This window comes from Podarcis filfolensis (assembly GCF_964270895.1).
Source record: "Podarcis filfolensis genome assembly, chromosome: 8".
Classification (NCBI taxonomy): domain Eukaryota; kingdom Metazoa; phylum Chordata; class Lepidosauria; order Squamata; family Lacertidae; genus Podarcis; species Podarcis filfolensis.
In genome coordinates, this window is record NC_139611.1 from 70387986 (window position 1) to 70672857 (window position 284872).

General features: G+C 44.5%; 12 protein-coding genes and 4 long non-coding RNA genes across 33 annotated transcripts in view; 6 read left to right on the forward strand and 10 right to left on the reverse strand.

Moving 5' to 3' along the window:
* The window catches only part of ZMPSTE24 (zinc metallopeptidase STE24), an 11998-nt gene extending 10758 nt beyond the window's left edge, over nt 1-1240 (reverse strand). The window contains exon 1 of the mRNA XM_083627526.1: nt 777-1240. Coding sequence (XP_083483652.1) covers nt 777-899 — 123 coding nt within the window. The 5' untranslated portion in view covers nt 900-1240. The remainder of the gene's footprint in view (nt 1-776) is intronic.
* A 14676-nt stretch (nt 1241-15916) lies between these two features.
* RLF (RLF zinc finger) lies at nt 15917-42575 on the reverse strand. The gene is given in 9 exon segments (XM_083626709.1): nt 15917-21105; nt 22972-23113; nt 24234-24370; nt 25235-25437; nt 26344-26476; nt 27625-27706; nt 30689-30843; nt 42346-42530; nt 42533-42575. Coding segments are annotated over 9 exon segments (5811 nt in total). The 5' UTR covers nt 42561-42575; the 3' UTR covers nt 15917-16359.
* On the reverse strand, nt 31896-37159 carry LOC310769236. The gene is made up of 2 exons (XR_014551559.1): nt 36655-37159; nt 31896-35519 (listed from the first exon to the last, which is right to left on the reverse strand). It is a non-coding gene; the product is annotated as an uncharacterized lncRNA (long non-coding RNA).
* A 6086-nt stretch (nt 42576-48661) lies between the features above and the next one.
* LOC310768956 (trypsin-like) lies at nt 48662-54313 on the forward strand. The gene is made up of 5 exons (XM_083627934.1): nt 48662-48754; nt 49326-49482; nt 50769-51022; nt 52433-52569; nt 54105-54313. Exons 1-5 carry the CDS (start codon nt 48697-48699, stop codon nt 54279-54281), a joined length of 783 nt encoding a protein of 260 aa, XP_083484060.1. The 5' UTR covers nt 48662-48696; the 3' UTR covers nt 54282-54313.
* Nucleotides 54314-55254: 941 nt separating this feature from the next.
* Nucleotides 55255-61910, reverse strand: CTU1 (cytosolic thiouridylase subunit 1). The gene is made up of 2 exons (XM_083627744.1): nt 61229-61910; nt 55255-57932 (listed from the first exon to the last, which is right to left on the reverse strand). Exons 1-2 carry the CDS (start codon nt 61728-61730, stop codon nt 57376-57378), a joined length of 1059 nt encoding a protein of 352 aa, XP_083483870.1. The 5' UTR covers nt 61731-61910; the 3' UTR covers nt 55255-57375.
* Nucleotides 61911-67004: 5094 nt separating this feature from the next.
* Nucleotides 67005-74240, forward strand: LOC310769144. Of its 2 annotated transcripts, XR_014551440.1 has the most exons (3): nt 67005-67457; nt 70504-71038; nt 72063-74240. It is a non-coding gene; the product is annotated as an uncharacterized lncRNA (long non-coding RNA). The 2 variants fall into 2 exon arrangements; XR_014551441.1 differs by lacking the exon at nt 70504-71038.
* A 2167-nt stretch (nt 74241-76407) lies between these two features.
* On the forward strand, nt 76408-114054 carry LOC310768860 (beta-1,4-galactosyltransferase 3-like). 3 transcript variants are annotated; one of them, XM_083627732.1, is made up of 9 exons: nt 76408-76592; nt 78772-78945; nt 98987-99077; nt 107546-107914; nt 108818-109053; nt 109870-110057; nt 111593-111715; nt 112161-112265; nt 113505-114054. In XM_083627732.1, the coding sequence occupies exons 4-9, from the start codon at nt 107653-107655 to the stop codon at nt 113653-113655; spliced, it is 1065 nt and encodes a 354-aa protein (XP_083483858.1). In that variant the 5' UTR covers nt 76408-76592; nt 78772-78945; nt 98987-99077; nt 107546-107652; the 3' UTR covers nt 113656-114054. The 3 variants fall into 3 exon arrangements, with proteins under 3 accessions (XP_083483858.1, XP_083483857.1, XP_083483859.1); XM_083627731.1 differs by lacking the exons at nt 76408-76592; nt 78772-78945 and adding an exon at nt 84096-90505; XM_083627733.1 differs by lacking the exons at nt 76408-76592; nt 78772-78945 and adding an exon at nt 97292-97350.
* Nucleotides 114055-121402: 7348 nt separating this feature from the next.
* DYRK1B (dual specificity tyrosine phosphorylation regulated kinase 1B) lies at nt 121403-154645 on the reverse strand. 4 transcript variants are annotated; one of them, XM_083627176.1, is made up of 11 exons: nt 154581-154645; nt 127923-128068; nt 127128-127247; nt 126692-126880; nt 125767-125914; nt 125032-125318; nt 124582-124728; nt 124096-124236; nt 122845-123148; nt 122534-122640; nt 121403-122399 (listed from the first exon to the last, which is right to left on the reverse strand). In XM_083627176.1, the coding sequence occupies exons 2-11, from the start codon at nt 127983-127985 to the stop codon at nt 122004-122006; spliced, it is 1902 nt and encodes a 633-aa protein (XP_083483302.1). In that variant the 5' UTR covers nt 127986-128068; nt 154581-154645; the 3' UTR covers nt 121403-122003. The 4 variants fall into 4 exon arrangements, with proteins under 4 accessions (XP_083483302.1, XP_083483301.1, XP_083483300.1 ...); XM_083627175.1 differs by having other exon boundaries at nt 154138-154610; XM_083627174.1 differs by lacking the exon at nt 154581-154645 and adding an exon at nt 146126-146162.
* On the forward strand, nt 137177-140235 carry LOC310769216. 2 transcript variants are annotated; one of them, XR_014551536.1, is made up of 3 exons: nt 137177-137298; nt 138077-138216; nt 139365-140235. It is a non-coding gene; the product is annotated as an uncharacterized lncRNA (long non-coding RNA). The 2 variants fall into 2 exon arrangements; XR_014551537.1 differs by having other exon boundaries at nt 137181-137298; nt 138112-138216.
* A 3618-nt stretch (nt 154646-158263) lies between the features above and the next one.
* Nucleotides 158264-172070, reverse strand: FBL (fibrillarin). The gene is made up of 9 exons (XM_083627672.1): nt 171845-172070; nt 170883-170972; nt 168773-168952; nt 167394-167488; nt 167068-167238; nt 165205-165337; nt 163179-163291; nt 161213-161358; nt 158264-158491 (listed from the first exon to the last, which is right to left on the reverse strand). Exons 1-9 carry the CDS (start codon nt 172053-172055, stop codon nt 158467-158469), a joined length of 1164 nt encoding a protein of 387 aa, XP_083483798.1. The 5' UTR covers nt 172056-172070; the 3' UTR covers nt 158264-158466.
* A 1909-nt stretch (nt 172071-173979) lies between these two features.
* Nucleotides 173980-196205, reverse strand: IL20RB (interleukin 20 receptor subunit beta). 2 transcript variants are annotated; one of them, XM_083627814.1, is made up of 7 exons: nt 195855-196205; nt 189817-189937; nt 187566-187756; nt 183914-184038; nt 178935-179085; nt 178261-178403; nt 173980-177350 (listed from the first exon to the last, which is right to left on the reverse strand). In XM_083627814.1, exons 1-7 carry the CDS (start codon nt 195907-195909, stop codon nt 177225-177227), a joined length of 912 nt encoding a protein of 303 aa, XP_083483940.1. In that variant the 5' UTR covers nt 195910-196205; the 3' UTR covers nt 173980-177224. The 2 variants fall into 2 exon arrangements, with proteins under 2 accessions (XP_083483940.1, XP_083483939.1); XM_083627813.1 differs by having other exon boundaries at nt 178261-178406; nt 195855-196102.
* Nucleotides 196206-203850: 7645 nt separating this feature from the next.
* On the forward strand, nt 203851-212183 carry DBR1 (debranching RNA lariats 1). Its single transcript, XM_083627420.1, has 8 exons — nt 203851-204160; nt 205212-205336; nt 205785-205865; nt 207147-207232; nt 208136-208360; nt 209438-209518; nt 210090-210235; nt 210660-212183. The coding sequence occupies exons 1-8, from the start codon at nt 203943-203945 to the stop codon at nt 211330-211332; spliced, it is 1635 nt and encodes a 544-aa protein (XP_083483546.1). The 5' UTR covers nt 203851-203942; the 3' UTR covers nt 211333-212183.
* Nucleotides 212184-213543: 1360 nt separating this feature from the next.
* Nucleotides 213544-229855, forward strand: LOC310768926 (kallikrein-15-like). 7 transcript variants are annotated; one of them, XM_083627860.1, is made up of 6 exons: nt 213544-214602; nt 219432-219515; nt 223749-223902; nt 225008-225261; nt 226837-226973; nt 229615-229855. In XM_083627860.1, exons 1-6 carry the CDS (start codon nt 214569-214571, stop codon nt 229768-229770), a joined length of 819 nt encoding a protein of 272 aa, XP_083483986.1. In that variant the 5' UTR covers nt 213544-214568; the 3' UTR covers nt 229771-229855. The 7 variants fall into 7 exon arrangements, with proteins under 7 accessions (XP_083483986.1, XP_083483991.1, XP_083483985.1 ...); XM_083627865.1 differs by lacking the exon at nt 213544-214602 and adding an exon at nt 216200-216256; XM_083627859.1 differs by lacking the exon at nt 213544-214602 and adding an exon at nt 216275-217495 and having other exon boundaries at nt 219432-219511.
* LOC310769266 lies at nt 214721-215785 on the reverse strand. The gene is made up of 2 exons (XR_014551589.1): nt 215713-215785; nt 214721-215152 (listed from the first exon to the last, which is right to left on the reverse strand). It is a non-coding gene; the product is annotated as an uncharacterized lncRNA (long non-coding RNA).
* Nucleotides 229856-231586: 1731 nt separating the features above from the next.
* On the reverse strand, nt 231587-239889 carry LOC310768961 (trypsin-like). Its single transcript, XM_083627955.1, has 5 exons — nt 239470-239889; nt 237852-238011; nt 235099-235352; nt 234085-234221; nt 231587-231783 (listed from the first exon to the last, which is right to left on the reverse strand). Exons 1-5 carry the CDS (start codon nt 239534-239536, stop codon nt 231631-231633), a joined length of 771 nt encoding a protein of 256 aa, XP_083484081.1. The 5' UTR covers nt 239537-239889; the 3' UTR covers nt 231587-231630.
* A 7381-nt stretch (nt 239890-247270) lies between these two features.
* LOC310768934 (trypsin-like) lies at nt 247271-259747 on the reverse strand. 4 transcript variants are annotated; one of them, XM_083627882.1, is made up of 6 exons: nt 259664-259747; nt 255616-255712; nt 253786-253957; nt 249682-249935; nt 247805-247941; nt 247271-247511 (listed from the first exon to the last, which is right to left on the reverse strand). In XM_083627882.1, the coding sequence occupies exons 1-6, from the start codon at nt 259664-259666 to the stop codon at nt 247332-247334; spliced, it is 843 nt and encodes a 280-aa protein (XP_083484008.1). In that variant the 5' UTR covers nt 259667-259747; the 3' UTR covers nt 247271-247331. The 4 variants fall into 4 exon arrangements, with proteins under 4 accessions (XP_083484008.1, XP_083484009.1, XP_083484010.1 ...); XM_083627883.1 differs by lacking the exon at nt 259664-259747 and adding an exon at nt 259467-259616; XM_083627884.1 differs by lacking the exon at nt 259664-259747 and adding an exon at nt 259442-259572.
* Nucleotides 259748-284872: the final 25125 nt, after the last annotated feature.

Here is a 284872-nt window from a genome sequence, read left to right on the forward strand (position 1 = left end):
ACAAAGGGCACAATAGGGGACCAACAGACAGGGGAGGACTACTATGGCTCCAGCTGATAAGAGTCCAACAGCATGCAGAGGGCCACAGGTTCTCCACCACTGCTACAAAGAGAGGAGCTAGCAAACCAAAAGCTATCCTATACAGAAAAGACTACAGAAGAGTTAATAAAATCATTTATCGGCTTAGGAAGTGTGCGCAGTATTAAAAGCCTTAGATCAGCAGCAATGGATGGGCATCCCCTTCCCAGCTGCCAAAGCAAGGGTGGGGTTGACAGCTGTGAAGAAAAGGAGGAACAAAATTCTCAAGTCAGGAGGCTGTTATTTCACGCCCACAAATTTAACACCCATGGAACTTAAGGTAGTGTCAACGTGGCTGCCTCCCCACCCAGGCCTGCTTAACTTCAGCAAGGGGGTGGGTGGCCTCAGGCAACGGGAGAGGCAGCCCTGCAACATCTGACCCAGCCTTTCTCAACCTTGGGTGGCCCAGATGCTCCCGGACCACGACCACCACCATCCCTAAGCAAGCGGGACCAGAGGTCAGGGATGATGGGGGGGGCACAATAGTCCAACATCTGGGGATCTAAGGTTGAGAAAGGCGGGCCAGGAGATTCCCCCACTCTTGGCTTGGCAGCAACCTCGGGTGCTGGAATCACCGGGAGGGGGGATTTCTGTTCTTCCTCCTCCTCCTCTTCCTCATCCAACGCGGCCAGCTACCAATTGCTGCAACTCAACGGGGCGGGGGGGACATGAAAAGGAAGGGGAAGGTTGCCTCCGACCTGCCGCCAGGCGAGCAGCGCCTCCCACAGGTAGACGGCCCACGAGAAGAGCAGCACCGAGCAGAAGATCCGGCTCTCCAGGGGGGTCTCGGCCCACAGATCGCCCAGCCGCTGCGCCGCCATGCTGGGCCCCCAAGTCCGCCGCTCGACAGCACGCCTGTTCCCTCCGCCAGCTTCCTCCTCGGATGACACCGGCACTCACTTCCGCCTGGGGCGCTTCCGGCAGCAGCAGCAGGAGGGAAGGAACATCTTTTCTCTTCCCCTCCCCCCCCCCCGCCTCTCTCCATTCAGGCAGCCGACCAATCGGAACTGCCGCCTCAGTTCTCGCTGAAACAATCTTGCGGTTCGCGACGGTTGTAGGCGGAATGTTCCGTGGGCGGCCGGGCGAAGGAGGATTAATGGAAATGGGTTAATAGTAAAAGCCTGAAAAGGATGCGGGTCTGAACGGAGCTCCGCTACGTTGCGTCGCAGGGGAATGATGCCATGCGTGCCGCCATCCCCTCACATCCTCCAACCCCCGCTCCGCCCCCCCCCCAAAAATTAGTCAATCCCAAATTGTTCCCCTTTCCCTGTTCTGGTGGGATTCCTAAACTTTTGTTTTTGCTGATGCTTTTTAATATGCTTTATTGCTTTTAAAAACTGTGTAACATAAATAATCAACAGAAAATGAAAATAAAAATAAGCAAACATTCATTCCATAGTTGGTGCTTGTTGTATGTAACAATTTGTAGTTGGATTCAACATGACCGCCGGTCCCCCCATTGTGGTTCCTCGATTACATTCTTTATCTGCACACTAAACTTTGTCACAGAATCATAGAATCATAGAGTTGGAAGAGACCACAAGGGCCATCGAGTCCAACTCCCTGCCAAGCAGGAAACACCATCAGAGCACTCCTGACATATGGTTGTCAAGCCTCTGCTTAAAGACCTCCAAAGAAGGAGACTCCACCACACTCCTTGGCAGCAAATTCCACTGTCGAACAGCTCTTACTGTCAGGAAGTTCTTCCTAATGTTTAGGTGGAATCTTCTTTCTTGTAGTTTGGATCCATTGCTCCGTGTCCGCTTCTCTGGAGCAGCAGAAAACAACCTTTCTCCCTCCTCTATGTAACATCCTTTTATATATTTGAACATGGCTATCATATCACCCCTTAACCTCCTCTTCTCCAGGCTAAACATGCCCAGCTCCCTTGTCTCCTCTAGGCTGTTTCAGTTACATTAATTTTATAAGATTCTCCTATTCTATGCAGAAAGTAAATCCAGACCTTCCAACGGATTTATATTTTTGCAATGTTCTTTTAAATAAACTCTGTATACATCCCACACTCTATTGAATTTCTCATCGGTAACATCTCGGAACCTTGCTGATAATCTGGCTAGTTCCGCATATTCTTGCAATTTGTTTTGCCAGTCTAATTTGGATTGGATAGTGTCTCCTTTCCAACCTTTTGCAGTTGAAATTCTGGCTGCTACTGTAGCATATATGAAAATTCTCCTGAATTTCTTTGAGATTTCATTACTCATTATTCCTAGCAGAAAGGCTTTGGGCTTCTTGGGGAAAGAGCATTTAAACATTTTTAAAAATTTGTTATGGATCATCTCCCAAAATTCTCTGATCTTTTAGACGATAGGCTAAAACTCAAAATTTTTGAAGGAATCTGAAATCAGCTGACATACTGCATGCAATATTTCCAGTTGAATGAGACCTTCCAAAAAGATTTTTTAAAAACCAGTTTTTCCACAGTACCTTCGAGACTTGAAAAAGATTTGATTCAAATTAAATATAAACCACTCTCTAAAATGTATAGGCTACTCCTTGACTGGGAGGTCAAGGAGGAAGAAGTCAAATCTGTAATGGTGCAGTGGGTCAGGGACTTTGGCTACAACATCCAAATGGAATCATGGGAGAGGCTTTGGAGGGAAGATATAAAATTCACAGAATGCTATGATGTAAAGAGAACTGCATGAAAATGCCCTACAGGTGGTATTTAACACCTGTCAAACTGGCCAACATGTTCAGATTTAGGTCATACACCTGTTGGAAATGCAGGGAGGCGAAAGGCACATTGATGCACATGTGGTGGGATTCCTAAGCTTTTAACAAGATATAAAGAGCAGGATAATGGGAAGGCCTACCCCAGACTCAGTTCTGCTTGTTCTCCAAAGACATATAACTCTGGAGAAAAGCCTGGAGCACTGAATTTACCCAAAAAGGCTGTTTTTTAAGGAAACGGTATGGCCTCCCCCCCAAAAAACCCCCTCATGCAACATTTAACCTGTTTTGGCTCCTGCAGCACGACATCTCATTAGGATCTTAGAACCGTAGTGCTGGAAAGGAAGGAACCATAGTCCCTAGTCCAGGGGTCAGCAAACTTTTTCAGCAGGGGGCCAGTCCACTGTCCCTAAGACCTTGTGGGGGGCTGGACTATACTTTGAAAAAAAAAATGAATTCCTATGCCCCACAAATATCCCAAAGATGCATTTTAAATAAAAGCACACATTCTACTCATGTAAAAACATGCTGATTCCCGGACCATCCGCGGGCCGGATTTAGAAGGCGATTGGGTGGAATCCGGCCCCCGGGTCTTAGTTTGCCTACCCATGATCTAGTCCAACCCCCTGCAGTTGCAGGGTTATGCAGTTGTCCCAATACGGGGATTGAACCTGCATTCTTGGCATTTTCAACACCACACTCTGACTAACTGAGCTGTGCAGGCTGTATCAGTAACAGTAATAACACGCTAGCATTGTGGTGAAATGCTTTTGTGGACTAGAGGCAATCAGGTCTGGCTGGCAGGTGCACAAGAGGGGCACATACCTGAGGGGGAATCTTCATCCGATGCACTGTAGTCCACAGCAGATAGGAATATAACTTATACCGAGCCACACCAAGGCTTCATCCAGCTCAGTATTCTCGGCAGCAGCTGGCAGTGGCTCTTCAGGAGTGCAGGCAGGGATCTCTACCCGCCCAACTGGAGATGCTGCGGACTAAGCCTGGGACCTTCCACATGCGCGGGTCATAACAATGCAATTCTGCAACATCAGCTCAAAAATAAATTTCAGCAGTGAGTACCCCTTGGAAACCGGCCCGAGTAGAGACATGCAATGTAAATGTACTTGTCTTAAAAGACCTCTTGTTTTTGCCGAACAGCAGACTTAAGACACCTGTCTGGAACAAAGGTGCTGAGACAGAGGAAACCAACCGTTGCCTTCCAGATATTGCTGGACTACATCCTTAACCATTGGCATGCTTGCTGTGGCTAATGGGAGCTATAGTCCAAGAACAACTGGATGGAACCACATTGACTAGCCCTGGTCTGAGGTTTCAAGGCATTTGTTCTAGAATTTGTCTTCTTCCCTCCTGGCCTTGCTAAAAGCCCAAAGACAACTCCCATCGGTCCCAGCCAGCTACACGTTGGCACAAGCCGACCTACAAAGACCACTAATGGATGCTGGGAAGAAAAAGGGGAAAGACACTCTGTACAACCATGGCTTTGTTAGGTTCTGATGGCAGAAGACATGGAAAAGACACATCCATCGCGCAGACAGAACTTACCAGAGCCTGTTTTTAAGACACCTTGCATATAACATATAACAATGAAATAACTTTTAAGGAAGTACAATAAAATTCATTTTAGATGTATAAATTTCAGAGCTGGTTTCCTCAAAAAATCACAAACAAGTCACAATACTATGCTTGCTCCGTATAATGTGTACAAAAGAGGCTCAGGTGCTCCCCCAGGCAAAGCTATTGCAGCTCAAAGTTTGCATCAGTGAGCATCGGAGCCTGTTCCTTTTATTTTTGGTGTTTCTTGGTGTTGCTGTACAGAGTGTACATTAGCAAACTGCAGGTGTTCCCAGGGAGGAAACTCCCTGCCCATAAATAAACAAGAAGTCCCCAATATGCTGCTTCATAGATGAAGGGAGTGTAACATCAACTGGCGCCTTCGCAGCACATCATAAAGTTTATGGGTATGCTGAATTACAAAATATTAGGCAGAAAATAATGTGAGAGCAGGCATGAGGAAGCTTTGAACTTCAGATGTTGTTGGATTATCATCAGCACCAGCCAGCCTGGGCAATGGACAAAAATGACCAGAGATGGGAGTTCACCATCGCAGGAACCACAGGGTCTCCACTCCTGTCTTGTTGTTTAGTCGTTTAGTCGTGTCCAACTCTTCGTGACCCCATGGACCAGAGCACACCAGGCACTCCTGTCTTCCACTGCCTCCTGCAGTTTGGTCAAACTCATGTTGGTACATAGCTGTCAACCTTCCCTTTTTTTGTGGGAAATTCCCTTATTCCAGCGCCATTTCCCGCTGCTTCCCGCTGCTATCCTGGATTGTTAGATATCCCGTAGACTGTCCCGGGATAGGTGAGGCTGCTGATCCCTTATTTTCAAATCTGAAAGTTGACAGCTGTGTTGGTAGCTTTGAGAACACTGCCCAACCATCTCGTTCTCTGTCACCCCCTTCTCCTTGTGCCCTCAATCTTTCCCAACATCAGGGTCTTTTCCAGGGAGTCTTCTCTTCTCATGAGGTGGCCAAAGTATTGGAGCCTCATCTTCAGGATCTGTCCTTCCAGTGAGCACTCAGGGCTGATTTGCTTCAGAATGGATAGGTTGGATCTTCTTGCAGTCCATGGGACTCTCAAGAGTCTCCTCCAGCACCAGAATTCAAAAGCGTCAATTCTTTGGCGATCAGCCTTCTTTATGGTCCAGCTCTCACTTCCATACATCACTACTGGGAAAACCATAGCTTGAACTCCTGTCTTAGAGGAATCCAATTTGGATACAGGCAGAAAGTTATTTGGCAGATCAGGTAACACTTCTACACAAAAACCCCAAGTTTTAGTCTTGTTACCTTCTGATATAGGCAATAGACCTTGGGGAAGCCCACTGTTACAGCCATGTCAAACCTTGAATTATGTGTTAGGACACATTTCGGCAATAAACTTTGATCATATTAACAAAAGAGGGAGAGAAGAGACAATGCATTCTTAGTCCATGCATACACTTACAAGCAAAATGTTTTAATCGTGAAAAGCAGAGCTTTCCAAACTTTTCATGCTAGTGAAACAAAATGACATGCGTCATTTTGGGACACAGTAATTCAGTTTTACTAGCAAACCGGAGAGTAAACTAACCCCTTTCTAGCCCTGAGAGGAGCACAGGGAGTGTTCATGTGATACACCTACACACTGAAGCCGACAAACTACCGTATTTTTCCCTCTATTACACGCAGATTTTTTCTCCTAAAAAGTAAGGGGAAATGTCTGTGCGTGTTATAGAGCGAATGTGTGGTCCCTGGAGCTGACAAGCGCCAGTGAAGGCAAAAATCAGGCAAATATCAAAACGTCCGGAGAAGGGAGGAAAGAGGAAGCTGCTGCTTTCCTGCATTCTGCCTCAGGGTCTTACTGCCCACCCGCTTCTGTTTCCTTACTGTGTTTGCTCAGACGGAACAAAGAGCAGAGAAAACCCCTCCCCTCCAGGCAAGCAGAGTGGAAAACAGATTCCTCTCCGTGCGTCTGGGACTCGAAGGCAACATGCAGGTTGGGGGGGGGGGAGAGAGAGAGCTGGTTGGCTTGTGGGGGGGGGGACTTTTGCCTTCCTTTCCTCCCTCCGGTAAAACCCCTCTCCTGCATTCTTAGCCAGCTGCTTCTCTGCACACCCCTCTCCTTGTCGCTTCTATGTTTTTCCTTCCCTCCCTACTTAAAACGTGGTTCCAATCACGGATCCACATGGATCCTCAGGATCTTTGCATTGAGTCACCCCAAATTCACCATCAGATCACATAGCAATGATCTGATGCAAAAACAGGGCTGCAATGCTGCAAAAACATGGTTACAAAGCACGGATCCACATGGATCCTCAGGATCTTTGCATTGGGTCACCCCAAATTCACCATCAGATCACATAGCATGTCCATGGCTACAGCCTGCACCAAAAAAATCATGCACCCACTGTTTCCTGGGGCTGCAATGGTGCAAAAACGTGGTTACAAAGCATGGATCCACATGGATCCTCAGGATCTTTGCATTGGGTCACCCCAAATTCACCATCAGATCACATAGCATGTCCATGGCTACAGCCTGCACCAAAAAAATCACGCACCCACTGTTGCCTGGGGCTGCAATGGTGCAAAAACGTGGTTACAAAGCATGGATCCACATGGATCCTCAGGATCTTTGCATTGGGCTACCCCAAACTCACCGTCAAATCACATGTCTGTGGCTGCAGCATGAAGCACAAAAATGATACATCCACTGTTTCATTCAGATTTTTTTTTTCTTGTTTTCCTCCTCTAAAAACTATGTGCGTGTTATGGTCAGGTGCGTGTTATCGAGCGAAAAATACGGTAATGTGTCACGACACAGTCTGGAAAGCTCTGGGGTACAGCATTAAATTCTTTAATTGGGCTTTGCTTTTTTTATGTGATAGTGCTGGTTCTTGCTCAGCAGCTGTCTAATTTTTAGTGTTGTTTTCTTCTTCAGAGCAAAGAATTGTTAATTCGTTTGAAAGGAAGTTCAACAATGCTCTTGACGTCTTTATCTTTACAGGCTTTAAACTTTATTCTAAGGAGTTTTTAAGGTTTTTACAGTTTTACCACTGCTTTAAAAAATTGCTTATCACCAGAAAAGAGATAGCAGCATTAGTCTTCAGAAGGTTCCTGCCATCATAGACGCTTTAAATAAGATATTTTGGACTGGTGGTTACCTGAGCTTAGTCACTGCACTACACAAGTTGCTAATAGAGGCTACTGTGATTAGATTTCTGTACCCAGACAGAAGCAAACCATTCACAATTTAACCTCAACTCCATTATGGGCTGCCAAACTTTTGACTACAGCTCAGGAAAATTCAATTATTCCACATGCCATAGGTTTTGGTAAGTGTTGAGATACAAGAATTCTGCCATGAAAATCTTCCCTGCAATTGCCCCCCAGACCCAGAGTATTGCATAAACGAAAGGTAACCTGGATGTTCCAACAGTCTGAACCCACTAGCAGTATTGATATGGAGATATTTAAAAACGTAAAGGCCCTGCTATATCAGCCCATAGGCTTGTAGAGGCCACAAGCAGAACTGCCTTCTGTTCATAGAATTGTAGAGTTGGAAGGGACCCTGAAGATCATTTAACCCAACCCCCTGTAATGCAGGATAATGCAGCTGTCCAGTTACAGGGATTGAACCTGAAACCTTGGTGTTATCAGCACCATGCTCTACCCAACTGAGCTATCCAGGCTGATGTTCTACTGTGGTTCTCCAGCAACTGATCTTCAGGGCCATAATCCAGGAGGTAGTAGATAGCTATCACAACTAGTAACCTTATCATTCATGAACAATCTCTCTTTAGAAGCCATCTTGGTTGTTGGCGATCACACATTGCGGAAGCAAATTCTACAGTTTTTAACTATGTGCTGTGCTAAAAGTCTAAAAGTTCCTATGTTGTAATTATTGAAAGACAGACACCTGCCCAAGACAAAACTATCATGGGCTCTTCTGTTAGGAGCAGCAGGTAGAATGAAGCAAAGCCAATACCATGTTGCTACAAGGGAGCGTTTCATTTAGGATTGGCATGGGCACTATAGTGCCAGGATACTTTCTGCATCTTTTAATGTTTATTTTGTTAGTACTTTTTTGGGAGGGGGGGCGACGAAAAAGTTGGTTTTGCTGGACCAGTTGGATCAAAAAGTTTTTTTTTTTTCTCTTTCCCTGCCAGCAAATGGTTTATGAACAGCAGCCTCTGATTTGCCGTAGTTCCAGGAGTGAGAGTTTAAAAGGAGAGGATTGAGACACAGTTGGTTAGGTAGAGTGAGGGACAGGGTTGAAATATAGGTTGGAGAGATCGGGAGATAGGTAGGGAGATAGGATACGAGACAGGATGAGGTATAAAAGAGTGAATGGGAGAAAGAGTTGGTTCTGGGGGAAAACAACTTCCGCTCTGAGCGTACAATGAAGGACAGAGTGTGGTGTCCCGTAGGAGGAATAGACCAGAATTTTACTGGGAGACAGAGGTTGAGCCAGGAGAAGTAGGAGCTGGAGGGGAACAGCCTACTTGGGACTCAAATCTAGTCTGGAGGGGATTCTTCTAAGAAAAGAACAAACTCCCAAACCCAGTGAAGAGAGGGGGTGTGGAGAGCCCTTTGGTTTGTTAAAATACCTCAGGAGCAGGATTGTTAAAGGGGGTGGATAACTGAAAGGAAGTATCACCGTAGAAAGGAACCAAACCTATAACTCGAAAACAACAGAGAAAGCATTAAAGTGAAATCGCACTGTATTCCTGAAGTAACCAAAGTTTAATCCATTTGTGTTAAATACTATCGTGCCTTAAATTTTTATTTAATTTTAAGAAAACCTGCCTGAGACTCCAATTTACTAGTTATCTCCTCACAAAGGTTCCCCGCAGGATACTCTGGGCTAGAATTACAAGAGGAAAGGAAAAGAAACCTTTGGGTAAAGGGTTGTTCAGTGAGGTGGGGGCAATTTATCTGAGTGAGAGAGGGCCCAACGGCATGAGAGGAAAAAGTGCCGTCGCGCCTGTTGCCAGTCGTCACAGGGAGGGAATCTGGTGTGCTTCTTCAAGGTAGCCTTTTCTTCACCATCAGTACACATCCTCACACTAGATTTTGTACCCCAATAGACACTACAACTGCATCTCCAAAGAACATAGATGTTTATAAATTGCCACAAGATCTGGGTATCCAACTAAATCACTGCAGACACTGAATGACTTCTGCAAGCACAACATAATTTGCTCCTACCATGCCTGAAGGAAACCCCCAGGGCAGATATGGTGTGGCGAAGGGTGTGCCAGAGTCCAGCTCCAAGCACGTAATGATTTAGTCAGATGCAACGCCTCTTCTAGAGTTATCACAATGTACCGTATTTTTCGCCCTATAGGGCGCACCGGCCCATAGGGCGCACCTAGTTTTTTGGGGAGTGGGAAATAAAGGAAAAAAAATTATTTCCCCCCCAGGAGCAGGGCTGGGGTGGGGGAAGCCCGAGCTTCCCCCGACCCTAGCCCCCAGAACAGGCTGCTATCCGCAAGCCTGCGGAGCCTGGCGGGAACTCCTGCGGGCTTCCAAGGCTTGCGGATAGCTTCCTGAAGCCTGGAGACCGAGAGGAGTCGGTGCGCACCGACCCCTCTTGCTCTCCAGGCTTCAGCGAAAGCCTGCATTCGCCCCATAGGACGCCCACACATTTCCCCTTCATTTTTGGAGGGGAAAAAGTGCATCCTATAGGGCGAAAAATACGGTAAATTGCACTCTCTGCAGCCTGTCAATCAGCTGTTGGCAGATTGAGGTGGCTTTGGCAGGAGGGGTTGGGCTGCGTTCATTTATTTAGGTTATGTCCCATTCTACTACTACTAATAATAATAATAATTTATACCCTGCCCATCTGGCTGGGTTTCCCCAGCCATTCTTCCTCCAATGTGGAGTAGAGGATGGCTTATAACAATTCATAATATACCACATTCACAGTAAAATAACTCAAGCTCATTTCCAATGCATCTCAGGGTAGTAAAGGGTTGTATGCTGTGGTAGACAGGCACCAAAGTTTACTTTCCTACATCAGTTTTTGTTTGAAAAAGATATTGGACATCCTCCCCAACACCACCTCAACCAGTGTCAATGTACTGGCATACAAATCAAACCCTTGTGGAAGGAGAAAAAGAAACAGATTTTTAAAGGGATTTTTTTGTCCAAGGATCTTTTTAATTTTAAAAAAGTAAACCAGTTGATCACTTAAAACTGCATCACTGGACACCATTTGGTTGATTAGGAGAAGAAAATAAGCACTCCCTAAATTAAAATTCAGTTGGTTTTCTTGGAATTTTCTTTTTGTCCCAAGTGGTCCTTGGGTACATGTAGAAAAATTAAGGTGGTGAAACTTGGGGGGCAGTATTTACCACCATGCAAGTAACAATGCCCTGCTGGAAGGATATGAAATTTGATACAGTCGAGCAGAACATTTCTTACTGTGAAACTCAGTGATTATAGTGCCCTGTACACAGTGGCTCACAGGCTCTGGTGATCAGGTGATCACCAGAGCTTGCAAAGGGGCTTGCGCAGAGCTCTGTAGGCATTTTTACCTGCCCTATACCTGATGACATATGTCAGGGATAGGGCAGGTAGGTGTGTTTTAGCCAAAATGCCATGGTTAGCTAAATGGGGAGGTCTGGCTTGATCAGGACCACAGAGCAGAGGTTCCCCACTGCTATCCTAGAAGGGCTATATTGTAGGTCTACCTCTTTATAAAATTTGCAACAAAAAACGGTGCAGGAGAGCAAATTGCATCCCAAGGCCTAGACAAATGCATGTACACAGCATGATAATCAAGCAATTTCTTCTAAGGCTCAGCCCCACCATCTCTATTCTTAGACCAGGACTCAGCCCTACAGCATAAGAACAGGTGAAAGTGAGCTTGAGTTAGGTAGAGTGCATTTATCTCCCACGTGCGCAACTACGAGTTCCCATCATCATGGATTAGGGCAGGGATGGCTAACCTGGGGTCGTCTAGATGTTGCTGTACTCCTACTAGCCCTTGTCATAGCCTATCTTCAGATATGATGGAAACTGCAGTCCAGCAAGTCAAGAGTTTAGCCATTCCTGGGTTTGGGAAACAACTCTGAATTCATATACAGTGGTACCTCAGGTTACATACGCTTCAGGTTACATACGCTTCAGGTTACAGACTCTGCTAACCCAGAAATAGTAGGTTAAGAACTTTGCTTCAGGATGAGAACAGAAATTGTGCTCCGACGGCGGCAGGAGGCCCCATTAGCTAAAGTGGTGCTTCAGGTTAAGAACGGACCTCTGGAACGAATTAAGTACTTAACCCAAGGCACCACTGTAGTGGATTCTGATGCCCAGCATCATGTTTTCTTTTTTGGGTCGGGTAGGGTGGAAGACACCATCTTCACCTTACAGAGCAAGGCTAGGGAACCTGTGGCCCTCCAAAAGCTGGGACTCCAAACTCCCATCAGCTCTGATCATAGGACATGCAGCTGGGGTCAATGTGGGAGTCCCAAAACATCTGAAAGATCACAAGTTCCCCCAATAGAGAGCCACCTTCAAGGCTTATGAAAATTCCAAACCAATCTATACCGATTCTAGTAACTGCACTTAACATATTCACTCCAAAGGTAGATTCTAGGACACATTACATCATAGCAATAAATCTATATTGCATCCTATACATTTTTTACATCCAACATAATTCACTTTCTTAAAAAAAAAGTTAAGAATTCCTGAGTGAACTGTAGCTAGCGTTGCTAGTTCAAATTAATCGGACCTATTTAGCTCTTAAGACGTCACAACATGCAAGGATGTGACTGATCTTCAGCATTGCTTGCTAAAAGCAGGACTTTTGTAGGTGTGCAAGGTAAAAGAACCAAAAGAATGCCAAAATGCCTAAACAGCAGTATAAAAATTTATTACAATTAAATTGGTATCATTTTGGGCAGTGGAAAGTGAGTCTAAGTGAAAAACTGAAGACAATGCATGGATTTTGGCAAGTTACTACAGACAGGAATATAAGGTAAGGCAAGAAGGATTTTTAAAATGACAGCTAAAGACAGACCCTTAAAAAAACAAATAAAAGCTGTTTCAGAAGTTGGTCACATGTCGAAGAATCGCGACATTTAAGAGGACCACTGGAGAATACTAGAAGCTGTAAAGCCAGATTTAGCTAATCTACACTTTCATGAAACTTGTTTGCTATCCATTCTTCTTCAGTCCAGAAAATACCTGTCCGGTTTAGACATTTAGAAAAATGTTTACACCACGTGACAAAATGTTAGTCAGAAAAATGTGTGCCACACACGCAAGTTTTGAAAGAATAAAAGTATCAAATGCTGCAACTTATTAATATTCACTGTAGCAGAAACCTTACAAAGTAAAATAAATGCTGGTCATCTCAAAGTCCCTGAAATATTTAGGCCCATTTTTCTTTCTTTGTAGTATAGATTATCAGCATTAATGCTGACTAGAATGGAAAGAATTGCCCTGGAGTAGCAAGAATTTTCTCTGAGTGGAAGAGTTGATGCAGCCAATTGCATTTGTTAAGAAACAGGTTTTTAAGGTGGTCATGAAGCCTTTGATGGAACTGGCACTGACTGCTTACTGTGGCCTCTGAATTCTCCTCTCTGAATCAGGCAGATACAGCATACCTCACTTACTCCCGTCAGAATTCAGGTACCTTGTGGACCGAAGCATGAAGCTCTCCCAATCTTACATAGTAGAGCAAAAGAGATGGAGCTGCATCTATGATTTTGGAAACCTAGGGTGGGATTCAACTAAGTTGTGTGCATGGAATGAAGTCCCTTCATGCAATGAGCCTTCCCCCCCCCCATATGCACTACTCTGGAGGGTTGGCGAACCCCTAGAACAGGTTTGAGTACGTGAACTAGGCCTGTCCAGCAGTTTTCATGAACTGAATATGCACCCTAGAGTGTGCCGCAGAATACTCAACTGCACATGGCTTGGGGTGGAAGCTGCAGGGCACTACGGTCAATGTTTTTATAAATATAAATCAAAGCACACAGAGTTAATAGTGAAGATTTTTCATACGCCAATTTATCCTAGAATATAAGTTCTTCAAGAAGAGAGTAAGTGACCCAGAAACTTGATTGGCTAAACTTTAACTCCCCCCAAAATGTATGTTAAAGGAAGCAGCAATTAAGGATTGATAAGAAATCCCCTCCTTCCACAATGCGATGGGTGCCTGAGGGGGTAACCTATTTGACTGTCACTGTTGGAAGCAGCTGCAATTTTCCTTAGCCGAGTGGCTAATAGGGAATGGACAATACACCTCTCACTCCTGCCTCCTCTGCAGTGTGGCTGTCTTTCCTTACAGGGAGAGCTGGTGCCTCATTCACTCAATTATCCAATCCTGCTACTCACTTGTGTTTAGAGCAGAAAGGCCCTTTATTATTTGCTAAGCAGAGGTTGATGGCCATCTGCCGTGTATGATCTAGCAGATATTCCTGCATTGCAGGGGGTTGGACTAGATGACCCTCAAGGTCCCTTCCAACAATCTTATGGTACTATGGGAAGAGGACACAGGTTGAAAAGTCCCACTGAACTAGTGGACGTTGTTTCCTGCTCATACTCCCACTTACTGCTCCCTATATTTAATACAGTATTTTTAGTTTTCTGCTTTATGGTCTATGGCAGGCATAGACAAACTCGGCCCTCCAAACGTTTTGGGACTACAATTCCCATCGTCCCTGACAACTGGTCCTGTTAGCTAGGGATCATGGGAGTTGTAGTCCCAAAACATCTGGCGGGCTTAGTTTGCCTATGCCTGATCTATGGTTAAGCTGAAAATAGAGACAGCTTTGAAATCAAAAGGCCGAATACTGGCAATAAGTTGCCTAAGATGCCCCTGAAGGTATTTAACTTATTTCATAAGATTTATAATGCTATTAATACTGTTAAACCTAGAAAGCCTTAATTATTGGAAATTCCTAGCAGCTTCTTGTAAGCTGCTGACCACATAAAGTTTAGCAAAACAAATGCATAGAACACAGATAAATGTGGCAATCCTAAGATTACAAAGGAACAGCGTTAGAAATTGCTGCAATGGGTCATTGTGTTCCTTACCAATTCCTATGAAACCCTGAAACAGAGAAGTCAACTTGGTATGCAAAAGCAGAAACGCTTCACAAATAAGAATGCTGACACAATGAGCTTGGACCCTCAGAGAAACTGTTAAGTTTGCTTCTTCCTTGTTTAATATGCCAAAGTGGTCATGAGCCAAAAAGAAGTGTTTTTGTTGTTTAGCAGCTGGCATGAGGACATAAATCTGAGATCAGGTTAGCATTAATTAAGGGCTGTACTTTTTAAACTTCTTCATAGTCAGTTACACTACTGATTATCATACAAGATGGAGATAAGGAACAGCTGCCTCGAGGCCCCAATTGTGAACTTGTCAGGGTATGTGGCTTGGCCATGTTTGAGAATCTGGTCTGATCTTGCAAATCCACTCATGTTCTTGTAACATGTTAGTTAACTAACTGGCATCAATATGACATTTTGTTGCACAACATGCAGTGCGGTCAGTTCATAATCAGTGAGAAAATTATTCCAACTTATGCTTATAACCCACAGTGTTTAACATAGCTGCTATCACACAAGCTGGGCAGAGGACATTTGTCCAGAAGATTCAAAAAATTAAAAGCAAAAAAATAAAATTAAATTAGAAGCAATTGGGAAAGAGATATGAATAGTTACCAGTGTCCCTTTATATAATCAATGATGCAACTGCAACATTCCAAAAAAGGAAAAAGCAGCATCCAAAAGAAAGGGAAGTGGAAAAATAATGGATGCCTCAGTTGCTCAAGAGAATATTAGCTGTACATAATAATAATTTTTTTTTAACAACTGAGAATCATTTTATCCTTCCAACAAACAGCACTAATGGGAAATAGCACACAATTTTCTGTATGCAACTGTTATATGAAAACTCTTACTGAATATAATGGTGGCCAACAATACTTACTATATAGTAAGAATTTAGAAATGTATACAGAAGATAACACAGCATACCTTTTTTATAAAGCACCCTTTACGCCTTACTGATCAATTGATTATGTGCTCTTAGCTCCTTGGAAAGGGGGGCAGGGAGGAGGAGGAGACATCAGGATATACTTTTAAGATTATACTACTAAACACAAAAAATGAAGAATCAAATGCGCTCAGTGTTTTGTTATGTTTTAACACCAAAAACTGATAGCCACAAAAATGGCGGGATAATTAGGCATATTAGCTTTCCCAAAAATATATCTAAATGAAAGTTTATTACAATGTTCTTTCCACCTACATTTGGTCTTTTTCCATATATATTTTTTTAAATATCCATATAACGGGAAATTTCTTATTTGTTTAAAGGAGCATCATGTCTTTACCTAGTTGCTCATTTCCTTCTTGACATACCTTATAAAATTTTACATCAATTCTTATTAAGAGTTTCCCCATTTCCTGTTCAACAGGCTACCCTGACATTTCCACCCCCAGTCAGACATAAAACACACTGCCACATTCAGGTAATGTGTCAGGATTCAAAATTACTACATGCAACACTCAGTTTAAAATTTGTCTTAAGCTATGGACATCTGGCTGTACAGTCAACCAAAATGGGTGAAAAAAATTCATTTTTATTGAAACTCATAACTCAAAAAATATAAGATGCTGTAGTGTACAATATGTTACACAAAGCACCCTGAGGTGCACATTCAAGTCAAGTAAGAAGTTCCATCCTCCCTCCCTCCCCCCTCCCTCCCCCGCTTGGTACCCTAAGTATTTGTTCCATATACAATCATGCACATTTACTCTGCAAGAGGAAGCCCCCAGCTCCATATTCTGTTAATTAGCACCAAAATATCTGTGCTCTCTCTCTTAATTTAACAGGGGAGCTATATTAACTCAGCCAATACTGTAGACAGATGTCATACATTCATGGAATTGAACAGCCTAATCTAACTTCAACACCATGTGCACTGAACCAATTAGCATCCCCGCCCCCCCAGAAGTGGAAGAAGTCTCCCCTCCTTCTCTATTTTTAAATTAAACACAACAATTTATGAACTTTCCACACAAAGGTGATCTGTTTTTTTTGTTGGGAAGAAGTCTATGAGGGGCGAGGATAACGTACGTCTTTCAATAACAACTACTGGTCGCAAATAATGAAGCTGTTTTAAGGCATTGTCCCCACACTTTGTTAACGCCTTGTCCAATATGGCCCTCAGGTTTTCCAGGGAAGGGATCGAGGGAGAGTCCGTGGATAAGAGAGGCTGCATCCCTCTCAGCTGCCCATGAGCTCTGGAGCCGCTGTTTTTCTTGGACACAGCTGCTGCCGGGACAGTTTCATACGCAGTCTTGCCCCGTGTGTCATCCCTTTTGAAGTCTTTCTCTTTTTGTACCACCACACCCAATTCATATCGGCCAGCCGGCTCCCATTCATCCTCGGAGTCGTCATCGTCATCTCGTTCCTCACTTTCTTGGATGAATTTTAAAAAGGAAGACTCAAACCCCATTGGTTTGAAGGACTTTAAATCAAACGGCTTTGGCGCAGATTGCCTCTGTATCTTATCTTTCGTAGCAGAAAGGGGAGGAGGGTTTTTAATGTTCTGCTGTGCTGATGCACGCTGCCAGTCGTTTACATCTTTCTCCCTTTGTAGCTGTACACCTGACCTCACACAGTAGGAGGGATTTTCTCTTCCATCACTTCCAGGCAAGCTGTCTGTTTTATACCGAGGTGACTCCAATCGACTACATTCTACAAAACACCTGGTTTTTGGATTGTGGATATGTTTTAAAGTGCCTGGATACAAAGAGACACCAGCCTCCTGGGCCTTGTCACTCCCACAGGAGCTGCCGTTTTTACTGCTTTTATCATCATGATTGCAGTCCGAGTTTAGAACACGATGCCCTTCATTTTCACACTGATATGCAGGGTGCACTGTAACGTCCTGCTTAGAGTCACTGTTTAGCTCTTTATTTGAACCCTGGCTTTCTTCTAAGCAGGGGTCATTTATCACAGTACCACATTCGACACATAGTACAAGCTCCTCATACTGTTGTTCTATATAAATACTGGCCATCTGGTGGGTACGCTTATAGTGTCTCACAATACTGCTTTCCAGTTTTACTACAGAGGGACACCCCCGAACCATGCAAGGATACTGTGTCTGATTGCAGTTGTCTCTGCACATTTGCAGGGCTTCCTCCCTTGTTCTGAAGTTATATAACTGCTTTCCTTTGCTTTTATTATTCTTCTCAGATTTGTCATGGATCCGTTTCTTCTTCTCGCTCTCTTCATGCCCGAAGCACTTATCTTTCAAGCACCTTTGCTCCTGTCCATCTTTAAGGTGGGCCAGTTTTTCTTTGGCAGCTTCCGAGACCCCATCGTAATCACTGTGTCGGAAGTATACATGTTGAGAATAGCGGCTGTAAGTTGTGAAAACTCGGTTGCAACCATTAAGGTCACAATGAATTTCAATCTCTTTATTTATTTCCTCTTCCTTAGCATGCTCTTCCATCAGGTGATGCTTCAGTTTGTGGAAGGAATAAAATGCAGCAGGACACTGAGGATGGTGACAAGGAAATCTCACGGACTCTGTTTCAGAAAGCACTTTGGAATCCTCTACATGGTCCAGGCCATGAAAGTCACTGCAATGCTTAGCAAGCGATTTAGAACACAAGAAGCGTTTGCTGCACGCCTTATGTTTGCAAACAAATATCTTTTTACATTTGGCAAGTTCCCTCTTTGTTCTCGCTTTGTCTTTTTCTAGGCAGAGCTGTTCTTTGTTATACTGATGCACCGTTCTGTAGTGCCGAATCAAACCTTTCTGATTAGTAAATGCAGAGTTGCAATTTTTATGAATACAATGGAACGGCTTGTGGTATTTATGCAAAATGTAGCATAAATTTCCTTTGGCAACTGTTCTTTTACTTCCCCTCCCCTCTCTTGCTTCTAGTCCTTTCCGGTGGCTTTCCAGAGCAGAAAGTTTCGTCTGCTTGCCAGTTACACAACTTTCTGCTTCTTCACTAGACTCCAGATCTGTTTCAGAACTAAGCTCATCTTTCTTTGGATGACACTGCTCTTCTTCAGCCAGGTTAGCTTGGTCATCAAGTTCTTCTTCTGTATTGGCATAGAAATCAGACATTGAACCCATGGTATCATTCAGCATATCCTCAGCGCTCTCATCCAGATCCTCAAAGCTCTCATTACCAAGTAATTTCTGAGTTGCTGTCATATTGCCAAGTTTATGTTTGTTTCTATAATGGACTCGAAGATGTGTTTTTCTTGTAAAGGATCTTTGGCAAATATGACATTTAAAAGGGGAATACCGATGTTGAAACATGTTCAACTGAAGCACCGTCTCCTTTGAATAATTGTGTTTTCTAACATAATGCGTCAACAACGCTTCCCTGGTCACAAATTCACATGTGCAACCTTGACGCTCACAGAAAAATGGCTTGGCTGCCAACTGGGTAAGGTATTGTTTTGGTAGTTTGCCTTGCTGCTCTTCAGGGAAATAGTCTGAGGTAGATTCATCTTCAGAGTTTGGAGACTGTGACAACCTGGAAGAATTTCCATTATGACCACTGGAATTTTTTAAACTTAAATGCTTCAAGCCCAGGAGAAGTTCCAACATTGCATCTTCTGAACTGGACACTTTGGAAGCTTCAAAATAGGAAGTTTCTGGGGAAGAAGGATACAGTTCTTCATTTAAATAGCTTTTGCTATTAGAACTTGTATTACAATCTATAATGCCTGGAGAGTCTGTATTTCTACATGAATGATATATGAGCTCTGGACTAATATCTCCATCAGTATTATGACTGTCACTGTACTGAGCAGTATCTTTAGTTTTCAGACCTAGCTTCCTCCTAGGTTTGAAATGGTAAGGATGAGCCCTTCGAAGATGTTTTTGCATGCCCTTTGAATTTTTGTACGTTGATCCACAGTCTTCAAAGCCACAGGTAAATCTTTTCCCATCAAAATATACAGCCACATTTGAATACCGCTCTTTTAAATTGGATGGAAGGAAGACTTTCTCACGGGGTAAATCACTCCCAGGAGTTGCCTGGCCACAGTCTACTGCTTCAGTCAAAGGTGTCAACTGAGTCTCACTGGCCAGGGATGCAATATTGCTTCCTAAGCTGCCATTACTTTTGCCATCCACCTCTCCATCAGATATAGCTTCTTGTTTAACTTGCTGGGTTTCCTCTGAATTTGTAGGTTCTTGCTTAACCTGCTCAATTGCCTCTGAATTTGTAGATCCCGAAGGCAAATTAAGACTCTCATGCAGATCAAAAGGACCTTTTTGTTCAAACACTTCCAAATCTGAAAGGCAAGTAAGACTGTCCCCAGAAACATTTTCCTCGTGCTTAATCTGCATCTCCTTTATTTCACCATTTGACATATGCATTGACAGGTGATTTGTAAACTCAGTTTTGGAATAGTAAAATTTTTTACAACCACTAAAGTTGCATGCATAGGAAGCATCCCTAAAATGCTGGGCTTCGTGGTGGTAGAGCTGCCCCAAGTCACTGAAAACAATGTTACAGCCACTGAGCTCACACTTATAACGCAGATCGTCGTGCTGTTGCTTGTGATGGAGCAGCTCATTCACTGATCCAAACCTAGCATAGCAGCCCACCGACACACACATGTACGGCTGAGGGCCACTGTGCACTTGTTCATGCTCCTGTAGATGGAAAGCCGAAACAAAATGCCGCCTGCAATATGCACACTTCTCACGCCTGTTTTTCATGTCCAAGTAGTGCATTGCATTTTGATCATTGTTTTGGTGTTCTGCTTTCAAGTGAACACTTAAGTACTTGAATTGCTTAAACACTTTGGAGCAATCCGTGCCTGGGCATGGGTACAGGTCCCTGTCCTGCAAGTGGCAGTTTTCTAGCTTACTAAACGTGACGAAATCCTGCGTGTTGAGTCTGGGTTGTTCACACTGTGTTATTTTGAGTGGCTGGTTTTCTCCAAGGCCTACAGAAGCAATTCTGGCTAGACTGCTCTTTGCCAGCCTCTCTTTCTTCAACAACAACTTCTTCTTACTACGGTATTTTCTACTAGGAGGCATTTTTACATGTTCCATCACATGCGTCACAAAGACATCCTTCCTCTTGAACTTTTTTATACACACTGGGCATGTATAAATGCCATCTTCCATATGCATCTTAGAATGGTGAAGTATTCTGGCCTCTATACATTCCCTCTTGCAAATAACACAGAAAAATTTGTACTGAAGCCACCTCTGGTACCTTTCTGAGGATCCAATCGGCTTTTTAACTCTCACCCTCTCTTTAGGCTGATTTATTATATCTTGACCTTCAAAATTATTATCTTCGCAATCGCTTAGGAGACCATCCAACAGTTCGGTTTCATTGAACAACATCTCATTGCAACTCAGATCATCCTCTGACTCAGAAACTTCTTTTCCTAACAATTTGAGACAGTGTCGCTTCAGAGTTTTCCAGTCCCAAAATTCTGGATCAAATGGCCAATACGCCTTTAAAGCCAACAGTAGCTCACAACGGAGGGAGTTTGGAACTGCTGCATTTTCTTCATCCAATTTTTGATCTGGCTGCAGGTAGAGCTCTTCTAGTAGACTGTATCTTTCCTCACTTGGCTCAAGTAAGTATTCAGTGAGCTGGCATGCTCTTCTTACTTCGAGGTCTTCCGGCAGAAGGCATGCAATTGTTTTGCATACAGAGGTCTTCATGTCATCATTTTCATTTGATCGGAGCTGCAGGGCTCTCACACATAACAAAACAGACACAATAAGGCCTGCTTCTTCTGCCTATAGGAAAGATGAGAGCACAAGTCAGAGCTTAATTTAGCCCCCAGGGACATCTCTTAAAGACAAAGGAAACACAACTGAAAAAACTGGACAAGATATATGGATAAGTTTTCATAGAACTCTAGAGTTGAAAGGGACAAGGGTCATCTACCCAATGTGGGGCTTGAACCCACAAATCTGAGATAAGTCTCACGCTCTACCGACTGAGCTATCCCTCTCAATCCTGAAGCGATTACAGATTTGAGTAACCCGTGGCCCTCCAGATGTTGCTGGACTCCCATTCCCATTAACACCAGCAAGCATGGCCAAATGGCCAGGGATGGTGAGAGTTGTAATTCAGAAACATTAGGATGGCCACAGGTTCCCCACGCCTGGATTAGAGGGTTATATATAGATACATACTCTGGCATTTCTTATTTCAATCAACTTCAATGTTTTACCCAAAAAAACATACTGAGGTTTACTTTCTTAAAATTAAAGAAGGCACCAGTCATATTTGTTACTTAATTCTGCCATGGAGTTCACTGGTGCACATATTATCTTTACAACAACTCTGTAAGGTAGATCAGGCTAAGAAATAATGACTGACCCTAAGTCACCAGTTAAGCTTAATGGATAAGTAGGGATTTGGACTTCGGTCTCTGTTGCCATCCTGATATTCTAACCACTCTACTACAGTGGGGATTCTTTTTACCAGCATGTTAGGCATTGCCAGAGTAGAATTTGCCAACTTGGTGGCCTGCAGACGTTTTAGATTAGACCACAGCTCCCATCAGCCCCATCCAGCTTCTTTTAAATTGTTTTCAAGCATAAAAGACACTTTGTGGCAGCAAATACACACAATTTTGTGAAAGCCATTCCCAAGTTTTTAGGAACTAAGTAAACTTGGAATGCTGAAGCAGATTTATATATCTGTTTCAGATATATATACACAGTGGTACCTTGGAAGTCGAACGCCTTGCAAGTCGAACGTTTTGGCTCCCGAACGCCGCAAACCCAGAAGTGATTGTTCCAGTTTGCAAATGTTCTTTGGAACCCTAACGTCTGTCGCAACATCCGTGGCTTCTGATTGGCTGCAGGAGCTTGCTGCAGCTGATCGGAAGCCGCGCCTTGGTTTCCGAACCATTTTGGAAGTCAAGCAGACTTCCAGAACGGATTCCAATCGACTTCCAAGGTATGACTGTATAGAGAGAGAGAATGAATGTGTGTGTGTGTGTGTGTGTGTTTGAAAACTGCATCAAATCAAGATATCTACTTGTAGATTGTTTTCTGTTGCACAATGGCAAGGATTTTAACTTCTTTGCTTCCATACTATTCCTTATCACTTCCTATTTCCACTCAAAAGTTTTGCTGCTGAATTACTTCCTTTGTCTTTTTAAATAGAGGCGCTGAAGAAACATCAGTAGTACAGCAAAAAGAGCAACATCAATACAGCAATAGAGTAAAAGCAGAGTTGAATCTACTGTGTGCCAATGTCCTCTAAGGACTAGAATATGAAGCCTTGGAAGATAGGAAATTCCACTGTGCAAGTACTCCTTATCTAAAACAGAAAATAGGCAGCCTGAATCAGCGGGAACTCCAACAGGAAGAAGACATAAAGGGAAAGAAATGTACTTGGCTGAAGCAAGTGAAAGGGAAGAAAAGTGCAAGTGAGAAGGCCAGAGAGCCAGTCTGACTTGCTGCTGTGAAGTTCAGGTGTTCAACTTGTCATGTGCTCAGCCATCAGAATGACACAAGGCAGCCATCAATTATGTCTTCCCAGGGTAGCCAACAACAGGATGCACCCAAAAGCTACTGATTTTTTGTTATCTGCTGAAAATACATAGGTTAATTCCGTGATAAACTGTTTCCCAAACAGGCACTTACTTCAGCTTGTATGACTCTGATTAGGAAGAACAAGTGTTGCAATGTCCTAGCAATGATGCCAAACTGCCGGCAGCGCTCCAGAAAGGAATCTAAAGATGGGTCAATTCTCTTTTGTAGTTTGCTCCAAAATAAAGTCAGTTCCCTACGGAGAAAGTTTAGGACAAATGCTTAGTTAGAGATCCAGTAGTCAAGCTTAACAATGGTTTAAACATGAATGTACAGAATGCTAGAAGCATTACTGAGAAACTAGAAGGCCAAGATAAGAAAAAAGGAAAGAGATCATCTGAAAAGTTATGCCAAGAGTAATTTCTTTAGCCAAGTCATACAAATAAGAGAAGCCAAATAAACAACTTTCAGTGTACCTCTGAGGTTTCATCTCTCTTCTCTCCCCCCACCCACCACCCCCATGTCTTGACCTGAAATGGGGGTCCTGAGCTGTGATAGCTGACACGATGACCTCTGGTTGTTACTGGCCTCCAGCTCCCTTCATTCCCGGCTAGGGATGATGGCAGCTGGAGTCCAGCAACATCCTGAAGACACCAGATGGCTCCCCATGGTCTTGAGATAGAAACAACCTTCTCTTCGAGGATTTATTTTTCCACCCTCATCAAACACTGTTTTAACAACAGTATCTTCTATTTTATATCCAATCTAAGCTTATTATATCTAACCATTCCTGATTTTTTTTTGGTAATATTTAACATCTGTAAATCCTTGTCAAGCATGTTTCCAAGCATCAACATTACTGACGGACAGCCTATTTCTAAGATGACGTTAATTTGGGTAAAGAATAAATGTGTAAAAAAACCACAGGATTGTTTTTGGAATATATGCTTCTTCATATAATTGCCTGCATTCAGTTAATCCTCCACAGTTTGAGAAAACAAGGAGAGCAGAAATCCCTGAAAGTAGAGATCATCACTGGATTCCATTTCTGGCTAAGAGGGAAACCATGTTTTGAAATTATAGTTTCAAATGCTCCCTACTGCTCATTCTGGATCCTCCACATTGTAGTTTGGAGGATTATCTGATGTTCTCTGGGTCTAACATTAGTTTATTCAACCTCTAGAGGTTCTTGAAAAATGGAAGAGATGTACTCACAACTGTAATGTTTAACAAATGTAAATACTTTGTTTTTAAGAAATAAATTTCATTCACATAGAATGATAACATTCTCTTTAATGTGAGCTACTTCAATGACCTATGTGAGCCAGAATAGCAAATACATGCATTTGAAAATAATATCTGGACATAGTACTTACCAAGAGCAGTACACATTTCCATTTTGAAGCTGCTGCGTGAGGTATGTTGTACAAAGAATGAATGCAGTACTATCTTGACCTTCAGCTTCCAGATTACATATCATATCCAGGACCTCTTTGCAGTCCACCTTTGCAATCTTTCAAAAACAAAAATCCAGAAGAAGTCTATTGTAAATAGTTTTATTCAAGACCACTTTGCACACACAAAGGTACTTTCAGGAAGACTTTTCTATCCTTCTGCAATCAGTAGTTTGTGCCACTACAGTAGCTGTGTTAAAGTCCATATTGTCAACAAAGGCATAGCCCAGCTCTTGTTACTTGAAGTGCTAAAAGCACCTAAAAACAATGCAGTTCAGATCTTATATTGTACTGCTTTATTGGCCTGAATTACAGTGTTTTATTTTTAATGGCTTGTTTCTTAAATAGTCTTTCTATTGTTCACTCATTGTGGGGTTTTAAACTGTTATTAGCTGCTTTGAACAGGATTTTAAATACAGTGGTACCTTGGGTTACATACACTTCAGGTCACACCGCTAACCCAGAAATAGTACCTTGGGTTAAGAACTTTGCTTCAGGATGAGAACAGAAATCATGCTCTGGCGGCGCGGCAGCAGCAGGAGGCCCCATTAGCTAAAGTGGTGCTTCAGGTTAAGAACAGTTTCAGGTTAAGAACGGACCTCCAGAACGAATTAAGTACTTAACCTGAAGTACCACTGTATCCATTAAATAAAATTCGAATGTTACTTTGTATCAGCAGAGGCAGACTTCTAGACGTGAATCCTCTGCTCCGTCTCTCCGCAGCAAATATCTTGGCTTTATTATTAATTATATATCACCAATATTTTATTGGTCTGGAAGTAGCTTTGGAATTACTGTTGTGGTAAAAACAGCAGTTCCAAAGCTACTTCCAGAGCAATAAAACCATACATTTTAGAAATACAAAGCACAATTAAAAGGCATTGAACAGGTAACACCACCAAGATCAGCGCTTGCCCACTCACCTCTTTGATAGATTCTTCAGTTGGAAGCATGGAACACAAGCAAGTGATGTAAGCTTGGAGAAATGGCAATGTATTTGAAATTTCCGTGGACTCTTTGCACAGTTTGGATAGGGAAGCAGCTTGCCGAAGGCGGTTTGTTTTCATCAAGTATTTTATTCGCATCTGCATAAAGACTGGTCCTTCTTGTTTAATCAGTTTGTTGACTAGAAAAGAAGTGGAAAAGATTTTTGCACACACCATTTATCATCAGAATTTAGCTCAAGCAGTAATGTATGCCAGTGGCTGGCATCTAACAGCCTATTTCATGGCCTTCTGTTCTAGAATTCCTGAAACTCTTTAGAATTTAAACTACATATCCATTGGGGGGAGGCGGAAGGGGAGAAAGTTTCTGGTTAAGGCAAAGACTCCCAACCAAACAAAGGACTCTCATCTTGCCTCACTTTTATCCCCAAGTACAGGCGGTGACCATTTCACATGGGTGTTGTTTCCACCCTGAGCACATATAAGCCCTAGCCTGGTACACCCTGCCCTGCTGTTCCCTGCAGCTTCTTAAAGATAGAGTTGGACAAATAACTGCCAGAGATGTTTTAGATGCTACTGTTAGATTCTATGATCTACTAAATTCCTTCCCACTCTATGGGGTTCTACCATGGCCATGGCACATAGCAAGCAAGGCACAAAAATATTTGGTGGCTAGTGTGCAATATCAATAATCAGAGAATGAACCAAACTGTTGCAATGACTCAAAAACCATTCCCCTCCATCCCAACAGGTCTCTTAATTTCCTGATGTCTAGGAGACTGAAAATGTTTTTTGTGTCATAAAACTGCTTTTACCCCAATAGAGTGAAATTCTTGGCCTAAGTACTTTTCTTCACCCTAGAATTCCTAGATAAGGGAATGCTACAGGACTGGAAGAGTGAAAATGACATCTCAGGATTCATGGTAAAGCTCTGCATGCTCTTCACAGCAGCAGTTGAGGAACACCTATCATCTTGCTCAGTTCTTTAGGAGCAAAATGTTTCAGTGTGAAAGACTAGCTACTGCTCACATCATAACAGTGGCACAGTAATGGAATTCTCATTTGAGGTACAAGTCTCAAGATCTTACCTTCTTCTGCTTCTACAGGCTGCTGTGATATAATATTTAAGAGAACTGGATTCTTCCATACACCTTCCTTTGAAATGTCAGCCAGTGTTTCGAGGCTATTGTCTCCAAATTTAAGTAAAGCATTATGGGAATCCTATGTTGGAGAAAGAGATAAACAATTATACAACCTTCCTTAGACATCTATTGGGAAGCTTTTAATGTCTGGTGTATTGTGTGTGTTCTTTATATTCTGTTGGAGGCCGCCTAGAGTGGCTGGGGCAACCCAGTTTGATGGGCGTGGTACAAGTAAGAAATTATTCATATTATTACTGTTATATAAATTCCTACATTTCTAAGATTTCAGTTGGGATCACTACACAAGGCTGTAAGAAAAGGCTGCAGAAATACGGCATTTTTCCAGCATTTAATTACACCAGGTAATATCCAATGAACTCAGAGCAGATCCACTGAATATCTTTGGCTTTGTTAATGTGTCCCCCACCATCATATTTAGAGGAGGTTTTTTTTATTCCATTTCTATTGTGAGGTACATAGCTTGGAAAAAGGAGTAGATACAAACGAAGGTATCTTACAATTAGTCATGCTGAGATCATGTAATAGAAATTTCACTATATAATTGTACAGCAAGTAGCCCAGAGTAACATAGCCTTCTTTACATCAAAACATGGAGAATTCATAACATGCAGTGGGTAACCATCCATATCTCCTACAATCAATGAGATTAGTCCGTTCTTGCCTGAAAAAATGCTGTCATGTGCTGTTCTCCTAGTCTGATAAAGTAGATTAGTTTAGCCATTAAAGCTTTGTCCTATATGTCACCATAGCGTTATTTAATGGTACATTTGACTATCTCCATTTAATTCTCTGAAGGCTGTGCATTGTCCCCTTCTAGAAGACATTCCTCCTTTTAAAAGAAGTCTCCCCAAACCTCTACTCCCAATGCGAGACAGGGGATATTGCACTACTGGAGCACTCTTCTATCACATAAAAAGTTGCAAAAGGAGGCCTACCACCTCACTATATATTAAAGGCTGTATGAAGAACTAGATATCCGGGTAAGGTATACGTACTCGGGTAATATAAGATATCCGGGTAAGGTATACGTAATCATAATGTATTTATTCCCATTTTATACTGGATTTATTCCCATTTTATACTGGATTCAAATAAAGAACTACCCCAAATACCACAGCCTACTTAGTTATAATTTGAAAATATGTATTTCTAGATGCAAACTGTTGAAACAGGGTCCTCTGTAGAATAGAGATGAAAAATACTTGCCTGTATAGACTGAAACAGTCTTAACAATGGTTCAGACTGCTCCTCACTTTCAGGCACAGAAAGCAGTAGTTCAAAACAGCTCCTGAAATAAATAAATCACAGAACTAAGCTAGTTAGGACCACCATTTAGGAAGTAGCACGTTGGGTCATTTTGTACCTCTGTTTATAATCTCTCTAGGTCAAAAGAATGTGAAAAGAGCTGAAGCTGTTAAGCAGCATAACAATTGCTACTAGCAGTGATGCTGCTTCCCATGAGAAGAACTCAAGATAGATGCACTGTAACAATATTTAGTTGGAATTATAGAACTGAATGATTTTCAGGCTGTATTAGCAGCTTATTCTTAACAGCATCTTTGACCTAAGAAAACCAATGTGATGCATAATGGTCTTGCAGATTCATTCACATTTTGAATTTTCAGGTACCGAGTTCCAAAGAAGTACCGTTTATAATATATGTAGCCCGGGAACAAAAGTAGATAGGCTCAAGATTCACTAAGATGCAGCGTGAGGAGAAGATGGCATGATCCATGCCATTTACAAGTTCACAATAATGCTTATTTCTCTACACATAATTTAAACTTGCATTCCACCGTTCTCCAGGTCAGTGTATACAGGGTTATACATTCTCCTCCCCCAATCTCAATACCCCCATGAAACAGATTAAGTCTCCCTGATTCAAGTGCGGCTCTCTATCCACTACACCACACAGTCTCTGGTGCTTCCCACTGTCCTAAATTTAGGAAACAGATAAGATTGGTAAAATCCTAGCAGTTATGCATGCTCTCAGCAGAGTTCTCCCCACCTCCTGATCACTTAAGCTAAAAGGGAGGGGAGTGACCTTTGTCACAGAACGGATCCTGAAAGTGAGGTGGCATTGGCCCTGGAGAATACACATCATAGGGTGTACATCCTCCCAGCCAACTCCCCCCCCCCCAATCCTTTGGGTCTCAGGTTAAAGAGAAGCAACTGGTCTCCATGTCAAATTCCCTGCCCAACACGGTGGATTTGATTTAAATCAAATCAATTTAAATCATGATTTAAATCATGATTTAAATCACTAGTCAGTAAGACTTGATTTCAATCACTTTTTTACAGAAAGACTTATTCTTGCTAGTATAATCTTAATATTTACAACCAGATGAAGGTTTCATTTTTGGAATAATAAATTTTCAGAGTAGTTTTTACAGTTATATCAAAAAATACTGATTTGTTTATACTCTTAAGAAATACATAGACAGATAATTATGAAATTATTGTGAGGTTTAATAAGTTAACTATAATTGGACAACTTTTCTGCTATACTTTATTGGAAGAAGAAAAATAATAATTTCCTTAATAACAATTTAAACCATTTATTTAACTAAAACGCTAACATTATAGCATATGTATCCATGTTTGTTAACTGATGTGGTTAAACAATTTTTAAAAAACTTAAGACTGAGTTTTAGTACAAAAAAAAAAAACCAACAACTTAAGACTGAGTTTTCTCCTCCAGGGAGAGAATATTGTGATAAATCTCAGGTTATAAACACAAATGTATTGGAATCTCAGAGGGACTATATCTCCCAGCAGGCCTGGCTTTGGAGAGGATGGCCTTCCTTTTTCTAGAGGAGAAGTGGCGGGGAGGAGAGATACAGTTGGCAGGCTTAGGTTGGAACAGGTTTGCAGAAAGAACAGGCCGAGGACAAACAGGCTGGTGGAAAGCTGGAAAAGTGGAACCAAGGATTGGAGCAGAGAACTTCAGGGATTCCTGCAGGACTGAAGTTCCAGGTACAGACTTTATTGTTGGACAACGTCAGGCGAGCCCTGGAAAGAAGGGCCTGGAACCAGTGAACCCTGATTAGTTGACTGGCAAGCACTTCAAGGTCTCGCCAACGACTTGAGGATCCTAGTTACTATTTCCACCACCACCCCTTTAGATTTGCTTCTACGTTCAGGTGCTGTATTCTGTACAGTTAAGTGTTAGTGCAGTTGTTGGAACCCAGTGGGATTGGTTGCAAGCCCTGAAGCGCCTTCAGCACTTGCCTCAAGTCTGAGTTGCAGAGACATGCAACTGACTTGCACAATTATTACACAAAGATCCCAAGACTTGCGGAGTATTCTGCACTTTCATTTTTACTGCTTCACACTTAGCTACTTGTGCAGATCTATTCCACTCCAAACAGTCTATTCATTGAACCTCTTGGAACTTAGCATTTAAGTGGTAAGGGGTTGATTCTGTGTATATAAATCTGCAAAGGAACAATGGGATTAAGGTTTTTTCCTCAACTCTGTATGTGTATTTTATAACTTTTTTCTGTGAAAAAAAGGGATGTTATCTGTGCAGACACACATTCACACTTCTGAGAACTGCTAAACAAGCATCTGTGATAATATCTTCTCGTTAGAAAAAATGCCCCAAATAGTCATACAGAAACCTCTGGAAGAGCATGACATTGTGAATGGATTAATGGAATATATTTATCAAAAAAAATAAAATAAACATTGCATATAAAGCCTCATGCTACATAATTAAAAACAAATCCTTATTTCCTGACGAATAGCCTTTGGACTATAATGTAACTTAAATAGAAAACTATGTTTAGAAAGATTTTTCCTCCAAAAGCATTTTATTTTAAAAATTCCGATTTAAATAAAAAATTCCAATTTAAATAAGAAAAAGATTTAAATTTTAAAAATCTGACTTTAAAAAAAATAAATTGAAAAAACCATTGATTTTTATCCAGCCCGCTGCCCGAGAGACTGCAACCTCATACTATTGCCCAATGCTTTGCTGTCAGTATACGAACCCCACAATTTCCTACAACAAAGTGGGGTGTCTGCATGCCAGAGATGTGAGGAGAGCATTCCAACTTCCACTGCCTTTTTGAAAATACAGAATAGTTGTTTTCACCTTTGGTAATGACCTTCCCCCACCCAGGGATGTATGCAAAGAGGCACCCTGATTTATTGATACAGGGAATGCTATTTTCAATATCGGACAGGTGGGCACAGTAACTTGAAAATCTCTGCTGTTGATCAAATTCTCTTTTCTGTTAAAAAGTCATGTCCCAAATGTACTTACAACACTAGCCTGCCAATTACCAGAAGAACTTCTTCACATTCGGTAGTCAAGTAAGGTCGGGCATTGGCAAAGCTCTGAATGGCGACTTGATACACTTCCAGGAAAGGCAGAACATGCTCCGAAGCACCCGGATTGTCAGCATATTGTAGCAACGTCTATAAATGAAAAGATGTAATGCGGTAATATTTGTTCTCAACTCCGATTAAGCTATTTCAAGGCAATGTTGTAATTCTATGCTGAGGATATTACGCTTTCCAACTTTTCTCAAAAGCAAAAACAAAGAAATGGCAACCTGCCACTCTACTCTTTTGTGTGTGACGCGACAGCTAAAAAAGCCAATGCAATTCTGGGCTGCATCAATAGGAGTATAGCATCTAGATCAAGGGAAGTAATAGTGCCACTGTATTCTGCTCTGGTCAGACCTCACCTGGAGTACTGTGTCCAGTTCTGGGCACCACAGTTCAAGAAGGACACTGACAAACTGGAACGTGTCCAGAGGAGGGCAACCAAAATGGTCAAAGGCCTGGAAACGATGCCTTATGAGGAACAGCTAAGGGAGCTGGGCATGTTTAGCCTGGGGAAGAGGAGGTTAAGGGGTGATATGATAGCCATGTTCAAATATATAAAATGATGCCACATAGAGGAGGGAGAAAGGCTGTTTTCTGCTGCTCCAGAGAAGCGGACACGGAGCAATGGATCCAAACTACAAGAAAGAAGATTCCACCTAAAGATTAGGAAGAACTTCCTGACAGTAAGAGCTGTTCGACAGTGGAATTTGCTGCCAAGGAGTGTGGTGGAGTCTCCTTCTTTGGAGGTCTTTAAGCAGAGGCTTGACAACCATATGTCAGGAGTGCTCTGATGGTGTTTCCTGCTTGGCAGGGCGTTGGACTCGATGGCCCTTGTGGTCTCTTCCAACTCTATGATTCTATGATTCTATTCTATGATTCTTTTTTTGCCTTCCTCCTAAAGCAAAACTGCTAATACTAATTACTATTATTTATGGACTTTCAAGAATGCAGCTCCTGAAAGAACTGCTATATGATAGCAGTAGAGTATAAGCTCATGAACTAGCAGGTTTTATCTATAGCCTTTTGTAGACACAGCACCTGCACTCAAAACAGTCTTTATATACCCTCACAATTAAAATTTGTATTCACATCTTGTGGGTACATTTTAACATCCATCACATTTCCCTACAAGGTAATCACTTTCTTTCTTTCTTTTTCTTGGGAGGATCACGTTCACCAAGCATATAGTGGAACATGCCAAACCCATTCACAAAAGCATAATACATGTGTATGCTCACAACCAGTGATGCAGTCTATGCAGGGTTTCTGTCAAATACAGTGCGGCTATCAGCAGGACTGAGCTATGCATTGCATACACCTTGCTAAGGTATATGGAAGACTCTGAAAAACTAGGGCCAAACTAGGCGAATGTGGAAAATCCATGATCAGGTTTTCCCAAAATATTTTTCTTTCATTAAAAGCAGCTGCAGAACCAATAGCATCTCTGTCTTCCTTCCTTTCTGTGCTTAGTAACAGCTTGTGAAGTAGTTAAGTCAATCAGTGTGTTGTCAGGGGAAGCAGAAGGAAGAAATCACATCCCTGCAACTTCACCATCCAAATCCCTCACATAGTTGCTTTTAACCAAAATAGTGTTGGGGTGTCTTGATGCTACCTTCAGGCAGGTTTTCACACCCCAGCATTTAGCAAACCAAGAGGTGTTTATCTTCCAGTGAAAAAAATACACCAACTCTTGTGGCTCAGCAGAAGAACTATACTGACAAATAACTAGACCAAGTTCTTAACATCTACTTTACTTTTGTTTAAACATGAAAACAATATATAGTTTAAGAGGAGTTTTAAAAAAATCAAAACATTATAAGGAATCATTTCAACAACTTAATCTTTTAGAATTTTACCACAGCTGTTATAATGTACCAACAGTCAAGTCAGGTGAAGTGCGGATGCAGCCAGTCTCACCTTGAGGTCAGTCTTACATAGTATTACTGTATTTTTCGCTCTATATGACGCACCAGACCACAAGACGCACCTAGTTCTTGGAGGAGGAAAACAAGAAAAAAAAATTTCTGAATCTCAGAAGCCAGAACAGCAAGAGGGATCGCTGCACAGTGAAAGCAGCAATCCCTCTTGCTTCTGGGATAGCTGTGCAGCCTGCATTCGTTCCATATGACGCACACACATTTCCCCTTACCTTTTAGGAGGGAAAAAGTGAGTCTTATAGAGCAAAAAATACGGTATTTCTCATGACTAAACAAAATTAATGGGCCTCTACAGCATTTTAACAATGGCCAGTCTGCATGCCAAAGCAAGCCATAGCTAAAAACTAGCTATGGCTTGCTATGACATGTGAACCACCTGAACAGTCTTTCAAAATTATTTTCTAAGTTTCACTAAGAACTCATGGCCTAAACAGAGTGTGAAAACTTTGGTTCACTGGCCTAATTACAGGCCAAAGCCACGTCCACCTGTCCTATGTATTATAGCATTGGTGACATCATCTGATATCCAAAAGATCAAGTGTGCAGCAGGTAAAGTCATTCTGCAGGCCAAAAAGGGATTTTCAGGCACTTTGAGGCCCCAACTACCAGCTGATTATAAGAGAGCACTATGAGATTAGGAGCACTAGGGAGTTCCCACTGGGAACTTCATACTGCAGCAGATGGAACTGGAGAAAGTGGCTTGGAGGTATGTTGCTGGAAGAAGTGCTTTGCATCCAAACCTCTTTCTCTACAGAAATGTCAAAGGAATGGTTACAGATACGAGCCCTGCCTACCTCTTTGAAGGTACATCCCCAGCATCAATTGACTAGCACCTGCCAATGTTCAAATGAGATTGCTCAATCACCTCAAATCAGTAAGACATCAGGTGACGGACAGATATGTGTTCCTACTGACCTATTCCAAGTCAGTTTTGAGAGGTGAGGAGATATGGATCATTACCTACCCTGGCCTAGTGTAATGCTTACATTTTTAACTTTGAACTAAAGTCTTCCTAAATCAGGTTTATTATTACCTCCTTTCAACCCCTCCCCCCCACAGGAAGAGCACTTTTAATACAAATACAAATGAACTATAAATTGGCATTTGACCTCATTGAGCTGATAGGAAACCCCTTTTTTAATCCTTTGCAATAAGTTAATTTAGGTGACAAAGGTAAATAAAACAAAAAATAACTAGCTAGAAAGCTGCCAGTGTGACAATAAATCAAACCATATTTTTCATCAATACCTCTGACAGGTACTGACATGGATCTGAGTTCTGAACACTGCTTGAGAAACACACCTTTCTACAGTGCACAATATTGATAAGAATAACACCCGCAGTGTTCCATGTGCTTTACTTACATACTCACTAATCCTTTCAATTTCTCTTGTTACATCAGTTTTAACCTGATAATCCAAATGGGCCTATTAGAACTTGGCAGAGATGAATCATTAACTTTCCAAGTCTTTTGCTGTCTTTGTTTTCCTTTTCCTGTGAACATATCCTCAAATGACATTTGCTTACTGCTTGACAACACTGCCCTGGGAAGTTGCAGGCATGTTTTTTGCGTGAGTTCTATGTGTCTAAGGGGACTTTGGGCTTCTGTTTCTTCAGCTATAACCCACTGCAGTCACATGGCAAACCAGTAAGTGCTTTCCAGCGCAATTTGCAATTCCACATGGGGATCTGCTGTTCTAAATCAAAAACCCTGTAGGCATGCTCAAGCCCTTGGGCTCACCTAAACTTGGTACCTGACTACTCAATTATTTCAATCCACTTCACTCTGTGGGCCTAATTACATTCATCCAAGCTCTCTGAAGAAGGCAGGTGGGCAAAATTTCAGGATGTTTTAAGCTGTTTCAATCCTGGGGAAGCCCAGCCAGATGGGTGGGGTATAAATAATAAATTATTACTATTATTATTACTTCTAGAGAACTACAGTAGCCCCAATATAGTGCTTTTCACCACCAGTGCAAAAGGGAAAGCTGCAACATTGTGTCTACCAACTGCTAGCAGCTTGAATAGTGAAAGTTAAATTTAAATGCTTGTATTTTACTCTTTTTCCAGCCTCTTGTGACCACAAGCAGTTCTCAATGAATTATCAAATATCAAAGCTAAATATTCTTACATTTGTATAGCTATAAATGTACTTAAGCTCACTGTCTTGTTTAACCAGACTATTCAAGTATTTGGCCATGTTCTTTCATTAGTCTGAACACCAACCTTTCCCATGATTATTTTTAAAAAATGGTGGAATCTTATTTTAGCTTTCTCCTTTATATGAGCTAAAGCAAACAGAAAGGCTTTTTATCCAGTCATAAGTTTATTGAGTAAAGGGGCGAAAAATACCCAAACCATGCACTCGCACACACAGAGTAGTCAATTGCTTGCACACTATCTCAGATCATCCTAGTGAGTCAAGTAATAAATAAAAAGCCAAGATCTACAGCAGGTGAGCTTTCATGAATATAGGAATATAGTTCCTGCTGCCTGTCAACAGCTAGGGTCAACTCAATATTTCATAATTAGGAGGTTCATAATTAGAAGGCTTTCTGATTATACTTCTTAAACACATTTATTCTGTAAGTTTGTACATGTATGCAGCATCACAGAACTTCCCAGTCACACCCAGCACCTCACCAGCAATAATCACAGCTTTATGCAAAGTGCTACACTCGGCTACTAACACCCAATGCCCTATTTCTGTGTGTCAATGAAACAAATGGGCCAATGTGATCATCAGAAGTTGAATTCTGGAAAATCTTAGGGTTGCAGCAAGGAAGAGTGGCATATGCTCCACAGATCTTGCTATCCCCGGCAATACTTACCGTATTTTCCCCTCTATAACACGCAGATTTTTTCTCCTAAAAAGTAAGGGAAAATGTCTGTGCGTGTTATTGAGCGAATGTGTGGTCCCTGGAGCTGACAGGCGCGAGTGAAGGCAAAAATCAGGCAAATATCAAATCCTCCGGAGAAGGGAAGCCTTGAAAAGAGGAAGCTGCTTCTTTCCTGCATTCTGCCTCAGGGTCTTACTGCCCACCCGTTTCTGTTTCCTTACTGTGTTTGCTCAAACGGAACAAAGAGCAGAGAAAACCCCTCCCCTCCAGGCAAGCAGAGGGGAAAGCAGAGCGTCCTTCCTTCTAATTCCTCTCCTTCCTTCTAATTCCTCTCCGTGCGTCTAGGGACTCGCAGGCAACATGCAGGTGGGGGGGGGGGAGAGAGAGAGCTGGCTGGCTTGGGTGGGGGGGGAACTTTTGCCTTCCTTTCCTCCCTCCGGTAAAACCCCTCTCCTGCATTCTTAGCCAGCTGCTTCTCCGCACACCCCTCTTGGTGCTCCTTGTCCCTTCTATGTTTTTCCTTCCCTCCCCACTTAAAACGTGGTTCCAATCACGGATCCACATGGCTCCTCAGGATCTTTGCATTGAGTCACCCCAAATTCACCATCAGATCACATAGCAATGATCTGATGCAAAAACAGGGCTGCAATTGTGCAGAAACGTGGTTACAAAGCACGGATCCACATGGATCCTCAGGATCTTTGCATTGGGTCACCCCAAATTCACCATCAGGTCACATAGCAATGATCTGATGCAAAAACAAAAAACAGGGCTGCAATGGTGCAAAAACGTGGTTACAAAGCACGGATCCACATGGATCCTCAGGATCTTTGCATTGGGTCACCCCAAATTCACCATCAGATCACATAGCAATGATCTGATGCAAAAACAGGGCTGCAATGGTGCAAAAACGTGGTTACAAAGCATGGATCCACATGGATCCTCAGGATCTTTGCATTGGGCTACCCCAAACTCACTGTCAAATCACATGTCTGTGGCCGCAGCATGAAGCACAAAAATGATACATCCACTGTTTCATTCGGAATTTTTTTTTCTTGTTTTCCTCCTCTAAAAACTATGTGTGTGTTATGGACAGGTGTGTGTTATCGAGCGAAAAATACGGTATTTGCACAAAGATTTGTTGAGTGCATTAACTAGAAAATCATTTTGCCCAAATCCATATTTGTGATTCTAGAAGACTTAAGCATGCTGGAATGGCATGAACTATTACTTTTGACATTCCATACATATGCCTTGACACTGTGTCTCAACAGAAATCACCTTACAAAATTATAAAGAGGTGAAATACAATGTTCTAGGGATACGTTCAAATGGAGGAACTAACTGGTACAGAACACACCTGGCTCTTACAAAAAATACAACCTATCTGTACTGAAACAAGCAAAAGTGAATTTCCATGTAATTATGTCAGTTCAAACATCTCCCACTAGTTGGAATTAGTTCTGGCACTGATATAAGTGATGCATCATTTAACTGTATAACTTACAGTTTTGTAGAATTTGCCCATTTCTACAGTCCGATCACTAGAACAACAGAACTCACTTTCATATTTAACAGTGTATCCCTTTTCCTATTTAATGGTACCCCACCAACACACAACACAACACAACACAACACACAACACAACACACAACAACGGGTGGCGCTGTGGGTTAAACCACAGAGCCTAGGACTTGCCGATCAGAAGGTCTTACTGAACTTAAGAGCAGTTCTCAGAGGCTTATCTAGCCCAGAATTCTGTCCTCACAGTGGCCAAAAAGATGTCTATAGGAAGTCCACAAGCAGGACATGAGCACTATAGCACTCTCCCACAGAAAGGCTGCCAAGTGTCTCCCCATAGTCACTTGTTATGGCCTTGTCCTCCAATCAGCCTCTGTTCAGCCTGCATAAATCAGTTGTATCCAGATTCAACTAAGCTCACAGCAAAGTTGGAAAGCTGCTGAGGTCCCAGCCACTGACATAATGAGTAGCTACCAAGTACTCATTGGCAGTTTTAGAAACTCAAGATATTTAAGCTAAGCACAGAATAGCAGCTTAAACCAGAGTTACAGTCACCAGAACAGAATGCCACTGCCATTTTGGGGCCAGACAGCTCAAAAGTTGTGTTTTTCAATACAACTTTTTGGTTCCTGAAATTCATTCTGATTGTGCAGATGAAATACAATGGACAGAAAATTCTTTAGGATGTATTGATGGTGCGCGAAAACAGGCAAGATCCAAGGACCCCCAGGCATGCACCTCCAGGTGGTGGAGACATCAGGCACCATTCTGGCACCCTGGCATCTTCACTTGGTCGCAAGTGACCGATAGCCAGGTGCAAAATGAGGTTGGTGCTTGGTGAATTTTGAATGCTGCTCATTGGAGCACTATGTGTGCTGCTGATTGCACAAGCATCTGAGGGCATCCACCAGCAGAGACTTTGCAAAGGACACCCTCAAAGGATGGGGATGCAACTGAGTTCTTTAAATATATTAAAATGCAGAAATTTAAAAGAATTATCTTCCTCTGAGAAGGATGCCAGGTATGTCTTTGTCCTTGGTTTGCCACCCTCCAATGAAGAGGCATGATCAGCTCAGCAACTTACGCAGGAACATACAAGGTTCTACACTTAGGCAGGAATAACCAACTGGGGAGCATTTGGCTTGCCAGTAGTATATGTGAAAAGAATCTAGGGGTTTTAGTAGACCACACAAGAAAAGCGTTTGATGCAGCAGCAGCAAAAAGAAAAAAAAAGGGGGGGGGGGAGAATGCTAGGCAAGGCTACATCAACACGAGTCTAAACTCTTATCAAGGGAAGTTACAGTCCCAATCTATTCTGCATTGGTCAGACCACACCTGAAGTACTGTGTCCAGTTCTGAATGTCACAATGTAAGAAGGATATTGACAATATGGAAGGTGTGAAACAAAGATGGCCAAGGCTCTGGAAACCAAGCCTTATGGGGAACGGTTGAGGGAGCTGGGTATGTTTAGCCTGGAAAAGAGACGGAGAGAAGAGGATAGCCATCTTCAAATATCTAAAGGACTTTCACATGGAAGATGGAGCAAGCTTGCTTTCTCCTGCTCCAGAGGGTAGGACCCAAACCAATGGATTCAAGAGGAGATTCCGACATCAGCAGGAAGAACCTTCTGACAGTAAGAGCTGTTTGTCAGTAGAACAGGCGCCCTTGAAAGATGGTGGACTCCCCCTTCCTTGGAGGTTTTTAAGTAGAGGTTGGACGGTCATCTGTCATGGATGCTTTAGTGAAGATTCCTGTATTGCAGGGGATGGACTAGATGATCCTCAGGATGCCTTCCAACTCTATGATTCTATGATATGGGATGGGTAGCTATTACCCTTACAAAATGTAAAACGGAAAACATTTTGGGATTTATGAGTAAAACATGTCTCCAGCTGAAATCAGAAAAGGTGTGCTTCAGCAAGCAGAATTTTGGGAAACATTGCAATAGAGAGCTACTTGTATCTCAAGGTGGAAATACAGAAGGATAGCTGTGTTAGGCTGGTACAGCAGAAGCAAGATATTTTAGGACAGGAATTGAAGAAGCCATCAATATGTTTGCATATTATTGGGACAGGAGAGTACCCATGGTCATGCCACTGACCTCAAAATACAACTCCTCCACAAATCTTTGGGTTGGTGGCACTGCCTTGCAATTTTATCTGCAGGTCAATGTTGTTAACTATCACTTGAGTGAATTGTCACATATTGTACTTTTGCATTTCACATAGCAAAGAGATTCCATACATCTGCATGAACTTGAGTCTAGACTAAATTTGTTTATCTTCAAGTTGCTACAAAACCCTCTACGATAGGCATCGCCAAATTCGGCCCTCCAGTTGTTTTGGGACTACAATTCCATCATCCCTGATGACTGGTCCTGTTAGCTAGGGATCATGGGAGTTGTAGTCCCAAAACATCTGGAGGGCCAAGTTTGGAGATGCCTGCTCTGGGTTGTACCAATTTTAGTCTCCCTTGGAGTAGATCTGAAAATAATGACCTTAATAAATCTATTAACGACAGAGTAAACTTAACTGAATACAGCTATTTATCATTTTTGTATTCCTACATGGGTTTATAACAGCCCTGTTGCTGTTATATCAATATACAGCACACAATAGCAGAGACATATAAACATGGATGTGATAGTCCATCAAAAGCTAGTAGGTTCACGTATTGAAAGCAGGAAGACTTGAAAGTGATTCACTGTCCTAAGGTGCAGCAGCATCTCATCTAGAAATCTAACAACTCAACCATTCTTTAAGTCTAGTATTGAATACCTACAATTATGTTTTAATAAAAGTTGTAGGACATACAAAAAAAATTAAGATGCAAACATGGAAGATAAAAGGTTATCATTAAGCTGAATTGCCAAGGCAGTAAAGATCTCATTTTCACTGGGACATCAACACAATCACTTCTCTTTAGGCTAATCCAACACAATTAGATTTTCTGAGCTCTGAACTAAATATCAAATGTCACCTGTTTCCGTACAAGTCAAGGCAACCTAGAAGAATTATTAGTTTACAACTCTTCAAAACCCATGTGTCTACTTGATGAACCAAGCTGACAATATAAACCATCACCCATTTCTGAAGGCCATGTGGCACGCACATTTTTCTGTGCTCCAATCCTTCTATATGTCAATGGTTCAGATCAACACACAAAGTGACCAGGATGTTTTAGTATTGCAGGACCTGGTGGACACTAAAAGCAGCTATTCCAAGCACTCATGGTGTCAGCTGAAGCCTTTAGAACCGTATAGCCCAGTGGTGGCTAACCTGCCATTCTCCAGATGCCATTGAGATTAAAAGCTTCCACCAGTCCCAATCAGCACAGGCAAGACTCAGAATTGTGCTCCAGCTCACTGGTTAGCCATGGCTGCCCTAGTCCCAAAATCCTACTCAATGAAACTTAAGCCTAAATAAATGCATAACTGAAATAACTGCATCTTCTTGGCCCTGTTTCTACATGCCTCCATTTCCCTCCCCCTATTTTTGCATGGCAAAACTGTACTCTTATTTTTTCTAAAGCACCACATGCATACAAGGCACCATATAAATCAATATTAAAGGGTTCCCTCCACTGTGGTTTTCCTCCCTGTGCTAGTGCTATAAGCGGTTCATGTCAGCAGGGGTGGAGGAAGTTCTCTTACATGGTTCTTCTTAATCACAACAACATTGGACATTATCTCAATCCATTTATACGACAAATGGGTGAAAACCTTTATCCAAAATATTAAGTTACCATTTTGTATGATCCATACCCAACCTTTGGATAAAATCATCAAACCCAAAGGAGAACTGGATGGCCTTCATCTGACAGTGAAAATGTAACAGAGCTTTAAGCAGGAAAACATGTCTAAGGAAGAGTTTCTCAATTTGGGGACCACCAAAATGTTGACTCTAGAAGCTACCCACTCGACTTCAATGGATAACCCATACTCACTAATTCACAAATCTTTCTCAACCCTTTGATCATTTCCAAGCATCAAATCTTTCTTTCTACACTGACATCCAACAAAGCTACCTGAAAATATTATCTAACCTGTTGCAAGCTTGTAATGGAAACCATGTGGCCATTATATTTAATGTGGCATGTTCATGTTTGTATAAACACTTTGTTGATACTTTCAACCCAAAACTATATCTAACATACAAAGTCTATTGCAATACGAGTTGGAAAAAGAATTGGAACTCCATTTTAAAATAAAGTCATATCAATAGGACTATTCGATTCAGAACACCGTACAAAGTGACTGACACCCAAGATGTCAATACAGGTTTTTGTATTGAAAAGGTGAACTGGCATTCACAGTTGCTTACAAAAACTCAAAGCAAATAGAAAAATAAGAATCAAGCCATATTATACTCAATCCACACTATCGGAACAGTAAGTAACCCAGAGAAAATAAGTTATTGTTTACTATTAAAAGGCTTTAGCAAACCACAGAAATAGGAGCCAGGCAAATATGTTGGGAGTGGAGATTTCAGAAGTAGGAAGCCACCACAGAAAGGGCCCTGTCTCTGGCAACCACACATCTAATCTTTGGGAGCTCCTGAAGCAAGGCCTCATCTTTGGGCAGACTCATACAAGATACTGTACATAGCCCCATCGGAAGCAGAGAGCCAGATAAACATTTTTATTGACAAGGAAGAGGAACAAATAAACAAAGATCTTCAACATGTAAGGAGATAACCCCCTCAACTACGACTGTTAGAAAGCCACGGCGAAAGAGGACACGGTGTGGGTGCAAAGAGCGGCGAGGAAAAGAGAAAGAGTCCGCGGAAGGAGGGAGGGGGGTCATGGATTTCGTTAAACGAAGCCCCCGCGCCGTTCCCGTTTAACCGACTGCTCCTCTTCCTCCTTCAATTCCGGCGCTGCCACAAAAAGAGGCGGTGGGAGCGCGCCGAAAACACCAGCATCCGGAAGCGGGCGCGGAGAAAGCCCGAGCGCGCTGGGCTGGGCGGAGAAGGGAGGGAGCCCCCCGAGAAGAGCGACGGCCATCGGGTCCCGGAACCCGAACCTCCCGCGAAGCCAGAAGAAACGGGAAGCGGCGTCGGCGGAGCCTCCCAACAGGGACGGTCCCTCGGCCCCGCCTCCCCAGCGCCAGGCAACGGCTCGCCGCCGCCGCCCCCTGCGCCTCAGCCTCCTCCTCCTCCGCGGGGCCCCGGCGCCCCAAACCTCCTCCAGCGGCCGAGCCTGACCCTCCCCCCCTCCAACCGTCCCGCGCGCGCGCCCTCCTCCGCCCCCCCCCCAAATAACCGCCCTCGCGCCAGGCCCGCCCCGCTCACCTGACAGAAGTCCCGGCAATAGGCGCCCGACGAGCCCTCGCCCACCCCCTGCTCGCTGAGCTCCGCCTGCAGCTGCCGGAGCCGAGAGCTGAGGCCGGCGGCCAGCCGGGGCATCTCTGGCTGCAGGGCCGCGTCAGCCTCGGCGTCCGCCATCTGCACCCGGCCCCACCGCGCGTAGGCAACGAATCACGTGACCCCGCAGCCGCTGACCACATCGGCGGGGGACGGGCCCACGTGACCCGACGGCCCCGCCCACTCCCGGCTCCTGCGCATGCTGCCGCCCTTCGGCGGGGCGGGAAGGAGGCCGCCAAAGACAGGTTCCCATTGGGCGCTCGGCCCTCTCGCGGGGCCGTGACGCAAATGCATCGCGCTGCTGGAGCTGGGCTCTTCCCTCCCGCCCCATTTCCCAGCGCTGCCCAATGGGAAGGAGGGGCGGAGCTACTTCGGAGAGGCGGGGGAGGAAGGGAAGCTTCCGGCGTGGAGCTGCAGCAAGAAGGGCGAATGCGATCCGCAGGTTTTACAGTATTCTGGAGAGAATTGTTTATTCGCTCGCTGTAGGATTAATGTTGTTTTTCCTTCCTAGTTAGAGATCTTTTTTAAAAAAAAAGTTTTTATTTGTCATAGAAAATTGGAAATGTTTTGCTTTTCAATTAAAAAGCAACCTTTTAAATTTTGGTACATCACAGCATTCAGACCTTTCTCTTTTTCTACCTAGTTTTAAGTATTTGTTAAGTATTTGGATTTTTTGTTTCATATTGTTTTCTAACAGCTTCTATTTATTCTTCACTATAGACATACATAATCTCATAATATTTGAGGACTTAGTTGATGGGCAATTTAGAAATGGAGCAAATAAACAACAAATATCTTCACAAGATCTTGTGAGGCTCGGCTGAGACAATGATTTGACCAGAGTCATTCTGAATTTCATGTTATTGCTGTCCCTTTATATGTAAAAAGGAATTATATTAGGGCTCAGTTCAAGCCTTTTAAGGGCAACTGTTAAGGAGGTGCCTTAAAATATACAGCACACAAACAAAAATTTACAGTCTGGTGTGATTATTGATTACACAAATAATGAAGTATATGGTAAAACAGTACCTATAGTTTACAGCACAGTCTGGCGTGTATTAAGTACATGTTTACTTCCCCTCCCCACTTCCTATAAATTCCTATCAATTCTAACTGTTGCTGATACAAAATACTTTTTACTTTGACCATCAATCTATGCAATAGACATTAGGATACATCATTTCATATCTGTAATAACTTTGGTATATACACTTTGACAAACTATGTTGATATGTTCAGAAATGTTTATCTGACTTCCTAATGTCTCAACAAACGAAACTGATTTGTAAAAATTTTACATGGAAAAAAAACTACTAGAGAGAGACATTGCACACACTTTTGTAAATCAAGAAAATCTTTAATAAAAAGAAATAAATGTTTATCTGAGTGTTTATTGTTTTATTTTTAATTTTATGTAATTATTGCTCTTCTATTATTAATAATAATAATTGAATTTATATACCGCCCTATACCTGGAGGTCACATAAAAAGGTTCACATAAAAACTTCACAGTATATAAAATAAAAATAAAAGCAATAACCCAATAATATCCCCCCCAAAAAGAGCCACATTTTAAAAGGGTATGGGATGTTGATCAGGTCAACCAAGGGCCTGGTTAAAAAGGAACCTTTTTGCCTGGCAGCTAAAGGTGTATAATGAAGACACCAGGTAAACTTCCCTGGGGAGAGCAGTGCACAGACAGGGAGCCACTACAGAGAAGGCCCGTTCTCGTGTTACTACCCTCCAGATCTCTTGATAACATCTCAATGCAACCTTGTTAAACAGTTTAAAGATGAAAATGAATAAAAACTACATTACAAAACAAAAACAAAAAGGCCATATTTGGCAGGAATCAGGTTTGCATGACAGCACCAAATGAAATTTAACTGGGAATTGCAGGTGGGAAGAGTGCTAACGTGCTCAGTTTCTGCTTGTGAGCTTCCCATAGAAACCTATATATGGAAACCTGTGAAAACACAGTGCTGGACTAGATGGGATTATGTTATAACTTTGCAAGGTGATTTAACTATGGAATTCACAACTACAAGAAGTAGTGATGGCCACCAACATAGATTGCTTTAAAAGAGAATTAGGCTATGAGTGGCTGCTAGCTACAATGGACATGTTCTGGCTCATCAGTCAGAGGCAGTATGAATACCAGTTGTTGAGATTCACAAGTAAAGAAAGTGCTATTGGCCCTGATTCAACAGGTTCTTATTATGTTCTTACATGATTGAATTCCACCTGCAAAACAGCAACGTTCTGGAACTGCCATTTCTCACCTCCAGCAAAGTGCCTACTCCATTCTTCAAAACTAGCGGCACCGCAGGTGCTAGGGAGGGAATGCATTGTGTAAGTCCAAAGAGAAAGATGAAGTCTTAGGGCGGTGAACAGAGGGTCCAGTTCATTTCTCTTGTCAATCATTTACTAAAGTTGTGGTAGGAGGAATAAAATTGTACATCCCCTGTTCTTACGACCTCATTATCATGGAGCGAGTTCTAGGCACAGTGCTGCTTCTGGCTTCTATAGGTAAGAGAGTTGTTGCTGGCACAGGTGCGGGTACCTGTGCTTATGGGCAGTGAGCTAACAATTCATATGTCATTCCTATATGGGTGAAGCATAAGGTGTTTTGTTTTTTTGTTGCAATAAGTGCTGCTTGACTGATTGCCATACAGTGTTAATTTAATTTGGCAGGACATCATGACTTCCTAACGAAATTACTTTCTTTTATTTGAATGGGTTCCCATCCTTTCCAAAGTGATGTATGATCTCAAAAAAATATATGCACAACTTTCAATACATCTCTTGCAGAGGGTGAACAGTTGGCATAATAAAAAAGTCACAAATCTGTATAAAATGTGCATGTGCAGATAGATAGATAGATAGATAGATAGATAGATAGATAGATAGATAGGTAGGTAGATAGATAGAGTCTTTGGCAATCACTCGTAGCCAAATAAGTTTGTCTTCCATAAACATGGTTTTAACAATGAGTCTGTAATGGCTGTGGAGACCAATTCTGGAACCACACGTCTTTCTACAGTGGTCCATTGGTTTCCGGGCGGGAGTTGATCACGGTGTGGATTTGCCAAGTGTGCCTTCCTCTAAACACATTTCTCCCTTGCATATATATATATATATATATATATATATATATATATATGCAAATGTAGTGGAGAAGATTTTGAGCAGGTGATCTGTGGGCCTGCTGAGTCTGTTGTCCAGGTGCTGAGGTTGAGCAACTTCGAGGTATCCTCCCTTCCTGGGGTTCTTTATATTGAAACCACACTTAGATGGAAAGCTCTTCATACACCTCTGCGTGTTGCTTGATGGTATCACAACTACCGGCAAGAGAAGATGTGAGTTGTAGTTTAGGGAGTCAGAGAATTCCATCAGAAATGAAAATAGGAAAAGTTGCTGCATTTCACATAGTTGCCAGAGATCTGGAACAGAAACCATGCAAATAGGGGTGCTATCTTTATTTTAGTCTGCAAAATGTTACAGAAGCAACTACATTATTTCCTGCATTGTTTTTGTCATTTTCCTTCCATTGAAATGTATTGAAATTGATTACATAATTAATGATACAACTATGTTAGTCTCAACTATAGTAGACAGATTAACAGTTTCACAGGAAGCCAAACTACAGTCGTACCTTGGTACTCAAACGCCTTAGTTCCCAAACGCTGAAAACCCAGAAGTGTTCCGGTTTTCGAACGTTTTTCAGAAGCTGAATGTCCGATGCGGCTTTCGGCTATTGTTTCCGGGGCACCTGCACCAATCAGAAGCTGCACCTTGGTTTTCGAACATTTCAGAAGTAAAACAGACTTTCAGAACAGATTAAGTTTGGCGCTTTTGTTTTTCCTATTTATTTTGCATTTTTGTTTTTGAGGCTTTTTCGGTTAATTTGTTTTTGTGACTGTGTGGAACCCAGTTCAGCTACTGATTGATTGATTGATTGATTGATTGACTGACTGTGTGACTGCAGAAATTGATAAAAGCCCCCCATCCAAACAATGACTATCATCACTGCAGGTAAGGGAAAAAATAATTTTATTTTTTATCATCTACAATACTGTCTTATTTATTTTATAGTACAGTACATTGATTATTGCTTTCATTTTATGGATCAATGGTCTCGTTAGATTGTGAAATCCATGTTGAATTGCTGTTTTAGGGGTTGTTTTTAAAAGTCTGGAACGGATTAATCCGTTTTGCATTACTTTGTATGGCAAAGCACGCCTTGGTTTTGGAACACTTTGGTTTTGGAACGGACTTCTGGCATGGATTAAGTTTTATAACCAATGTACCACTGTACATCAGAATGGAAACAATGCTGATTCTCAGGTACAAAGGAAGCCCGTGAAGGCATAAACTTGTCCCCACTGAAAAGCACTGTTTTATAAGGTCTGCCTGTGAAGGCTGAATGACAATGATGTGGGCAGGTCATCCCTTGGTGCTACAGTCACCAGGGGACGAGATGCATTTACAAACTTGCTCAGATGGATTCAAGCTCCTTCTTCTCCTTTATAAAGGGGACAGGACAGGAGAACATGAGCCACTGTTTCCAGATTACCATCTCCACAGGGGCAGAGTCGTTTCTCAGTTGGAATCTTTTGGTATCTGCCCTGAAGTACGGCAGAGGGCATCACATCCAATCTGGCCAGTGTGAAAGCACTTCTGTATTTTGGGATGGTTAATTTATACAAATACGGTGCCAGGGAATCAAACTGAGAAGGGCTAAAAAAAGGCATACCAAGGACAGAATTTCTTTATAATGGCTAGATTGTTCTGTTGCTCTAAGTCCTTCAGACGCTGTCCAATTAGCTTTTTTGCTTTAATAAAGACCATCATGAGAGAAGCTGATGTGGAAGCTGCAGAACTGGAAGCTGCCTCTCTACAAATCCTTGCAAGGATGCAGACTTTCAGTTACCAAGTTAGGGATCAGGAAAGGATGGAAGCAGGCAGGAAGAAAGTGAGCCATTGGGATCTACTGCTTGGAGTGGAGCTCTAGGACCAGGGAGACCTGTGCTCAAATCTCTGCTTACCATGAAGCTCACCAGATGGTCCCAAGCCACTCATTCTAACTCACCTGTTGTGAAGATGAACTGGGGTAAACCCCAGCACATGTGCTGCCCTGAGCACCTTGGAGGAAGAGTGAACTAAACATGTGTTAAATAAACTTGAAATAAGAAGCCAGTTCAGAAGCTGGAGATCCAAGGGAATAGCAGCCAAGGCCTTGGGATCCATCTCAGAACAGTCCTGAAAAGGTCTGTTTATGTTAGACCATGGTACAAAAAGTCACTGCCAGAATCATGTATTACATGCTTACCGCTTTATTATTATACTTCATGAAGTGGATTAAAGCAAATAAAAGCTTTTGCCATGATAAATTTGTGAATCTTTAGGTTTGTGAGTCACAAGACTATTGTTTTTGCTACATTGGATAGGTGATAGAGCCTAACAACAACAATAATAATAATAATTCTTGTGTTTCAAATATATATCTCAATGCAATGTACAAAATATTATAAAAACAACAACAAAATGTAAAGAAAACACAAAAGTAACAAGATGAGTACCAATCAAGGAGGAATGACACTTTAAGTTGTTGGAATATGCGGAGCTGGCAGGTCTGATCAGTAAGAGAACAAGAAAAGGATACAAAAAGGACTGGAAAAATTTTGTAATTTTAAAAATCTATATAAACTCGTGAACCAATTAGCAGGACTTGAATAAATTCAGCAGCATAAGAGGAAGTAGAACATAATTAGTAAGAAGAGTAGAAACTCATAGCTGTCAATGTTTCCCTTTTTTTAAGGGAAATTCCCTTATTCCAAATAGGATTCCTCGCAAGAAAAGGGAAAAGTTGACAGCTATGGTAGAACTTGTTGTGTATTGAGTCAAAGGATTTTATATCTGTATTATTATTGTCTGTATTTGCATTAGGATAAAGTAACTGCCTTTTGGTTCCAGAGGGTACAGCTACTATTGGTTCATTTAAGCTGCTGTATTTGGATCCTCTGTCTTATTGGTTTCCTCCAAAAGGCAGGACTGTGATTGCCTGATATTGTTCCCTCCAAAATGTATCCTTTCTAGCTAGTTCCCTGTCCCTATAAATGTAGCTCTCCCCTCCTCAGTTCTCAGTCTTGTTTGCTTTAATAAAGAAGTGTTACTACAGAACCGTCTCCAGCGTATTATGTCAAGAGAGCTGAAATCACAAACCCCACGTCACAACAGAACTTGGTAACTTAGAATACATGGAAGAGAAGGAAAATAATGGAAACCAGAGAAGGAGAGGAAGAGAAGTCCTTAGGTGTTTTGTGTGGTGTCTTTGGTTTGTTGTGGTTTTGTTTTCAATTTTTCTTCATTTATTTTCTACTTATTCTTTTTGAACTGTATATTGGACAATAAAACAGTTATGTTAGACTAAAATAACTATGTATCTGCTTGACCCTGATCAGAACATTTTACAAGGGACTTTAAGAGGAAGGAAGAAATGAGCAAGCCAGTAGGACTGAAAAATCGCTCTCTGAACAGAAGGATACACGTAGGGTTCTACTTTTAGTTTCAGTCAAGCCTGGCAAATGCAAGAGACTTTAATGTACCTTGCACACAGCACATTCATGTAGATGTTGTAGCCTGAAAGAAAGCACAGCATGTTGAGGAACCATAAGATTTCCAAGCTTTGTATAACTTACTGTTCTCAAAAGTACAGGACATTCACGCCCACACTCGAGCCTTCATCTTATTCCAGTAATCATTATTATCTGCAGGATCCCATCGGCATGGGGGTGAGTACTCTACCTGCATTTCTGGAAAACAGCTTCCCATCTAATGAAGCACGCTCTTACTGGAAGCCTCCCATGTCAGCAAATGTGTAATATATGATGGTATTTGTGTCACAGTGTCAGCACAGACCGGCGAGCGTATTATCGGCGGATCCGAATGTTGGCCGCACTCTCAGCCCTGGCAAGTATTTGTCTTTGACAGTCAACTCACTCGATGTGGTGGAGCCTTGATCAATGAGCACTGGGTGCTTACAGCTGGACACTGTCTGCGAAGGCAAGCTGGTGGGGTCATAGGGAGGAAGCGGTGGGTGAGAGGGAGGGTAATGTCTCCAGAGTAGGGGAGTGGGTGGTGCTGTGGTCTAAACCACTGAGCCTCTTGGGCTTGCCAATCGGAAAGTCGCTGGTTCAAATCCATGCAACGGTGGTGAGCTCCCATTGCTCTGTCCCATCTCCTGCCAACCTAGCAGTTCAAAAGCACACCAGTGCAAGTAGATAAATAGGTACCATTGTGGTGGGAAGGTAAATGGCATTTCCGTGTGCTCTGGTTTCCGTCACGGTGTCCCGTTGCACCAGAAGCAGTTTAGTCATGCTGGCCACATGACTTGGAAAGCTGTCCATGAACAAACACCAGTTCCCTCGGCCTGAAAAGTGAGATGAGCACTGCAACCCCATAGTCGCCTTTGACTGGACTTAACCATCCAGGGGTCCTTTACCTTTACCTTTTTTTTAACCTTTAATCTCTCCAGACATTTACAAAACAATCTAGAATGGATCGCTTTTCTTCTTCGTCATTCTTTAATTGCCTGAGATTCTGCTGCTGCACTGGGTGAAGAAGTCCCTGCCCAGAGGCAGTCAGCCAGCAGAGAGCTGGTCCTCAGCAGCCATTTCTTACATTTTGAATTCTTTACGAGTTTATATGCAGGTGGTACTGTGGGTTAAACCACAAAGCCTAGAACTTGCTGAGCAGAAGGTTGGCAGTTCGAATCCCTGTGACAGGGTGAGCTCCCGTTGCTCGGTCCCTGCTCCTGCCCACCTAGCAGTTTGAAACCAAGTCAAAGTGCAAGTAGATAATTAGGTACCGCTCCGGCGGGAAGGTAAACGGCATTTCCGTTTGCCAGAAGCGGCTTAGTCATGCTGGCCACATGACCCGGAAGCTGTACTCCCTCGGCCAGTAAAATGAGATGAGCGCCGCAACCCCAGAGTCGGCCACGACTGGACCTCATGGTCAGGGGTCCCTTTACCTTTACTGAAATGTATTAATCATTTGTTGAATTTGTTTTTGCCTTCGTTATATGTTTTGGATGTGATTATGCCAACTGAAATGTTCTACTCATTTTCAGTACCATAGCTATTATTGAGACTTGCTTTGAGCTCAGCATTGTTGCTGGAAAAGCGGGATATAAGAACTATTAAATCATATCAAATCTGGGCCACAAACCCTGTCCTAGTCAAGCAAAGAACCGAGGCCAAGAATAGCATGGAAGTGGTTTGGTATAAGAAGGGCTGTGCCATACAATAGTTCTGAACACCTCTGTGTCTTTGCTATTGTCTCCCTTGCAGAAATCTCATGGTTCATCTTGGGGAGCATGATTTGCATAAGCAAGATGTTGGGGAACAGTCTTCCAAAGCAATCAGAGCCATCCGCCACCCTAAGTTTGAACCCAGAACAATGAAAAATGATGTCATGCTTCTGAAGCTATCCCCCCCTGCAGTCCTGGGAGATACCATTAAGACCATCCCTTTTGCTAAGGAATGCGCACCCACTGGGACAAAGTGTGTGGTGTCTGGCTGGGGCACTACTACTTTCCCCGAAGGTAAGAGGAAAGGCCAGAGGGTCAAGGTTCCATGTGCAATGACCACTTTTGAGATAAGCTGCAAGAAGTTTAGCTTGCAACGTCCATCAACAGGCAAGGGTTTCACAAGACCTCCTGCAAACCAAGGCTAGATTCAGGTACTTGAGGGGCCTGGTGCAGTTCCTACAAAGGAAAGCATGAAATAAGGTGATGTAAATGATGTAAGCTTTTGCAGACTACCTTAACCGAAACCAAAAACACCTAAATCCTGAGCACCTGCAGTTTCACAACCCTGAGCAAACTACTAAAAAAAATGGGGGGGGCGGGGGGCGGGGCGTAAGCTTAAGAAACAAAAAGACAGTACAGTGGTACCTCAGGTTAAGTACTAAATTCGTTCCGGAGGTCTGTTCTTAACCTGAAACTGTTCTTAACCTGAAGCACCACTTTAGCTAATGGGGCCTCCCGCTGCCGCCGCACCGCCGGAGCATGATTTCTGTTCTCATCCTGAAGCAAAGTTCTTAACCCGAGGTAATATTTCTGGGTTAGCGGAGTCTGTAACCTGAAGCGTATGTAGCCCGAGGTACCACTGTAACAATTAACTGCACCGCTATTCAAAATCCAGTTAAAACAATCCAGTTTAACTAACTCAACAAAATGGATGAACTTGATTCAGCATTTTGAAGTCTGATAGTTCCTTTACACTCCAATGCCCCCTTGCCTCTTAGCAAGGTAATCCCACCGCCTCCCAGTACTGCCCACTTTGGGAACCACTAGATTAGGTGATCTATGGGCCTAAGTATAAGGGCAGCTGCCTCTGTCCATACTGTGTTTCCAGGTGTGGGATGGGGAATTGCATCTACTAGCCAGTGGAAGCTGTCCATTAAGATGAATTAAAGTAGTGGACTCTCCTTCCTCGGAGGCTTTTAAGCAGAGTTTGGATGGCTATCTGTCATGGATGCTTTAGCTGAGATTCTTGCATTGCAAGGAGTTGGAGAAGATAGCCAACTCTACAGTTCTATGATTCTATGAGTGGGGCATCTCATTCTGCTCCAAGCAAGCCCTCACCTACCTCTCGACTTACGACGAATCCTGGGGGTGGCCCTGGCTGTTGGCTTCCTCCTCTGGGTCGCAGTGTTGCCCCTTGCAGAACTCAGTAGGGAGGAATATGGGATTATAGAATCATAGAATCATAGAGTTGAAAGAGACCACAAGGGCCATCGAGTCCAACCCCCTGCCAAGCAGGAATTGGGAGGATTAGGAGCCTCTGCTTCTACCTACTGTTGGTCTTCCTGCCTTCCACCTTATAGCTGCAATGGGCACCAACCACCATAGCTTCTAGCATTTGTGAGGAAGGAACCTGAAGCTAAAATAGTTAAGCAGCAAGTCCCAAACAGCCAGTGTCACACACTGACCCAAGCATTCATCTTGCAGTAAATTATGCCAATGTCCTGCAATGTTTGGACACAGAGATCCTGTCAAAATACATATGCAAGTCTAGATACGGAAGCTACTTTGCAGACAACAAGATTTGCTCAGGAAAAATGGAAGGAGGCAAAGACTCATGCCAGGTGAGCAACAAACACTTGGTGACTACGGATCAGAGGCACAGTGCATTGTAGCACAATCCGACTTTCCTGTGATTTAGCCTGCAATCTGTACTACGCCATTCATATATAACTTATACACCACATAAAATAAAAAAATAAGCAAGTCACACAAATTGCAACAATAAAGGCACAAGCAAAAAGTCAATGCATAGTTTCAGGATGCAAGAATCCTGTAAAACATCATTCATGTCTACTCAGAAGTCGGCCCTATTTAATTTAGTGCAGCATATTCCCAGGTAAATGGGGTTAGGATTGTAGTCCAAGTCCAACTTTGTTCAGTGGAACTTCTGAGTAGGGATGGAATAGAATCATAGAATCATTTGATTCAGTTCACTTCTAAATATGAACCTGCCTAATATGCACATTCTGAAACAATATTTGATTTGAAACACACAATTCCTCTGATATTTGCACTTCTCAGAGTTTTGCAATGCAGTTCTCCAGCTATGGAATATGTACAAAAATGCATATACTAGGATAAAGTGTGTGTAATGATGCATGTATTAGGGAAAAATACATGCACAAATGCATTATGTTAGGGGAAATTGCTTTGCAAAAATACTAAGCAAAATCCCATATAAAAATGTGTATAATAGAAGTTTGCATTAAGAGGCTGATGAATTTTCATGAGTTAAAAAAAACAAGCACCCCAAACTGATGTGGAAACGTAGAAAACTGAACTTGCAGACTGGGAAATGAGAAACCAAAACTGACAGTCACATATCCCTACTTATGAGTAGACATGGTTAGGATTTCTCCAATGTCAGTAGCAAGCAGACTTCTATTTTTCTTTTCTTTTTCCTTCTTATTACTTGAGATCCATCAGTAGAAGGGAAACAAATATTTACAATAAAAGAATTTTGAGCCCAGGAATTTGTTTATAAAGTACCAAAACTAGACTGAGCTCATAGTTCTTCCATATAGAAATATATTTCTGCCTATCCCATTCTTCCCTTTCAGGAGTACATTTTTTGGAGTTGTTTTGTTGCCACCATTGTTGGGAGTAAGAAATCCTTGCCAATCTACTTCAGATCATCCAGCAATCTACCAGCACAGCCCAGTCTAACTTCTGCCTACTCCTTGTCTAAATCTTCCTAATTAAAAGGAAAAAAGAAAAAAGGAAGTGAGCAGAAACAGAAGGGTATTAAGATATTGGTGGGGCATGGGGGGTGGGGGGAGAGACACCGAACTACCCAAGGAAGCAAGAAGAGCCATAAATCTAGAAGAAAGCCATACCTGCTTCAATATGAAACCCCCTATTTCTGTACCTTTTAGATTCAATGTTCAGCTTGAGCAGGGATGTGGAATCTATAGCCCTCCAGATTTTGCTAGACGAAAGCTCTCATCATCCCCGACCACTGGCCATGCTGCCTGGGGCTGATGAAAGTTGGAGAATCTCCGGAGGACCACAGATCCCAGCCCCTGAACTAGAGAAGTCTCACCACACCAAAGAGTTCTCCTGTTCTCTGACCGCTTTCCTCTTGTTGAATTTACAGGGAGATTCTGGGAGCCCCTTGATTTGCAACGGGGTCCTTCACGGTTTGGTGTCATCGGGAGCTGTGAAGTGTGCATCCAAGAAAAACCCTGCTGTTTTCATGGAGATCTGCAAATTTTGGAAGTGGGTCGAGGAAACCATGGCTGAAAATGACACAAAAGCACCAGCCCAGGGCTGATATCCCTCAATAAAAAGCCTGGCACAAATGCATTATTGCCTTTGCTTCTCAGTACCATTTTTCTCATGCAGAGCGCAGAAATGGGAGCATTTCCAACAGTTGCCACCTATACCCCAGCTCTCCTCTGGGATAACTCAGTTAGTAGAGCGTGAGACTGTTAATCAGAGAGTAAAAAAATTCACGCATTGCAAGGGTTGGTCTAGATGACCCATGCGGTCCCTTCCAACTTCACAGTTATATGAAAAGTTGATAGCAGTTGCCGATCAGCAATAACGTACAAAGAGCCTGCTAGGTCAGGCCAATTGGCTCATCTAGTGCAGCATTCTGTTCTCACACTAGCCAACCAGATGCCTGTGGGAAGCCCATACGCAGAACCTGATCGCGACAGCACAATTCTCCCCACTTGTGATTTCCAATGGCTGGAATTCAAAAGCACACTGCTTCCTACTGTGGATGTGAAACGTAGCTGATATTGTAAACCTTCCAACGACCACTTATTGAATAAGCTGCAAGTGGTTTAGCTCGTTCGGCAACAAGCAAGGATTTCACAAGATCTCCTTTGGACCAGCCAAGGTCTATCAGATTACAATTCCCAGAGTGGTTTAGCAATTACGGTAACCCCTCTTCCCAGGGAACTCTTTTAACAGTTGTAGCTCTAGGGGAATAGGGGTTTCTTAATGACTCCCAGCAACCTTAACAAACTGCAGTCTCCAGGATGCTTTGGGGGAAAGCCATGATTGTTTCCAGTGGAATGATAGTAATTTAAATGTGCATTGCCGATGATGCCTAAGAGGTTTGGTAATATAATCAGCTTATCTGAGAAGACACGTTCATTGTGGCCTAATCTTGCAAAACTTACTTTTTATTAACATTAATTCTTATTTTTTATATAATAATTTTTATTAGTTTTCAATTGCAATCCAATAATAGCCCCATTATAACAATACCAATTTATAATACAATTATTAATACAGTGGTACCTCTGGATGCGAACGGGATCCGTTCCGGAGCCCTGTTCGCATCCTGAGCAGAACACAACCCACATCTGCGGGTCACGATTCGCCGCTTCTGCGCATGACTGTACCAATATTTCAAATACCGAATTATATAATTTAGAAAAGGTGCCCCCCATATGCTAGAATTGATGGCTTGATTATTTCTGCGTTCCAATATCTTTTTAATTTCCATGACATTCAGGTCGTAATAATAATCCCTTATACAACTGTAATATTAATAACTTCTATTTGTGTTGACACATTAATTGATTTATAAAACTACAAGTGAGCAACTCAAACTATCTCCTTGTTCTTCCTTGTTCTGTGGCAATTACAGTGGTACCTCGGGTTACAGATGCTTCAGGTTGCAGACTTCGCTAACCCAGAAACAGTACCTCGGGTTAAGAACTTTGCTTCAGGATGAGAACAGAAATCGTACGGTGGCGCGGCAGCAGTGGGAGGCCCCATTAGCTAAAGTGGTACCTCAGGTTAAGAACAGTTTCAGGTTAAGAATGGACCTCCAGAACAAATTAAGTTCTTAACCCGAGGTACTGCTGTATCCTGTTCGTGGTGCTTCTTCCTGTCCTTGTAAGATCTTATGTCTTCCTTTCCCCCGGTTGTTATTAACATTAATTCTTAATAACATTTGTAACTCTTTAATATGGCATCATCTATTATGAGCTAACAAAACAAAACAAAAAAAGGTATTTTGCCAAAACACTTCTTATTTGATTAAATTTGAAGCTCTTAAAGTGGAGTGTGTCCAATTCTGCTTAAATACATTTTGATCCAATGTGCATTAAAAAAGGCTGCTAAACTTGATCGAATGACAAAAAACTAACAAGTGTCTAAATTGGAGGACCCCTTTGAGCTTAAGATCCCAGACCAAATGGCCCTCCTGGTCCTCTCTCTGATCGGCCCTGCTTGGACAACCATCTTTTGGAATGGTATCACTCTGGATTTCCTGCAGAAGGATGGGCTACATGGCCCACTTCAGTTCTGTGACCCAGAATACTTGCTTGGGTGTGGGCATATTCAGTTTTCTGCACGATTTCTCCCCACCTATCTCTCTACTGGTCAGGAGCTGTTGGGGCTACAACCAAGAACTCAACAGTCCTATGCACAGCTGCCTAGTGTGGTGAACCAACCAGGACTACAGCTTGGCACATTGCTGGCCTAAGCAGTACTGCAGGGAGAGGGAATCTGGTCCTTCAGACATCATTGGACTCCAACTCCCATGAGCCCCAGGTAGGATAAATCAGGAGTGATGTGATGTCAGAGTCCAACAGTGTCTCGAATTTCCAGGCCACCCACAAAGGGAAAAGTTGTGGCTGGAAGGCAGACCCTGGAAAATCATTGGCCTGTTTCTATTGGGTTCACAAGTAGCTGCTCATTATTGCCACCTTTTCACCAAGAATTACAAAATAGGTGCATCTTGGTCTTAATCAGGAAAGCCAGAATATACAGACAGAATCAACACAGAGATTGGTTAGTCTGTTAACAGTTAAAGAAACATGAGCACACACTATTTTTTTTGTAAATTTTGTTTATTTGTTTATACCCTGGCTTTCAACCAAAAATATAATAATAATAATAATAATAATAATAATAATAATAATAATAATAATGTCCCTGCTCTTAGACCAGTAGGAAATAGATAAAATAGAACAGGAGTGTCCAACAGGTCGATCGGAAGGTTCCAGTAGATCACTGTCGGTCGCGGACTCCTTTTTGTTGGCATCAGAGCATCCGGCCCCTCCTCGCTCCGTCCTCCATTTTTGCATGATTGTTAGAACGGAAGACGGAGTTTTTGCTGCTTGACAGACTGTTTTCTCAGCGATTTTTTGGTGAACGACTGTTCCCCTTTACTCATTTTTGTCATTTTCCTCCCTAAAAAAAGCTCAACAACCACAAAAAACGGGGTACATCACTGCCAGTTTTTTATTCTGTGAGTAGATCGCAGTCTCTTGGGAGTTGGACACCCCTGATATTGAATATAATTTGATTTTAAATAACACACTCCAGTTGTTGTTGAGACAACTGCTGCAGCCAGAATGGCTAACTGTCAGGGATGATGGGAACCATGGGTAGGGACAGGCTCAGAAGTCTATGGCCCGAGGGCCTCGCTTTGCTTGCCGAGGGCCTTCCTCTTCCTGTAAGCTGGTTTCTGGCTTCCCCCCGCCCAGCAAAGCTTTCTGCAGCCGGCTGGTCTTGCCGATGCCCAGCCGAGGGAGTCCACGATTGAGCCCTTCCAGCAGCAAGCAAGCTTTGCAGAGGGGCTGGCTGGAGAGGTAGCCGCACCGCTGGCAGGTGCCCTGGGTGGGCATGCGGACATCCTCGCGCACCGCCAGCCGCTCGCCCGAGTGCACCAGGTCAGCCACCGTGCTGGGCCGTGTGGCTTCGAGGTCTTTGAGCAGGGCGCGGGTGTGTCCGCGGTAGGCATTGGGGGAGTACACGCACTCGGTGCTGAAGTAGTCCAAGCCTTGGAAGTAAGCGTAAAGCACAATCTCCTTCTCATAGGCGTGCTTCAGCGGCTTGCAGCGCGGCAGCTGCCCCTCGCTTCCCGTGAGTATGTCCGCGCAGCGCCGGAGGCGCCCAACGTCCCCCCGCAGGAAGTTCATCAGCACTGTCTCAGCGATGTCATCTGCGTTATGACCTAAAGAATGAATCAGACAGCAGTAGTACAAGTCAACAGGACACGCACCTTCCTGGCTATCCTTGATATAGGCGGAATGAAGATCAAGATCTGCCGGTCGATTTCTAAGTACAATTAGCAGCAGATTCACAAGGGATGTGGATTTCCAATTATTTAACTATGGCATTAGCTAAAAAGTTTTCTTCTTCTTTATTGTACTTAGACCCCACCTTTTTATCCAAGGAGTATCCAAGTGCCGGACATGGTTCTCCCCACTCCCCATTTATTCCCCACATCAGCCTGCAAGGTAGGATAGGATGAGAAGCATCTTGGGTTGGTGAGGATTTGAACCCTTGTTTCCCAGGTTCTACTCCAGCACTCCAAGCACTATATTGAACTAGCTCTATTATATTCCTCCCCCTACCCCAAAAAGTAGGCAGATGTAGAGAGCTTAGGGAAAAACCAGGAGTGAATTCCCCCCTTCTTTATTTTTCTTTTCTTTTAAACCATCTCAGTAAGCCAATAACAATAACCATTCAGCAATATACAAATAATTATAAGTTACAATCTATCCTTAATATTTATAAGCACCAATTAGGAATTCCAGATGGAGGCAAACTGCGTTGGTGGTTCTCTGTGGTTGCCTTTCTCGTTAACATAATTGAGTGAATTTTTTTTCTTAATTAAATGCACTCAGGAGCCCCCAGATCCTTAATTCTAAGTGGATGCAGGGTTGTTGCTAGGTATTTAAAAGGAGTCGGGGTGCAGGCCTGCAGTGGAAATGGGCATAGTGTTTGCATATGCTACTTTACATGTACGGATCAATTGTGTGTCTACGCTTATCTGGCCTCCTGGCAGAAGCATCACTACAGTTTACAGAGAGGGAGAAGCGTGAAGCGCTTGGCAGGTCAGCATTGTGCTGATGCACCCGCAGAGCCAACCTGGTGCATCTCCACAGTGTTGAACGCTCCATCACCTCACTGTTTCTGCTTCCATTAACCTGCAGCAACAAGGGCGCCAGGAAACCAGGCAAATGCCGCCCCATCTCCCTGTAAAGGTGGCCTTTGGGCAAATTAAGCTGGTGGGTTGTACTGTGCTTTGCAATGAGCCCAGCCTCCCTGCAAGCAAAAGTTCAATGAAAAAGAATCAGGGAGGGAAGGGTCAGCGATCTAGGGCCCAGCACAAGAGGCCACCTACTAACACCACCTGCATATATCTGTGCCCCTGAGCGACTCTTTTCTGCATCAGGCCCTGGCTGGTGGACCTCAGGATTTGAGTAAATTAAAATGCACTAAATACCGTATTTTTTGCTCTATAAGACTCACTTTTTCCGTCCTAAAAAGTAAGAGGAAATGTGTGTGCGTCTTATGGAGCGAATGCAGGCTGCGCAGCTATCCCAGAAGCCAGAACAGCAAGAGGGATTGCTGCTTTCACTGTCCAGTGATCTCTCTTGCTGTTCTGGCTTCTGAGATTCAGAATTTTTTTTTCTTGTTTTCCTCCTCCAAAAACTAGGTGCGTCTTGTGGTCTGGTGCGTCTTATAGAGCGAAAAATACGGTAGATCCTGCCATCCTGAAGTTTGCCTATAGCTCCAGAGTCAACTACATAGAGCAAACAAGGGGCCATGCCTTCAGCAATGCCTGCTGAGTCTGGAATAAGACCTAACTCGGAAGGGCAGCTACAGCTGCTGAAAAGCAAGCAGGAAGAAGCTGGTCATCAGCCTTCTGCCTCATTGAGGCTAACTTTGGTCGTTTTTTGCTCCCTGGAGGTTTCCTTCAGCCGCCTTGACTGTCCCAATTTCTTTCCCAGCATGCCCCTAACCAAAGGCCACAAACTGCGGCCAAGCACCCCTTTTGCTTTGTGCTGGCTGTGGGTTTCCAGCAAGCACTTGGTTGGTCAGTGCGAGAACAGGATGCTGGACTAGATGGGCCTTTGGTCTGATCTAGTAGGGCTATTGGTCATACGGAGAAGCATGCAAAGCAAAGTCCTTCCTCACCCCAAAAATCACATTGGGCTTAGAAACAGGGATGGGGAGGGTTGCATGGTCTCACTATGTAAAGAGAGTAAGACAAAGCGGTTTGGCCTTACTCAAGGGAGAAATGAAAAGCAAATGGGTAGCTGTGTTGCTTATAGATAATATTTAATGTATTATATATTTAATGTGTGTTTGCGCGTACGTATATTGCACCAGGGAACAGTCGCAGCAGCAGCAATCTCTAAATAGGGCAATTGTGGGGAACATGTGACCCTCCAAACTCCAACACCCATCAGGGTCTGCCAGTATGACCAATGGCCTGATGGAATATGCAGAGGTGGCAAAACTTACCAGAAGATTAAGAGATCAAGATGATAGACTCTTTATAATAGAATGGGGAAAATTTATTGAATATATGAAAATAAATTGCAAACAATTAAAAACGTTAGGACTGATATAAGCATGAGCAGTAAAAAGTCTAAGGGAATTAAAAAGGATAAAATGGCAAAAAGGATAAATTAAGATATGTAGTAAGAATTTGATAGAAAAATAAGAAACCGCAAGAAAGGGAGATAGGGAAGTTGCAGAAAATATCATTGGATTTGTGTGGATTTATATTTATTGTTGAATATTGTAAAATGGAAGAACAGAAAATAAAATATTAGAAAGGGGGGAAAGAATGTATTATTATTATAATACTAATAATATTTGCAACTGGTTCTGGGACCCTTTTTCTCAAATATCTAAAGGGCTTCTCACAAGGAGGATGGGGCAAGCTTGTTGTCTCATGCTCTGGACGGAAGAACGCGTACCAATGAATTCAAGTTACAAAAAAGGAGACTTTGACATCAGGTAGAACTGTCTGATGGTAAGAGCTGTCCTGACAATGGAATGGACTCTGCTGGAAGGTGGTGAACTCTCCTTCCTTGGAGGTTTTTAAGCAGAGGTTGAACGGCCATCTGTCATGGATGCTTTTAGTGGAGATTCCTGCATTTGCAGGGGGCTGGATCAGATGACCCCGGAAGTCCCTTCCAACTCTATAATTCTATGACTTAGAAGTCTCTAACTTGAAATAGGGGAGTAAAAGTGCTCCCAATAAATAGTTATGTATTCCTGAGTTAAGGTTGTGGCACCGCAAGAGCTTCGTTATTGCCGTGCCCTCTGCAGTTGCTCAGAAGCTCTTTAGACGGAGATGGGTAAGCCGTGGCCCTCCGGGTGTTGTTGGACTACAGACCCCATCACCCCAGACGGCTGACCACACCGGCCGGCGCTGATGGACGTCGGGAGCCCCGCCGCCCCCGGAGCGCCCCAACCCGGCCGCCCCCTCCACCCCCGTCCCTGCACCTGTGGCGATCTTGTCAGCCCCGAGCAAGGCGGCGCCTCGGTCCAGCGCCTGCCGCCGGAAGACCCCGCAGAAGGTGCAGTTGTTCTTGAGGCCGACGTGGCGGACGATGCGGTCCATGCTCCAGCCGTAGAGCTCCTGGTAGGAGACCACGTGCAGCGGCAGCCCCAGGCGGCCCTGGTTGCGGCGCACGGCGGCCAGCGAGTCGTCCCGGTAGCCGGCGATGCCCTCGTCCACGGAGAGCAGCAGCAGGCGTAGCCCGTAGCCGTGGCGCTCGTTCAGCAGCCGCAGCACGTGCGCCAGCACCGTGGAGTCCTTGCCCCCCGACGCCCCGATGGCCACCGTCTCGCCCGGCTGGAAGAGCCGCGCCGACACCACGGTACCGTGCACCTCCGCCTCGAAGGCCGCCACGAAGCACTCCCGGCACAGCGCCTGGCCCGTCTTAGGGCGGCGGAGCGCGGCGCGCCGGGACCCGCAACTCGCGCAGAGCACGGGCGCCGGCATCCCAGCGAGGAGGGCCTCGTCCACTTCCAGCTGCTCGGAAGCTGCCTTGCAAACCCCTCCGGTCGCGTGCGTCTGAAACTACAACTCCCAGCATGCACCGCCACAGACCGGCTGTCGGGATCTGGGCCCTGCCTTCCTCTACGGTTCCCCCAGCGGTGCTTGCGAATGCGGGGCTGGTGGCGCTTGCGTGGAAGTGCGCTGTTCAGAGCCTAAGAGCAGTCCGTGCTAGCGCTTGCCAGCTAGAAAGCATCCAGCTTGGCGCAGCGGGCAGCCGGATGGCGCGCAGTGGCCGCTCCTGGACGGAGGGGGTTCAGAGAAAGTTTCAGTGTGAAATTGCAACCCGTTCAATGAGCGCAGCAAATAAATAAATAAATCCCAAACCCACAGTTGGGCATAGGGTTGCCACCTGTCCTGTATAATACAGGGTTGTTAAGCATTTCAATGCAAAATGCTATGTCCTGTATTGATAACAGCTTTGGCCTGTATTTCAGGTCTCTCTCTCTCTCTCTCTCTCTCTCTTTCTCTCTCTTTGCCAAGTTAGGGATTCTCTCCAAATGCTTGTGTTTGAAAAGGAGTGTGAAAGGTCATGTATTTAAGCTCTGGGTAGCCAAGCACAGAAAGATATACAAATTCGTGTGTGTGTGTGTGTGTGTGTGTGACACAAATTCCAAAGGGGCCATCCTGTTAGGCTGCAATAGACTGCAATGGATTGCTTTGAAGTCACTGAACCTGAATTGGTTAAACTGTACGAAAATCAATTAGAAGTATGTGGAAAAAATTAGTCACTTTAGCACGAGATGGAAAAATTGCCACCAACTGCCCTTCCCTGCCCTGTATTTTGCCAGAACAAAGGTGGTAACCCTAGTTGGGCAATACTTTTATTAGGCTAACCTTTCTATATGGCATTTATACGTCATCTATCTATCTTTATCTATCTATATCTAAATGGGTTTGGCTCAAGCAAAGCACCATGAGAAAAGACCATCCCACCTTGACAATATGCACAGTCTTATAGTTTGATTTCTCTATGCTTTACCTTCTTACCAGTGAGGTCATGAGGAACCAGAAATTGCCTTGATTTACTCACCAGGAAGCTAGGTTGGTAAAAAGGTAAAATGAAGGGTAAACAAAAGGTCACCATATGCAGGATTTTTGCATCTAAAAGTCCCTTCATGGAGCTATGGAGGCAGGCTTCAAAAGAAATCCCACCAGAAATTCTATAGAAATGTAGATGCAGACCAGATAGAACCATAGAATCAGGAAGTCACTCCTGATAGATAAAGCTATTCAGGAGGACCAGCCTTCAGGATGAGTGATCCTTGTTTGTTTGTGTGGCCCAACAGACTTCTTATCAGAAACATCTGTTTTACATTACTGTGGTCTTCTCTCTAGAAACTATGCCTAAGCACACCTACCTAGATTTCATTCTCTCATTTTGACCCCTTCTCATTGGCCAGCATGCCAACTTGTCTAAACACACTTTTGGAACCCCTGCAAACCTATTTAAGGTTTTAGCATTGCTCATCTCTCCTTGAGCTCCCCCTACATGACACTCTGAAGGTAGTCTCTATTCTCTGGCCCTCCAAGCAATCTTTCTGCAAACTCCAGGAACTTTTAAACTTGCCTCTGAACGACTTAGTCTATGCCTGTGATCCTGTTTTACTAGTAAAGATGTAAAATCACTTTGGGCATCACCAAGCCTTATGAAGTATGGTTGATGGAGTTTTGTATTTTTATAGTTTTTGTTGTTGTTGTTGGGGGGCTGTCCTAAATTCCTGGAATCAGTATAGGGTTAGAATTTAATCAAGCCCTCTGAATCCTCAATCCAGTAGCCTTTTCAACCGGATAATGGCCACTAAGTATGAGTTGTTAATTGAACAAAGGAAGGTGACGAGCCATTAAGAAATCCGTGCCAGATGCAAATGGTATTGAGCTCCCATTTCTCCCCATTTCTCATACTTCTATCTTATCCTCCACAGAAACTGCCAACTTATTTTATCCCTACTTCTTCTTTTACCTCCTATTATCCCATTTCTTTACACAGTTCAGTGGTACCTCAGGTTACATATGCTTCAGGTTACATACGCTTCAGGTTACAGACTCCGCTAACCCAGAAATAGTGTTTCAGGTTAAGAACTTTGCTTCAGGATGAGAACAGAAATTGTGCTCTGGCGGCATGGCATCAGCAGGAGGCCCCATTAGCTAAAGTGGTGCTTCAGGTTAAGAACAGTTTCAGGTTAAGAATGGACCTCCGGAACAAATTAAGTACTTAACCTGAGGTACTACTGTATTCCCAGTTTATTATTTTAAATATATTAACCTTTATCTTTCTAATTTTCCTTGTCACCTCCTCTGGCCTGTTCAGGCCAGATGGAGTTCTCCCCTGACTGTCAGTAGCCTTTACTCACCATTCAGGAAAATGGTATTTTTAACACTATGAGGAGCCCAGGAGCAAATTGGTCACAGGATCTCCTGGCAATGTCATCCCTTGCCAACTAAATAAATAAATAAAAGTAAATACACATATAATGCTTAAAAAAATACCCCACTTATATCTCAACGGTTTAAGGTCAGTACAACAATTCACATTCATATGTGTCCACTTCAGCCCATCTGCATATGGGGCTCCTCTTCACCTTCCACCAAGAAATATAAACTTTATAAGACTTTTTATTTTCTACTAAGCATTAACATCAGTAACAATGCAGGGCTACGTTTGAATCCCCCTCTGACTGAAGGAAACTGAAGCAGGAGCCGGGTCTTCCACAAACACTGGAAGAGGGCAACGGCTGAGGGTGTCGGCATGGCCCATCGATTTTCCCGGGCGATGGACGAGCTGGTAGTGCTGGGCAGCCAGGAAAACAGTCCATCGCAGCATCCGCGGCAAGAGAACCAGTGGTGTTGGTCAATCACCGGCGAGGAGGCCCACGAGCGGCTTGTGGTCGGTGATAAGGTTGAAAGTCCTGCCGTATTCATGGAACCTCTTCACTCCAGCTACAACTGCCAGTGCCTCCTTGTCGAGCTGGCTGTAATTCCGTTTGGTCGGAGATAGCGTCCTGGAAAAGTAGGCGAGCGGTGCTTCTCTTCCATCTGGAAAATGGTGACTGAGGACAGCGCCGATGCCAAAAGGTGAGGTGTCGCAGGCAAGGACCAGCGGCCTGGCTTCACTGTACTGTACCAGCACACTGTCCGATGAAAGGAGAGCCTTGACCGCGTTGAAGGCCGCCGTCTCCCGATGACCCCAGGACCAAGGTGTCTTTGTGCTGAGGAGTCGGTGAAGAGGCTCGGCTACCATCGCTTTGTGGGGCAGGAACATGTTACAAAATTTCAGTCCCAGTAATGCCTGCTACTCCATCTTGTTCTTTGGGATGGGGGCCTGCTGGATAGCGTGGATCTTGGATGTTGCCAGGTGAAGGCCGGAGGCATCGGTAAGATAGCCCAGGAACTCCACCTGTGGAACAGCGATCTGGCACTTCTCCTTCTTTACCTTGAGCCCAGCCTCCTGAAACCTGGTCAGCATGGCGTGGAGGCGCTAGAACAGCTGTTGGTGCGAGTCTGCGTACACCAAGATGTCGTTGAAATACGGCACCACACCTGGAAGCCCTTGCAGGAGACGCTCCATAAGGCTTTGGAAGATGCCAGGAGCCACACTCACCCTGAACTGCAAACGGCAGCAATGGAATGCCCCTCGGTGGGTGACGATCACCTGGGCTTCAGCGGTGGCATCGTCGACGGGCAGTTGTTGATAGGCTTGGGCAAGGTCCAGCTTAGCGAAGACCTTACCCTCACCCAGGGAATGCAGCAGGTGGTGGACAACAGGAACCGGGTAAGCGTGCTGCTGAAGTGCTTTGTTGATCATGCACTTGTAGTCGGCATGGATTCTCACCAACCTATCTGGCTTGACAGGTGTGACGATGGGGGTTTCCCACTTGGTGTGGTCAACCAGCTCCAAAACTCCTTGGGCAATCAGCTTGTCCAGTTGTTCTTCCACCTTAGCCTTGAGAGCAAACGGAACCCGGCGTGGCTTTAGCTTGATGGGGGTGACTTGTGGATCAAGGCTAAAGGAGATGGGCATACCTGTATATTGACCCAAAGTGCCATCAAAAACCTCAGCAAAGTCTTTGATCAGACCCTCACTCTCTGTGTTAGAGATGGAGTTGATGCCGGTGACTTCCAGGCCGAGGACATCAAACCAGTCTAGCCCTGGGAGGCTTGGTCGCTGACCTTCGAACACCACCAGTCGGAGCAGGCCCGAAAAATCCTTGAAGGCGATCCGGAACCGGCCAACGCCTACCACGGGAATGTCGTTTCCCTGGTAGTCTCTCAGGTGTATGCAGTGAAAGTCAAGTTGCCTTTTGGACACTCTGGGTACGAGTCTTTTGATGGTGCTCCAAGACACGATGGACAGGACAGACCCGGTGTCGATCTCCATGTCACACGGAGCTCCTTCAATGAGCACAGTGACATTCAGCTTGCGTCGCGTAGGCAAGTCTGTTTGGCCAATCATGGTTCCGGACGGGCAGTGGCAGTTGGTGAGAGCGAAACAGCTTTCCTTGGCGGACTGGAGCTTTCCTTGGCGGAGTGAAGTGAAGACTTGGACTTGTGAGTCGGTGAAGGGCGGGTGTCGGACAGAGCCGATCGGCAGACCTTAGCGATGTGGCCCCTTTTGGAACATTTCCGACAGATGGCGTCTCTGAATTGACACTTGGCACGGGAATGGTTGCCTCCACAGCCGGCACATTCCGATTGGCCCTTGGACTTCTGTTTGAACTTCCCGCGCTCCCGCTTTGTTTGGTGCACGTCATCGTCTTCACTGGAGGATGCCTCGTCACTGCTAGCCTCTTCATGATGCACTGGAACTGGCTTCCTAGCAAGAAGCGGCCTGCTGGCCTTGCGGATCTCCTGGGCGGAGCGTTTGGCAGCTTCCGAGGCCACGGCCTCCTCAATGGCTTTCTGCAGCGTGAGGTCTGGCTTGGCGAGGAGACGCCGTTGCAGACGGATGTCCCGGACCCCACAGACGATTCGATCCATCAGGGCATCGTCTAAGTCTCGGAACTCGCAGTGCATTGCGGCCTGTCGGAGGGCGGCGGTGTAGTTGTTAATTGACTCCCCCTCTGCCTGGTTCCGGTGGTAGAACGCATGGCGGGCAGCAATCTTGTTGTGAGTGAACATATCGGACGACACAGCGATCCTTCAAACAGCTCTTGTTTATTCACAGGCCCAGAATATATATAAAGTTTTTTCAGCCCAGTTCTATTCTATATATATAAAAAACTTTATATATATAAAACTTTACGTGATGCGCTGTGTGGCTGGAACGCTGATCTGATAGATCTGATAGACTGCCTCCCTCTCTTCCCGCCTTCGCTCTTCATTACTTTATTCGCCCCGCCCCTCGGCTTCGGTTCTAGCCCCGCTCCCCTTTTTCCCCGCGGCCGCCAATCAACTCCCGCTGGCCGTCGGGGACGTCACGAGAGCCCCAGCTACGGTTGGCTGGTATCCTTCCTATTCCTTTTTATGTATGGGTTGTGGAGGGAGAACGCAAATACGCAGGCGCAGATTCGGGTTGTTTTTTTTTTAAGCCGACCGGCCCCCGGCCGGCGCGCGATTGTCTCAGCTTTCAATGGGGGGACTCGGAGCTCTGCTTTCTCTTCCCTCTCCTCCCTTCCCATTCCGCCTCCGCCTCTCTCTCCCTCGGCAGGCAGCCCAACAGACCGACCAGGAACGGTGAGTGTTTGACTGACTGGCAGACAAGCCTGGGCAGGTTTACTCGGAAGCAAGTCCCGTTGTGCCCACCGGGGGCGGGTTGCGGGGCTTCCCCTTCTCAGCAGCCTGAGGGACTCCCCTGTCCCCGGGGGTGGTTGTTGCATGGCAGCCAAGCTTCCCCAGGGGTGGAATAGGGTTTTCTCGTCCCTCTTGTCTTCCAAAAGAAAAAGAGGTGTGCAGGGCTGAGAAGGGAAGGCAGCTCTCCTTTTCATTGGGACTTTTTGGGGAGGTGGGGAGAGTGCCTTCCGTTTCTTCCTTTTCCTACTTACGTTCTCCCTCCCAGACAGACCCTCTTGAACCCAGCCTCGTGAGAAACCGGGGCCGCTGGTGGGGAAGGGTCCCTACCCTGCAGGAAGTCGGCTTTCTTTTAAAACAGGAGGGTCGCTTTAAAACAAAAGTAAACTCTGATCTCAGGATGAGGGCTCCTGCGAGCTTGTGGGACGCGCGTCTCTCCCATCAGGAGGAATGTGGGCTTTCTTTAAATCGGAAGTGAACTTTTATTTGAGGCTGGGGGCCACGGGTGGGCTGGTTGAGTGTATGAATCAGTCAGTCCATGCTTAGTTTAGGAGGAATTAATCTTTCTTAGTGTTTTTCCTTTTTAAACCAATATGCCTGCATCGGAAGTTAGGGGGCCTGGAGGAACTTTGGTACGTCCCTGTAGCCTTTTGTTAGGTCTCTGTTCTAATAGCATCAAGATATGAGGAGGCCCACGTTTCCTGTGTGCAGGGGACAGGGGTGTTGCATTAAAACTTCTATGGCTGAGAATATGCAGGATGGGTTGGAAACCTTTTGCTGTTTTGTAAATACGGTTAGGAAGGTTGCACCCCACCCCACAATCTCTGCTAAAATGTGCACTGAGATTCCAGGGGGTTCTAGACACTCACCAATGGTTGTTGGGAAGCTCGAGGTACAACAGAGGCTAGTGCCTTTAAAGGTTTATTTAACATATTTACACCTGGAAGTCTGCAGTGAAGGAGGTGCAGAGCATTATATCCCAAGAGTATCTCTCATGGCTTTTGCCATAGCTTAAGCCTAAAGCAGCAGTTAGTCATTTGCTCTGCCCAGCAGCTCATGGAGGTATGGTCTTTGTTGCCCACCCGTCCTCCAACACACCTCACTAAACCCAACACCTCCCCTTCTATCCGCTACCCCCCCCTTCCACAAACCTGCACATTTTTTACTGTGACATCACTCCCCTACCCCGTCACCTTGGCAACCCCTGCTTTGCACGGATCCAGGAGTCTCTGTCTTTGTTGTGCTAATGACCAGCAATCAGTACCTTTGTTAATGGCTTATCCTTGGCTAGCTATGTGAACTAGCTGGGCTTGTGATCCCAAACTTTAAAGCAACAGTGCTGTACTTGTCGAGCATTTGTTATGTGACTTTTAAAATCTGCTTTCTCAGCCTTGTGCTGTCCTGATTTTTTGGACTACAACTGCCACCACACCTGACTGCTGGTCATTCTGGTTGGGGATGAGTGGGAGCAAAGCTGGGGGAAAGGCTGTAGTGATCAAATTCTACAGTTCAATTCTGCAAGTCCTGCCCCTAGGCAAAGTGTACAGGGCACCTGTGACTAATAGAAATAGGAAAAATAGGAGGAGAACACTGAAAAACGTATACTAACATGACTTAGTCGGAATGAAGGGACAGGATACCCAAATCCTGTCTGTGAAGTTACGCCGAAGTCATCCCAGGCCTCAAGACTTCACCCCAGGCCTCAAAACTAAATTTCCCCTTTCTCTCTTCTAAAAATCCACAGCTTCAGCTTTTCTCTGCTTTCTCACAAGATGCTGCTGCATAAGCAAAACGTTATTTTTATCAGTACAAGAAAGCTTCAAAAAGCTAATGCATAAGCAGGCCTGGGAACTGAGTCTTATCTTACCCAGTTGCAACAAATCTTGGACACGCTGACACGCAAGGCCCCCTTTTTCCTGGGAAGGGCGCCAAGAGTCTCAAGACAGGAGCTTTCTGTTCATGCTCAGGGAAACTCATGAGGCAAGACTCCTGAGGAGGGGGAGAAGGGGGAGGGAACTGGAGGGAATATATGCTCTGTGCAAATGACCGTAAAATTTGTGCTAAGCTTGTGAGTTATCATGGTTGCTCCGGATGGTAGCAATAAAGCTCTTTCTCTGAATCAACCCTTCAGTGTCTGCTTGATTCCCACTTTCCTCTCCCGGGCGCAATGCTCTTCCAATCCATGGGCAAGGCCTGAAAAGGCTACAGGTAGTCACTTAATTTCATGGTTGTGGGTTCAAGCCTTACATTGGGCAAAAGATTCCTGCATTGCAAGGGGTTGGACTAGATGACCCTCATGGTCCCTTCCAACTCTACTATGATTCTTTGATTTAACACATGCACGGGAAATTGCTGTAAAAGAGCACCTTAGATACATGACAATTAGTCACAGTTTACTTAGTGACATATGATGGTGTTAAGCTGCTGTACTTAAAATAGCAGCCTTTCTCTTCAAAATGAATGATGTGTGTGCATTGTTGCTGTGAGGTTGTTGCTCAATTACTGTGGTTTAAGAAGTGATTGTTGGAGGTTTGGAATAACCCAGGCAGAAATTCCTAGGTGTCAGAAAATATTATTTTTTTATGCAACAACTGCGCCCATGTTTTGTTAGCCCCAAAATGGAAAGTGAATGAGGTCCCAGCTAAAGAGGAGTGGTAACTTAAGTTGACAGAATATGCAGAACTTGCAGATTTAACAAATAGAATAAGAGAGCAAGAAGAACATATATTTAAAGAAGAGTGGAAAACATTTATTGAATATATGGAAAATAACTATAAAGCTGAAAACACTGGCAGCACTAAGATAAATTCAACAGAGTAAATAATTTTTGATGGATGTAAAAGTGGGAAACTGATTTGCATGGAAAATATGCGGGAATGCATGATATGTAAAATGAAGGAAAAGAAGGGAAGTCATTGGATATTTTAAAGTTTGTAAAATGATTGTTTCGAAATGTAAAATTGAAAATTTAATAGAAATTATTATAAAATAGAAGTGATGGTTGGAAGTGATCCAGTCCATAGAAGTTGTGCAACATGTCATTGTGAAGATTTGAAGAGGGGTTAGCCTAGGTGACTTTGGAAGCTGCACCCTGTTCTTTGATTGTAATACAACAGCGAGAGACACTCCTTGAATCTTATAGTAATTCATGATTCAGCTGTGCATTATACCATAATCTACAGGTAGGGCATCATCTTTCTTTTTAAAATCATGGGAAGGTTGCGTATGCAAACGGCAGGGGATTGGAACCTGAGTGCCAGAGCTTGCTTTCCCTAGTGAGCACTTATTCAGAACATCTAGCCCTTTAAGAAAAAATAGGTACTAACAGTTGCAACTTAGCAACCTATGGGTTGTCTAAGCAACAGAACACTGCCTTAGTCTCCTGTTCGCTAGGGAAGTGTGGAGCTGAATCACAGGGAATCTACCACTGCCTGACATATAGCAAGACATCTGTGCCTCTCCCTGTGGGATAATGAATAAACTAAGCAGCAAAGAGTCACATTTTTGAATAGAAGATACAAAAGAAGGTATAGAATTTGTCTATAATATTTTTGCAACATGTCATTGACAGACTACATATGCTAGAAGCAACCTCTAGGTTGTTGTTGTTGGCACCCATCTATCTCCAGAGACAATGCAGTGTTCTTCCAGGGTTGAAATCAAACCATTGCATTAGCAACACCCCCTTCTCTGCCTTGCTGATGTGCTTCAACGGAAAGCAGCGCAATAAGTTTGGCACCAGCTTGGATGGCTCCATCCAACTGTTTTAGGGACTCCACTCCGGATTTGTGTAGGGTTTACTTCTTAGCCTTTTCTTCGCCCAAAGATATTCCTCAAAGCAGCAGAGGTTTAGGATCAGGGTTTTCCTTCTGTAAGATGAATGTTACTCATGTGTTCATCATTGAGAAAACAATTAAAGAGAGGTGGAGTGGGTTTGTTAAACAGAAATCAGTGAAAATAGGATGCTGAACTAGATGAGCCTTGGATCTGACTCAGCAGAGTTGTTTTTATGCTTTTATCTCTCCATTTTATCTCTAGAATACCTGGTTTGGCTTAGAACATGAAATAAGGTTGAAATATGAAATGCCAGAGTATGTATCTATATATAACCCTCTAATTCAGGCGTGGGGAACATGTGGCCATTTTGATGTTTCTGAATTACAAGTCTCACCATCCCTGGCCATTGGCCATGCTTGCTGGGGTTAATGGGAATTGGAGTCCAGCAACATTTGAAGGGCCATGGGTTCCCCAAATCTGCTGCAATCGCTTCTGGATTGAGAGGAATAGCTCAGTCAGTGGAGCATGAGACTCTTAGGGCTGTGGGATCAAGCCTCACATTGGGCAAAAGATTCTTGCATTGCAGGGGGTTGGACTAGATGACCCTCATGGTCCCTTCCAATTCTACAATTCTATGAAATGTCTAGAAATCTGAAGAAAGAGCATCTTACTCAGATATCCTGTCCAGTTTTTTCATTTTTCTCCCTTTTGTCTTTAAGAGAGATCTCTGGGGGCTAAATTAAGATCTGACTTGAGCTTTCTTCTTTCCTATAGGCAGAAGAAGCAGGCCTTATTGTGTCTGTTTTGTTATGTGTGAGAGCCCTGCAGCTCTGATCAAATGAAAATGATGACATGAAGACCTCTGTATGCAAAACAATTGCATGCCTTCTGCCAGAAGACTTCAAAGTAAGAAGAGCATGTCAGCTCACTGACTACTTACTTGAGCCAAGCGAGGAAAGATACAGTCTACTAGAAGAGCATTACCTGCAACAAGATAAAAAATTGGATGGAAAAAACTCTTTGTGTTGTGAGCTGCTGTTGGCTTTAAAGGTGTATTGGCCATTTGATCCAGAATTTTGGGACTGGAAAACTCTGAAGCCACACTGTAGAAGAAAAGAAGTTTCTGATTCAGGGGATGATCTGAGTTGCAGGAAGATGTCTTTCAATGAAACTGCTATGCTAGATGTTTTCCTAAGTGATAGTGAAGATAATAATTCTGAAGGTCAAGATACAATAAATCAGCCTAAAGTGAGAGTTAAAAAGCCCATTGGGTCCTCAGAAAGGTACCAGAGATGGCTTCAGTACAAATTTTTCTGTGCTATTTGCAAAAAGGAATGTATAGAGGCCAGAATACTTCACCATTCTAAGATGCATATGGAAGATGGCATTTATACATGCCCAGTGTGTATAAAAAAGTTCAAGAAGAAGGATGTCTTTGTGAAGCATGTGATGGAACATGTAAAAATGCCTCCGAGTAGGAAATACCGTGGTAAGAAGAAGTTGCTGTTGAAGAAAGAGAGGCTGGCGATGAGCAGTCTAGCCAGAATTGCTTCTGTGGCTCTTGGAGAACAACCCAGAACTGACACGCAGGATTACATCACGTTTAGTAAGCTAGAAAACTGCCACTTGCAGGACAGGGACCTGTACCCATGCCCAGGCACGGATTGCTCCAAGGTGTATAAGCAGTTCAAGTACTTAAGTGTCCACTTGAAAGCAGAACACGAAAATGATCAAAATGCAATGCACTACATGGACATGAAAAACAGGAGAGAGAGGTGTTCATACTGCAGGCGGCATTTTGTTTCGGCTTTCCATCTACAGGAGCATGAACATGTTCACAGTGGCCCTCAGCCGTACATGTGTGTGTCAGTGGGCTGCTATGCTAGGTTTGGATCAGTGAATGAGCTGCTCCATCACAAACAGCAACACGACAATCTGCGTTATAAATGTGAGCTCAGTGGCTGTAACATTGTTTTCAGTGACTTGGGGCAGCTCTACCACCACGAAGCCCAGCATTTTAGGGATGCTTCCTATGCATGCAACTTTAGTGGCTGTAAAAAATTCTACTATTTCGAAACAGAGTTTACGGATCACATGTCAATGCATATTACAAATGGTCAAATTAAGAAGGTACAGATTAAGCAGGAGGAAAATGTTTCTGGGGACAGTCTTACCTGCCTTTCAGATTTGGAAGTGTTTGAACAAAAAGACCCCGCCTGCCTACATGAGAGTCTTAATTTGCCTTCTGGATCTACAAATTCAGAGGCAATCCAGCAGGTTAAGCAAGAATCTACAAACTCAGAGGGAATCCTGCAAGTTAAACAAGAAGCTATGTTTGATGGAGAGGTAGATGTTAAAGTAATGACAGTTTAAGAAGCAATATTGGACCCCCTAGCCAGTGTGATGCAGTTGGTGCCATTGACTGAAGCAGTAGATTTGGCCCGGCAACTCCTTTCTCTTAAACTCCCATGTTAAAATGTTTTGATCTGGGTTGAGCAGATATATAGTTATTTTAGTCTAACATAGTGTTTTATTGTCCAACATAGAATTTTAAAATCCATCTCTGGTTATTTTTGTGCTTTTTAAAACTGTTTTTTAGTTGTTTTTATTATACTTTGTACATCACATTGAGATAAACATATTTGGAATGCAACGAGTTAACGACTTAACCAATTTATTCGGGCAAAAGCTTTTGATTGCCTCAGTCCCACTTCATGATGTGTAATCGTAAAGTGGTAAGCATATAAATACATTATTCTGGCCTTTTCAGGGCTGTTCTGAGACAGATCCCAAGGTGTTGGCTGCTATTAGAATACATTTCCTTGGATCTCCGGGTTCTGATCAATTTTAATACATTTCAGTGGAAGGAAAATGTCAAAAACAGTGCAGGAAATTATGCAGTTTTTTTGTGATGTTTGAGGACTAAAATAAAGATAACAAATATGACTCCAATTTGCTTGCATGGTTTTTGTTCCAGGTCTCTGACAACTCTGTGAAATGCAGCAACTTCTCCTATTTTCATTTCTCACTGGATTTTCTGACACCCTAAACCACAACTTCCATCTTCCCTTGCTGTGATACCATCCAGCAACATGCAGGTTCACCATCCTGCTCTGTATGAAGAGCTGTGTATCTAAATGTGGTTACAAGAATACGTGTCTTGAAATTGCACCACCACAATCTCTGCACAGCAGACTGAACAGGCACACAGATCACCTGCTCAAAATCATCTTTGTTATGGTAGGGCACTGAAACATCTGAAAGTTGTACTCGTATTTTACATGGCCGAAAAAGATCTTACGCACTTTGCAAAGGATGGGAACCCATTCAAATAAAAGCAAGTAATTCTTTAGGGAGTCATTGTGCTCTGCTGAGTTAAATTAAAATTGTATTGCAATGGGTCATTAGGTGTTTAATGCAACACAAAAATAAAACACCTTATGCTTCACCTATATATGAATTGTAGTCTTTTTAGGCCTTTTTCACGGGTGGAAAGAGCATTGCGCCCGGGGAAGGGAAGGAGGAGTCAACAGACACCGAAGGGTTAAATAGAGAAAGAGCTATTTATTCTACCTTCCAGGTAGCAGAAGGAGCAAGTGTGATAACTCACAAGCTAGCAAAAACTGAAAACATTTTTACATGCAGTTTTTTATCCATTCTTTCAAGTCCCCCTTCCCTCCCAATCTCCTGAGCTTGCATAGAATTGTTTCTCTCTCTTGTTCTACTGGTGCTGTTCCCGGAGAAAGTTGCAAGTTGGATGTGCTGCTGGCAAGGTCAACTAAAGCCTGGGAAGCACAACGCATTGTTCTTCTCAGCTACCTTTGTTACAGCAGAGCAAATGCTTAGCTAATGCTTTTAGCTACTGAGAAAGTAATTTTGAAAAGGCTTGAGGCCTGGTTGGGGGGGTGACTACACAGGTTTTAGGTTATCCTAACCTGTCCTCTCCTCCTTCAGAATGACATATGAATGGTTAGCTCACTGCCCATAAGCACACATTATTGGCACGTGTGTAAGCAACAGCTCTTACCTGCCAAGGTCAGAAATAGCACCATGCCTAGAACTCACTCCATGATAAATGAGGTGAGAATGACAAAGGATGTACATTTCCCACCCTCCTATCTATTGCTTGGATTGGTGATCAAAGTAAAAGGTATTTTGTATGAACAACAATCAGCACTTATAGGAAGGGGAGGGAGGGAATGAAATGTATACTTTATATACGCCAAAGTGTGCTGTAAACTGGGTGCTGATGTATCATGTGCTTCAACAAGACTGCGTACAAATTGTGGCGTCTCCCTACTCTTAATTCCTGTGTCATTGCTACTCTTAATTTTTGTGTCAGTTTCCCCCCAAAATGCTTAACTCTCCTAGAACCAGCTAGGTTAGCATATAAAGGGGCAGTAATAACATGAAGCTCAAAATGACTGGTCAGAGTCTCTGCTGAGCCTACACAAGATGATGTGAAGGTATTTGTTGTTTATTCACTCCATTTCTAAACTGCCCTTCCTCTAATGTATGTCTATAATGAAGGTACATAGAAGCGGTTAGAAAAGAGTATGAAACAAAAAATCCAAATAGTTAAAACTAGGTAGAAAAAGAGAGAGGTCTGAATGCTGTAATGTACCAAAATTTAAAAGCTTCCTTTTTAATTGAAAAGCAAAACATTTCCAATTTTCTATGACAAATAAAAACTTTTTTTAAATAAAAAAAACTCTAACTAGGAAGGAAAACCAACATTAATCCTATAACGAGCGAATAAACAAGTCTCTCCAGAGTACTGTAAAATCTGCGGATCGCATTCGCCCTTCTTGCTGCAGCTCCACGCCGGAAGCTTCCCTTCCTTCCCCGCCTCCGCCCCAGCGTAGCTCCGCCCCTCCTTCCCATTGGGCAGCGCTGGGAAATGGGGCGGGAGGGAGGAACCCAGCTCCAGCAGCGCGATGCATTTGCGTCATCGCCCGAGCGGCGATGGGCCGAGCGCCCAATGGGAACCTGTCTTTGGCGGCCTCCTTCCCCCCGCCGAAGGGCGGCAGCATGCGCAGGAGCCGGGAGTGGGCGGGGCCGTCGGGTCACGTGGGCCCGTCCCCCGCCGATGTGGTCAGCGGCTGCGGGGTCACGTGATTCGTTGCCTACGCGCGGTGGGGCCGGGTGCAGATGGCGGACGCCGAGGCTGACGCGGCCCTGCAGCCAGAGATGCCCCGGCTGGCCGCCGGCCTCAGCTCTCGGCTCCGGCAGCTGCAGGCGGAGCTCAGCGAGCAGGGGGTGGGCGAGGGCTCGTCGGGCGCCTATTGCCGGGACTTCTGTCAGGTGAGCGGGGCGGGCCTGGCGCGAGGGCGGTTATTTGGGGGGGGCGGAGGAGGGCGCGCGCGCGGGACGGTTGGAGGGGGGGAGGGTCAGGCTCGGCCGCTGGAGGAGGTTTGGGGCGCCGGGGCCCCGCGGAGGAGGAGGAGGAGGCTGAGGCGCAGGGGGCGGCGGCGGCGAGCCGTTGCCTGGCGCTGGGGAGGCGGGGCCGAGGGACCGTCCCTGTTGGGAGGCTCCGCCGACGCCGCTTCCCGTTTCTTCTGGCTTCGCGGGAGGTTCGGGTTCCGGGACCCGATGGCCGTCGCTCTTCTCGGGGGGCTCCCTCCCTTCTCCGCCCAGCCCAGCGCGCTCGGGCTTTCTCCGCGCCCGCTTCCGGATGCTGGTGTTTTCGGCGCGCTCCCACCGCCTCTTTTTGTGGCAGCGCCGGAATTGAAGGAGAAAGAGGAGCAGTCGGTTAAACGGGAACGGAGCGGGGGCTTCTTTTAACGTAATCCATGACATCCCTCCCTGCTTCCGCGGACTCTCTCTTTTCCTTGCCTCAGTTTTCACCCACGTTATGTCCCCTTTCGCCGTAGCTTCCTAACAGCTGTAGTTGAGGGTGTTATCAGTTTTCTGAGTTCTCCCGCCTCTTATCTCCCTCCCCCAGTTTACTTAAAATCCTTACAGCAATCTAGTGTGATCTAGTCCTGCTTTGGCTACCTGTCCTGCTTCTTACTAGCTTTTTCCATAGCTCTCTCCCCCCCCCCCAATCGTACATAATTAAGATTTTTGTGCGTACTGTACTTTGCATCTACTGCATATCTTCAAGTTATTTGTTTCCATTCTGTTTCTAATAATAATAATAATAATAATAATAATAATAATAATAATAATTCATCTCTACTTCTGTTGGGATATTATGTATGGTATCTTGGATGAGGCTGCCCAAATATGTGTTTTGGTCCTGCTTCAGGAGCTTCCAGGGATTAATTGGGTGGCTGCAACAGACATGGCCTGTTTTCTGAATAAATAGTCCCAGTGGTATGACTTAATTTGAAAATGGAATTTTTATTCTTTCTCCATCTGATATTGCCATAGTTTTTCTGTGTTACATATCGTATTGGAAAGTTTCAACCAAGCGTTGTTGAATGTAGTGTGCATGCAAACATGAAAATGTCACATCACATATAACCACTGCTTTGAAGTTTCTGCAAAGAACTTCCTCCAGCAACATGCCTTCCAGCCACTTCCTCCAGTTCGCTCTGCTGCACTAGGGAGTTCCCAGTGCAGCTAATCCCATAGTGCAAGCACAGACTGATCAGCTGGTGGTTGGGTCCTCAAAGTGCCTACAGATCCCCGTTTGACCTGAGAACAACTTTATATCATGTCATGGGTATCAGGTGATGCCACAGATATTATTATATATAGAGCATATTTAATTAGGCCTATGAACGGAAGTTTTCACAGTCCTGGTTTAGGCCATGAGTTCTTAGTGAAATTTAGAAAATAATTTAGACAGAATGTTGAGGTAGTTCACATGTCACGTGTCTGGGGTGGCTCAAAACTCCAAGATTGCCGTGACAACCATGGGGCTGTCATAGCATATCGCTGGCTCAACACATGTGGCAGGCCACACTTTGGATCTTGTTTTCTCAGCTGCACAGGAAGAAGTTGATCTGAAAGTTTGGAATGTTGACACCAGCTCCTTATCATGGTCCAATCGCTTCCTGTTGAAATTTAGGCTTTCAGCACCTTTCCTCCTATGCAGAGATAGGGGGACCTATTAAGATGGTCTGTCCTCAGATGCTAATGGATCCTGTGTGTTTTCGGACGGCTCTTGGTTGCCCTGTGTGTTGATGACCTCTGTTGGGAGACAGAGAAAATTTGTCCTTGTTAATTCTTCTTCACCTATCAGTGGCTTTTTATACCATCGACCATGGTATCCTTCTGGAGCAAATGTCTGAGTTAGAGGTGGGTGGCACCGCTTTGCATTGGTTCAGGTCCTACTTGGATGATCGTTTCCAGAGGGTGATGTTTGGGGACTGCTCTTTGGCCCTTCAATGTGGGGTTCCTCATGGTTTTATTTAATCCCTTATGCTATTTAACACCAACATGAAACAGCTGAGTGGGGTTATCTGGAATTTTGGAGTACGCTGTTAGCAATATACTGATGACACATAGCTCTGCTTCTTCTTTATACTTGCAGGTGCAGCAGTGGATGTGCTGGACCATTGTCTTTCCTCAGTAAAAGACTGGATGGGAGCCAACAACGGAAGCTCAATCAAGAGAAGACTGAGGCACTGTTAGTGGGTGGTTTCCTAGACCAGATGGATGGGAGGTGACCTGCTCTTATGGGGTTACACTCCCTCTGAAGGAGCAGGTACATCACTTGGGGGTACTTCTAGATGCTTTGCTGTTGCTTGAGGCTTAGGTCACCTCAGTTGCGCGAAATGCCTTCCATCAGTTTCAGCTGGTGGCCGAACTGTGCCCCTATCTGGACAGGGATAGCCCAGCTTCAGCTTCTATCATCTATGCTGTGGTAATTTCTAGCAATGCATTATACATGTAGCAGCTTCTGATGATGGTTCAGAAAATTCAGCTAGTGTAGAATTCCTCTGCTAGGTTGCTCACCAGGGCATGACAGTTTGAACATATTACACTGATCCTGGCCTAACTGCACTGGCTTCCAAATGGTTTCCTGGCCCAAAGTGCTGGTCTTGTCCTAGAAAGTCTTAAACTGTTCATGACTGCAATACCTCAAAGACTATGTATCCCCATGTGAACCAACCCAGAACCTGCAATCCTCATTGGAGGCCCTTTGTGTGCCTCCTCAATAAGAGGTCAGGAGGATGGCAACAGGAGAACAGGCCTCTATTGCAGTAACTCCCCATTTGTGGAATGCTCTCCCCAGGGAGGATCACCCAGCACCTTCGTTATACATCTTTAAGTGTCAGGTGAAAATGTTCCTATTCAATCAGGCCTTCAGCTGATTAACATTCTATGTCCTCTTAAATGTTTTTGTGGGAGGTGGGGTCATGGGTTTGTCTTGTTCTTGTTCTTATTTTTATTTTGTATTTTTATGCTGTCAACCACCCTGAGATCTTGGATGAAGGGAGGTAAATAAATAAGGAACTTAAATATTTAATCATGATTGATGAGGAAACAACAACAATATTAAAACTCCACAATATATGCAGCATAAAAAAACTTCCAAGGGAGTGAAACTGTTAAAGGGTTTGCAAAAAATAATAATAGGCATTTTGCTTGTTGTCAAAAAGGCCACATCCGCACCATAAATTTTAAGCACCATTATACCACTCAGTGTGGGGAACAGTGATCTCGTAAGAATTCTCAGCGCCCTTAACAATCTATGGTTCCCAGGATATTTTGTGGAAAGTCATTTCTGCTTAAAGTGGTAAAATGCTGCTTTAAATGTATGGTGCAGATGTAGCAAAAGATAGCAAAGTGAGCAAGAACTCCACAGCTAGGGCACTACCACCAATAAGGCCCTCTTGTTCTGTTACATTTAAGCTGGTGGGGACTTCCAGAGGAGGCTCCTCAGAGCTCTTAATGTATGACACAAGGCTGATAATGGAGGCAGGTGTTTCCCTGTTCTAAGCTGTCAACCAACCTGGTTAGCTCAGTTGGTTAGAGCATGGTGCTGATAATGCCAAGGTGGCAGGTTCAATCCCCCTTGGGGGCAGCTGCATTTTCCTGCATTGCAGGGGGGCTGGACTAGATGATAATCCTCAGGATTCCTTCCAACTCTACAATTCTATGTTTCTGCTCCCTGAGGAAAAAAATAAATGTGTGGAAGAGATGGGGAGAAAGAAAAAAGGGATAAGAAGTATATGGCTAGCCCACTGTTAGCTCTGGCCCCACTGTCTTTTGGATTGGGGCCTGCCCATTGTTAATTGCAGCCCCACCCACTCACTCTAATACAGCCTCCATGATGTTTCCTATCTTAAAACAAACAAAAAAAAAATTTCCTTCCAGTAGCACCTTAAAGACCAACTAAGTTAGTTCTTGGTATGAGCTTTCGTGTGCATGCACACGAAAGCTCATACCAAGAACTAACTTAGTTGGTCTTTAAGGTGCTACTGGAAGGAAATTTTTTTTTTTGTTTTGACTATGGCAGACCAACACGGCTACCTATCTGTAACTCCTATCTTAAAGCCATCCAAAGTGGCCACCAGTGCTTCCTATAGGAGTGAGTTTCATAGTTGAACTATGCACTGTGTGAATAAGTACTCCGCCCGCCCCCAAATCCTAAATCTTCCAAAATTCAGCTTCAGTTGCTTTCCTAGTGATCTCTAGATGGGAATTTGCATTTTTTTTCACAGCTGCCACATCCTGGGTCAACACCTTCATTGAGCTATCCACTGCAACTCCAAGGTCTCATTCCTGGTCATTTCCTGCCAGTTCAGGCTCAGTGAGTGTATATGTGAAATAAGGATGGTGATTCTGTCACTAGGGGGCAGCCTCACCCTATAGCCACTTCTGGAAGATGATCTACAGTATAAAGCTGAGATGTTAGGAGACTTCACACCTTCAATTGACCATTATATGGCCTTTATGCCCCTAAGTGAAGCTGAGTGATGGACTTTCACATGGCTGGAATTGGGTGGATCTGTTGTAATCCAAGGCTCCACTTTGCATTTAAAGGACTGACTTGCCCAACTATGGTCATGCATTTCACAGCCCTCATTAATGCATTATGACGTAGTAGAACAGGAAGCCCACAGGCCCAAAACCTGTTTCCTGTTATTCATTCTTCATCTTTTGCCTCCAGCTGGAACCTAATTTCCTGCAACCGCTGGAAGCTGCAGATGCAAACAGGGCCATGGAAAGGCTTTGACACGCAATAATGCCGGGAAAAGGGAATCAAGGCCCAGAACAGGTAGAAACTAGAGTGCAAAGAGCCACCTGTTCACACCACTAATCAATGCACTAGCAGAAATGTGAGAAACGGGGAATGAATAAGAGGCTGGGCTTTTCTAGATAACCATTTTATTGTGTAATAAATGTACAATTGTTACATAGGATCTAAACACCCCTCCACCACTAACAGTACATTTGTTGCAGAGAAATGAATTATCCTAGTACTCATACAGCAATATTTTATTATTTGCTAGTAAAAAGTCAGCATTCCCCCAGCAACATGCATCTCCTTTATTAAGAAAAATGTATCATAGAATTGTCAGAATCAGACCTTGAGTGTGGTGAGACCTACACTTTGGAATGCCCTCCAATTATATATTAGATAAATGCCATCTCTATCGACTTTTAGGCACTTGTTGAAGACTTTCCTCTTTTGATAAACCTTCCAAATGGAGATTGTGATCCCAATTGGTATCTGCAATGCACGAAAGCTGTAGGAGCATGTGGCCTGGGCTGGATGTCTCTACTTGGTCAGCCAGCCGATGGTCTTTACCATCTGCACTGTCTGTGACACTTTGGAAGAAAAGAACAAGCTGAGATAAGCAAGCTTTGCTGGCATCAGGGCCCTGTTATGAGGCTTTCCCTGTTAGCCTCCATTTCATGTTCAGCAGTGAACCAAAGATGGCTTGGGCTCAAGCAAAGGACTGTGGGTAATGACCTTCCCACCTTGACCATATGCACAGTCTTGTAGTTTGATTTCTCTATGTTTTACTTTCTTACCAATGAGGTCATGAGGATCCGGAAAGTTCCTTGATTGACTCACCAGGAAGCTAGGTTGCCAAATGCAGATTATTTGCATCTAAAAGTTCCTTCATGGAGCTATTGAAACAAGCTTGTGCACCAGCCATAAATTCTATAGAAATGCAGAGGCATACCAGATAGAACAATAGGATCTGCAGGCAAGGTAGCATAACTCACCAGGAAGCCACTCCTTCTGACAGGTTAAATCTCCAAGATAAACCTTTTGGATAAGTGACCCTTGTTTGTTTGTGTGTCCCAATCTAAGTCTTACGAAAAATGTCCATATTACATTACATGCCCCACCCCAGCTACGCCCCTGTCTGGAAGGGTCCACATCACACACAGGACAGGCTAAATGATCTTTTTGGGCCAGTGTATTTTTGAGACCATGTGGGCGGCAATTTCACAAAGGGTCCCCCAATACACATGCCCATCAGCCACCATGTTAACAGCCCCAGCACAGGAGGATGGAGACAGCTGGGGAAGTGATGGATTGCTATCTCCACCACCCACCTTCTTAATTAGAGCCAGTTGAGGGAGTAGCCCTGGCTGTCAGTTTCCTCCTCCTCAGTTTTAGTATTGCACTTGTAGAGTGCCATTCGAGATAATTGAGTTAATATATTTTTTAAAGGAATGGCCATGAGCATTTGTCGTCTCATCACTGAGATAGGACAACCAATCCCCACCCATTTGAATTTAGAGCCAAGAGAGAACAGGTTAATGTAACGTGGCACATGCATTTCTTATTTACACTTTTGCTTGCAGAAGAACAGGGTACGGAAGCTTGCCACTTTTTACACCCCAAAGATAAACATGTTTACTCAGACATCTCCCTGTTTCCTGCCTATTAAACAGAGTTTAATGGCAGCCTTAATTATTGTTGATCCAATAATCCTTTTACTTGTAACCTTCGTTTGAGCAAGTTGTCACACCCTGTCCTAGTGGCATTTAAAGAATAGATGTTGCAGAACAGATATATTTATTATATTTGAGTTTCCTTCACGTTGGCATATTGAGATTTGCCAGGGATCAAACCCAGGACCTTGGACATGCAGGGCACATGCTCTACTACTGAGCTACTTCTTCAAATGCTGATCCTTTTAAATATTAACTTTCCGAATGCTGAAGCCAAGGCCAGTGAATCAATAAAGGAAGTGGGTTTTAATGTGCAAATAATCTCATCTTTAATGTAAATGAATAAAACCTGTGGTTTTAAAACAAATAAACGTGTCCAGATTTTTATTGACTAGAGAAGCTGCCACACCTGCCTCTGTATTGGGACATAGGCAGTTACATTGGCTGTGTACACACTTCAACTCTGAAGCACATTTGGATCACTTTGTTTCCCTCAATAATTCTGAGTACTGCAGTTTATCCACGAGAGAGTAACGACTCCCAGCAACCCTTCACAAACTACAGTACCCAGAATTATTTGATAAAAAGAAGGTGCTTTGAATTTGCTTCAAAAGTGTTGCGTATAAATAGCCATGAATTAGAATATTTTCCCTATGATGATAAGCCCGCACTGAACCACTGCAGCCCAAGACAAACTTGAGTCAGTGTAGTGTAGTGGTTAAGAGTGGTGGACTCATAATCTGAGGAACCGGGTTCGTGTCTCCGCTCCTCCACATGCAGCCGCTGGGTGACCTTGGGCCAGTCACACTTCTTTGAAGTCTCTCAGCCCCACTCACCTCACAGAGTGTTTGTTGTGGGGGAGGAAGGGAAAGGAGAATCTTAGCTGCTTTGAGACTCTTTCAGGTAGTGATAAAGCGGGATAATCAAATCCAAACTACTACTACTACTACTACTACTACTACTACTACTATTCTTCTTCTTCTTGTAGTGTTCAGCCTACAAAACACTATATGACTTGGTTCTGAGTAAACTAGCATCGGAGCTGGTTGCAAGTTTAAGAGGGTAGTTCAGTATGTTAAGGAGCTATATCCAGGGTGCATTAGATGTTCTCAAACTGGCTATATCTCGGGGTAGAGCATATGTTTTGCACATCAGTATATGTTTTTTCCCCTCGTAATAACAGACCCTGGGGTCATATAGTGAAGCTGAGTGGACTTGGGAACATAGCATACTGCCTTATACTTTGCAAGAACATTGGTTTGGTCTATCAAATTCATTATAATCTACACTGACACTGAATCAGACCATTTGTCTGTCTAGCTTAATATTTTCTCCCTTGTTTCTCAGACTTAAGTCCTCAGCTGTTGTTGGGAGTTGAACTTCCATCATCTCTGACCACTGGTCCTGTGCTGAAGGGCAATTGCTCTCCAGGGTTTCATAAGTTGATGATAATTATATTATTTATAACCCACCCAACTGGCTGGATTTCCCTAGCCACTCTGGGCAGTTTACAATATATATCAAACAAAATAAAATATCAAACAATTTTTTTAAAAAAAACAACCATTCCCAGCTTAAATGAACTGCATTGCAGGGGTTGGACTAAATTACTCTGGGGGTCCACATTTCTCTTGATTCTATGCTGGGGATCCAACCTAGAATCTTCTGTCTTGAGTCCCAGGCTGTGGCTGTGGCTATGGCAAAAGCAAGACCCTATTGGGGTGTTAATGCTGCGAACCCCTCCACTGTAGGCTCAGGTTGAATATATTTGTAAATAAACCATAAAGACACCACAGTCTCTGCTGTGTTCCATTTCCAATAGAAACATGAACCCTGAGTAACCCCCTGGAATCTCACACCACTTAAGAGATTGGGATGGATATGCAACTATGGATGAATAAATGTGTATATAGTTTATGTATTCATACACATACTTGCATTGCTCTTTCTTGCTTCCTTTTTATTGCTTTCTTTTACTTCCTCTTGTTTTGTTAGCTTGTTACTATAATTTAAGGTATTGTAAACTGCATTGAATGGGCATTTTGCCCAGAAAGGATGGCGTTACATTACAATGTACCAATGTTATACACAAACTAATTATCCAAGTGGTGAAAAATGCTTACTCTGCGTTTGTTTTTTCCAATGAGGTCACAGGAAGCTTAGGAGTAATTTTGTATTTGTTTACAAATATGCAGGCTTATGCTTAGGTGAAGCTCACAGTTTAGCATGTCCCAAAAGTTTACTTCTCCCTCCCCATCAGATTTTTGGGGGAGCACCACCAGAACTAAACAAAAACAAATAAGCTCTGCCTTGCTCTCAGGCTGACCCACAGTAATCTACAGACACAGATTACCACATTCCTTAGGAGTAGACAGGAAAAAAACTCCTCCCTCACAGAACAGTCACTGGACATTGTTAGAGTTGGCTAATTTCCTTAACTGGGGTGGGAAAACTAGTGGTTTGTTGGTCTCCAATTCCCATCAGCCCCAGCTAGCATGGCTTAATGGGCAGGGGTGATAAGAGTTGAACCCCCACAAAACATCTGAAGGGTCACAGTCTCCTCACCCATTTTTAACAAAGGAGTGGACAACTTTGACAGGGTTATTTCCAAGTCCAAGGCTCTGGCCATGAGTCAAACCATCTCTTAAGTTGTAGGGGACTCCAGGAGGCCGTCTTGCCCATCCCCCAACAAGATAACCCCCACCGAAACCACCACAGTAGTAGTAATGTACCTGTGGCTAAGATCATGTAGTTGTAGTCTTCAATTACACCCTGATAAATACTGTAGGTTCTTGTATACCTGATCATTTTGACTGGGAAATAGGTGGCACAGCCTTCACTCTACTGATAAACCTTAACCATAACCACAAAAATAGGGGTGGGAAGCCTGTGTTTCTCCAGATGTCCCCAGAATAAATACCTTTGTGCTATTTTTGAGCTCCCCAAGGCAACTGACACTTCCATTCTCTGGAAGCTGCTCTTTGTTTAATGATGGCCTAAATGCATATCCTTGCCCTTAAGCATTGGCTAACGTTAAAAAGGAGGATAAGGTCAATTTTAGTACTTTCAACTTTCAAAGAGATGCTGAGTCTGACTTCATCTTGGAATCAAGTCATTGATAAGTATGGCCTTTCTTTGGACATTCTGGGTTCATTAGACTTGTAGATGGCATCTCACCACATGTAATCTCATGTTTTAAAACATTATCTTTGTGCTGGTTGCACTTCTAGTTGTCTGTCCAAATGTGCCCCTTCGTATGCCAAACTACTGATTCAGATTCCTTGCCCTCACTATATAACCAGCATCACAAATATCAAATGAAGAGAAACCCTTACAGCTCTGCGGCTCCAGTTTATTATGTGCTCTGCCATAGTTGAAGAATGCTATCGCTGGATCCCCTATGAAGAGAGACTACTTCCTGGTTTGCCCAATCTAGGTAAAGGGACCCCTGACCATTAGGTTCAGTTGTGGCCGACTCTGGGGTTGCGGCGCTTATCTCGCTTTATTGGCCGAGGGAGCCGGTGTACAGCTTCTGGGTCATGTGGCCAGCATGACTAAGCTGCTTCTGGCGAACCAGAGCAGCGCACGGAAACGCCGTTTACCTTCCCACCAGAGCGGTGGTGAGATACTTGCACTTTGACGTGCTTTCAAACTGCTAGGCTGGCAGGAGCAGGGACTGAGCAACGGGAGCTCACCCCGTCGCAGGGATTCGAACTGCCGACCTTCTGATCAGCAAGTCCTAGGCTCTGTGGTTTAACCCACACCGTCACCCGCATCCCTCCCTTTACCTTTACACCTCTGAAAAAATGGCCTGTTTTAACTTTATAGTGACAATTTTGAGAAATGTTTGTGGGGATGTTAAGTTAAATTCTGAAGGGGAGCAAACTTTTATCTTAAAAAATGTCTGGTTTGAAAAATTATTTTGACCCTGCAACTTTTTAAATTCTGTTTTTATTCTGTTTTATGTGTTTTATCTTTTGTAATGGCTTTGGCTTAACAAATAAATAATAACAGATGTTGGACTACCCCACCCATCATCCACAGCACAGCCAATAGTTGGGAATGTAGTCCAACAACATCTGGAAAGGAACAGGTCCCGCACCCCTGCATTAAAGGTTTTTGGTTTTTTTTAACATTTAAAGCTCTTGTACTGCTTACTGTCAAAAGTCACCCCGAAGCACTTTACACATATCAATCAAAGCTCTATGACACAGAATCATAAAATACAACTGAAACATCAGTCACAACACCATCATAATTAACACAAGATTATCAAGGGAGACAAAGACTGAAAATAACCTAGATATGTTGACCTCCAAGAGCTTGGGAAAACAAGAACGTCTTCACCCTGTGGCAAAATTCCATCAGCGTTTTATCCATCCCTCGGGGGAAGGGAGTTCCATAACTGGGTGCACCTACAGAGGTTATGTACTTTAACAACCAAATTAGTGTAAAGTTACATGGCTGTCAAGGGCATCCAGCCCAGTCCAGTGCACATATTATTTGGAATATTTTATTATTCCAGTGGGGCTTACTCTCAAGTAGGGAAGGGTGAAGATGTCAGTTTTTGTTTGTTGCTCATTTTTCCACTCTTAATTCAGTTTTAATTTCACATCACTTTGTGACTTTTGAAAAATAGTCCTTATGAAAATTCATTAGCATTTTAGTGATGATTTTTCCAATTTTTAGTATTATTATTATTATAATATTATATTTGTATACCATCCTTCATCCGTACATCTCAGGGCAGTTCACAACATAAAATAAGATACAGAGGATTGCTTCATGGGATCAGTAAGAAACTAAGTAGCAGTGTTTTCTCAACATTTCCCCCCTATGTCAGAGGAAGACTAGCCTACTGAATTTTAGGATACAGTAAAATTCTTATTTTGGAAAGTGAGAATTAGGCAGGTTCACCTTTAAATGCAGACTGAATTGAATTTTCCACCACCACTACTCCTGATAAAGTTTGCATGTAGAAGGTGCTGCTTGACACAGTTACACAATTCCATATATTTGAATCAGCCAGTTCTACCTGTTTGTTCACTGACTAATCCTATAACTTCCTACCATCACCGCACAGTCAAAAGGACACACAGGAACATATATCTACATTCCGTTCCCAGGCTGTCACTGAAAGGTTGTCTAAACAGCAAAACATATACTTCTTCCCTTCCTTTTCCTGTAGACCAAAGGTTTCTCAAAGTTTCTATCGGGTGTGTGTGTGCGCTGCTTGAGGGGCTTGCAAACTACCAAGGTTTACCAGTCACAAAGAAAATGGTGTGGGGTGGAGCCAATCACCAAATGTTGGAAGATAGTGCAATCTTGGTGCAACTGGCAGATACCAAAATAATCTTCTAATGATATCTAACCCCACTTTGCAAATTGCTAAAAACATTGCCACAGCAATTTCCTTGTGGCAAATGGCTTGATAGGGCAGTTTCCTATACAGCTATTAGCTCTGGAAGTATTGTGACCCGGCTCCACATTTTAGCAAGAATTTGCTCCCTGCCCTGCCTCTCATACTGTATTAACTTTTGTAATTTCATCTCCCCCTTTCCCATCTTCTCCCTCCCTCCCACATACTGCCAATTTCTTTCATCCCTCCTTTTTCATTTTCCTCCTACTATTATGCCATTTCTTTATATTCCCGATTTCTTGCTTTAAAAATATTAATATTTTCCCTAATTGTTGTTGGCACCTCCTCTCCAGCCCTTCTCTGACTCTCAGCAGCCTTTACTCACCATGCAGGGAGACAGTTTCCCTCACGGTATTTTTAAGACTCTGAGGAACCGAGGGACGAAATAATAGAATTCTAAAGTTGGAAGGTACCGTGAGGGTCATCTAGTCTAAACGCCTGCAATGCAGGAATATGCAGGTGGCCCCTTATAGGGATCAAACCTGTGACCTTGGCATTATCAGTACTGTACCAGGCTCTAAGCAACAGCTATCCTCACTGGAACTTGTGTCAATATCATCCCTTCCCCAGCTAAAAAAACAACAACCGAAAAGTGAATACACATATAGTAGCTTAAAAAACCTATATCTTAAGATTTTGAGGTCAGTACAATTCACATTTGTGTGTGTCCACTTGCAATGTATAGCCCTCCTTCAGTCCATCTGCATATGGGGCTCCTCTTCATGTTCTGTGAAGCAATATAAAATTTAAGATTTACCATTTTCTACAAAGCAACTGCTAAATGTTACAGTACAGGATTGGGCCACTAAAGCTCCCGGGAGAGACTTTCGCTTTTGTTTGTTTATTGTTTTTCACCTCAATTTGCTTTTAACTTGTTTTTGAACTCCTTGCGATTTTACTGTCTGGCTCAGGGCCAGATTTAGATTTGATGAGGTCCTAAGCTACTGAAGGTAATGAGGCCCTTTATATGTCCAGCTGTCCTTTGTCAACAACAAATGGCCGTTGTTTTTGTGTTGAATATATGTTATATGGTAATTTATGGATCTAATAGGTATCTAAAGCCGTTTTCCACTGTTGCTGTATGTAGGTTTTACTTTATTTGTTTTTTATCTTATATTTTGTAAATGTACATCCAGTTTCCCCCCTTTTAAATTATCTGAGGGCCTCCAAGAGCTATAAATCTCTCCGCGGCTGCAGCGGCAAATAAATTTTTCTATAAGGCGGACAAGCAAGATTCATCTCCCGCTGCCAAGGGCTTGGACTTGCCTCCCTCTCTCTCAGCGCAGCCTTGGTCGCGTCCAGACAGAGGCCAAGAGCGCAACAGGTTCGCACCGGAGAGCCTGGTTCTTTTAACTCCGAGTAATCCCCCTGCCCGAGGCGGCCGCGCTCATTCACTTCCCAAGGCTGCGCTCCGAGGGACACTGACGAGCGTTGGGGGCGGACGGAACTCGCAGGCTCCCTTCTCTCCCCCTCCCCTCCCCTCTTCATTATGTTCTTCTCCCCTCGGCTTCTGTTCTTCTCCCCGTTCTCTTTCCACCCCCCCTTCCCTCTCCGCCAATCAGCGCCCGGCGACGTCGCGAGCTCCCCGGCTCCGGTTGGCTGGCGTTGCGCGCGCCCCCTGCCCATTCCTTTTGTGTATATGCTGAGGGGAAAAGAGAGCAACGCGAATGCGCGTGTCTGTCTTTCGCCCTCCCTCCCTCCTTCCCAGCCGGCGCGCGATTGGCCCGGCTTTCAATTGGGGGAATTCGGAGCGCCGCTGCGTGACGCGCGCGCGCCCGCTTTCTCTCCCGCTTCCCTCCCCGCCCCCTAACAACCCACTTTTCTCTCTCTCTCTCTTTCCCCCTCGGCGCGTGGGGCGGGCGGGGACTCGGGGAGGCGGGCGACCCTGCACAGCCCAGAGCAGAAGCCCCACCAAGGCTTCCCGACCCCAACCCCGGGGGCTGGAGGAAGGTCGCTAGGCAGCCCAACAGACCGACCAGGAACGGTGAGTGACCGACTGACTGGCAGACAAGCCTGGGCAGGTTTCCTCGGAAGCCAGTCCCGTTGTGCCCACCGGGGGTTGGGCTGGGGGGCTTCCCCCTCTCGGCAGCCTGAGGGGCTCCCCTGGCCCCGGGGGTGGTTCTTGCATAGCAGCCGAGTTTCCCGCTGGTGGGTAGGGTTTTCCAAAAGAAAAGAGGTGTGCAGGACTGAGGAGGGAAGGCAAGTCGTCTTTTCATTGGGACTTTTTTTGGGGGGGGGGGAGGGATGAGAGGAGTTTCTTTTCTTCGCCTTTGTTTCTTCACTTCCCCACTCCCCCCTTACACCCTCCCCTCCCTCTCCAAAGAATTCAGACCCTCTTGAACCCAGCCTCGATTCTGCGTTCTGCGAAACTCTGGTGGGGAAGGGTCCCTACTCTGCAGGAAGTCGGCTTTCTTTGGAAACCGGGGGGGGGGGGGAGGTTGGCTTTGAAACAAAAGTAAACTCGGATCCCAGGATAAGCCCCCCCCCGGAGGAATGTGGGTTTGCTTTAAGTCGGAAATGAACTTGGCTTTGAGGCTGGGGGGCCAGTGGTGGGCTGCTTAAGTATGTTTGTGTGTGAGAGAGAGGGCTGTGTTTTAGTGTTTTTCCTTTTAAAACCAGTGTGCCTTGATCTGATGTTGGGGGGCGCGGGTGAACTTTGCTGCTAGGTCTCTGTAGTCTCTTGTTAGGTCTCAGTTCTAATAGCATCGAGATATGAAGAGGCCCACGTTTCCTGTGTGCAGGGGACAGGGGTGGTATGGCATCAAAACTTCTGTTTCCTTGGTAATGACAGAGAGGCTGTGAAAATGCAGGGTGGGTTGGAAACCTTTCGCAATTTTGTAAATACTCTGTGCCTGGACTCTCGTGGGAGGTGGGGGTTCCATTCATGCTGAAGCTTGTATCTAAATTCAATTGCTTAATTGACACCATGACATCTGAAGCTGTATACAGTATTTCCCTCCTCTATGCAAGGAGATCAGTGGGCCATTCCCTCTTCCCCCAATGCATATGGCCCTTCCTCTGCTATGGCTCAAGAGTGTTGCTGGGGGGGGGGGGCAAGTTGAAGATCCTATTTATATGTGGCAGCCTGAAGCGGGCTCTAGATGTTGTGCCGAAACAATACTGGTACAGCAGTGACTGTATGGGTTTGTGTTTGGTTGGGGACAGATCAGTGTTGTTGGAATCTACAGGTGTGGTGGCAGATCTTCTTGGTCTCTTGAGTTTTTCATCTGCCCAGCAAATGTTTTAGAAACACTGCAATTTTATTTGTAGCTGTAGAGCGTTTTTGGTCATCCAGAACCTCCAAAGGACTTACTGTATTTAAGTAAGTAGACCTTTTCCTAGCTTTCTCTTAGAGTCTGACAGTAGATTAAAATATGACATTTTGAAGTCTCAGTTTCTCTTTGCAGCAAAAGTATTTTTGGCTAAGAGATGGTCAGTTTTATGTCTAGACTAAGATCAGAACCTGGAAAGTTAGCACCTTGCTTACAACTAAAACCAATTTAAATTTATTGGACAAAGGATATTGGATTGCGTCATGTTAGCTTGTGTCTATAGAAGCACTGCCTGGAGACTTCCTTCCTTCCTTTTGGTCTTGGTGTTTTGTGCTTATGTAGTGCACAGCATGGAATCTAGGGGGTCAGCTGCTCTCGTTTCATCCATTCCTTTATTATGATGTCTCTGGGTTGAACTTCCGCTAATTTAATAACTTTGAGACAAATCCACATTAGTGTCATTCTGGAATTCACTGTGGGCCTTTCTGTCTTCTCCCTTCTCTTTTTAATAGGTTGTTGACTATGCAGACACAGGCTACAGCCAAACTACTTTGTCTTGAAGGCAAGTTGTGCAAGACCTCAGCAAGGGGAGCGGCAATGCAAAGTGTTGCACATGTTGTTGGCACTAGGCCTAAAGATGGGTAGAAGTGTGGATCATAATCCTTCTGAGATACATAGAGTAGCATCATACTCTGTGTCCACTTTGGGTTCACTTGCCTAAGATCAAGTGCTGTGAAAATATGGGATGGATAGGTATTGGGGGAAAGCAGTTGAGAGATGTAGAAAAGCTAGCCAAGTGACAAAGGAGCAGCACAGGGCAGTGGGCAAGCTAGTGTGTCCAGTTAGATTTCTGGGTGTTTGTGCACCAAATATTGGGTAATATTAGGACATGGGTCACCAGTGCCTACAGAGACCTTGCCTTGCATCTGTGGAGTATTTATTCCACTCCTCCCCCTGCTGAATTTATGCTTGAAAGAAGGTAGTAAAAGTTTTTTTTATGCCTAATTGTGGCATGGAGATGATAGGTCGGCGGTTACAGATGGGGAAGAGAGAGAGAGACTTTTTCTGTTTTCAAATATGGTTATTGGCTCTAAAGGGTTAACAACCCCTGTTTTAGGAAGACAACTTGATTTTGCTAAATTCAAGGAAACGTTGCTCTAGAATAGGGTGGTCCAGTGTGCAGCCCTTGAGGCCTTTTTTGGTGTCCCTCAGCAACATTTGACGCCCCCCTCAGCCCTTGAGGCCTTCACAAAGTCAGGTAAGCGAGGCCATGCGCACAAGGCAGTGTGTGGCCCGTGGGTTCTGTTTCGAAGTATCCTTGCGGCCCACTTTTTATGAAAAGTTGGGCAGCCCTGCTCTAGAATCCCATCATTCTTTTGGCTTGTATTTTGTTTCACTCCCCACCCCCCAGAGCTTAAAACAAGCTCCTGGTTCCTTTGCTGCAGCAAGGGACATTTTCAGTGCTGATAGCCAGTGGAAGCATGCCTTCCTCCAGGAAAAAGGAAGCAGTTTCCAATGAATCCACTGCTAAAACGGATGTGTGGTGCTCCTTGCAAACAAACTGCAGTTTGAACTAACACTCCGGGCTTTGAAGTGTAGTGTCGCCTGACATCATAGTGACATCAAGTGATTGACAAGCGGGCAACCTGGCTCACCTGTCAGATTTGGCCCACCAGCTGGAAGAGGTTCCCCACCCATGTGTTGCACCATAATGGTGACTTTCATTTTTAGTTCCTGCCATGCTTCCTGTAAGGGGAAGAAGATAGCATATGGGCATTAAAGTGGTGATTCATGCATGCTGTCTATAGTCTGGGTATAATAATAATAATAATAATAATAATAATAATAATAATAATAATTATTTATTATTTGTACCCCGCCCATCTGGCTGGGTTTCCCCAGCCACTCTGGGCGGCTTCCATAGAAAACCAAAAATACACTAAAATATCACAGATTAAAAACTTCCCTGAACAGGGCTGCCTTAAGATGTCTTCTGAATGTCAGGTAGTTATTTATCGCTTTGACATCCGATGGGAGGGCGTTCCACAGGGCAGGCGCCACTACCGAGAAGGCCCTCTGCCTGGTTCCCTGTAGCTTTGCTTCTCGCAATGAGGGAACCGCCAGAAGGCCCTCGGCGCTGGACCTCAGCATCCGGGCAGAACGATGGGGGTGGAGACGCTCCTTCAGGTATACTGGGCTGAGGCCGTTTAGGGGTATCCCTACTGGTGGTGAATTGTAACAGGTTTAGATATGCGATTCAATAATGATGTGAAAGAAGCTTGTCTAGTTTTCTTATTTTAAGGAAGTTCTTGAGGGCAGGTGTCTAAATTAGAGGAATTAATGGATATGGAGTTAGCCTCCCGCCTTCAAGGAAGGATTTCACATTAATGTAAAATACATATTTGCAATTGATTTATAGCTTTGCCTCGGTCACACGTCTGTTTACACTGGTGCAGTTCTATGACTTTGGGAATATAACTTCTGTGGAACAAGTACTGACAAGGTACTTGTTCACAATTGGGAGTGTAGGGGTGCCCTGATAAGATATCAGTTCACAATTGTGTAGGTGTACTGTACGAGCCTATAGTATTCAGGGATGCAGTTAAGTGCTACAGCAGCATGGCTGGGGCTGCAGGTTAGACTGGAGACATGTTCAGGGATTTAAGAAAATCTCACAAGCCTGACTGCTGTGTACAGTATTGGGAACTAAGATCATAGAATCATAGAATCATAGAGTTGGAAGAGACCACAAGGGCCATCGAGTCCAACCCCCTGCCAAGCAGGAAACACCATCAGAGGAAACACCTGACATATGGTTGTCAAGCCTCTGCTTAAAGACCTCCAAAGAAGGAGACTCCACCACACTCCTTGGCAGCAAATTCCACTGTCGAATAGCTCTTACTGTCAGGAAGTTCTGCCTAATGTTTAGGTGGAATCTTCTTTCTTGTAGTTTGGAACCATTGCTCCGTGTCCGCTTCTCTGGAGCAGCAGAAAACAACCTTTCTCCCTCCTCTATGTGACATCCTTTTATATATTTGAACATGGCTATCATATCACCCCTTAACCTCCTCTTATCCAGGCTAAACATGCCCAGCTCCCTTAGCTGTTCCTCATAAGGCATCGTTTCCAGGCCTTTGACCATTTTGGTTGCCCTCCTCTGGACACGTTCCAGTTTGTCAGTGTCCTTCTTGAACTGTGGTGCCCAGAACTGGACACAGTACTCCAGGTGAGGTCTGACCAGAGCAGAATACAGTGGCACTATTACTTCCCTTGATCTAGATGCTATACTCCTATTGATGCAGCCCAGAATTGCATTGGCTTTTTTAGCTGCCGCGTCACACTGTTGATATATTAGCTAGGTGCCAAATGGTTCCTTAAACCAAGGTTACAATCACCAAAATGGAATGTTTAGTTGCCATTTTTGGGCAAGATGGCTCTAAAGTCTTATTTTACAAACTTTAGAGCTGTCTTGCCCAAAAATGGCAACTGTAACATTGGTTTAAGGAGGTATTTGGCACCTAGCTTATATATCTGAGTTTCTAACACTGGTTCTGGCAACCTAGGTTTAAAGTGCATTTGGCTCCTAGTTTTTGTATCTCTGTTTCTAACACTAGCTAGGAATTGGTAATATGTTTGCCGCTGATATTCTTGGATCACCTACAACACCTTAATAGTCAAAGTATTTTCTGTCAGAACGGAACAGAAACAGTTACAAGAAAGCATTTATTTGTCTCCAATCTGTACCTCGATGTTCTTTCCTGATGAACTTTTGTAACTTGCAAACCTGCTCCCCCCCCCCAACAGACTACCAGAAGTTTGTCTGGATGAATATGTTACCTTGCCTTTTACTCTTCTGATAGTAGACAGAATCTTCCTTGGGTTTTGTCTTTCTCACAAATAATTTTCTCACTACACTTTGTCCCTTGGCTGGAGCAAGTGCCCTCCAGTTCATGGCTTTGCAAACTGGCTGAGTTTCCCACCTCAGATCTGATAATAGCCAAGTCTTCTAAGGCTGGGGAGCACAGAGAACGTAATCATTACTTCTGTAACCACTGGTGCTATGTTTTCATTTTTGGGGATTCCATGGGATTATTGCCAACCCTCATGTTTTCTTTTGAATCCTTGTGCTGTGTGAATTTCATGTTTTGGGGTTGTTTTCCTCTTCTTCTTTACTTTTCAATAGACTTACTTTTGGCCTTGGTTATGTATGTGTCTGTAGAAGGACGGGGTGTGTTGGGAAAGGCTGGCCTATCAACCCTCAAAGAGAGATTTCTTTTGAGGTTCAGCTTCTAGCGTCTGGCCTCTTTAACGGCCTCCAGACAGAGCGTGGTTAAAAGCAGCAGCCAAGGATAATTTCAAAGCTGCGTTCCCTTGGCACTCATCCATCCCGCTAAAGTGACTTCTGCACACAGAGTGCTTGTGCTAATACTGATGAGGACCGGGTCTGTTTGTGGAGGGTTAATGGGGAACCACCTAATAGGCACACTGAGAAAAATTGTCTCCCTTAGAAATGTCAGGACTTGAGATGGCTGGCTGTTTCTGAAAGAGTTCGGACACTTCCTTTTTGTTTCCTTTCCTTTCTTTTCTTGGCATCTATTGCCACATGATAGGAACCACATGGGTTGATCTTTCTTTCTTTTCGGTTTTTCAAAACATAGATCGTGAGCCTGTGTGCACCGAGAATTTTTCTCAATTGTATTGCATGGTGACTAATTTTAGATGTTTGATAAATAAAACAAGATGGTTCGGAATAGATTTAATGGACCTTTGGTCTGATCCAGCAAGGCTTCTAGCCCACTTCAGCAGAGAACTGTGGAGCTTTCAGGGAGAGGCAACATGGGGGAAAATAGAGTGTTCTTCTCCTATGAATTGCCTGGCCTTGGAGGTTGTGCAGCAGCTGAGATACCCCTCTACCCCATTATCCTGATTGCCACAGTGGCCAAAGAGATACCTCTGTGGAGCCCAGAAGCAAGGCATGGGTGCAATGGCCCTTCCTATCCTTTTCCTCTTGTTGTCCGTGGCATCATGCCTCTGAACCGTGAGGTTCCATTAAGCTACAATAACCAATAACTGCAGAGAACCTCTCCTTGAGTTTGATCCTCTTTTAAAGCCACCTGGAACCAGTGGCCATTGTCCTGCCTGGCAGAAGCAAATTGCACAAGCTAGGCTGTGTGAACTGTACTTTCTTTTGTATATCCTAAATTGACTGGATGATCCTGAGTGTATCGTGAGGTAGGGAGGGGGAAAACATATATCTCGTTTTCCTTACCATGCATAACGCTGTAAGCTTCAAGCATATTCTTCCTCTTGTCTCATTATAAAAAAATGTCTTCAGATTTGTTAGCCTTTTCTTGTCGGAACAGTATCCCAACCCTTTGATTATTTTGGGTACCCTTTCCCACATATTTTGCAGCTCTTGGGTTGGTGTAACTGAGAGAGAGAGATCACAATTGCCTCTGTATGTGCATGTGTAGATACAGATAAAGCCCTGCTGAATCAGGCCAGATGTGATTATTCCCTGCAGCTGGTTCACAGAGGCATGGCTCTGGCAGTGGAGGTAGGGCATGCTCATAATAATAATAATAATAATAATAATAATAATAATAATAATATTTTTTTATTTATACCCCGCCCTCCCCAGCCAAGGCTAGTAACCATTGATAGCCTTGTCCTCCATGAATGAGCCCAGTTCTGAATCATCCAAGTTGGCGGCCATTACTACATATTGTACGAGCAAATTCATAGTTTAACTATACGTAGTAAGTCAATTAGATTTTTATAGTGTTCACTGTTCTGCGAACTCTGAACACACAAACGTGTGTGCACACACACAAACATGCACATGGACATCATCAAGGGTGTCATCATCTTAACAGATTAAAGGGCTTGAGGGATCAGAGGCCAAATTAATAAAATTCTTTTTTTAAAAAGATTAGTGTCCCGTCCCCTTGGGGGAAAGGGGATGGGGACTCTGCAATTCTATGATTTTGACTCATTGAAGACTGCATGGGAAACTACAATAAAAAAGGCACCTTAGGCACATTGTCGCTAGTCACTGTTGACTTAGTGGCTTATATGAAGGTGTTAAGATGCTGTCTTTACAATAGCAGCCTTTCTCTATGAGTGGCATGTGTGCATTGTTGCCATGTGATTGTTGCTGAATTGTGGTTTAAGTAGTGATTGTTGGCAGTGATCCACTCCATAGAAGTTGTGCAACATGTCCTTGTAAATATTTGAAGAGGGGTTAGCCTAGGTGACTTTGGAGGCTGCACCCTGTTCTTTGACTTTAAGACTACAGCGACAGACACTCCTTGAAGGTTATATCAATTCTTGGTTCAGTTGTGTTAGATCATAATCTACAGGTAGGGCACCATATTTCTTTTTAATATGGTGGGAAGGCTGCATATGCAAAAGGCAGGGGGGTTGAAACCCAAGTGCCAGAGCTTCCTTTCCCCAGTCAGCACTTATTCCAGAATTTCTAGCCCTTTAAGAAAAATTAGGCACTAACAGTTGCATCTTGGCAACCCGTGGGTTGTCTAAGCAACAGAACGCTAAGTCTCCTGTTCGCTAGGGAAGTGTGGAGCTGAATCACAGGGAATATACCACTGCCTAACCTACAGCAAGACTTCTGTGCCTCCCCCTGTGGGATAATGAATAAACTAAGCAGCAAAGAATTGACTTCTTGAATAGAAAGTATAAAAGACCCTGCGTAGTGATTTGGTTCTGGAAGGGGGTTCTTTTAGTGCTATTTCTGTTGTTCCGGGATGTGCTGTGTGCCATGGGTCCAATTGAATTATTCTTAATTAGTCGGTCAGTTTTGTCTCTGTGCAGTGCATTAATTTGAAGAGAGAAATCTGGAATGATTGTCAAATGGCATGATTCGGCATGGAAAACTGTTCTGTTCCCTGTTGGAAGTACCGACTGCTGGTAGTGATTAACTCCCATTCCCGTTCTGTACACGTTGCACATTCCTGACCCCATTCTCTCTGTCTCTCCCCCCCACCCCCGTTTCCTCATCCTACTTTGCACTAGCAGCTTTCCACTTCCTGTTTAAATTGGCTGCGTGCTGTTGGTTTCATGTGGCGATGTTGCATTGCTGTGTGAAAATGCCAGGTTCTGCCTCTATGCTTTTTCCTGTCATATGCGCTAGTTCTAAGTTGACCTCTCTCTTCACCCTCCCCGATTCATTGCAGAAACTCCATGGAGATCGGGACCAAAAAAGTGCTGCACTCCAAGAATTAAGGACGACCTCTCTGATCTAGCTGTGGAAACAGAACTGCACAGGTGGGCATCCTTAAATTCACATTTGCTTGCATTTTCCAATATCTTTCCAATCGCAGTTCATACAGTTATAGATCCCCTCCTTCTTTGGGCATGGCACTTGTAGGTGACCATTTCTCTGCACTGCCCATGGTCTCTCATTATGAGGCACTCCCTTTTCCCAGATGAACTGGGGGAGAACCCAGAAGCCAACTCTGGACAAGGGAATGGCTATGGTCTCAAGGGAGGACAGGAGTTCTTCTGATGCAGGCTACAAGCTCCCTTTGCTTCTGTTGTCTTTCCCAACAGTCAACTCCTCTAATGTGAAGCATTTCTATATGCCAGGAAGCCCATGTCAGAGAATGCAGATGTCCTTGTGTGTAGGTGTAAACCTGAGTTTGGGGATTTGAGCCCTTATGCATTCAGCTGGAGGGGAAGCAGGGCCAACCTAGGTGCTGTGATACCCTTACAAGTCTTGTAGCTTTTTGTGGTGATGCTAGCAATCATGCCAGCTTGCTTAAGATATCTAAGCAGCTCACTTCCCCAGATATTCAAGACGCTGTTTTGCACTGAACACTAATCGCTAGGGAACATCACAGCCTTGTAAATAATTATTCAGGAGCATTCATCCATCCCCGGCTCAGTTTGCCTGTGTTTCTTCAGCTGACACAGTGCTGTCTCGGGTGTCAGTCTCTGCACTTTAAAGCTGGGATTGTCCAGTAACACAGCCCAAGGCATGTAGTAATTTCTGTCTTCTGGCCTTTAAGAGCCAATGCTGTGGGAGGATTGGCACTGTTTAGTTAGAACAGATAAGCTTCCTTCTCATGCTTTATTGTTGGTGACATTTGTACATGTCTTATATGCATGATGCATATAAAAGGTGTTTGCGTTTGGAGCTGAATGTTTCCATACTTCTGAACGTATTGTTCAAGGAAAGTACCGTACTTTAGTAGGTGAACTGCTCCCATATGTATGGACATTATAGGAATGTCCACGTTCAGTAAAGGTATGTGATGTCTAGGCAAGGCTGGTGCAACTTTCTGTTGCCATAATTTTTGCAAGATATCATTGACTCATTGTACTCTGTATGCTAGAAGCAATTTCTAGCGCATATATATATATATATATATATATATATATATATATATATATAGTGTTCATTCTTCTTGTTCCACCTGGCCTTTGGCTTGGAGTCAATTTGATTCCCTCCCCCTCTTTCTTTTTTCCTTTCTCCTCCTGTGATGAGGCTGCATTTTAATGTTTTAATGTATTTTAATCTTGTTTTTAAGTTGTATTCATTCAACTTGTTTTTATTATTGGTTGTTAGCTGCCCTGAGCCCAGCCTTCGCTGGGGAGGGCAGGGTATAAATAACATTTATTATTATTATTATTATTATTATTATTATTATTATTATTATTATATTACATCATTGACAAAACAGCTAATTAGAGGTGGAGCAGGTTTGTTAAACAGAAAAAATTGCCACCTGTTCTTGTCATATACGCAGATGTCTTTTTGAAAGATTATCTTTGTTCTTCACCATATGCACTTCATTCATAATAAGCTGTGCTGACTGCCTTTACCCTTCTGATTTTTATTCAGGAAGAGTCATCAATTTATTTTATGTGACAATTTTATAGGCTGCCTCGTAGGCCATGCCCTCACAAAGTGGTAAGCACAGAAACAATAAGAAGCACAACAAATGAGATGAATTATTATGAAGCAGCACCTAGGCCCAATGAAGCCTAAGTATTTCACTCTCTCTCCCTGTGTGTGTGGAGAGAGAGAGAGAGAGCTATAGCTTGAATGTACAGCTGAAGAACACATTAAGAAAAGGCAGCCTGGAAAAGAGATGTTAAGTCCCACTTGAAAGCCTGCACTGAAGGCAGTGTGTGTAACTCACTCAGAAGGGAATTCCGTAACCATGGGGCCACCACTGAAAAGACCCCATTTTTTGTGCCTGGCAACCTAATTGCTCATACCGGTGGGCACATGACCAGGACCTCCATAGCTGATTTTAGTGAATGAGCAGGGTCATATAACCAGGTCTCAAGTTGTTAAGGGCTTGAAAAGGTCGGCACCAGTACTTTGAATTGGAGCCCATAAATGCTCTGAGGGGAGTTTTAAAAATGGATTTTAACATAGGAATTATAATCATTGTGAACCTTGCGATGGTAGGTGCAGTTACATTTATCCAGCGCCGAAAGCCAGGTGGTTTTGACCTACCAATGCAGCTTTGGATCAAATTAGACTGGAAGCTTTTAAGGAAAACCAGAGATTTAGCTGTTGCCTCTTTAGTACAGGCATCTCACACCTTTGGAGAGTTGAGAGGTGCTGCTCTTGATGAAATAAGTGAGTAGCCTAGCATCTAAACTGTTCCAGCTCATTGAGGAATTGAAAAGGCTCTTAGACATGCCTGGATAAACATTATGAACTGGCACAGCAGCAGCTAATATTTCCCCCACTTCAGATTTCCAGCCTGAGGAAGAGTTCTCTGCAGTAAGTAATGCTGTCCAGCATTTTAAATAACTAGTTTTATTTATATATAAATAAAGTTGGGCCAACTTAAGACCGCATCCTGTTTGCCTTGGAGGGAAACACTGAATCTTTGGGGTGACATCGTCTTTACCTCCTGAGGCAAGGTTAATCTTGGTCTGAACTCAATAAGGAGGCTTTGGCATCTGCACCCTCCCCAGAATTTCAGGCTGTGCCAGAAATTATGACTCTGTGGTTTTTGTGCTTTCCGTGTAATGGAATTGCGCAGATTCAGTGAAAGGAAGAAGCCTTGTAAGATCGCATGAAGTGTCATATAATGGAATTGCTGTTGTGGATGCATGGCTGCAGTAAACCAGATTCTCTTGCTCTGGTTGTGTACAGCTCAAAGGTGGGCAAGAGAGGGGAGGAAGAGGACTGGAATTAGCAGCAAGTTTGTGAATAAACAGAGTTATGCATGTGCCTGATTGCTAGTATTAGAGACTCAGTGGCAGGAAGAACATAAATGTTCTCCGAATCTTGTGGACATGAGTGGGTTGAGTGCTTTTGGCACTTGTGTCTCGCTTGTGGGCTTCCCATAAGCATCTGGCCTGTGAGAACAGCATGCTGAACTAAATGGGAATCACCAGAGTTCCTTCTTAAGCTTTTATCTCTCCATGTCATCTCCAGAAGGCCTGGCTTGGCTTAGAACATAAAGGTGGGTGGTGCAGATACTCATCATAGTTTCGCTCCTACCCTCCCCTTTGAGGAAGCCTTGCCTAGTGGAAGGAAAATACCTTCCTTACTGACAAAGCTGATAAGATCTCATTCCTGTGGAGGATTAAAAACCTCCCATGTGGCCCAGCTTTTCACACCCTGGTCAGAAATGTGCAGTGTGATTCTTGATAGGAACAGGATCACCAAGGAAGTTGCGAGGTCAGAACCTGTTTCTTTAGTAGTATTCCTGGGAGTGGGGGGTGGTCAGTACTCAAGTTTCAAGTTGCCAGCTGGAAAATTGCTTTATTTGGCAATGTCCTGTGCATTCCACAGTGAGGATGTGTTTGATATGCAGACTTTTGAAAGAGGCAGCTCTGTGCTGGGCTGTTTCAGTTTCGGTGCTTCAGGCCCTCCCCTCTTCTACTTACTGACTGAAGCCAATTGGCTATGAGTTCTTATTTTAGTCTCGGCCCATTCTTTGCCAAATTCAGCCAGGTTTTGAAAAGATGGCCAAAGCACATACTTCAGTTGCTGCCCTTCTTCTTTTCCCTTTAACGTGAAGTTTCCTTCTGAAGTCTAGCCAGTTTCTGAACTTGCCTTCATTTCAGTTGAGAGAGAGAGAGAGAGAGTGAAGTACCCCATACTTGAAAAATGCAGACTGAGTGTGTGGAGGATAAAGAAAGTTCTTTTCTCACGCAGGACTTTGTTTTTCCCTTCTCGTGGTTCCCTAGGCAGGATTGGCCAATAAGTTCAACAGGAAAAGAGGCGCATCCATTGCTCAGTACTAGCTATGAGCTTGTGAGTACGTTGCTTGTGATGGTTGGGCTAATCTGCAGAGATCCCAATGAGGGTTTGACAGGGAAGGGGTGGGGGAAGTGTAGTTGGACAAGGTGAGCCATAAGGATGATGTGAAATGGAGCTGATAAATTATGGGAAAGAACTTGGTAAGCATCTCTGGAAAGTTCGCTCATCTTTTGCCAGAGCTACTGAAGTCAAAATAGGAAGAGGGTAGCACCAGTGTGAATTTTAAAGAGGTGAAACTCCCAAGGTGAAGAAAGCAATTTATTGAGTGTGCTTTCCAGTTTGACCAAGCCGTGGCTCTATTTTAATGGCTCTTTAATTATTAATGTACTGGTTAATGAGCAGCCCATAACTTGTTCGTCAGGTTGGTTGCTTCTATAATATGACTTCTGGTTCCTAGAACTTCAGTCTAACATGGGTTGGCTACAGATTCCAGGGGGAAATAGTTCCTGGTGAAGAGATGGCCTGATTGTGTGGGGAGAGGCCCTTTGAGGGTAGTTTATTTAGATTGGAGTTGAAGTGTCCTTCTGCACTTGATGTAGAAGCCTAGCTCATTATCGTTACCTTCAAATCAATGACCTCTTGTTTTGTTTAAAGCTCTCTGAAGGAAGACTCAGTAGAAATGCATTTCCCAGGACCTGGAGCTTCTCCTATGTCTTGGTCTCTGAGTCCTAAACCTCTCTCCCCCACCCCCAAGAACTGACACTGGTAGCTGGATCAGGATCCTGATGAGATAAAGGGCTTTTTGGCCCCACGCTTTATAGGCACAGCCCTGCGTTCTAAAGTTCAATGTCCATGTCAGAAATTTCCATTCTGATTTTATCCCGTGAACTGCCCTGAGATATAAATCAATAAATAACTGCAGGTACATATTCAATAAATAATATATATGCATATAAGCACTCTTTTTCTCTCTCTGGAGCTTTCCCCATGAAAACCTGCTTTTTAAAGCTGAAGCACAACAAATGGCAATTCAGGTTTTCTGCGGATTGCTGCTTGGTCTGATTCAGCTTTAAAGAGTGGGTTTTCACAGGGAAATCTCTGGGGCAAAAAGACAAAGGCACAGAGCTTTAAAGTATGGACCATGCCTGGAAAGCGCAGAGGAAAGGTAAGTGTGGATAAGCCCAAGGATAATATATGATTCTGGATCAGTTACTCTAAATTGCCTTCACTACCCTGCTCTAACTAGCAATTTCACAAGCCAGGGTTGTGTAGCAGGAGGTTAGGTAGCCGCAGCTACTCCCACTGGTTACCTCAACTGCTGTGCGGCACACCACCTGCTAGCCAACGGCAGCCTTACTTTGAATCAAGGCATGACTTTAACCTTGCTTACCGTTTGTGGTTTGGAGCCCAGGTCACATGGCATGGCAAGGCAGAGACTCTAGCTTGTTGGCAGCCATGGGGAAAGGAGCACTGCAGGAACTTTTGAATAACATGCTCCAGCAAGCCACTTATTCGTGTTAAACCGTATTTCCAGAATACAATAACGTGCATCGGGAAAGCGGGCTGTAGAGCTGATCAGGCAGCTTTTAAAACTTTGGCTCCATTGCTACATTGTCACACCAGCCTTCCACTCTTGCTTTTATTTGTGAGGGCTGCAGGGTAGGACGAATCCTGCGTGTTGGTGTCAGGCTTGAGAAGCATCTCCAGATTGCAGTGTTCTTGTACTACTCCTTTTGCCTCCGCCTAGGCTACTGAAACGGCTCCAATTCACTGCACTGCTTTAGATGGTAGAATGCTCAGGTCCCAAAAAGGCTGCCTAGGAAAGGCCCCAGTGAATTCATCTCTGCTGCATTTTTTTGCAACGACAAATATATGCCTTTTGTTACCAGCAAGCACACTACTTATCTGTGTTTGCACACTGGCTTTGAGCCACTTGGATACTTTTCGATCAGTTGTGCAGTACCTCCTACCTTCACATATTAATAGTTGGGTTAGAAAGGAGAGCCACAGTTTAAGTTTTCTCATACCCAAACCTTCCTATCAAAATGCTGGTCTATACCTTTTTTAAAAAGGTATAGAACAATATCACAGCAACAAAAAAGGAAGTTTTCCAACTTGGTTGCAGGCTACATCATGACGGAGCTTGTTTGCCTTTTCTGTGAAGTTTTTCCTGTCAAAGTGTGTTGGGAATGAACATGCACACATGAAGGCAAAACCAGCTACACACCAAATGCCATTTCCTAATCTGTTGGGTTTGACTAAGTGATGTAAGAATGCCCTTGACTGAGCCTCTTGCTTTGGGCAGTGGAACAGCTCAGTGAATCTGGAAGGGTCAGCTCTTCCCTGAAGGTTTTAATTAGGGTTGCCTATATGTGACATCTATGTGGGACGTGGGTGGCTCTGTGGTCTAGACCACTGAGTCTAGGGCTTGCCGATCGGAAGGTCGGCAGTTCGAATCCCTGCGACAGGGTGAGCTCCCATTGCTCGGTCCCAGCTCCTGCCAACCTAGCAGCTCCAGAGTATGTCAAAGTGCAAGTAGATAAATAGGTACCGGCTCCGGCGGGAAGGTAAACGGCATTTCCGTGCGCTGCTCTGGTTTCGCCAGAAGCAGCTTAGTCATGCTAGCCACATGACCCAGAAAAACTGCCTGCAGACAAACATCGGCTCCCTTTGCCAGTAAAGCCAGATGAGCACCGCAACCCCAGAGTCGTTCATGACTGGACTTAAGCGCCAGGGGTCCTTTACCTTTATGTGTGATTCATTTCCTTCTTTCTTATATCACCCTGGAACATCTCTTACAAGAATCTCTTGGGCCATTTCCTTGTTCCTCCTTAGCTGTTGCCAGTTGGCACTGCTCCGAGACACCTGTTGCGCTGCACAGGGTGTGGGCAGGTAGCAGACTAGGTAACCAAAGCACGCTACTTCTCTCACTTATAGGTATGGAATGTGCTGCTCCATGTTGCACTCCCCCAAGCCCTTTCCTGCCGCGTTACCCGAGATTCTGCAATCTGGTAGATTATTACAGTATAATAATTTATTAGCCTTTACCCTTGGGTTTCGGGGCAGCTTGCAACAATTAACACACGTTAAAAACAGTTTAAACAACTTGCAGTCACAGAAATAAGGTGGGTGCTAAAAGCATACCTTGTAAGTGTCAAAAGCCAGGGTGAAGAGGATCTATACAACCCAAACGCTGAGATATGTGAAGTGGCTCGCAGCTGGGCCTAATATTGGAAACCAAAGAGTGGACAAGGTGCACGGAAAGGGCTGCGGCAAGGGGACTCACACCTGTTCCCACCCCTCCCTCCTCCCTCAAGTGTTGCAGATAGCAACAGCTGTGGACTAAGGTTATATGTATATGCAAAACATGGCTTTTGACACTTTTAAGTGAAGCAGCTCCGGGGTATGGAGAAAGGAGGCTCTGGCAACATTATTCTAAGAATAACTGTGTTGTGGTCAGAGCATGATAGTATCAGGGAGAACCCAGATTCAAGTCACCATTCAACTATGGAGTTCCATGGGAGGAGAGGCATGCAGACTGTTTTAAGTTTCCCAGGAATGTAGGAAACTGCCTTAGGCCTAGTGAAGACCTTGCTCAGAATTGTCTTCTTGGACTGGAAGCAGTTCTCTAGCATTTCTGTCAGGGGGCATTCCCAGCCCTTCCTGCAGATTCTGGGGATTGATCTGCAACTGAGCTTAACATATATTTTTTCTTTTTTTACTTGATAGCTGCCAAGCTTAATCCTTCTGTGTTTCCTTGGTTTTGGGGGGGAGGGAGGGAGTGAGTGTAAGCAAAAAAGAATTCTGCTATCCTATTTCTTTCTGTCTGCCACTTGTCCTAACTTCTTTTCCCTCCCTGGTGCATATGTTCGCCATGTTATGTTGCTATGCCTACCACCCACTCCCACGTTCTCCTTTCCTGTGGGCACCTCTCATTTGGCAGGTGTGCAGTTTGTTTTTTGCTGCACTGAGACTTCTCATGCAGCTGCAGAGACAGGAAGATGCTATTACTGTTAGTTGCTTTGTCTCGCGGTGCCACGTCTGTCCATACTTGTGCTTGCTGCGAGCAGATCGCCTTGTGTGTAACAAAATAGCTGGGCTGGGCTCTGGATGTGAACTTCCCCCCTCTTTCAGAACCTTACCCCTGCATATGTAGATATGAAACGTTTGGGGGCGAGGTGGGGGCAGGAAATGCATTTTCTTGTAAGCATCCAAGCGAAAGCTGAGCATTGTGAACGTCAGGAGGCTGATCAGATAATCAAGTCGGCATTAAATGGTTTTTGAGCGAAGATTATCCTTGTTTTTAGGCGATGCATGCATGGGTCGTAAATGGCTATTCTCTCCCCAAAAACACGGAAAGCCTCTCAAAATGGTGCTTCTCTGCTACAGTTTGCACTTGCATTAAAAGTAGCTTCTTCCCCACCCCAACCCCAAAACCTGCTGATACTTTAATTGGGGCACCTTTTTTAGCCCATCAAAATGTTTGTGCATAAAAAAAAAGTTAACCTGATGAATAAGCATTGACTGTACTCATTCTACCTTCTGCTGCTTCCAACAGGTCACTGTCTTCTGTTTCCCTTGCTGCTGCTGCTGCTGCTGCTGCTGCTGCCGCCACCCTTCAGCCCAGCTGCACCATGGATAGATGATCCTGGCCCTGCCTCAGCCATGCTGCAGTTGCGTGGCCGCTACCTGCTGCTCTTCCTAGGGGTGCAGCTGGTGGTGATGGCTCTGCTGTACCACGATGGCTACCGCAAGCGTGTTGCCTATTTCCTGGGCATCTTCTACAAGGGGGGCACATTGACTATATTGTCCAGCCTACACAATGTTTCGCTGCCAGGGGACGTCTACGCCAACCTCAGCCTGATTGCCCGGCCCCCTCTGCCCCCAGAGGAACTTCCTTACTGTCCAGAGGCATCTCCTTTCCTTGGTAAGGGCTTCTCTGTTCTTGATCCTGGTTCTGGTTAGGAACTGGGGATTTGGGGTCAGCCCTAAGATTTGAATGGTGTTGGGCTGGCGTGGTTGTTCTGAAATTAAGAGTCACAGAAGCCATAATGTATTGTTTCATTGAACCAGCCAACCATCTGGAAAGGTTTTGAGTGGCACGTGAAAGGCAAAAATGAGCATGAAATAGTAAATTCTGAGCAAGCTTTTGGGTCATTTTTGTCTCTTTGTGTGTAGCGTACTAGTTCTGAGACTAAAAAGTACAGTGTAATTCAAAAGCTTGCTTCATGTTTACACTGCTCTTTGGCCCTGGGAAAAAAGACACAAATTCTGGAAGAAGAGTACAGCAATAGTGATTTTTAAATAGATATGCCTAGAGTGATGAGAGACCACCCCCCAAAAAAAGAGACTTGAGGATTGTGGGCCCATCGTAGAAGTGATCTTCCATTAAGCCATGAAGTGCTCTGTGAAATGAGAGAAGTGGTTCTCTCTCCTCGACCCATGTCCCCTTTCTTGTCCAGTGTGACTAGTGAAAGCATAGCGATAACTCAGTTCGTAGAGCATGAGACTCAATCTCAGAGTCGTGGGTTCGAGCCCCATCTTGGGCAAAAAAATTCCTGCATTGCAGGTGGCTGGACTAGATGACTCACATGGTCCCTTCCAACTCTACAATTCTATGATTCTTTAAAGTTTGCAGGGATGACCAGGGATGGCACAGGTGGGGAGAGAAAAGAACCCTGGAACTGACTAGGAGGCTAATGCTCATTTTAATCTAAAATGAAAATGTTTCGAGGTGTTCTCCTCTCGAGGACTCTGGGTCACGTTGGCTCTTAGCCTGCAGTCTGCTGACTACCTTGTTTGCCTTACCCCTGTCTCTGCTCGCCTGCAGGAGGCCCCATTCGGGTGACTTTCCCCGCAGGGCTGTCTCTGGATGATATTGTGCGGAAGAATCCCCTTGTGACCAAAGGGGGGCGCTACCGTCCGCCCGACTGCGATGCAGTCCACAAAACAGCTGTCATCATCCCCCACCGCAACCGAGAGCAACACCTCAAGTACCTGCTCTACTACCTGCACCCCTTCCTACAGCGGCAGCAGCTCACCTATGGCATCTACATCATCCATCAGGTGCGTTGCCACAGCCGTGTGTGAGCTGGGCAGGGCAGGAGGTTTGAATAATTATTATTATAATTAATTTATTATTTATACCCCACCCATCTCGCTGGGTTTCCCCAGCCACTCTGGGCGGCTCCCAGCAGAAGAGTCTCTGTGGCTGCTGCCTGTCCCTGCATTAATGTGTGGCCTCTCTCTCTCCTTAGGAGAGGAGGGAATAGAGGCAGTAGCTCTCTTTATTGTTAATGGAGGAGTCCCCAGTGAAGGCAGGTGGGCAGGCAAAGCTTTTTTCAGCACTAGGCCTCAGTAGGGGGCAGTGGGTTGCGCTCTGATTGCTGCAGAGAGGGAAAGCTGTAGTTCCTTCCAAAAAGTGCGGTGAATCATGCTTTCTACTGTGCTGAGTCTGATCTCTGGAGAGGTGGGGAAGAGTCAGGCACAAGGAAAGGAACCTTAGCAAGAGTACTACGGGGTGGGGTGGAGCTGAGACTGGGTATGGGGAGCGGGCAGGGACTAACCAGCACCCAGCAGTTTGAGCTCACCGAATTCCTTGGAGGGGGAAGAGATAAGGTAAGGAACCTCAGATGTAGATGAATGAGTCCCCCTAGAACATGCCCTAGCCAAGATAGAAATGGAGTAGGTGGTTCTGGAGGAGCTGTCAAATGCAAGAATGCCAGAAGACAGCGTGAAGGAAGGATACTATTTTAATGTAGCGCCTAGTGGCGACTGTCCTGGATGTGAGAGTTTAGCACTTTAGGGGAGCTAGTTTTCACACACACACACACACACACACACACACAGCTCTGGTGTAAATGCCACCCATCTCTTTCTCAGGCTGAGAACTACACTTTTAACCGGGCCAAACTCTTGAATGTGGGCTTCAAGGAAGCTATGAAAGACGAGGACTGGGACTGTATGTTCTTCCATGATGTAGACCTCATCCCTGAAGATGACCGCAATGTGTATACCTGCGACCGTTTCCCCAAGCACGTGGCTGTTGCCATGGACAAGTTTGGCTACAAGTAAGCTTCTTGGATTTGGGTCTGTTTCCATAGGAATGCTTCTCTACCCCTCCCAACACCCTTTCCTTCTTTAAATAGTCTCCCTTCTGAAAACAAAATCACACTGAAAACAACTGCTTTCTCGTGTGTTTCTAGGCTGTTTTCTAGATGCAGATACGGGGAGGAATGGGGAGTGTGCTGGAAGAGTTAGAATGTCAGACTAGAACCAGAGAAACCTGGGTTCAAATATTCACTCAGCCATAAGGCTTACTGACGGGACCTTGAAGCAGTCATCCTCCCTCAGTCTACTTTGCAAGATTGATGTGAGGATAAAGCAGGGGAAGAATCAAATAATGCTGTTTTGAGCTTGTCGGAAGGGCAGCCTTCTTGCGTGCAGCTGCATTACAGGTGGGAGTTGATAGAGAAAAGCTTTCTGCATACAGCAGCTCAGCTGTAGGGGAAGGTTGGTGCTAAAGAACTGGAAGCCTAGGCAGACTAGTGTTAGAAGCTCAGATGTATAAGCTAGGTGCCAAATGGCTCCTTAAACCAAGGTTGCAGTTGCCAAAACAGAATGTCTAGTTGCCATTTGGGGGCAAGACAGCTCTGAAGTCTTATTTTTCAAATGATGGGTTGACTGTGACTATCAGTTTAACATCTGGCTTGTTCAGATGACAACCTTGAGCTAGGTTAAGAACTTTGAGGACTTAAAGAAGACAAGTCATTTTATCCAGGGACAGTCTACATAAATACTGGCTTACTCCTACCCCTTTTTCTTAACGGGGACATGGACCGTTCATAACTTAAGAATATTCTTCACAACTGTGAGCAGGGCAGTGGGGTGGGGTAAGTGAAGACAAGCGACAACAATTACGTAACTATAACGTTTTTCACTGCTCCTGCTTAGGCTACACAGAAAAAGCATTTTGGTTGCTGACATTCATTCTGACTATGCCGATAAAATATAACCGATAGAATTGTACAGGATAATGGTATTAGGGTGTGAAAACAGTCAAGATCCAATGATCCCCAGTCATGCACCTCCAGATGCTGGAGGTGTCAGGCACCATCCTGGTGCCCAGGCACCTTCACTTGGTCGCAAGTGGCCGATAGCCAGGTGCGAAATGCGCCTGGAACCTGTCTAATTTTGATCACTGGACAGGACCCTGCTCTAGAAATGGTCCTCCTGAAATTCAGTGTACTGTTGCCCTTAAAAACCCTAAAATGATATGCATGCTTCATGCAGTGAAGAGAGTGAGGTCCTCTCTATTAGCTGCCATTTGATATCTCTTCCAGAACTCTCCCTCAAGTCATTCCACGTGAATTGGTACCTGAATTTCCTTTTCCTTCCACATTCCTTTTTCCTTTCATGTTATATCTATTGGTCTGTAAGCCTGTGGGCACAACCTGTGCTTGTGAATGTAATATTCACATAGTAATATTAGATGCCCATATCTCTGTGCCAGCTGAGGTTTTAAGTGTTTCCTATAGAGATTCCTATATGCATGGTAGTAGCAGGTGGGCTACAGGTAAATAAATGTCCTCTTAAATTCTTGCAGGCTTCCATACAAGTCCTACTTTGGAGGGGTTTCTGCACTCAGTCCAGAGCAATACATGAAGATGAATGGCTTTCCCAACAACTATTGGGGCTGGGGCGGTGAAGATGACGACATTGCAGTCAGGTAAAGATGGTCCTTGATGCTAGATAAGGAGCCGGCTCCAGTTCCATCCCTTCAGCATAAAGCCCAGCAGCTTTAGGAGGATTAGGCAACTCTATTCACAAAGGTTTAAGGTGGCATGGCTGAGGATGGGACCCTAAGGAGTCCTGGCTCTCAAACTTTCCCCCATGTATTGCCCTAGAGTTTGTGTAGGAGCATAGGAAATATTGGCAAGGAGGGATTGGGCAAGCTTGGGTAGGAATCCTGGGTAGGAATCCAGGATTGTTTTATTCTGTTCTTGCTGTTGCCCAGGGGTGGGGCAAGGAAGAGGAGCTATGAGTGGCATGGCGCAGATTTGAAGGCACTGAAGCACTGCATTGCTTGAGTGTGTAATTGTAGCACTTGTGCCTCTGCTGAAACCCCATGTGCACTCCTGCTAATGCTGCATTGTCAATCACCTTCTCTGCAGGGTAGCGCTGAGTGGGATGGTTATCTCTCGCCCATCTACTCAGTATGGCCGCTACCGTATGATCAAGCATGGACATGACAAGGGCAATGAGCAGAACCCTAAGAGGTGAGTAGAGAAGGGGACTACTTGGGGCAGAAATGTGGCCTGAACAATTGCAGATGGACTGCTGTCTTGTAAACTAGGTGGTTAAGTGTAATTGTATGTAGCTACTCTGCATCCTCCTTAATGCACCCTGCCAAATCCTCTGGGCCAGGGTGAATGTCCACCGCAGATAATATGACGGATGAGTAACTCCCAGAGAATAGTCATATTTAGATATTTGTGCTTGAGGGAGTGAAGCCTCCAGCAGTGGCCAAGCTGGGGTGGAGGCATGGAATGTTCAGTTGTTTTAATGGTTTGCAGTCCAGTTTCTGTGAGAGAAAGGAAGGTTGTCATTATGGCTGGCCTGAAGACATCACACAAGGGTAAACAAAGAACTGGTAAGAAGTCCCGGGATGTGGAGATTCTAAAGAACTGAGAGCCCAGACAGATGTTTTTGTGCTGTGATTTTCCCTTAATGCTATTTCTGGTGTGGCAGAGCTTGCCAACACTCTGTTGTGGTGGTGCAAAATAACCTGGACTGGAAATTTTGTAGCAAAAGAGAACTGGATAGTTGTTTCCAATCCATTTGTAAAACCCAGGCCCCCACCATTACCAACCAGGGCTGTTGGTCCTTACTGCCCACTCTGAGTTGCCATATCACAAGGATAGAGGGAGAGTAGAAACTGTACAATTGGTAGAAATTGCATGTTGGACTCAAAATGTAAAAACCTTATGCACCGTTGGAGCTTTGGCTCAGTCCTCAAACCTTCCTTGCTTGCTAGTTATGCACATCCACTCCTGCTTGTAGGCTGTATGTGTAGTCTTGCCGCTTTCCTATTTCCTGCTTGGTGTGTTTTTTCAACTTTGTCCGTCTGCCATCTATTATCCTCCAGTCCCTGCTTTTTCAAGCATTCTCCTTCCTTCCTTTTCTCCTCCCCACCTGCCACATATAGCTGCTCCTGATCTTAAGCTGTGAAGTTTCTTCAGAGCACCCACTTCATCATTGTGAGCGGTTTGTATTTTTCGGCAGGTATAGGCATGGGTATTTGCAACTGTTTTTCCGTTATTGACAAACATGACACTGTCCTCCTCGCCTTGTTACAAAACATTGACCACACCATACCATTTCATTACTGGAAATCTGTGTAAAAAGAATACGTAAGCTTCTCCTAACCTGCAAATCCAAGGAGCTGCACTTTGGGCGGGGAGGTGGGTAGGAGAAGGGCTCGAGTTCTCGTGCTTGACTCTGTATTTGTCTTACAGATTTAACTTGCTGGCCAAGACGAGGAGAACATGGAAGCAGGATGGCATGAACACACTGGAGTACCAGCTGCTCTCCAAGAAACTCCACCCCCTCTACACAAATATCACTGTCTTCATTGGCACTGAGAAGGGAATGCGCCATTCCATGTGATGCACTAGCCACAGAGTGGCCTGGGGACAGGAGCCCCACCCTGCCACTTCTCTGGGACCAAGGAAACCAAAGAATCCACAGGGAGATGGACAGCCCTGAGCAATTGTGGTCATCATGTGCTGACTGTCGTGTCTAGCAAGGTGCTAGGGGTACTGCATACCAGGGACTGGATGGGGACTCCACACAAAGACTTCCTCCCCCTCCCCTGGAGTGTTTCTCTCGAGGGCTGGATGCAGTCTGACTTTACAGGACTCCGTTTGTGGGATGCCTTTCATACCTTGGTTGAAGGAGCGGCACGGTAGCTTGAGCAGAAAACCAGGATTGTCCTTTGCAAGTCTGAACCTCTGCAGCTGCTGTGCCATGGTTTGTCTTTCTTATTAAAGTGCAATTTATTTTAAAGCGTGTGGCCAAGTAGCAGTTTCTCTTCTGGAGCAAGAGCCTAAGAGGGAAGTTGTTAGCAGCCATCTCTCCTGGGCCAGTTGTGCTCTTCGCCAGGAAGGCAAGAGAGGAGCTGTATGAGGGCCAGAGCTGATTGGCAGGTCAACACACTAGCGCTGGGATGGCCCAGGCAGGTAGCAATGAGTTGTGCTGAAAGACATGGTGGGCTTATAGGCGGGCTATCAGCAGTGTCTAAGGAGATGTGATAAAATGCCAAGCTAGCTTGTTGCTCACTCTTGCAAAGGCATTTATTATGAAGAGGTCCCTTCTGTTCACCCTCGTCCTGTGCTACAGAAAGGATTGTAGCTGGATTTCCACCCCCACCCCCTTTCTTGGATGAGTAGATCTCAAGGATCTCTGCTTCTACAGCTGTGCGGGCTCAGCTGGTTCACTGAATTGGTATATGCAAGCTGACCCCTTCTGTAATAGTATTGGTCTCTCCAGAGCAGGTCCTACCTGCTGCTGTTATCATTCCGATTCTATGACACTGGGATTTGTAACAGCCATGAATAGCAATAGCCATAGAGCTGAAATTAGGATTGGAACTCATTTTTAGCTCTTGTGATTTGAAAATGTGTTTACTGTCAGCCTTGGAAGACAGATGAGTTGACCATTCACTATACAGTGGTACCTCGGTTTTCGAATGTAATCCATTCCGGAAGATGGTTCCAAGTTCTGAAACTTTCAAAAATCGAAACTCAATAGTTGACAGGGTCTTGCACTCAGTGGAAGCCGCATTTCCTGTTTGTCATCCGTGGCGTGTTCGAAAACCAAAGAATTTACAGTTTACGGCGTTCAAGTTCCGAAACATTCGTCAATGGAGATGTTCGAAAACTGAGGTACCACTGTAGTTTATATTGATTAGACTAGGTGGTGACAATTTTGCTTTGCAATTTCTCAGGTGTTGTTCTTCCACAGCTAACTCCAAACTCTTAAAGAGATCAGCCAAATCTCTTCAACATCTGAAGGAATCAAGACAATGCAATGAACATGGCTGCAGCCATGCTTTTCCCCAAAGGTACCTTAAGTAATCCTCAGAACTGTGGAATCAGCCATGCCAATGCATAAGCTGAAGGAGTTGTGATAAAATGCGCAAGTCTGGCTTGAACCTCCGGAGCAATCATTTATATGAAAAGGAAGTAAAATGTGCCCTAAAAGAGAACAGTGATATTGCAAAGTAACTAAATGAATTATTTGTATCCATTGTGAAAGATGCTGGGCTGATACCTGATCCTCAGCGGCCTTTTTGAGGGAGGAGTCTGAATAACTGAGACAAATGGCTATGACAAATAGAAGCCCTAGTGCTTATTATCAGATGGCTGGGTCTGAATCAGATCCATTCCAATGTTATTAAAGGAACAAGTGCAAAACTGCTGATCTTCTAACAGAGATATGCAACTTATCCCAAAAATCAGTTTCTGTACCAGAGGATTGGAAAGTAACCATATATAGAGAGAGAGAGTGGTTCAGGTGTGAACCCAGGAAATGAAAAAGCTAGTAAGCTTAATAAAATTATATCAAGTATATAGAAGTTACAAACCTTTCTGAAGAAGAATCAGCACGGCTTCTGCAAAGGAAAGTTCTGTCTCACATCTTTTAACTTTAGTCTGTCAACAGGAATGTGGATGGGATGATCCTGGAGGATCTTGGGCCTTTGGACTTTTGGGCAATACCTCACTAAAGCCTGCTGCATAAACTGTTAGTCACAGCATAGAAGGACCTCTAATGGATCGGTAACTGACTAAACAACAGAAAGAAGAGAGCAGGAATAAATGGGGCAGTTTCACAACGAAAGGAAGAAAGAGAAAATAATATTGTAGTAGTTTATAAATGAGATGGCCAAACACTAAATTATTCAAGATTATCAAACCCTAAATGGATTAGGAAGTTAAAAAAAAAAGATCTCAAAATTTGCAAATGAGGTTCAATATAATGGGGGCAAAACCTCCTAACTTTCGCTATACTCTGATGGGGTTTTAGCTAGTGCTGATTAACAAAGATGATATCGGGGTTGTGGAAGAAACTCACTAAAAAATCTTGGCATATAACTACAAACAAATAATTCATTGCTAATGATTATTAGGTAAGAGAATGAGAAGGAAACTGCCAGTGGTAAAAAGCCCTTGGCATAATGACATTAATTGCTGCTGCTAAAATAATGCTGGATAATAATGGACCCATTGTGTGGGCTCAGAATAGGTAGCTTTCTGAGGACTTGCAAATATTGTTTGCTGTTTCTAGGTGTCCTATCTCAAAAATGATACTGTACATCTGGAAGTGGTACCGGCAAGGACAACTAAAATTATCTCTAAATGAAAGGCTACAGTGGTTGCGGGTGAAAAAAAGGAAGAAATGATTGTTTTTGATGGTTGTAAAATTATGTAGGATATGGAGAAAGTGGTTAAAAAGTTTTTTCTCCTTTTCAGTACTGTAACTCATCACCTGATGAAAGTGGCATAAGATTCAGGACAGATGGAAAGTAATTATAGTACTGTATATTATTTCTTAATGGAATTTACTGCCACAAAATGTGGTGACCACTAGCTTATTACATGACTTTAAAAGATCTGATAAATCCATGGAATGGTTATATGCAACCCAGGCTCCGAGGCCGTGTCCTATATACAGTGGGAGGGTTGTTTCCCTCCAGAGGCCTCTGATTTGCCACTGGCCCCAAGGCCTCCCACTTTTCCCATGAGCAAAGGGCTCCAACACCCCAAACATTTTGGACATATCACTGATTTGAATAAAAATCTGCACTGTAAAGATGTGTGTTAGACTGGCAGTTTCAATCTGTTTTCTGGCAATACCCAGTGCCTACACGCTAGTTTCTGAATGAGAGACTGAGTAAGTTGAGGCTTCCACTGTCTACCTTTGGCAATGTGCTGGTAGAACAGGAGTAACACAAAAGTGTCCCAAATTTCAGTGTATTAAAAGCAGCAGCAGCAGCAGCAGCAGCAGCTGTGCTGTGCACCTTCCTGTTCTACTTCTTGAAAGCCATCTGTTCTCTTGCTCACGAATAGTGAAATGGTTCACTGTTGCTGCAAGCCAGGTTAATATGTAACCGCTGTACGACAGAGATGGGGAAGCGGTGGGCCCACCAACTGATGTTGGACACAACTCCCATTGACCATGGTTGCTGAGACTGCAAAGAGCTGGTGTCCTACAGCATCTGGAGGGCTACAGGTTCCCCGACATTGTGGAACAGACATTTACAGAATAGCCTTCTTAGCCAAGCCTTTTCAACATGTCTGCTGATTCGTATGGTTCCATTACATGAACTAAGCTTGGACATCTCTCCCATAGCTTTGCTGTTATGCTACCCACATTGCGGACTGGGGGAGGTTGTCATGACTGCAGAGATTTTTAAAATTATTATTATCAACCAGATTCATTCTGCCTTCCTAGAGTGTGGGATATAAATATGAAGGAATAAAGCTGCATGCTGAATGAGTAGTATGAACCCCATGCTACATGAATAGTCCAGCATTCTGCTCCCACCTGCCCAAGCAAGACATGAAAACAATAGCTTTGTTTGCATAATTTGTCCAAAGGAAACAGGTGAATGTATTTCAGGGGTAATGGGTATTTGAAGTGACAGGTCTTATTACCCTATTTTCCTTTCAGGGAGGCTGCTACATACAGCCTGAAAGCTGGGCCAGGGTTATGTGCAGAAAACTACTTGTTAGGACAATTTGGGCGCAGGGTGAGGTGATACAATTTTAGACTCTCCACTGAATAATGTAAGTGTAACTAAACTATCACATCATTCCCCGCCCCACCCCCAATCTGTTTAATATTTGTGAGCAACTCTGATGAAATGAGAGCAGAGTCTGACATGTGGCATTCTATTTCACATTGTATATGATTGGTGTTTTCATTTAGGACTTCTGGGCTTTTCCAAACTAACAGAGCTCAGAATAGTGGCTCAAATCAAACACATACACTCTAAAATGCCCATCACATTAATTGAAAACAAAGGGATAGTACCGAGGTACAGTTGTGTACCTCGATACTACCCCTTATTCTCTCCTGTATAAATGTTATGCATTTGGTCATTTCCAATAATTTCTTAATTTACAAAGAGGTACAAAAGGCTGCAGAGGCAGGGATCCATGAATTTTAGCTGTGCAGTTTGTTACCAACTGAACTGTGGCATCATCTGAGACCTAGCCCTCCTGCCATTTTGAAAAGATTGCTCTGCCTCAATTTATTGTGATATGCGTTTTTAAAAATAATAGTGGTGACATACAATGAAGGCTTTTCATGTTGCCTGCCAGAATTAAGTTTGTGGGTGATGCCGTGACCATATTTGTGAACCTTTGTACAGTATCCCCAAGCCCCACTAAAGACAGAGATAGAAGTTCTAAAAGCACTACCCTACCCTGTTCTTTTAAGCCCCCAATCCTTAAAAACCCTAATTCCCCATTATAGCCAATGGGACATGGGAATCAAAACTGACATTAGTCTGTTAATTTAAATTAAACTTGGGCTTGATCATCTCTGCAGTCACACAAGCTAGAGACCTCCTTTTGGAGAAGGAAAAAACTGGGATTCTAAAAATGATTGATGTTAAACTGAATACTAGAGTTTTTTTGTCTTCTCTTTTGCATGTGCACAATTACAACCTGCATACAAGACTTAACAGGCTATAAGATTTAACAGGAGCTTTTAGTCTCAAATCAAGCATTTTTAAAAACAGAAAGAACTGTGCCCTGAGTGGAGTTTACTGTGGAAGAGAGAGAAAAAGAAAAGAATAAAAGCAGGTGGTAATCTGGTAATTTATGCCAGAGAATATACTCTAGCCCAGGTGTGGGGAAACTCTGGCCCATCAGGCCTTCTCATTCAGCCCACAAGACTGTTTTGCTCACCTGCCGTCATACGTGACATCAGGTGTGAAGCTAAATAGAGACATTGGTAGCAGAAAACACACCAAAACACATACACTTGTGCATTAGCTGATGCACAGGGAGTTCAATACTGCTTAGGTGTACCAGCTGATTCCCACTGGAAACTGCACAAAGCAGGCCAACTTTGGCAGGTGGGCAAGACAATCATCAGATGTCAATAAGACACCAGGTGGTTGACAGGTCGGTAGTCCTGTCCCCGTAAGAGTTAGCCCGCGGGAAAGTAAAGATTGGCCTACTGCCCCAAAAAGGTTCCTCACCACTGCTGTTCAGCAGGGATGGGGAACCTGTGACCCTCCAGATGTTGCAATTTATACTGCCTTTCACCCTTGACCATTGGTGGAGCTAGGAGTCTCAACATCACACGGAGGGCCATGGGTTCCCTATGCCTACCTTTGAGGAAACCAATGTGACAAGTCAGTAGAGAACTGAGCAACAATATGAGAGCATGACCTTGATATGCACTTCTACCAGAACTCTAGCCTAGCTTGAAACCTTTCCTGAGCAAGGTTCCTTGGAGGTACAGAACCCAGGTGTGACAGCAGAAAGAACAACAGCCACTACTCTTTGTAGTAGGCTGAGTTATTCTTCCCAGTTTGGGCATGTACTTTGTAAAGGAGACAAGTTTCAGGTGATACAGCTATCTGCCTTCATTTTAACTGTGAATTCACTCTTAAAAAAGGCATGAATGGCAGTGTGTAGTGTGGGCAGGGTAGGGGTAAAGAGGCAGATGGTCTGGCAGGGAGCTAAGAATACAGAACCCTCTGATGATCACTTTTAAGCATTTATCATTTAAGTGGGAGCAGATAATTAATGGACTACATTCCCAAGTTGAACAACTGTCTGCAAGAGCTTGTTTGTTCAAGTGTAACAGACTCATTTATTCTATTCAGAATAAAGGCTAGGACCAGCACCCAAAACCTGCAGAACTTCAACTTTGCGGTACTTACGAGCTATTGGATGGCCTTGGTTGAGGTTATTTTGTGTTCAAGCAGCAAGTTCTTTCCACAAGCACCACCAAATGTCTAATTTGATTTCCCATCTGCAGTGGAGTTTGCTCATGTGCGCAGCCATCTTTCTTCATTAGCTCTTCTACAGCCGACACTGCCTAGCCTAGCTGGGCCCAAGCCTCTCAACCGGCCTCCTTTCTTTCAGTTGGTAGCATTGGGCGCAAAACTGTGCACATTTTGTTCTAAATAACAAAAAAGCCTGCACTGCATAATCTGCATAAATTATGCAAACATGCTGTGTTCCAAACAACTGCTTCTTGGGCAGAAGGAAGAGGGCATGGAGTGCAACAGATAATTTGAACACCAGGCCATCGGAAGGCCTATCCAAGTCATCTTCTGGTTTCAGAACTTGGAATTGCACCCATGCCTTTCAAACCCATCTTTACAACCAAGAAACATAACAAAAGGCTGAGATTTTTAGGATGCTGAATCCCAATATCTAATGCCATGATACTGTAGACACGGGCCTGAGTGTACCAGGACTGCTGAGGACATAGCACATATCCCTGGAACAAATTCCTGGTCTAAAAAACTGACACAGGCAACATCCAACCACTCTGCACTTCCATTGAAGCATCACATTTTGCCAGTAGCAGCTGAGTCTGGAACCATGTGCCCTGCTTTCAGAGAACAATGGACAAAACATCTTGTTCAAAAGCCCAAAGCAGCAAGATTACGCTTGCCCTTGTGTTGACTGTATGGTAATTACAATGAAATGCTCTGTGACTGAAATGCTCTTTTTCTGAGAGGGCCCCTTCATGTGTAAGGCCCAGCCGAATCTCATCCAGCTGAAAGGGACAGCAGCCTGCCAAAACTGGAAAAGGACAGTGCTAACACAAGCACCTCCAAGTCTGGTCAGGTGCAAGCCCTGATCTGCTTGGCTGTGCAGCACAGCAGAACAAAGTGCCTAGTGAGCAACAAGAAGCCACTGGAATAGGGAAACAGGTTCCTTGGGTCACCCTCTGGCCTTGTTGCTTCAATTTCTTGCCAATCTAACAGCACACTTGCTATTTATACTACAGCAGCATTTTATGGTGTGGGTGTGTTAAGGGCCAACTCCCTGTTATTAGGAAAAATAATATTGGTTGCATCCCTCTTTCTCTGCTAATCTTCCACATTTCCTACTCGCGAAAAAGAAGAAAAGAATCTTAAGGAAATAGCATGAGCTCATATGACCGAATCCTGTGCAGGTGCATGAGCTCAAGTAAGGCAGAGGTACAAGTTCACAACCCAGCTCAGCAGCCCTCTCCTTTGCCACCTTCCTAATTGTGCCTTGCACTAGTATACTTCAATGATGCCAGAACACAGATCTAAGCACTCCCCCCACCCCACCTTCCATCATGTACACACAACAAGAGGCAGGTCCAAGATGGCTGCACACGAGTCAGCATAAACATTCGCTGGTTGGGGCAACCCTTTATTTCCAAGCAGGGGAAAAATTTTTTAGCAGCAATTCCCATGGGACCACATAGGCCACCAAGCCCATCAGTCCACGCAGTGCACAGAAGTCTGACTGTCCATCCAAGCACAGAATGTTGAAATCTCTTGCACCAAGGAAGGGAATGGCTGGCAGGCCACATGCCGCTGAATGATTCAAGAGGGGCTGTGGCCAGGAAAGACCACACAAGTCAGAGAAAGCACTGACCGAAAGGGGGAAGGCGGCATCCAGGCTGCAAGGGCGGTAGGATGCTGGCTCCACATGCTTCCCCCTGTCCTATTCCCCCCTCCCCCCTCCCCTCCCCCCCCAACAATGCTTACCAGTTGCAGCAAGGTCCTAGGTAGCAACAGGACCTGGTCTCTAGACTGGCCACAGCCAGGCAACCTGACCCATCCCACCGCAAGTCCTGGCCCACTCAGACTCTCACCTATGGAGAAGTGCTCTCTGGGCACTGGTTCCCTGCCCTACAGTCAGTCCTGGCCCGTCCAGGCTCTGGTGCAACAAGGGAGTGCTCTCGCTGGGCACTGGCTCCTAGCCTGCCGGGCCAGTCCATCATCAGGAGCTGGCAGCCGTGCCCTGGGGCACGCAGACACCCATCAGTGCAGTCTCGTCAGTGTCTCGGTGCCCACGCCCGCGGAGAGGATAGTTGAGGCCAAGTCCCTCAGGGCGCGAGCCGCCAGCAGTCCTAGTCCGGAAGGCCGAGGTGCCCAAGTGCAAGGAGGAAGAGCCCAGCCCGGGGGGGTTGCAGTCCAGATGGCGAGGGCCCAGAGAAACCTCCATGGCCTCGGGAAGCGGGGGAGAGAGTGGGAGTGGAGGGCGCTGGTACGGAGGGTGCCCGCTCGGGGGGAAACATGGCATGGCCTGGCTGGGCGTGGGCTTGTGAGGTAAGATGTGAGGAATACTCTCGTTGTCGCCGCTGGCCCAGAGACGCATCTGCTGCTGAGGGGGCGCCTGCAACCACAACCACAAAAAAGAGGGAAACGGTCAGTTAAAGATGGAAATGGAGGGGTTGAGCATGTTAAGGACTGGGGCGACAGAAAGGGCACGGGGAGCCAAAACAGGCCATAGCCTGACAGGCAACGTACTTGAGGACTCTGCATCTCGCAGTCTGCATGCACGGTGCCCATGCTGCCGTAGTAACGATTGCTGTAACGGTAACCGCGGTTGTCGTTGGAAGAACCACTGGAGCCGCCTGATAGGAGAGGAAAAACGTACACAGCGTCAGAGGAGCAGAACAGGGGCCAAGGTAACATTTGGGCACAGAGCAGGAGATGCTAGGAACAGCTAGACCGACACCCTCCTATGGGGAGAGGTGGAAGAGTATCAGATCACGCAATGGAGATGACTGAGGATAGAGCTGGCAGTGGAAAGGAGGCAAAGGGAGAGATGGACGTACCAGAACTAGACACAGAACTGGTGGTGCTGGTGGAGTGGCTGTGCTCCGTGCCCAGGCTGGGTGAGGTGCTGGCGCTTGTGTTGGTGCCCTCATCAGCTGTTTTCTTGAAGAAGTTGTGCTGCAGGGCGTAGAAGGGGGTGATGCGGCTACGGGGTTCATAGTCCAGCATGCGCAGCACCAAATCCTTGAACTTCAGGTAGTCTGAAGGCGAATGGCCCTGCTCCCCTGCACGGCGCCCGCCTGGGCCTCCACTCTCCACCCCCAGCACTTCGTGCAGCCGCCGTGTCCCTGGAACCTTGTAGTCCTGAAAGACACCAAGGAACGGTATAGTTAAGCAGACTTTACTTACAGCAAGATAGAGAACGGTCTGTATCAGCCAGGTGGGGTGTTGTGCTACTGTACTCAGTAAAGGCCTAAACATTATCAGTCATGCCAAGTTTGTATTTGGAAAGTAGAAAAGAATTCATTTTATCACAACACAGGACAAGGCTATTTTATATTCCTAAACCTAAGGAACTCCTTGTTGATTGTGAAGTTGATGTGTTTAATTAGAGAAAAACCACTGTCAATATTTACTAAAGATTGGAGAAAGAAGTTGACTTAACTCTCTGCAAAAAGCAAGGCCCGCAGGGCTTCTTGTTCCTGCCCAGGAGTGCCATGCGTTTCTGTCACATGCACCATTCATGTTAAATGATAGTTATCTTAACACACTTGCAAGATACTTGCCCCATCTATTTCAAATCACCCATGAAAACAAGGGCAACAACTGTGGGGGAGCCTGTTTCTGCCCTCACAGAGAACTCATCTGCTTGTTCCAAGGCCTATTAAAAACACATGTCTTCCCACCTGCATTCTCAAAATCATTCCTCCTCTTCCCTTGAGGTTTCTAGTCTCTTAGCCTGGAAGTCTGAGGGCAGAGCCTGTGCCTTTAGGTTGATTTAGTCAATAGAAATTATTTTCAACCTCCTTGCCATAGAAGTAACTGAAAATGATGGATACAAAACCACAGTCCCAAAACAAAATACAGTTCAAAGGTCATTGGAAATATTTTGTGGCACAACTAAAAAGCTTACCACAACATGTCCCACCCCCACCCCCCGCTAAAACACAAAATGTGAATAGCAAAATTGACAATTCAAAACCTTGTGTTGTGCAGATAATTTTAAAAACATCTGTTGTCTCAGGCTCATTTTAAAGGGAATGCAGAGGGGGAAAGGGCTGAAGAGAGAGGACAGCTGTGTTACGCATTACCTTCCTGCCATCTTTGCCCCGCCGGAGGACCCAGCCCCCCTCAGGCAGCTTTTCAAAGTACTTCCGAGCTTTGGGAGCCTGCTCCAACATGTGAGGGGGTGGCAGCCCCAACACCTCCACAATCCGGCTCATCTGATCTGCCTGCAAGGGAAAGGCACAGAATCAGGAACACAAGGTGATAGTTCCCAGCCCCACATGGCTCTTCCTGGCTTTCCAAACCCACTCCCTGTTTCTTTGAGGGCCTTCTAAATCCATTCATTTGTCTCCTTGAACCAAGGACCTATTCATGCAGCTCCACACACTTCAACTCCTCCTGCCAGCCAAGCCAAGTTGCTGCTGCATTCTTTGTCTTGATTAGGTAGTTCTGCCCAGCAAGTTCAACAGCTGCCCTTACTAAAAGCTAGCTGCTACACCAAGTCCTTTGGAGCATAATACCCAGGGGCCAATCTCCCCTCCCCTCCCCTGGATCGTCCTCTTTCCACTTACCTCATTGGCGCCACTGAAGAGGGGCTCTCCTGTGTGCATCTCCACCAGGATGCAACCTAAGGACCACATGTCAATTGCCAGGTCATAAGGCATGCCCAGTAGCACTTCAGGTGAGCGGTAAAATCGGCTCTGGATATACTGGTAGATCTGCAGGGAAGAAAAGGAAAGATAGGATCAGCTGCTGCACTCTGGGGACTGGAAGGTCACAACAGGTGGGTCTGTCTTCTTTCAGTCCCTTTGCTTCAAATGTTGGCCAAGACAAACAAGGTGGTCCAGTGCCTTCTAAGGCCCTCATCTAGCCAAGGGGAAGCTGAAGAAGTCCTGAGAAAAACAAGGGAAGCTGTTCAAGCTGACAATTACAAACTTCTGATGTTGACCACTAGGAGGGTCTCAGGTTAGGCACTGGGAGAGGGGCTGCAGTTGGAGAGGTCACAGCAAGGGGTCACTCACCCGCTGGCCCAGCTGGCAGGAGCTGCCAAAGTCCACAATCTTGATGGCACTGCGCTTGGGGTTGCAGAGCAGGATGTTCTCAGGCTTAAGGTCACAGTGGATGATGCTGAGCTCAGGTGTTGCCAGGAAGAGTAATGCAGTGCACAGCTGCTGGGCAAACTTGCGTGTGAGGTTCAGAGAGACGCCACGGAAGTTGGTGTTACGGAGCAAGTCGTAGAGGTTGTAGGACAGCAACTCAAACACCAGGCACAAATGGCTCCGGAACATGAAATGCCGCTTCAAGTGCACTGCGGGTGGGGTGGAGAGAGAAAGTGTGGTGGAGGCATTGCTAGAATACTGCAGCTCCCCACTGATGCTTTGACAACACCCTGCAGCCAGCACTTGTGAACCTCACTGACATATAATTATGACCTCCAGACATCCCACATGAACATTTCCCACAGTCTTGGACCACAGATCACTGAGTGCACCACATCTGCAAGCAAAATGATGAACCAATCTCTCCCAATGACCTGAACCCCCACCGACTTCAACTCATGCCCTAACCAGTCTCTCAAACACTATCCAGACACTCCTTTAATCAGTCACTCACTTATGCAGAGCCTTCCACAAGTTGCCACCAATCTAAATGAAGCACTGGAGACTTCATTTAATGTGCATCTCACCAGTAGTGCTCTCCCTGACCCACTCACACTTCTCAATTAATTCCAAAAACATATCTCTGCAAACTCTCACCAATGTAGTATTTCATCTCTGTGTCATGCTGGTTCATCAGTTCCAGCAATCGCAATTCAATCTGAGCCTGGCTCAAAAATGCCTTCTTGTTCTTGATTATCTTTATGGCCACCCACTCCTGAGCCTGTTGGTCATAGGCCTTCACCACCTAGCAGGGAGAAAAAGACACATCAGTATAATGTTATCACAGTGGTGCCAAGAAGTAATGACTTTGGGGAGAACCACCAAATCAAAAGTACCGCTGGGCAGGGGGAACATTCAAGCGTCAACACACATAGTGGTCATCTTATTTATTTATTGCCCTTCCTCAGAAAGAGGCCAGGGCGATATACATGCAAAGCTTTGCTTAGGATGGCAACGAAACATCAACCCCCGTTACTTAAAATCAGGTCACAACCCAACAAGCTGCCTTATACCAAACAACACTAATGAGCCATCTGGCTTATACTTTATATATCAAGGACAACCAAAGTGATGATGTCCAGATGTTGTTGGACTCTCATTGTAGTCCCAGCCAGCGCTGCCAATGGTCATGGATGATGGGAGCTGTCGTTCAATAACACCTGGAAGATACCACGTTGGTTATCTCTTATCTGTACTGACTAGCAGAGGCTCTTCAAGGTTTCAGTTAGGTATCTTTTCCAGCCCTGCCTGGATATGCTAGAGACTGAACCTGAGGCCTTCTGCAAACTAAGCTTCTGCTCTACCAATGAGCTACAACCTTTTCCCTTTGGCGAGATTACAGGCTGTGTGTTCCTGTGACTGTGGGGCATGCTCCCTTTTGATCTTGCCAAAGGCACATTTGCTGGGGAAGGAGAACCTAGAGCAGTGTTCTGGCCAATGATCACCAGAGCACAGGCTGCAACTTGCTATGTAGTTACAGATGTGGATACAGAAGAAGTCTCTCTCCTGGCTGCCCTCTGACCTGTCCGAAGGATCCCTTGCCAATGAGCGAGTCTATTTCATAGCGTTCCAGCCAGCGTTCCCCGTTGCGAACAATGTAATCATAGTTGTCGTCATCATAGCCCTCGTTGTGCACTTTCCGTTCCTTTTTGGTGCTTGTGTCCTCGGGTGCCACCTGCAGGGCTCGGCGTTTCTTCTTAGCATAATAGACCTGGCAGCGAAACGCAGGGTCAGTGCACAGAATACAAGGAACCTTTCTTTTAAGATAAGGAATTACACCTCCCCATAGCAGCCCGGGGAAGCAAACTAAACTCTCTGGCAGGGCAGAAGAGCTAAGGAATGGTGCCATCAACATGCAGCACAGAGGGAAGAAGAAGTGCAAAGATGTTTAAATCGTCACTATTCCCAATGCTTTAAGGAACTGGTCAAAGCTGTCACCACAGAGAAGGTCCTCTTACCTCATTGATATGTTTGTAAGTTTTGATAAGGTCGACAGACAGCTTGCGTAGTGGGGCTGTGGCAGAGTCCCGAAAAGTGAGCGGGATTCTTCTCTGCAGGATGGCCAGGTCTGGCATGATCTGTGGGAGAAAAGGGGGAGGGGAGATAAGTCCCTAAAGGTCATGGGCTTGAAATAGTTCCATGATGGGGCTAATAGCATGTGTTCCAGCTGCCAGCAGGAAGCAGCGATTGACAAGGGTTTCATTCTATTCCACTAAAAACCCTGTTTTCTTTTATGTACTTGGAGGTGGAAGGTTTGCAGGAGGCAGAGAGAGTGAGTGAATGCAGGGGTCATGCTGAGATTACTAACCTTTTAAACTTAGTAGATTCAGTCTGCAGCCCACATCTAATTTCCCCCACGGTGTAGGAAAGAGGTTGCTATCGGCCCAGGTGAGGATGACTGCTTGGGCCCAGGTTAAGTGGCTCTCACCACACATCATGGCTGATTCCAGTGGCAATTGCATTAGGGGGCTGCTTCATCCCACAATGACTCCCCTCTGCATGCCTTGACTAGAGACTGAACTTAGAGCCTCAAACCTAATAGCCATTGTCTCTATGATGTGAGCTAAATAAAAACAGAGATTCACACCTGTATCAGCCTCATGTAGATTTTACTTGGAATGACCACAGGTTGAAGAGTGGGAAAGGAGCTGAGCCAGGCTGAGCTGCTGTGTGTATTTACAAGCATACAGTCTGAAGAGGAGACAGGTGATTCAGGGGGAGCCTCCGAAAAGGCTGAATTTCCAGGAAATTACCTGCTGATGCTCAGCCATGGGCTGGATGCTGGAGAAGGGAGCATGGCTGTGCTGGCTCGACATGATTGTCTCAGTAGGAAGAGAGCGGCCCAGAGAGGCAACCTGGCTGCAGGGCGGCAGCTGGCATTGTGGAGTGCTGCTGCCACCTAGAGGGCACAAAAATAGTTTGGTGAGGGTTTTTTTTTTAAAGTCACCACACATGCCTGCACTTCCCAGAAATAGCTCTCTGCTTTCACCACAAAACGCATTCCAATTTAAGAAGAGAGTCAGGTATCTTGATTACAGTAGGGGTGAGGATATGGCCAAGAACCTAGGTTCTATTCTTAGCTTTTTAATGGGAGGGGGGCAGTAGATCCAATTTCCTGAAACAACCCAGGATAGAGAGCTTCACCCAGTGAACTGAAACAGTGACACAAACGTATTAGAAAAGACAGTCTAAAAGGTGTTTGCATTTCATGGCATTATTAAGCAAATTTATATTTGCAATACCGAAAACCACAAAACAGAGTTCAGGCATAAGAGCTGGCGCTTAATATAAGCATTTCCCAGCCTTCTTTATTTGTTTTGACTACATTATACCTTCATTATACTAAGCAAGGGTCCACTAAATTCTGCAACCTCAAGCTACCACAGCTTGGGGGTGGGGTGGGGGATGGCAGGCCTCTTGTTCTCTTTCCCAGACTGACTGCATAGCAGCTTTAAGTGAATGAAAGCTGAGAGAAGAGCATAAGGAAGCCATCAACTGTTAGCACTGGGATCAAGACTATGCAAATAGGAAAGGAGAAGGCACATATGAATGACTCCTAGATTCAACTGTTCCCTTAGTATGGCATAGTGTGGCTAGGGTGTTGTACTTGGACCTGGGTTCAAAACACTCTCCAGCCTTGAAGCTCACTGGGTGAGCTCCAGCTCTTTTAGCTGTCTTATCTCACAGGGATGTTAACAAAATAAAATGGGAGAAGCAGGACCATGTACACAACCCTGAGTCTATGGGAGGAAGGGCAGAATCATGAAATGTATTCCTGAATGTTTTAAGGTCTAGGTATTGTGTTCCATGTTTTGTAATCAAGGACGCTTACCTGAGTGCATGTGCACCTTTACCATTTATGGCCTTTTGGGAAGGGAAAGAGGCAAGAGGAGAGGCTACAGCTTGAACTGTGCAGAGGAGAGGTAACTACAGAAAAACAGGCAGAGGTGTTTGCATGTCAGACACGGTCAGAGGCTCCAGCAAAATCATAGGGATTGTCAGAACTGAAGGAAAGCTGGGCAGAATGTTGTCAGTGTACTGTATCTTATTATGCAGCCACACCTCAAAGTTACAGATCTCTCTTTTGAATGTAGTTAAAGAGAGGGATTCCCTCAGCGCCCACTGGGAGTCAATATCTGTGCTGTTTCTAACATGATCTCTATCTGTAGTTTGCTTCTCCTCCCCCCAAAACAGCAATTCTCCACTGGTGATGCTATGAACATGTCAACTTTTCTTACTGCAGGTTACTAAACAGATTTACACCCCCTTTTGGAATAATTCAGTTTAATTCAGTTACTGTTGCCATGCATTTTTTTAAAATGTCTGTTTTATTATCTGTTTTAGTTTTGAAATACTGTTAATTATCATTTTAATATATATGGTATTTTCTACCGTGGCACCATCTGGTGAAGGATGGTTTATAAATACTCTAAACAAACAAGCAAACAATCAAAAGATACAAAACCGTCTTTTATGCTACTGGTGCCCAGGACATACATTTCCATTTTGCAGACACTTCTGCCCCGATATACACACCCATATATCTATTAGAATACATTCTTTACATTAAAATTTATATTACTGTATTAGCCTGATTATAAGCGTCACTTCTTCCCCAAATTCCGACCATGAAAAGTTAAAGTGTGGCTTCTATTCGTGACCTTATGGTATGCAGCCAGGAGCGCAGCAAAGCGGCGCTTGCCCCCCGCGTAGTTCCCCATCCTCTCTCCCAAGGCCGGGATGGGAGACAGCAAGGTAGGGGAAAGGCCGCTGGCAACGCAGTGCGCCTCCTCCACCCCCCACGCAGCCAGGAATGGAGCGGCTTATATTCGGGTATTTTTTCTTCCTCCCCCCCCTCCAATTTTAAAGGTGTGGCTTATATTCAGGCCAATACGGTATTTTGTACAACCTGTATCCAATTTTCATCTCCTTGTAAGATAAGGATCAACTGATGTGGTCCCCTTGGCCAAATCTGGACCTTTGAGGTATGTTATGTTTCCCCTACTAATTTTTAGTCCCAAATCCAAGAGAGGGATCTGGATGAAAAGCAACAGTAGGAACAGGAGCTTACTGGCAAACCACTTTTAAGGGATGGCCTACCACAGACAACTTTCTTATCAAAGTGAACCTCCAGGAAAAACGATCTGCTAACTGAAGTTCTAATATTACTACATAAACATGATGGTGTATACTGTTTGCTTACAACAAATAAATAAAATAAATATTCTATGATGTGATAACCTATAAGGTCTACTCTTGCTTTAAAAACAAAACAAAATCTGATGTTCTCACAGTGTTGAATTTTGCAGCCAGAGTCATGTTCTCTGTTATCCCAGAACACACATACCCTTGCTAAGAATTCAATAATAGCCAAGCCTACTATTATTTTTAAAAAGCATTTCTAATATTATTTACTTATGTAATAAAAACCGTTAAATTACTCTGAGGGATTGTGAATGCAACAACCCAGATCTGTACCCCCCCTCCAGTATGTTTTATTTTTATTCAATTGTATTTTTCTTTTTCTTTTTCCTTATTTCTTCCAAGCCAATTCTATTACAAAGAAAAAACCACCTACATAATTAAAAAGCCAATTCCCAGAGCCACACATTAACAGGGCCTGAGGTGCCACTGCAACACAGACCCCCCTTCCATGTGAACACACCTTGTCCTTCCAGACACACATTTCACGAGTATGGATTTTACAATCTAAGATGTCAGAACTTTTTTCTCAGTGGCTCCCATGGAATTCCATGGAGCAAGGGGGGGGGGGGGAAATGGAGCACATCTGAGAAAGGCAGAACCCAGTGCCTGGAGCAGGGAACAATTCAGGCCTCATCTCAATGCAGCTGTTGAATCCCCCCTGAACGAATCTAGAATCATAGAACAGAACAGAACAGAACAGAATCTAATCGTAGAGTTGGAAGGGACCATGGGAATCATTTAGTCCAACCACCTGCAATGCAGGAATATTTTGCCCAACGTGGGGCTCAAACCCACAACCCTGAGATTAAGAGTCTCATGCTCTACCAACTGAGCTATCCCAGTTCAGTATTGTCTACTCTGGGGTACTGTCAACCCAGCACCCATGAAGGCTTTTTCTGGAGTCCACAGGCCCAAGGTTGCAGACCCTCAATATTTTTTGGATTTTGCGGGAAGAGGGGATGGCAGAACAGTGTAGAGCAGTTGCTGGAGCTGGAAGGGCAAGTCCTCTTGCATTATATTTGTAGTTTTTTGGTGGTGGCAGGAATCATTTTCCTGTTCCCCGAGTGTCCCATCCTGTTTGGTTTGTTGCCTGCCAGTGATGTAGAGCTGGCAGCAGGCACTTGCTTCACCCCATGAAGAGGTTATCTATGGATGCTTGACTGACAGAGGTTCACTTGGGCAGAGAAAGAGGGAAAGATGTACAGTGGTACCTCGGGTTAAGAACTTAATTCGTTCCGGAGGTCCGTTCTTAGCCTGAAACTGTTCTTAACCTGAAGCACCACTTTAGATAATGGGGCCTCCCGCTGCCGCCACACCACCACAGCACGATTTCTGTTCTCATCCTGAAGCAAAGTTCTTAACACGAGGTACTATTTCTGGGTTAGCGGAGTCTGTAACCTGAAGCGTCTGTAACCTGAAGCGTCTGTAACCCGAGGTACCACTGTATGTGTGTGAGAGGGAGGGAGAGAGGAGGTATGAACGAATGGTGGTCTGTGAGAGAGGTAGAGATGCACGGAGATGTGGGTGGCACTGTAGTCTAAACCACCGAGCGTCTTGAGCTTGACGATCCTGTACTGAGGAGACACAGAGACAGAGGCATATGTGAGGGGAGTATGTGTGTGTGTGAGACAGCTGTATGCACTGTTATTATGGGAGAAAGAAGTGGGTGAGGTGTGTGCGAACGTATAGTCTTTGTGTTTATGTGGTCTGTGAAACAGATGGAGAGATGCACTTGGGCAAAGAAAGGGAGAGATGTATGTGTAGTTGTGTATACAGTGGTACCTCGGGTTACATACACTTCAGGTTACAGACTCCGCTAACCCAGAAATAATACCTCAGGTTAAGAACTTTGCTTCAGGATGAGAACAGAAATCGTGCTCTGGCGGCGCGGTAGCAGCAGGAGGCCCCATTAGGTAAAGTGGTGCTTCAGGTTAAGAACAGTTTCAGGTTAAGAACGGACCTCCAGAACGAATTAAGTATTTAACCTGAGGTACCACTGTAGTTGAAATATGTGTTTGAGAGAGAGAGGGATGGATGTGCATAAGATCTGTATGTGTGTTAGAGAATTAGTGTAGTGTGACCACCTTGTATATATTTGGTATATTTGGGGAATGCTTTCTGTTCTTATTAGATAGCAACAACATCAGTCTATATGTGCAAGATGTCAAGATTGTATGTCAACAATCAGGGCCAGCAGAACACTGCTGACTTCCTGCAGGTAGCATGAGGTTGTTCAGTAGGTGGGAGGGAAGCAACAATGTCTGGATTCTCTCTAATTTTGTGTTATGCCATGCCCTTATAGCAGCAATTTTGTGACTGGTGCCCATATAGTTTTCTCAAAATTCTAAATGGGCCCACTACCTCTGGTCACCAACAATTGGTGACTGACAGGCCACAGTTTTCCCAGCCCACAAGCAGGATTTGAACTCAGAACCATATTCATGCAAAGCATGTGCTCTGCTACTGACACATGGATGTATTCACCTCAATGAGGGAAAAGCCAAACACTGTATTTAGGGACACTATTGTCTTCAGCTCACCAAAGCACAGTCTATCCTTCCACAAAGACCCATTACACATGTTAAGGACCAGTACCATATATAGGCCCTCCCTCCACAAATACTCAACCTTTCACCATATTTTTCACTTGTGCATTGTGTTTTTAATATTTTATTGGGAGCCGCGCAGAGTGGCTGGGACAACCCAGTCAAATGGGTGGCATATAAATAATAAAATTAATGTTATTATGATGATGATTATTAATAATACAAATGAAAATCTTAAGTAGCTGAAGCAGTGCTGCCACATCAGATGCTCTTAAACTATTTTCTGGGACTCATGGTAATATAATTTATTGCTAAACAATTACACTGCGGCCTTACAATTTCTTTATGTAAACATCCTCAAGCAGCACAAGCAAATCATATGTTGCATTACTCAGCAGTCAAAACATAGGGGCTGGTTCACACATTAATGCAGCATGTAGCCACCACATGCAGTGGGCAATTAGTCATGTTGCTAATGTTATTATTTAAATTTATATTCAACTTCTACTGGCAAGGCGTCAATGAAGTTGTACCTTTACAGATTTATACGCTGTTATTCACTGATTTTACCTAACAACTCAAAGCAATACAGGCAACGCTCAGCTTATGCAGGGGTTACGTTTCAGGGATGGCGTGTAAAGCCAAAATAGTGTATAGTCAAAACACATTGGGTTCAACGGTGGGTGGGATTGCCAAAGCCTTTCCCCCCAGACAATTGCCCTCTTTCCATCCCCTTTTTAATTTTCTAAATCTGAATGTGTACAAGTTGAATGTGCACAAATTGCGAGTTAACTGTATACAGATAGCAGTTTGTAACCACCTTGTGCATGAATCTCCCTGGGATCGGTGCATGCATAGATTCCACTTAGACCTCTGAGTGGGGAAGCAGATGCAACTTGACTAGAAAATCACATGAACTATTCTTAAATTAGTTGAAAATATAATAAATATATTATATGGAAGTTTATTTAATATTTTTATTAAATCTACTACTTCCTTACATTTTAAAGCCCTAACTGCCATGGGAAGGTGTGGCAAAGCTCTTCGCAGCCCCAGGGAAGCACAGCGCACCCTCTGCCACCAAGGAAAGGCGCGGCGAGGCCCTGCATCTCTGTGGGGATGCTTGAAGAGGCCCTCCACAGCCATGGGGCTGCCTACAAAGCCCTCCGCTGCCGTGAATATATACTGTGATATATCAAGATATTGTGATGTTTAGTTGATGATGTATTGTGATATTGAAAACCAGGTATCGCCCAGCCCTACTTGTGATCCCCAGCAACTGGTAAAGTCATACCATCTCCATCATGGCTAGTAGGCATTGATAATTTGTCTAAACACTTTTTAAAACCACCTGCCATATCACTATCACTATTTCCATTTTACTAGGCAGTCAGTTTTAATTTACCCATGGAAGTTGGAGCTAGCACCTAGATTCATATAGCACATATTATAAAGAGTGAATGAAGATGAAGAGGAGTCAGGCTAGAAGAACCAGCCCAGGTCTTACAGATTATGCTGCTAAATATTTAGGCTGTGAGGTAGCAGTGGCCTAATTGGGACTAACAATTGACAACTTCAGTTTACTTCACTTATATCCTACCAGAGCAACATTGCAAAACAACTTGCATTTTTATATTTTTCCAAATCCTGTGACGCAGGATGGCAGACTATAGTGATATGTTCACTGTAGAAACCATAGCTGGACAGGGGTTTGAACAGGGACTCCCACATCCAACCTAGCACTTCAGCCACCGGACCACACTGGTTCTCTGCATCATAGCACACTAGCAAGATAGGAGACCGCCAAGAAAACCTGAGTCTGAAGCATGACCCCTACAACACTGTGGAACCATTCAAAAATATGTATCTTTAACACCTACAAAGTTTGTGTTTCGAGTTACATAGCTTTCCTCTTACTTGTGCTTCTGGCTGCTCTCCACCAGGGGGAAATTTGCCCTTTTAGAAATATAGGTATTGCTGGCCTAGACAGAGCTCAGTTTGTACATAAAATGCAATTTTATTACTATTGCTGGTGCCTCGGCAACCATCAGAACTACTAGGTACTATTCTTAGCTGTGGAAAGGACATGTTAGAGTGGCTGGAATGAAGTACAGCAGCACACAGGCAGAGAGAGCTAATGGTTTCTATTCCTAGGTCTGCTACATGGAGGCACAAAACTCAGTACCGATTTGGCAGAAAGAGTGCTTGCTTGAGGTCCCACTAGATCCAATTCCTGGCAACACAGCACCCCTCTAACACCAAGCTGGCTGCAGCTGCATGCTTATTAACACAGCTAGTTAATTAATGGAAGGGTTTCAAAGCTGGGCTTCTGCCCTTTATGGACAGACTAGTTGAGTGCAATTTCTGGCAAAGAAGTGCAAGGCTACTGACATCATATTCCTTATTTATTTAACTAAGGGCCTAAAAAGAGACAGACCCACTTCCCAACCAGAGGCTGGGACAAATAAAAACAATGTGGGGTTTAATAAGCATGTGACATTGCAAGTTTTCACTCAGAAGCAAGTTGTGGAAGTTCCTTTGCAGCTCAGCCTGACTCTAGGATTTCTCCTAAGCCTCTTCTCACAATGAAGAGCTACAACATCTATCTTTAAATCAGGGGTTCCTAATATGGTGCTTGTGGGCACGCATGTGCTTGCCTTTCCTAGTGTCGACAGGGTCCGCCCCCGCTGCCCACTGATATCAGACTTGAAAGAATCTTTCTATTGTAGCCAATAGAACAGGTTGCAGGGGGTGCTTGGTTGCAGGGTGTGTGTGGTGCCCACAACAGATTCTCCAGTATGCCAATGTGCCCATGGGCCTAAAGGGTTGACAGCCCCCATTTCCCCAGGATTGGTGTCTTTATTAATAAAGAGGGCTATGTACCATTCCAATATGCCTGAGTTTGTCAGGCATAGTGTGGAATTTGGTATTCTGAGCAGTTCAGTTTCCAATGCTTAAGATCAGTTTTTTCAGCTGTTATAGCTGAGGAGCAAAGCTTAGAAGTATCCAGGCAGTGCCTAATGAACCCTCTAGAATTGTGCTGCCTTGCTCAGCTCCCATGGCTCATATTCCCCCTACTCTTACCCGCCAAAAGCCACTGGTCCTCCATTCCCCATCCCCTCTCATCTTTCATTTCTCCAATACTTGACCAACCCCCCCCAAACACTCCTTGAAAATCATATGAAATCTCACGCAGACACTTGCATAATTTATTATCAACATTAAATCTGGAGTTCCTAAAACCACTGGTAAGAGCCTATATGTGAAAGTAAAAATTCCAACACAGAGTCCAGGGCACATTCTATTTTCTACATGCAGACTCAGGTTGACATATATGAAGATTTGGTCTTAGATTTTTCATTTAAGTTTCAAAGCCAAGAGATATAATTTTGCACTTTGCCTGTGGCTCTGCTTCTCTTTTAAGGCATTTTCATTTATAAAAGAAAGGGTCACAGATTAATTTAAAGTACATTTCCACTTCCCTTTTAGTAGAACATGCAATTCCCTAATCCACAAAGATAACAGCTAGTTCCCTACAGAGCTCTACAACCATCAAGATACAATGATTCAAAGAGTGCCAAAACTGCATATGAAACTCAGGCATCATCCATGCAAAGGTGGTAGCTGTAAGCATGCTCCTTATATGTGTTTGCATATGTATTCACAATTAAAAACTTATCCTAACTCAGTCACGTAGCTCATGTAGTCCCAAAAGACCTACTGCTTCCCAGAGTCTCATTCTTGAAACACTGAAGAAAAACCACACCTAGTGTTCCAAGCAAAGCTATTCAACATATTTTTAAAAAACCAATCAAACCCAAACCCTAGATTTCTTGGCCTTCTTCCCCAGGGTATTTTCAGATTTCACCTAAGCCCATTAACACCAAAAGGAGACAACAACCTCCCTCTCCCATCTACAGAGACTTTCCTCAGTGCATAATAGTCCTCCAGCTTCCTTCTAGTTCTCCCTTATGTGGTTGCCAAGTCTCTCTCAGTTGCTGCTCTTGACCTCATAGCTTAGAACAAAGACATATATGATCAGATAATCAGTATTTCCTCATTTGCCACACATGGTCCCTACCTGTGACCATTTTCCTGTTGTAGCAGGCTGAGGGCAGAAAGCAGGAAGGTTCCTGTCGGGCCCAATGCGATTGCAATGTCAGCAGCATCGTATTGAGATGGGTCTCAGTGCTGGAGGGGATCACCATGGGAAACGCTATCTAACCACACCATCTACTCAAGTCCACACCATGGAAAGCTGTTCGCTGAAGTCCACTTTTTGGCTGTTGCTCGCCCAGGTTGTGCTCCCGAGAGAGAGTCTTAAAGCCACTAAGCAGAAAGCAGTGCTACACAGCTGTCATTGCAGAGGCTATGGAAGGTCAGCGGGCGTGGAATGCTCTCTTGGCTGGATCAAAGCAAACAGCTGGTTACATGCCATGGCCAAGTGGAAACTGATCAGAGGAACAGCTGACAAAAGGTTTCCAAAGGCAGGCCAGAGAAACCACTAAGGAGAGGGGCTGAAACGTGCCAATTCCAAACTCCTCTTTTCTAAAATGTTACCTCCAGGCCACTGTTTGCCTCTTTGAACTTTCCCAAAGGAATTAACTCATTGGTGCTGGTTTCTAAAAACCTGAATGGTCACTGAACAAGCTGTTTCTGCTAAATCCTTAGAGACAAGAGGAGTGTGGGACAGGAGTCTAAACTGACCACATGTTATTACTATTTTTGTAGAAAAAAATAGTAATATAAAAAATGCAGTTTCAGTATCTTTATGAACATGTAATCATTTTGTGAGGGTTTTTGCAGGGTGGTGGTGATGTTAGCATAAATTTCCAGACCCCATTCTCCTAGTAACTAGTACCTTGGCCAACCACCACTGGAATAATAGTTTCAGACATTCACTCTGAGAGGTGTGTGTTTGTTTTGGGGGGTGGGTGGGACGGCTAACGGCTTTCCTGACTAAAATATCAATCATGCTTTCTGACAGGCAAATATAGTATTTTACAATGGATCTCCCCCTACCCCAACAATCAGTCTCATTAAAAATCCAAATGCGGCAATACTCAATCTTTGACTGAAACTCTGGTGTCTTTTCAAATCAGAGCAAGCCATTGTCCATTGCACTGATACTTCTATAACCAAACTTTTGATTCCAGCACCATCAAACCATCATCCTTTTGGCTCCTTTTAGCTCATGCTGCTCCCATCACCATGAAAATCCACATCTACCACATGCAAAAGTGGAAGTGTTATGCAAGAAGATGGCAGCCAGAGCATATGAATCCAATATCAGGAGGTACTATTTTGAGGATTTCTTCACACCAAAACTTTTAAGAGTTGCTACACATTTTATTACTCAGCCCAAACAGCAATGTTCATAAGAACCTCAGGTCCGGTACACAGTTTATACATTTTTTGGAACAGAGTGTGGCTTGGGAATGAGGGCCATAAATACATTTATTAATTTATAAATCACCCAGGGAAGGACTCTGGACAATGTATTTCAAACATAAGAGCACCATACAGTAAAGGAAAAGGGACCCCTGACCATTAGGTCCAGTCGTGACCGACTCTGGGGTTGTGGCGCTCATCTCGCTTTATTGGCCGAGGGAGCCGGCGTACAGCTTCTGGGTCATGTGGCCAGCATGACTAAGCCGCTTCTGGCGAACCAGAGCAGCGCACGGAAACACCGTTTACCTTCCCGCCGGAGCGGTACCTATTTATCTACTTGCACTTTGATGTGCTTTCAAACTGCTAGGTTGGCAGGAGCAGGGACCGAGCAACAGGAGCTCACCCCGTCACGGCGATTCGAACCGCGACCTTCTGATCGGCAAGTCCTAGGCTCCGTGGTTTAACCACAAATATATAAATAAAAAATAATAATTGCAAACATGAAAGCATTTTTAAATGATCTTTAAAGAATATTCGATTGAAAAGTAGAAAGAGTTAATTCACTATTTATTAATGGCAACTAAAATCTTAATTGTACAGACCTGGAAAAGGAAGAACCTCAACAACTGGTAAATAAACTCTTGGAAAAATGATTAATGGCAAAGCTAACTTATTGGAACAAAGAGAAAATAGAGAAGGAGCTTGCAAAATGAACTATTTTGATAATTTTTTTAAAGAATGTAATTTTTTAGGAAGTTTACTTGATCTGGATTAATAGTCTTAGGAAGGAGTTATTTATTGTTGTAAAATGTAAAAATGAAATTTGAATGGTTAATTTAAAATGAATACTTAACTGATATAAAAATTACATGTATGACTGTAATGTACAGAATTATTGGAGAAATACTATTGTGAATATTGTATATTGTTAACATCATTTATTTGTTTGCCCATTTTCTCTAGTTAAATCATATTCAAGGCAGCTATGTTATGATTTGCAAAAAATTACAATCTAAATCACAATATCTAAAATATTTGTTTTGTGTTTTTTAGTAGCAAATCGTTAAATGTTTTACATTGGCATCTGAAATCCAGTAATGTTGAAGACAGGCCCACTTCTAAGGAGGAATCATTCCAGAACCAGAGATCCTCCTGCCACAGAGGAGGCCCTTCTACGTATCTCCAAATCCTGGTGGGGCTACAAGCAGAGCATCCCAGCCCACCGACCTGAAGAATTTAATTGCCTAGCATTGAAAAAAGTCAACTATTTAAAGCAAATCAGAATAAAATAAACAAAATAAAGAAAACAGGTAAAAATAATCCTAATTTATTATTTAAAATAGTAGGTTTATTCTAGCATAGACTTCTAATGAAACTGCCAGTTTGCATAACACAAGTCAATTGTATTCTGTTCTGCACGCTCTTTTACTTTTCTATGCAAATTGACCTTGCATTTTGATTACTTTCCACTGTTGCTTCTGTCTCAAGCCCCCATTTGGTCATGTCTGGCCAGTATTCAGCTTAGCTCACACAAGAATGGTTCAGATACAAGTAAGCTTCTACCTTGCATATTCACTCCAAATTTGCACCCCTGAACATCATCTTTTTGCCATACTTTGCTGTTACATACAAACTGGTAAACTATGATTTGTGCTTGCTCTCCCAAGCTAGAATTGCAAATAGTGATCAAACTGTGTTGGGAAATGGAGGGAATCAGAGCATACAAAGGGAGAGAGGACTACATAAGACTGAGACTTCCTCATGGGAACCAAGCCACACTGGTAAGACTACTGCCCAGATCTAATCCTGAGAAAGCAAAACTAGTTAACTAGTTAACCATATTAGTTAACTAATATCTTTTTTATTTTTTTTAGGAAGAAGGGAAATCTAAATCAACCACTTTTATCCTAAAGTAGGCTGGCCAGTGGGAATACAGAAATGGAAATTTAAACATTCCTATTCCCTGTTACTTTCCCTTAGTACAGTGGTACCTCAGGTTAAGTACTTAATTCGTTCCACAGGTCCGTTCTTAACCTGAAGCACCACTTTAGCTAATGGGGCCTCCTGTTGCTGCCGCGCCGCCGGAGCCCGATTTCTGTTCTTATCCTGAAGCAAAGTTCTTAACCTGAAACACTATTTCTGGGTTAGCGGAGTCTGTAACCTGAAGCGTATGTAACCTGAAGCGTATGTAACCCGAGGTACCACTGTAGTAATATGTAGCTATGAAGCTTGAGCAAACAACTCTTCGTTTAGAAAAGGGCACTGTACAGGAGTCATAAGAACTACCAGTCATGGGGCAATAATTCTCAGGGTTAAACTTCCTGGTCTTGATAACCAGGATAAACTTGATAGTACAGCTGTACTATTCAACTCACAGGTATCAAGGCTTAAATTATTTGGTGTAAAATACCAAATAGGTTCCAGTATCAACTGTTCTTTGACCAACAGGAGAAAGAATAGCTGTCCGATGGTTGAACAAAACCCAGAGATGTTGACTGGGTTTATAACCAGGAATACTGGGCACTAAGTGATCATTCTACACAGGAGAAAGGCAATAAAGCATACTGAATATTATCCAGCAACTGGCTATTCAGGGCAGTGAGCACCTCAGGTCTTGTATCTTTGTATCTCAAAACAGCTTTGCCGTTCCTCAGCTCATGAACCGTCAGGCAGAGATTCAACTCATTCAGTTCTAGGTGTTGATATCTGCCAGTCTGTTGGAAGTGCTGTCCAAACACTTTATATGAAGCACTCAGAGAGAAATGGTCTCCATGGCATGTAAAAGTCACAGCCTTTTATGCTGACCTAACTAGGCTCAATGACTTCTACGTGACATGACATCGGAAGAATGTGCATGATCCTTTATATGTAGGGTGGTTGAAGCTGTCTCTGGCCAACATCTGAATCCTAACTTGTTGGGCCACAACACTGGGGAAGCAAAATTCTCAGCCACAATCTTACATCCATGTTAATACTTTCTGGCTCCAAAAGCAGACCCCACTTCGTGAAATGGCTCCACCATACCATCAGATCTCTGATCAAGATGGTTTATATTGAAGGAGATACTGTTGTGAACAGGGTTGATGAAACAACTGAAAAGTATGTAGGTGCAGACAAGCCCACCAAAAATGAATACAGAAGGATATGATGCTGCAGTTCAGAGACAGGTGCACCTTCTTAAAAAGAGACAAAACTGAGTAAAACCTGTAAAATACAGGAGGAGAAAGGCAGAGCTGGAGGTCAAATCAGTTCTTCCTAGAATCACATGCTTTTTCCTAATTCCCCGTCCCTAATTAAGCTGGCTTTATCCTGCTTTCGGTCCAGCCCCAACACCATTCCTATGGGATGTGTTCACAGGGAAAGGCCTTTCTTTCTAAGGAGCATAGGCCGGGGCCTTAAAAGCAGAGTGATTTTTTTACAGCAGCACCCACTAATAGCTGATAAACATGCACACACCTTCATATTCTGTTATCAGAGAAATGATGTCGTGCATGAATCAAAGAGAAAGAATGTGCACATGAGCACTTTCAGCAATGCCATTAATTCAACTTAGGCAAATGTGCATGGTGGGGAAGAGGTCAGTTCAAACACAGTTCTGGTCATAATAGCAAAACCTCAGAATCCAGACTTGGAATCCGAACTTGAGACCTCTAGTTTGATCCCCTAGCTTTGGAAAGATGCCCTATACCTCAAGTATCTTAGGCTGGTGCACACACCACCCTTTCATAAACTTCCAACAAAGATGGTTCAAAAATTCCTCAGGAAGATTATTTCAGTATGAATTGCTCTTATACTTGGGATATTCACCCTGCTAAACATAAAAAATGGGCTTTTCATCCCAACCTTAAGAACTTAAGGAAAGAAGGCAAACAGTGAGCCCCCTTTCTGAAATCTTCTGTTTGAAGATGAAGAATGTCCTGTGACTTTCCCCACCTATAATATGCACCCCAATTTCTTGACCTTTTCCTCATATAACTAGTTCTTACCTCTCCTCTGAATTCTCTACAGCATGTCAAAATAGTTTTTGAATTCTAGTACCTGTAAGGTACACAGTATTCAAATGACACATACTGTTGGAGGCAGTATGCCTCTGAATACTAGCTACTTGGAATCATAAGAGAGGGCTACTGCCCTCATGTCCTGCTTGTGGATTTCCCACAGTCATCTGGCTCATCGCTGTGAGAACAAGAAGCTGGACCAGATGGACCTTCGTTATGATCCAACAGGTTCTTCTTCAATTCATATGTTCTTACTATTAACTCCTGATATAAGTCAAGTTTCCACTGTCCCCTGCTGTCATAAATTTACTTGCCCCCAATAAAGCAAAAGTTATTCAATGCTTCAAAGCATTCTCAAAAACCATGTTCCCCCAATTGTTGAGGCACTGTTCTCCCATTCATTATACTGCAGCATAGAAGGTCAGAATAGTTTGAGAGGTGTAAATAAAGAGACAGACTTCTCGTTTTCAGCTTTACCTCAACTTTATTGTACTTTTCTGACCGTCTGTTCAGGTTCTGGTGCCTTCGGGACCTGGTGAGCCCTTCAAAGTTCTGCTTGGGAAGAAACTATGTTGCACAAGTGTGCTGTCCGTATCTATGCTGAAGTAGTGTATTTGCTAAATTTCCGTACTTGATCTGGGGAAAGTGTTTGCAAGCTACAAACATCCACTGGCTGCAACCATGGAGGGGATATCTCCAATGTCTGGTCTCAAGGGAAGATCTAGGAGGACAGGGTCTCTGGGGGTGGCATTTGTTCTATAGCTTTAAAAGCTGCAGCAAAAGCCTTGGTGGTATCTGAGAAACATTCTACATACAACATCTTGTGATGAAAGTCCTGCATCACAACACATTTAGAGGTAGCACTGTTGGGCTCTTGACTAGAAAGTTGAAGCTTTATGAGGAAGGCATAAAGAATTCCCAGTTACATGCTATATTTCAGGCACCCAGTCAGAATGGTCATAGCTTGAAATACTATCAGTCCTGAAAGCTCGTTTGCTCTCTAGACCTTCAATGTGACAGACCCCTTCATTAACTCTTGGTGCACTGCAGAAGCAGATCAGGAGAGCTAAGACCTCAAAATGTCTCATGCAAGTGACCCACAGCTGCAGAGAAAGACAAAAAAGCCTGGTGGAAGACCACTGCTCTCCCAATTAAACTTTTAAAGAGGCATTTTTGTGGCATATTCTATTTTCCTTATGCAATCAACTCCTGGGATGAGAAGAGGTTATATCTCTTCAGGAGGAAAGAAGATGCCACCATTTCTTCTCTCTGGAGACAGAAGGAAATGTCTTCGCCCAAGTTCCCCAGCTGGCTCCCTCATGAACAAACAGTTCCAGTTGGAGAATTCTAGTTTGCCCATTGGCTGATTTCTGTTTAAGCTCCTGCGTCCTGTTGCTATAGCATGGGCACCCACCAAAGCAGCCCTGGCCTGTGTCCTGTCTCATGTCCACCCTATACCTCTATGATCGGAGCACACTGGCAGGTGATGATTAACATCTATGACTATGCTATGCTTGCGCTGGTTCTAATATTTTATAGCCACAATTTTTTATATGCTTTGTACCATTAAGATGCTTATTGGTAAACTTGCATGGTATTATTGAGTTTAGTATGTTGTGAACTGCATAGTGAATACAGTTCAATAGGTGCAATGTAATAAAAAAAATGCAAACAAAATGCTTGGCCTTCTGCAACAATTTCAGAAAGGGGATAGAAGCAGCTCAGTGGCATGCAGACTGAAAGGGAGGGTCTCCTATCAAGTAATCTGAGGTTTACTAGCCCTAATGTGTGCTAGAGCTAGGTTTTCCAATTAGGCCTCCTAAGGGAAAGGAAGGGGGTAAGAGTTTATGGGTGCAGCTTTTGGAATCTGCCACAGCCAAATTACTGCAACAAGGCAATTCCTTCCAAAAACCAAGAACCATAAAACAGATTACCAGATGAGAGATCAATTTAAAAACATTGATAGCGGCAGCACAAAATAGTTGTCTGAGGAAACAAGGGGGCTAAACCATTACAATGTACACTAACCACTGAAACGAAAAGAACCCTAACATACTTTCAGACATTCATGGGGCGGCCCTATGATTTCTGAACATGTCAGCACTATCAGCTCTACCACTGCAATGGCTTCTGAAGGAACTGTACAGCAACAGCCGCCCAGTCCCTACACAAGGAGAATGCACAACAAGCTTTTTGAGACTGTGTGTGTCCCTTGCCAAAGCAGTTTCTTGCTGTGCGGCGGGGGGGGGGGCAGACTGGGGAGGGGTTGAGAAGAGGAAACATGTTACTTGCTCTCTTTGCAGCAGAGGAGAAATTAGCCAAGAAGCTGCATTTCCAAACATGTAGGGCTACCTAGGGGAGTTTCATTCCGTTAGCCCACCCTGGCATTGTACGTCACTGGCACAGGGCCAAGCCTGCACTCCGCTTCCAGGCCACAGGCTACACATTAACCCTCTGCTTGGTCCCTGTTCTGCCCTGCAGATTTCCACCAGGCAGCAAATTCAATCCCCGCCTCTTCACTCGCTTCTGTGCAGTGGTGCCTCTGCCATGGCAACAAGCTTCTCATTGGAGAAGCGGAGCTGCCAGGGAACCAATGGGAAGCCAGGCGGTGTTGCTAGGTTCTCCGGGATGCAATGGGCTGATTATGCCCAAACAAAGCAAGAAAGAGGAGAAGGCGAGAGTCTCCAAAAATACCTCGGTAAAGAACTGGCTCTCCTTCCAGGAACAGGGGCTAGAAATAACCTGCAAAGGGAGACCCAGCAACAACAGGGCTCATGGTGCTGGCATGATGCCACAGCCACTCACGGCAGTCGTGATCTCTCCTGTTCAGTGACTCTCAGAGCCAGCTGGGTGCAAAACTCTCCCCCAGTTCAGAATCCCATGGGGTGCTTGAATTGAATTTCCTATCTGTCTCCATCCTTCGGTGTAACTGGCAAGGCTAACATAAAAGGCTGCCTGGCCTGGCTGCAATTCCCTAGCTGTGCCTGCCTTTTCTTTTGCCAGCCACAGAGCACCAGATATCCTCAACAGAGGTTCACTGCCACAGTTCTACCAGATCAGAGGTTTTGGACATTTCACAGATTCCTTAAAAAGGACAAGGGTAAAAAAAGGCTAGGTCTCCACATACAACTTGACTACCTTGCACCCTAGTCAGAAACCTATAATCTACTGTCAAGGTTCTAGCCAAAGGGTCCTGAAATGAGTTAGGAGCCTCACTTTATTTAAGCCTAGGTGCCTGCTAACCTGTGTTGCAGGTCTGCATTTCTTTGCCATTTTTTTCTAACCCACTGGGCCTAGAGACTCAACTCAAGCTACTGGAGGTGTGGAAATAAAGAAAAAAGGTCAGGCAAACCCAGTCTAAATTACAGGCTTCAGAAATGCTCAAAAACTTAAGGCAGCAAACAAAACCTTTGCAGAAAATTCTAATGTCATATGATCCAATGTGGAAGGATACCAGCTACTTGTCTGTCCTTAGAACAGGGGTGGGGAACCTGCAGCACTCCAAATGTTTTGGACTCTGAACACTCATCAATCCCAGCCAGCATGGCCATTGGTCACGGATTTTGGTAGCTGTAGTCCAACAAAATCTGAAGGGCCACAGGCCTTTCCCTAATTGAAGAAAAACATCTATCTGTGATTTACATCAGAATGCCACAGAGTTCATTATAAACCTGGGAACTTTCAGACTACTGTTACCTTAAACACTGAGCACTGAAAAGCATCTTGTTTGGCAAGATGGCATCTTTCTTTGAGGTGGAATCTATTCCATGGTCCTTGAAAGCTCTTTTCCTCATTGCAACTTAGTAATAGTCTTACCTTCATCACATGCAAGCCTCATAAAGCTTAGTTATATTCCCAGTCAAAATGTGGCCAGAATGATTAGGAATCCCTTGTGCTGAACTTCATTCTAAAGCCATGGGATTAAAGCATGTAACGGGCTCATATTTATACTGGACAAAAAGAACTGAAGAGTTAACTGCCACTGTTGTGGAATTATATGGGCCCTGAGTAACATCTCAGGGAGGAAAGGAAGAGCAAAAGAAAACCTGTTTATAAAATTCAACACATATCAAGAGAGGCCAGAGAAGACCAATGTGGAAGGATTAAAGTGAGGAAAACAAGACTGCACTGAAAAGTATGTCTCACGGACTTTAATGGAATGTGCCTCCAAGAGTGCTGAAGATAGAAGCTTATGTTGAAATCATAAGCACACTTACTTGGAACAAGTTTCCGTAAGTCTATGAGCCATACTTCTGAGTAAAAGGTAGGGTATATAGAGATGATTCAGGGCACTGTCACAAACATTGCTGGGGAATATTATCATCACAGACCGAAGTGAGTTCAGAGCATAATAATATTTTCAAGATAAACACTGTATTACTGGTCATGAGGATATCATACAGCAGCAAACACAGTGCAACTGAAAATACCTAAGCCTAGAATTACTGCTAGATTTCTCACTGAATTACATACATGGAAATCTCACAAATCAAGTGCACAGAACTAAGACTGTGGCAGGGGGAATACTATGCAGCAGACTGCTGGCAGTAATATGGGTGACATGGATTAACCTACTAGTCATGTTTGGGTGTGAAAGATCCTGTCTCAGTGAAGAGGCCTTGAGTAGACAAGAGGAGCTATTCAGGGTCATACTAAAGGTCCAGCCAGCCAAGTATCCTGTTTCCAACAGTGACTAGATTTGGATGTCACAATATGTTTTAATGACCCAGGATACTAACAGAGAGTCTCTTCCCGCTGTTCTCCTCCAGCCATTGACAGTTTTACTGTAGATACTCTGATCTTCCATGAATGGGTTTAATATTTTTTTAACTCAGTATTACTAGAGACTACTACTACATTCTGTGCAAGTAAGAGCCACAGGTTTGTACTAGCATAAAATATGTGCTTGTTTAAAAACTACTCAGCGCTCTCCAGTTTTATTTAGTATTAAGTCAATGGACAAACCTCATACCATATTCAATATTCTAATCTAGTTCTCTCTTTTTGACCATGGTTCTTATTACTTTAGCTTATGCTCAATATTCACTTCTGAAATATGAGGAAACTAACAGAGCCTAGGACTTGCCGATCAGAAGATCGGTGGTTCGAATCCCCGCGACGGGGTAAGCTCCCGTTGCTTGGTCCCTGCTCCTGCCAACCTAGCAGTTCGAAAGCATGTCAAAGTGCAAGTGGATAAATAGGTACTGCTCCGGCGGGAAGGTAAATGGCGTTTCCGTGTGCTGCTCTTGTTCACCAGAAGCCGCTTAGTCATGCTGGCCACATGACTGTACGCCGTCTCCCTCGGCCAATAAAGCGAGATGAGCGCCGCAACCCCAGAGTCGGCCATGACTGGACCTAATGGTCAGGGGTCCCTTTACCTTTACCTAAGACTACACATAGTACTAAGTTGCATGTACATTGGAGAGTTATGTTAGTTTAACCAATTATTTTCCAATTCATTCTGAAGTTGTTAGCTTTTAATGTGGGTTTTTGTCAGTCGCAGTGAACAGAGCTGAAATTTTAAGCAATGACTTTCAGGTCTGTCCAAGTTCCTTTACTAAGGTTGTTCAAATACAACCAAACACCTATTGTCCAGAGGCAATCACAACCTGAATTTGTTGGAAGCTTTTGGAATGCTGGGAATGGCCTGCTCTTGAATCAGAATTTCAAAGCCAATTATATAAACTCAATGATCTGACTATGAATACAGAGTTAGGGTTGTTATACATATTTCTCTTTCCTAAAACTATGGCCAAAATATTGTGAAACCAATTTTAGCTGAATGATTATTGTGGGCCACAGCACTATATTAGGCTCCTAATATAACTTATTTTTTACATTATCTTAAATTCATTCTTTTTTGACACTAGGAAATTCCCTTTCCCCATCTTCTGCAACAGTGTTGAAACTAGGAGATGTGCTGACATAGTCAGTGCCATTTGGTCTCCATCTACCTTGGTTTAGAATGCAAAATCTGAACAATCAAAGAAGGCTAGGAAGGAGATAACACAAACTGAACTGGATCTACATTGTCAAATGGGACCATCACCCTTCTCCACTAACAGTTTTATTTCTCTTATAATAAAATGCAAATTTTCCCACACAAAGTTTACTACAAGTAAACATTTAATCAAAATGTGAAAGAAGGATGTACAAGAAAATTATTAAGTATGGTTAACAAGGTATTTGGGGATTTAAAGTTGGATATGTGAGAAGGAGGAGGAGTGAACTGATTTCCACAGGATTTGGAAAAAGGTATTTGGAGGGCTGGGACAATGCTTCAACCAGGAACACTGGCCGATAAAAGTTAAGTAAGCATAGAAACATTTCATGAAATGTAATGATACCCAAGTAAGGTAGACTACAAGATTTATAGAAAAGACTAAAGATACTTCATCAGGCTCCTTATAGCAGTTCTGTGTAAATTATGTTCCATCTGATGGCATCCAGTTTGTCAACATTCTGTATGAAAAACTTCAAGTACAACCTCACGCCCAGATCTTGAGTTCAAGGCAGGACAATGGTAAGTGGGGGAGCCATTCAGGTAGGAATTAGTCCTAATGGTTTAAATTAATTGAGAAATTATGCAGAAAGTAATTTAGGCAAATAGTAAAAGGAGGCAGCAAGACCATCAGCATATGTGCTCTTAACTCAAAGTAGTCATACTGCCCCAACTTCCCTGTAATTTGGAATGACAGTAAGAAGCCTTCACAATGGTAAAACCAACAATGATACAGGATTCTCACAAGCCACATTGTTTCTACTCTTAATAGGTCCTTTTTTGTACTTCCAGCTTCTCCTTCAGATAGATGAAGACGCTTCCTAGTGTGCTAAATGCCAAATGAGTTATTTATGCTATGGCCGCTGAACAGTATCCATCCTATAGTTTCAACAAGAGTTCAAAAAGAACTGAGAACAGAGTATCAACAAATGTATGCAAGCCTTAACAACAACACCTTCCTCTTCTTTGTGGATTTTCTGCAACCAGTCTTTTATCAAATTAACACAAAATGAAGTCTGTGAACTATAAAAGGATTACCCAGCTAACAATTTTGTGTTCTGCTAGCATCCAGGAAAAATAAAATAGCCTACCCAGACAACTGATGTAAAGCCTCTGATTTTTACAGAAACTTTGTCAGATGTCTTAACAGGTTCAAGAAACCTCCTTTCTATAAAACCATGGAACTTATTAGTTCCATATTAAGTCTGACACCAGATCATAATGTTGTTGTCCATTCACACACTTAAGAGAAGGCTATCATTTCTCAAGTGGACGTGTCATCTTTCAACCTCAGCTTTAAGAGGTCAAACTCAGAGCTGCTTGCTTACCACCTTAGAACATTTCAGTTTCTCTTTGGGAATGTAAACAGAACAGACAGTGCCATGTTTCTCATTCAACTTACTTTTACTCTAGTATAGTGATCATCTCACTGATCTTTTGCTACTGCAGGGACAAGGAACCTCCAGCTCATGGGCCTAATTAGGCCCAGAAGTCCTAATTTTGCCTGCAAGGCCATTTCCTCCAAACCATACCGATTTGTCCCACTTCTAACATCATATTTGAAGTCAGGTAAAGGTATGGCTGCCATCATTTTGAAGTCCATTTGCAAGCAGCATGTATTGAAACTGTTTGCAAACGGATTTCAAAGGTGAGTCTCTTTCACGTTGTCACCTTTCCGCATGACAGCCCCTGCACATATGTCACAAGTTGGCCTGCAGGGGTGGGTGGAGAAAGGAGTTCCCCACTTCTGGGCTACTGCCACATCCAATACAAGCCATGAAGGAAACAGGTATTTTGGTGCCCTTAATGTATCTGGTGGCTGCACCAGATGCTGTGGTTGCCTATGAAAAACCATGCAAAACTTGTTCCATCTTCTAGAACAGTAACCATAATAGTCTATCACTGCAAAGATGTCAGAATTCTGCAACTAGCACCAGGTGAAAAAGGCTGTAGACAAAAGTTTGCCCTGCAGTAATTCTAAAGGGGTCACAAACAACATGAATTTGCAGCATGTGCCTTGGACTGCTCATTTCAATCACCTAAAATGATTTATGCTTACAGAGTTATGTGATGCACTTGCTCTCAGCTTGTGACATGTTGTGGTTTGAATTTTCATGGATTGATCTTACAGATAACCCCACCTTGTGATGGTGAATAAACGAGGTGGCCTTGGGGTCCTTCAGCTCCATGGTTCTATAAAATTATGCTTCTTGAACATCTGGAATATCTTTCATCAAAGCCTTATACAAAGTTATTAATATCTCTGCATCCTTAGTGAAAATACCTATTTAGTAATCCAATAATCAATTTGTCTTTTTTTTTTGTTAATTCACATTTTGTTGCTCGTAGCTATCTTGTATTTTGCCAAGACTCAAAGAGCTTCTCTTTCCTTCTTTACTGTCCTTTTCAGCTAAGAACAAAGTATTTACTACATCCCAACCATGTCACCTTTCACTGTACTTACTACCAAGGGTCATCTTCCACTGAACTACTACTGAGGTTTATGAAATCATCAACTTCTATCACAAAATAACTTCCTGATCCTTATCTGTACTGTCCACATCTAACAACATGTTATCAGTAAATACCATGGTATCAGTGAGCAACCACAGGAAGTGCCTATAGCACTGTAACCTTTCCATGTCCCCAGTGGCACTTTCAGTCAGTGTGTAAAAAACCTGAACCCCAAGTGTGAAAGGCTATGTAACTTCAAATAACAAGCAAGCAAACAACCTACACAAATATTCTACCCATCCAAAATCCTGTATCTGAACATTCTGGGTAAATCAGAAAAAGTGAGACACCTATCCGCTCAGCCTCCTCAGCTGCAGAAACAACCAGTCCCACAACTTTTTATGCTCCTGAGCTATTAGTGCACCCTAACAAGGAAAGGAAGCCCCTATTCTTCTACCTAGTTTACAAGAGTCTGCAACATGTTATCCGATGGTCCTTTCCCAAAGGCTTCCATTCTAGAGGAGTGGAAAAGATTAATTCCACCATACGTTTCTTAGTCTCCACTCACTTAGCACGGCATAGTTATCTCACAGGTTTCGGTGATGCTACCTCTTACAGTACTGTGTAGGCTAGACTAGGTGAAGAAAATACTCATGGCTTCACAATGGCAGGAGGGGTTTTGCAAGAGCATAGGGCAGACTAGTATGAAATCAGGCATATGCTGAACTTAAATACTGCACAAATGTTGCCTACTAGTGACCATGCAGAAAAAATGCATAAAGTTCATCCAACATTCTTAGTTTCTTAAAAGTTGTGCTCACTCATAAATGAGTTAATATGCTACGATTACACCTGAGATAGTACGTGTCCTCACATTACTGCAGTAGTGTGAGTCTGAGAACAAGAAAACCTATTATTCAAAATCAGGGGCTAACAAATAATTGCCAGTGCTGTACAGATGCCACAAATTCATGTCTCAACCTTACTTACAGGTTCAACTTAGGCACAGCTAGAGATGCAAGATATCTAACCTGACATCCACATCAACAACTACAAACAATTTCTGAACCTACAGAAATCTGGGTTTCTTACTGAAGTTCTATGAACCAATACAGGGGTTTTCAGAAACCAACTGCTGATAAGCAGATTAAATATTTTCTATATTTGTTTCTAAGAATGACCTCATTTGTAAATAGCAACAGGTATCACAAATATGCATAGACGGAACTGCTCCAGGAAACCAAAGGAAATCTCAATTTACGCAAAGTTGCGATTAACTGGACCCAAGTAAGCTGGCACATGGGGTCATAAAGCATTGAGGTCATAAAGACAGCACTGGTAAAAGCAACTACCATCCAGATTACAGAATTAAATAAATTCCATCACAAGATGTAGGTACGTATGGAAAACAATTATATCCCATCTGTTTTATTTGTGAAACATCTACAGCACAATCCTATATCTATATATGTTACAAAGAAGTCCCCCTGTGTTCAATGGTTTGTGCTCATTGCAGTTAGGGAGCAACCTTACTACACATAACAGCACTTATTTCAGAGCAAACATTAATATGATTGCGCTGATTATTTCTTTATAGATACTATTAAATACCTGGCGTCAGCAACATCCTGGAGCAAGGGTTCTACAGGTTATCTGTACTGTCAACTTAAATCTCTTTTCCACTACCTGCTCTTACCATTCATAGCTGCTGCAAATGATATCATTGCAACTTATTACTGAAATTATGCATGATGGCATTTATGGTATTAGCATAAGAAACTGCGGCAGGGAGGGGGAGAGAGATAAGATTTTTTTTTAAAAAAATAAAAGATACAAGTAACACACTATAGTAATTAGTGCTGAGCCAAAGGTTACAAATACCATGTACTGATTTATCCTCACCTGGGAGGGGAAGATTGAGAACATAGGACACATTATGATGAGGGCAGTTTATGAAGGTTGTGTATTCTAGGTAACTTTCTCCAGAGAAAGGAAGACAACTCAAGTGTACTATTACACCACAATAGTTGAAATGCTCACAGCATGATTGTGGGCAGGGGGAGACATCCTTGTTTATGGGGCTATCCAAAAATACAGCAAAAATATAAACATAAATTCACTTCCTGGAAGGAGTAAAATCCCCAAAGGGATCAACCCACATCTCATTTAAACCAATGGAGTAAACTCTCTTAATTTTTAAGGCTGAGCTTTACCCAACAGGTATCTTGATGCAAGAAGCCCCATATCAATCATGGTGCACAGTGGAGCAACATTTACCTACTTTACTAATTTATGGTAATCCTAGCTCACCTGAAGTTAAAAGGGCTCATCATTTTAACCACCTTGTACATCTAAAAATTAGTATAGATTAATTCATCTAGATTTTTTTTAAAAAAACCCCACCCACTCAATACACATATATGTTTGAGGTTAGCAGAACTCAAGTGATTTTCTCATCCAGAGGCATTTGCACATCACAAATGCCCAAGAGATTTGGGGTGGGGGGCGAGGAGAGCACCTTAAAGACTACTGGATTTACTGGAGCCTAAGCTTCAGTGGTTTTAATATTTAATACCAATCGAATATCTGATACCGTTATATTGCTATCACAATAATGAGCATTTGATATCGCTATTAGATTGCCACAGAAATCTTTTTTTTTTTTTTTGAGCCCTCCGACGAAGTAAAATAATACACTGAAAAGGCGCCACAAGCCTGAAAACAGTGTGGGGTGGTGCTTAATGTAATAAAGACTAACACGGCTGCAAGAAAGAAAGACGAAGGGAAAGGGGGGGGGAGAGAAAAAAGATGGGTCTTGTCCATCCATGCACCACCACCAGCAGCAGCAACGATCAGAGGAGGAGGAGGATGTGGGAACTCAGTAAGGAAGGCCGGGCCTATCGGGGAGGAGAAGGCAGAAACGGGCGGCTGCGCTGCGGAGGGCAGAAGTTTTGGGGGAAGGAAGTGGGAGAAAAGGCGGCGGCGGTGAATCAGGGTGGGGTCGGGCGGCGGGGAGGGGATGAGGGCGGGGCGGGGCGGCCCGGCCGGGAGGACGAGCGGGGTCCCGCCCGAGGCGAAGCGAAGCCGGGGAAGAGCCGGCCAGGGGCGGGGCCTGACGAGAGAGGGAGAGAGTCCGGCTCCCTGGGAGAATCTGCCCGCCGCAGCCGGGATGAGCTGAGGAGAAAGGCGGGAAGGATTGGACGGGTGGCGGTTGGGGGAGGGGGGGTCGGGGAGGAAGAGGAAGGCGCGACGGCGCCCGCCTTTCTCTCCCTCCCCTCCGTCCCTCCCTCCCCTTCTCTCTCCTTCCTCTCCCTGGGAAGGGCCCGGAGGGCGGTCGGATGGGGAGCGGCAGGCAGGCGGGCGGGTCTCTTACCTGAGGAGGCGGCTGCGGCCCGCGGCGTGTTTCAAAGCTGGGGCTGAGGAGGAGAAGCGCGCTGGGGGCGGGGCGCGGCAGGCGGGCGGGTTGCGCCCCCACCCCCAGCGCAAGGGGCGTACTCCGGCGGCTGCTCCGGCGCCGGGATTTCCCAGTAATGCAACAAAAAATGGCGACCACAACAAACCGCCTCCGTTGCCGCCGCCGAGCGCATGCGCCCCGCCGGCGTGGCCACGTGAGGCAGCGGGCCGGGAGGGGGAGGGGGAAGAAATGGACGCGCGCTCGCGCGCGCTCTTTCTCTCTTCAGGAGCGCGTGCCTCCTTCCCTTTCGACGCTCCTCCCTCCCAAACGGGTGTGCGCATGCGCAAGTGTCTGCGGGCCGCCGTGTGTGAGTGTGTGTCTATAACGCTCCTTCCCTCCACCCCACCCCGCGCCTCACTCACGTCCCTTTCCAGAATGGCAGCCGCGAAGCTTAGAGCCGTTCTCTCGCTCTACGTGACACAGAATGAGAGGGTAGAATTCTGGACCGTACCACTGCAGATTGAAAGGAAGGGGGTTGGTGTGGGTGCTCCCTATCGTTTCGTACAGCGGCGCAGTTAGGTAATGCTAAGGCTTCTGGGCGCAGTGGTCTTTATACATCCCTCCACTCCTCTTTAGATGGCAGTGTGGATTACAGCACTCCAAAAAACGTAGCAAGGCAGTCCATCTGCATTTGGGGACCGTCCTCGTTTTTACTGAGGGGTGCCCTAGATTTGTGCCCCAAAGCCTAGCACCCGTTGAATGCTTTCCCAGAGGATAGTGGAGGGGAAGACTTAAGAGCAGAACAAAAGGGCAATTTGAAACCTTTCTCCCCTAGTCCTTAGTGATATTTGGCCGTGGTAGAGCACCTGCTTTGAATGCAGAAGGCCCTGTGTGCAGTCCTTCCGCAGGCAGGGCTGGGGAAGCCTCTTAAGTTCCTTACGTTCACCTTCTGCATACCAGAGCAGTGTGCTGACATCACCTTGGTGGCATGGAGATGGTACTGCCGATAGCAGTATTTTAAGGAGCACCAACAATCAAAAATATTAGGCATTTGGATTTGTAGGTCAGGGAAGCATTTGAAATGACACCCCCCTCTCAGTTGGGGATGCTAACTGCATGGTGCAGTGCTTAACAGTACTAATCCTGCTGCATGTGGGAGAAGTCCTGTTACATGCAGGAGAAGCCTACAATGCAGCCCCTGCAATGGGAACTATCACTAGGTCAGAGGTCGGCAACTAAGGCCCATGGGGGTCGTTTAACTGGCCCATGAGCTGGCCCCGAACTGAGCCGCCCGCTCAGCGAGTCCCCGTGTGCTGCACTAAACCGGCGCGGGGGACTTGTTTTCACAGTGCCAGAAATCACGCCTGCACAGAGGCTGGGAATCACGGGCATGCTCGCTCATGTGCGATCCGGCCCACGGTGGGATCTCCACTGGAGTGAACCAGCCCAGGCAAGGTAAACCTTGCTGGCCCCTGCTCTAGGTGCTACCCAGGCAGTACAGACTACAGGATGATGCTGTGATGCAACATTCCACAGCTCTGGAGAAGTTTCCTTCATATCCAGTACTGGGATGCTAGTCTAGGCTTAACATGCATAGTAAATTTCTAAATGCCTCATAGAATTTCATGTTTGTCCGATATACGCCACCAAAGATATGCAATAATCCAGGATTTTTTAATGGGGCAGAGTGGTGCTGGTGTGTACTGAAACCATACCATCTAGGAGAAACATCTGCCACCCAGCCCAAAAGAAGCTACAGAGTCATCCAATTTTTTTAACATCAAACACCATGAGATGTCCCTTCCCCATGCCCATCTATGTCTTGCCTTCAGGACAGAGACCCATCTGATTTTATATCACATCTTTACTGAGGCTGGAAACAAACTTAAAGAGATGAGTACTTTGGTCATCTCAGGATCCCAGTTATGTATTTTACAAGCATATGTATGCAAAATCAGATTTCTAGAGCTAACTCTCTGGTCAGTTTTACATAATGAATGTTGGCCATTATATTGCCTTACAGCGCAGTCATATTTCTCTACTCTGACCACCCCACATCTTGCCAGCCTCCATTTTTCCTCTTACACCTAGTTGGGTTGTCTTCTTCAATTTAAAAACATATCCTAAACAACTTTTTAAAAATGGTGCTGATGTTGGGTGTGACCCATTTTAGGCTGTGAACTGCCTGTAACTCCCAAGCTACCACTTGAAGATGAAGAGTACAGAAGTAGAACTCATCCTGGAATCCTAGAACTGTAGAGTTGAAAGAGATTTAAAGGTTCAACTACTCCCAACACCCTGCAATGCAGGAATATAAACTAGGCCATACATGACAGATTGCCGCTCAACTGCTGCTTAAAGACCTCCAAGGAAAGAGCCCATCACCTCTCACAGGAGTCTGTTCCACATTCAAATGGCCCATACAAAAAGAAAGTTCTTCCTGATGTTTAGTCAGAATCTCCCTTCTTGTAACTTGGATGCATTGATTTGGGTTCTAGCTGCTAGTGCAGGAGAAAGCAATCTTGCTCCATGCGACAGCCCTTTAGATGTTTGACGATGACTATTATTTCGCTTCTCAGTCTCTTTACCAGGCTGCTGTTGGCATCAGTCTGTCTTGAAAGAGAATGGAGTGTGCGTCCAGGGTTGAAATCAAACTGCTGGAGAGTCACAGCGTCCACTGTGGATACAGAGACTGGTAACTTGCAGCTGCTGCCTCCTGCAATGTTTTTGCTGTGTTAGCAGCACCAAAATCTCCTCTCTGGGGTGCAAACCTGGGCAGTGTGTATGGAGGTCCTAGGCTGCTCAGAAGACACCCCCCCAGGCTTGCTGATGTAGTCCAAAGGAAAGCAGCACAATACATCAGGCAAAAGCTTGGCTGCAGGAGTTGCTGGAAGGAGGCATACAAGACACCACCCAACTGTCCAGGGCCCCCACTCTGTATTGTGTAGGGTTTTACTCTTTAGCCTTTTCTTCTCCTCAAGATATTCCACAAGGCAGCGGAGGTGTAGGATCAGAGTTTCCTTCTCCTAGACGGGCTACCTTCCCAGGTTGATGAGCCCCATATTCCTTTACTTCCCTCTACTGCCTGTGTAGAAACCACCTTCTTGACTGTTGGGCCCACTAGTGGTCTTGTCCACTCAATCTGCTGAAGCCTGTCTTCACGTGCAGGGCAAGTCCCATACCCACTGAAGGTTGGAGACCCAACAACTACCCTCATTTGGTTTAGCTGGCCAGTCAAAGCCGTTCCCCAGGGTGTGGCCACTGGCATACGCCAGCAGCTTCTAGGAGCCACAGGTGAGAACACAGTGCAGGGTGGGGACCAAAGATGGACAAACTACCCCAGAAGGCGCATGCGTGGCCCACCAGAGGTACTATCCCTCCTCTAACACCCCATATGCCTTTTCCCTAGTTCCCTCAGCTGCTCCTCAGAAGGCTTGGTTTCCAGACCCTTGGATCATCTTGGTGACTCTCCTCTGCACACCTTCCAGCTTGTCAGTATCCTCCTTAAACTGTGGTGCCCAGAACTGGACACAGTACTCCACACGTGGTGTGACCAAAGAAGAATAGAGCAGTACTATGACTTCCCTTGATCTCGAAACTATACTTTTGTTCATCCAGCTTAAGCTATGTGCTGCTGCACCACACTGTTGACTTGTGTTAAGCCTGTGCTCTACTAAGACTCCTAGATCCTTTTCATATGTACTACCGGCAAGCCAGATGTCCCCCATCTTATATTTGAGCAGCTGGTTCTTCGTGCCTAAGTGCAGAACCTTACATTTGTCCCCACTGAAATTCATTTTGTTAGTTTGGGCCCAGTTCTCCAATCTGTTAAGCTCATCTTGAATCCTGATCGGTCTTCAGTGCCACTGGCTGCCCCTCCCAGTTTGATGTCTTCTGCAAATTTGATGAGCACCCCCTCAATTCCTTCATCCAAGTCATTTATAAAGACATTGAACAACAACAGGCCCAGGACACAACCCTGCGGCACCCCACTTGTTACAGTCCTGTACCAAATACATATTAAAAGGAGAGACTTTTACAAGCTGCTACACTAATTCTGATCCTTGTTAAATATATGCAAGTCCACAAGCAAAACCAGTGCATATCTACATTACTTATTTTAATAAAAAATATACACATTTGATAACGCCACAGAACACCAACGCACAACAGCATCTCTGCGTAAGTGCTTGGCCTTAAGAAAGCTGGGGTCTAGTCAGTAGAAAGAGTCCTGTATTGTTGAAGCGGCAGAAAAAGCAACTCTGACCTAAAGCACTGTTACAATGGTCAGCTCCTAGCTTCCACACTTTATTTCTTCTGCTTAGGAGGTGGTCTGTAAGGAAAAGGAGAGTGTTTGTTAACAGACTGTTGACCAATGTGCTTTGACATTGTAAATGCAGAAGTTATTTTCTAAAATGTACCATTCAGTATCAACATCAGCTTCTCATACACAAAAGTTCATTTTGTGAGTATTCCGTGGTAATCCTGATAGCAAAGGCTGAGTGGGAGGCAACAAGGATATCGCTGATTGCAGGAGCCTAAACCAGGCATTAGCCATTTCATGGAAAGACTCTCAATCTTCCCAGGTATGTTCGGCACACATACCAGGATACTGTTTCCTGCCAGCTACTTGCAGTAACGTGACAAGCAAGGGCAACACAACACAGAATGATTTCAATAACAGGGACTCACACTGTCATCATATCAGATGAACCAATTCCCGTAACACACGAATTGGAGCCTAGTGAATTAAGCAATGCTGATGAAGCCTCGGTTGAAATACAACTAGTCGAAAGCTGTTGCAAGGGAATGGCTGATGATTTAGCACCCCCAGCCTAAATTAGTGTGCATTTGAACAAACTTTTGAAGGTCACATTAAGAGTTCAGTAACATCTGGGGAACCACAAGTTAGACACCCATGAGAGAGGGCTGTAATGCCTGTCCTCCAGAGATCAATGAGCTTGAAGGCTATTCATGGATATCAGCAATTATACTACATGAACTTTGATGTATCTGTTTTTATTTTATTGCTGTAATTGTATCCCAAATTCTTTTTGAAGCACCTTTTGGTCTCCTATTTTTTGAGTCACTAAGAAAGCAAACCTTCCAAATATTTGCATTTTCCTTTTAGACAATCTACAATTGCTTGAAAGACCTACACTGGCTCCCAGTACGTTTCTGAGCACAATTCAAAGTGTTGGTGCTGACTTTTAAAGCCCTAAACGGCCTCAGTCCAGTATACCTGAAGGAGCGTCTCCACCCCCACCATTCTGCCTGGACACAGGTCCAGTGCAGAGGGTCTTCTGGTGGTTCCCTCACTGCGAGAAGCCAAGTTACAGGGAACCAGGCAGAGGCAGAGGGCCTTCTCGGTAGTGGCACCCGCCCTGTGGAACGCCCTCCCACCAGATGTCAAATAGAAAAACAACTACCAGACTTTTAGAAGACATCTGAAGGCAGCCCTGTTTAGGGAAGCTTTTAATGTTTAATAGAATATTATATTTTAATATTCTGTTGGAAGCCGCCCAGAGTGGCTGGGGAAACCCAGCCAGATGGGCGGGGTATAAATAAATTATTATTAATATCACTGATTCCTTTAAAGAGCTTACGTATTTTACATTCTGTAACTTTTCCTTTGTTCCAGTTCCTTGTGTGAACAGAAAATACAATATATTCCTGTTCATATTTTTATCCCGTTTTAGATAGGTATCTCCTTACTTAAGACAGAGCCTTGCGTTCAATAGCACAGGATAAGAAAAGAAGACATGCGACATATAAGGGAAAGGGAGGGGGAAGTAGAAAAGAGAGATCAGTTGCGGAAAGACATTTACAGTGGTACCTCGGGTTAAGAACTTAATTCGTTCTGGAGGTCCATTCTGAACCTGAAACTGTTCTTAACCTGAGACACCACTTTAGCTAATGGGGCCTCCCGCTGCCGCCGCTGCGCGGTTTTTGTTCTCATCCTGAAGCAAAGTTCTTAACTCAAGGTAGTATTTCTGGGTTAGCGGAGTCTGTAACCTGAAGCGTCTGTAACCCAAGGTACTACTGTATATATTTAATTGGGGCCAGGCTGATAATCTCTTGCAATTGAACTAGCAGCCCTTGTTCTGCTGGGACAGGTGTGGGGAACTTGTGCCTGCTCCCCTCTCAGTGTTGCTGAACTGCAGCCCCCATCACCGCTAGTCATTGGCTATGCTTCCCGAGGCTGATAGGAGTTGCAGTCATAGGAGCCAACTCCTAGGGACCGAAGTCCCTTCAGCCCCCTCAGTAAAATATTTAAGGGGGCTGCCCCTACTTGCCCTGATGGTCTTCCCAGGAGACTAGGGGCAGCAAGAAAAAGAGGTGCAGCCTCACACTAATCTTTGTTCCCCAAGGGCCACATTCCCCCTCACCTATAAGGAAGGGACCACAACCCAGCAGTAGAGCACATGCATTACACAGAGAAGGTCCCAGGACCAAAGCTTGGCATTTCCGTTTAAATGCCTCAGGTTGCAAGGGGTGGGGAAGACCTCAGCATGAGACCCCGGAGAGCCATTGCCAGCCACAGTGGACAGGGTTTAGTTAAGACGGGCAAACGGTCTGACAGATGAAGGGCAGCTTCTCAGGTTCCTGTACAACAGGGAAACCCAGTTAGTGTGGAGACTGGCATACTTTACAGGTTGCAATGATTTAAAGAAATAATGGGGGGGGGTGTTGGTAGAGGAGAGGGACGAACGGAAAAAATGTGTTGGGATACCGTCCAATCAAAGGAGTTTGATCAGAGTGGGGAAAGAACCATTATAATGCAAACCAGACGCATATCTGGCCTGCCTTGCAACTTATTTAGATTGCTTGGCTGCTATTTATTGGTCAGAATACACAGTGAGCACACAAGCCCCATCAACACCCTGGTTCTTTTCCAACCCTGTAACAAGCCCACTCTCCCCTCTGCTCGAGTGTGGGGTGGGAAGAAGAGTAGTTGCTCCTCATTATGTCCCAATGCTACCTGTTCCCCTTTTATGCCTCCAAGGAAATACCAAGCGCATCCAGAAACCAGCACCCCCAGATTTCACTGTACCTGTAAATGCCAACTACTACAGCATGGTCCCGCTCATAGGGCTCCAAAGTCAACTGCTCTTGGGGTTTCATGTTCTCCTGCTGCATTTTCTTCACCTCTGATGCAAAGACAGCCTCGGGTGCTGCTGTTGAGTCAATGCAGTTGGCCTGGGAGGAGAGAATCAAGCAGGTCAGTCTAACAGCAAGCCTTCAAGCTTATCTAAGAGCATGGGTAGGCAAATAAGGCCCGGAGACCAGATCCAGCCCATCGCCTTCTAAATCCAGCCTGCGGATGGTCCAGGAATCAGCGTGTTTTTACATGAGTAGGATGTGTCCTTTTATTTAAAATGCATCTCTGGGTTATTTGTGGGGCATAAGAATTCGTTCATTTCCCCCCCAAAAATATAGTCCGCCCCCCCCAAGGTTTGAGGGACAGTGGACCAGCCCCCTGCTGAAAAAGTTTGCTGACCCCTGGCTAAGAGGGACAATTCATCGCTCCCTTATGTTACAGGAGCATGCTAGCAGCCTGGTTGCACACCCGTCCAGAACAGGGACCCTGTCTAATTTTCAGAGCCAGGAAACGCCCACCCTCAAAGGCCTCTTCATTGGCAGGATTCAGTTTCAGCTTCTTGGCCTTTCTGCAGGTCACCCTTACCCAGGACCCAAGTTATGTATGACTATGCAGAAGTTACAAAGAAATGCATTTGGGCATTCTTTGCAAATTGCCAAACCTGCTTAAAAAGCATACCTAACGGCTTTAATAGCCTTGGGGACACGATGGAATCCTGTGGCATCCCACAGCATGGCTGCAAGGAGGCAAAGATGCTACTCCCCCCCCAATTCTACTTTCTGGATGGAACTGGCCCCATAGGCAGAAGCCAAACCACCGTAGTACTGTGTCTCTTACTCCCACCAAAACACACCGCTAAGATCAGTGTTATCAAAGGCAACTGACAGATCAAAAAGCACATGGGTTGCATTTTTGTGTCTCCGTCTCAATAAAAGTTATCTCCCAGGGCAAACAAGGTCAGTGTGGTCTCTGAATCAGGTCTGGACCAAGACTGGAATGGGTCCAGATAACCAGTTTCTTCCCAAGATCACAGCCACCACCAGCTTGAGAACCTTCCCCCAAGAGGGTGATTGTGAGCTGGCAGTAGGTATCACACACTTCTAGATCCACAGAGGGCTTCTTAAGAAATGGTCACCTTTACCCCCGCCGTCTAAAGACCATGCTGTCACTCACCTCCAGATTGCTCAAATTACTGGACACCTTGAGGCAGCATTAGCATGAATGTTGCCTCCCCCCTCTAAGAAAACAGTCCTGGGGTTCTCCAACACAACTCCAGAGATTACCTCCAGCAGTCCAAATAGGTGTAACACTTGTCGGTTGGGTGGAAGGCATATTGGCCATATCTCTATACACTTAGGTGCCGCTTACGGCCACAAAACTTTCGTTGGAAATGGTTCGTTAGGCCTAACAATTCCACAATTTCCATTGATTCCTATGGGAATCAGCAACCTCTCTTCCCTGCCCATCATGGTATTGTCCTAAAACGGCTGCAGCCAATGAGCAGGAGAGAGACAAAAGAAAAATTGATTTGTCTGACCTCTCTTACTCCGATACATTCACTCGCCCCACCACACTCTCCATGGTTTCTGCCTGAAAATAGCTGCCACTGACCAGCAAAGCACAAGAAAGGAAGCGGGCATGATCTAGGCTCTTTTGATATCTAAACCAGCGAGGTTTGGGCATAATTCTTTATGTTTGCACAAGTGTCTTGACAGATAGCAAACTGCCATGACCAGAAGAAGGTGAGACTTGTGAATCCTGCCCCAGAATGGTTGGTCTTCCTGATGAGGGAGATGGAATTCCAATGGACTACCGGAAACCAGCTTTTAGCCTCAGTTGACTCTCCAGCCGAAGGCGAACAAAACAACCCACTGAAGGTCATACAGTTAGAAAATATAACAGTCGTACTAAACATTACCTTGATGGAGATGACAAAATGGCCACCATTCTTCAAGAAATTGTGTGCGTTTAAAGCCACAATACGTGACTGGTCGGGCTGAGCCACATCTGCGAAGATCACATCTACCATGCCTGCAAAGCAAGGGGGCGTATTGAATAACGGGCCTGGAAGTTGCCCTGCTTTCCTCACTTGAAATAATGTCATCAGGCAAAAGAAAAACAGCAGAGCCTAGAGCAGTAATGGGGGACACCTGGCTTAGTTCAACACCTTTCCCAGGCCTGTCTGCTTCGGCCACAGCAAATTTCAAGCCACGGCTAAGAGGACAAAGAATCAGGAGTACACACTTGATTCTTCCTTTGCATCAGGAAGTCAGCTCTTTTTATATTCGGTGCCTCTTCCTGTCACCATACATGGCAACAGAAAAAGGTGCCACATGTAACGAGGGTGGACTTTTCAATGCAAAGTATCATTTTGCCTTTGCAGCTGTGGCTTGAACTCAAGCTGGGCTGCAAAGGAAGGGCTGGAAGCACACTTAGGCTGTGGTTCCAATTATTTCCTTTAAAGCCAAGTTACCCTGATGTCATGGTGGCACCGGTTGATTGACAGGTGGGTGGCTCCACCCACCCAGCAAAGTGGGCCACAGGAGGTGAGGGATTTCCAGATTCAGCCCCCTAACCCTGTTTCCCACTTCCAGCTTAGAATGTCAAGATCTGCCCCTGCACTTTTGTGATTAAATCAGCAGCGGTGTTCATTTAACCTACTTTACCCACATTTATTTAGGACAGTGGTTCCCAGTTAGCTAATTACTTAGGATCCCTTATTTTTCAAAAGCCAAGCTACAGACCCTTACTTTTGATAACTTTATGGTAGTTACCTCTGCAAAGCAATTTTCTGAACAAAATGAGGGGTAGCCCCTAATAAGCAAAGGATTTTAGCTATATTAAAAACAGACTAGGGCTGAGCGATATCTGGTTTTCAGCATCGTGATATATCAGCAGCTAAACATCACAATATTCTGATATACCACAATGTCTGAAATGGGAGATGAGGCACAGGAATGAGGGAAGGAGCAGTTGCGGAGATCAGGTGTGTGGGGTGCGTGTAGATCAGGCATGGGGATAAGGGAAGCAGCAGTCACAGAGATCAGGCAGGTGGGGTATGTGCAGATCAGGTGTGGGGATGATTTCAATATATTGGCCAATATATTGATATTGGCACAGCACTAAAACAGACCATAAAATCTGTGATATTACCATGCAAAAATGACAAAAATTTAGATTGTGGGGGAGGCAAGGGATGGGGCCGCGGACCCCTAATTGGGAACCACTGATTTAGAGGAACTGCACAGACTTTTATCTGATCGCTGAGTTCAAACTAACAAAACCTAGACTGTTAGGAACCTTCCCTATCAATGGTCTAGAAGTGAAGAACACCCAAGACACTTTTATTTTGTACAAGCATCAGTTACTAGCAGCCAGCCAGTTCCTAATAAACAAAATAAACATAAATGGATGTTTCTCAGTGGTAGATCATATGCTAGGTATGGGGAGCACCACCAGCCCCAGCAAACAAAATTTCCCCACACCTGGCACATGGCATGCCTGCAGAAGTTCCCAGGCTCTGTCTCCAGCATCTAAGGCTGGAAAAGACCCTTGCCTGAATCCTTGGAGCCTCACTGCTTGTCTGTAGACAACACAGAGACAGTTGGGCTTGGCATAATGCAAGCATTAATGTTACTAAGGCTCTTGCAATCCAAGGGCAGCTGCTTTCGCCCAGTGGGTGGAAGAAACAGAAGACAGACGAGAGAGGGTGCTCCTCTAAGAGATGTCGAGCTCAGCCAATATACATGAAAGCAGCCTTTCTCAACCTGCGGGTCCCCAGATGTTGTTGAACTACAACTCCCATCACCCCTAGCTAGCAAGCCCAGAGCTCAGGGCATGATGGGAGTTGTAGTTCAACAATATCTGGGGACCCACAGGCTGAGAACCGCTGCATGAAAGGAAGGCTTATTTGCTCAGGTGTTAAGGTTTGACAGACATCTTACCAAGCAACATGCGGTATTTGTGTGGGTGCCGTGCGTCCTCTATTACGGGGATAATGTTGGTTCGTTTCTTTGCCACATTGATGAGGTCGCGACCCGAGCGATGGGAGAACTCCACAGCGTACACAAGGCCCTCCTGTTGGGTGAGAAGTAGGAAGCAAGGGAGTCAGTGCCTTGTCCACGGCCCAGAACAGGAAAAAGTCTTCATGAAGGACATCGCCCAGTGCCACTGCTGAAGCCCTGTCATCATCTTTGATAAAATAGCTAGAATTAGTCTGAAGAGCAGCACTCACCAGTTCCACTTATCACCTTCAGCAACAATCCACTGCTCTTTGGGCAAGGATGGCTAGAGGAGCCCCAGACATACGGGCCATTCTGCTAATTAGATCAAAGGCCTATCTAGTCCATCATCCTGTTCTTGCAGTGGCTAATCAGGTTTTTTTTTTAAAAAAAGCATTTAATTTATAGGTGGAGTTACTTTTGATTGTGTGTGTGTGTGTGTAATTGTTTCATTGTTTGCAGAGTCACATTTGCTTTTATGCCAAACAGTTTTTAAGTACACGGTACAGAAACCACTGAAGAAGACTAAGGTCAAAATTGTTCGGGTTCTTTGATAATTTTTGAGTTATAGCTATTCACAATTTGGGTATTTTGTTAGTATACACTGTTTGTGTTTCGATTCTTTTGCTTTGGAAATATCTGGATCAGCACTGTTTTTCATTGTCATTCAACTGCTTAAAATTATTTCGTGTACAACTGTATTTGTTTGTTACAAAGTATTTCCCCCCCATCACGTTTTTTCAGCTATACAATATTTTCTGCAGAGAACAGAAATGCACACAGTATTCCAAGTGCAGTTGCAACACAGATTCACATAACAATATTAAGATACTGGCAAATTTATTTTCACTCTTCTCTAATGACCCCAAAAATGTAATTTGCCTTTTTTCATAGCAGCAACACACCAGGTCAACATCTTCACTGACCTATTCACCACTACATCAAGATGCCCTTCCTGGTCAGTCACTGGCAGTTTAGATGCCTATTAGCATATATGTAAAATTAAGGTTATTCCACAATATGTATCACTTTACACCTGCTCACACAGAACCACATTTGCCAACCCATGCAATCATTTTTTTGCTTTTATCATCTTGAACAGCACCTGGAAGCAGGAAGGGATAATCCCTGCAATTATGCTGTCTCCAGAAGTGCTGGCCAAGGGAAGATTCCTAACCTCAGGGCTGGTCATTTGACACTTACAGCATGGAAGCCCTGGACAGCCTGCCTGCTAGGCACCAAAAGCAAGCTGCAGTCTTCTCTTTCAGCTCTGGAGAAAAGAGCTGAGTGCTGAGTTGCTAAAGCACTCGAGTACCATGGGGAAAATGTGGGGATGGAAGCCACAGCTTGGTGGCAGAGCATCTACAAGATCTCAGGTTCAATCCCCAGCATCTCGAGACAGGGGATGTCCCTGGTTGGAAACCCTGGAGAGAAGTGTAGACAATGCTACTCTGAATGGACCAGTCGCCTGACTTAGTATTAAGAAAACTTCCAGTCATGATTCCTGTCCCTACACTCCCCTCCTGTCCCAAGCTTGGAGCTGGGGATTAGATCTCTTGATCTCATTCAGAGTCACAGCCCGAGGTCAAGGAAAGAGCATAGTACAGTGGTACCTCAGGTTAAGTACTTAATTCGTTCTGGAGGTCCGTTCTTAACCTGAAACACCACTTTAGCTAATGGGGCCCCAGCTACTCCTGTTGCAACTCACTAGCTTAAGACTGTACAGCTTTACCTGTACAAACAGCAATACCTGGCAGCAGTTTAAGGCACACCCACAGTCTGAGGTACCCCAAAGCGTCTCCTTACCGGTCCAACGATGTCAGAGACGTGAGACACTGTTGTTCCCGATGCAGCTCCTAGGTACAGCACTTTGGCACCAGGCTTGATATGGATCTGGTCAATGCCTCCAAGGATGGCAGCAGCCAGCTTGGAGCGGAAGGGATTCCAGGCGCGGTACTCCACCTTCAGTTCACCGTCCTGAAGAGGGGAGGATAAGGATTGAGACTTTCCAACCAAGGCACCTGCAGACCAAGAGGGGTCCCCGTCCTTGGATCGTGCTCCCCCTTCCTGCATTTGCCAGCAACTCCCTCTCCCCACAACCATGCTCCCATGGAGCGTCATCCATCACCCACCTCCACAGAAATCCTCTTCTCTCCATACACAGACTCGCCAGGCACCATGTTCCGTGTGACTAGCGCATCTTCCTTCCCCCGGCAGATGAAGACACCTGAGGAGACAAGAGAGACCGGAACTTAGATCTGATCACATTGGAGACATGCTTCACGCGAGCAAGATTTAAATACCGCGAGACTGGGGCAACCTCAGGTGGGCAAGGGTACAAATATTATTATTCAGCTAAAACTGTTTCCACTCTTGCCTTTCCCCCATGAGCTCAATCTAGGCAGCTGCTAAGCCGTAGTGGCTGGTCCTTTACAGTGAATGGGAGACTCTGTCCCCACAACCTCATTTCACCCTCAGCTAGCCTTCTCACAAAAATCAAAAACGTTTAGAATACCGTTAGGCTATATGGACATGTATTACGTGCGCAAACAGATCACATGTAGATGGGGAGCTTCCCGTACTTTTTCTCACAGCACAGTTAAATTGTGGAACTGCTCCCCCAGGAGGCAGTAATGGCCACCAACCTAGATAGCTTTTTAAAAAAAGGATTAGACAAATGCATGGATGCCTCTGCTGTACCTCCACAGCTGGAGAAAGTAATGCTTCCAGTTGCTGGAAATCATGCTCATGTTCTGCTCTCTAGGTTTCCCATGGGCATCTGGTTGGCCACTGTGAGAATAGGATGCTAGACTACATGGGGCCATTGGCCTGATGCAGCAGGCTCTTCTTACGTTTTCAGCTGGTGCAACTACCATTTCTGCTTCTTTTAGCTTTCCTCACTTTTCTTTAAAAAACAGCTTCAAAGTTAACAAGAATGCCTAGAGTATATATGATATTTTTGGGCAGGAGCTATTGGAATGTTGGCATCTAACTCCAGTTTTCCCTTCAGTCAGGTAGCTCCCATCCAAATGCAGCAGGACTTCAGGCTAATAAAGCAGTATGGGATGCCAGAAGTAGGACTGCATGTCAGAAGAGGAGTGTTTAAAAAAATATTTGTGCTCATAAATGGAGGACTGTAGAAAAGGAATGCAAACTGACTATAAACATTTGCTTTCTAGCATTAAACAAAGCCGTGGATGTGGATGTGTGTGTGTTTTCCAGGCAATCAATATTTTAGAGTGAGTAGAAGCTCAACAACAATTACCAGAGAGGCCACAGGGGCTGTTCCCATGATAGCTTTTGGCTACAGTTAACAGGAAGGGATAGCTAGCCTTCTGAAGAGGCTTAGAACGTAACAGTCTTTTACCTTGCCCTGTATCAAACAAAGAAAGAATGCCTCTCCCACAATGCTCTGAGGCGGTTCCTCCTTCACTGGGCCTACTGCAGTAAAAGTAATGTTCTTGCATAAAGTTTAATTATCTTCTTATATGACAGGATGAACAAGTCTCACCTTCATGTCTGTGGGGCTCTACTGTAACCTTTTTCCCTCCTCTGAAGCCACCCCTTCCTCCTCGGCCACCTCCTCCTCGGCCGCCCCGGAAACCACCACCTCGGCCGCCCCGGAAGCCGCCACCACCACGACCTCCTCGGAAGCCTCCTTCTCCACCACCAGGGGACTTAAACCCACCTCCTACAGGTGAAAAAAGAGAGAAATAAGGAATGGGATATGAGCAATTCAGAAGCAACAGTTACCACCACCCCAAAGTCTCAACATGTCTATATAATCCCACCCACTCCAGCTGCATCTATTATCCCAACTATATTTCCCTGACAGCACCATGATTTCCTTCTAATTTCCTTCTAAATGCACTGTTTCCAGCTAGGAGCCCCTGGGTTATCATCCAACCCATTAGTTACAATATAACTGAAAGATGAAGTAAGCTTTATTTTCTCTCTCCCTACTTAAAAAAAGATTTATTGAACAAGCAAAACAAATAAGAGAAGAAAAACAGTAATGAGTTAAGCTATAAATAAAACTAGTTAGCTCCTTCAGCAAATACAAGAATGAGAGTTGTGACAGTTCAGTGTAAGTCCAATGTAATTTTAGTAAATCTCTAGTTTCCTTCGCTTAAGTTTGCTTCTGCTTTTAACTGTTGCAACTCCTAAAGGGCATAATGGAAAGCAGAAATCTTTCTGCAGCAAAGATTAAATACTGTACGATTTCTTATCACCCTTCAGCCATAAGGTCTCAGGGAGGGATACAGTAATATACCATTATAAAAACACACAAAAACCATTACAGTTATAGGACAAGTAAAACTATTCCAAATGAAACAGAACAGTACAAATTCAGAAAAAGAGGGGCATGTGCCACAAAACAAAAACACCTTAACTGCCTGAGGCCAAGATTAAGAGATGTGCCTTCAGTGTACAACAAAAGCTGTGCAATGAATATGCTACACATACCTCTGTGGGGAGTTGTTGTTAAAATTTATATACCGTACCTCCTTTCATCCAAAGATCATAGGGCAGTTTACAGTTCACGATTTAGGTCAGGGGCTTGCAACCTGTGGCCCTCCAGCTCCCATCACCCTGACTGACTGGGACTGATGGAAGTTGTAAGTTGTAGTCCAGCAACACCTGGAGCTCCACATTTTTCAGAATGTCACAGAGAAAAACCTCTCCAGGACTGCCTTTCTATACAATTCTGAGGGTTCCACCAAACTACCAAGGGAGATGCCTCTGCATCTTTACACCCAAGGAGGTTGGCAGGGATGGAGACGGTCTTTCACCTACACTGTTTAGGGATTTAAACATTAACCAGGTCTTGGAAACAAATTGGCAACTAGTGCAGCTGTTTTAAAACGGAGCTACAGGAGTTCTACATTTTATCCTTTATTTTATTTTTTGATTTCTTAATAAATCTTCAGCATTTAAAATTGATGACTGTCTTCTTTGTACTCAGTCCAGTTCCTAACTTCTTGGTCTTTTACTACAAAGTTGGTGACTTCAGACTCAAGGAGTGCGGTGCCTTGTTTTTAGCTCTTGCTTCTCAAGAACCTTAGGGATGTCTAATAAGGTCTCCTGACCCAGGCTGTTTGGACAGGAGGAGTGGGGGCAATGTACCTTGCAGAGCTGGTGTCAGACCTTGATTATTAGTCTCAGCTTAATTACCAAGGAATTAGGAATGGGTTTTGGGGACCAGTCCTTGATGCTAAAATGGATGTGTCATAGCCCTTTAGCAGGCTTAGTCTTCCTCCCAACCCTGGAGCTCACAGGAGACCAGGGATTGTCTTGGCAGCCGCCCTCTCTCTACCTGCAAGTTTGGAAGGAACACTTTAAGTTGTTTGGCTGTTATGTTTCTGAGGTGCCCAGGCCCAAACTGGCTAGACCTCATTCCCACCCAGAAAGGGAAACACACATGGCTGCTACCTGGCCATGGCACCTGGACCACCCTTTCACTAAACCACCAAGAGGAGGGACAAGCCACCACAACTGTGTGTTTAAGTACCTTGATTTCTCCCCAGCATGCACCACCGCAGATCTGAGTGTCCTATCTGTAGGGTGGCAACAAGCAATTACAGCTAATGCACAAATGGGGGAAGAAAGAGATAACTCACCTCGCCCTCCTCGGAAGCCTCCGCGACCCCCACGATCGCCAAACCCACCACGATCTCCAAACCCACCACGCCCCCCACGTCCGCTAAAACCTGCAGAGGAGAAGGGCACACAAGTCAGAGAAATGAGATGAAACCTTACTCTCCCCACCCCTTAACTGAGACCTAACGGCTGCCGTCCCATCAGGTTGCAGAGTGAAAATAAAAGTACAGTGGTACCTCTGGTTAAGTACTGAATTCGTTCCGGAGGTCTGTTCTTAACCTGAAACTGTTCTTAACCTGAAGCACCACTTTAGCTAATGGGGCCTCCTGCTGCCGCTGGAACACGATTTCTGTTCTCATCCTGAAGCAAAGTTCTTAACCTGAAGCACTATTTCTGGGTTAGCGGAGTCTGTAACCGGAAGTGTATGTAACCTGAAGCGTATGTAACCTGAGGTACTACTGTACAGTATGCAAACAGTGCTAACTTCTGCCGAGAAACCAGCTGCCTTTGGGAAACTCTCAACCGGTGACGGTTATTTCAACAGGTGACCCAGCTGGCCATTGTAAGGCCTGGTTCAGGCATCTGCTAGGCCACTGTGGAAACAGGACGCTGGACCAGTCCTGGACTCCCGATCCTGAAGGCTCTCCTTAGGCTCTTTAATTTTTAAGAATCTGTGCTCTGAGCTTGCTCCTCGCATCCTCCTTTTCAGATCCTAAAAGTAGGAAGCCTAAAAGTAGGAACCACCGATCTATATAGTAAACCGCTCGAAGAGACTTTGTCAGCTAAGGAGCAGGGCAAACAGCAGCGGCAACCGCATAACGGCTTTAAATAACAAATACACGAACAAATCAAGCAGCCACGTGTCTGCCCGCCGTGCTCCTTTTCCCTTCCTTCCACCCCTCCCCCGCCAAGCTCGCATCGGCTTCGTGCACCCCCCGAAGCAGCAGCACCCTCCCCACAACTATCCCCTCCCGTCCCTTACCGGGCCGCATGGCTGGAACCGACAAGAGGCAAACTTCGCCACACGCGCGCTTCAAATTCTCGGGCCGGAAGCACCAACCGCGCAGCGCTCGGACGCACGCGCGGGGACAACGCGGTCGCACCGGAAGTGTAAAACAGGGGAAAGAGGCGGGGCAAGGGCGGGAGTGCCGCAGAGGTTCCTGGGGGATGGAGTCCGCCCCTGGCGAACGCATGCGCAGAGCAATTGGGCGGGGTTGCGCTGCTTGATCTTCCCATTTCGCGTAGCGCTCTGCTCTATCTCTTTTTGCTGGTTGCTGAGAAGGGCGACCCGTAGCTGGTTTTTCTTTATTCTTTTCACGGGGGGGGGGGGGGACACACACACACAGTGCAAAAGGCTTGTCCTGGGAAAGCCTGGGATTTGATTTTTATTATATTACTATAATTTTATTATATTATTATATCAGTGAGCGCAAGGAGGCATACATGGATAATAAAACGAGTTAATGCACATAGTAATGAGTCGTTTAGTTATAGCCGCTGAACATTAATTAGGGTTTTTAATTGATCCAGAGTGAGAGATTCAGTGATTTATTCCTGCTCTCCTGAGCAAACGAGCAGAAGTGTGAGCTCCCCTTTTTCTTCGCCATTTTAACAATGGATGGCAGATCCTCCCAAGGGTCCCTATTTTCCAGGGACACTCCTGGATTTCCAGAAGTCGTCCGAGTTTCTGATTTGATCCTGGAATGTCCCACTTTCCCTTTGTTGTTGTTTAGTCGTCTTCGACACTCCGTGACCCCATGAACTAGAGCATGCCTTGGAAACACTCACTGTCTTCTCAAAGCTGTTCCTTTTTTATGTCCATGGTGTTTTCTTGGCAGAATACTGGAGTGGATTGCCAGTTCCTTCTTCAGGTGGATCACATTTAATCTAAACTCTCGGCTATGACCTGTCCGTCTTGGGTGGCCCTGCATGGCATAGCTCATAGCTTCTCTGAGTTATTCAAGCTCCTTCGCCACGATGTCGCTATTTTCATCAGATAAATATTGGAAGGTATGGAGTTATCCAATGCTTGAGATATTTGAAGGCAGCTCTGTACAGTGGTACCTCGGGTTAAGAACTTAATTCGTTCTGGAGGTCCATTCTTAACCTGAAACTGTTCTTAACCTGAAGCACCACTTTAGCTAATGGGGCCTCCTGCTGCGCCTCCAAAGCATGATTTCTGTTCTCATCCTGAAGCAAAGCTCTTAACCTGAAGCACTATTTCTGGGTTAGCAGAGTCTGTAACCTGAAGCATATGTAACCTAAAGCATATGTAACCCGAGGTACCACTGTATAGGGAAGTTCTTTAATGTTTAATGTTTTATTATGTTGGAAGCAGCTCAGAGTAGCTGGCACAACCCGGTCAGATGAGCAGGGTATAAATAGTAAAATTATTGTGATGGAATAGGATGTCCCTATTTTCATCGGAGAAATGTTGGAGGGTATGGGGCGGGGGCCTAATTAGGAGCAGAATTTGCCACAGCAGATGGGGCAATATTAAAGAATTAGACGCTGCTGAGCCACACTAATTGTAATCTAGTCCAGCATCCTGTTCTCAACAGTGGCTAACCAGATGTCTGTAGGAAATCTGCAAGAGGTACTTTCATCTGAATCCTCCCAACATTCAGCTTCACTGAATGTTTATGGGTTGTGGTGTCATGAGATACGAAAAACTTTGGGGTCCACTTTCCCCATGCCATGCATGATTTTAATAAACTTCAATCATAATGCAGTAAACTCCAATCCTCACATTTTCTCTAAGCTAAGAAGTCCCAAATGCTTTATAGGGGAGTTGCTCCACCCCCTTAAAAGTTTTCCAACTCTACAATATCCTTTCTGAGGTGAGGCAACCAGAACTGTACACAGTATTCCAACTGTGGTTGCCCCATATAACAGCAACTCCTTTCTTAATGATCCCTGGCATGGACTCTGCCTTTTTCACAACTGTTGCTGCGAAAGAGAACACTTGGAAATAACAAAACTGAGGACTTCAAACAAGTTGGAGAGGATGAAGACTGCTACCAGGGCTTCTATTAAAAAAAAATCTACACATTCCCCAGCACTATGAAGTTAAACATATCGTCTCTTCTAATATATGTAATAACTTTGACCACACCATTATAATGCCACATTGAATTTTATATGCTTTCTGTGTTTGTGATATAGGTCAGATGTATGTTACAGTCACGCAAACAGATAAGATTTACATACAGATGTTCCATGTTACAATTAGCCAGTGACAAACAATCTACATATGCTGTGCTTATGTTTTTTATTAGGTCCAGGTTCCAAAAAATCATTACAAAATTTAATAAGTAAACTACTTCTTTTCCCAGTAACGTAAATGTAAAGGACCCCTGAACGACTCTAGGGTTGTGGCTCTCATCTCGCTTTACTGGTTGAGGGAGCTGACGTTTGTCCGCAGGCAGTTTTTCCGGGTCATGTGGCCAGCATGACTAAGCTACTTCTGGCGAAACCAGAGCAGCGCACAGATACGCCGTTTACCTTCCTGCTGGAGTGGTACCTATTTATCTACTTGCACTTTGACGTGCTTTCGAACTGCTCGGTTGGCAGGAGCTAGGACCGAACAACGGGAGCTCACCCCGTTGCGGGGATTCGAACCGCTGACCTTCTGATCGGCAAGCCCAAGGCTCAGTGGTTTACACCACAGCGCCACCCACGTCCCAGTTGCCAGTAAGTTATATTCCTTCAAAAACCAGCTATCAAACTAGAGAGGAAGGCTCACAGTGGTTCTGCTCAGGATACTTTACTCCTCTCTTTTCTTAACTACAGAAACTACAACTGCAAGGAGTTGAAAGTAAGGAGCCACAACCACTGTTTCCCGTAATCTCTCCCTGAAACTGATAAATTTCTGTCTTTTTGCTGGACAAAGGTTATGTGAAATTCATCCACTGCAGTTTTTCCTTGCATAGGTAAGTAGTAAAGAACTTGGTTAAATTTCTACATTTTTGTTCAGCTCTTAAAAGGGACATAGGTTTTGCCAGGGGAAAATGTGGCAATCCTAATCTAGTTTTGTAACATCATCACTTCACAGTCTGGTTATGTCAGATTTTGCTGTTCGGCTGAGTTGGGACTGCATTAAAATTCCATGCCAAGATAATTAGGTGCTCTGTGTTCTTTTCCCTGTCCCCACCCCAATCCTATGCATCAGCATTGCTGTGTTACATGATATCTTCCTGCACGCCTTATTACTGGCATAGCACATCTGAGGACTATAAAATATACATGCAAAACATTGTTTTGCTTTCCAGATATCTCTATATTTTATGGCTAACATCGGGAATGCATAGGCTTTTACACAGCGTTGCAGTACTCAGGATACCATAACTTTTGTAAGGTAACTTTTTGAACTTAAGTAGTAATCATATGTAACTACATAAAAAAAATTATGCATGTTTCAGTATTTAAAAATATTTTCCAAGCCTTCCAATGCCTTGTATAGTTAAAAAAAAAATCCACCAAAATAATGCAAAACTTGTTATATGCCTTACTTTAAAACCTGGCCCAGAAATTGAATGTTTTTCAAGCAGCAAACTAGTTCCACAGCAAGTGATTTAATCCATTTAAGTAAGATGTGGCCAAGTTTAACCCAATCAGATTAGGCACTGGAAGTAAACAACTTTCAGTAAGTTAGAACTGAGCTGGAAAAGCACAGTCGTTCCTGAATGCAAGGCAGACAACCCATGTGTTGTTGAATTCTGTGTAAAATTCTGAAATGCCTACATTAAGTGAGGACCTTCTCTCATTGAGCTAGTTCAAACATAATACTAAGCCATAGTTTAGTGTAACAAGAAGGAGCCTCAACAAACCTCAGGTTTGTGCACCTCTCTTCCAGTGCAGACATGAGGATGAATTTGGAAGCTTTTGCTTATATTTTTTTAAAAATTAAATCACGTGCACTAGCGGAAGAAGGGGTGTGTGGTAGGTGCGGCTTGCCTGGGTGTCATCCCTGAGCGGGGGTGACATTGCTGCAGGTGGCGCTCGCCACGGGTGCCGGAGCAGCTAGCTCCGCCTCTGATCACATGTTGCCCAAACCTGACAATCTGTGGTTAAACAGTGCTGAAATAAGCAGGACCGTCTTAACCATAGGCACCAGGCTCTCAGGGGCGCCAGGCCAAGAGTCTGGGGCCCAAGAGTTGGAGTCCGGGGAAAAGCCCACCCGTCGGTCGGAGTGCCACAGAGGGCTCTTCTGCTCTGCGCCGTGAGTTCGGGAGCAAGCAAGCTAGCCAGTGAGGCACTGAGGCGACTCTGGGCAACCAGGGGGGTGGCGGGCAGATCTTTGCACCCCGGCGCCGCATATGCTTAAGATAGCCCTGGAAATAAGCTAACTTGAGACTGTAGTTTAAGAAACGGTCTTATTACAAAAATCCCAGAGTTAAGGTTAACCGTAGCTTAGGGCTATGATTGAAAAATATATGTGATAAATATTTATTCGGGTGAGAACTTTGACTAGGAGGAACATAGGAAGTTTCCTTGTACAGTGGTACCTCAGGTTAAGTACTTAATTCGTTCCGGAGGTCCGTACTTAACCTGAAACTGTTCTTAACCTGAAGCACCACTTTAGCTAATGGGGCCTCCTGCTGCTGCCGCGCCGCCGGAGCACGATTTCTGTTCTCATCCTGAAGCAAAGTTCTTAACCTGAAGCACTATTTCTGGGTTAGCGGAATCTGTAACCTGAAGCGTATGTAACCTGAAGCGTATGTAACCTGAGGTACCACTGTACCAGGTCAGTCTTTTCCAGTATTGTCTGCTCTGGCATTCAGGATTTTTCACACCATCTTCTAACTGATCCTTTTAAACAGAGGTGCCAGATATTGCACTTAGAACCTTCTGACTCAAAACATGTGCTCTAGCTGCTACCGCTAAGCTACAGTCCGTCAATGAATTCGAACCTGCTGCTCCTTACTCCTGTTCTGCAAAATCAACATGGATTTGAATTGCATCTCCTTCTAGCACTGCACCTTTATGTTAAAAAGCAAACCCAGCACATTGTAATCAGCCCAAGGTCTTTTAACTCTCAGCTAAGCAGATGATGACAAGCAGCTAGGATCACAGCCTCTGTGGCTATCCATGAAGCTTGGCTGCTGTTCTCTGTCAGACAAGGATGAATGGGTCGGCTCCAGCCCCCTCTGCGAAACCCTCAGTGCGGGAACCCGTCTTGCTGGCCACATGATGCCTTTCCCTTTGAAGAAAGCAAATCCTCAATTTTCTGTCTTTGTGTTGTTAGGAGAGGAAAGCTACCTGTGTGTGCACTGTGTGTGTGTGTGTGTGCCTTACTTGGAGAGGCAAAAAGGAGAGCAGCACTGCAGTCTCATCTTGCAGATTGTGTCCTTGGTGTGATATTAAAGAGTTTCATGAATCCACAAGCGGAGAAGCTCTTCAGGGGGTAGCACTTGCACAGACTCATCACATTTCTCCGTCTCCTCTTCCCTGTAATTTAGTAGCCTAGCAGGTGATTCTGTTACTTTCTGGAAAAGAGGGGGGGGGGGAGAAAAAAAAAACATACAGTAATGGGGAAAAGATGGAAGAGCATTTACTTCACCACTGCAGAGGGATGGAGGTACTGGGTTAGTATTGCAAAGCTCAGTGTTCAAAGCAGTGCTCAGGGCTGTAGCCATAAGAGGGCCTGTGTAAGTCTGATTCTCTTAGGCAGAAATGAGGAACCTGGCTTCCTCCAGTTGTTTATGAACTTCCATCAGCCCCAGCCAGGTTGGCCAATGGTCAGGGTCAGGGGTAGTGGAAGCTGGACAGTTTCTCAAGGGCCACAGTGTTGCCCACCCCAGCTTTAAGTGATATTCCACCCTGCTTTTTAATTTTAAAAGTTAAGTATCTAGCCCTCTTCATGGTGGCACTACGAGGGGAGAAGAGCACAGGTAGGGTTCTACCTGATAGCTCACTAAGTTGCTCCAGTGTTGGGTTCAACAAGCACAAAGGCAAATATAGTTACATAGCTTTAAACACATTGGGCTACCTGTAACCCTTACAGCATTATCCCTTCATTTACAAATCCGAGTACCTCAATGATCTGACTTTTGTCATTTCAAGGTTATGTGCACATTCAAAGAACATGCCCCCCTACAAAGAATTCTGGGCAATGTGGTTTATCCCTCACAGAATTACAATTCTCAGCAACCTGTAACAACAATGCCCAGAATTCATTGGGGGGGGGGGGAGAAATGTGATTTTAAAAGGTATGGTCATGTGTCTGCAGCCAGACTGATTGCAACTCTTATGCATTCTAATAACCTGCCCAGGTAACAGGCACAGTATAAGCGCCAAGCTTCAACCCATGGCTTTTAAAAGCAGGGCACATCTATCTTTTCTGGAAGTGTTAAGGCACAACCTCAATACAGTACTCCAAACCATTTCTTATCTTACCAAAGTGTCCGGCAGGCTCTCGTTCGGGCAGCAGGAATACTGGCAGATCTGACATGTTTTCCAGGCAACCCAAAGAAGGGCCAGAAGAGTCACAACAGAGATAACCAAGAAGAGTGGGGCGAAGGTGACCAATATGGCTTTGCCTGCTGGAGACAAAAAAGAGTCTGTAGTTGCTAAGAAGGCAGAAAACCACAATGAGGGGCTCTGAGGTGAAAAGCATCTGGGAATTGATATAATTGCCACTGCTGCACATTGTGTTTACATGGCTTTGCACTGTTCTGAAGAAGAGTAATGTGAAACAGTGAAGTAAAGGGAAGCAGTGCTCCCTTTCCATTATGGGATATTCCGGAGCCCGTATAGAGTCCTTAAGTGGGTTCTCTATCGGTAGGAGAAAATAACAGAGGCCAACCAGAGTATATTGAGAAGCAAAGCGGCTAGTAAGCCTGATCTTTATTCAAGGAACTGTTGCAACAGGGTCCCCACTCACCACATGCAGGAGGGAGGAGAACCCTGAACAATGGTACGCAAGCCCTTATATAGACTTTTGAAATCGCCCACCCTGTAAGTCCAACAAAGGTATCACAAATGTTCAAGTTTTTATTAGATTTATCTGCCCTGGCCCCCCAGCAGTGGAGAACCATGTCTGGAAAGGAGAGTATCTTTGTTGTTCTTACCTTCGGCCCTCACACACTGCACCTGGCTGAAATTGCTGCTCCGGTTTATGGCTTCAACATAGGTCTGGGCTTTAACACAGTATTCAGTACCAGCTTCCATGGTGTCCATATGTAAGGTAGTGCTGCTGTCTTTCACCACTTTGCGATACACCTAGGGTGAAATCAGTTGCATTTGATCAGGTAATGGGAACATATAGCTCAGGCGTCCCCAAGCTTTGGCCCTCCAGATGTTTTGGCCTACAAATCCCAAGATCCCTAGCTAACAGGACCAGTGGTCAGGGATGATGGGAATTGTAGTCCAAAACATCTGGAGGGCCAAAGCTTGGGGATGCCTGATATAGCTGTCCAGACTAGAGACGGAAAGTTCTGTGAATTTTGGTTCTCTTGGGTTCTCATTTTGCCAGTCTGAAATGCACATTTTATATTTTAAAAAATCTTCATGAAAATTCAGCATTTAAGCACAAATTCATCCTATTGAACTTAATTTTATATGCAGCACAAACTAATGTACAAACACTTTCCCCCTAATATAATGTATTTTTGTATGTTATTTTCACTGGTGTCTTTGTTTTTATGCACACTTTTACCTAATCTATGCATTTTTGTAAAAATCATTTGGAGAACATCAGAAAATTCTGATAAGAGCAAATTTTGAAAGATATCTATGTTTCTGTTCACATGTTGTTTTGGAATGCACAAATTTGATAGATTCTGCTTTAAATGCATACTGAATGGAATTTCTCCTCCATCCCTACTCCAGACTTTATTGCATTACAACTTCTATCATCCCTGTTCATTGATCGTCCTGATTTGGGCTGAGGTGAGTTGGAGTCCAACAACACCTGGAGGGCCACAGGTTCCCCACCCCTATATTTGATTAACTGGTCTGTTCTTTGCTTTGGCATGAGATCCTGTTTGGTCACCCACTCTGACACCCAAATATTAATGAACTCCATTGCTAAACAAGAAGAACCACCACAGCCCATTTCTGTAATGCAGCCAAACGCCTAAGACAAGGTGCACAAATACTAGAGCCAAAACAAAAACTGTTCACAAATTTGAAAATTCTGCAAGATTTCAGAATGCAAATTTGGCTTTTTGAATTTCTGGTTATTTTCGCATTTTGCTTTCAGATACTTTCAGAGGCACTCATTAAAAAACCGTCTCAGGGAAATATAAATAGGAATGTCTGCAAGCAAATTCAAGTTAGATCTCCCCACTCCCCACCCCTTTTATTTCTAGGCAGTTGTAAGAAATTCTGGGCAATTAGGGAGTTGTAGGAAGTTAAATTGTTATAGTACAAGACAACTGAAATAAGAGATTAACCCAGGTTCCATTGTATAGGGAAGGACCAAAGGTTCTGAAAGCTACCAAGTAAATTGTTTTCTGATTTCTTTGTAGGTAAGCTGAGCAGCTGCCAAACTAGACATTACTTCAATTGCATAGATAGCAACAATGTCTTTTAAAAAAATGTAATACTAGACTTCCGGGTTGGCGCCATCGCCGAATGGCGGACTCCCTCCGAGCTCCGGAGGGAGTCTGCTCGGCAGGGGCTGGGTTCTACCGCACCGGCGATGCGGGGACCCTTAGAAACCACGGCCACGGAGGCCGTGGACATGGAGACTCGGCTTGCACCGTTAGCGCCCTCCCGACTCGTGAAGGAGCCTTTTTAAAGGCTACGGATCGGGTGCCGGGGAGAAGCGTGGTGCCTTGAGTTCTCTGCTTCCCCTGCTGAGCGAAGCCGCATGCCATTCGGCGGAGAGCGCTGACTTCTTCCATTGAAAATTCGGACTTTTCAACAACAACCCGTGAGTAAATTTGGAAATCGGGTTCAAAAGGAGGAAAAAAAAATTTTTTTTTCGAATTGGATACGAGCGGGGGGGATCCAAAAAGGAAGTCAGTCCCCTCCCTATTGTAAACTTTCCAAAACAAGGACGGGGAAACCAAGACCCAAAAAGGCTTGCATTGCTGATAAAAATCCAAAATTTCACGATGGGGAACTACAAGAACTGTGCTGGAGGAGGAACTGGAGAAGGGAAACGCAACCCCCCCCCCTGGGAACCGGGGTGACTGAAGAGAGAGCCTGGTGAAAGGAGTCGGAGATCTTGACAGCTGTCAAAATAGCTGTCAAAGTCGAAAAGCGGAGTGGATTTTATTATGAGAACTTGGCTGGTTAAATTTGATACAATTTGCTACAACTTGTTAAAATTTGGATACAAAATGGCGAATATGGATAACAAATTGACTTTTGGATTAGAGGAAACAAAGATACAACAATCCCCCTTGAGGAGTTTCGGGACATTACAAGGATTGGGAAAGTGGAAAAACACCAATGGAACTTTACAGGACTGGTTATCTTCTGGGAAAGCTGCAAAACGGAAATAACATCTCGTCTTCAGGGTGTTTTCTTTTTTGTTTTTTTAAAGGAGACAATAGATTTTTCTATTGAAGAAAGGAAGGGACTGAACGTAAGGTTTTGCCCCTGAATAACAACCATCCCTGCAGACTTACCAAACTTTCGAACTACAACGTTTTAGCAGCGGAACAAAGGGAAATCAGACTACAACCTGGAAAGAACAATGGAGGGAGTTCTATTACAGTTTTATTAAAGACTGAAGTTAAAGTTTTGAAAAATAATGATAATAATAATAATTTTGATTTTCAAAAAAATTTATTTTTAATTTTAAAAAAGAAAAAGCCAGCAAGGAGTTGGGGAAAAGTTGTGATTTATGGTCTTAAGAATTCCAGGCAGACACCAGGGGTTGATGGTCAGGGGGAAATTAAACCGGGGACAGGGGGGGGAGAACTAAAACTCCAAAGGCTTGCCAACTTGGTTATTTTTTGCTGAATTGGTCTATTATTCATTATATTTTTTTTATTCTCTACCTTTTCTGTTTCTATTATCTGGGGTGCTTCTTTTATTAAAAAATGGAAATTGTGGAATGACATGGGGTGGGTCTTGGGGAAAGAACACTGGGTTTTTTTTTTTTTTTTTTTCTTTTTTTTATTGTAAAACAAATTAAGTTTCAATTTGAATGGGGAACTTGTTTGGCCAACAATATGAAAGGGGAATATGGTAGGGGTGGGGGAAGGGGGGAGTCCCGTAAAGTGATATTTTTTGTATTTTTGAAAAATTTTAATAAATATTATTTAAAAAAAAAAATAAAAAAATGTAATACTAGGTTAGTGGAAGAAGCAATTTTCACCGGGATAGCAGAGTGTAGGGAAGGGAAGGTTTAATCCAAATTGAACTTTTTTTCTAAAGCTAACTGCAGCAGGGCATAAAGGTAAAGGTAAAGGGACCCCTGACCATTAGGTCCAGTCGTGACCGACTCTGGGGTTGAGGCGCTCATCTCGCTTTATTGGCCGAGGGAGCTGGCGTACAGCTTCCAGGTCATGTGGCCAGCATGACTAAGCCGCTTCTGGCGAACCAGAGGAGCTCACGGAAATGCCGTTTACCTTCCCGCTGGAGCGGTACCTTTTTATCTACTTGCACTTTGATGTGCTTTTGAACTGCTAGGTTGGCAGGAGCAGGGACCGAGCAACGGGAGCTCACTCCGTCGCAGGGATTCGAACCGCCGACCTTCTGATCAGCAAGTCCTAGGCTCTGTGGTTAAGGTGATTTTAATTGAGATCATTGCCCTTGGCCCTGGTACAGAAGCTCCAGCTGGGGCAGAATGCACTGGCCAGACAGCTGATGGGGGCACATGGCTGGCAACATGTGATACCATTGTTAAAACCTCTGTACTGGCTGCCCATCTACTACTGAGCCAGCTTCAAAGTCCTTGCATTAATTTCTGTTTCACTGCGAAGGAGCAACTGAGAAAGCCTCTCAGTGCAGGCCCTTGCACTTTTTGCAAGCTGATCTTTAAACTTATTGATAAAGAGTCTTTTAAGACATGCAGATCCCTGAGCTTTCTGCACCTTGGGTTCCACAACTGAAAATGTCATACCCTGCGCCACAGCCATTCTGACCTCCTATGGTGATTAAATATAAAACAGATCCTCCGGTTTATTGTTGTGGCCAGGCAGACTCACTGAGAGAAGGCCATCCTTTAAACAGTCTATTCCCACTTAGGATGTTTGCATCACAGCAAGTAGGAATCAAATAGATTGCATACACCATCAGGCAACAGTATATAGCAAGAAAAAAAAATGGAATTTGGAAGGACTAAAGTGAAGTCTCCTTGTGGATCGTTTTCTGTGCTCCTCCATCATAATAACGTTCAGAGTTTTTGGCCGAGCTTCAGGATAGCCTAACCTAACTTCTAGACCAGGGATGTGGAACCTGTGGTCCTCCAGACATTGATGGTCTACAACATCTCTGATCATGGCCTATGCTGGCCAGGGCTGGTGGAAGTCCAATAACATATGGAAGGCCACGACTGGCAGAATCCGAGACTTGGGAGAAGAGGTGGTGGAGGAAGACTGGAAGAAATTTAAAGACTATCTTCAGAAATATTCTAAAATTAATGAATGTTAAAATTATGTTCGGATTGGCAATAAGTGGTATTCAGCAACAAAAGTTAATAAGAATATGCAAAAATGAATTGATAAATGGATGAAATTATAGAGAATATGTTATGATATAGAGTTAAGATAAATGAAAGAGGGTAAGGATTTGCTGAATTGATTATGTAAATGGGAATACAAAAAGGGGAGGTGTGAGGAGGTCAAGGAAACAAGCAAATGAGCTTAAAGATATCAAAAAATGGATTTGTTTTTTGTATTTTGTACTTTCTTTTTTTCTTCTCTATGTATTTGTGTAGTTTTTGTATTTTTCTTATTTTTTGTTTTTCTTTTATTCTGTAAATCTCTGTTTTTTGTAAAACCCTAATAAATATCTTTAAAAAAAAATAATAACATATGGAAGGCCACAGGTTCCTCATCAATGCATTTGATCTTGTCCATGTAATGCAAGAGAACTTTCTTCTCTTTTGTTCCTGCATTCTCAGGCCATATATAAGACCAAAACTTACCTTGTGCCCTTGGCCCTTCTTCCAGTAATATATCCAGAATTCAAAGGCAGGTCCTAGACGCTCAAGTTCCACTAGCAAATGATATCCATCAGCTGTGACGGTCAACATAGGTGGAATGAGGGAGGCTGTGAAAATGACAGAATCATATCCATCATGGGACCATACATGAATCTCGCATCCCAGCTCAGGAAAAACAAGGATCAATATGTTGTGGAACAGCCTAAAGCAGGGGCCCACAACCTTTTCTGAGCCTGGGGGAACATTTGGAAATCTAAGAATCTGTTGTGAGCATCACAAAACACCCATTTCATAGAATAAAAACTGTCAATGCTCAGGAACCCCACCCCACAAAAAGCCCCTCAGCCCAAATACCTATACACATCCCCAAAACAAAAATCAGACAATAAGAAAAAAAAACAGGCAACTTCCAAAATAGGAGCAACATCCCTTACCAAAGAAGAAGAAAAAAGACAATTATACACACTCCAAACAAACAGAAAAAAGCAGGCAAAGCTGCTGGTGGTGGTGGGGGGGGGAATGGGATGGGACAGAGGCTTTATGAGGAAAAGGAGGTAAGATGGCATTTCTGGATGCTTACAATACGCTTTGTAGCCAGGCACAGCATCACCTTGGTTTAAATAACAACACCCTGCAATATAAATAAATAAATAAATAATGGAGGGCAGAGAGGGACCTTGGCAGGTGCCCATGAACACCATATTGGAGGCCGCCAGCCTAATTTGGAATTTCCAAAATGTTCTGAACTTAAAAGGAGATCAGATGGGTATTTGGCATATACTCATTAAGTATCTCCCCTCCCCACCCCAATGCTGTGGTCCTAATCAATCTTACCCTTCCTCAGTTGATCTGATTAAAAGAGAGAGAGACAGAGAAGAGAAGATCCATTCATGGATCTCAAACATTTCATCTGCTTTAGTCCTTACAGTGCATTCTGTGCAAAATTTGAATTCAGTGCAGCTTATCTCATTTGTGGCCCCAGCCCATGGAATGTATAGTATTGCCCAAAGTGATCCACTTGAGCAGAAGCTTACAGCTTTATGTTCAGTGCTGATGTACTGAGTTTGTGAGGTGCTCTCATGCTGATGCACAAATCTTTAGGTACCATCTTGAATCTGTCATCTGTTTTCTCCGATTCCTTCTTGTTTTTCTAGTAGAAACCCCTCAGGGCTAAGTTGGGAGTGGAAACTGGATTCCACCATCAGGGCCAGGCATTTAGCAATCTTGCATAGACTTGAAATGTTTCTTGGGCTGCTGAGTTATCAGTTTTGCCTGCAGGCGTCATCTACAGTAATAGTACCAGCAATAGCTACAGAAGAAGGAAGGACAAACCAGTTCTGTCTAGATTCGAAGGGAGACTATACCATCCAAAATACAGCGTGCCTTTATGAATTGCATAGAGAATAGTAATTCAGGCAGATAGAATCAGAAGCATCTGACCAGCTTGTACTCTTGAATTTCACTCCTACACATCAACTGATAAAGAAAAGGGAGCCCTGGCTTCCTTTCCAGCTAGGGCAAAAAACTAAAAGTAAGAGTTGAAAAATGCTGCATCAACTGTCAAATTTTGGAAACAACTTTGTCTGCAAGTCACATTTTCTGAGCTGGAATCCATACTTCTAGATGATAATAATAATAATAATAATAATAATAATAATAATAATAATAATAATAATTTATTATTTGTACCCCGCCCATCTGGCTGGGTTTCCCCAGCCACTCTGGGCGGCTTCCACAAAGACCAAAAATACACTAATATGTCATACATTAAAAACTTCCCTGAACAGGGCTGCCTTAAGATGTCTTCTGAATGTCAGGTAGTTGTTTATCACTTTGACATCTGATGGGAGGGCGTTCCACAGGGTGGGCGCCACTACCAAGAAGGCCCTCTGCCTGGTTTCCTGTAGCTTTGCTTCTCGCAATGAGGGAACTGCCAGAAGGCCCTCAGCGCTGGACCTCAGCCTCCGGGCAGAACGATGGGGGTGGAGACGCTCCTTCAGGTATACTGGGCCGAGGCCGTTTAGGGCTTTAAAGGTCAACACCAACACTTTGAATTGTGCTCGGAAACGTACTGGGAGCCAATGTAGGTCTTTCAAGACCGGTGTTATGTGGTCTCGGCGGCCGCCCCCAGTCACCAGTCTAGCTGCCGCATTCTGGATTAGTTGTAGTTTCTGGGTCACTTTCAAAGGTAGCCCCACGTAGAGTGCATTGCAGTAGTCCAAGCGGGAGATAACTAGAGCATGCACCACTCTGGCGAGACAGTCCGCGGGCAGGTAGGGTCTCAGCCTGCGTACCAGGTGGAGCTGGTAGACAGCTGCCCTGGATACAGAATTGACCTGCGCCTCCATGGACAGATGTGTGTTTATTAGGTTAAATGTGCTGGCGGAAACTCACTTGCTCCAAACCCGTTTTTATTACGACCTCACATTTGTGGAAGGCTGAGCCATGGGATTCAAAACAGATTTTCCGCCTCAACCGTGGCAAATTCCATCAAATTAAAGCAGAGAACTGGGGAGAAATGCACTTGCTGTAATTCTCCACAGGAAAATCCTTAAGTCATTAGATCCAATGGTGAGGCAGCCCACCATTACATAGGCCCACAGGAGCCAAATCCTAGGGGCCGAGGTCTGTTCAGCCTACCACGACAAAATATCTGAGGGGGCCGGGGGGCCCTAAAGTTGATGGGCATTGCCAATCAAATGGTGTGCATGCACAGCATCATATGATTGATTATGCGGGAAAGCCCTTATCTCTCCCCTCCCCCAATATTTTAACTAAGTTGGCACCCTATGTAGGCCCCAACCTGTGTACGTTCAATTGTTTCACACACACAGTTTTATCACCTTAATCAGGACCAAGTTTGTGGGGAGGAGTGTCCCACAGCAAAATGCTGTTGGTTTCCCAACTCAGTCAAGAGCTTACCTGCCGAGAGTGGCAGGCAGACTTGAGCTGCCATTCAGATTTCACAAAGTGCCCTGGAGTGATGCTTATATGTACATCGAGTGCTCCAGTGCATTGTGAGAAATTTAAAACTGCAACTCAAAGCTGCCTTCCTCAGCTTTGAAGGAGGAGAGGGCAGGGCATGAGTCTGTTTCAGTGGGATCCAGGCAGGTTTATAGAATCAAAGAATTGTATTGTTGGAAGGGACCCCAAGCCTCATCTAGTCCACCCCATGCAATGCAGGAATCTCAGCTAAAGCATCCAAGACAAATGGCCATCCAACCTCTGCTTGAAAACCTCCAAGGAAGGAGAGTCCACCACCTCCTGAGGGAAACCATTCCACTGTTGAACAGCTCTTAATGTCAGAAAGCTTTTCCTGATGTTTAGTCGGAATCTCCTTTTTGTAACTTGAAGTCATTGGTTCCAGTCCTACCCTCCAGAGCAGGAGAAAACAAGCTTGTTCCCTCTTCCATGTGACAGTCCTTGAGATATTTGAAGATGGCTATCCAATCTCCTCTTTTCCAGGAGAAGCTGCTCGGGTCCTGGCTAAGCTGCTCAATGGTGCCAGTTTGCTGACACCCAGGACTGACCTCAGTAGGAACAAGGTCCCCCAATGGGATCATTAGCACCTACCATTATTCTAAGGATCCCAGCGTGAGATGTGCATCACAGAGGAGCATGTGAATGCACTTACTTGTGACACGATTGAAGAAGCTGCTGAGAGTGGCCCAGTGCGAAGCCTTGGTCCCCACACCTGCCCTGACACGTAGATCGTACGGCACAGTGGCAGAAATGTCTTCTGTGATGTCACACTGAGTAACACTAATGCCCGTACACTCTCCAATGGGAATCCAGCTGTCATTGGCATAGTCTCTCTCATATTCTCTGAGGGGAAGAAGAAGAAGAAGAAGAAGAAGAAAAATTAGGGGAAAGAATGCAACACGCTTTGCTGAAGGCAGTGGTTCTTACTCATTTATTACATAAAATCTGTACACCGCTTGATTGTAAAGAAAACCTCCTCAAAGTGGTTTACAAAAGATGAAACAGTGAAATCGAGAAAAGATTACGACTCTGCTTTAAAACATGCAGAAGTTAACATACTGAAACAGATATTAAAATTACCTCAACCTTCTAAGCATCTGGGTAGGCTTGTCTAAACATGAATGTTTTTAGCGGGTGCCGAAAATAGTACAGTGAAGGCATCTGCTTGATATATCAATAGGCAGAGAGTTCTGTAGGCGCTGCCACACTAAACAATTGAGTTCTTACAAATGAAGAACAGGTATTATGTGTAGTATTGCCAATTCTGCCAACTGAAGCGGTCGGTTGGGCCACTGACCTACTTCACTCAATAATGTTGATGCTTATTGGTGGCAGCTCTCCAGGAAGAAACCTGGAAATGACAGGGATTGAACCTGGGGGCTTCTGTATGCAAAGTGTGTTACTCAGTTGAGTTATAGAAGACTGAGATCAAAGCAGAGTACAAATTACGCACTGTACACTTGAGGGTGACCCGCCCCACCCCGAAGCAAATATTCTGTGCACGTTTTAAAGAATATTTGTTAGGAACCCTCACACACATGTGTTGCAACGTGAATAGTCCCACAAGGGCAGACATGTCTGGTAGCAGATACAATTCTTTCCAACCTTCTCACATGGGCTAGTTTACTGCAACGCCACTTAATAACTATGGCTTGGGCCCAAGGACATGCATCAGAATGTCACATTAGGGTTATGTGGGGATAGAAAGGGTTGTATTGCTCCAAACTGGAAGTGGGTAATAACATTTTTGAAGGATACTTTGCAAGCAGAAACCTGGAAGAGGGAGCAAGCTGGGCTAGAACCTCTCTCCGCAATGTTCTACTTTTTTCTCACTTGCAGGAGTTTTGTTTTGTTTTTAACGCTTGGGAACATTCAAAGGCACCTCCTTTATTGTCTGGAACCATAGGCTGTGTGCACAACCCCATTTGCTCTGCATTCAGTACATTCCCACTTAGGAACCAGAGTACACACCACAACAGCCACATTCCAAATCTATCCTGTTGTTTCTTATGAAATAATGCATTTTGGTGCATTCCCCCACCCCCAAAAGAAACCAATTTAGATCCTTATTGAGAAAAAGAATGACGTGGCTGTGTTTCAAGTTGGTCGTGTGTACACAGCAATAGAGTCAACTTGACCACCTCAGAATATTTACCACATTATTCGGCTGAATGTGTGGGTTGGGCCTAGGCCCTACTACATGTTCCAGTCTGTGAGGGAATTTTGCAAGAGCTCAGCCAAAGGAGCAGGATAGGCCCTCTCTGATAGTCAACAGCTTGCATTGGCTTGGGTCATAAGATCCCTGCTGGGTCAGACCAAAGGCCTATCCAGTCTAGGTTCTTGCTCCTAACAGTAGCTAACCTTATGCCTACAGGAAGCCCACAACCAGGGCATGAGGGCAATAGGGCTATCCCACTGTTGTCCTCCAGCATCTGATATTCAGAGGCATTCTGCCATCATGACTAGCAACAGAATTTGCCTAATGGGGATTATCTGATTGATTTTTGATTTTTATTGTTATTCATGTTTTTATACCATATTTTATGCTGCTTTCATAATTAAGTGTTTTAAAGTGTTTTAAATTTGTTGTTAGTCGCCCTGAGCCCGGTTTTTGAAGCGGGAAGGGCGGGGTATAAATAAATAAAAATTAATATTATTATTATTACCCTTTTAAAAACATCAACTATATATTTTGGAAACCATAGTTTAATACTGAACGGTGTGAATAAGGTCCCTTCAGCTTAATTGGATGATCCCAACCCCGTGTTCTAATTATCCATTTCCTCACACCATGCATAATTTAAGACTCTTCTGTCTTGTCCTTTACATACTAGCCTAAAAAAGAAAGAAAGGTCAGCAGTGATAGTTACTCCATGTCTAGACTCAGTGTGAAGAAAAGTTACCCTTGAAACTCGACGGAATATTTTACAGCTGCTCCAGGCACCGTCACCGGGCTCCATACTAGAAAGTGCTTCATATTAGTGGACAGGATCGTGATGTTCCGAGGAGCTGGCAGTAACACACCTTTGCGTAGGAATCACCCAGCAACATGCAAAAAAGAGAGAAAACCAGAAGTTACAATTGGCTCTGTGAGTTATTATGGAGGAGCAGAGGTTACTGTTACCGCTGGGTTGCTCTGTCAACAGGATACAGACTGACATGCTCATGTCCAGCTTTGTCTGAGAAAGGTGTGGAATCCACTACCTTGGAGATTTTATATATATATATATATATATAAAAAGTCAAATGAACATCTGTCAAAGATGCTCTAGATCAGTGGTTCCCAATTAGCTAAATACTGCAGAATCCCTACTTTTGAAACTCTTGATATTCCTATTGAAGTTTTTGTTTTGTGAACGGGGTCCATGGACCACCAGGTGGGAACCACTGCTCTAGCTATTTGACACACTCTGAAAATTTGGGCAGCTGCCTATGTAGAAATCACACTTGTGTTTCAAAGATCAGTTCCTGTACATAAAAGGGCTTTTGCTTAGTTTCCCCCCGATTAGGGCTGCAGGGCACCTCCATCAGCTCTGCTAAGAGAGCATCTTTATCAGACCCTTAGCTGTCATCTGCCAATGGCACTCATTCCATCAGGCTACAGGAGAGGAAGAGATGGAACGGCAGAGCCTACCCTTCAACCAGTCAGCAATGTTTGGCTCCTCCTCTTCAAATCTCTCCATTCCAGCTGGTTGCAACAAGACATCTGTTACTACGAACTAGTGCCTGAACTCATTTTCTGTACTTGCTATTCCCCTCCTCCCCACCTTTCCTTGTGTGCATCTTAGATTATGAGCCTGAGGGCAGGGACTGCCTCATCACTGATAGATGCAAACTGCTCTTGGAGGCCTTTTTTCTTTCAGATTGAACTATGAAAGAAAAACGCTACTACTACGATGGCTGATAATGATGATGTCTAGACTACGGTTAACATTAACTGTGATCAGCGATATTTTTCTAGAAAAAGAAGTGCCAGAAATGAGTTCTAGTGAGTTCTGGCTGAAAAATCCCTGACTATGATTACCTTCAAACAAGTCGACTTGAAACCATAGCTACTGAAGCTGGCTTGTTTTATAATGTTCATAAGGAGGACTGTGCACATGCTTCACATGTGAAAGTTTAATTCCTGCCACCTCCAGGAGAGCATTTGCCCCTCGGTGTAAACAGCAGTGGGTGGATCAAAGGTTTAATTAAGGAGAAGGAAGCGTCCTTTGCACCTAACCATAATTTGCATGTCTGGATGACATGGATAAATATGGCTAATCAAAAGTAGAAGCTTCCTAACTCTGGGAGAGTGCAGCAGTATATTGTTATGGCAAGTGCCTTTTTGGTTAAATAATAATAATGAGGCGCCAGGGCTCATATCTTGATAAAAGCATTACAGGCGTCAACACAACATAGCTGCCATGGGCAGCAAAAGCAATAGGCGACTCGGTACCAGTGAGTACTGGTCACAGAAAAAGCACTGGTTATGGCTAATGGCTAAAACCAATGCTATTTTTCTTAAAATAAAAAAAAGAGGTGTGAGAACACACCATGAACACCTCCCTCATTCTCTTAGAATGGCAATGGCGCCCACCTGAGAGGTGCTGGAACTCAGTTCCGGCTGAAAAAAAGCCCTAGCTAAAACCAGACTAAAAGAATATGTGGGGAAATTTTGTTTCTCAAGGCGTAGGCCGGAAAGAAGGAGTCACCAAATCTTGTGTGTCACTTGTTTGAGGATTGAGTAGCCTGAAGGCCTTTCGTTACAATTCATTTTAACTTGGTTCCTCATGTCATATGCATGGGTCACATATTTCCCCTCAAACCTGTCTTCCTGTTTGTGAAGATACCACTTTTTCTTTTTTTTAGTACTCAAGGAGATATAGCTCTGAGGAAGCTCAGGCCAAGAAGCACATGCTGTCAGCTCCTTGTAAGAACCATCAATGGTCTGAGGGAACTACCTGGGCACCAGTACTATTCCCCGGGGTTACTTAAGACCTGTGTGACCTGAGGGAAGGCAGAAGTGATGAAGCCCAGGGGAAGAAGAACCTACCATCAGCTTTCAGTTGACCTGGGAGACTTTGGCCACTCTCCATTTTATAGGATTTTTTGTTTTTTGTTTTAGTGTTTTACAATTGTGAACTGCCTTTGGTACCTAAGCAGAAAGGCACCACATAAAAGAAATACATTATAGACCAGGGTTGTGGTTTTTTTTGCTCATTTAAGGTCCCCATCTTTTAAAGCAGTGTTATACCACTTTTAACTGCCCTGGCTTCCCCTGAAGAATCCTGGAAAATATAGTTAATTATATAACTTATTAATAATAGTAATCTCCCTTCCATCTCTGTCACCATGGAGAAATTATGTTAAATCTCTAGACTGAAGTATACCCTATGGATGTGAGCTTAATCTATAATGTAAAAGATTTTCCAAGTCTGTTTTGATGCAATGTGGATGACTGCACACAATACTTAACATCTGTGCATGTATTTGTCCTGGAAGACAGCACTCTATGCTTGATAATTGTTTTTAACTTTTTCAACAAAGTTTGTAACCACACCACTTTAAACAATCATGGCTTCCACCAAAGAATCCTGGGGACTAGTTTGTTAAGTGTTCTGAGAGTTGATATTAGGTTAAGTACAAGAATAACCTTGCAAATTTGTAAGTCCCCCCCCTTTTCCTTTTTTACACAGGTGTCTTAACAATTGTTATTCTTTTCATGTCTTATTTTACCTTGTGCACTTACTTTATACTAGGTATATATATTTTTCTATTTTCCAATAAAGAACATAACTCTTTAACAGGTTGTACTATAGAGGTATGGAGCAGATGGTATAAGAAACAAGCTTCCTCACCCTAAATCCTACTTCCTTATATACCACAATTTCAAGATAACTTATCAGTATCTACTATTCTTTCCAAAGCAGGGCTCCATCGCCTGCAAGACTGTTATGAAAACGATGTGCCACTTACAGAACCACAACTCCTGGAACACTTGAAAGATTGGCATGGGGTAACCACAGAGTCATGACACTTTATGAACATCTAACTTTAGCAAGCTCCCAGAAAGGCAGGGTCTGTGTGATATATCCCCTACTGATACAATCCCAGTTCTATTCACATACTACTATGAAACTGGTGTGAGAGACAGACCCTATAAGCAAACTGAAAGATTCTCAATGGCTTAAGATTTTATCCACCCATCCCTTTAGGTCTGTGTCTGCTAACATGATGGAGAATTCTTTGAGAGCGAATGCCTTTGGCTTTAAAAAATAAGGAAAAACATAAGCATCCTACACTGTACTGTATTAATTAACAAATAAAATGAATCTCACCAGCTGTGAATGGATAGACTATGTGCTATTGCTGTCTTAACATTTGTGTACATGTATTTATTTGCATAGGCACTGCTAAGACAGAAATCAAAGTTCTCAGGATGTAAGAGAAGTAGGGAGGGTCATCAAACCAATTTAAAAGGCCTGGGTAATTTTTACACCCAGTGCCAAAAAGTAAAACCTCCCTGCAGGGTGTTTTCCAAAATTGGAGTCAGTGGTGTCTGATCAGTGGACTAGGGGGACTAGGCTAGTTCCCTAAATGTTCCCCTGGCATCTCTTTCCCAAAGCCTGGGAAGCTTCTGCCCGGTGTAGGGAGGGAGGCATGATGCTCCAACAGGTCCAAGATCCCTTCTGCTACTTTCCCAAAGCCTAGGAATCGTCTGCCTGGCTTATGGAGGAAGGCACAATGCTCACATACATAGCGTCCTCTCCACAATTACCCTCACAAGCTGGCACCTCTGGCCCTAACTGTTCCCCTATGGAGAATTTCACCACACACCACTGATTGGAGCAACACCACAGAAAAGTCCCTCTCTTCAACCAAGGAGATGGCGAATGACAAGGCGGTCACAACATCCCCCCATGATGACAACTGCCCAACAACAAAAAGGGACCTGAGGTAAATAGAACTGAGACTAGCAGAACTATTGAAGAACATAGTGACACCCCTGAAGACAATAATCAGCGACCTGACCTCCAAAGTGGAGACCTTCACTGGCATCATCTCCACTCTAGAAAAGGAAAACCAGATCCAACTAAAACAAATAGAGCAACTCTGAGAGGAAAACACATGTCTGAAAAATACATTAGCCGATACGAATAGCCGCCAAGAAAGAGAAAGGATGGAAGCGAGAATTAAACTAGCAGACCTTGAAGATTGCAGTAGACGCTGCAATATCAGCTTCTGCAATTTCCCTGATAAAACAGAAGATCAAAACCAGGCTGATCTCATTGTATGCTGGCTAAAAATCACAATTCCAAATCTGAAACTTGAAGTAGATGATCTGGAAAGGGCACACAGAGCTCTAAGACCCACGCCGAAAGCCAATGCCCCTCCATGAGACATCATTGTGTACTTTACCTGCTACAAAAATAAAGAAGAAATATGGAACAATCTCAGAAACTCAACCAACTTCCAATATTGAGAAAACCGCATCCTGGCCTTTTAGGATTTATTGCAACAGACCCTAAACCAAAGAAAAAATCTACAACCATGTATCCAACGTCTTCAACAAGCAGGAATCAAGTACTGACTTTCGCCTCATTGTAACAACTGACACAACACAGCACATGGCCACCGGCATACCTGAAGCCCTGCAACTTCTGGAGAACCTCAGACTTAACCTTCCACCAGAATGGCAGCCATCTGACCCACCGAGCGACAACCAAGAAGAAAATACAGCTAATGATTGAACAACAGTCAACAAGAGAAAGAAGAAATAACAGAAACGACATGACAATGCAAACCAAGACAGTGAAGTACCAGTCATAGAACAGCTCCACTGAACACAGAACACAGGACTACAAACCAACCTCAGCTAAACCCACCCATCACAGATTGACAACCCTGCAACAACATCTACTGCCGAATTAAGCACCCAGAAAGCACCTCAAACCAATAGACTGGTGAAGCCCCCTCTTCCTCCCTCTTCCACCCCCCCTTGCTATCCACAGAGATTCTTCCCACATCAACACCTTCTTCTTTATCGATCACTCGTAGTAAGATTGTCTTCCATGAACACGGTTTTAACAGTGAGCCATAAATGACTGTGGAGGCCAATTCTGGATCCACATGTCCTTCCACAGTGGGGACATAGGTTTCCGTGTGGGAGTTGATCACGGTGAGGGTTCACCAAGCGTGCCTTCCTCTTAGCACATTTCTCCCTTTTGTCCTGAGTTCGAGTGTCTTCAAAGCCCATGACACCTTTGGTAAAGGCTGTTCTCCAATTGGAGGGCTCCCAGGCTAGTGTTTCCCAGTTGTTTCCCAGTTCATACTACATTTTAAAATTTGCCCTGAGAGAGTCTTTAAACCTATTTTGTTGACCACCAGCATTACGCTTTCCATTTTTAAGTGTGGAATAGAGTAGTTGCTCTGGAAGATGATAACCAATCCAGGTGACACTCCTCCATTCTCTCCAACTCCACCCACCCCAACACCCCATCCGCCCCAACAACTCCTCACCCCAACAACCCATCCCTCCAACACCCCCCCTCGCTGTAATGACTATACGCAAAAAATAAGCACACAAACAAAAACAGAACCCACCTCTCCATCCCCTTCCTCACCACATGAATACAAAAAAAATCAAAATATGCAGGTAAAAGGAAAACAGAAAAAGGCAAACTCATGCTAACTAAAACAACACTCCCACCCCAATAAAACAAACAGCAAACAGCATTTTCTAAGAATAAAAAGAAGGAAGGAAGGAAAAGTCCCTTTCTCCCTAGGACATATCTTAACAGATTTCACCAATTAATGTTACTTGGAGAAGAGTCTCATTTTAAGATACAGTATAAAGAAAATCTAGGCGATCTGGAAGTTACAGTTAGTTCTAGGCAATTTCCCCCCAGCTCCATGCCCCATCATTCTGAACCGGGATCAAACATAAATAACCACATACCTGACACAAAAAGTGGCATCAAAGAAAAGATAAAGGACCGGAAGCAAATTGCCATTTCACTCCAAATTAGGAAGTCTGCTGGGGTATGGCTGGCCCTGGCATTTTCTGTTCCTGGGCCAAGAGTCTCTCCATGTTCTGAGCTGAATGGCAACTTGAATGTTCAGTGCAGAATGCTGTTGCCGTTGCTGCAGCATGTAAACTGCTCCAATAGTCACGAGTGTGGCTGCTACTGGATCCTACCTTACACATGCAATTGCATTGCTCAGGAAGGTGTGGCCACAGGTAATTTAGGTTCTGTAACAGGTTCAGTTAATTTCATTTGGGTATTTTCCTACACTATAGGTTGAGCAATTGACCTAGAGAGAGAGTGAAAAAATGCTGGCTACGTTGGCTCTGAGATTAGGCAATCGACAACTTGGAGGAAAGCTCAGTTGCAACAACCAGATATTATCAAAATTCTGGAGTGAAAGTTGTTGTCTGAAGGCTTTGGAAACCCCAACAGTTGATATTTATTTATACCTGCTGTGCATGGGAAACTAGGCCACGTCTCCATTACAAATGGCCAAGGGTATAATGAAGACATCTGCCCACACCCAACTCTCATCCCACATAATTAACTTCCTGCTTGAAATATACTCAGAGTCGCAAAGTGATTTCATGCTCTTTATTCAGCTCATAGTGGTGAGGAGGAATGAATGAATGTCCCCTCAAAGTATCTGCTTTATATACATTATTTACACAATGGGCTGCACATGATTGGCTAATTCCGGAATTCTACTGTAAGCCAATCAGGTTGCGGATTCACTTCTATCTGGAGCATGATTGGGTGGTTCCTGCCAACCAATCATACTGCTGCATTGTTCTAGGAACAATCAGACTGCTGCCTTTTGGATCCTATTGTTCTAGGACCAATCAGACTGCTGCAGTTTGGATCCTATTCAACTCAGTACATAACACCCCTCCCCTCTAAGTTCCAGTCCTGCCCGGGAGGTCGCATTCATAGTCCTCAAGGTACGCCGGCGGCCTACGTGTGCGTTGCGGCCTGGGGTGTTCCCTGGTCCGGGGTTCAGGTTCTGGCTCGTGTTCCAAGGATGCTGGCTGTGATAGGGCTGTTTGGTCTGGCGCAACCGGCTCGCTCAGTCGTGGTTCTGGTTCCGGTGTCCTTTCGGCCTCACGGGTCCTCTCTGTATTTACTGATTCTGCCTCTCCTGCTTGCCCCTGCTGCTCTATGGGCCTCACTGCCCCACTGTTCCCTTGGGACTCCTCTGACCTGTCCTCCTCCTCCTGGTTTTCTCCTGGGAATCGTCGCCGTATCTGGTCGCAGTGGCGGCGCCAGCATTGCCCCCCATCTGTTAGCACCTCGTACGACACGGGGCCAGTGACCCTGGTGACTGTGGCGGGTACCCATGCAGGGCCTGCCCCAAAATTCTTTGTGTACACTGGGTCCTGGGCCTCGAAGGTCCGGGGGTTCCTGCCTTCCCCCACCACTACCTCATCCTGAGCTCTATCGGGGTGAAGGCGGTCCAATCTGATTGCAAGGCGCCGACCCATTAGTAGTTCAGCGGGGCTCCGGCCAGTCGTTGAGCTGGGGGTGCTGTGCTGTGCTAGAAGGAATGTGGCAAGGCGGTACTCCCAATCCCCTTGCGTCATGCGGCGAAGGGTGTCCTTGGTGGTCCGCACCATGCGTTCTGTTTGGCCATTGGTGGCAGGGTGGAATGGCGCCGAACAGATGTGGCGGATGGCGTTCTGCGCTGTGAAGGTTTGGAATTCTCCTGACGTAAATGCAGTCCTGTTGTCTGAGACGAGAGTGTCAGGGAGCCCGTGGGTTGCAAACAGCCTGCGTAGTACCCAGATGGTTGCGGACGTAGAAGTGGACGGTACCAGTGCAACTTCCAGCCATTTGGTGTAGGAGTCCACCACTATGAAGAATGTTTTCCCCTGAAAGGGGCCAGCGAAGTCCACATGCAGGCGTGACCATGGTGCTCGGGCGGACTCCCAGGACTGGACTGGGGCCCTTGGGGGATCTGGGCGGGATTCTTGGCAGGCCTGGCAGTGTTTGACCCAGGCCTCTATCTCTCCATTGATCCCCGGCCACCACACATAACTCCTGGCAAGGGCCTTCATTCTTACTACCCCTGGGTGTGTCTCGTGTAGGGCTGTGAGGACCCTTTTGCGGAGGGGCTGGGGAACAACGACCCTGCTTCCCCATAACAGGCACTCCTTGTGGGCCGACAGTTCATGTTTGCGGGTTGTGTAGCCGGCGAATTCTGGCCCGGGGCTGCTGCTGGGCCATCCCCTCCACACCCAGTCCAGGACCCGGGAGATGACCCTATCTTTCTTGGAATGGTGTGCAACTTCTTGTGCCTGAATGGGGCGGTCGGGAAGCAGCTCCAGGCTCATAACCTCTTGTGCAGGTGCTGGGTCAGGGCCTGTTTCTGGTAGTGGTAGCCTGCTGAGGGCATCTGCATGGCCCATCGCCTTCCCAGGGCGGTGAATCAGTGCATACTGGTAGCTGGCAAGGAAAATTGACCACCTGAGGACGCGAGGAGACAGCACTTGGGGGGTCTGCTTTTCGGGGGCAAACAAGCCAAGCAACGGCTTGTGGTCAGTCACCACGGTGAAGGGCCACCCGTACAAGAAATCATGGAATTTTTTTACTCCCTTCACGATTGCCAGACCCTCCTTGTCGATTTGCGAGTAGTTCTGCTCGGTTGCGTTGAGTGTCTGGGAAAAGTATGCCACCGGTACCTCTCTTCCATCCGGCAGTTGGTGTCCCAGGACAGCGCCAATGCCATAGGGCGAGGCGTCGCATGCTAGCACCACCGGCAGCCTCTCGTCGAAGTGTGCCAAGACCGAGTTTGAGACAAGCAAGTCCTTGACTGCCTGGAATGCGGCCTCCTGGTGCTGGCCCCACACCCAAGGGGCCCGCTTGTCCAGGAGTCTGTGTAGGGGCTCCGCTACCACCGCCTTGTGGGGAAGGAAGGAATGGTAAAAGTTCAATAGTCCCAAGAAGGCCTGAAGTTCAGTCTTGTTCTTGGGCGCTGGGGTATCACAAATGGCCCGTACCTTGTCCCCAGTCGGGTGGACCCCTTCTGCGTCCACCATAAATCCCAGAAAGTCCACCTGAGGCACTCCTAGTAGACATTTTTCCCGCTTCACCTTGAGACCCGCCGTCTGGAAACGGTGCAGAACGGTGCGGAGGCGGTCCTCAAACTCCTCTGGTGTGGGCCCGGCAATCAACACATCATCGAAGAAGGGGGTGACACCAGGAATCCCTTTAAGGAGAGAGTCCATTAGATTCTGGAATATGCCTGGTGCCACGCTGACACCGAATTGCAGCCGCTTTACCCTGAACGCTCCTCTGTGCGTCACAATCGTCTGTGCCTCTGCTGTGGCCTCATCTACTGGCAGCTGTTGATATGCTTGGGCCAAGTCCAGCTTGCCAAAAATTTTTGACCCAGCCAGGGTGGCAAGGACATGGCTGACCACTGGCACTGGGTATGCATGGGCCGTGAGGGCTTTGTTTATGGTACATTTGTAGTCTGCGCAGATGCGGACCGAACCATTAGGCTTGACGGGTGTGACGATTGGGGTTTCCCAGGGGGCATTAGGCACCGGCTCCAGCACTCCTTGCTCCACGAGTCGGTCCAATTCCTCGTCTATACGGGGTTTCAGAGCGAACGGGACCCGGCGGGCCTTGAGCCTGACCGGTCGTACTGCGGGGTCAAGCTGTAGAGCAATGGGGGGGCCCGTATACTGTCCCAATTTCCCATCGAAAACCCCCGGAAATTCCTTGCATATGGCGTCCACGTCCACTTGTAAGCTCGTGTGGTTCACCCCGGTGACGGCTAGCCCCAGTGGTCCAAACCATGCCAATCCCAGTAAGCTAATGTAGGGGCCCTTGACCACAAGCAAGTCCAGTTGCCGCGTCCGCCCTCGGTATTGCACCCTGAAGGTCCCCACCCCCATTGTGGGGACCTTACGTTTCTGGAAGTCCCGGAGGGTGAATGGGGCCGGCCTGAGTTTGGGAACCCCAGTAGGACACAGTTTCCTTAAGGTCCTTGCCGAGATTATGGATAGAATTGAACCCGTGTCAAGCTCCATGCGGCATGGGGCCCCCTCTATCTGTACCTCTACATAAATTTTCTCTACGTTGGGGTGGGGCAACTGGTATACCTGGAAGTCCGTGAGCTCCGTCGAGTTGCCTTGGTGCGTTGGGCCCCGGGACCTGGGGCTCTTGGATTGGTCATCTGATGCCTGGCGTCGGGTGGGCCGAGCCCGACACACCCGGGCGATGTATCCCAATTTTCTGCACTGCCTGCACTCTGCGTTGTGGAAACGGCAGGTCCTCCTCTCGTGACTTTCTCCACAGCTTGCGCAGTTCCCTCCTTCTCGTAGAGGCAGCTGTGGTATGTGGGCTGCTTGAGTGCGCTGCTGTACTCGGTGCACCTCCTCCCTGTTGGATCCTGAGTCGTTGGTGAGGTCTTCGTGGTGGACCCTCGGTTGGGACGGCTGGCTCGGCCGTGCCTCTTGCGTCGACCTCTCGGCAGCTTCCGTTGCCAGGGCCTCCTCCAGAGCGACCTGGAACGTTAGGTCCTTCTTATTGTAGAGGCGTCGTTGCAGCTTCTCATCCTTCAGGCCACCGACGAGGCGGTCCCGAAGCATGTTCTCCAGCTCTGAGAAGTTGCAGAACCGGGCGGCTTGGCGGAGAGAGGTCACAAACCCAGTTATGGTTTCCCCAGGGGCTTGCCGCTTTGCGTAGAAGGCATTTCGACGAGCCACCACTGAGGGCTGTGGCGAAAAGTGCCCCTTCAGCTGTTCCATTATTGTTTTGTATGGAACAGTAGCAACGTCTTCAGGCGCAAGGAGAGCCCAGGCGATTTCAAACGTCTCCTCTCCGCAGACGCTGAAGAATATTGCCCTCTTCTTGGCGTCTTCTTCATCGGTGACCCCTTTGGCTTCTAGGAGGAAGGTGAAACGGGAGGCGTACGCTTCCCAGTCTCCAGATGCTGGGTTGAACGGCGAGAAGCTGCTGTCGGTTGCCATTCTGAGTTCCTTGTGTCCCGGAGCTGAAGCCTGGATACACGGTGCGAGGCAGCGGTGCGGCAGGTGGCGGTGCTGCGGTGCTGTGTGTGGCAGTCAGCTCAGCGGGATCCCACCTTCGTCGCCAGTGAAATATACTCAGAGTCGCAAAGTGATTTCATGCTCTTTATTCAGCTCATAGTGGTGAGGAGGAATGAATGAATGTCCCCTCAAAGTATCTGCTTTATATACATTATTTACACAATGGGCTGCACATGATTGGCTAATTCCGGAATTCTACTGTAAGCCAATCAGGTTGTGGATTCACTTCTATCTGGAGCATGATTGGGTGGTTCCTGCCAACCAATCATACTGCTGCATTGTTCTAGGAACAATCAGACTGCTGCATTCTGAATCCTATTGTTCTAGAACCAATCAGACTGCTGCCTTTTGGATCCTATTGTTCTAGGACCAATCAGACTGCTGCAGTTTGGATCCTATTCAACTCAGTACATAACACTGCTTAAACCTTTTTATCATCCCATGGGAACATTGTTGGAAGGAGAGAGAAAAAAAAGTGAACCCAAGCTGGAATTATTGTACAGTAGATAGTTGTGGATACTTCTTCTTAAATAAAGAATGCTAAAGAGCTGGCAAAGGGGCAGAAAAGGTCAAGTAATGTGAGCAAGGGGTTTGTGCATTCCCCTTTGAGGAAAGACTAATACATTTGTGGGTATTGGTAGCCATTGGTTATCCTTGCTGGGGCTGATGGGAGATGTAGTTCTGAGAGGTTTTTTTAAGTATTCATGGGCTCCCTTGATAGGATGTGTTGGACCTGTCTTTCATTTGTGCATATTTTTGTGGTTTTTTTTAAAAAAAGTTTTTTATTGTTTTAGTGTAGTTTTAATATTTTTGTTGTGTTGTAAGTTGCTTCCAGTCATTTCAACGGGTAAAGCAGCTAAATAATAATAATAATAATAATAATAATAATAATAATAATAATGTGCTCATGGGAAGAAGATGTAAGCAGTACTTCTGTTTTAGCTTTCTTTTCTTTTCTTTGGTCACCAGCATTCTTTAACTTGTAAGTTTTCAAATCTGGACAGTTTGATCTTCTCCATGCTTACCCATAAGACTTGCTACTGAATAAATGTGCATTACTAGCGTGTGCTAAAAAAGCAACATTGCTTCCAAAAATCTTTTAAGGACTTTCCCCAGAATACTGAGCTAGTTTCTATTTTTGTGATGCTTTGTTAGTGCTGTAACATTCAGTTAAAGCCTGCAACAGACCCTCCAGGTGTCCTATTTTCCAGAGATGTCCCTGATTTAGAGAAGCCATCCTAGTTTCTGATTTGATCCTGGAATGTCCCGCTTTTCCTTAGGACCTCCCTATTTTCATTGGAGAAATGTTGGAGGGTATGGTAGGATGTCCCTATTTTCGCTGGAGAAATGCTGGAGGCTATGGGGTTATCTGACCTCCAAGCTGTCTGAAGACAATTCTGTATAGGGAAGTTTTTTAAAAAAATATTTAATGTTTTATTATGTTTTATATTTGTTGGAAGCTGCCCAGAGTGGCTGGGGCAACCCAGTAAGATGTGTGGGGTACAACTAGTAAAATTATCATTATGGAATGGGATGTCCCTATTTTCATAGGAGAAGTGATGGAGGGTATGCTGCAAGAGTCTGACATGTGAACGGTGGATGTGGCCAGATGGAAGAAGATATGTTTTTGTAGCCAGTAAATGCCATTTCTAGGCAAATTGTCTCAAGAACAAGCCTGATCTTCAAGCAGTTAAACGGGACATACTTAAGCACGTATCCACACTTCTGCTTCTTGAAAGAATGGGACCGAGCGGTTTCCCCCTTCCCAAGGGAAAACCCTTTTCTTAGTGACAGATCGGAACGCATGGCAACCCGGGGAAAACCCGTTTTACTTCTAAGCACGCTTAGAAACCAGGCTTGATCCTGAATCCCGAGACAAGTTGCCTGGAAATTGCATTTATTGGCTATAGAAAAACACCCTCCTTCTTCCATCTGCCCACACCCACTGTTCCCACGTCAGACACTTGCAGGCTTTAACTGAAATTTCTGATGGCATTTTACTTCTTGCATTGTTCTTTCGCCGCTGCACTTCCACGTGAACGCTGTTCCTAAGGAGGAGCTGGATTCAACATTCTAACCTTCCCTTCGTTTAAACCGATTCTGATATATTGCATTTTAATTTGATCGTGTCGCAGCCCACCTAATTGCGGAAGGGTGGGTAAGGAATAGAATGATGGTGAAGATAGTAATAATAATAATATGAAATGACAACACATAAAATATCGTAATATGTGCCTGTTATGTACTGAGTTGAATAGGATCCAAACTGCAGCAGTCTGATTGGTCCTAGAACAATAGGATCCAAAAGGCAGCAGTCTGATTGGTCCTAGAACAATAGGATTCAGGATGCAGCAGTCTGATTGGTCCTAGAACAATGCAGCAGTATGATTGGTTGGCAGGAACCACCCAATCATGCTCCAGATAGAAGTGAATCCACAACCTGATTGGCTTACAGTAGAATTCCGGAATTAGCCAATCATGTGCAGCCCATTGTGTAAAAATTGTATATAAAGCAGATGCTTTGAGGGGACTTTCATTCATTCCTCCTCACCACTATGAGCTGAATAAAGAGCATGAAATCACTTTGCGACTCTGAGTATATTTCAGTGCCATTACGAGACTGGTTTCCTTATAACGATTAAGAGTAATAAAGAACGATGATGATGATTAATAATAATACAATAAATGAACCAAAAAGTTCCTTGGAGCCACGTTAAAACCATAGGTATTTGGGGGGGGGGGAAGCATCCTAGCGATGATAAAAATCATTCGGCGGGACATTGTCGCAATACTAGCGCAACCTCCAAACGTTCGGTGAGAGCAAAAGAGAGACGCATGCGCAGCAACAGCGGCGGCGGCGGCGGCAGGGGGCGGGGCGGGGCCTTCCGGCTGCCTCGTGATGCGGAGAAAGCAACGGTCGAGGGCGCGTGCGTTGCGCAGGCCGGGCTGCCGCCGCCCGGGCGCATGCGCCGAGGCCGGAAGATGAAGGTGGCGGTGGCCGGCTGCTGCCATGGCGCGCTTGACAAGATGTACGAGACGCTCCATTTGCTGGAGCAGCGCCACGGCCAGGCGGCGCCGGATCTGCTCCTGTGCGCCGGGGACTTCCAGGCCGTGCGCAACGCGGCGGACCTGCGCTGCATGGCGGTGCCGGCCAAGTACCGCTGCTTGGGGGGCTTCGCGAGGTGAGTCGCCGCGAAGAGGCAGCAGGATTTCGAATTCCGCGGAGGCTCCGCCCCGGAACCCATTTGAGGGAAGAGTGCCTCTGAGCACGCGCAGAGCGCAAGAACCTTTGCCGGATTTTTAATTGTTGGGTTGGTAGAGGAGTTGGTTAAGCATTGTGTGCGCGTGTGTAAAATATTATATAATTTGTGTTTTATGCTTTGGTAGGTTGTTAAAGCAGCTCCCGTAGGCGGAAACGCTACAGCATAAAGCACGGGAAGTTTTTCTTGGTGTGCTTTTTCACCAGGTTTTCCATATGCGAATAGCAAAGTATTAACCAAGTGTCAAGTGTTCCTGAAAGATCTAAGCCCCATTTTCATGGGGGCCCTGAGAGAGGAAAGGATGGCAGGGCCACACCACTGACACACATACCCCCATCCCAATTTTACACAGCTTTTCCTCTCTCTACTCCTTGCATCCAAAGGTGAGTATCTGCAAGAGAAGTGCTACAGATCTCTGCAGGAACTGAAATCTTGATCATGCGGGATTCCACCTTCTGTAGAAGGTTTGTGTAGGTTTCCCCCCTGCAAAATGTTCACACGCAACGTGTGGATGGCAGACGGAGGAAGTTGACTGGCCTTGGAGAAAGCCCCACTGTCCCTTTCAGTCTATGCACTCCTTTTATCCATATACTGTAGTGTGTTAACTAAATCCAGCGTCCCAAGTTGAGGTGAAATACGTGGCTTAGTCAGTCTTAGTTGGATTGACTGTGGAACTTAGTGGGACTTAACTTCTGACTAAACATGCTCCGGCTTCCACTTCATGTCCTACTGACAGGTGCAATTAAATAGGTTAGCTTTATGTGTTTCATGTTAATTTGGTGATTCTTAGAGCACTTTCCGCTCAGCAGTAGACCATATGCCATCTCCACCTCCCCAGCTGCACATCAGAAGCAATGTATGATACAATGTGCATGCATATAAACCTATAGGCCTGATTCCTCTGATCAGGCAACATGAATATGCTGATCGTTAATACCAGTGACGAAGACATTGGCTTTTGGCTTTGTTCTAGGTATTATTCTGGAGAGAAGAAGGCTCCTGTCCTGACCATCTTTATTGGGGGCAACCACGAAGCCTCCAATCACTTGCAAGAGCTACCATATGGCGGATGGGTAGCACCAAACATCTACTACCTTGGTATTAACATTTTGCTTTCTGTTTTGATAGCTTAGGATGCACAGGCATAGGGCTGAGGATTTAGAAGTTCAGCTTTATAGTGGGGGACTGCACTTTCCTTCCAAAATTAGGCATGTCAGTATCTTGCAGGTGAAGTCGTATACTCTTGCTGGAATGTTTTCAGTGTAAGCCTGTATAGCTGTTCTGGAAAGTTTTCAGTGTAGCAACAGGAAAATACCTAGGTCCAATTCTGTCTTTTTCTGACGTGTGGCCAGTATAGTGAGCAGCAGATTGTAGCCCAAAATACACTATTATCCCTATACACATTACAGAATGCAACCTTTTTCTTTGCTATGAAGGAAATACAGCACATTCTTGGGAATCAGTAACCACTTTATGTACTGCTCGTGGTTTTCGTGGACAGTCTTCTACTTCTTAGCCTGATCTACATATTTTTTTCCTGTTTCAGGTTATGCTGGAGTGGTAAAGTATCGCGGGGTGAGAATTGGTGGACTCTCTGGCATCTTCAAATCTCATGATTACAAAAAGGGTATGTCTAGGATGGGGTTGTGCTGCAGATTCTTGTTTTAAATCTGAATTTAATTTTCGGCTGTAGCACTTATTGCACTAGAGTGAGTTGCGTCTGTTGCTGGTAGGTGATTCTGAAGCCTGGTTTTGATGCCATGGGAAGCTGTGGCTAATGAATCAGGATCTGAAACCATGGTTTGATGTTTGTTTGTGTGAACTAACCACAGTTAGGTTATTGAGTTTAGATGTAGTGGGAAACTGCAGCTTATTCAAAACTGAAAGTAGGCATTTTTTAATCTTCATTCTTGCTTGAAGGAGGGGAAAAGGGAGCATGTGGTTCCAATGCCCACCACAGCATATCTTTTACTGGAGAACCCTAGTTTACTGGTACATCTGAACAGGTCTTGATTATCCCTGTGATGCAGCAGTGCTGAAGGGAATCAATGTGGCAAAATGGATCAAGGGTTTTTCTTGGATGTAGGAAACCCAGTTTTAAATTTTTACTTGACTAAAATGCTTAGCTGAGAAACTTGGAGCAAATAACTATTTCTTACCATGGCCAAATTCAAAGTGGTGTTGTGAGGCCCAAACACTACTCTGATTCCTGTGAGGAAAGTATAAGATACAGATAGAAGGAAAAAGGATAAGAATGTCCATCTAGTTTTCTCTGCACCTTTCTGTTGGCTTGTTGTAGTGATATTCTATCTCATCTGCCTTGTGATCAGCAAAGGGCCTCATTTCAGATCCCTGCTCACCTGGGTACTGAGTTTTCACTTCAGTAAAATAGGAAAAATTGTTACTTGCCTCTTGAGGATGTCAGAGTAAGGTTGTGTGGTCTTTGTTCAATTGACGGCGCTAAAGCCAAATATCCATTGAATGAAATAGGAAGAAGTTAAATTCCTTGTTACGTTTACTTATTTAAAATATTTTTAGCCTGCCTTCTTTTGAAAGCAATCTCAGGGTGGTGTGCAGTGCATTTAATCTTAAAGTAGTAACATCAATCAGTACAATAAAATGAGGGCAAATAAAATGCATAAATAATACTATCTGTTAAAATTATAGTACATCTGCATTCTGTGATCAAGCTTCTAGATCTCAAGTTGTATAGGGCTTTATAAATTATCATTAGCACCTTGAAACTGGCCTTGTAGTATAGTGATAAGCACACTTGTGCAACTCTCAAAGAAGGTTGAATATAACACCCATTCCACAATGCTGCTGTTTCAGGGGATCGGAGCCAATTAGGAAGTCTTCCTTTTTGTCATTGCTTTTATTCAGCTAAGTGTTTCTCAACTTGCTTAAGGTCACTTTGAGTATCCACCATACAACCAACAAACGATAAGAAGTGTCTACCATGTAAGAAACATTGAAGTCTTCAAGCTCAAGCAGGTTAGTGTAAATCCAATTTCATATCAACCTGTCTGTATGTTAAGATCTTCTTCATAGCCCTGCCCCTCCCCTTCAAGTACCTTCATCGCCATCTGAGATAAGGTGGGTGGCACCACAGGGATAAGGGCTGGCATCCCAACTTCAAAACAGTCTCCCAAGAGATTTGTGTGGCACCGTTCTTGTTAATCTTTCTGTCACTAGGTTTTCTGCCACCAGCCTTTTAATTTTCCAGATCTTCTAATAGCCTTTAAACGGGCTTACACCTTTTAAAAAATGGGTTTTATGTTGTTTCTAGTTATGTTATTTCTTCTTCAGCAGCTCTCGGCTAGGCAGAGGGATGAGAATTAATGTTTAACTGTTTTTTAATTATTGCCCCGCCCCCTGCCCCATGTTTAAAGCTGTTCTGATTTTATCTTTAAGCCACCTTAAATTCCTCTCAGGGAAAAAAGGCAGGGGAATAATAATAATAATAATAATTCTTCATTGGTGTTGCATTCAGCTGCAGAAACACCAGGAAGTCTCAGCAGGTCCTGCTGAACTGGCTGGCTCTTTAAAAATAAAACAAATAAATAAAACGGTTAACAAAAACAAATACAATCTATGTTGACAAGCAAAATATAATATTGAAAATATAATCAAGATACAATAAAAATTACTTAACAGAAGAAATCAAAAAGAAAAAACCAGTACAGTAAGTCAAAACTTAGAAGAACAATCATCTTCATTAGTCCTACTCAGAGCAGACCCATTGAAACTAATGCAGTTAAGCCCACTTAATCATTTCCCCTCTTCCCTAAAAATTAATTGACATCCTATGATTCTGTGATCCTGTGCTGTGTTTCCTTTGTTCACAACAGCAGCCGTCTTATCTCATTTTGTGTTGCTTTCATTTTGGTTCAACAGCTAAAGCAGCCTATGGATGTATTTATGTCCCACGACTGGCCCAGAAGTATATATCATTATGGAGACAAGAAGTTGCTGCTTAGGAAAAAATCCTTCTTCCGCCAAGAAGTGGAGAGTAATACATTGGGAAGTCCTGCTGCTTCAGAGCTTCTGGAGCACTTGAAACCAACCTATTGGTTTGCTGCACACCTACATGTGAAGTTTGCTGCTTTCATGCAGCACCAGGTAAAAGAATTGGAGCGTTTTGCTGTGCCTCTGTTGACATTTATGTGTGCAGTTGTGTTCCACCATTGTTGTTTTTAACGGACGCTGGAGCTCCAGAGAAACTTCAGTGGAGGAAACCTGATACCTGCCAGTAGTTTCAAAATAACAAACTGCTCTTGATTGGGGGCCAGTTGTGCTCAGCTTGCACCTGGCACTGCTTGAGAATTCTGAGAAAGGTTCATTCTGTCATATTGATTCTAAATGGCGTCCCATTGTCTCCAAACATAGACAAAAAGCTGCTGTTTGAGCTCAGGAGTTATTATGCAAAATTTGTTTATAATCTCTTAAGAGGGGTTCAAATGCATAGGGAACATGTAAGCAAACAGCCTTCCAAAATATATAATAGATTGCAGCGGTGGGGAAACTGCCTCTCCAGATGTTTTTGAACTACTGCCCCTATTATCACTGAATACTGGCCATGCTGTCTGGGGCTGATAGGGAGTCCAACAGCATCCTCGGGTTCCTTACTTGTGCTCTATTACAATCTTTTTCAAAATACCATAATTCAAATATAAGCTTATCGGGGATTCCAGGACAGTGGTTAGGATCTTAACAGGCTATTGATAAATTTACCTTGGTTTGTTTTGATAAGTAGCCCTTAGTGAATTCTGATTGGAATCATAGAGCTGGACAAAACTGGAGAGCCTGCCATGTAATGATATACTTCACACTCTTCTTTGCACTGTTGATATTTTTATATAAGTGAAAATGACTGATAGGCAAGCTAACCTCTGGTACTTTCAGAAGGGCAGAAGACATTTGTCTGTCTGTGAATTTATGTTTTGCTGGTTTAAACCCTGGCATCTCCAACCAAAGATTTGGGAGGCACTGGGTAAGAAAGACTTCCATCTCAGATAGAAGGCTGCTGCCAGTCAGAATAGACATTGCTGGGTTAGATGGAACAGCGGTCTGACTCACAAAAAGGCAGCTTCATATGTCCATGCATATAAATCGCTTCAAACCTTGTTGTGTAGCCAAAAATGTTGACTTTGGTACATGTGCCATTTTTTGTTGATGTATTCCCCCCCCCCTTAATAGGCCAATGGCAGTGGGAAACAGCCAAAAGCAACAAAATTTCTGGCCCTGGATAAATGCCTGCCCCACAGAGACTTCCTACAGGTAAAACATGCTGAATTTTCTGTTTGGTATCTGTTGTTATGAGGCCTAAGGCTCAGTGGTATTTAGAATCTTCTGTAAAAGGGGGAGAAATGGTCAGCCGGATATGACCTTCCAGGATGCTCTGTTTGCACCTTGGAACCTTTTCCCGAAGCTGCAGCCCTCTCCACCCTCCTTGAGTGTTTTTGCATAGCATGGATGTGTCCTTGAACTGTGACAAAGCCTCCAGGCGGATGGAGAGTTGTGTGGATAAATGTCTGGCTTTTGTGGCTTACTGTACAAAGTAAGAGCCGCCTCTGTTGCTTTACCTGCTTTTCTCTAGCCTTGCCCACTAGTGACATGCGCCCCCCCCCCAAGGTTGCCTGTGGGGGAATGTGGCCCTTGGGCTGCAGAAGGTTCCCTACCCCTGTTTCCCAGCCTGGCTTCATGGTCCTTCCAAAAACAAGGGAGAAGTGCAGTCTGTAGGAAGGGCAAGGGTAGATTTCTCTGAGGTGCTAGTGCCTTAAGTTCACAGCCAAGTCTTGCGTGCTATGGAGGACAAATAGGTATTTTTAATTTCCCAATGTTTTCTAAGATTGTAGAGATTGAGCACGACCCAAGTGCATCTGACTGCCTGGAATATGACCCTGAATGGATTGCTGTTCTTAAAGCTACTAACAATCTTGTTAATGTGTCTCCAAATTCCTGGAATATGCCCGAAAACAATGGACTCCATGCAAAGTATGTAGAGTGTTGTCTGTATATTTCTATTTATTTGCTGCTTTTTCACCCCTTATGCCTCCTCTGCCAACATCCCACCAATACAACAGAGCAGTAATGAAACAGTCAGATTAAAAACAACACTAAGGCAACAATCCTAACCCCACTTACTTGGGAGTAAGCCCCACTGAATCCATAGGACTCCTGAGTAGATATTGATTGCACTACTCCCAACTCTCCCTTGCGCTGGATTCCTCTAGCATGCTGGGATAATTGAATCCAGCTGATTGAAGTTAGGAGGCATTACCATCCCTAGAACTCCATATATCAGTTAATGCCCTGTGTGAGGAAGCACTTCCTTTTCTCTGTCCTGAAGTTCTTCAGATGTAAGGGGCAGAGAGGTGGGTAGCCTTACTTGAACCTCCCTGTGTTTGGCCTCTTGTAGATGGGACTACAGTGTCACAGAAGAAGACATCAAGGCCGTTTTGGAAGAGGCGAACCATGACCTTAAGGTTCCACATAACTTCAGTACCACAGTTCCCTGTTATAACTCAAACAAATCCCAGGAGCACAGAGAACCCGTTCATCAAATCAATCCCCAGACGACCGAGTTTTGTGCCCAGTTTGGCCTCTTGGACATTAATGGCCGAATCCAACAACTGAGAGAGGAGCACGGAGATGAGGATGATGACGATGAAGAGGAGGAGGTAGACAGTACTGGATCAGCAGAGGAGCCCAGTGACTATAATACAGACGTTTCTGGCTTGTCCTCTTCTATCAACCCTGATGAAATAATACTGGATGAAGACAGCGATGATGAAGAAGAGCCAGGCAGCTGCCCAGTGGACTCGTTGGCCAACCACCCTTCTGACGTCTCAACAACTTTTTCCGACATCCGGGTCATGCCAGGTTCCATGGCCGTGTCGCCGAATGATACTGTGGAAAGTGATGAACTGGAGAAATTGAGTGAGAGAAACCAGCCAGAAGAGGTGATCCCCAGTGAAACGGCCTTGAAGCGGCTAAGTGACACAAGTGAAGAAGGAAAGGGTGGGCCAAAGAAAATTAAAAGGAGGAACCAGGCTATCTATGCTTTCAAAGATGAAGATGAGGTGGAATGAGACAACCCCTTTGTTGACACTGTAGGCAGGATCTTCGATTGCTATACCTGTTCAACTTTGGTGCGGGTCTTTTTTTTGTGGGGGATGGGATTTTACAATCTTACACAGTTTTTACACTTTAATTGCAATAAGCCCTTTTTATATTAGAGCAAATATTTTTATTGGGGAACAAATATTGATTTGGTAGAAAGAACTTGTAGGCATCTGTGATCCAATGGAGGACCTGTTGTATCCCTTTTTGCAGAGGCTTACCAGACAAGGAGAAAATATTTTGCATTTTGATGGAGGTTCAGAAAAGGACCTTTTTATATATATATAATGGAGCAAGCTCAAATTGATTCAACTTCTTTGCTACTTAAGCTCACCCACCTGCCCATTGACAGCAATTAGTTCCGAATCTTGCATTCATTGGACTTTGCATCAGTGAATGTTATAAGTTCTAGCTTTCTCAGGTAGTCCCTCCTCCTTCCTGCCCTCCCAGTGTTGATGGGGAATTTGCTGCCTTCTGTATGTTGTTGGACTCCCAGTTCTCATCATCCCTGATCGTCGTCCATACTCACTGGGGCTGATGGGACTTAGCGTCCAACAACTTCTGGAAGGTCATGCATTCTCCATTCCTGGTTTTTGCTATGTTAACCATAAGAACTAATAGGCTGTCTGATGTGCATCATTTCAGCTGTCAACCACATTGAGAATGTGATTGAAATAATACTGTATAAAATTGGGAAAGTACAATAATCCTATGGTGAGTTGAGCATGTAAGAAGTGAAACCACAACTTGGGGTTTATTTTAATGCCGTGATTTACCAGGATGATATATAGGCCTGTAAATAAATCCTCCTTTTGCACTACCCTAGTTTCTGGATTTTCTGTGCATGCTGTGTGAATATGCAACATAGATTTTCTTTCATGCATGTAGTGAACCATTTCAGACAGTCAGATTCTGACTAAATAAGCCGATATATGAAATAGGACTCAGCTATAAAATAACATTTTAAGTGCATTATACAAATGTGACGCTAGATGGTGCTAGTGAGCTAATAGCAAATTCAATATATACATTTAAACGGTAAAAAAATTTCACAGTGTTTTTTTTATATATGTGTAGATTCCACCTGAATGTATCTCTTTCTCCAGAGTATTGATTAACCTATGATCTCCAATCATAGTTTCTCATTTTGTCCAAGCGAGCCAAGGAAACTGTTACCAGTTTTGGAGCAAGCCACTGTACTTGTTAAGCCACAATTTGAAGCAGATTTAATTTCTTGGTGTGTTCCAAAGCAGTTAACCATAGTTTCATCTCAATAGAGAAATTACGGTTAACTAGAGAATTGCAGCAAAGGCGAGGCGAAGAGAGCCACATATCTGAGCGAAAGGTTCAGATAGAATTGTCTGAACGTGGCCACTGCCAGTTTGAGGAGTTGTAAAATAATTTACATAACCAGATGTGCCCAGAACAGTACAGTGGTACCTCGGGTTAAGTACTTAATTCGTTCCGGAGGTCCGTTCTTAACCTGAAACTGTTCTTAACCTGAAGCACCACTTTAGCTAATGGAGGCTCCCGCTGCTGCCGCCCCGCCAGAGCACGATTTCTGTTCTCATCCTGAAGCAAAGTTCTTAACCCGAGGTAATATTTCTGGGTTAGCGGAGTCTGTAACCTGAAGCGTATGTAACCCGAGGTACCACTGTATTCTGAAATGGAGAGTAGATAGCAAAGATAACATACTGTATTAAACCAGAATTTTGGAGAGACATTTATTCCTAGTAGTTCCAACTTGCTCCATAAGTTAGGGCAAACATTTCATGCATGCCCGAAACTGGCAACTTAGTTTCCCAGGTACAGTGGGTAATTGAATAGCTGCCATCTAAATAAGACAAATTCTAGAGGGGTAGAAATCTTTTGTAACGAGCAACCGAAAGTTTATTGTGGCACATTAAGGGGTTTATTGCGGAAGGAACTTTTGTTTGTTAGAGCCTGCTTTTCAGCAGGAGGAAGAAATATCCTTTTACATCTGTATCCAGTAGTGTTTTTATAGATATACTGTACTTTTCCGTGTATAAGACGCCCCCTATTTTGGGGGACTCAAATTTAATAAAATGGGCGGAGATGGTACAGAAGAGTTCTTGAGCTTTTTTGTGGAGGATTGCCTCAGTTGTTTTTTTGGGGGGGTTGCCGAAAATCGCTCACCCGCACACAAGCCGCAAAATCCGCCTCCTGTCTGTCCCATCGCTGGGAGAAGCTGCCAATTGCCCACCCAACTGCTGGAGCGTAGGCCAGTCAACAACACCCATTGACGCAGCAACCAATAACATGCACAATGGTTGCTGACAGCCATGGCAGGAACCAATCAAACGTCTACCCTGTGTATAAGATGACCCCCACTTTTTAGCATGATTTTTAAAGAAAAAACATAGTCTTATACACGGAAAAGTATGGTATATATATAAAACAGCAACAGTGTAACTGGCCACTGGTATCCACTCTTTTAGATAACTACAAATTATTTCTGCACCGAAAGCTCGCCCCTCTCCCCATTTTATAGTCTTTGCTACTACGTGTGACTAAAAAGCCAACAGATGCAAGACGTACGACATGTGCAACTTTTTTGCATTAGTGCAAATGAATATAGATGGTTGCACAGTGACTATTCGTAACAGCGGTTTCCTTCGGACACTGACAGGGAACAGCTGCCGTAGAAAATCACATAGCGATAGCTTTACAGGCTATAAAAGCAAACACCACTAGAGGGCACCCTCTGCATGGTGCAAACAGCTATTTGCTAAATTCTGACTTCTGCTAAATGATGGACCTTACGCCCAAGTGTGCAAATAAGTACAGTCAGAACGGTAGCAGCAGTGCTGTGTTTTGCAGATTCAGAAATGTGTCAAGGAATGTGATGCCACTTATTAGATCTATTAGTTATTTTAAACACAGTACTAGAAGTGAGCTGTCATTCTATTCATCTTTTTGTCTATTCATAATAATAAAAGATGCTACACGATCAATCTCTTGGTTGGCCGGCTCAGTTTGGCACATTTTAGAGCAAAAGAATAGGTGGGTTGAAAAACAAACTCCGTATGGTAGTTTAGGAAGTTGGTACATGAGCCATTGATGCACACTCATTCCGCAATCCACTTGGAAGAAAACCCTTTTTTGTGATGCAATTAACCATAACTACTGAGGAAATACAGTTAGAAATGGCAAGGTATTCTTAAAGGTGTCCCATTGTCTTGAGATGAGGGCTCTTGGCTACCCTGCACATTGCTCAAGTGAGAATTGAGCCCTGAATGTTACACCTTGTTTCCCAACCTAAATCTTAATGGCTTGTCTTGTAGATAGTCTTGCAACAGTGGATGGTGTGTGTCTTTTAATAAGTCTTTTTTTAAAAAAAGTATTTTCATACTATCCTTCAATCACATTCCAAGGGTGGTTTACAAGAAGAATAAGAAGAAAAAGTAAAGTAAAGGTTGCAAAATTGTAAAAAGCACAGAACTATCAACGGGATTAAAACTGGATCTAAAAAAGCTTTGGAAATTTAAAAAGAAAAGCCTTTGTCATAAATAAGGCCAGTGGTTCTCAAACCTTTTTTCCTCAGCCATACATTCAGAATAAAACTTTGGTCGTGCCACACCATATATATATATATATATAGAACATGATAATATGATCATGGGACACCCAGAAAGGATAGAACAATGTAGCCACATAAGAGCATGAATCATTCCCAAAATAGAATAATGATTGTCCTTGAATCTTCCCACCACACTTGCCACCCTCTCCTGCCACATCCTTTGAGAACCATTAAATTAGATATAGCCACTTCTGAGCTTGGGAGGAGGTGGGGTTGCGGGCCCACCCCCTCCCACACCCGCGGGGGCTGGCCTTTTGCCCCCACGAGAACGAGGGAATCCCCGGGCATGCCTGCGACCCTGCCCACCAATCGGTGGGCTGGGGAGGCGTGGCCTAGCCCATTTAAGGCCAGGCACGCCCGGGGACCGCCCTCTTTGCCCCATTCCAACTGCCCGGGGGCGGGGGGAGGAAATGCCATCACCTTCCCCCAATGGAAAAGGGTAGTCCGGTAAAGGACTCCGGGGGGCGCTGCCTTGTCCGAAACCTAGGGAGGTGAGGGCCTCCGGCACGCCCCCGAGCGGTGACACCCGTGGGATCCTAGTTGGCGTACTTCAACAGGACTCCCACGGCTTGTGGATAACCCTTCCCGGTCTCCATGCCGGGTAGTCGATAGGAGCCAATGCCTAAGACCAATACCTTCTAATTCCTATAATCAATAAAGTTGTGGCCTTTTACGCCCATTAACCTTAAATAATGTGTCCGGTGTTTTCATTTCACATGGGGGGGAGGGGACTTGCCACGCAATCAACAAATCTCTCTGGGGAGAGTGCTCCGCAACTGGGGTGTCACCACTGAGAAGGCCCTCTTTCAGTGTAGGCCTGGGATCATAAGGAGAATGGTGATCCTTCAAGTTACTTGGTCCTATGATGTGAAGTTAATTGCTGGCTCACATTATCAATCCGTTGCCGTCCTCATTAAAGATGGAGCGACTCGTCCCTTCTTGAGAAATTAAAGGGCATCAGATTGCAAAACGGGGACAACGAGAACAAAAGCAGAACCTCACTGAAGACGTGGTGAGAAAGGGGGGAAAGCACAGCGTCTTTACAAACAATGGCAAGCCTAATTAAAGAGGGTTAGTTCAGCTACCCCTTCATTAAGAGAGGGCAAAACAAAAAAACAGGTGCCCCGTAAATCAATGTTAGCCAGGTCAGTCAAGTAGGTTAAAAATGAGTTGCTTGTTGAGCACCAGTGCCTTGACTTCTGCATCATTCGGAGCAGACTAGATCCCACAAGAAACCCAGGCTCTCTCTTCCCACCTCAGCAAAGGAAAAGAGGATTATTTCTTGGGATCAGGTAGGAGACTTTTGCTACCGGTGCTGCTGCTGTGCACGTGTACATCTTGCATCAAGTGTTCACTGTTGCTTGTCTTGGTATTTTGTGATAATGCTATTGTGTTACATAGCCTGGCTTTGTGAAAGCTGGCTTGCTGTCCACTTTGCATCTTTTCCAGATGGGGAAACCGAGGATGTCATGAGAGACAAGATAGGGGGAATGATAAAAGTTCATGAAGTTATTCATGGTGCAGAGGGATGGATCAGATAGATCAGAAAAAATGGATGTGTTTTTCTCCCTCTCATAATAATAGAACCTGAGCTCATCCAGTCATGCTGAATGGACTTAGGAACTTAGAAAACTGCCCTATACCATTGGTTAATCTAGCTCAGTATTTCCTACACAGACTGGCAGCAGCTCTGCAGGGTTTTGGACAGGGGTGTCACCTGGCCCTACCGAGAGATGCTGGGGACCGAAACTAGCTGGGACTTCCTGCGTGAAAAGCAGATGCTACCCCTGAGCCACATGGTCCATCCCTTATGGCCAGAACAGACAAATGGGAGTGCTTTTTCACCAAGAGCAATGTTAAAACTAGGAAATTTGTTGCAGTGATGGCTGTCAACGTAGATGACTTTAAAAGGGGATTGGGCACATTTACAGGGTCTAAGGTAGCTAGTGGCTACTAACCATGCCTTTGAATACCAGTCCCTGAGGAACAATAGTGGGAGAGCGTTAGTTGCTTGTGGGCTTCTCATAAATATCTGGCTGACCATTGTGGTATATAGGATGTAGGCCTTTGGCTCTATCCAGCAGAGTCTTAGGCCACCCAGGGCTGCCCAGAACAGTACAGTGGTACCTCGGGTTAAGAACTTAATTCGTTCTGGAGGTCCGTTCTTAACCTGAAACTGTTCTTAACCTGAGACACCACTTTAGCTAATGGGGCCTCCTGCTGCCGCCGCACTGCTGCATCTTGATTTCTGTTCTCATCCTGAAGCAAAGTTCTTAACCCGAGGTACTATTTCTGGGTTAGTGGAGTCTGTAACCTGAAGCGTATGTAACCTGAAGCGTATGTAACCTGAGGTACCACTGTACTGTGATTTGGGCAATGTTTGTTTAGGGTTGACTAGAGGACCAACTCTTGACTACAATAGGACAGGAAAGAGAATGTCTCTCTATGGTATCACCCATGCTTTTTACGCAGAAAGCTCCAGGTTCAGTTTTTGGCATTCAGCATCAGGTGATGGGAAACACCTCTGCCAGGTGAGCCCGGAAAGCCACTGATAGCTAGATTAGGGAATATTGGAGGAGATGGGCATACAGCAGCTTCTGCCCATTTCACTTTCGACCTATTATGGGGCAAAATGAAAGTTTTGCTTGCCCCACCAAATGGGATGAGAGGCTGGGCAGTGATAAATGTCACCTTTGGCTTCTGATCCCAATTCAATGTATTAGGTTATTCTGGATAGCAAAGGATCCGTCATTTTGATGGGATGTATGTTAGTGGAGGACCAAGGGCCAAATGTATGTATGGGGTAAATACATCGCTGTATGTATATATGTGTACACACACACACACACACACACAAACACACACACACACAAACACACACTGCAGGGGTCACCAACCTTTTTGGGGTCAGTGGGCACGTTTGGAATTTGGAAGGAGTGCCCTGGGGTGCCAGTCACAAAATGGCTGCTGTTGGAACATGGCATAACACAAAATGGCCCTTCTGGGGATGTGGCTGCCATAGGAAGTATTTTAAGCCCCAGATATAGAGGCATATAAGCACCCTCTCCAGATTGCAGCTACCCAAAGGTGTCCTGTGCTTGCAGCAAGTCGGCAGAGCAGGACCTGTATTTAAATGCTTATCTTATCAGTTGTGTCCATGTAGACTGGACAGGAAGGCACCATTGATCCAAAGCCGATGGTAGGCTGAGTCAGCTAATTCTAGTTTTGCACCCCCTCTCTCTCACTGAAAGCCAATGCCACCCAGGGCCAGCCCAAGATGTTTGGGCACCTGAGGCAAACCACAAAATGGCGTCCCTCTTCTGTCAGGGAAGAAGGGGTGAGTGAAGATCTACATCGGGAACAAGCGGTGAAATAAAGATCCACATCGAGATCTGCTTCCCTCATGGATCCTGCCGCTCAAGGCAGTTGCCTCATGGGTGGGCAAGCACAAAAGGGCCTTTTCTATAACTTGTATCTCAGAGCTTTCACCAGAGGCAGAGATTTGCATTCGTCACCAGCCACAGCAATTTATGTACAGATTGCATTCATAACAGTTTGACGGGTTGAATTTAAAACTGTACAAGTTAAGGCTCAGGGAGCCCCTCTAGCGGCCATTCCGTTAATGGCACCTGAGGGGCTGATCAGCAGTCACAGCCAAGCTTCCTTCAATATGCTCTCTGACTGATGCTGAAAGTGCACCTTTAAAGGGGGTGGTTATAACCACCAATCAGGCGACCAGCAGTTGCGGCGGTCTCCTTTAAACTCTGTCGGGTGTCAATCACTCGATGTCATTAGGATGTCAGGGGATTGATAAGTAGGTGGTCTTTTTCACTTGCTAGGATCTAAGAGCCCAGGCATGGCCCACTGGGGTTGATGCCAGCTTTGGCCAACCAACCAACCTATGTACCTCTGGCCACTAACTCAGTGTTTTGTTGGGTGGTTTTTTTTGGGGGGGCGCAAAAAATGAAGTGCTGGTATACTTATATCTTAACTGAAGTGCTGTGGGTGCCACCAGAAAATGGTTGCAACAGGCAGCAAAAGAAGAGGTGATGGCTGTTTGGTAAGTACCATCACAAAAAATGCAAGGCACTAGTTTATCTGGCAGTGGCAGGAAGGTCTGTCAAACCACATATAGTTGGTATGTGGTTTATGATAATATTATATCCTCTGACAATTTTAAATCCTCCCCCAAAATAGTGTTTATCCATCTTAGTACTTTCCTCCAAAAATTTGTAAGCTAAATGTCGGACATTGCATAAACATATATTTCGAAGAAGCATTTTCCTGCAGCAGCATGTTATCATAGATAGTCCCTTTTTGCACAAACATAGCAAAGTCCGAGTTCGAACCTATGTTGAACATACATCACTACCACACTGGGTTATGATTTCAAAGTTAAACTCCAGTTGATGATTTATTTTATTAACTTTTATTTTTCTCTCTCTCCCCCTTTCTTTCTTCTTAAAGAGAGCTGCCTCTTCCATACACAACTCATCACCATGACAACCTTGATGTTGCATTCCATTATTCTGCTCTTGATTTTTTCAGTAGGTAAGAGTTTGTTAAGGGAATAAAGCCTGCCCACTTAGCCCAGTGCTGTCCACGCTGAGTGGGAGAAATCCTCAAGGGTCTCAGGCAGAGAGAAGCTTCTATCAGTCAATCTTGCATTGCAGGGAGATGGATTAGCTGGGTCCCTTCCAGCTCTAGAATGCCATGATTCTATGAATCAGTCAATCGAAGTGCAAAGCAGAGGCTCTACGGCTGATGTACAGCCCTTCCCATGTGTGTCTGTGCAGGTTTTACTGTGTGTGTCACCTGTGTCACCAAGTCGTATTAATGGGCTTGGTGAATACTGGAAGGAGGTCAGGGTGGACTGATAGAAAAAAAGGTAAAGGACTCCTGGACGGTTAAGTCCAGTCAAAGGCAACTATGGGGTTGCGGCACTCATCTTGCTTTCAGGCTGAGGGAGCCGGCGTTTGTCCACAGACAGCTTTCCAGGTCATGTGGCCAGCATGACTAAACTGCTTCTGGCGCAACGGAACACTGTGACAGAAATCAGAGCACACGGAAACGCCATTTACCTTCCCGCCACAGCGATACCTATTTATCTACTTGCACTGGTGTGCTTTCAAGCTGCTAGGTTGGCAGGAGCTGGGACACAGCAACGGGAGCTCACCCCGTCACACAGATTTGAACTGCCGACCTTCTGATCGGCAAGTCCAAGAGGCTCAGTGGTTTAGACTACAGTGCCACCTGCGTCCCACTGGGCTGATATATGTGGTAGCTAGACTAGCGTCAAGTGTTGGGCAAGAGCAGCTGATCCTTCCTGCTGTTGTCCACGTCTTGGGGGGTGGGAACATAGGGTTGCAGCCTATGCTAGTCCTACACTTATTGAAATGAATGTCCATGACTAACTTGGCTTTGTTGATTTCCGTGGGTCTGCTCCGACTTGGTTAGTAACAACCCATAAGAAGCAGCCTTAGACCAAGTCAGCCCCTTGGTCCATTTAGTTCAGTGATGTCTACACTGCCTGGCAGCAGCTCTCCAGGGTTTCCGGCAGGCATCTCTCCTTGGTCTACCTAGAGATGCCTGGGATTGAATCTGGGACCTTTTGCATGTGAAGTGGATGTTGAACCACTGATTTATGGCCTTTCCCTAAGGCAGTGCAGTGGTACCTCTGGTTAAGAACTTAATTCATTCTGGAGGTCCGTTCTTAACCTGAACCTGAGGTACCACTTTAGTTAATGGGGTCTCCCACTGTTGCCGCGCTGTTCTCATCCTGAGGTAAAGTTCTTAACCCGAGGTACTACTTCTGGGTTAGTGGAGTCTGTAACCCGAAGTGTTTGCAACCCGAAGTGTTTGTAACCTGAGGTACCACTGTACTAGAATCTAGCAAGAGACTATGGGGACAGTAGCAGGTAAAATGTTACATCGGGGCAAGGGAGACCTGGTCGGTTTCTGTACACGGCAACTGAATGTGCCTGCCTGCCCATGCACAGACATTACAGTCAAACCTCGGTTGTCGAACGTAATCCGTTCCGGAAGCCCGTTTGGCTTCTGAAACATTCAACAACTGAGGTGCGGCTTCTGATTGGTTCCAAGTGCTTCCTGCACTCAAGCGGAAGCCGCGTCGGATGTTTGGCTTCCAAAAAATGTTTGAAAACCGGAGCATTTATGTCTGTGTTTTCGGTGTTCGGGAGCCAAAACGTTTGAAAACAGAGCCGTTTGGGAGCCGAGCTTTGACTGTATTTATTTTAATTCATTTGCCACTTTTTTCAACAAAAGAGAAACAACTTGCGAAAGGTTCAAATATGTAAATGTAACCTCTTGCAAATAAATCTGTTAAAAACAACACTAAAAGTGTTCCTCCACAATGATCAGTTAACAAGAAAAAACACATTTTTTTCGTCATCCAACAAAAAGATGAACGGTACCATAACACATCTTAAAGCTTAAATCTTGTTCTTCATCTTGGGCACAAAATGTATCAGGGTCCTTTTGCAATGGCCTGATATAAGCATTGTTTTAAAACCCCACACCTTGGGATGCTGGGGAAACCCAGCCAGATAGGCAGGGTATGTATGTATGTATGTATGTATGTATGTATGTATGTATAAATAAATGAATATGGACTGAGCTGAGGTTGGCCTGCATGCCTGCACTGTGCATCGAAAGCTGCCTTGCCAAAGTGTTTTTCAGCCTTGTGTATCCCAGATGTTGTTGGATTACAGCTCCCATTATCCCTGACTAATGGATAAGCTGGCTGGAGATGATGAGAGCTGTAGTCCAACAACATCTGGGGAACCAAGGTTGAAGAACACAGGACTACACTAAGAAACAGTAGCTCTCCAAGATATTGGACTAGCAGGTCCATTCATTTCAAGGGGCGCCTGTCCAAGATCTAAATGGAGATTCCAGGGATTAAACCTGGGATCTTCTGCATGCAAGGCAGATGCTCTGAAGGAGCGTTTCCACCCCCATCGTTCTGTCCAGACACTGAGGTCCAGCTCTGAGGGCCTTCTGGCAGTTCCCTCACTGTGAGAAGTGAGGTTACAGGGAACCAGGCAGAGGGCCTTCTCGGTAGTGGCACCTGCCCTGTGGAACAACTATCTGACTTTTAGAAGACATCTGAAGGCAGCCCTGTTTAGGGAAGCTTTTAATGTTTGATGTTTTATCGTGTTTTTAATATTCTGTTGGGAGTCGCCCAGAGTGGCTGGGCAAGCTCAGTCAGATGGGCAGGGTATAAATAATAAATTATTTTTATTTTTATGCTCTACTACTGAGCTATGGACCTTCTCTGAAGTGTGCTTGGAACAGTTCAAGGAGAACTGACCGAAGGAGGGTGCGCTTGGGTTCATTCCATCCCAGCCCACTGGCTGCCCTTCCCTTGCCATTCTATGGCCGAGTGGTGGAAGGAGCCCTGTTTGTCTTGGTCCTCCAGGTTCTCTGTCCAGGTGTGGCAGCTCCTCCAACCCATATCCCGAAGTCCACTTGCATACGCCGAGGTCTCTGCATCCTGACCTCTGCAGCGACCTGGATGGTGCGCATGCTTTTCAGCGTCACATGCCACCGCACATCTTTATTGGCATAAAAACGCTGCCTCATTCTTCCACCCCGTCTTTCATAGACCAACACCCGAGAGCGACTCCCTTTTTCCATGTAATGAGATGCTGGGGGGAGGCTGGGTTGAGGAACACACCCAACGTGTGCGTTCTAGCCATGATGCTAGCTGTCCTGTTAAATGTGCTTTGCCTTTATAAAATTCATTATGCTTTCAAAAACAAAACAAAAAACCCAAGCACAGACGCCAACAACACAAGTAAGCCATAAAAACTGAAAGTGTTCTGATTCTGAACAAGATAAATAACATGATGCAGTGGAGTCTACACGAAGAAACACACATCTGGGCGTGTTTTTAGATGATTAGATAGGACTGCAAAGGTTTAATTGATTTATTCGCGTGACGATCGCTTAATCTTTAATTGCAGATTAAAATTCCTCCCCCCAATTAGTTGGCCATGGAGGGACTTTTGCTGCGCAAGATGCACAGATTATTTTGGTTCCTTCTCCCCATCCTCTGCCACCCTGCATCAGATTTTAATAGGATTCCCTACCCCAATGTTTTTTAAAGATAGCTTTTCCAAACCGGTTGCATTCAGGACTAGGGTGACACCCACAGCACACATTTAAAGCATTCTAATATCACTTTAACTTTAATATTGGGAACTGTAGTTTGTTAAGCATGATGGGCTTTGCAGGTCCTAAGCACTGAAAATATTAGGGTGTCCCCTCATGTAATTCAAAACGAGAACACTACTAAACCACAAGATAAAATGTCCTTTTTTTGAATTGAGAATGAAAAAGTGGGGAGGAGTGTGTAGTGGAATGTAAGAAAGTCTAACAAAGTTCTGTTGCCCCCAGCCATGATGACTAGAATCATAGAGTTGGAAGGGAACCCAAGGGTCATCTAGTCCAGCCCCCTGCAATGCAGGAATCTTTTGCCCAACATGGGACTTGAACCTATGACCTTGAGAATCAGAGCCTCATGCTCTACCAACTGAGCTATCCCATGATGGCTACTTGGATGCTTAAAATTTAATATATATATATATGTATATATTGTATGTATATATATTATCTGTGTCAAATACTTTTTTAAAAAATTTTTGTGTGTGTGTCTGTGTCTATTGGGTAATCCAACACTGTTCTAAGAACTCTGGAGAAATCTGCAGGGATTTATCTACACATCAGTATGCTAATGGACCTTTCCTTTTCCTTTTCTAGTCCTGGCACAGGGCAGAAAGAAACCCAAAGGCTACCCATGTCCACCACATTCTCAGCCTTGGCAGGCTGCCATCTACAAATACTCCCGTTTCTACTGTGGAGCAACCCTTCTCAACCAAAGATGGGTCCTTACCGCTGCTCACTGCAACCATGGGTAGGTGTACCTGTGTGATCATGTCTCCCTCTCTCTGTGTGTTGGCTCAGCATGGGAAATGCAGGTATCATGGAATATGTGGTGAACTAGTATTTATTTGTTAAAATTCTAGACCGCCCTTCAACTGAGGATCATAGGGCAGTTTACAACAGAAAAACACCAAAACACATACCATAGCAACAAACAATAACAATAAACCACACACAGTCTAAAAGACCATAGTTTGTTTAATTAGCCAAAGGTGAAGAGGAATGTGTTTTGCCTAGTGCCTAAAGATATGTAACAAGGGCACCAGGCGAGCCTCCCTGGAGAGTATTTCACAATTGGGGAGCCACTGCAGAAAAGGCCTGTTCTCGTGTTGCTGACCTCTGGACCTCTCATGGAGGAGGCACATGAAGAAGGGCCTCTGATCATTATTGCAGGGTCCAGGTGCATATGGGGAGAGGGGTCCTTGAGATATTGTGATACTGAGCTGTTTAAGAAGAAGAAGAAGAGTTTGGATTTGATATCCCGCTTTATCACTACCCGAAGGAGTCTCAAAGCGGCTAACATTCTCCTTTCCCTTCCTCCCCCACAACAAATACTCTGTGAGGTGAGTGAGGCTGAGAGACTTCAGAGAAGTGTGACTAGCCCAAGGTCACCCAGCAGCTGCATGCGGAGGAGCGGGGAAGTGAACCCGGTTCACCAGATTACAAGTCCACCGCTCTTAACCACTACACCACACTGGCTTTCTAGGACAAAACCAGCACTTTGAATTGGGCATTCCAACTTCTGCTTAATGAAGGAGAGTCCACAGCCTCCTGAGGGAGACTGTTCCACTGTCAAACAGTTCTTACTGTCGGAAAGTTTTTTCCTGATATTTAGACATGTAACTTGAATCCATTGGTTTGGGTCCTACTCTCCAGAGAAGAAGAAAACAAGCTCGTTCCCTTTTCCATGTGAGAACCCTTGAGATATTTGAAGATGGTTTTCCTATCTTCTCTCAGCCTCCTCTTCTCCAGCCTAAACATACCCAGCTCCTTCAACCACTCCTCATAAGGCTTGGTTATTGTTGGTGTGCAAGTGGCCCCACCTACATATCATTTATCTGTTCTTTCCTTTACAGAAGCATCCATGTCCGGCTTGGAGATGAAAATCTGAACGTCCTGGAGGGCACAGAACAGTTCTTGGCAGTGGCAAAAACAATCGTCCACCCCAAATACAACCAGTCGTGCTACGACAATGATGTCATGCTGGTCAAACTGTTGAGCCCAGCTGTACTTAACCATTATGTGCAGCCCATAAGTCTGGCTACCCAGCGGGCAAGCTCTGGGGATATGTGCATGGTGTCAGGATGGGGCGGTCCTATCAATTTCCCAGGTATGTAAACGATGCTGTCCCAGAAAAGGCCTGGAAGTATCAACCTCAACCATACCCTGCCCACAGATAAAGAACTAAAGCTTCTGAAACGAACATCCAAAATAGTGAAGGCATCTGAAGGAGCTGTAGAAAGGACAATGCTCTCCCAGTAAGGGCGGTGCTATCCAGATTTATGGCGTAGCTCTCCATATATATACAGTCGTACCTCGGAAGTTGAACGGAATCCATTCCGGAAGTCCGTTCAACTTCCAGAATGTTCAGAAACCAAAGCACAGCTTCTGATTGGCTGCAGGAAGCTCCTGTAGCCAATCGGAAGCCGCGGAAGCCCCGTTGGACGTTCGGGTTCCAAAGAACGTTGGCAAACCGGAACACTCACTTCTGGGTTTGCTGTGTTCAGGAACCAAGGTACGACTATGCTGAAACTACCAGGGAACCAATTTTACAGCTTTTAGCATGGTGAAGTCCTACTATAGGGGATCAGGTTGCAGGTGGAAAATTAAATTCTTAATGTCTTCCTTCCCTGCATCAAAAACTCACCCCCCCCAAATCCCACAAATTCAGTGAGATTAGCTTGGGTCTCCCTTTCTACTTGATGCATTTGTTTTGTTTTGTTTAACTTGCACAGAGATTTGTAAATGGGAGAACAGTAAAAATGGGAACACCTCCCCGCTCGGGACAGAAGAGAAATTAAGTTTGGTTCACATTTTAAAGCAAACTTACCTAATTGGCTAATTGGCGAAACACAGCTAGCCTTCAAAGTTTGCACTTCACCAAAATTTTTGATGACCAAGCCCTCACCAATGTGTATATTAGAGGAAAGTGTTCATAAAAATGCCTACATTTGTGAGAATGTGAAAACATGTATGATTTAGGGAAACTTGTTTGCAATCTTAGATAAAGGTAAAAAAGGTAAAGACGTTGTTTAAAAAAGAGCGGAGAAACAGAACTCTTCTTTTGGCAGCCTCTCTTCTTGAAGCATGTAAATGTAATGAACTATGAGTAAAACCATAGGGACATGGGTGGCGCTGTGGTCTGAACCACAGAGCCTAGCGCTTCCCGATCAGAAGGTCAGCGGTTCGAACCCCCGTGATGGGGTGAGCTTCCGTTGTTTGGTCCCTGCTCCTGCCAACCTAGCAGTTTGAAAGCACGTCAAAGTACAAGTAGATAAATAGGTACCACTCCGGCGGGAAGGTAAACGGCATTTCCGTGCGCTGCTCTGGTTTCGCCAGAAGCGGCATAGTCATGCTGGCTGCATGACCCGGAAGCTGTCTGAAGACAAACGCCGGCTCCCTCAGCCAGTAAAGCGAGATGAGCGCAGCAACCCCAGAGTCGTCCGTGACTGGACTTAATGGTCAGAGGTCCCTTTACCTTTATGAGTAAAACCAATATTTATCAAGATCCCAAACAACTTCTTGTTCTTGCCTCCAAGGACACCTCAGTCAGCAGAGCACGAGACTCTTAAGCCCAGGGTCATGGTTTTGAGTCCCACGTTTTGGGTAAAAGATTCCTGCTTTGCGGGGGGTTAGATGACACTTATGGCCCCTTCCAACTCTACAATTCTTCTTCTTTCTTTAGAGCGAATTCCTCTGATCCTTTACTGTGCAAATGTCAGGATAATGTCTATGGAGGAGTGCGCTGCCCTGTATCCTGGGAAGCTGAACTCCCGTATGATGTGTGCTGCTGCGGTGGGAGGAGGCACTGACTCCTGTGAAGTAAGGACCTTTTGTTGGAACATCACAAGTGCCTTGCAGAACCAGATAACACATCCCTGTAAAGTGGATTAGGCTGAGATATAAGCCCTGTTCGGACATTCGATGCCCATGGATACTGAACATGCGATGAGGCTCTCCAGTAGGCACCCAGCCAGCCACAGGCCCTGGGCTCCTTAGGTTGAAAGGGCAGGATAGAAATTTGATAAACAAATAGATGCAAATATATTCATCGGCCAAGCCCCACGGCCAACGTGCAGTTGGGATCACTCTGTAGGGGGCCTGTGCATGGCTGGATGTATATATTTAAGGGTCCCCTCTATAGGAATGTGAACACCTCTTCCCATGGAAAGAGCCCTATGTGCTCAAACCTGCATGCACATAGCCCCCTACAGTGTGACGCCAATTGCACATTGGCTGGGGGCTTGGCCAATGCATATATTATTTGCATTTGTTTGTTTTGTTTATCTAATTTCTATCCTGCCCTTCCAACCAAAGGAGCCCAGGGCCTCTGGATAGTTGGGTGCCTCTAATGAGAGGGAGCAATGGCCCCAACAACATTCACCGGCCATTTCAGGCAACTTCCACAACTTATAGTGGGGGGAAGTGGCAGCAGAACCTCTGTTTCTGTTCATCTATCATTAAGCTGCTGTTCACAACCAGCTAAACCTCCTCCAGAGCTATTAACACTCAGTTAACACCCTCATAAAGCAGTGAATTAGAGAAATAGCAGCAATAATGCACAGAAACAGTGGGATCTGCACAATCTGTCTTTTGGCATTTTTGGCAATTGCCCTCCTTTACCATAGTGCAAGGCTCCCCAAAATGTCTAATTGGGCTGTGGTCAAATGCTCTTTCTCTCTCTCTCTGTGTGTGTAGAAATAATAGAAATAATAGAAATAATAGAAATAATAGAAATAATAGAAATAATAGAAATAGAAATAGAAATGGTCAGTTCAATCCATTTTGGAACTAAAGTTGGCTGATAAACTAAAAAGTCTTAACATCCAACTAATCTGATTTTGCTGGGTTTTGGGTGAGATTTTGCTATTGTGTTTTTGCCCTTTCAGCTCTACCTAGATGTAAAGTGCATCAGTGTATTTCAGTATTCACTATTCAGTGCCCCTTCTTGCTTTCGTGTCACTGTGTTCTATGTAATGTGTGCCAAAAAGTTCAAACTCTGCCCCAGAAGAGAGGCTACCGAACTTGTTGCTGGACTCCAGCTCCATCATCCTGGCCATGGGCTATGCTAGCTAAGGCTGTAGTTGGGAGTCCCACAACATTTAGAGCCTTGGGGTCTTCAGCCATGCTATATATTGTGGAAACCCAAGATCTGTGGCCACAGCGAATTATGAAAAATGATGCAATCTAATTATGTGCATAGGTAAGGGTTGATTCATCTATTGGGTTTTTTAAATGTCTAAAGTCAGTGGGTTTTTTTGGTTAAAGAAAAAAAACCCAACAAAAAGCCGAGAAGCTAGTACTCAAAATGGCTGCCACAGGTAGCAAAACAACAACAACAACAACAACAACAACATTAATAAGAGAGAGAGAAAGAAGTGGCAGTATTTTGTGCCACTGAGTACCAGCACACACATTCAAAAGCACTGGTTCATGCCAGTGTGACCCAATATATCCAGTGGATTTTGGTGTGCTGAGCTTATCTTGCAAAATGGTAACGTCTGACAGCCAGCAATTTCATAAATGGGTGCTGTTTCCGCCCACCCGCTGCCCTGCCCTCGTCTGGATGACTGGCATTTTCCTAATGGCAAATAATAAACACCCACAGGTTCTTTTGAACACTGGAAGGGTCAGCTGGAGAGGTCTGGAGGACTGTGTTTGGATGCCAGGCCTGCGGCTCACTTTCCCTGACCTATGGACTATGTTCCTATGCACTTACCTGGGAATTGCATCTCCTTGAACTTAGTGAGACTTCCTTCCATGCAAACGAGCCAATTCCTCGGGGCCAAGGTCCCTTCACCCCTCCCAATAAAATATTGGAGGGGGCCACCTCCCCAAGTTGCCATTCAAATTGTGTGTGCGTGCTGCATCTTGTGCTCAATTATGTGGGGCAGGAGTTTCCTGCTCCCCTTGTTATATTCAAGTTGTCACCCCTGCTTCCATGTGAACATGCATAGGAAAGGGTGACATTCTTCAGCCTTGGGTCCCCAGATGTCGTTGGACTACAACTCCAATCATCTATCATTATTGATTAAGATGGCTGGGGATGATGGGATTTGTAGTCCAGTAACACCTGGGAACCCAAGGTTGAAGAACGCTGGGATAGGGCAATATATTTGTATATGATTACAGGTAGTACAGTATTGGCGTATTTTTAGATGTTTTATCACTTGTGTGTTTATTACACTGGGCTCCTTGGGGAGGAAAGAGTAGGGTTGCCATATTTCAAAAAGTAGCAACCAAGACACCCCCCAAAACCCATGATTTTTTCAATTGACTTGTCTAAGATCCAGGATAAATTGCCACCTTTCAGAAATCCCGCCCCACCCCCCAGATGTCAATTCCGCCTTTGCAATTCTGGTAACGTCCAGACGTATGGCAGCCCTAGGAAGGAGGAGATCTAGTAATAATCAGAACAACCCTTCCTGGGTTAAAGAGATGTCTCTCTTGGTTGTCAATACAGGGTGACTCCGGGGGACCCCTTGTCTGCAACGGGAAGCTCCAGGGTCTGGTGTCTTGGGGTGACGTGCCCTGCAGCTCCAGCACCAAACCCGGGGTCTACATGGACATTTCCAGATACAGAGACTGGATCATTGAGACCATGTGTGATGACGACTGACTTGTTGTGGGGAAATCCCCCCTCCTCATTTTGCTGAGATCCCAGAATAAACCATGAGGAACCCATGTTTCCTTCCTGCCCTCCATCCTTTTTCACTCAGGCCTGCTTCTTGCCTTCCCTTATTTGGATTGTAGCGCTATCTGCATTGCAGAGGGTTGGACCATTGGGATTCCAGCTCTACAATTCTATTATCTCTCACTCACAAACTTTTTCGGTCTGCTCCCAAAGGACAAGCACCAATAGCTTCCAAGCGGAGCCTGACACGTGTTTTACACAATGTATCTTAGGAACATAGGAAGCTGCCTTACGCAGAGTCAGACCATTGGCTCACCTAGATCCATACACTCTACACTGACTGGCAGCGGTCGTCTTGGGTTTCAGACTAAAGTCTTTCCCAACACTTCCTGTACAGTTTGGAGAAGGAATCTTTGGGGAAAAATGAAAACCTTTGTTGGGGGCGGGGGGGGGGGGAGAACATTTGTTAAGTGATATCTTCATGGGTACCTTTCACCTGCCATTTGTTCAATTTTTGATTATTATTTTTTTAAAATGGCATTCCTCACCCCCTTCATGACTTTCAGTGCACGGTTTATTCCTGTCATAGAAAATTTGAAAATTTGCAATTCTATGGCTGCATTCAGAGCAGACCTATTCAAAATAATAGATGTGCCTTAGGTCCCATCTGCACTACACTTCTGGTATAATATTTTTTTTTATTACTCTTTAATACAAGTCCAAGAAAAGCCACATTGTCACATTACCAAATTACAATCCAATTAAAAAAGAGAGAGAGCCAATTATTCAAAAACCAAATTAATCAATTTGAAATGACTTCCCGTGTACTTGGTTTCAGGTTACAAAGCTCTTATTTCTTCCTGCTTTCACAATCTTGATTAATCCAATAACAACAGTTCTGATTTTAATCCTGCACTGCACTTCTGAAACAGTAAAGGTAAAGGGACCCCTGACCATTAGGTCCAGTTGCTGACAACTCTGGGGTTGCGGCGCTCATCTCGCTTCCGGCTCATGTGGCCAGCATGACTAAGCCGCTTCTGGCAAACCAGAGCAGCGCACGGAAACGCCGTTTACCTTCCCGCTGGAGTGGTACCTATTTATCTACTTGCACCTTGACATGCTTTTGAACTGCTAGGTTGGCTGGAGCAGGGACTGAGCAACGGGAGCTCACCCCGTCGCGGGGATTCAAACCACCGACCTGCTGATCAGCAAGCCCTAGGCTCTGTGGTTTAACCCACAGCGCCACCTGCGTCCCTCTTCTGAAACAGTCTCAAACCTTTTTAAACAGTCCGGGAACGATATTTTGCTTAGGTTGTTGAGAGCTGTTAGGAGACCCCTGTTTCCCCCATTGGTGAATGAATGAATGAATGAGAGAGAGAGAGGGCAAGGACACACCCAGCTGGGCATTCAAGAAGTAGGGACCACTCCCACTACTGAAACGAATGTCCCGAGGAGAAAATGTGTGGCTAAGGAGAGGGTGTGGCCTGGGCAAAGACCTGAGAGCCAAAAAAAGAGGCTTGGAGGACTGCATTTATTCCTCAGGCCAGATGCTTTCCTGGAACCTTCTGCAATTTGTGATCTGCTTTCAGCACCTGGGGAAAGTTGGCAGCAGGGTGAGCCTCCCACACAGGACTGCCCCTCAGTGGACCATCGTTAGTCTCAGCCTCAGCATGCGCCCGACCTCATTGATCACTGGCCTGGTCAGCATGCATCCATGTAGGCACAGGGAGTGGAAAAGGCTTGGGATCGTGTTTGTGAGTTGGGGTAAGGGGGAGAGAACAAGGGAGATGCAGACTTGAGCTCATTTCTCATGCTTTATTTGTGCGCTTCGTCTCTGAGCTGGCGTCAACCGCGCTGTATCACCTCCCGGATCCAGCCGACGTAGTTGCAGACCTTGGTATAGATACCTGGTTTCCCAGGCTGGCCGCACACCTCTGGACCCCAAGACACGATGCCCTGGAGTTCTTCATTGCAGATGAGGGGTCCCCCAGAATCGCCCTGCACAGGGAGAAAATCCCACCCCCATGTGAAGTCTTAATAGTGAAGTCTTTCATCATGTTGGCTAGAACTCAGGAAGTTTGAGCTCAGGCTCTGTGACAATCCAAAGTTTCCAAGGCTTTTACAAAGCCACATTCCTAGGGGTCTTCAGGGGAAAGCTTAACCATTTAACTGGTTTCTTCAAACCAGTTAAAATGAGTAGTATAGGTCTTCCTAGCTAGGTCATATGGTGTAGAGGCAATGTAGCAGTCTTTGGCTTAATTTCAAGTGACTTTTGCAAGCAATCTGTTCAGATCTCTGTTAAGAAGAGTTGAGTGTCTGGGAAAGAGCGAGAGAAAGAGAAAGAGAGAGAGAGAAGGGGAGAGAGAGAGAGAGAGAGAGAGAGAGAGAGAGAGAGAGAGAAAGAAAGAAAGAAAGAAAGAAAGAGAGTGTCCTGTACACAGTCATCATGTGGCACCTCCCTGTCAGATTACGTATCTCCAAATTTTGTCCTGTGTACAAAAATTGCATATACCAGAGCAAGGTGTACATATAAATGCATGTCTTATTGAAAATAACATACAAAATGCACCACATTAGAGAAATGTGCTTTGCAAAAATGCTTATATTAGACAATACAAACATCAGCACTAAAATGCTGAGGACTGTTCCTGAAGATATTTATTTTCCAAGTCGCAAGTTGACCTGAAAGTGTGGAGTACTGAACTTAAGAGTGTAAAAATTAGCAACTGAGTGAAACTGAAAACCACAGATACACCCATCTCCACCTTGAGGTTTGTAAAAGTACAAAAAAAGACTTCAGGGGGGAAACCTCGAAGGAGACAGAAACCCTGAACAAACCCTAAAACAGTCCAATGAAGATTGAGCATGCTCAGTGGCCACAGAATGTGCACTATCTGTTGCCAGGGGTGAGGTGGGCAGTGGAGGCGTGGAGAGAGTAAAATGGAATGGAGTATCCCAGGAGTGGACATGGCTGGCTGAAACCCTGACCTGGAGCAGTCCCCCACCACAGCATTTTGCTGCAGGCCCTGGCTATCGAAAGTAAACATGAAGTGGCAGTTCTGGGGTGTTTAAACACAGAAAAAGTCTCGGTCTTAGCAGCTCACAGATGCTGTAACACAGCCACAGGCACACAAGCCTCTACTGTCTTCAGGCCTTGTAAACATCTTGTAAAATTAAGCAATTACATGAAAGTCACTTTGGAACAGACGGAAAGCAGGTGGCGAAAAGTACGGCCCAAGAAACAAGGTGTCCGAACAAGGACTAGAGACAATAAGGACCATAGCAGGAAACAGGCAAAATGCGAACAAGGTGCACTCCAGCTACTGTTGGACTTTCGGCTCTTGCTGAGTTTGGCGTGGGGGGAGGGCAGTCTGGTGGTGGCAATAGTTGTGTGGGGAATGACAGCACAGGTGGGGCAGGGAGTGGCACCTTTCCATTTCATATGGTGAATTGGGATGGGCTGCCCCAGGCATGGTGGCACAGGACTCTCGTCTTCCCAACACCTCCGAGCTGCTCATTGCCTCATTTCACTCTGCCTAACGGCAGCGCTGCCTTGGAATGTTTATACTGTATTTTGAAAGTGACATGGGGGAAATAGTTTTAAAGGAGCCATTATGTTGATCCTGATTGTACCTCCCCTCTGTCTCTCTCTCTCTCTCTCCCATCCCAGGGGTGCCATCTCTAGGGTGATTTTACAATTAAAAAAATTAATTGTGGGTGCTCAGCACCCACACTGCAGGGCCCCCGGCGCAACTTCCAGTGCCTCGCAAAGCCCCAGAAGTCACGTCTGAGGCCTTGCGAGACCTCAGAGATGCTGTCCAAGGCCTTGTGAGACCTTGGAACTGGATTTCTGTAGCCGCCGGAAGTAAGGTTCTGAGGCTGTGGGGTGTGTGACGTAATAACAGCATGTCCTAACGTGACATCATGACACCCCGCTGGGCACCCATAACTTGGGGCCCAAATCGGCGCCTCTGTATCATACAATAATGCATTTTGCACACCATCTAGTTCAGGGGTCAGCAAACTTTTTCAGCCGTGGGCTGTCCCTCAAACCTTGTGGGGGACCAGACTATATTCTGGAGGAAAAAATGAATGAATTCCTATGCCCCACAAATAACCCAGAGATGCATTTTAAATAAAAGGACACATTCTACTCATATAAAAACACGCTGATTCCCAGCCCGTCCGCAGGCTGGATTTAGAAGGCGATTGGGCCGGATCCGGCCCCCGGGTCTTAGTTTGGCTAACCATGATCTAGTTTGACCCTAAGTTGCCTCTGAATTAAAGGATTTTCCTCACCTGGCAAGTGTCAGCGCCCCCTTCCCTCACGCCAGCGCACAACATGTTCTCGGTGATGGCATCCGGATACACCGCCTCACACTCACTCTGCGTGATGATGGGGAGATAAACACACTGCAATTCTTCAGGGATGGTTGCTGTAGAGATGACAGTTACCAAGGTTAGGGGTCGCCAACCGTTTTGGACCAGTAGCACACTTGGAATTTTGCGAAAGGGTGGCGGGTGCCAGTCACAAAATGGCGCCCACAGGAGCATGACAGGACACAAAGTTAGAGAGTGCACAGTCATTGCTGCTCCCTCTCGGGCAAGGCGACCATGGGAAGTCAGCTATGTGCTGCTGGTCCCAAATGTGGAAATAATGTAATAATCCCCCCCCCCCCGCCACACACACAGACTCAATGATGCTGTTGCTATCTAAAAAACACCTGGAGGCATTCCCTAGTACTTGGAAAAATATACCACACAGGCATTTCTCACATTTACACACACATACGTACCACAAATACAAAGCCACACATATATCTCCCCGCTCTCTCTGCCCAAGCACACCCTTCCCTCTCTCTCACAAACCACACATACACAGAGATATATTTCAGTGCTGGGTGGTGAAACACTGTCCGAAAATCTGGACTTGCTGCTGCCAGTTAGTGTTGACACTACTCAGCTAGATGGGCAATTGGTCTGACAATAAGGCCGCTCCCAAGAGAAGGGCTGTAGCTCCAGGGTAGAGCATCTGCTTCACATGAAGAATGTCCCAGGTTCAATCTCCAGCTCCTGCCTGAAACCCTGGAGAGCTGCTGCCAGCCCGTGTAGGCACTATTAAGCTTTGTTGGCATTATTTGGCCTTTGCTTGTGTTCTTTGGAACATCGTTTGAATAAAGGGATTTGGATCGATTGCATGCTTTGCTTGATCCACACAACCCACATCTGTATGGTGGCAAAATCTTTCCGGCTGCTCCTATGGCCCCTCTCCCACCTCTGCCTTAAAAATGTTAAAATATTCGAAGGCCCTACGTCTTGAGCTGCTGGTCCTGCCCCACCCTGTCACAAGGCACCGCGTTCCTGGAGCAACGCACTGACTGGCCACGTTGATGGGCTGGACACTGTCGGTGATGGCCGCTGGCGAGGAGAGCTTGATCATCATGATGTCATTGTCCTTGCTGACGGAATCGTAGTTTGGGTGAGGCACGAGCCGGACCGCTCTCTTTTGCTGTACAGTGTCCTCCATGCGCAACATGTTGTGCACTCCCAGGCGCACGTAAGTGGTGCTGCAGGAGAGCAAGGCAAAAGGGGGTTACTTGGGAAATCTGCGAGAAAGAGAAATACAGTGGTACCTCGGGTTACATATGGTTCAGGTTATGGACGCTTCAGGTTACAGACTCCGCTAACCCAGAAATAGTACCTCGGGTTAAGAACTTTGCTTCAGGATGAGAACAGAAATCGTGCAGCGGTAGTGCAGCAGCAGCGGGAGGCCCCATTAGCTTCAGGTTAAGAACAGTTTCAGGTTAAGAACGGACCTCCAGAACGAATTAAGTACCGTACTTTTTGCTCTATAAGACTCACTTTTTCCCTCCTAAAAAGTAAGGGGAAATGTGTGTGCGTCCGATGGAGCAAATGCAGGCTGTGCAGCTATCACAGAAGCCAGAACAGCAAGAGGGATTGCTGCTTTCACTGCGCAGCAATCCCTCTTGCTATTCTGGCTTCTGAGATTCAGAATATTTCTTTTTCTTGTTTTCCTCTTCCAAAAACTAGGTGCGTCTTGTGGTCTGGTGCGTCTTATAGAGCAAAAAAATACGGTACTTAACCCAAGGTACCACTGTAGTTAAAAGTCTAGAGTGGCATGGTGTCATGGACTGGCTGGGGAACCCCCAAGGGAACCCCCAGGGGAACAAGGCTCAGAGCCCAGGGATTGTTGGTGGGATGACGATGAATGGTCAGAGAGAAAGAGGGAGGAGACTGGGAGGAGGAGGTGTTGGAAGCTGAAGAGGCAACAGGGTTCAGTGAGTGGGAAGAGGCTGTGGCAGAGAGCAGTCCAGAATGAGAGGCAGAAGCAGAGGCTGGAGAGGATCACTAGGCCTGTGCTATTTTAGTTTCTTTGAATAAAGTGTTAACTGACACAGGGTGTTTTATTGCTAGCCTGCTCCCAACTCCAGCTCCTGACAGCTGGGTGGGCAACTTGCCCTAATTTCATGTGGCCCTCAGTCTAATTTCATGCAGGTGACAGGAGGCTGGAGGAGAGGCTTCACACACGCCATACATTTAAATACAGTGGTACCTCGGGTTAAGTACTTAATTCGTTCCGGAGGTCCGTTCTTAACCTGAAGCACCACTTTAGCTATTGGGGCCTCCCGCTGCCGCCAAGCCACCGGAGCACGATTTCTGTTCTCATCTTGAAGCAAAGTTCTTAACCTGAGGTACTATTTCTGGGTTAGTGGAGTCTGTAACCTGAAGCATCTGTAACCTGAAGCGTATGTAACCTGAGGTACCACTGTACATTCTTTTAACCCTAAGGATCCTGGGGATTATAATTTAACAAGCACAGAGCTACAATTCCCAGCAGCCTCAACCAATTACAGTTCCCAGGATTTTTGTGTGCGGGGAGGGAGAAGTTATGTGCTTTAAATGTATGGTGTGTGCACTGCCCAAGAGTGAGAAGAGGTGGCAGAGAGAGGGGGTACTCCACCCACTTCTGGCTCTAGTCCCACCACCATCAACCACCAGCCCCTAACATAATATCTTCTAGAGAATGTAGCCCTTTGCAGTAAACAAAAGAAGCTTTTCATCCTAGTATAAAAGATGCCACCACTACTATCCATGTTCTCTTACAAGAACTGCCACAGCTAGAGCAAAGTTCATGGTCCAGTCTTGTGACCTGTTAACCACTTAGGCTGATGTTTCATTATCTTCTGCAACATGGTCTTGCCTCAATCACTGTGGATTAGTGGCAAGTTCATTCTGCTTTAGTTTGTTCCGTAATGCTTCCCCAATGCAACCACACTATCGCCGTCTGGAGGGGATATTGTGTAACAAAAGCAGGACAAATATGAATCCAGAACATCTGCGGCATGAAAAGTTGTGGGGCTTCAGCAGGAAGTTACAGGATATTCACTGACTGGAAGTGGAACTAGTGTGACTGTCCCAAACCTTTTGCAGGTGCTAACAGTACTGAGAGCTGGAGGGGCCCTTAGGCAGAAGAGGGGATTTTGCTAGAGGCAGTCTGTGTCAGGGGCTGGACTGAGGAGGAATGGTGAGGACTGCCCTCCTCCTCCTGAACCTTCTCCTGAACCTCCTCCTGAAACTTCCCGAGAACAGAAGGAAAGTATAGATTTAGAACAGTGGTTTGCAGAAGGGCATAGTTCAGAGGCTGCAGAGGGGAGGAGATGGGAAATATTGGGAGAGCAGCAAGAAGAAGAAGCACCAGGGAAGAGACAGCTAACAGACTCAGTGTCCCTTGAAAGCATTCCTGACCCCCCCTCCCAGAACAAGGCATGCCCTGAGATTAATAGAACAGAAAACTCAGAGGCAGAAAGCACAGATCAGCTAGCGCCGGTTGTGACGTATAATAGGAGACATGGAAGGGGTGGGACTTCACTCAGAGCAACGCCATTATCCTAGGTCGACTGCATTCCTTCGTCTCTCTCTCTGGGTGCATAGTGAATAAGTTACTTGGTAAGAAATGTTTTTTGTTTATCTACTTCTTGGCTGCCACTGTGGGAGTGATCAGATTCCCTGAAGCAGTCTGCTAGGTCAAAGAGGCAAAGGCGTACCCTGGGAGTCTGCAGTGTGCAGCGGTCAACACCCACTCCATGGTCACCAGAGCCCCGCTGCAATAGAACCGGTTCATGTCATAGATGGCTGCATGCCAAGGTTGGAAACCTTTCATGCATGCGGTTCCTCCAACGATTCGTGACTCTTCCTGCGCAGCCGCTGCAAATTGGGGTGGGGGTGGAGGTGGAGAGACAAGAACAGGGACAGTAAGAAAGGCTCTGCTGCGTCACCAGAGGCAAGGGTCCATCGAGCCCAGCATCCTGTTTCCCAGACAGTGGCCAATCAGATGCCTCTGGGATGCCCACCAGAAGAAGATGAAGACCATAGCTCTTTTCCATTGCTGCATCCCCAGCAACTGGTACCTAGAGATGCCTCTGAACTTGGAGCCTGCACACATCTACCATGGCTAGTTGCATGCATAGATCATGGGATGGGAATCCATGGCCCTCCAGGTATTGTTGGCCTCCGACGTCTATCAGAAGAACTGCCCACCTGGGCAGTTTTATTCTGTGAACCACCCTGAGATCTTATGATGAAGGGCGGTATATAAACATTATTATTATTATTATTATTATTATTATTATTATTATTATTATTATTAACCACCTGATGTCACAATGACTTGTGATGCAAGGTGCTTACAAGCCCCAAAGTTGGGATGTCAAAGCCCCTTGCAGCAAGGTGCTGCTAAAACAAACTTTCTCCCCATCCTTCTAATGGGGTTTCCATGCAAACCGCTTCCTGAATCAGGGAGGGATTTGCATGGAATGCTGCTGAACTGAGCAGGATTTCACCCCCTGCTCACTAGCTGATGAGCAGGCGTTAAATCCTTCTCAGTTTGCCTGTGTGCCTCTGTTCCTTGCTGGCTGAGTGGACAGCTGATGGGTGGACTGGCATGGCTTGGGAAAAATGGTCTTATGGGCCAACTTAGACCCCCCCGGCAGGCCATGAATGGCCTGTGAGATAGAGGTTCCCCACCCTTGTTATATGGAAAGAGTGGGAAACCTCAGGGGTGTGTGTGTGTGTGTGTGTGTGTGTGTGTGTGTGTGAATGCAGCTCTGCAGCCCTCTCTATTTGGGCCTCAGGACTCCCCACAGGCCACACCTGCTTCCCAGCTACACCCCTTCTCCACAGCCCACACTTCTCACTGGTCCTGCTTTGCACCCTTCTGGAATGTTCTGTCCTGGCTAGAAAATATCCTTGAACTCTGCCAATGCTTCTTGTTTACCTGGAGGAAGGACAGAGAGTGATGTGTGAGTAAACTAACATTTGTTGCTCCACCCACTTTTCCTTCTGGCCCCACCCACCAACCACTGCAATATGGCCCCCGGAAGGTAGCCTACAAGGTAATGCAGCCCTGAGGCTGAGGAAAGCTGCACCAGTGCTCAGTGAAACAAGGTCCTAGGCTCAAATAGTGCGTCTCCAGGTAGGGCTGGGCGGCGCTCCTGCCTCAAATCCTGGAGAGCTGCTGCCAGTCAGTGCTGACATTACTGATCTGATTTGGCATATCCTACGTACATCTGAGCAACATGCTTCATGTGCACTGTCATTTACCTGAGGTTGAAATCTCCATTTAGAACAGTGACTGGCTTTGGAAACATGTTTGTACACTCTTACCTCCTGACACCAACAGCAGTGCCAGTGAAACCATCTCCATGGCTGTCATGTCACTGCATGAGACCATGAAGGGCCTGTCTGTCAGTAGACCTGCGGAGGAGACATGCAGAGCGAATGGTCACAGACAGCCAAGGTAGTGTTTGTGGATAGTGGGTAATAGGTTACAGTCACATCGTCCCACAAAACTGCAACCCTGCCTGGTTGTCCAGGCAGTGGTATTTATAAAATTTCAAACAAAGCATTTCAATTTTCACCATTCATATACATCATTACCTCATTTCATGTTTAATACACATGCACCATAAGCAATGGCAATTTATGTTGATTAAGTTCTGATTCCCACCATGTTCTGTTACATTGTGTTAGTATGCATGTTGGGTAGCCATTTGCACCATGTAGCAACTTACGTTCTAGCTTTGAGCTGTATCTTTGTGGTTCACATATTAGCTGTATTTCTGCCCCAATAGGGGGGCGGGGGGCAGTTGTGTGTGTGGCAACGTGCAAAATCATCAGTTTCATAAAGTAAAAGGCTACCATAACTTCTCTATTAGAAGCAAACTCAAGGATTTACAGAGGTACACATTATCACATTTTTTGTGGCCCTTTGGGCCACCACCACAGGTACAGCAGGAATGGGGAGCCAGTGGCTCTCCAGATATTCTTGAACTCCTATTTCCACCAGCCCTTGCAGCCATTGGTAAGGGATGATGGGAGTTGTAGTCCAGCAATATAGTCACCATTCCTAGGATGTAGAGATACCTGAATTCACATTTCTGCCTAGGTGTGAAATTCACTGCGATACCTCAAGCCTCAAAGGGAGAAGGACACCAATTGTTGGCAGAGCACACAATTTTCAGAGCTTAGAAAGCCTGTTTTAACTAGTTCAAGTCCAACATGTCGAAAAAGGAACTGATTCCAGATTCCCACCATCCCTTTACAAAGCAAACTAATTTGGTTCATGTTAAGTTCATAGTTCAAGGTCATCCAAATGATCCTTGACAATCCACCCCCCACCCCAATTCAGGATGTTACAAGTCAGCTCTCCACATTTCCATATCAGTTTGTGAATTTTGTATGAACAAATCCTCACAAGAATTCAGCAGAATTTTAATGCAGACTTCTAATATACACGCGGGTGGTGCTGTGGTGCTGATTGGAAGGTCAGCGATTCAACTCCCCGCGACGGGGTGAGCTCCCGTTGCTCAGTCCCTGCTCCTGCCAACCTAGCAGTTCGAAAGCACGTCAAAGTGCAAGTAGATAAATAGGTACCGCTCCGGCGGGAAGGTAAACGGCGTTTCCGTGCTCTGCTCTGGTTTGCCAGAAGCGGCTTAGTCATGCTGGCCACATGACCCGGAAAAACTGCGGACAAACATCAGCTCCCTCGGCCAGTAAAGCAATTTCCCCTGATAGACACATTTTTGCAAAGCAATTTACCCCAATATTGCATTTTAATGTTATTTTTAAACTAGAAAGTATGAACACTTTTTTGTGAACACTTTACCCCAGTATTTGCATTCTCTTACTTTACTAGAGAAGTGCATTTCAAACTTTGGAAAAGTGTGAATTTTGAAGTGCAAATCTGTTTTCACTTTTAAATTCAAACTGAATTGAATTTCCATCCAATTCCTAGGTACAATAGGAGGCGTTTTTGTCTCACCTTCCTTTCACATTAGGGGAAGCAGTCATAGCTGCTGTCTGGAGTAAGTCACCCTGAACTCAGTGGGTTTACATCTCTTTAAAAGGCAGGAAAGTGGGCAGTGTTTTACCAGGGATAGGTACGAAGAAAGAGGATTTCTTTCTGGTAAATAAGAGACAATTGTGGCATATTGTCCATCATCACCCAGCTGTCATTCAGAGGCATGTTCTGGTCTATATGGGATTTCAAAAAAAATATTTCTATAATGCCCTTCATTGAGAATACTAAAATAGATTTACTTGCATATATTTCCCAGCTGGATGGGGAACTCTGTGAGATTAAGGAAAATAGCTATCCTTTCAAAGGTGAAATCTCACATCACTCTTTTAAACACACACACACACACACACAGTTCTTCTTGTGATAGGAAGAAATGGAAACTCAAGAAGAAGGGTATTAGTTGAACATCAGCTTGAAAGTAAAACATGCTTCTTTACCATAGAAACGTTTTATTTAAAATTACTATCTGGCATTTGTAGGCAGGTTACTTATCAATAGGTCTAACCAGAACTAAATGGGACAAAACCAAATGCATTCTGACATTTTATAGGCCATTCTGATGAGCACGAGAATAGAAAAACACGCATATTTGTAAGGAGCTCTCCAGTAGCCCCTTCTAGCAAAAGGTCACTTGCAAAAAAAATATATCTGATTGAAATCTTCGACAGCCCCCTTGCCCACAATCTTTCATGATGAACTGGGAAGCTTTGCTTCCAAACAAGGGCATCCTAGTCACCTTCTCTGGTAAGATCTCAGAAGGATGACATCCATCTCTGAGAAAGATAAAGAGCGGTCCCACCTACCTGTCTGTGATACAACTGGAGGGTTTGGAGGAATGCTGTGACCTGATGCCTGCTGACAACGCCTGGCTGGTTCTACTTTAATGAGCAGGGTGCTAAAGAGTATTCATCACCATGTGTGACTAGTTTTGTATCCAGCAGATTCCTTGATGCCTTGGTCCGCACGAGTCCACCTTCAGAGCTCTTCCCAACTGCTGTATACTTTCCCGTCCCAACAGGGCCAACGCTTCTCTTCACGACTTGTGCCTGCATCTGCCACATGCCTTTACAGGGCCTCAGACGCCTCATCTGCCATTGTTAATTTCTAGGCACTCCTCCTAATGAAGAGGTGTCAGCCTTTAATTATTATTACAAGGATTTCCCCCCTCTTTGTTGGAGAAGGCTGCAAATTGAGCAATGGTCGCTGGGAAGGGCCTTAGAAAGAGAGAGATTAGTGTCAGCCTCCCCACTATTGTTCCACGACAGGTCTTTGCCACTTTAGTTTTTAACTGGGTTGAAAAGCGTAAATGCACAGACCTGGTGATAATTTTCTGTCAAGCCCAAGGAACTGCGCAAGTTAAAAACACAGATCACGGGAATGGAACCTGCTTTGCGGAAAGTTGCTCACTTGGAAAGTTGTGGTTGGTTTCATTAATTCATTGTTCAGTCAGGCTGCTTTTAGCTCACCTTTCAGTCCAAAGGAACCCAATTTGAAATGCAGAGCCCAGCATTGCACAGAGCACCGGATCAGGGTGGGGAATTAAAGGGAAGGGAGCTCAGGGCACATTTCAGGGCTGGGACTTGTCAACTGTCCAAAGATACCAGGGCTAGCAGCCTATCTGACCTCACAACACTGCGGTCATGTTAAATCAAAGGAGCCCCAATTTTGCCACAATGGGCTTTAGGTGAATATGCCATGAGAAGCTGCCTGTCTCAGAGAAAGGGATGTAAAAAAGCACCGTTTTCTGTCCCACCCTGTCTGTCTCCGTCACATGCGTCACCGTTTCTGTTCTGCTGCAGTTTGTCTTCTGCCAGAAATTATGTTCTTTGTCTCGCTGTCAGCATAACTTGCTTAACTTACTCAATTTATGGAATTAAATATGTAAACAGTGAACATTATGCAATTTGTGGAACTGATTATATAAATTATGTAAGTTAAGTTACAGTTACATTATTCCAACCCATTCATTTCAGTGCAAAGGAAACATGGCGGTGGCCAGGGTGGGTGTGGGTGGGACATAAACAATTACAGATTGTTTGCAGACTGAAAATGATAACAGCTGTGATTTCTGATCATATTCAGTTGAATTAGTTCTGCTCTCAACATGGGACGTATAAGCAAACACTGGCAATTTCTGCACCTATTTCTGCTTCAGACTTGGCATATGTCCCGCCCCCCCCCCTTGTAGGGAACTGATCCAGCGGATAGTAGAGAGACATGACCAAAAGCACTCACTTAAAAAGCAAAATGTGCCCACCGGCCTGAATGTGAGGTAAGAGGCTTCATATAACCAACATCCTTAAAACTAATTAATGATGAAGGGGTTAAGAACATAGAGTTAGCTGTCCTGCCAGGCTTAGCTAGGTCACACACTCCACCTTGGGAAGGGTTATCCAGCCTTTGTTCTTTTCACTTTTTGCTTTTTGAACCATACCAAGAAGGAGGTCAAAGCTGGATGCTCCAGGAAATTCTATTTGAATATATGAACCAAGCTTAGACCATGTGGCTTTAGTCAGCCATCTTTGTGGTTTTATACAAATAATTTAGAAATATTTACTACTTTGGAACCTAAGTTTATTACCTAAATTTTCTTTCTGCTGTACAAAAAAGCCCATGACTCTGACCTTTGAAGAGTTTGTAAGTAAATCATTTCTAACTTACCACACATGTGGTCTCTTTGTACAGTATGGGGGTGGCCTGCTGCTATATATGCCTGCATCTGAGTTACTGCAGAGATTCTAACAATGCTGGAGGCAGCAAAGGTAAAAAAATGGGCTGTACCATTGAGTTTTGTAAAATAGTAGAATATCTTTATAAATAGTGGCATGCCCAACTTGTTTCAGTTTTTTAAAAAAAAGTTATTTAGGGACACAGCAACACAGTTTTCCTATTAAGATTATGTCTTTTTTAAAAAATAGTTGCGCATTCCGGGGGGGGGGGTTGACCTTAGAGGGATGGGTGCCCACAGGAATTTTCCCAGTGGTGCACAGAGGAGTAAGTAAGTTAGGAAGCATACATACCAGCATCAGTGAATAGGTCTACAATTTATCTGATGGGTGGTGAGCTGGTGACAAGGCCTGGGTAGACTAAAGATTTTCCTGAAAACACCCAACATGCCAGGACAACAACACTGGCCCATATTTCAGGGTTATGCTACCCTTCCTGAACCTGGTGCTCTCCAGATGTTTGGGCCTGCAACAAGGACATACTGGCTGGGGATGATGGGAGCTATCCAAAACATCTGGAGGGGGCAGCCAAGTTGGGCAAGGCTGGTGTAGACAACAGATGTCTAGATGGACCAATTTCTGACTTGGTACAAGGCAAATCCCTACATTCCTGTGGGTGGGGGCACGCTTTCTATGGTCAAATGTATACACTCTTCTGCAGCTTTGTGTAGCCACCCACTCCTTGCCCCATCTGGAAGCTTGCTGTGCCATTTTAGACCTAGGTTCAGGGCAATTCCCTTGCACTGCCTTCTCCCTTAATTGCTCCCTTCCCTATGGCAGCAAAACTTTGGTTTCACAACCAGCCCAGACAGACTTCTTGCCAGACACAAAGCATGAGCTAAGTGCAGTGGTGGTTGCGAGGTAATTGCAGCCCACGCCGCCCAAACAAGTCTGGATAGACCTCAGGCTCTAGAAAGGTCACACCACCGAGGAAAGCAGCAGAAGGTATCTTTAGGGCTGGCACCCGGAACCACTGTCCCATCTACAAAATGGACAGGCCAGCCCTGCACATTCCTAGGGCATGAGTCTGACTTGATGGATCTCCCATGCACTGCTTTCTTATTTTCACATATGTTGTTCTAGGCATGGCTTAGAGGGCACAAAGCTGGGGCTGCCCTTGAAGACTGTCTGGAAACTTGAAAATATTGCTGTGGCCCATCCTTTGACAGGCATAGGCCAATGAGAGTTTGTTACACCTGTCTTACAATGCTCTATTGACTACCACTCCCCCCTGGATCCCATTCAAAATGGTGGCTTTGGCCTAGAAAAGTTTGAATGATTTGGGCTCATTCTGCCAGTGAAACATTCTCCTATATGAAGAGCATCTCCCCAGCTCCAACATGCGCATTAAGATCTGCTAACAGAATCCGTTTTTTTCCTTTTTGCAGATCCAAGATTAGCATCTAGTAGAGCTTCAGTCATAAATGTTCTCCATGAGTTAATTAGAAGGTGCCTTCTGGATCTGCTCCCAATGTCGGTGTGGCAGATGCCTACATCCTCTGCCTATATGGTGGAAGGTATGAATGGTAATTCTACGTATGTGCATGCTACAGTACTGCCTATGTACTATGTACCCCTTTGGATGTCCCACAAAGGTGTTCAGGCCTGTACCTAGCACTTGCTGGTAGATAGAATAGTGCAGCTCTGTAGAGTTCTTTAAGCATGAATCACAGCTTCCTAGAAACAGCACCTATACTAGAAAGGCCACCTGGCCAGGAGTTCTGTCCCTTGGAGCTAGGGCTACCTAGGCTCACATGTGAGTCATAAAACAGTGACTCAGCACTTTTAAGCGCTGAGTAGCATAGGATGGGAATATCTAGGTTGTCCCATTACTTTGTAGTTCACTGTTGGCCATGACTACTCACCTGAACTTGCCATACATAGACTTAGAGAAGGTCATGGGGAGGTGACCCCCGGCATGGGAGCTAAAGTATTGTCAGCACTCCCAGATAATATATAAGGACCAAGGCCACAAAGGGTGAGTTGGACTCATGGTGCAGGCCGTGATGTTGACACCAGTGCTGCACATTCCACCTGTAAGGTGTTCAACCTGTTGCCTGCCCAAGAAGGGAAAGAGATTCTTGGGCAACAGATGGGGCTGTAAGATCTTTTCTGATTCCTGTAATTGCTGCACTGCAGGAGTTTGGACTAGATGACCCTCGGTGGGTACCTTCCAAACCTACAGTTCTCTGGTTCTGTGATTCCTCTTGTGTTGTTCCTTATTTTCCTCTCCCTGCTCATAAAATCCATTAAAGTACAATGTTGGTGGTCTTCTTTGTCCACGTGAACTCCAAAAAACTTCTGCCTTAGGCATCAAGAACCTTTTTGCAGACCACCCCCTACCTTTCAGAGATCCCTCTCATGAGATGCACGATTGACACCATTTTGTGTCAAGACCTACATTGGCTCCCAGTACTTTTCCGAGCACAATTCAAAATGTCAGTGCTGACCTTTAAAGCCCTAAACGGCCTCGGCCCAGTATACCTGAAGGAGCGTCTCCTTCCCCGTCGTTCAGCTCAGACACTGAGGTCCAGCTCCGAGGGCCTTCTGGCAGTTCCCTCACTGCGACAAGTGAGGTTACAGAGGGCCTTTTCGGTAGTGGTGCCCACCCTGTGGAACGCTCTCCCACCAGCTGTCAAGGAAATAAACAACTATCTGACTTTTAGAAGACATCCGAAGGCAACCCTGTATCGGGAAGTTTTAAAGGTATGAAGTTTTGTTCTGTGTTTAGCCTAATGTTTTACAATTTTTTATGTGTTGTAAGCCGCCCAGAGTGGCTGGGGAAACCCAACCAGATGAATGGGGTATATATAATAAAATTATTATTATTATTATTACCGCACACCCCCTCAGCAGCCATTTTGTGACGGATACTCGTGGCACTTCCTCAAAATTCCAAATGGGCCCCTAGGCCCCTGAAAGGTTGGCAACCCTTGTTTTGTGTGGTTGAGTTGTATATTATTGTATCCTTGAGGTTTTGTGTGATTTTCATGGCAAAGTTTTATTATAACGGCATTGTCATTTTATGCTTGTATGTTGTTCTCTGCCTTGTGCAAACTTGGTCCAGAAAGGTAGCTTAGTCGTATTAAAATAGATAAACCCTATTGCCACCCCGAGCTCATTGAGGACTGAGCATGCTCCATAAATGTGGAATGACAACTGCCTGTTGAGGGCAACACAACTGGGGCGAAGAGGGAATGGGATGAAGTGGCTAGAATCCTGAAGAGGGAGCACTCCACACATGGCAACATTTTCTTGTGGGTCCTTTTTGTACGTAAATAACCTTGAGGCACACAAAGCGCTAGGGAATCCAAGGAGAGGCAATGCCACAGCACAATAGCGACCCCTCCCAATGGGTGGTAGAATATGGCAATAAATCTCGGCTTTCTTATCTTTATTTTGAGATCAAGGTCCCAGGGCGGTAGCATCTCCCCATGGCACTAACAAGTGTCTGCAGCACGGTTGACTGAGTTGTTCCGTATGACGCTCTGAATCCAGTCAGTGAATCGGCAGATTTTTGTGTAGACCCCGGGCTTGCCAGACTGTGCGCAGATCTGCATCCCCCACGAGACGATGCCTTCGAGTTTCCTGTTGCACACCAGGGGCCCACCGGAGTCGCCCTGCCGAGCAGAATTATTCACATACTTATTTAGACTATTTATATCCCAAACTCCTGAATCAAAAGATAAAGCAACCAGAAAAGGACAACAACAACAAGGAAAGCCAAAACTCCCTCAGCTTCTCCTCCCCAAAATAACAGGGGCCTTGGTGGGCACCAGGGGTGGAAGATGACGTTGTGCGCCATTTTGAAGGGCCCAGGTATGGACCACCTGAAACTGCTTTGAACTGGTGTTCTGGCAAACATCTTTATTATTTTGTGCGGGGTTTTGCCCAATAGGGGAAAGCCTCTCACCTGGCAGGAGTCTACGCCGCCTCCGCTCACACCAGCACACAACATGTTTTCTGTGATACCATTGGGGTATGCCTGGTTGCACTCTTCATTTGAAATTGTGTAGACCTGGGCACACTGCAGGATGTCAGGAAACTGTGCTGCAAACAAAGAACACCGATGGTTTTATGGAGGTGCTGGCGACACTGGAGAAAAAGCCACCACTTTTATCACGAGCCCCAGCCTAAGTTGACCCGTGGATCGTTTTATATTTCACTATCGACTTCCTATATGGCATTACTCGGGAATGGTAAGAAACCAAATAATCAGAGCAGTTTTGAAATCAGGGGTTAAAATCAATGCAGTTTTCAAAGATTCAGCCTTGTTTCAAGATGGCATCCAACTGTATCCGAACACAGGCAAGAACCTGCTTGATCTCAGGAGCCACCATGTTCAATGTGGTTATAATATTTCAAGAGGCATAGTGAACAAGCAACTTTCAAAAATATAAATAACTGTTGGTTTTGATTGTTAGTCATCGTGAAACTTTGGACGTTTGGTGTAGCTGGTAGTTTAATGTTGAAGCTCCACCTACCTGTATACAGGTAAATAAACACGTTGGACTGCATCCAACCAATTTCTACTTAGACTGGACCCATCAAAATTAATGAACCGAAGTTCATCTTAGCCATTAATATCAGTGGGTCTACTCTGAGTAGAGAACTAACATTGAACACAACCCATTTTGCAGGACTACACAGGGCATGCTAATTTGTTCCATATATATATATATATATATATATATATATATATATATATATATATATATATATTTGCAATTTCCCTAAAAGGGAACCTTGCATTCTCTTCTGAAGATCAGTCAGGATATTGGTTCTCTTTTTTCTTCTGCATACCTAGGGCAGATGACTGATAACGTCAAGAGCCAGAGGGTACTTGGCGAGTTGGAGACTTTGATGACCCTCAAAAACTGTAACTGAAATTGGGAAGCAAAGCAAATCAGAGCCTCACACCAAGAAGGATTTTTTGTTTTGTTTTTTGCATTGGGTAAATTTGAATCTGGACTCTTTAACAGCACTGAAATGACCCCTTCGTGACTGGAAGCACTCTGAAATATGAGAGAATGGCTATAGCAGAAGATATGAAAGGGAAATAATTAGCGTCGTGGCTAATTGATCCATTAGTTTACTCGATGAAGAAAAAGTTTAATTTACTAAAAAAAACAAAAAACCACCCAGCATATTTTTCATTTTCAAAAACTACACATATTAATTAAAAAACCTGCAGATGACAACGACCATCTTAAAAGAGGCACCACACTTTACTTTCACATAGGTTAAGAATGCCTCTTCAGCTTAAGAGGGAATCACAGAATGGGATGCCTCCTCTTTTAAGGAGGACTCCTGGAAAAGAATACTTTTTCTCTCTAGATGGAATGCATCTTGGAGGGAATGCATCTTAAGAGACAATCGTAGGATGGAATGCTCTCAAGAGGGAATCCCCGTATTAGGAGAATACCTCTTCAGCTTCATGCATAATTTATAAAGTATGCTGCTTACTTTTGTTTTTCTACCCACATGCAAATTTCCACACATTTAATGAACCCCAGTGATTAACTGATGATTATTCTTAGAAACAAAACGAAACTGGGCGACAGACGTTGAAATACTTGGAGATCTGGGGCAGGGCGTGACAATTAGGGTGAAAATTTAAAAGTTGCGCAAAAGACAGAGAGAAAATACGAATGAGAAATAGTGGGGAGGTATAATGCTTTGTGCAGGTGGAAAATGTGGCGATGGAGATTGCATGAGCAGGCTGCGGCCATCAACTCTACACCCACCACATCCATGCCCCTGGTATGTATTGAAAATTATCTACTGTACATTGAGGGGTTGTCGTGGTCCCCCAGCCTGACACCTGGCACCGAGTGTTCGGCTGAACACATTGGGTAGCCAGCTGAATAGGCCTGACATATTCATTGATGAAGGCGGGATTGCTCAGTCGTATCAACATGATGTCGCTGTCATGTGTGGTGGGATTGTAGTTGGGGTGTGGGAATTTCTGTGCAGATGTGATGCACTGCTCCGAGCCCTCGTTCGCCCTGAGGCTGTGATCACCCATCCTTGTGTGGATGACCCTGCATAGGAAGAGAACAGGAAGGAGAGGGGGAGAAGAAAAAGAAAAGAAAGAAAAGCCGTAAGAACATAAATCTAAGAAGAGTCCTGCTAAACCATTCCAAAGACCCATCTAGACCTCCATCCTGTCTCCCAGAGAAGCCACCGCTTGTAGACGCTTGTAGGAGTAGGACAGTTCTCCATGAAAATTTAAATCACAGGGCACTGAACTTCAGAGAGGAAGCATTTCAAACACAATAATGGGATAATCAGTTGACCTTTCCATAACACCCCAGAATCAGAGCTGGAAGATATCTTGGAGATAATCTTGTGTCAATTACAAAATGGCTGCCGTGCGGGTGTGTAGCATAACACAAAATGGTGGCCTCTTGCTCACAGAGAGAAACTCTTTGCTCTTCTCCTCTGCTCAGAATGGGAAGAAGGGTGGGTGTCTACTCCTGGCATCTAATGAAATGTGGGCATGTTTGGTTTAGTTCACATTTAAAGGCAAATTACTTGATTTGTAGTTCTTGAAACAACGCAACGAACCAAAACAGTCATCCTTCAAAATTCATTTTCCTCCAGATTTTGCAATACAGTGTTCCCACAAAGTAATGTGTTCAGTACCAGTGTTTCACCACCACACCTTCTTCCCCTCCTCTCCCATGGGATAGAGAAACAGATAGATTTATCTATAGGTAACACAAGCCTGGTGTGGCATTTACAGGTTTCAAATCCCAAATCAGCCATGAAGCGAAGTGTCTCTCCGCCAAACAACCTCACTGAATTGTTGTGAGGATAAAATAAAGCTCCTTGGAGGAAAAGCAGGATGTAAATTTAACAAATCAATAATAATAATAATAATAATGAATAAAGGGGAACTTCAGACTTCATTACTGAAAAACCTAATGAGAGTCACTTTTTTTTAAAAAAAAGTGAAACTATAAGGATACATTTTCCATGGGGACAGGAAGACAAGTGCTTTTTAAGGATGTTTGTTAAGTGAGAAAGCTTCTGGATCCTTCTTCCTTGGACCGCTGTTGCTGTTGGGGCAGGCTCATAAGAAGTGTGTTTATAAGTTGCTTTGAGTCATTTCCATGAGTAAGGAACTTTTTTAAAAAAATTGCTCAGTTTACAAGATGATCTGCAAGATTACTGCTCTGATTACTGTTCTGTCCAGAGTACCTGATGACTACATACACATGAAGTATCTGAGCACTAAATAACACTGACTCATGGAAGGCCCTCCGGTGAGGCAATAGGAGAGGAAGGTATGGCGCCAAGACTTCTTGTCTCCTTGTGCGTAACCAGCTAAAAGGCTAAAACAGTCACCCTCCCTTTACGGTAGCGTCTTAGGAAACTATAATCCTCTTCCCTCTCCAAGGTAAACATGGTGAGGTCTTCTGTAAACCGTTTCCTGCAAGACTTGTCTTCCAAATGCTTCATCATCCTTTTTGACCAAGGTGCAATAGGGTAGGAATGTGGTGAAGAGGAAGGGCATTTTTTTTCAGAGCAGGAATGATGGCATCATCTTCCTGGTTAATTGACAGACCCTCCTCGCTCTGACGTGAATGCTCTCGCTCTCACATTTCTGCTCTTGTTTATGACAGATTAGTATAGAGGATGGCATATTCTATGACTGTCAGCTGATCCCAATAAATCAAAGATTATGCCATGTACAGCTGTTCTTTGTATGTAGTCTCATCCATACTGTTTGAAGTGTATAAGCAAGCTTCCTGTGCCTCTATTAATTCTCCATTGTCCGCATGATGTTTTCCTCCAAATCACTGCCTCCCTCTGCCCAGATCTCCTTATACCTTTCCCTTTTCAGAGCATTCCTGTTATGAGAAAATCTGGATTGAGGGAGGGGAAGGTATGAGAAGATAGTGATTGGGAGGAAAACGTCACGTGTGTGGGATAAATCAGCCTCATATAACCAACATGCTTAATACATGAAGGGGTTAAGACCATAGAGTAAGTTGTCCTGACAGGCTTAGCTAGGTCGCTCTCCGTCACCTTGGGAGCACAGATTACCAAACTCTTTGTTCTCCCACTTTCCACCATGTGAACCTACCAGTAAGGATGTCTAAGCTGGATGTTGCAAGCTTAGACCACACAGCCTTAGTAAGCCATGTTTGTGTTTCTATACAAATAACTTAGAAACATTTACCACTTTGAAACTAGCCTAAGGTTTGCTGCCTGTCTTTTCTTGCTGCTGTGTAGACAAGCTCATGAATTTGACATTTGAAGAGTTTGTAAGTAAACAATTTTAAACTTACCAAATGTGTGATTTCTTTCTATGCTAAGGGAAGTTGGGAGCTTTAGAAGAAACATAGAAGGGGATATTTTAAAAGTCTTAATAGCCTATATTTCCATGCTTTGTTTTGCCACATGTTTTGTTATTTCAAATCTCTGCTGGGGCCCTCTCATCAAAGATTACTTGCCCCAAACCTGGATCTAGGCATCCAGGGAATTCTCCTTTCTATTTTACCAACAACAACCTAACTGTATGAACAATTAATAGTTACAGGAAGCTACTATCCACATTAAATAACAGAATGGAATATATATATATATATATATATATATATATATATATATATATATGTGTGTGTGTGTGTGTGTGTCTGTGTGTGTGTGTGTGTGTGTGTGCGCGCGCGCGCATGCACACCCTGGCTACATTGTAGCCAACACCTTTTGTATTTTAACAAGCCTACTCAGGCATATAATTTAGTCATCTATGTTTCTCATAGTCATCTTTGTTTTTACTTGTTTTATTGTGTGTATACTTTGTTGTTGTTTTTTTACACTTTTCTTAGAGAGTTTTGCCATTAAGCAGCCTATAAATCTTTTTATACATTGTTATGAGTTTAGGCGATTTAGAGGGTTAGTCTGGATGGAACAGTGGATCCCCTATCAAACCTTCAATCTTGTACCTGGTTGGGGGACGGGGGTGGTCTTGTCACCTCACCCACTGCACTAGAAAGAAGGTCTATTTACTTCAATAGAACTTAATTCCAGGCATATAGGATAACAGCAGCCACATTTAATCTAATTTTAATAGGCTGAGGTGTAAAAAAAGAAGAAGCAAAACAATGCGGCTCCCTCTCTCTCCTCTTCATAGCATCCAGAAGCCACCAATTAAACATGATTTCCTTTTAATTCAAAGCAGAATACTATACTTAAGAGCTTTTGTTTAAGCCAGGATATTAAACTGTGGTTTAATATCCCAGCTTGTTGCATAGTTTCTCGGTTTGGGCAACACAGGAAACCATGGTTTGATTGGATATTTTCACATTTCATTGAAGGGTTCCTAAGGCATGACCATCCAAATGCAGCCAAGATCTGAGACCACTGGAGTGTCACACACACCTAAAAACCATTTTCCTTCCCACTCACTCGTCTGAGATTAAAGCCCTGAAAGTCCCACCGTTCCATTTTACAACCACAAGATGGCTTCTGGAGCAATACCTGCTGTGTTTGTGTCTGTATAGGAAACCGATAGTGGGAAAAGGTCATCCAAGATCCCCTTGGATAATTATTTTTTTTGGGGTGGGTGGGTTAGATTTTGTGTATTTACAGGATTGTCTACCTGCAAACTTCCTAGACATCTCAGGTCACAGTCTGATACCTATTTAATAAGAAGAACAGGAGAACATTGCGGGCTGAGTTGTATGGTACCGCAGTAGGAGGGGCAATTAAGAGGGTTGTGGAGGGAAGGAAGTGAACAGAAAGCTCCCCTGCAAGATACACCTTCCATTTCTGCAACAATGGCTACAATGCAACATTAAAACCGCTCCAGAGATACTAATAACCCCAAAGCCCTTCCCACCTTGCCCTTCTCCTAGGATCAGCAATCTTGAGTTTCCTTACCCCTGTTGGTTACAGTGAGCAGCGGTAAGAACCCAGTACTTGTCTATCAGAACGCCTCCGCACAGAATATCTGGCCCATTTCTCTTGCTATTGGAGAGGACAACCTGGTAGCGCTGTTCGCCTAGGGTGCAGTCTTGGCCCCCGATGATCCGCGACTCATCCTGCGCAGCAACTGCAGAGGAAAACCAGCTAAGGTGAGAGATAGCTTCCACCATACCTAGCGATGTCACATTGGCTAAGCGGCAAGGATCCCAGCCACCAGCCCAGCTTTGTTAAAAGAGAGAGGAACCTCTTTCAGCCTGAGGTCTGCATTCCCCCATGGGCAGCCTTCCATGTATGCCATTATGCTGCTGGTGGTTGGGGCCAAAGGTGAACGTGGGTGGAGTTACAGATGCGACTCTGTGTTTTGTGTAGAGGGCAATTTTTCCAGCCTTGCAAAAGTCAGCTGTTTCTGCACTTCCCTCTACGCATGCTTCTCTTCATCCAGGCAAGCAAGGACACAACCAGGTCAGCCAAAAGCCCTCCAGGAGCAGGGTTAGCGAGAGGGACATGACCTGTAGAAAGTCCCAGGGCTTGGATAGACCACACTGAGTCACCAGGTTTGAAGTCCCTGATCCCCGACCCAGATGAATGTATAGAAATCCTATGGCAGTGCTTCAGAATCTATTTATCTATTACATTTATGGAACACCGCCTTCATAACCATAAAGGCTCATCCACACGCCCGTTTTGCCTCATGTTTGCGAAGCACAGATATGCACCTTAAAGCTCAAAGTCCAACCACTTTTATTTTTTGCAACACTGTTTTCCCTGAGAAAACCTGCTCCTTAAAGCTGAATTGGAACTAACAGCAATTTGGTCTGATTCAGTTGTAGACAGCGGATTTTCACGGGTGAAACACTGGGGCAAAAGAAAAAAGTGCTCAGAGAAGGAGCTTTAAGGTGCATATCTGTGCCTGGAAATGCGGCAGAAAATGAAGTCTGGATGAGCCCCGAGTTCACTCAGCCCAGATACTGAGGCCTTCCTCTGAGGGCTTTCTGGTGGTTCCCTCACTGCGAGAAGCAAAGTTACAGGGAACCAGGCAGAGGGCCTTCTTGGTTGTGGCACCCGCCCTGTGAAATGCCCTCTCATCTGATGTTAAGGAGATGAGTAATTACATAACATTTAGAAGACATCTGAAAGCAGCCCTGTATAGGGAGGTTTTTAATGTTTTATCATGTTTTTACTATTCTGCTGGGAGCTGCCCAGAGTGGCTGGGGTATTAATCATCATCATTTGGGTTGATGACAAAATACAATGCAAAGTCTACATGATAACACCCTCCAAAAAACAATTATTTTAAAAAAACTCTAAACAGCTAAAGCCAATGCAAGCACAGCAATTAAGAACAAATTTGAAGCAAATGACGGGAATAATTAAGTGCAAAGGTATAAAATAGGGATGAGGAACTGGCCACCCTCCAGATGTTGATGAACTACAACTCCCATCATTCCCAGTCATTGACTAGGCTGGGGCTGATGGGAGTTGGAGTCCAGCAGCCTTTAGAAGGTTGTAAAAGCACTAACAGTGATGTGGGAGAGAACTTGGGAGAACAAAAAGGTCTTCTTTGCCTGGTGCCTAAAAAAACAAGCAAACGATAATGCATGCCAGGTAAGAAGGACAAAGGAGGGTACTCTACAGAGGGGCACCAGCGGCGGTGCTTTGCTGCAGAAAGCATGCCATTTTCCTATCTCCTCAGGACCACTTTTGGAAATATGAAGGAAGGACATGCACTCACCCCTGATCTTCAAGCCATACTTTCAGCCGTATGCCCAGGTGATACTTCCCTACCTGTAAGAGTCAGCAGAAGAACCACCATCGCCAGAAGCCTCATGGCCCTGCAGGGAGTAGATGCCACCTGCATGTGTCTGTCTTGTTGTTGGCGGTGCTGTTGGATCGAAAGCAGTTTATTGTCACCGAATTCATCACCCTTAAATCCAAGCTGGCCCCACCTTCCTTGACATTGTCTAGAAGCAGAAGGATCCAGTTATGTGGGTTCTGCACCCGCCCACACAACCAGCCTACTGATGCTCAGCCCCTGGAATCAGGAGGAAGGAAACTCTTGACTGCGACCCTTGGTCCTGGCATCATTCTTACTATGCCGGTCTGAGCTGGCTCCTCCAGCAGAGACTGAGGTTAAGGTGATTTTGCCATGCTTCCGAATGGCGAGCTGAATGATTCTAGCAACTTCTGGGCCCCCATGACTTTGCAGCTGTCTTGGCTTAAATACAGAAGAACGTCAACACTACCAGGTAAACACAGTCTGATCTACAACCCAGCTAAATTGAATTGCTTGCATTATATCTGAATTCTTTGGCTTCAATCCAGTTATCTTATCATCACCTGTGCTCCAGAGCAAGGCACTAATTACAAAGTGTGAGCATCAATTCACACATCTGAATTTGGAGAGAAAGAAGGGACAGAGGCAGGGGGCCTTTAAAGACCACCCTAATAGCTTTCCCCATTGCTGCTACTGAAGTAGCACTACTGCCGTCAATGGGGTGTTGTGTTAATGGCCCTGCATCCCCATCCCAACTTAATGCAAAGGAGTAGGACTAGCCTTCTGCCAGAAGTGTGTCAAAGTTTCTTTCCGACTGGGAGAGACGTGTTCCACTGCTAAAAACAAGAAGCAATGCACAGCATTTGGAGGGTAAAAACCAGGAAAGACCCACACCCCATACATGAAGCCACAACCTTGCAGAAAAGCTAGTTGGGTCTGGGTCTGAACAGTGCCTTGATGGGCAACCTCCTGGGAAACACATCTATGCTTCGCTGGGTTTCATAATGGAAGAAATGTAGGATGCAGAGGCGTCAGCGTCTCAAAAACATTGTGGGGGCCTGACATGATGTCCTGATGTCACGTGCATGACATCACACGATGTCCTGAGTTGCAAAGCTAGGGTGTGTGGAACTGAACGTGGTGGCAGCGAGGCCCCAGTGACTGGCTATCTCCATCCTCCCGCTCTTCCTGATGTGCAAGGAAAAGACGGAAGAAGCTGCCCCCAGCCAGCGGTGGCAGCAGCAGGAGGAGGAGCCACCGACTATTGAGCCAAACCACATCTGGCTCCGTGTTTGCCCTCTGAACAATGAGACCCCCTGGCCACCTCAAAAAGAAAGAAAGAAAGAAACGTTGGGAGGGAACGCTTGCAAACCCTGAAAACACTTTTTAATCACTCTTTCTCAGCAGCTGAATTAAAGATTACAGGGCAGGACATCTAAGGACTGTAGTCATTGCAGCGCTACTCAAGAGTAGACCCAAGGGAAATGAATGAGCCTAAGTTAGCATGTTCATTAACACCAGCAGGTCTACTCTGAGTAGGACTAGCTTTGAATACCAGCCTAAGAGCCCCACACCATGGAAGCGCTAGTGGGACCCGTTGAGTGACAGCTGATGAGTCAAACACGATTTCCAGAAAGGCCCACAAAGAAAGGAAAGGAAGAAGACATTAACTACAAACAGGGAAAGCTCTGAGCAAGGGGTCGGGATCGTGGGTGGGTTGAGGTCAGTCTTATAAATATCAAAATGCTGGAAGCAGAAAAGAGGATTCAATTCCAAAGCAAAGCTGAGATGAGACCCCCTCTCTTTTCAAAAAGACATTTTGCCCCTCCCTGTGAAAAATGGAGGGGGGGGAGCATTTCCCCATGAAACATTTTGGGAGGTGATTTGTCACTTCTGCAGTGGACAGGAAGCTGTCGGGAGAGCCTGGCACCGCTTTCCACTGACCACAAACCCCAAAATGCCTTGGGAGCGACACAAAGCGATGCAACATGCTATAACTCCCCAGATATCCCATGAAGTGCCTCTGGAAAGTGGCTGCAAAGAGAACTTTCTTCAGCTTTGAGTGGCAAAGGCTATTTCTTTAAATTATATCTATTTATACCCTGCCTTTTTCTCTGACAGGTACTTGAGGCAGTTTACGAATAAAAGAAAAACAGCTAAAAATATGGGGGTAGGGGAACAATATATATATTTTTAAAAAGAATGAAGCATATCTATTTAAAACATGCAGATATTTACAATAAAGACAGCACAGAACCAGCTGTTTCATGAAAAGCAGTCCATTCTCAAAAGCCTGTTGAAATAAGGTCTTCACCTGCCAGTGGAAGGACAACAAGGAGGGAGACAGCCTGACTTATCTAGGGTGGGAATTCCCAAGTTTGGGTGCAGCTACCAAGAAAGCCACTTCCCGTGTCCCTTCCAGTCATACCTGAGAGGGCGTCAGGGCTGAGACAAGAGACTCCCCTGAATATCTCAAAATCCAAGCAGGTTCACATGAGGAAATCTACGGCTTGTGGGATTAATTAGGCCCTCCAAGGCGTTCTGGCCATGCCATGCTAACCTGCCTACACCTAACTATAAATCTGAAAGTTAAAAAAACAACAAGGGAGAAATATCCTAAGATTAAGTATAGTAAGAAACAACCTCCTCCTCAATATTTCAGATACCTCTCTCCCCCCTCACCACCACAACTTTTCAGAAGAGTTTCGTCTCCCGCCCTGACAAATGGTTGGAAAAAAAATTGGGGGACGTTTTTGTCACAGCTCTATTCCAAATATATCATTTGAAATTGCAGTAAAGGGATATGTCAAAACTTTTGGCAGAAATCCATAAAAAATGCTGATTTTGTTTTATTTGTCAGAGATGCACTCAGTGGCGTAGCGTGGGTTGTCAGAACCCGGGGCAAGGCAAGTAATTTGCACCCCTAAGCCGTGGATTTGCGCCCCCTAACCCTAACCCCCAGATGTTGCGCCTGGTGCGGCCGGCCCCCCCTGCACCCCCCACGCTACGCAACTGGATGCACTTCCATCGATGCAGCAGCCTCGATTATACAAGCAGCAGAAATATGCATTTGAAAGTCCTGCATTATCTCTAACTATCAGGTTGGCCTTTCCTGACCGCTCTACCCTCTTTTAAGCGAAAAGCAAGATTTTATATACAGTAAGACTGCACCTTACGCAGGCGTTACGTTCCACGCATTGCACCTAAAGCCAAAATCGCTTACGGTCAAAGCCCATTGGGTTCAAAGTCATTTTTCCTAGAACCCTGCCCCCTTCCAATCTCCCTGCCTTTTTCACCATGTGTGTAAAGTTAAATGCGCACAAGTTGCCATCTTACAGTGTGTGTGTGTGTGTGTGTGTGTGTGTGTTGTTTGGGATTATTCCAAGCGATAATTCAGTGTGAAATTACAGCAAATGTTTTGAATGCTTGAATTTCTCAAACAGTATTATTCTCTCTAAACTGCAGAGTTTTTCTTTTTGTAGAACAGGGGACGGAATCCAAGAAAGAAAATGTCCCTGAACCCACTTTTGTTGCACTATGCCCCCTCCAGATAGCAATAATGATATGGTGGCATTGGAGAAGCATCTCAGAATAAAGAATAAAAGCAGAATAAACCCACCACTAATGCACTACGGTTCATAGCTGTCAACTTTTCCCTTTTTTTAAGGGAAATCCTCTTATTCTAAATAGGATTCCTCGCAAAAAAGGGAAAAGTTGACAGCTATGCTACGGTGTGTCAAGAACATGTTGCAAAATACACCCGCAAGAAAGCACTGGCCTGGACGGGCTCCTCAACCGTTCGCCTTGCTGCCTTTGGGTTTTCCCCCAACTCCTCACCTCACTCACACAAAGGCATAGTCACCTGCAGGTCCTGGGAGGAAAGAAGCACTTGCAGCCCCAGAGATTCGGCAGTAAGAAGATGCGTCTGCGGTTGCTGCCGCTGCTGCCTGGGCTATGAGTCAAATGTGCCTTATCTGCCCATCTTCCCTTGATCAATCGCCCTGTGTTTATCCATCACACATGTTTAGACAAGGAGGGCAACTCCCTTGGGCTTCTTACCATGCGTAACTATCGGAGCAATCCTGCGCCTTCTGTTTTGTGTACTGGGATCTCCAAAGCACCTGCAACTGTTGTCAGGCTCCTTTTCTAGCGCTGCTTGGAATCAGGCCACCCGGAGAGAAAGATCTCCAAAAAGGTCTGCCTCCAGTTCACAATTTGTTCCACCCTTTGCGCGGTATATATAGTTGCCCACATCTCCCTCTGTGATGCTATCCTGCCCTGCCAAACACTTTCTTCTCCTCCTGGTCCTGGTGATGCAGAAGAGCTAAGGTGACCATCACAGAAGCCACCGCCTTCGTCATTATGGGGAGGTTTTTTAAAAAAATAATCTAGGCATCTGAAGGCATCTAACATGATGACCGTTGTAACATCTCGTGGTTGTGTGAATTCGATAAGCAACCAGAGCACAGCAGGAAACGATGGCGGCTAGCTTGCCTTGACAGTCACACGAATGTTTCCTGCTGACGCTGTAGAAAGGTGTTTAGGAAGCTGATGTGAGTTTTAATCTGTTTTTCAGTCTGTCGGCTTTTAAACTTTCCTAAAGTCTCAAATAACTGCTATTAATTTTTCTTATTGGTATTTTTTAAAAAACCTTTTTTGTACACCGCTTTGAGGTCATTTTGAAATCAAGCAGTGTATAAATTTTATGAAACGGATAAAAAGATAAATACGTATTTTAGTGGGGAAATAGAAAGAAGAGCCGGGATACGGGTGTTTTCAGTTGTTAGGTGGCGTATAACATCTGCATGAGAATGACGATCTTTCCCCTGGATGAACCATGCAGCACATAGTATGCAGCCCATCTGCTCTGGGGTCCTATAGATGACGCACAAAGTGTTATGTGGGCTGTGGGAATTTATCTCAGTACAGCTGACAAAAAACCAGCAAGGTAAGGCAGTATTATTTTCCTCTCCCTGTCTGTAAATCTAGCTTGCCTTCTCAGATTGCACATGCATTTCTGCATGCCCTGGCTAATGTATTTATTTGTTTGAAAGATTTATCTCCTGCAGATTCTACATCCCTGTGCTAGCATAATAAAATTATCCTCAACTGGGGATGGGCAAGTCTGCCCATTTTGATTTCTCTCGGTTTCTCATTCTTCTAATCTTAAATTCAGTTCTCCACACTTCCACACCTGTGTTTTATATATATAGAGAGAGAGGGGGGGGGGGAGAGAGAGTCCCCACCAGCATTTTGGGCCAGTCACTGTCTTTCAGCTAGGGATGGGGGAGAAATTCAGTTCAGTTCACATTTAAAGATGAATCTGCTTAATTTGTACTTCCTGGAGCAACATGCAAACCAAAGCACAGTCATCCTTTGAAATTCACATTTTCCCAAATTTTGCAATGCACTTCTCCAGCCAAGAAAAGTGTTACGAAAATGCATATACTAGGGTAAATTTAACAATGCGTATATCTGTAACAATAACGTGGAAAATATATTAGGCGGAATCGCTTGTAAAAAAAAATGTGTACAGTAGGAGGAATACACTAAATAATGCTGTCGAATTTTCTTGAGAAGGTTTTTTTTACAGAGTTCACTGACCAGTTTGGAGAACTGTACTTATGATTGCAAAAAAAAAAAAAAGAAAGAAACCGAGAGAAACTAAAACTGATAGATAATGCATTTGGCAGGTTGGAGTGGGAGATAAAAGGGGAGGGGGAAGTACCATGTATATCATGAAGAAAAAAGTGACAAGTGGGGTGCCGCAGGGTTCTGTCCTGGGTCCATTGTTGTTCAATATCTTTATAAATGACTTGGATGAAGGAATTGAGGGGATGCTCATCAAATTTGCAGATGACACCAAACTGGGAGGGGTAGCTAATGCCTCAGAAGAGAGAATCAGAATTCAAAATGATCTTAACAGATTGGAGAACTGGGCGCAAGCTTACAAAATGAATGTCAATAGGGACAAATGTAAGATTCTGCGCTTAGGCAGGAAGAACCAGATGCACAAAAAAAGGATGGGGGACACCTGGCTTACTAGCAGTTCATGTGAAAAGGATCTAGGGGTCTTGGTGGACCACAAGCTTCACATGAGTCAACAGTGTGATGCAGCAGCAAAAAAAAGCTAATGCTATTCTAGGCTGCATCAACAGAAGTATAGTGTCCAGATCAAGGGAAATAATAGTCCCACTCTCTTCTCCCTTAGTCAGACCACACCTGGAATACTGTGTCCAGTTCTGGGCACCCCAATTTAAGAAGGATGTTGACAAGCTGGAAAGTGTGCGGAGGATGATGATCAAGGGTCAGGGAACTAAGCCTTACTGGGAATTGTTGAAGGAACTGTGTATGTTTAGCCTGGAAAAGAGGAGACTGAGAGGAGATATGATAGCCATCTTCAAATATCTGAAGGGCTGTCACATGGAGGAGGAAGAATGCTTGTTTTTTCCTGCTCTGGAGAGTAGGACTCGAACCAATGGCTTCACGTTGCAAGAAAGGAGATTCTGACTAAAGATTTGGAAAAACTTTCTTACAGTAAGAGCTGTTCAGCAGTGGAACAGACTCCCATGAGAGGTGTTGGACTCTCCTTCCTTGGAGGTTTTTAAACAGAGGTTGGATGGCCATCTCTCATGGATGCTTTAGCTGAGATTCCTGCACTGCAGGGGGTTGGACTAGATGATGCTGAGGGTCCCTTCCAACTCTACAATTCTATGATTCTATGTTCTAATACTATGCTGCAAGATGTACTACAGCATGACGCTTGATTCTTTTAAATGTACTATAATATAATAGATGTATTTTCCTTACATATAATCTTGAATATAATTAGTCAAAAAAGTTTTTGAAGTGCAGCAGCAGGGATCATTCACTTTGTAACCTGGCCACCCTCGTGACTTTTTTCAGGCCTGATTTCCACTTTGCAATTGCAGTGCCTGCTTATTCAGTGTGGACACGCCTAGAACTACTGAGGCATTTTAGGGCTCCTGTGCCTTTCATTAGAAGCTTCCTCCATCTCCAATTGCCTCAGTGTGTCTGTGAATTCCTGATGAAGAGTGCCTTCATGAATTGCACACCCTGTGGAATTGCACTTCATGAATTGCACACCCTGTGGAATGCCCTCCCCTCAAATGTCAAGGAAATAAACAACTGTTTGATTTTTAGACAACCTCTGAAGGCAGCCCTGTATAGGGAAGCTTTTAATGTTTGATAGGGAAGCTTTTAATGTTTGAATGGCTGGGGCAACCCTGTCAGATGGACAGCATGTTGTTGTTGTTGTTGTTGTTGTTGTTGTTGTTGTTGTTGTTGTTGTTTGATTAATGAGTTCCTGTGCTCTGCAGAAGGCTTAATTACCCATTTCCTTTTATTGTGAAGTAGCACTATTGTAGCAAAGCAGTACCTCCACAGGGCTTCAAAGTCTCCACTGTGAAAACAATTCAAAGCAAATGTGTTTCAAAGGATATCAACTGGAATAGGGAAAAGCCTATTATGGGTAGCATTGATTGACTAGTGCATGTGACAATCACCAACATGCTTCGCCCCACCTCCCAGTCTCCAGAGTTCTTTTGCAGCTGTTTTTATGACAACTGTTCATGAGGCTATTCTTTAATACAGTAAAGGAAAAATATAAACGTAGATATGCTGCTTAAGTCGTGGCAGGGGGCCTTAGATGTGCTACTTAAAGAGGGGAAATCTGGATGGCTGAATTAGCATCCAAACTGCTGTGTGAAAAGAATCAGGACAAGTTGCAAAGGATGTCTCACATAATGGTGAAGAACCCACTATAATCACATTCACGCTATACATTTAAACAACACTGCTTTCCCCAAGGAATAATGGGAGCTGTAGTTTGCCACTCGCAGAGATACCATTCCCAGCACCTTACCAAACTACACTTCCCATAATTCTTTGGGGAAAGCCATGTGCTTTAAACTTGCTTTAAATGTATGGCAAGGATGGGAATGTTCTGTTTCTCTCCAGGATTGTGCAAAAGAGCAAATTTCTGAATCGGCTGGATGTGCTATTACACTTCAGCTGAAACAACCAAAAAAATGCAGCAACCACAAAAAGCTAATCTAATCATACTAACAAAGGCCAATAAACTATATTTTAATATAGGAATAATCCTTATACAAAAAACCCCCGCAATTACTTGGATTTAATTGCATGCTTGCATTGTGGATCATGTTATTAAAGACTGTTGGTTAGATTAGATTAAATCAACCCTTTTGCAATAAACAGCATAAACAGACATCAGGATCTTGAGAGTTGAGGAAGCAGCTCAAGACGAGCAATGATCAGGCAAAAATCAGTAGTACTCTCAGCTGTGTGAGAAGCAGCACTGGCTGGCAGAGTCTAGCTGCCATTTTAATTTCCCACAGTGCCCCTCTTTCCCACAAGGAGCGATGCTACACAAGGGGCATTGTGGGAAATAAAAACAGCAGCTGAAGTCAACCACCCAGTGTAGCTCAGAATGTTAGGCCGGACTTTTTCATGTGGGAGCTGAGCAGACATCAAGCCAGTATTTGCAATAGGGTGGTGCCACAGGGCTTTCCCTCCCTACAGCAGCCTCGCTGTCACTTACCTGGAAAGTAGGTGGTGGCGTGGCACTGAGGATGGAATTGCATAGGTGGACTGGCAGCAGTGCTGGACTGGCTGCACTGCTGCATCTGTGCAGCCTTGAGGTCAATGTCACCTTGCCCTGCCTCCAAACTGTCCAGGTAAACAACAGTGACACAGCTGTTGGGAGAGCAGCTCTGCAGCATTGCCCCACCACACTGGCTGTTCCTATTGATACTGAAGCATATCTACCACATGTACAGTGCCGGATTTACGTATAAGCTAAACAAGCTATAGCTTAGGGCCACACTCTCTTGTTGTTGTTGTTTAGTTGTGTCCGACTCTTCATGACCCCATGGACCAGAGCACACCAGGCACTCCTGTCTTCCACTGCCTCCCGCAGTTTGGTCAAACTCATGCTGGTAGCTTTGAGAACACTGTCCAACCATCTCGTCCTCTGTCGTCCCCTTCTCCTTGTGCTATACTCTCTTGTGGGGCCCAAAAAAAATTTAAAGGGAAAAAAAACCTGGATGTACATTTCCAAAATATAAGATAAAAACAAATGAAATAAAACCTACATACAGCAACAGTGTTTTGTGTTGTGTCAGCTCTGATGATGTAAGTAATGGGCCTCGCCTGCTAGCCTGCTCCCTAAAATATCACTGGTTTGCTCATTTCTATATATAGGGTGCCTACATTCTGCATGAACTTTGCATTCTGCATGGACTTCTCAACAATTACTTTGATAAAATACCTATTAGGTCCATACATTACCATAAATTACCATATAGCATATATTCAACACAAAAAACAGTGACAATTTGTTGTTGAAAAAGGACACCCAGACCTATAAAGGGCCCTATTACCTTCAGCAGCTTAGGGCCTCATCAAACCGAAATCCGGCCCTGCACATGTGACTTTATGGTTGGTACACAGTTTGGATTTTATGCTGAGGATAAATAAATACACAAATCTGAAAGCTCTATCTGAAGATACATGTGGGGTGATACACTAAATGGTGGCAGGGAAGTGTATTTTTTAAATGTAAGATTTCCAGATTTTTGCTTCATGACAAGGAACTTTACACACGCCTGCACTACAAAGGAATCTGTTTTTGGGTGGGGGTGTGGAGTTAATAGGGTTGCCATATTTCAAAATGTAATATTCCTGACACCAGCAAAGTTGTTGAGCTTTTTAGGAACAAACCTAAATTGCTGAGCTTTTGGGGGCGGGGGAAACCTCCCTGCAAACTACAGATTTTAAACTTTTGGAGCTGTTTCTGCTGCTTTTTGCATACCTCCAGGTTTCTCCCTGATATTTTGCCACTTCGGCAAAATCCAGCCCCCCCCCACGTCACTTTTACACCCGGAAACCAGGAAGTGCCAGGAATTTTCCCGATGTGCAGCAAGCCTAGTTTTAAGATCCGTAACTATATTTATCTTTCAGAGGAAATTTAGTCAAACTGAAAGAGAGTTTGTAATGCACGTCCACAATGCTGAGTACAGCGAAATCTGGATTTCACAAAGCCAGGAAATTAATTGAAGAATTTAAATTATGAGACACTCCTGCCCTGTTACCTAAACTCTTTCCCCATTCATCACTTAGCCAGAGTGCAAATTAACCGATTCAACCCCTCACAATTCTCAAGCAACCACCATAACTCCTCCACCCCATGTTGTTAGAATGACAGGGTGATCCACACCCTACTTGAAACTAAAGTACTTGGATTTCAGCAAATTCATCCCGCTTGACGTCAGTGAGAGGAAAGGAGCTTCAAAACAAGTGCCAGTTTAGCTGGGCTCGATTATATATACCTGCTTGCTATTGTGTACCCTGCATAATTTATTCTCCTGGCAACCTATGTGAATCTGAGGCCACATCAGATTTAATTCAGATTGCAAATGGTGTTAGTTGTCATGAATTAATCCAGGTAGCACTGGGAGCTGTGATTTGGAGCTAGATGTTTTTGGGTTAGACATGACTACAGTCCCCAAAATTCCTGGGGAAAGCTAGGGCATTTAAAATAAATAAATAAATACAATTGTGATTCAAATAAATGTAACAAAAACCCAATGGGTTGCTTGTTGTTGTTGTTGTTTTAAAAAATTAAAAGCAGCCTCCAGTGGCAATGATTTTGAGCAAAGTGGCAGGGAAGGCAGCTGCCACTCACCCTTTTCTTGCTGGCTATTTTCCAGTTAAAAACTTAAGCTTCTTTTAAGTACAGTTGTGGGCTTTCAGGTGTGTATTTACTAGAGGTGTGCACCAGCCACAACATTTGCCTTGAATCTGATTCTGTGGTGTTGAGAAGCAGCCTGTTCTGATTTGTATCTGCCATGCATCTTTCTGATTGGATTCTGATTTGTTATGCAGGTCCAAATCAGATCTCTGAAATTCTCCCCATTGACTATAATGGGGAACCTAAAAACAGCTGTAACGTTTTTATTTTTGCAGAAGCAGATAAAATTTGCAGGCAAAAAAGAAGAAGAAGAAGAAGAAGAGAAGTGGAAAGAAAACAAATTGCTTGTACTGGTTTTTAAGAAAGTTATTGGAAAGGATGCCAATAGTTCGCTGCCCCGCTTTTCCAGGCAGAAGAAAAATGATCGGGGGGGGGGGGAGGACTCTTATTTACAGCAACATCCCTCTCCCAAATCGCTGTGGAGTACTCTGAGAAAATAATTCACTGAGATTAAAAGCTAGGCCTATCTGTCCAAACAAAATATTCCTTCCGTTCTCTCCCCCCACAAACTCAGTCAGCCTGGTTCTGCTTTTTAAAAAGACAGTTGTCATTTTATTTTAAATGGCAAAATGCAGCGTTTCTTAGTGGGGGTACTCAAGTCCACAGAGTCACAGGAATTTAGGAAGTCCCTGATCTAACTCAAGACATCCTGTTAGTGCTACAGTCACCAAAATCATCCCCATTTCCCTTGTACTCAGACCAAGGCACACCTCTAGTATTTTCCTTGGCAAATAGGAACTTGCAATCTGACAAGGGGAAAAAGGAAAGTGTTTGAAGTTGGGCCAATTAAAGATCCGTCTTCACTGATCTTCCACAGCTTCCTGAGGTTATTATTATTATTATTTTATTAAATGGGACTTCTGTTACATCTGCATTAGATTCTGAATCTCATGGTTGTGGGTTCAAGCCCCACATTGGGCAAAAGATTCCTGTATTGCAGAGGGTTGGACAAGATGATCCTTGTGGTCCCTTCCAACTCTACAATGTTACAATTCTATGATTTGCATGCCTCATATTAGGTTGTCCCAAAGACATTTTGACCATGGGCGTTCCCCCCTTACAGCACTCTGAAATGGACTTGGAGCCGCAGTCACTGATTTTCTCTTTGCTCTCACTGAGTTCCATTTTGGCAGTCTAAAGAAAAGGATGTTGTCGGTGCCCGTGATGGAAGCTGCATGAATTTCCTGGCATGTTAATCATGCTCTGTTCAAGTGGGACATTTAAGAGCGTTGCGGAGGTGGCAAGCTATCTCTTCATTCATTTGCCTTTGATAAGGGCAGCCAATCCAGTTCCAGCGCAAGCATTTTTGTGGTTCTGAGTCACTCATGGAACGTCCCGGTGAGCAGGGTGTGTGTCGAAAATGGACCCCCTCACCATGTTGCAACCATTTGCTCTTGTGAATCACGCTACGCCCACAAGGGCATCGAGGGGTCATTGTGCTGAACTCATCCTTCCCATACATTGGTGTGGCTCGATAATTTCAAACGCTGGACTTAAGGATCTTAGGGGAAGCCCCCCTTCTTCATATGTTACTGGCCATTGCTTCCAAATGTTTTGAGCCAGCTGTGCTGCACTGGGGGTTCCTCCTGTTGTTCACTGGGAACCTGGGCTTGTTTTCCCCAAACCCTATCCTGATGACACCCCGACTCCCACAAGTGTAAAAAAAAGAAAGAAGAAGAAGGGTTTGTAGAGGCCGCGTGGGCGTAGTATTATAAGCCGGTAGCTGCCAGGAAAGTGTTGCAATGGAAGCTGCACAAAGGCCTTGCTTGGAGATGCTCTAATAACAGGGTGGCAAGTACCTTGGTTCTAATTCTCTCAACCCAGCTTCGCCCATTGGAGTCATCTGAATCACAGAGACCTGCCTGCAGGCAGAATGTGGAAGGCGCAGCATCCCTGCAAACACAGCCCCAGCACCGTAGGTGATGTGTTTCAGCAAGATATCGGCGTTGTCACCCGCATTCCTGGTATCAGCCTATCTACCTATATCTATTTATATAATATAGCTATGAGTTGTGGGGTTGGCATATATAAGTAAGTGCAATGCTGTTTTTCCTGAATAAGAGAATAGCAATGCACCTCCTATGCTCAAACATGTATTTTTATAAACAAACACATTGGGTAAGTTTTTATCAGTGTAGACCCGCTGAAATGAATTAGCCTAATTTAGGCATGCTCAGTAATTTCAATAGACCTAGTCTGAGAAGGACTATCCTTAGTGGGTACAACCCAAGTATTATAAAATGCTATAAGCCTCCAGTGTCAATTTCATTCATAATGAAATTGAACCCCAGTAAGTGCTAAAACTTTGGAGATTCTTACTGTTTGGCAAATTAGGGCAGGTGCAACAAGATAGGCAGACAGGATGACAGGCTGTATCTGATATGGTTGCTCTATGTTAGTTAACACTGTCCAATAACGTAGGCCGTGCCGAGAAAAAATTAGATGCTGAGGAGGATGATAATTTGGCTAAACGCACAGCTGTTGACAGCAGGTATTCCCAGGCCACCCTTTTCATCCGAACAAAGCACTAGTCCAGCTCCTTGGCTGTGAAACAGGATTTTACCATCTTTAGCCACTCATTCCTAGGGAGGAGCGATTATCCTACTTTGCAAATACGTATAAGCAAACCAAGCGTCTTAGCAAAGGGAATCTCTGCTGAGGAAACACAGCCAAGTCCTTCTTCGTTCTGGAGTCTTCATTTGCCTTTATTCCCCTTCTCATACTGAGCTCATGTGGCCACTGTGATCAAATTACAGGGGAGGCAGAGGGAACCCATCCAGTCCTCTTGCTCTTTGTGTGACATACATATTATTTCTTGAAGGGTGCAAGAGGGCCATAATTTGGGGGGAAATGGAGGAGTCACAGGGTGAAGCTTTTGGATCTTGTTAAATTCCCCTCTCTTCCTTCTCTTTCCTCCCGTCACTAAACCATAGTGTGGCAGGCTGTTCCTGCCACTGGTTGTTGGAGGTCCTGGTTTTCCATGGATACCAAGAGCAGTGATGCTTGCTGTGTCCAGTTCTGTGAAAAGTGGGTGTTCCTGGGATCACAGGCAGCACCCAGAAGAGGGTGAGCCTGTTCCGCATTGCAGTTGCTGTGACATCTCACCTCTTCCCAAGGCCGCTGGCAATGTGCAAGAGCCCATGGTGTCATCGGGACATGCCCACACAAGCTGCTTTTGGTCACTGAGCAAGCACATTTGCAATGCACTGTGTGAATGGCCAGTGAGGCCAGAGGCCCTCTACATTTGCTTTCTGATGCAGTAGCCTGGAAGTGTCACAGGTGCGTCCAAAAGACTGCAATGGAATCAGAATCTCCATCTTGCTCTGTTCCTGAAAAATAACAAAAAGTGGTGTTCCCTCCTCTTTTTCAGAACAGCCTATCCCAATTTAGAATCATAGAATTGTAGAGCTGAAAGGGACCGTCTAGTCCAAACCTCCTGCTATGCAGGAATCTCAGGTAAAGCATCCAGGACCTGACACCCTCCAGATGTTTTAGAATGTACCTTCTATTGTTTCTGAACATTGGCATGCTGGCTGAGACGTATGAGAGCTGGAGTCCAAGGAGCTCCACTATTCCACTCAAGACAATGCAGCCTAGCCTCTGATGCGGAGCCAGGAGCTGTGCTGCCATGTTTCCTTGAGTCCATGGCCGCGTGACCTCAGAATGTAGGCCAGGGGTAGAAGGCCACATTCCTTTCTAGGCACTCTTCCCGGGGGCCACATGCCAGGGTGGGCAGGGCCAAAGGCAAAAGAAGGAGCGACAAATGCAACTCTTACCTGCTATATTCACTCACATGCCCCTCTCTGCCCTCCATTCAGTCAAACAAGAGGAATTATCAAAGTTCAAAGACGCATCTCACCCAGTCAAGAACCCTCACTGGAGGGTGATAAGAGGAATAACAAAAAGATTTGTTTGACTCTGTTTGGTTTCAATTTATATCATTTATTAGCTGTCGTAAAGTGGTCTTCCTTCTATCTCGGTTACAGGAGCCACTATGGAGAAATTATCTCAACATTCTATATTGAAGTATACTCTGTGGATGTGAGCTTAATCTGTAATATAAAGTATTTTCTCAGTGTGTTTTGATGCAGTGTGGATGACTGCATACGAGACTTAACAGTTGTACGTGTTTTTGTCTTGGAAGACAATACTTTATGCTTGTTGTTGTTGTTTTTAAATCTATAAGTTTGTAATCATGCCATTTTAAAAAGTCATGGCTTCGCCCAACAAATCCTGAGAATCGTAGTTTGTTAAGGGTGTTGAGAATTGTTAGGAGATCCCTGTTCCCTTCACTGATCTACAGTTTCAAGATCAGTATAACAGTCAGTCCCTTCTTCCAGGGGAAGTCTGGAAACTGTGGCTCTCAGAGGAGGCTGGTATGATGTCTCCTAACAGCTCTCAGCACCTTTAAGAAACCACAGTTCCTACAATTCTTTGGGAAAGCCGTAACTGTTTAAAGTGGTATTGTGCTTCTTTAAATGTATTGTACAGACGGGGCCTGAGTGGGATGAGGGGACAGGAAAGGCGTCAGTGTTTGCATGCTCCCCCGGCACAAAATTGCTCTCTAGATTATCAGCAGTTAATCAGTTAATTGAGAAATTTGCTTTCTTGAGGATTCAGCAACATTCGCTCTGTTTCTCCTCACAAGCTGCAAAGCGCAACAAATTTCCTGGCAGGCTGCGGAAGGTGATGACATGTAGCATCTCGTTGAGATATTTAAGAGCCATAAGTCATTGCACCTCAGATGTAGAATCAAGAGAGGCTTAGAAGCAGGACGGTTCATGTTGACTTTCCTTTTGTTCTCTAACTCCCACTGTTCTTTCATTCTATCTCTTTCGTACCCCATCTTTAAGAACAGGTTCTCCCACATCACCTAATCAACAAAAAGATAAGGCAGCAAACATGTTCACACTACATAATAATCAAAAGGAGAAGAAGCCCCACACTAAGGATGGGGATGAAGTTTGATTCAGCAGGCATTTAAAGGAGATCTTAGTCAATTTTCGCTTTCCAAAAGAAATGAACTGATAAAAACCAGCCCCTCTTTGAAATTCACACTTCTCCGAATTTTGCAATGCCAAATAACGTGTACGAAAAATGCATATGCTAGGGTGAAGTGCTTATAAAATTGCACACGTTGGTGAAAATAGCTTACTAGTTTGCATTATTTATGGGGAAACGGCAAAAAATGTATTAGGGGAAATTGCATACCAAAATAAGAGATATCTGCACTAAAATGTTCCAGAATTTTCATGATGACTTTAAAAAGAGAATTGCAAACTGATGTGGAGAACTAAAACCGAGATTGGGACAATGAGTAACTGAAAGGGACAGATTCACTTCAGAGAACCAGTTCCTAGGGCAGGTAGGGCTTTAGAGGTCAATACCAGTACCTTAAGTGGGGCTTGGAGACAAATTGGCAGCCACTGTAATTGGTACAGGATTGGAGCAATGTGTGCAAAACCACCTTGACTTCATAGCATCCTGGTGGCTGCATTTTGAACCAACTGCAATTTCAGAACTGCTTTCAAAGCCAGTTTCTGGACTGCCTTCATCACTGCCACCAACGACACCCGTGATGATGGAGCGCATGGTTAATTCTGTACCAAAATATGTGCTCTTTTACCAGCGACTGTTTCCGATTTTGTGTAGGTTTCCTGTCTCTGACTACCAGTCTTCCTCTTTGCCCTTGCTCAAAAGTGCAGGCCTGTAATTTGGCATACTTAACTGGCAGACAAGCTTGAAATGCATTGACTGTTAATTAATTTGTGGTCGGCAGTAATCTTACCCAGGCAATTAGGCTTTCATCTTGCCAGATTGATAGATTTTACATGCTGCCCTGGGAACGTATGTGCCAAACCGATAATTGATTTGTGATGAAGCTTTGTAGTCTCTTTCTTTCCAGTTTTTTTGTTATTAATAATGTTTTACTGTTCTTTCTTACCTTGTGAAACTGTAAGATGTGCCAGAGCTATACCTACATATACATTTATTTTTTTCTAACCGCTAAAGTGGACTTTTAGATAGTCTATCATGCTCACAAGTATGCTTTTTAGCTATTCTTTTATTGGCTATCTAAAATTCTACCGTAACTCCTAGATTATATAGAAAAAGATCTTTCCAACCAAAGCCCCTTTTACAGTGGAACCTCGGTTCCCAAACAAAATCCATACCGGAAGCCTGTTTGGTTTCTGAAAACCAAAGCGTGGCTTCCCATTGGTTGCAAGAGCTTCTTGCACTCAGTGGAAGCTGCGTTGCACGTTCGGGTTCTGAAAAATGGAAACGGAAGAATTTACTTCTGGGTTTTCGGCGTTCGGGAACCAAAATGTATGAGAACAGAGGCGTTCGAGAACGGAGGTCCCACTGTACAGTTCGTCAAGCCTGAGCTCTGTTTTCGTGCTGGTTTTGACAACTGTATTGAAAGCAAACCTGGATGTTGTAGTCTGACCACTGTCAGGTTGGGGTAGGGCTGATCCATCATCTCATGAGACTATTTGCAGGCTGTCCTTTAGTGATCCTCTAGAGTCTAGACTAATTTTCACAGGGGGAATTAATATCTTCATCACTGAGCAGAGGGACCAAATTTTAAAATGTTAGCATCTCTCTCCAACTTGCTACGATTAGGGTGGTTATATGTCTTACTTTATAGAGAACACTCCTCTGTTTGAAGGGTTGCCAGAGGACAGTTCTCTCTTGACAGAATCCTTTATATGAAGGGATGGATGTCTGGTCCAAATATGAGGACCATGAGAAAGAACCATGAGAGGGGAAAACAGAAGGGGCTTTGGGATTGCCAGTTCACAAAGAGCCCCTAGATTGCAGGCTCAGCAGGAACACGAGTCACATGATTTCTGCCCCACTCTGGTGTACTGTATCGCTATTTAAATTATACAATTCTACATTTACATCTCTAAATGTGATTTGAGGCTTGCAAATGTTATGCAAACCTGTGCCCTCTTTTATTTTTGGTGACGTGTTTCCTCATTTTGGGCGGTGCGTGGTAATTGCTAATTCTTAATTTGTCACCGTTCATAATTTCTTTTGCAGAGGCTGCAGGTTTTTTTATTATTATTTTGCATTGAGAGCTAGGTAGCCATATTGCACGTATTATTACTGCTGCTGCTGCTACTGCAAAATGCTTCCTCTTACCTTTCAAGGCCCCACACAGCTTGGAACCCAGGTATCCAAGGGAACATTTCCCAAACCAAACTCATACACTGAAAGCGCATGGCTTCCCTCTCCCCCCAAAGAATTCTGGGAACTGTAGTTTGTTAAGGGAGCTTGGAATCATAAATCTGTGAGGGCCTAACTGCGGTCCCCAGGATTCCTTTGGGAGGAGTGATGGTTGTTCAAGTAATATTGATGTGCTTTGGTGGTATGGATATGATCCAACTTGCCCACACATTAAAATTTGCTTCCAAAATCCTCTCCCAGGTGCCCCCGCCATCAGAGGGTGGCAAGATGGGTGGTGACTGAAAGGAGGGTTTCTTTTGTTGTTGTGTGGGATTTTCTGCTAGAGTTACTCCCTCTTATCTTTTAAGCTTTTATCTTTAAGGCACCATGAAAATACCTTTTTATTCTGATTTTCCCAGGCTTTTTAATTGCTGCTGTTTTATCTCTGCTGGATTGTTTGTTTCTATAACGCCCTTCAGTAGAAAGGAAGGGAGGTTCTCAATGGCTGAACAATGACAGAAACATCATTGAATGTTGCCTCTAATTATGTTGCCTCTGATCTGTTGTTGTTGTTGATTTATTAGTCGCCTTCTAAACAACCGTTTCGAGGCAATTTCTACATAATTCAAAGCGGTTTAAAATGGGGAAGCTCAGAAACCAAGAAGACCAAAACTTCAATAAAGAATGAGGGAATTTATAGTTTATCTGGGAGACCACTGTAAGCAGATGAAAGCATCAGCAGGGTTGAAATAACACTTGTAATGTAGCAAATATTGTGGACAAAATGGAGAGACATAAAATATGGATTACAGAACAATATGAAGTTGGAAAGGTTGACAATAGGACCCATGGAGGGGAAAGTGGGAAGTCCAGAGATTCGGAGAAATCTCTAAATATGAATATGTATTTTGTGTTGTTATAATTCTATACTTGTAAAATCAAATAAAATTTATTATTTTTTAAAAGCAGTTTAAAATGCAAATACATTTAAAATATGACTAAAAGTAGGCACTTGTAGCAGAGGCTAGGGGAGCTGGCCCCTGGGGGCCGAGCCACTGGGCCCCCGCAATCAATGTCCTGGTTGGCTCCAGTGTGGTGTAGTGGTTAAGAGTGGTAGTCTCGTAATCTGGGGGACCAGGTTCGCGTCTCCGCTCCTCCACATGCAGCTGCTGGGTGACCTTGGGCCAGTCACACTTCTCTGAAGTCTCTCAGCCCCACTCACCTCACAGAGTGTTTGTTGTGGGGGAGGAAGGGAAAGGAGAATGTTAGCCGCTTTGAGACTCCTGAAGGGGAGTGATAAAGCGGGATATCAAATCCAAACAACTACTACTACTACTCTTCTTCTTCTTCTTCTTCTTCTTCTTCTTCTCCTTCTCCGTGGGACTCACAACAAGAACTGTTCTGTGACCTGGGATGGTGGCTGTGGGTTCTCTTCCAGTTCTTGAAAGGGCCTTTCCTGTTTTATTTCTTTATTTCTCATCCTTTGCTCAAAGGAACTTGAAGTGGCATACACGAGATATCCCCCTACTCATTTAACCTCCACAACAACCCTGTGAGGTAGGTTAGCTTAGGCTGAGAAGCAGTGACTGGCCCAGTGAACTTCATCACCAAATGGGGATTCAGCTGGGTGTGTGAAGTAAAGCACAGCAAAGACTGTTTCAAGGGCAGAAAGTCACCTGTGGTAATTCACTGTCGTATGCCTGGGTCCTTCATGAAACAGTCACCTACAGATGAACGTCCATTATGTAACAAGGGGTACCAAAGGCAGAAAGTGGAGCTGCAAAAAAATGCACTATGCTAAGAGCTGATGGGGGACTGAGTAGGAATATAAATGCCCTATAATACTTTGCATGTACCCCAGCCAATGTAAACTGCTTTGGAATTTCAGTTGTGGTTTCCCAGTGGAATTCCTTATCTTCTTGTGGTCCCTACCCTGCCTCAACCTTTGTCCTGATGACTCCAGATGTTCCTCAAAGTAATCAAACTCCAGCAAGGTTCCCATCTGGATTCTCCAGGCAATATGGTGGGTGTGGCAATCCATCCACAAATCAACCATGCGTGCCATTTGATAATATAATTTAACAGCCTAACTAACAGGTACTCTCAGGGAGTCTGTGATACAATGTGATGTAATTGCAGCCACAATTAATTGGAGCCATTTTGTAAACGGCCTCAAAAATCTGGCTCTGCATGTTCTGGTATGATGGCACCACTCTTGGAACTGGGTAGGAACCCAAATCACTTTTGTCAACACGGAGGCTGTATAGGGAAAGGCTGTAGCTCAGTGGCGTTCAGAAGGTCCTGGATTTAATCCCCAGCATCTCCAAGCAGGGCTCAAGAAGACTGCTGTAGACAATGCTTAGCTGGATGGACCAGTGGTAGCACCTAGCTCAGGATTGTCCCATGTTCCTCTCTTCATGCTTTCCCAACAGTAATGTGTTTATCTGCCCTTGCTTATCCCTCAAGAGGTTGCAACTGTTGGCATATGCTTCCATGGGTTACTGAAGACACCACCCGCTTCCAGATGACCTGTTCATTGTGCATTTATCCTGATTTGTTTGCACAAAGTTTGTGGGGAGGTTATACAATGCCTGCTGTTATTTATGAGTGAGGCATTTTTTGACGCAGTGGCTGCTAAACTGTCAACCTGTAAGTTTCATGGCTGAGTGGGGATTTGAACCCTGGTCTCCTAGGTCATAGACTCATAGAATCCTAGAGTTGGGAGGAACCATGAGGGTCACTGAGTCCAGCCCCCTGCAATGCAGAAATCTCAACTAGATCATACTTGACAGATGTATGACAGAGCATGCATGAGAGATGCACCACACTGCCTTCCATCCTGAATGTTTTCATTCAAATACATGTATCTTCAGTTGTCTTGCTTTTCAGTGTTTCAGCTGATTAAGTTGTTGGCGTTCATCTGTCTCAAGAGACAATGGAGTGTGCCTCCAGGGGTGAAGTCAAACTGCTGCGTTAGCATCACCCAAGTGACCTCCTGGGGCACAAGCCTGGGCAGTGTGTAAGGAGGTTCTGGACTGCCCAGACAGCAAGATCCCCCTCTGAGCCACACTGATGTGGTCCAAAGGAAAGCAGAGCAATGCGTTTGGCCCCAGCTTGACTGCAGCCATTGCTGGAAGTGAATGGCGCAAATTTAAATCAGTGTGATTGAAAGTTAATGTACTTTCTCAGTGCCACTTGGCCATGAAGCTCATTGGGTGACCTTGGCTCCCTCAATCCTTCATCTTACCCTAATTACTGGGTTGTTGTGAGGATAAAGGGATGGGGTGCTACAGAAAACCCTGTTCCTTGGAGGAAGGGTGGGATAAAGATGTACTACAGTAAAAAAAAAGTATTAGTGGAAGAGATACATAAGGACCAAGCTGGCTTTCTCCCAGGTAGACACTTGTCTGACAACACGAGGAACATAATTAACATTTTGGAGAAATTGCAAGTGAACATTAATATCAAAGCAGTTTTAATTTTCATAGATGCGGAGAAAGCCTTTGACAATATTTCTTGGAATTTTATGAAGAAAAGGCTAAGCTAATAGTTAATAATGTGCTGACAGAGGAATTTAAGATAGAGAAAGGGACATGACAAGGCTGTCCAATTTCCCCATTGCTTTTTATTTCGGTCCTGGAGGTTTTGTTAAATATGATTAGAAGGGACCGTTTGATTAAAGGTATTCAGGTCGGAGCCAAACAATACAAATTGAAAGCTTTTGCAGATGACCTAGTTTTGACGTTACAGGAGCCAGAATCTAGTACGAAAAGGGTATTAGAACTGATTCAAGAATTTGGTCATGTGGCAGGATTTAAGCTGAACAAGTCAAAAACTAAAGTTCTTGAGAAAAACTTAACACCGATTGAGAAAGAGAGGTTTCAGAAGGAGACAGGTTTAACATTAGTTAAGAAAGTAAAATATCTGGGGGTTAATATGACTGCTAAGAACTTAAACTTATTTAAAGATAACTATGAGAAATGTTGGACAGAAGTGAAAAAAGACTTAGAAATATGGTCAAATTTGAAGCTTTCCTTGTTGGGTCGAATTGCAGCTATAAAGATGAATGTATTGCCAAAAATGTTATTTTTGTTTCAATCATTGCAAATTTTGGACAAGATGGACTGTTTCAAGAAGTGGCAGAGAGATATTTCTAGATTTGTCTGGCAGGGCAAGAAGCCCAGAATAAAATTTAAAATATTAACTGATGCAAAGGAAAGAGGCGGATTTGCCCTGCCAGACCTTAAGCTTTACTATGAATCAGCAGCATTCTGCTGGTTGTAAGATTGGCTGCTTCTTGAGAACACAGACATTTTGGACTTAGAAGGTTTTAATAATGTTTTTGGGTGGCATGCATATTTGTGGTACGACAAGGTTAAAGCACATAAAGCATTTAAAAACCATATTGTCAGGAAAGCATTGTTTAATGTCTGGATAAGATATAAAGACTTACTTGAAAATAAAACCCCAAGGTGGTTGTCACCAATGGAAGCAAAGGCTCAGAAAAAGCTCAATATGGAGGCCAAATGGCTGAAATATTGGGAAATATTGGAACAAGAAGGAGACAAATTGAAATTGCAGAGTTTTGAGAAATTAAAAGATAAAGTGCGAGACTGGCTTCATTATTATCAAATAAGAGAGGCCTATAATTTGGACAAAAAAATTGGCTTCCAGGTGGAAAAATCAAAATTGGAAACAGAACTGTTAGATCCCAAAACTAAGATACTTTCAAGAATGTATAACTTGCTGTTAAAATGGAATACGCAGGATGAAACGGTTAAATCTGCTATGATTAAATGGGCACAAGATGTTGGACATAACATTATGTTTGCTGACTGGGAACAGTTGTGGACCACCGGTATGAAATTTACGGCATGTAATGCCCTAAGAGAGAATATTATGAAAATGATATACAGGTGGTACATGACACCAGTCAAGCTTGCAAAAATATATCATTTGCCCGATAACAAATGTTGGAAATGTAAAGAAAATGAAGGTACATTCTTTCACCTTTGGTGGACGTGCCCAAAGATTAAGGCTTTCTGGGAGATGATCTATAATGAAATGAAAAAGGTATTTAAATATACCTTTCTGAAGAAACCAGAGGCCTTTCTCTTGGGCATAGTCGGCCAATTGGTGCCAAAGAAGGATAGAACTTTCTTCATGTATGCAACAACAGCAGCAAGAATACTTATTGCAAAGTATTGGAAGACACAAGATTTACCCACCCTGGAAGAGTGGCAGATGAAGGTGATGGACTATATGGAATTGGCGGAAATGACTGGCAGAATCCGAGACCTGGGAGAAGAGTTGGTGGAAGAAGATTGGAAGAAATTTAAAGACTATTTGCAGAAACACTGTAAAATTAATGAATGTTAAAATGATGTTGGATTGAAAATAAGTGGCATTAGCAACAAAGTTAATAAGAATATGCAAAAATGGATTGATAATGGATGAAAATATAGAGTTATAATATGTTAAGATATAGAGTTAAGATAAATGAAAGAGGGTAAGGATTTGTTGATTTAATTATGTAAATGGGAACACAAAAAGGGGAGGTGTGAGGAGGTCAAGGAAACAAGCTAATGAGTTTAAAGATACAAAAAAATGGATTTGTTTTTAATTTTTTCTTATTTATTCGCTTTTTTTGGCATTTTGTATTTTTATTTTTATTTTTTATTTTTTCTATTTTATGTATTTTTGTATGTTTTTTATTTCTTTCTTTTTATATGTTTTCTTTTTATTCTGTAAACCTTTGTTTTTTGTAAAATCTCAATAAATATTTTTTTAAAAAAATAAAAATAAAGATGTACTACAGTGGTACCTTGGGTTACAGACGCTTCAGGTTACAGACTCCGCTAACCCAGAAATAGTACCTCGGGTTAAGAACTTTGCTTCAGGATGAGAACACAAATCATGCTCCAGCGGTGCGGTGGCAGCAGGAGGCCCCATTAGCTAAAGTGGTGCTTCAGGTTAAGAACAGTTTCAGGTTAAGAACGGACCTCCGGAACGAATTAAGTTCTTAACCCGAGGTACCACTGTATTTCTGAAAAGGCACTGTGGTTGGGATTTGGAAAAGCTATTTGATTTGAATCAACTGATAGAAACCAGGTAATGAATCATTTTTTATAAATTTTATTTTAAACCTTCTGTTGGTAGACAGTCCTGTTGACAGGAAGCCTCCTGGTTGTTTAGTGCTTCTCCTGTGTCGATGCCTCTTACCCCGATCCGTCCGATTTGCTTGCCTCTCCAGTTTAGCAGCCCTGGAGCCAGCAATACACGCCTCAGCCGTTGCCTCACCTTTGCCATCCCTTCAGAGAGATGCCTATTGCCTTGGCTCATCTTTTGTTTGTGTTTGGTCTTAAGCAGACTTGGAGAAGAGGTAGGAGGGGTGGTGCGGCAGAATGTGGCCTCTCCTTAGCTAAGACATCAGAGTCACAAAGAGCAGCATTGTTGACAGGAGAGGAAGTGCACAGCTTCTTTCTGGAGCCCCAGACTTCCTTTTGTGTTGTGTTTCAAGGCACTTTCTGGGTTTTAAAGCTCCATGGCCCAGCAGGGATTGCTTTGTGGTTTTTTAAACCTGGCACTTTTCTTGGGAAAACCGGTATTTTACCGCTGAATCAGAGCATTTGGCAATTGCCATTTGCTCCAGTTCAGTGGTAAAACATAGGTTCTCTCCGGGAAATCACTGGGACATCAAAACCCGCTCAGACGCAGGACTTTAAAGTGCGGACCTGTGCCTGGAAATTGTGTGGCACAAAAAGAAGTCTGGGTGAGCCTAAAGAACAAGCAAGGGGATGGTTGACCTTTCAGAGGAGAGGACATCATCCTGTGGTTCTGGAAAGCAGGGGGCAGGCAGAAGTGGTGGTCTGAGATGAAAAATCATGGCACCGATTTTCTTTTTTTTAAAAAAATAAATTTTTATTAGTGCTTATAGAGGAAAAAATACGAAACTTAATATTGAATATATTTTTTCCTCTTTTTTGGGGGGGGGGCAAACTAAGACTTTGATCTAAAGACAATACAAACATAAAGAGAAAGGGAAAGAGAGGAATAACGAAAGAAAGAGAAATAAGGAAAAGGGGTTAAGAAAGAGAGAGAAAAAAAATAAAATCCAGAAGCTATTGCACTAGTTTTCAAACAAGCACTGGAAAAAAGAAAACATCGCCTCTACCGATTCCAGGGCTACAGATTTGGGTGCCAGGTATCTGTCAGATATTTGCTTCAGCAGCCATCATTTGACCTTTTACACTGAGTATTTAACAAGTAGGGACTAGAAATAGAATGCTTTGGCATATCCGCAGCTCCTAACAGGAGCTCTTCTGTTCAGTGCTCTAACCAACTTGGACATGGGGAGAAGATCAAGGAGAAGAAAGAGGACACATTTTTTTCATTCTTTCCCACCTTCCTGGAACTTTTTCACTCTCTGCCAGACCCAAATAGGGTGACCAGATGCAAAAGAGGACAGAGCTCCTGCACCCACATGAAATATACATAAAAGTTATCAATAAAATCAGACCTTAAAGACAAGCCTTTGATGTGTGTCTTCTACATACCTTTTAATGGCGCAGGAGAACTTCTCCTCTTTTGTGTCTGGTCACCTGAGATGCAAACCTGGATACCTTTGGTATCTTTGGCCCTCCACTTGTTGTTGGGACACAGTTGCCATCATTCCTGACCAACTGCTGTGCTGACTGGGGCTGGTGACAGTTAAGAGTCTATCAACATCTGGAGGGCCAGTGGTTTGTCTTATTGCTATATAGCTAGGAAGGGGAAAAGTTTCTAGTGATCAGGAAAGGTGAAAGTGCACCCTCTTCCTGCAACCTGCCTGGTCTTGTGACCTGCCATCTTGACAGCAGTGCTGTCTGGATTTCCAGTATAGAGTGAGTGACCAAAGCATGGCATTTCCAGCGAAGAGGGCAAACCTATTCATTTTATTTAAAACACATACACCCTGCCTTTCATCTGGGGAGCTGAAGGCAGCTGGCAACAAGGTAAAACACTGAATTCACAATTCAAAACAACCTTCCCAATTTCCAGAGGAGTTGCAGTGTGAGTCTTCTGCAACAGAAGCACCGGGGAGTCTTGTGGCATCTTAAAGACTATCAGTGAACAGATAACGTCAACACTGTCAGCTGAGGGGGGTCCGCTGGCTGCATCTTCAGGACGTGCTACATTTAATATCCAATCCAGCAGTCCTCTTTTAACCTGCTTTGAAAAGTTGACCATCGATATGAACTCAACATCTAAAAGACAACTGTGTATTATAGATAAGATATTTAGTAATCCCCAGTTAGGTCAAACCAATATTATAAAACAAATCTGGGACTGTGAAATGGGAGTAGAATTTGGAAAGAGGCGATTTCTCCTGTTTATTCTTGCTTTGTATGAAATTCAATAAAAATATATATTTTAAAAAAGACTAACAGAGCTATCCAAACCACCTTTCCTGAGGTGGGTGGGTGTATTGGGTAGAGGTCTCCTGCCCAGCCCTGCCAGTCTCTACCTGCGGAATCATGCCAAGCAGGTGAAAATTCCATTGGTGGGTTATCTGCTGGCTTCAGCCCTGGAATGGGGCATCTTTAGGGGTGGGGAGGGGCTGAGTCAGCCCAGGATTTGTTGAATCTTGAGCCAGCACCACTCCCATCTCATGACAACACTGGGACTGAACTGGGCTAAGTTACTGGGCTAAGTTACTCCAGGCTGGCCCAGTGACCTGCCTGACCCACCGCAGTCTTCTGACCTTGGTGAAATGGACCGCAGTCCAGGAAAGCTTATGGCTTCGTGGTCCTTACCTTCTGACAGGAGTGCTTCAAGTTACTCAAGTCCACCTCCATCACCATCCTTGATTTGCCTCCATCTCCCCGACACTTAACATTCGTTGGCTACGGAGCTTGCTCAGCCTTTGCTGGGTTAATTGGGAGGTTGCTGTTTTCTTGCTGCCCCCACCAATCTCCCCCTGACCCTGGAAGTACCGTATTTTTTGCTCTATAAGACTCACTTTTTCTCTCCTAAAAAGTAAGGGGAAATGTGTGTGCGTCTTATGGAGCGAATGCAGGCTGTGCAGCTATCACAGAAGCCAGAACAGCAAGAGGGATTGCTGCTTTCACTGTCCAGTGATCTCTCTTGCTGTTCTGGCTTCTGAGATTCAGAATATTTTTTTTCTTGTTTTCCTCCTCCAAAAACTAGGTGCGTCTTGTGGTCTGGTGCGTCTTATAGAGCGAAAAATACTAATTTATTAAGAATTGTCTTCCTGCAAATCTTAGGGTCTCCCTGATACTCAGCAGCTGATGAACACCCAGGGGAAAACGCTTTTGAATTCCTTCCATGTGAAAAGGGAACAGTGGCAGTAATTAAGAGATAGACACATTAGAATCACAGCCTCATTCCTTTGATCTAGATAAGCAACTTGGATCACCGTCAAGGAGCTACACAAATCCCAGGCTCCAGACAAGTCTGTGCAGCCAAAATACTTAACACGGAAGCATCTGTTCAGGAGGCTTGAAATCATTTTTGTATCTCTATTAAGTCTGACTTTAGCAACTGTTCAGGCGGAAAGATAAGGCTGAGCAGAAGCACTTGTAATGCAAATGTGCAGTCTGGCTGGTGTCTTTTACATTTGCGTTCCATATCTGATGGAAGCGAGGGCGCTTTAAGCTTTATTTGCGAAAACACCTACAGACAATCAGAAAACCCTCCTCGAAACCAGTAGCAATTCACATTTACCAATACAAAGGTTGTCTCCCTTCCAGTTCCGCTGTCTTTCAGCACCTCAGGCTTAGCTTTCAATGTAAAAACATCAATCAAATATTGAAATTTGGTTGGGAGTTTGTCTTCCTTTCCAAACTGTCACTTTCGCATTGCATATAGCGAATAGCGCAGTCCTTTGTACTCGATGTTAGTCCTCCTGAAAGTAGAACCGATAATATTAATGAACATTATTAAGTTAGGTCTCCTTTAATCTCAGAGATTTTACTGTGACTAAAACTTTTTTTGATACAACCCTATGTTTCTATAGATCACATAGGCTCTTGTTTATTTATTATTGATCTGATGAATTCATAGCCCGCTCTTAAAGAGACGTTCTTTCCAAAGCACCTTACAAAAATATGCCTGAAAATGTAACCAATGAAATATAATTTGCAGCTTATTAAAGCATCTACTCCATTGTATTACTAAAAGCCAGCACAAATGTAATAAATAGCCCAGCATGATTTCACATGCACAAAAACCAGACCGTTAACTCCATTTATACAGTTCAGCCTGTAAGTAGCTACTGAAGGTTTCTATGACAAAATAGAAACAACTATTTCAACTTCATTTCACAAATTAACCATGGAAATAATCACTTATAAAAATGGCAGAAGGGAAGAGTTTACCCTAAAAGGCAGCATACAAATGTTTTATATAAATAAATTTAAGATCTATTGTATGCTGTAGCTTCTGAAGAGCACCAGTTTGGTGTAGTGGTTATAGGGATGTGGGTGGAGCTGTGGTCTAAACCACTGAGCCTCTTGGGCTTGCTGATCAGAAAGTCAGCAGTTCAAATCCCCGCAATGGGGTGAGCTCCCGTTGCTCTGTCCCAGTTCCTGCCAACCTAGCAGTTTGAAAGCACAGCAGTGCAAGTAGATAAATAGGTACCACTGCAGTGGGAAGGTAAACGGCATTTCCATGTGCTCTGGTTTCTGTCACAGTGTTCCATTGCACCAGAAGCGGTTTAGTCATGCTGGCCACATGGCCCAGAAAGCTGTCTGTGGACAAACGCCGGCTCCCTTGGCCTGAAAGCGAGATGAGCGCTGCAACCCCATAGTCGTCTTTGACTGGACTTAACCGAAGGGGCCCTTTACCTTTACCTTTTATAGTGTCAAACTAGAACCTGGGAGATCAGGGTTCAAATAACCACTCAGCCAAGAAGCTCACTGGGTGACCTTGAGCTACTCACTCTCCCTTTTAAATTAACCTATCTCACACGATTATTGAGAAGACAAAATGGGTGGTGGGAGGGATGTCATTTTGCATGTTTGAGGGGTGTCATTTTGCATGTCATTTTGAGCTCCTTGGCCCTGCCCCTCACCTTCCATGGATGCTTTTGCTTGGCTAAAATGTCGTTTTGAACTGTGGTAACGCCTCTGGTATGTCTGGAAGGATCCTAGAGTGATATGTATGTACATATGTTATATAGAAAGCTGTGGCTAGAATGCAACCTATTTCACAATGGTAAGGATCATACCCAACACTCTCTTCACTTTTGCCTCTAGCCCCACCCGCTGTCCCTGGCTACACCTGTTGCGGGTGTGATG

Bases quoted from the DNA above. Each gene is read 5' to 3' on its own strand.
- LOC310768956 (XM_083627934.1), top strand. From the start codon at position 48,697: ATGGAAACCAGAGAAGGAGAGGAAGAGAAGTCCTTAGGTGTTTTGTGT. The intron at 48,755-49,325 runs GTTTGTTGTGGT...TTTGTGTCACAG, and splicing joins TGTTTTGTGTGGTGTCTTTG to TGTCAGCACAGACCGGCGAG. The intron at 49,483-50,768 runs GCAAGCTGGTGG...TCTCCCTTGCAG, and splicing joins GCTGGACACTGTCTGCGAAG to AAATCTCATGGTTCATCTTG.
- CTU1 (XM_083627744.1), bottom strand. From the start codon at position 61,730: ATGCCGGCGCCCGTGCTCTGCGCGAGTTGCGGGTCCCGGCGCGCCGCG. The intron at 57,933-61,228 runs GTGCAGGGACGG...TTCATTCTTTAG, and splicing joins GGCTGACAAGATCGCCACAG to GTCATAACGCAGATGACATC.
- LOC310768860 (XM_083627732.1), top strand. From the start codon at position 107,653: ATGCTGCAGTTGCGTGGCCGCTACCTGCTGCTCTTCCTAGGGGTGCAG. The intron at 107,915-108,817 runs GTAAGGGCTTCT...GCTCGCCTGCAG, and splicing joins AGAGGCATCTCCTTTCCTTG to GAGGCCCCATTCGGGTGACT. The intron at 112,266-113,504 runs GTGAGTAGAGAA...TTTGTCTTACAG, and splicing joins AATGAGCAGAACCCTAAGAG to ATTTAACTTGCTGGCCAAGA.
- DYRK1B (XM_083627173.1), bottom strand. From the start codon at position 137,128: ATGGTGATCCCCTCCAGCACTGAGACCCATCTCAATACGATGCTGCTG. The intron at 125,319-125,766 runs GTGAGAGTTTGC...CCCCACCCGCAG, and splicing joins AGAGATGAAATACTACATTG to TGCACTTGAAGCGGCATTTC. The intron at 123,149-124,095 runs GTAATGCGTAAC...GGTGTCTTTCAG, and splicing joins GGGGCAAAGATGGCAGGAAG to GACTACAAGGTTCCAGGGAC.
- FBL (XM_083627672.1), bottom strand. From the start codon at position 172,055: ATGCGTTCGCCAGGGGCGGACTCCATCCCCCAGGAACCTCTGCGGCAC. The intron at 167,239-167,393 runs GTGGGTGATGGA...TCCCCTCTTCAG, and splicing joins AGAAGAGGATTTCTGTGGAG to GACGGTGAACTGAAGGTGGA. The intron at 163,292-165,204 runs GTAAGATGTCTG...CTTGCTTTGCAG, and splicing joins CAAATACCGCATGTTGCTTG to GCATGGTAGATGTGATCTTC.
- IL20RB (XM_083627813.1), bottom strand. From the start codon at position 195,909: ATGGCAATTTGCTTCCGGTCCTTTATCTTTTCTTTGATGCCACTTTTT. The intron at 187,757-189,816 runs GTAACTTTTCTT...TCTTCCCCTCAG, and splicing joins TATTCCGTCGAGTTTCAAGG to AGAATATGAGAGAGACTATG. The intron at 178,407-178,934 runs GTAAGAACAACA...TTTTGTCTCCAG, and splicing joins GCAGTGTGTGAGGGCCGAAG to CAGGCAAAGCCATATTGGTC.
- DBR1 (XM_083627420.1), top strand. From the start codon at position 203,943: ATGCGCCGAGGCCGGAAGATGAAGGTGGCGGTGGCCGGCTGCTGCCAT. The intron at 205,337-205,784 runs GTATTAACATTT...TTCCTGTTTCAG, and splicing joins ACCAAACATCTACTACCTTG to GTTATGCTGGAGTGGTAAAG. The intron at 210,236-210,659 runs GTATGTAGAGTG...GGCCTCTTGTAG, and splicing joins AACAATGGACTCCATGCAAA to ATGGGACTACAGTGTCACAG.
- LOC310768926 (XM_083627859.1), top strand. From the start codon at position 217,410: ATGGTATCACCCATGCTTTTTACGCAGAAAGCTCCAGGTTCAGTTTTT. The intron at 223,903-225,007 runs GTAGGTGTACCT...TTTCCTTTACAG, and splicing joins GCTGCTCACTGCAACCATGG to AAGCATCCATGTCCGGCTTG. The intron at 226,974-229,614 runs GTAAGGACCTTT...TTGTCAATACAG, and splicing joins GAGGCACTGACTCCTGTGAA to GGTGACTCCGGGGGACCCCT.
- LOC310768961 (XM_083627955.1), bottom strand. From the start codon at position 239,536: ATGGTCTCATGCAGTGACATGACAGCCATGGAGATGGTTTCACTGGCA. The intron at 234,222-235,098 runs GTAGGGCCTTCG...TCATCTCTACAG, and splicing joins CAGGACCAGCAGCTCAAGAC to CAACCATCCCTGAAGAATTG. The intron at 231,784-234,084 runs GTGAGGAAAATC...CTCCCTGTGCAG, and splicing joins GGGGCGCTGACACTTGCCAG to GGCGATTCTGGGGGACCCCT.
- LOC310768934 (XM_083627882.1), bottom strand. The intron at 253,958-255,615 runs GTAGGGAAGTAT...TTTCCTCTGCAG, and splicing joins TCTTCTGCTGACTCTTACAG to TTGCTGCGCAGGATGAGTCG. The intron at 247,512-247,804 runs GTGAGAGGCTTT...TCTGCTCGGCAG, and splicing joins GCGGCGTAGACTCCTGCCAG to GGCGACTCCGGTGGGCCCCT.